General features: G+C 50.9%; 4 protein-coding genes, 1 long non-coding RNA gene and 1 other non-coding gene across 17 annotated transcripts; 3 read left to right on the forward strand and 3 right to left on the reverse strand.

The window, feature by feature from the left end:
- The first annotated feature begins 348 nt into the window (after positions 1-348).
- LOC144732392 (large ribosomal subunit protein uL3m-like) lies at positions 349-32,979 on the forward strand. 7 transcript variants are annotated; one of them, XR_013588197.1, is made up of 11 exons: positions 439-667; positions 3,689-3,876; positions 9,163-9,254; positions 9,364-9,462; positions 10,042-10,141; positions 12,296-12,356; positions 14,379-14,487; positions 23,090-23,167; positions 28,477-28,554; positions 28,773-31,308; positions 31,450-32,979. XR_013588197.1 is itself a non-coding variant. In XM_078613907.1 (10 exons), exons 1-10 carry the CDS (start codon positions 501-503, stop codon positions 28,917-28,919), a joined length of 1,119 nt encoding a protein of 372 aa, XP_078470033.1. In that variant the 5' UTR covers positions 447-500; the 3' UTR covers positions 28,920-32,979. The 7 variants fall into 7 exon arrangements, 1 of the variants encoding a protein (XP_078470033.1); XR_013588198.1 differs by having other exon boundaries at positions 28,773-31,211; positions 31,274-32,979; XR_013588196.1 differs by having other exon boundaries at positions 28,773-30,878; positions 30,929-32,979.
- Positions 32,414-32,487, reverse strand: TRNAT-AGU (transfer RNA threonine (anticodon AGU)). Its single transcript has one exon. It is a non-coding gene; the product is annotated as a tRNA-Thr (tRNA).
- Positions 32,980-33,307: 328 nt separating the features above from the next.
- Positions 33,308-88,822, reverse strand: LOC144732391 (anillin-like). 4 transcript variants are annotated; one of them, XM_078613905.1, is made up of 26 exons: positions 88,612-88,822; positions 87,387-87,416; positions 83,567-83,735; positions 82,032-82,223; positions 80,479-80,705; positions 79,190-79,297; positions 78,127-78,214; positions 76,946-77,058; positions 76,512-76,619; positions 76,033-76,135; positions 68,298-68,461; positions 65,884-65,969; positions 58,376-58,520; positions 56,693-56,828; positions 56,040-56,240; positions 54,836-54,962; positions 54,054-54,102; positions 52,666-52,722; positions 50,988-51,023; positions 50,029-50,050; positions 48,593-48,705; positions 44,026-44,079; positions 40,595-40,681; positions 39,905-40,012; positions 38,165-38,337; positions 33,308-37,716 (listed from the first exon to the last, which is right to left on the reverse strand). In XM_078613905.1, the coding sequence occupies exons 3-26, from the start codon at positions 83,685-83,687 to the stop codon at positions 37,605-37,607; spliced, it is 2,730 nt and encodes a 909-aa protein (XP_078470031.1). In that variant the 5' UTR covers positions 83,688-83,735; positions 87,387-87,416; positions 88,612-88,822; the 3' UTR covers positions 33,308-37,604. The 4 variants fall into 4 exon arrangements, with proteins under 4 accessions (XP_078470031.1, XP_078470029.1, XP_078470030.1 ...); XM_078613903.1 differs by lacking the exon at positions 87,387-87,416; XM_078613904.1 differs by lacking the exons at positions 44,026-44,079; positions 87,387-87,416 and having other exon boundaries at positions 88,612-88,821.
- Positions 88,823-94,240: 5,418 nt separating this feature from the next.
- LOC144732393 (putative tyrosine carboxypeptidase MATCAP2) lies at positions 94,241-137,803 on the forward strand. Of its 3 annotated transcripts, XM_078613909.1 has the most exons (9): positions 94,241-94,423; positions 101,222-102,084; positions 107,535-107,748; positions 108,357-108,565; positions 109,151-109,294; positions 119,840-119,972; positions 125,611-125,916; positions 135,962-136,059; positions 136,701-137,803. In XM_078613909.1, the coding sequence occupies exons 1-9, from the start codon at positions 94,384-94,386 to the stop codon at positions 136,863-136,865; spliced, it is 2,172 nt and encodes a 723-aa protein (XP_078470035.1). In that variant the 5' UTR covers positions 94,241-94,383; the 3' UTR covers positions 136,866-137,803. The 3 variants fall into 3 exon arrangements, with proteins under 3 accessions (XP_078470035.1, XP_078470037.1, XP_078470036.1); XM_078613910.1 differs by lacking the exon at positions 101,222-102,084 and having other exon boundaries at positions 94,250-94,423; XM_078613911.1 differs by lacking the exons at positions 101,222-102,084; positions 107,535-107,748 and having other exon boundaries at positions 94,243-94,423.
- Positions 137,804-171,794: 33,991 nt separating this feature from the next.
- LOC144732394 (uncharacterized) lies at positions 171,795-174,254 on the forward strand. Its single transcript, XM_078613912.1, has 2 exons — positions 171,795-172,221; positions 174,111-174,254. Exons 1-2 carry the CDS (start codon positions 171,995-171,997, stop codon positions 174,229-174,231), a joined length of 348 nt encoding a protein of 115 aa, XP_078470038.1. The 5' UTR covers positions 171,795-171,994; the 3' UTR covers positions 174,232-174,254.
- Positions 174,255-175,569: 1,315 nt separating this feature from the next.
- Positions 175,570-177,973, reverse strand: LOC144732395 (uncharacterized). The gene is made up of 2 exons (XR_013588202.1): positions 177,905-177,973; positions 175,570-177,229 (listed from the first exon to the last, which is right to left on the reverse strand). It is a non-coding gene; the product is annotated as an uncharacterized LOC144732395 (long non-coding RNA).
- Between the last annotated feature and the right edge of the window lie 70,222 nt (positions 177,974-248,195).

Below are 248,195 nucleotides of genomic sequence, written 5' to 3' on the forward strand. Positions count from 1 at the left end.
ACAGTGGAACAACGCGGCCGCCCAGAATAAACACATCATTCGAGACCCAACATCTCACCCGATCGCTTTGACATTCCTCGAAGACATTGATTGGTTTGTCTATGAACCGCATCAGAACATCAACGGGCCGATGTTCACATCTCCTTCATAAATGGAACACTTTCTTTAAAGACAAGCCACAGTCGTGCGATTGTGGCCATGCATCCCAAACGATGGATCATATCATCGTAAACCACTGCACGCGAGTCTGTGCTTCAACTACGAAATAGCAAAATACACGCACTGGCTGCTGAAAACCTCTCGTGGCTAGCAGACCTCGACATTGGGATCTATCCAGCTCCTGACCATGTTCTTGCTGCCGCCATGCCCAAAAACATCTGATCATTAGATTAAAACTTGCTCTGGCGCCAATGAGCAGGGCGGAACCTTTTTCGCCCAGAACCCAGGCCGTGCACAGTTTCCGGCCGGATCAGGCTCGCGTTGCACAACGACCAGGAGGGATGGCGGCGCCCAGGCTGCTGTGCACGCTGGGGTCGCGTGCCCCGCTGCTTTCGCGCTCCTCATCCCGCTCCTCTCTCTCCTGCTCCTTCTCCTCTCTATCACTCGGTGGCCCCTGCTGCCCCGCGGCTGTTCAGCGCCCGCTCCTCTCGCCCGCCACGTGGCTCGGGTAAGAGACCCGCTTGCGCCCGGACACCTCGCGACGCCTCACTCCTGAGCTTAAGCCAGTGATGGAAATTCAACATTCCTGTGTCTGGGGTGAAGTCTATCCACACGACAGTCACTGTATATTATTCCACAAAGTGGTACTCGGATATGAACGATCCACTCCAGATGTACACGTTGACATGTAAACTCAGCCTCATTCCGCAAAGTTGTGAAGGTCCTTTGATCCGAATTCCGCTAAACGTCCTTTATGATCGATGTACGCGTGGGAATGTTGCTGTAGCCGCGCAAACCCTACACGCCGTCGCCTTTAATCAGCATCTTTATTCTGGAGAAATCCGATTAAGCTATTTTAATCCTGGGAGGCGCTTGCTACATGGAGATGCCACCACCGTGAGGTCCCGCGTCACCAGGGGTGGAGGGAACCTGTGGCCCGCGGTCGCATCCGACCCGAGACTTCGTGTTGGTATACAGTACGTACTGTGTACTCGCGGGGCCTTACAGCCGGGCATGATTCATGTGTTTTGTAGAAAAGTAGTTTTCACTTAAATTCGCCAGCGACCCCACAATCCTGACCTACCGATGAAGATCTGGTCCTCCTTGAATCAGATCCGGACACTCCATGGAAGATGTTTGGGAGACTTTCTTTATAAATGGAAAATTAACGAGAGTCCAGTTTGTGACTGAGGTGGTGCGACATCTCAGACCGTGCAACATCTCGTGAATGACTGCCCAATCGGTTCATTCAACGGCGATCTGAAACAAATCCACGCGGCTATGCCTGAAGCAGTTGAATGGATATCAAATCTCGGCATCAATTTGTAATTTGTTGCAAACTCCCAAAATGAAGTTCAACATTTTTACGCCACTTGGGCATCCAGTCATTCAACCCGTGAATGACAGTTCATTTATTTCAGTGCCCTTATTGAACCAGATGTGTTGGTAACCTGATGTTCTGTTTGTTTACAGTGCAGGGAGCCATAGTGCAATGGGGAGCGGTAGTGCAGCGGTTAGCACGCCACGCTACAAACCCGGCGACCAGAATTTGATTCCCGCTCACGGCTACCACCAGTGACGATTATTTGAAACGGTACTGGGCCTCTCCTCAGTCGACTCAGCCTCAAATGAGTAGCTGGAGCGGTGTGTAAACATCGCCACTAGGGAGACAAAGGCGGCCATGCGTAGTGCTGGCCACCCACCCCCTCGTGTGTCGTTCCGGCCTTCATAGGTGCTACTCGCTCACAGCACTGACCCAACAGTCTGTTAAACAGTTAAAGGCTATACGGGGGGGGGAGGGTGCTGGTCTTTGTTTATGTGTTAACCACTTAGCCAATGCAACGGCCATGAAAAGTGCCATTTAAGAACGTTTATGGCCAAGCTCGAGATCTTTTACCTTCTTCCTTATAACTGACTGCCTCTAAAAAATAAATACGTTCACTCTTTATGTACCGTCCTAAGATACGGTCACAATTAGATGTTTTATAAATTAACGAAACCCTTGGAAATTAGATACTCCAGCTCAAGGGATTATCCAAATGCAAAATGTTAACAAATATAACACTAGATTTGAAGCTTTCGTGACTGCAGGAATCCATACTCTTTGGTTCTTTCGGTAAAGTCACGTAGGTATAAAATAAAATAATTCACGACGTTCCGATTGCAACACAAGCAATCATCATCAGGTGGGAAAACCACAGCAATATTTTTTTTCTGAAGTCAGAGAGAGTTGCCGTGGTAAGAGGCTATATAGGTAAGAAAGGGGGGGAGGGGCAAGGGGGGGGGAGAGGGGGTGTGGGGTAGGGGGAGCGCTGCGTGGACGCTAGGAGAGGGAACGTGAAGCTGGGTGGGGGGTAGAAGTGGGCGGGGCTGGAAGTGGGAGGCCGAGAGAGCTGGGGATGCAGGGGGGAAGTTAACTCGGAATAAGTAATATTTAAAAAAAGTTTTTTTTTAAACACGCTTGTATGAAATTTACTAGTAATGGCAGAACTCCCCAACTCCAGGAAGTGGCCCGAAGCTTGCCATAACGTAAAGGACCGTGGCCAATTACAGTTAACGTCAGTTGACCATGGACAATTAGACCCAAGCCAAAACGTAACATATAAAAAAGAATGTTTATAAATATATTTTTAATGATAGAATATAGTATTGTCATCAGTATGACATAAGCATACCAAGTTTGCAGCCGAGACCACATTGGCAAGTGGGTTAAAATTGAGTTACAAGATTTGAGGATACAACAACGACAACATCAACAGACAGAGTGAGTTAAAAGAAGGCGTGTAAAAATAGACTAGTACCCGGCCGATATGATAGACAACAACCACTATAAAGCAGTTAGGGTTTTACCTGGGTAATGACATCCTTCCAATGATTGCTCAATTTGTATCCATCTTCTTGGTTGAAGTTATGTCTGTTTATATATCTGGATGGCTTCATGAACAAACATTTGATAGCAGCCCGAAGGTTTGCAGAGTATGTTTGGATGTTTTGTTTGAGAAGAGACCAGACGGCTCGTTGGGACACTCTGTCTACAGGAAATCCACCCACACAGATTCCTATCTGAAACCTGATTCCCACCACCATCCGGCACAGAAGAATTCCCTTATCAAAACACTACACCATCGAGCCCCCTGCATTTCCAACCAACACCACCTAGCCAGTGAACTGGAACACGTACACCAGGCCCTCAAGATTAATGGGTACTCGGACCACATTCGCAAAGCTGTTTCTCCAACCATGGAGAAACAACCCCCTGAGAAGCCAATCAAAACCATCATGTTGCCATACATAGCAGGTGTGTTGCAATCGAAATGTCGTGATTTATTTTATTTTATACCTACGTGACATTACCGAAAGAACCAAAGAGTAAATATAACACTAACAGAATCCACAACATAGGGTACTTTCTGGGTTATTTGGTCAAACAACATAATTGTAATTTAATTAGGGTGATAATGATAACGGCAGTAATAGATACGGGGCGGCTGATGATTGACTGGACGTGATGTGTGCTGCTCATGTGCAGAGCCGGGTGTGTGGTGAGCGCGCGCTGCGTGTCACGGAGCACCTCAGACACGTGGTGGCACGAGCACCTCTCGGAGGAGAACAACGCCTTCCTGCGGCGCCACATCAAGCAGGAATTTACCGAGCTCACAGCTGCGCGCCTCAACCCCCTGAAGGATGAGCCATGGTCCCGGCACACGTGGACGCCCGGTCAGGGGCACGCGGGGACCCAGAGACCTGGCACTGCACATTCATTCAGCCTGCTACCAAGAATGGGCTTTCATTCTCTTTGTTGTTAATTTATATTTCTGTTGCATTGAAGTGAAACCCTTGCTTCCAATACAATCTCATTACGTGTTGTGGAGCATTACAGGTCATGTAAAAGGAGACCTCTTCTGTGTCTCCTCATTTTCGTCCATCAACCGGTTGGCCAGCTGCATTTGTGTACCTGAGTCTGCTTGATAGAATCCAACAGAAATTTTTGGTTGAGGCTTTTACTGATTTACTCAAGTCACACTATAATTTGATTGGATGTGGTACGTGCTGCTCATGTGGGCCTTACCTGGTGAAATAATAGAAAAAGTGTCGTGTTTAGTTTATTTCGTTGCTTTGATGTTACTCTTCTTTTGCTACTACAGGCATTTTTTTATGAATTTCACTCCTTAATACCTCTGTTAATGTCAAATCATTATTTTACCAGACAGACAGTTTCCTATTCTTCTTGTCTTTCAGTAAAGTCACGTAAATAGGTTCAAATAAAATAACAAAAAACTATGATCATAATCAACGATTTTTGGGTTTAGATCGCGTTATTTATAAATGTGTCGTAACCCTCCACCACCCGACACGGCCAATCAGTAAAAAAAGTGTCACGTTGACAAAAGACAAATAGTTCACTGCTTTAGCCCACCGGTGTGTTGAAGCGTGAAACCACAACATTTACAATTTGAGTACGACGTTTCGCTGGTAATTGCATCCAGCATCATCGGGCAATTCGCCAGAATGGTGAGGCTCTGCTGTGTCTCCCGTTCTTATATAGAGCAGCAGCAGGGTGACGTCATCATTAACTCATCAGGTGCAAAGATTTGAGGGGGGGTTATTGTAATTATATACTTGATTAGTAATACGGCTATTGTTACGATGCGAGTTGTAGATTAGTAATCATTTGGAATGTGTTCTATTGTGATTATGCTACATTAATAATCAGTTAGTGCTTGTTTCCCTTATAAGGAATTGTAATGCATCTTATTTAATAATACGCTTCCAGGCCGCACTAAGCCTGTAGCTGTCCGAGCGATTAAAGTTATTTCTGTTTCTCTCAATCTCAATGGATTCTCTAATTAGTCTTTGCCAGTAGTAACTAGTTTTACACAACACTTCAACGTTGTCAAAATCAATTGAGTGTCCCTGTTGGCAAGCATGTTCAGCCACTGCCGACAGTTGTGTTTGCGATAGTTTAATATTTCTCTGGTGTTCTTTTAGTCTTACACTAACGTTACGCCCTGTCTGTCCAATATAGCATCTGCCACATACACAATTAATCCGATATACACCTTCTGTTGATAATTTAGGTAGTTCGTCTTTAGTGCACGTTACTAGTTGTTGAATTTTGTGTACTGTACCAAATCTTACTGTAATGTTTTGCTTTTGCAAAACACGGGCTAATTTGTCAGTTACTCCTGAGATAAATGGTATTTTTATTGTTTTAATAATCTGATCGCTTTCAGCAGTGTTGCTTTGCGATCGTGATTTGGCATTTAGTGCTCTGTTAATTTGAGCATTATTGTAGCCATTCTGTCTTAGTGCTTCTTTAACATGTTTAATCTCTCTCACTAGACTTTCATCATCTGACACTGTTTTAGCCCGATGTATGAGCGTCTTAATAAGAGAGGATTTCTGAGCTGGGTGATGATGTGAATCTGCATTCAGATAGGCATCAGTGTGCGTTTGCTTTCTGTAAACGCTGTGTGTTATTTTACCATTTAGGCCATGCCCAAGTAAAATATCCAGGAACGGGAGTGTGTTATTCACCTCCATTTCCATGGTGAACTGAATGGCCGGGTTTTGTGCATTGAGATGATTTAGAAAATCGTTAAGTGTATCTTTACCATGTGGCCAGACAACCAAAGTGTCATCCACATATCTAAACCAAAAGGATGGTTTTAATGTGCTCGAGGCAAGTGCTCTGGTTTCCATGTACAAATTTGCTATAGCAAATTTGTACATGGAAAACTTTGAAACCAGAGCACTTGCCTCGAGCACATTAAAACCATCCTTTTGGTTTAGATATGTGGATGACACTTTGGTTGTCTGGCCACATGGTAAAGATACACTTAACGATTTTCTAAATCATCTCAATGCACAAAACCCGGCCATTCAGTTCACCATGGAAATGGAGGTGAATAACACACTCCCGTTCCTGGATATTTTACTTGGGCATGGCCTAAATGGTAAAATAACACACAGCGTTTACAGAAAGCAAACGCACACTGATGCCTATCTGAATGCAGATTCACATCATCACCCAGCTCAGAAATCCTCTCTTATTAAGACGCTCATACATCGGGCTAAAACAGTGTCAGATGATGAAAGTCTAGTGAGAGAGATTAAACATGTTAAAGAAGCACTAAGACAGAATGGCTACAATAATGCTCAAATTAACAGAGCACTAAATGCCAAATCACGATCGCAAAGCAACACTGCTGAAAGCGATCAGATTATTAAAACAATAAAAATACCATTTATCTCAGGAGTAACTGACAAATTAGCCCGTGTTTTGCAAAAGCAGAACATTACAGTAAGATTTGGTACAGTACACAAAATTCAACAACTAGTAACGTGCACTAAAGACGAACTACCTCAATTATCAACAGAAGGTGTATATCGGATTAATTGTGTATGTGGCAGATGCTATATTGGACAGACAGGGCGTAACGTTAGTGTAAGACTAAAAGAACACCAGAGAAATATTAAACTATCGCAAACACAACTGTCGGCAGTGGCTGAACATGCTTGCCAACAGGGACACTCAATTGATTTTGACAACGTTGAAGTGTTGTGTAAAACTAGTTACTACTGGCAAAGACTAATTAGAGAATCCATTGAGATTGAGAGAAACAGAAATAACTTTAATCGCTCGGACAGCTACAGGCTTAGTGCGGCCTGGAAGCGTATTATTAAATAAGATGCATTACAATTCCTTATAAGGGAAACAAGCACTAACTGATTATTAATGTAGCATAATCACAATAGAACACATTCCAAATGATTACTAATCTACAACTCGCATCGTAACAATAGCCGTATTACTAATCAAGTATATAATTACAATAACCCCCCCTCAAATCTTTGCACCTGATGAGTTAATGAGTTAATGATGACGTCACCCTGCTGCTGCTCTATATAAGAACGGGAGACACAGCAGAGCCTCACCATTCTGGCGAATTGCCCGATGATGCTGGATGCAATTACCAGCGAAACGTCGTACTCAAATTGTAAATGTTGTGGTTTCACGCTTCAACACACCGGTGGGCTAAAGCAGTGAACTATTTGTCTTTTGTCAACGTGACACTTTTTTTACTGATTGGCCGTGTCGGGTGGTGGAGGGTTACGACACATTTATAAATAACGCGATCTAAACCCAAAAATCGTTGATTATGAACAATATTGGTCGCGAAAGCCTACGTGTTAAAAAAACTATGATGTTTCGATCGCAACGCAAGCGGTCGTCATCAGGAAAAGGGGGTTAGCCTCTAAAGGCAAACTGTTTATAAAGGTTTGAAATGGGCGTAGCTCAAGTGTCATCAGCATGGGTGGGGCAGCTGATGTTAATGTAAGTGATGGTACTCGTAGAGGGCAACGACGGTGCTGGTGGTGGATTTCCACAAATTATAGGGATGCCAGGTCTAAAATGGAAACATAGCCAGTTATAATTTAAACTAGTTGATAATGTCCTTCCAGTGATTGCTTAGTTTCTACCCATCTTCTCAGTTCAAATTGTGTCTTTGTATATATGGATGGCTTCATGAACGAATCTTTGTTGATAGCCAGTGGGTTTGCAAAGTACCTTCGTCTTAGAGAAATCTATTTCATGTGAGCCCACTGCATTAAAATAATGATCAGCCACGGCGAGGTATTGGTCCTACCGTGTTCCAGGTCTGACTTATGTTCACGAACACGGTCCGAGACATGTCGCTTAGTTTCCCCAATGTAACTACTGCCGCAAATACAGCTTAGTTTGTAGACGCCAGGGTATTGCATGTCAGGGATCACATCCTTCACAAATGGGATCAGATCACGAATTTTATGTACTGTGTTAAATCGAACCTGTATCTTGTGTTTGCTCATGATTTTGGAAATCTTTTTGGTGACCTCTGCTATGTATGGCAAGGTGATGGTTTTGATTTTGTCCTCAGATGGTTCTTTCCCAATGGTTGAGGTAATAACTTTACGGATTGTGTAGTCTGAATATCCATTCGTCTCGAGAGCTTGGTGTACGTGTTCCAGTTCACTGGCGAGGTGATGATTGTCAGAAATACATCGAGCTCTATGGTGTGGAGTTTTGATGAGGGAATTCTTCTGGGATGGATGGTGGTGGGAGTCAGGTTTTAGGTAGGCATCCGTATGGGTGGCTTTCCTGTAGACAGTGTCCCATTGAGCCATCAGGTCTCTTTTGGATTAAAACATCCAAGAATGGTTGCTTGCCATCCTTTTCCACCTCCATGGTGAATTTGATGGCTGGGTGTATGGAATTGATGTGGTTGAGGAATTGGTTCAGAGCTGGTCGGCCATGTGGCCGACCAAGTAAAGACAGTTTTCTGTCATCCATACTCACTTAAACTACCATGTGGGGGACAGTACATCAGTTATCTCATTATATGCTATATTCTTAGGTTTTTTCGGTAAAGTCACGTAGGTAAAAAATTTAAATTAATAAAAGTAAAATAAAGATCAAATAAAAATCACGACGTTTCGGAGGCAACACAAGCTTCCGTCTTCAGGTGGAAGCTTGTGTTATCTCCGAAACGTCGTGATTTTTATTTTATTTTTATTTTACTTTTATTAATTTTAATTTTTTACCTACGTGACTTTACCGAAATAACCTAAGAATATGAATCCTTGCAGTCATGAAAACTTCAAATCTAGAATTATTATATGCTCTTACTCTCAGCTTTGGAACTCCCATCTATTGTGTTCATCCACAATTCAAGAATGGTGCTCATCTGTTGTAGTATCTGGGTAGCTAATGAGCCAACACGTCACACTGTAGTGAAGTCGCTGCAGTGATAGTGCTAAGTTTGTGTCCCGGAAAGTCATTTTAAATCTTTCTGTCCAACAAAAATTCAAATGCATGTCGGATAGCCCAGTATGCATAACCCATGTATGCATCTACAAACCAACAGCTGTTTGATTTTTAGATTATGTCTGTGCTCACTCGCAGTACTTGCCCCAAGAGTGTGCTGTGTGATGGCTGAACATGGTGCTGTGTGCGTTCAGGCTCACGGAGAGTTGGTCTTGTTGCTGTTAAACTGGGCATCGTGCCAGCCTGGACCAAATCTGGTGAAAAGCAACCCGTCACCGTCTTGCAGGTTTGTGTAGCTAGCTCTGTTCCGTGGGATCCACACGCTCACCAGCTGCCTGTCGGCCCCAGTGCTAATGTGGTCACCCACTCCACTCATGCCTCTGTATGCCGCACAGGTGCAGGACTGCCACGTGCTGCAGCACCTCTCCAAGGAGGAGTACGACGGTGTAACGGATGTCCTCCTTGTAGGCGGAAAAAACGTCTCTCCATTTAGTGTACGTCACTCACTGGTTGACCCATATGCTCGTTTGCTTGCTCGCTAGCTTGATAACTCGGTTACCCCTACGCTCACTTGCTCAGCCTGCGTTAACGGACTTGGTCACTTGCTTGCTTACTCAATTGCTTGCTCACTCACTGATTGTCTTATTAACTTCCTCATTCAGTAATTCGCTCACTCACACTTGCTGACTTGCAGACTAGCTACCTTGCTCGCTCAGTGACTCGCTCCTTCGCTCACATGCTTACTTAAAACACATTCCTTCGGAGTGGGCAGGTAGGAACTTGGTTGGACAGCGCATTCATGCAATCCGTGTCACGCAGCGCAATCTGCGTGGGGCGGCGCGTCACGTGGTGCTGAGCCTGCCCGAAGCGCTCTATGAAATACAAATCGAGGGCGGCGTGGCTATGCACGACAGACAGACAAATAATCCCTGTTGGGCAGTGTGGAACTGTTGTTCCTACCTGTATCACACACTTGCTTACTGGCTTGCTCATGCACTGTTGCCTAATTAAATAATGAACAATGTATTTAATTGCTGATTATTATGATAATGATTATGATGGTTCTGCCTCAGCACTCGAGGGTTCACTTGGAGCGGTGCCGCTTGGCTGGAGTTCCTCCCAAGCAGAAGGTGTCAGTCTTTGAGGTGTCCAAGCACGCCCTTGTCAAGCCAGGTGACAGCGCCTTCATACCCAGCAGTGCAAGACTTAAACCATTAACACTGCCATTAGCACCATCGCCAGAACCATGGACAGCACCACCATCAGTACCAAGTGCATCAGCACCATATATATCACTCTAAATACGAGTGCCATTGTGCCATCATCAGCCCCACCATCCTCATCACCACCAGAATTATGACCGGAACTACTATAACCATAGTGGATATCATCACCACTCTTGTGCCACTGTCAGCACCACGAACATCAGCACCAAAAATAGTTCCATCACAATAGACATCGCAACACTACCTCCATCAGCACCGCTATGGAGCAAACATCTCGCCTGAACCATCAAGAAATTACATCCAGTAATACCCCGATGTACGTCCTCCCGCTGTACGTACTTTAGCTTTAACCTACTCAACTTACTGATACCCAATCCCGTTTTATGTACCGTGGTACCTCGCCAGAACGCACTCGAGATTTACGAGCTTTACCGTTAAGACCCCGACGTTGTTTACACTGCACGTCGACATTTGGGCACCAGTTGGCGCCCACGCGTTAGTGTCCCTGACTGACTGGCTATCGTCTCTTCTATGGGCACACGTTCAGTATCAATATTTTTCCCCACATACCGTATTTATGACGATTATGTTTATACAAGTGTAAACTATTTTAATATGTTAAATAAATAATATATATAGTATAATAGACAAGGTAATATTTTAAAATATGAATAATATACACGTTCACACCGATGGTTGTACAGTATAGATGTGCAATGGGTTATTGAGCATCTTCAGTTTAGGTACTGCGCCAGGTTACGATCCACCATTCCATCTCTTTGCTTCGATTTAAGTACAGCAAAAGCTCTGTTATCCGGCACTTTACCACCCGAAATGGTTTATTAACCGGTGTCTGTCATAGACGGTGATACGAATCTTCCTTCACTTATCCGGAAAAATTCCGAAATCCATCCGGTATCTTGTCATGTGCTTCTCAGAGATCTGTTGTTTACGGAAGCTTTAGGATGCTGCCAGATGGTGGGGCTAGCAGCAGTCTCAATTGCAAACACAAGGTGCATTCAGAAGCAGCTGAGAGGCAGTAAATGTAGAGTATACTATTTACAGTGTAGTCTTAAGTTATATAATAAGTGTAGTGTTATAAGTGTGACACTTGAGCGATCTGGGTGTATGCCATATGCACTGCCTAACCTAAATTTGTTTCACTGTACTGTATATACAGTACTGTATACTGTACTTTAAACTATCCCACTGCTTTTCGACAATCAACTTGGAATGTGTGTATATTCAACTTCTTTCACACCATACATTAGCCGACCGTGCTCAACGGAGGTGCGGGGGAAGGACAACAAACTAAACAAAAAAAACAGTTATAAAGAAATTCGTTTTCAATTTAGATTTAACAATGCATAGCTCCAGTGGCTTCCTAATATCGGAAGGAAGAGCAGTCCAGACGGCCGCAGAAGCACGTCTGAAAGCGCGCGATGCAGTGACCATCTTTGTTCAATGGTTATCCAAAAGCCGCTGCGAAGATTACCGAAGTTTGTGTGATGGTTGATGCTCTTTGATGAGATCACCAACGTATTATGATTAATTTGTCGCAACCACTTTGTGTGTAATGAGTGAAACCTTATAGAATGTTCTACGACTTATTGGTGAGTACCTCTGTAAATGTCTTATATCATAGTTAAAATGTAGGCTTAGTTTTAGTCTTGAAGAGTTTTTTGTAATTAAAAAATTTGGTGAACTATAAGTATAACTCTCAAATAACCGGCACATTTGATTAACCGGCACCCTCCATTCCCCATGGATGCCGAATAACAGAAATTTTGCTGTACTTTCAATTTACGTTCTGGTTTTCAGGAACGCATCATGGGCGTAAACATGGTATGCCTGTCAATGAATACGAATGAGATCAGAAAGAACTGGTTCTTGCATTGAATTGTGACGATTCAGTGAATCACTGGGGTGGGGAGGGGAGGCAGCGGAACCAGTCCTTATCAGGTCATCACCAAGACTGCCACCATCACCGTGCACTGCCACCTTCATTACCTGCACCTTCAACAACACTGTCATCTGCACCCATAATTGACACCAGCGCTGGCTTGAATCTCACTGCTTTGCGATGCCCATCTTGTTGCAGGAACCCCGCTCTACGCCGCCCACTTTCGGCCTGGGCAGTACGTGGACGTCACGGCCAAAACGTGAGCGCCACTCCCCCCCTCCCCCACCCCGAGTTCTCAACCATTGGTTTATTCTCACCCTCTGATCCCCCTCCATGCTGTCACTGCCACTTAGAGGAAGACAAACCCAGAGAGCCCACACCTGCTGTATGACTGCAGGGAATTTTAAGTCTTCTTTTTCTCACCATCAAATAATAAAAGTTGTGTTGTAGAGCCCGCGGCACGCAGTGTAATTGTACGTATGTACATGTCTACATGAGCTTTTAATGTTTTGGGTTATAACGCTCATGAGATTAACTGGTAGAAGATGACCAGTAAAAGGTAAAGCCCTGGAATTGCTTGTTCATGCCACTGCTGGTGGAAGGGCTTCTTGAGAGAGAAAGTCCGAGACATACCATTGTGCATTGCCAAACTGGGTTGCTGGTATACATGTGTAGTGACGCAGATCGGAGACGATAATACTTGGAGGCACTTCTTTATTTCACAAGCACCATCGGGATAAATACACACCCTACGTGGGTGCACACTATTATAATTAAGACCGTCTATTGTCGGCGGCACTACTTAGAACAGTTGGTAGGCTGTCTGACTAACAGCACCCCGGGGTGGTGATGACGGAGACGACGACAAGGAGATAGTGACGACGAGATGGTGACGACGGTGATCTTGAACAGCACGACGGGGATTCCACTTCCAGCAACAGCCCCGAGCTCCCACTCAGGGCCCCCTCTTATACTCCTAGCGTGGTCTTGCTCCGCCCCGGCCACGCCCCCCTTCTGGAACCTACTAGCGGGTTCCCGGGGCTTCCCGATGGGCCCCTTTTATAATCTTTCCCATAGATGTCCCCCTTTCATATATATCGTGGTCTGCTAATGCGAATTCTGCTGTACACCGCAGTTACCCTTTTCCGCCAGCAGCCAGCCCTATACCCCTACACGTGTGAGGCTGAGTGTGTGTGGGGAGTGGTGCAACAGTGGTTCCTGTGCTGCACCACGAACCCAGTGACTGGAGTTTGATTCCCACTTATAGCCAACATTAGTGACGAATAAATGAACTGGTCCTGGGCCTCCCCTAGGTTCACTCGGCCTTAAATTAATATCTGGTGTAGTGTGTAAACATCAGCACATGAGAGGGAAAAATACGGCCGGGTGAGGTGCTGGCCACCTACCCCCTCGTGTGCCGTGTTGGCCTAAATAGGTGCGCGTGAACAGCACTTGCCCCAACAATCTGTTAAAGGCTACAAGGGGAATCTTTATCTACAGTATTGTAAAGGTATCCCTCGGTGTATGGATATTCGGTTTACGAAATTTTGCATAAACGAAATTGACAAATTATGGATACTTTTCGATAAACGAAATTTTATTTCTGCCTTCACGAAATTTCACTCTGGCACACCCCATGAGATTACACAAGAACCATACGGGAGGCTGCGTCGTCATCCATCCCCGACAGCGTCATGGTGTCCCTGTAGTGCAATAGTAGCAACACCTCCACATCACCTCTACAGTCATTCCAACATGCAGCAGATATTTAGTTGAGTTCCCTGAAAAGGATGTTTTAATTAATTAATTATTACTTTATTGCTTTAATAATTATGTTCTTTATTATTATTTTGTATTGTGAAAAGAGATATAGGTGTATATTTTTAGGTTAGGAGTAGAGTTGGAATGACTATCTAAAACACATCCCTGATTTTTTGTATTGAAAGCCGTTTATATTCACGAAATTTCAGTTTACTTGTGTTTTTTCAGGAAGAAGGCATCCCATTTGTAAATCGAGGCTTACCTGGCAACTTGAGTTCAATTCCTGAAATCAAATGGCCACGATATATAACTCTGGTGTAAATCGGTATTTGAGGCTAGCCTCGGCTGACTCGGGTTCAAATGTGTGCATTGAGGCGCTGTGACGAGGGTGGCCCGATGAGTGTGCCCCCGGCCACACCTTAAACCCCCCCTCCCCGCACCCCCCCACACCATGCTTTGCCGGCCTGAAAGCATGGTCCCTTGCGGTCTTTGAGGCTGATGTGTGATCTGTGTGTGGCAGCATTGGCAAGGGCTTCCAGGGCGTGATGAAGCGGTGGGGCTACTCGGGGCAGCCGGCCACTCACGGGCAGACCAAGACGCACCGGCGCATGGGCGCCATCGCGGCCGCGGTGAGAGAGAACAACCCTGGCGTTCCCTAACCCCAACAACAAACACGACCATTCCTTAACGCTGACAATATCGCTAACCTTAAACCCCATAACACTAGCGCCAACGTTCTGCTTAAGCCCAGTCTGTAATGTAACCCGAGTGTTAACACGAGGTAGAATCCCTGATTTCTAAACCAAACCTCAGCCTTGATCCACATGCTAGCATCGGCTCTAACCCCAACACCACCATGAGTCTTAACTGCCCTCTCTGTCCTGTGCCGGTATTTGCGCAATATTAATTTCATACGGGACTTTCACGAAGGAACTTATTTTTCACAAAGTCTGCAGTAGATTCAGAATAGGGGACGATGTTGCTCTATGTGATCCCAATTGAGTCATTTGCAGGTAATTTGTCAAATTTGGACTTGATGCGAGCACACAATGGCCTACTCTTTTTGAATGACATGACACGATCTTTAACAGACATCTTGCAGGCAATGCACCCACGGTATTATAAAATCCTAATCTTTAATTGGACTGGAAGAATCCGATGAGGTATGAAGCTATTTTTCACGGATGTCCTGTAGAGGTGGGGCATCAACATAGGAGTTCAAAGTAGAGAATGTAAGCAATTCACTCATGAACAAATAAAAATAAAGTATAGTAGAGGTTTTTTTGGGTTAGATCGCGTAAATATATAAATGTGTCGTTAAAGCCCGCCACCACCCGACACAGCCGACTAGTAAGGGTTGTCACGTGAACAGAACATCCACTTCGTCACTAGTCCAGCACACCGGTTTGTTGGAGAGCCAAGCCACAATATTTTAAATCTGAGTAGGACGTTTCGCTAGGATTACAACTAGCTTCATCAGGCGACAGCCAGATTTGTGGAGAAGTCTTACTGTTTCGTTCCTTATATAGAGGCGTAGATGTGGTGACCACGCTTCTGCGCTCTTGCACTCGCGTGGGGGGTGGGGGATTACTGAGGCAACGTACATTATGCATGTACATTATGCAAGCCCTTTAAACTTATCTTTCCTGTCTGTTGTGTTTGTTAAAATAGCCCTACCAACGGTAATCCCTATTGAAGTAGGCATGTATTTAAATAATGTATTATTTTATTATTATTCAATACCCTTGTTGTTATTCTGCCTTGCCCAAGCTTGCATTTAGTGTTGTCAAATCGGCAGGAAGTTACATACTTATATAATCTTGACTTAAAGCTTTCGTGACTGGAGAAATTCATATTCTTTGGGTCTTTATACTCTTAGGTTTTTTCGGTAAAGTCACGTAGGTAAAAATAAAAAACAAAATAAAAATAATAGAAATAATAATAGAAATAAAATAATAAATCACGACGTTTCGGAGGCAACACAAGTCTCCGTCATCAGGTGGGACCGTCACAGCTAGATTTACTGTATCAAGTGAGGCAAAATTCCAAGAGACAAGCTCTTAAATATAAGTTAAGGAGGGGGGAGGGGCTTATCTGAATGTGGTAGCCAATGAATGGAACGTGTTGGGGGGGGGGGTGCTGAAAGAGAACAATAGGTGCACATGTTGTCGTTTTACCCAGTGTTGGTTGACAATCCAAATACAAAAAGGAGAGTACTGTTAAACGCTGGGGATGTCAACACTCGGTAAAGTAGAATAGTACCTGTGTAGTGGTGATACGCGCTGGGTGTATATGTCGTGTGCCAGCGCGTATGTACGGGTGTGTGTGTGGTGACGCGCGCTGACGGGGAGGAGCAGGCGTCAGTGCGCGGGTGGGGGTAGTGCTGCTGATTGGCTGTGTGCCGGTGACGCGCCCAGAGGGAGTGATCGGGTAGCAGCGCGGTGTGATTGGTCGGAGAGTGGAAACACGCGCTGAGCGGAACCGGATCGTGGGGATAGCGCGTGGGGATTGGGTAACGGAGGAGCGGTGCCGACGTTGAGGTCCGCATCCGCTCCGTCTCCCGGGAAGAAGGGGTATATAAGGTGATGCACAGAGGAGCAAGGGGCAGAAGTGGAACCATCTAAGAATGAAGACGAAGGTGTAGAGATAGAGCCCGGAGAGGAGAGAAATGGAGAGTAGAAGAGAGTAAGGTATAGTGTGTAGCCAGCGAGATAGAAAGGTCTACACGAGCTGAGTAATGTATAGTGTGTAGCCAGCGAGATAGAAAGGTCTACACGAGCTGAGTAATGTATAGTGTGTAGCCAGCGAGATAGAAAGGTCTACACGAGCTGAGTAATGTATAGTGTGTAGCCAGCGAGATAGAACGGTCTGCACGAGCCGAGTATGCATACGGTGTAGCCAGCGAGAGAGAACGGTCTGCACGAGCCGAGTATGCATACGGTGTAGCCAGCGAGAGAGAACGGTCTGCACGAGCCGAGTATGCATACGGTGTAGCCAGCGAGAGAGAACGGTCTGCACGAGCCGAGTATGCATACGGTGTAGCCAGCGAGAGAGAGGCAAAGTCTACACGAGGCGAGAGAGGAGAGTGTAGCAGAGGCGCAGAGTCTACACGAGGCGAGAGAAGAGTGTAGCCGAGGCGCGGAGTCTACACGAGGCACAGAGAGCCGGCAGCACAGAATCCTGAGTCAAGAGAAGTGCGGTGTGAAGAAGAGAGGCCACGCGTTGTATTGTTACAAGTCAAGATTTAATAAAAGAAGTGTGTTCCCGTCAAGGAGTTTCCTGCCGTCATTTTCCAATACTTCATCTGGCGTCAGAAGTGAAACGGGCTTCCAAGTATGGAGACGAGGAAGACCCGTAGGACCCACGGGATTGACCGCGAGGAAGACCTGGACGACTCGGAGCCGCTGGTGGCGGGGGGTGAGGAAGAGGACTTGCCCACGCTGCAGGGTCCGTCGACGGCGCCGGCCGAGCGACCGGGGACAGACGCCGGGCTTCGTGAGGCGCACTCCCGACTGGCGGAGCTGCTGCTCGCCGCCGCGTCCATCTTGGCGGAGATCAGCTCGTCGGGAGGAGCGGGGACGGTGGGGGACATTTTACAAGGTCGCCCCGCAGATTCCCGCCAAAACGAATGGGGGATTCCCGCCATTGCGCCTGGGCCTACTTTTGGCGGGAACGGCGAGCGCCACGTGGTGGTGGGTTCCCAAGCGCGCGCATCGACTTCATCAGCGCGCGAGGGGGTCCGCCATCTTACGTCTGCTGCTGGAGCCGCCATCTTAGACACCGACGGACAGGCGGAGAGGAACCACGAGGCGGATGACTTCATTTTTCAGCAGCGCCTGCCCACGTTGTCAGCCTTCAAGGCGGAAGGCGGAGACTGGGGCCAATTTCAGCGAAGGTTTTTGGCGCATCAAGAGATGTCAGCGTGGTCCGATGCTACGGCGCTGCGGGCATTGCCCGCCATGCTGGACGACGATGCGCTCGCGGCCTTCAGGGCTGCACGGAAGTCGGACCGCTCCACGCTGAAGGATGCGCTGGGTTTGTTGGCCAGGGTCTACGGGCCTCCCTCTACATGCCGCCATCAGTTCTACGCAAGACGGAAAGCGGCCACGGAGACCGCGCTGGCCTATCGCACGGCGTTGTTGGCTCTTGCTGATGCTGCGTTCCCTCGGATGGACGAGGAGGGCCAAGACGCGATGGTTTTGGAGCAGCTGCTCAAGTTGGCGCAGGACCTGGGGGTCCCTATCAACACAGCTGATGACATTGATATTTCTTCTTTGAGAGTCGCCACGAGTATTCAAGCGCACGAGGCCCTACAACGGAAGCAAGGCGTTGGTTGCAACGCTGCTGTCGTCGCAGCCCCGGGGTTGGTGGTCGCCGAACCCCAAGTCGTCAGCCCACGAGAGGAGGCGTTCGCCACGGGACGACCAGGGGACTGGAGGCCGGGGGCCCGGTCGCCTCTGCGATCGGGCCGAAAGTCGGAGCAACCAAGATCTACTCCGACCCTCGTCACGTGCTATAACTGCGGCCTCCGGGGCCACGTGGCGTCCGGGTGCCGCGCTCCGCGGCAGCGCGCCATGGGAGCTCGGCTGGACGACGACCGAGAGCCCAAGTCATCTCTACAATCCCCGGTGTCTCGGAACTGACAGCTGCCGATCACCGGCGGCCGGATCTCCGCGGCGGGGCCGGCCCTTTCAGGCCCGTTCCGCGCCGTCTGGAGCGGCCGGAACCGCCGGACGGTCGTCAGTGTCCCGCCCCATACGATGGACCAGCCAGACGGACTCGCGCCAGGTCGTGCTACTTTGCATGACCTGCCTCGTGAGGAGTCGGGGCAGTTGGAGCGCCTCGTCACTGCGTGTAGTCGCAGGGACGTGGGGCGCGTTCGTTTCGAATTTGCTCGTATCGTGTTATTGTTGACTTTTCGCGTTCATTGTCAATCTGTACATAGTTATTCTTGTTGTTGTTGTTGTCGTGTTATGTTACGGGGCACACTCGGGGGGTTATGGGGTTTTTTTTTGTTGGTTGTCGTTTTATCGTCGTGGTTGGTTGTTGTTAGCAGCCGGGCCGGCTGCGAGCTATGTGGGAGGGGGTGATGTAGTGGTGATACGCGCTGGGTGTATATGTCGTGTGCCAGCGCGTATGTACGGGTGTGTGTGTGGTGACGCGCGCTGACGGGGAGGAGCAGGCGTCAGTGCGCGGGTGGGGGTAGTGCTGCTGATTGGCTGTGTGCCGGTGACGCGCCCAGAGGGAGTGATCGGGTAGCAGCGCGGTGTGATTGGTCGGAGAGTGGAAACACGCGCTGAGCGGAACCGGATCGTGGGGATAGCGCGTGGGGATTGGGTAACGGAGGAGCGGTGCCGACGTTGAGGTCCGCATCCGCTCCGTCTCCCGGGAAGAAGGGGTATATAAGGTGATGCACAGAGGAGCAAGGGGCAGAAGTGGAACCATCTAAGAATGAAGACGAAGGTGTAGAGATAGAGCCCGGAGAGGAGAGAAATGGAGAGTAGAAGAGAGTAAGGTATAGTGTGTAGCCAGCGAGATAGAAAGGTCTACACGAGCTGAGTAATGTATAGTGTGTAGCCAGCGAGATAGAAAGGTCTACACGAGCTGAGTAATGTATAGTGTGTAGCCAGCGAGATAGAAAGGTCTACACGAGCTGAGTAATGTATAGTGTGTAGCCAGCGAGATAGAACGGTCTGCACGAGCCGAGTATGCATACGGTGTAGCCAGCGAGAGAGAACGGTCTGCACGAGCCGAGTATGCATACGGTGTAGCCAGCGAGAGAGAACGGTCTGCACGAGCCGAGTATGCATACGGTGTAGCCAGCGAGAGAGAACGGTCTGCACGAGCCGAGTATGCATACGGTGTAGCCAGCGAGAGAGAGGCAAAGTCTACACGAGGCGAGAGAGGAGAGTGTAGCAGAGGCGCAGAGTCTACACGAGGCGAGAGAAGAGTGTAGCCGAGGCGCGGAGTCTACACGAGGCACAGAGAGCCGGCAGCACAGAATCCTGAGTCAAGAGAAGTGCGGTGTGAAGAAGAGAGGCCACGCGTTGTATTGTTACAAGTCAAGATTTAATAAAAGAAGTGTGTTCCCGTCAAGGAGTTTCCTGCCGTCATTTTCCAATACTTCACCTGTAAAATAAGATGGTCCAAATATGTGTAGTTAAATCTTTTTTGTATGGTTAATAACATCTTTCCAATGATTACTCAGTTTGTACCCATCATCACGGTTGAAGTTATGTCTGTGTTTGTATATCTGGATGGCTTCATGTACAAACCTTTGATGGTAGCCAGAAGGTTTGCAGAGCACCTTGGTCTCGGAAAAGACAATATCATGAGAGCCCACAGCGTTGTAGCAATGATCGGCAACAGCGGAAGACTTAATTTTGCCGTGTTTCAGATCTGACTTGTGCTCGCGGACACGATCAGAGACATCACGTTTCGTTTCCCCAATGTATCAATCACCACAGCTGCAACTCAGTTTATAGACTCCAGGGTATTGCAAGTCAGGAATGACATCCTTCACAGATGGAAATATATCACGGATTTTATGTACTGTACTGAATCGGACTTGGATCTTATGTTTGTTTAGAATTTTGGAGATATTTTTGGTCACGCCTGCTATGTATGGCAACGTGATAGTGTTGATCGGAGTTTCAAGTGGCTGTTTTTGTGAAGGATGTCAATCCTGACTTGCAATACCCTGGAGTCTATAAACTGAGTTGCAGCTGTGGTGATTGTTACATTGGGGAAACGAAACGTCATGTCTCTGATCGTGTCCGCGAGCACAAGTCAGATCTGAAACACGGCAAAATTGAGTCTTCCGCCGTTGCCGATCATTGCTACAACGCTGTGGGCTCTCATGATATTGTCTTTTCCGAGACCAAGGTGCTCTGCAAACCTTCTGGCTACCATCAAAGGTTTGTACATGAAGCCATCCAGATATACAAACACAGACATAACTTCAACCGTGATGATGGGTACAAACTGAGTAATCATTGGAAAGATGTTATTAACCATACAAAAAAGATTTAACTACACATATTTGGACCATCTTATTTTACAGGTACTATTCTACTTTACCGAGTGTTGACATCCCCAGCGTTTAACAGTACTCTCCTTTTTGTATTTGGATTGTCAACCAACACCGGGTAAAACGACAACATGTGCACCTATTGTTCTCTTTCAGCCCCACCCCCCCCCCAACACGTTCCATTCATTGGCTACCACATTCAGATAAGCCCCTCCCCCCTCCTTAACTTGTATTTAAAATTGTATTTAAGAGCTTGTCTCTTGGAATTTTGCCTCACTTGATACAGTAAATCTAGCTGTGACGGTCCCACCTGATGACGGAGACTTGTGTTGCCTCCGAAACGTCGTGATTTATAATTTTATTTCTATTATTATTTCTATTATTTTATTTTTACCTACATCACTTTACCGAAAAAACCTAAGAGTATAAAGACCCAAAGAATATGAATTCCTCCAGTCACGAAAGCTTTAAGTCAAGATTATATAAGTATGTAACTTCCTGCCGATTTGACAACACTAAATGCAAGCTTGGGCAAGGCAGAATAACAACAAGAACAGTCCCAGACCACACCAAGACAACAACACACAGTCCCTCAATTAAATTGCATATTAAAATTAAACTATCGATACACAGATAAGGATCAAAGTTAGATATCAATTCGGGACAGCCCTATAGAATCGAATCACAATCCTTTACATTAAGCTGTGAATGCGCTACCACAGGGCCATGTCACTAAATCTGAGTGTGCGATGTGGAAGAGGGTGACCGCGCATCGCAGGCGTGCGCACGGACGCAGCACCAAGCCGCGCGTTCACGAGGGTGGCCGCTCATTCGCGAGGGTGGCCGCGCGTTCGCGAGGGTGGCCGAGCGTTCTCAAAAGTAGCCGCGCGTTCGAGAGGGTGGCCGCTCATTCGCGAGGGTGGCCGCTCATTCGCGAGGGTGGCCGCTCATTCGAGAGGGTGGCCGCTCATTCGCGAGGGTGGCCGCTCATTCGCGGGGGTGGCCGCTCATTCGAGAGGGTGGCCGCTCATTCGCGAGGGTGGCCGCGCGTTCGAGAGGGTGGCCGCGCGTTCGAGAGGGTGGCCGCTCATTCGCGAGGGTGGCCGCTCATTCGCGAGGGTGGCCGCTCATTCGCGAGGGTGGCCGCTCATTCGAGAGGGTGGCCGCTCATTCGCGAGGGTGGCCGCTCATTCGAGAGGGTGGCCGCTCATTCGCGAGGGTGGCCGCTCATTCGAGAGGGTGGCCGCTCATTCGCGAGGGTGGCCGCTCATTCGCGAGGGTGGCCGCTCATTCGAGAGGGTGGCCGCTCATTCGCGAGGGTGGCCGCTCATTCGAGAGGGTGGCCGCTCATTCGCGAGGGTGGCCGCTCATTCGCGAGGGTGGCCGCTCATTCGAGAGGGTGGCCGCGCGTTCGAGAGGGTGGCCGCTCATTCGCGAGGGTGGCCGCGCGTTCGAGAGGGTGGCCGCGCGTTCGAGAGGGTGGCCGCTCATTCGCGAGGGTGGCCGCGCGTTCGAGAGGGTGGCCGCTCATTCGCGAGGGTGGCCGCGCGTTCGAGAGGGTGGCCGCGCGTTCGAGAGGGTGGCCGCTCATTCGCGAGGGTGGCCGCGCGTTCGAGAGGGTGGCCGCTCATTCGAGAGGGTGGCCGCGCGTTCGAGAGGGTGGCCGCGCGTTCGAGAGAGTGACCGCGCGTTCGAGAGGGTGGCCACGCGTTCGAGAGGGTGGCCGCGCGTTCGAGAGGGTGGCCGCTCATTCACGAGGGTGGCCGCGCGTTCGAGAGGGTGGCCGCTCATTCGAGAGGGTGGCCGCGCGTTCGAGAGGGTGGCCGCGCATTCGCGAGGGTGGCCGCGCGTTCGAGAGGGTGGCCGCTCATTCGAGAGGGTGGCCGCTCATTCGAGAGGGTGGCCGCTCATTCGCGAGGGTGGCCGCGCGTTCGAGAGGGTGGCCGCTCATTCGCGAGGGTGGCCGCGCGTTCCAGAGGGTGGCCGCTCATTCGAGAGGGTGGCCGCTCATTCGAGAGGGTGGCCGCTCATTCGAGAGGGTGGTCGCTCATTCGAGAGGGTGGCCGCGCGTTCGAGAGGGTGGCCGCTCATTCGAGAGGATGGCCGCTCATTCTAGAGGGTGGCCGCGCGTTCTCAAAAGTAGTCGCGCGTTCGAGAGGGTGGCCGCACGTTCGAGAGGGTGGCCACGCGTTTTGCCGCAGGGCCCCGCACGTGTGTGGCCCGGAACCAAGATGCCCGGACACATGGGGAACATCTACCGCACCGAGCATGGTCTCAAGGTGGCGCCCACGCTGCACCACGCATGCACACATGGAGGAGTGTCCACGCACGCACAAAGACAGAGATCCCCCGTGTATCCTGAACATACTTTTGGGGCAAGTGCTGTTAGCGAGCACCTATGAAGGCCGGCACGGCACACGAAGGGGGTGGGTGGCCAGAACCATGTCGGCCTCCTCTGTCTCCCTAGTGACGATGTTTAGACACTGCACCAGGTACTAATTTGAAGTTGAGTTGGCCCAGGGGAGGCCCAGGACCGGTTCATATTATCATCACTGGTGTTGGCTGTGAGCGGGAATCAATCTCGGGTTGCAGGGTTCGCTAATCGCTCCACTACCACTCCCCGCTGCACTACGACACACATGCACACATTCACAACAACCGCCATTCACCACTTTGTGGCGGTGACGTCACCACGGCGCTTGTGCCAGGCTATGTGCACATTAAAACCACGTGAAGTGTCGAACGCCCGCTGGCAGGAGGTCACAGGGCAAACCCAGGTGCTATGGGTCAACTGACTGTAATGACTGGCCGATGCACCACCTGTGCCCCCTACTGTGCCAACATTCTGCGTTTTAGCCGCCCGCCACTTCGTTCATTGTTGTGAGCGTCGCTCCTCTGCCCTCCATTGTTGCTGGTGCCTCCAACTGCCCAGTAGCGTCCTTCACGAGCCTCCTGCAAAGAGGCCAATCTTGACACCGCCGGTACCAGTCATCGGCAAGTCCATTCAGTTCCACATCCTCTTGTACCACATCACTCCATCTCTTCTCTAGCCTGTGTCACGCCCGTTTAGCCCCCTTTATCCGGCTGAATAAAAGCTGTTTAGGCATGTGGTGGCTGGGCATGCGGGCTCTACATAACCCAGCCAACGCAGCCTTGCCTGCCAGAGGAGCTCACCGATGGGACTTTGTCCAGATCTTTCAAGAATTTGTGAGCTCATACAATCCAGTCTGGTTAAACTCAGGATGGATTGTAGGCAGGCTAGCCTAAATGTTTATAACCGGCGAAGATGGTCCACGTATTGCAAGCATAACTGCCCCATCACCAATTGGGAGTTGTGGAGGGGGAGTGTCTGATGGTACAAAATACCCAGGCAGGTGCTTAGTTTCAGTGGGGTTGATGGTAAGGCCCCGCCTCTTAGTGGCACGCTCCAGGTTCGGCAGCAGCGCTTCCAACTCCTCCTCTGAGTGAGCAGCAATCACCATCCCTTGACCGCACCTGGGCATCGATCAGCCTCCCATTATATCTGTTCCAGATGGAAATTTCTTCGGTACAGCCATCGAAAGCTTCACGAACTACGTGGTCGAAATAACACTATGTAACACAATTTTTGCTCCTGGATAGTAAGTGTTATTTCGTAATTGCTGATGCCTAAAAAGTATAGAAAATGGCTATTATTCCCCAAAAACTTTGCTTTTGTGACCAGGACAGTGATATTTTGAAATTTACCTATTTTCAATGCGAAAACAGGCGAATTTGTGTCTTTTCGTTCACATAAAGTCAGAAAACAACAACATATGAATCAAAATTAACATGTATTTATACTAAAGCAATACAAAAATTACGACAAAAGATTTATAAGTGAGTTGTTTTTCGAGATTTACGATTATACTGTAAACCACTTTGACGAATCAGCCCCCAAATGTAGTTTCCCATCATGTTCTCGTTATACTGCCCTTAGTAGCGGCGTTCAAAGTCCAGTATATCCTGGTGGAAGCGCTCGCCTTGCTCCTCCGAGTACGCTCCTATGTTCTCCTTGAATTTATCAAGATGAGCATCAAGGATACGGACTTTGAGGGACATCCTACAGCCCATTGTGCCGTAGTTCTTCACCAGTCTCAACCAGCTCCACATAGTTTTCGACCTTGTGATTGCCCAGGAAGCCACGAACCACTGCGACAAAGCTGTTCCAAGCCACTTTCTCCTTACTCGTGAGCTTTTTGGGGAATTCATTGCTCTCCAGGATCTTCTTTATCTGTGGTCTGATGAAGAAACCGGCTTTGACCTTTGCCTCAGACAGCTTAGGGAAGAAGTCTTGAAGGTACTTGAAGGCTGCCCGACTCCTTATCTACAGCTCTGACAAATTGTTTCATATGGCCCAATTTTACGTGCAGTGGTGGCATCAGCACCTTCTGGGGGTCCACCAGTGGCTCCCACTTGACGTTCCTCCTCCTCACAGAGAACTCGGTCCGCTGTGGCCAGTCCCGCCTGTGGTAGTGTGCCTTAGTGTCCCTGCTGTCCCAAAAGCAAAGATAGCAGGGAAACTTGGTAAAACCGCCTTGGAGACCCATCAGGAATGCCACCATTTTGAAATCACCGATGACCTCCCACCCGTACTCATCATACTTCAAGGTGTCCAGCAAGGTCTTGATGCTGTTGTAATCCTCTTTGAGGTGCACCGAGTGAGGCAGGGGAAGAGACGGGTACTTGTTACCAGTATGGAGCAGCACGGCTTTGAGCCTCCTGGGTGAGCTGTAAATGAACAGGCGCCACTCATTCTGGTTACAGGCGATTCCGATTGCCTCGAACAGACTGGTCACATTGTGGCAGAAACAGAGTCCATCTTAACGGGTGAAGAAGCTGCAAAAAGGTTGGTGACGCTTCCTCTGATCTGCGACTTGCACACTTTCATCCAACAAGTTCCACTGCTTGAGCCGAGACGTCAAAAGCTCGGCATTGGACTTGGTGAGACCAAGATCTCTGATCAAGTAGTTGAGGTCTTTTTTGTTGGGGTAGTATGGGTTTCTCTTCTCAGCTCCACCTCTGAAATTGTCATCTGGATCTACAACGTCTTCCTCGCTCTCTGACTTGCTGCTCTCTTCTAAAGATGGCTCTTCTCTCTCCGGAGGAGTGGGTTACAGGGAGCTCATGGCAGTGTGGCACCGGGGCGATGGATGAAAGAAGGTCCGCATATGTGATAGCAGGTGAATTCTTGCCAGTCCGACGTTTGGAAGGGTCCACCATGCAGAAGTAGTAGTTGCTTGAGTGGTCAGTGGGTTCCCGCCAAATTCTTGGAATAGCGAACTTCATGGCTCTCTTTTCTCCTCTGTACCATCCTACAAAAATACATTTATTTCACCCATGACTAATGCGTAAGAGATTCTCGCAACATTTTTCATGTACGATATATTTTTTCAATAACATTTTAAATTGTTAAACATTTTAAAATTAAAAACTTTTACAATGTAATTTTTTTGACAAATTTTATAACATAAAATTTCGAGCAACAATTGTTCATCTTACCTTCCAGAGTTTTTTTTAGCATTGCTCGCAGGTGAAATGTGGTGCCCAGGGTTTGTCTTGATCCCCGACTGGCATGCCGAAATATGCCTTGTAGGCCTCATACATCTTAGCAGATGCTTCCACAGAATACTTTTTCGCTCTTGTCTTGATAAATTGGCCGCATACATCGCAAAATGCGTCTGCCGGATGGTTGCAGCCTCTTGATGCCAGATTCATAAAAATGCAGATATGTATCCACTTAGGCAGCTAGAACTAAACTGAACTGGTGGGCTTAAGGACCCTGTATTTATACTACTATTTATATTACTGGAACGTTCTAGAATGTTCTATAAGTTACTCCAAGTTTACTCAGCACTGAATCTATCTGGAATGTTCTGGAAAATAGGTAAATTTCTAAATATCACTGTCCTGGTCACAAGCAAAGTTTGTGGGGGATAATAGCCATTTTCTGTAATTTTGAGGCATAAGCAATTAGTAAATAACGCTTACTACCCAGGAGCACAAAAAAAATGTTACACAGTGTAATGTGGGAGCCAGAGGACATTGCTGTCACACCCCAAGGAGAACAGGGAATGGCTGCGACTTCCGACCACGTAGTTTTACCCGGGCCTGCTCGCCATCGTGAAGGTCCTTAATGATCCTGAGCAGAGAGTCAGAGACTCCGAAAGCACGAAGAATAACCCAGGGTCAATAAAGCAGAGATTTAGGTACGTTGGGAATTCTCTACACTTCTGTTGTAGCAGATGGACAGAAAATATGGCATATGCGCAGGACCGCCCTTTCCTGAAACCACATTGGGGCACTGCAAGCCTCTCCTCAGCGTGCCTAGCAAGGCGATGTTGAATAATCCTTGCCAGGACCTTTCCTGGCACACTGAGGAGGTATATGCCCCTGGAGTTGTTACAGTCTATGCAGTCCCCCTTCTTAAAGAGGGGGACCACCAGGGCACCCTTCCAATTCTGCGGAACCCGTCCAGTGGTCCAGACCGTTATTATGATGTCATGTAATGCAGTCTGCGCAGAAACGCCACCCTCCCTCAGCATTTCGCTTGGGAGATCATCTCTGCCCGGTGCCTTTCCTGGTCTGAGACTGGATTGCCTTCTGTACTTCCTCAACAAATGGCACTTCAGCCAGCCACTCACAGGGGGTGACTACTTCTTCCAATATTTGAGGCACCACAGCCTCAGCAGGGTCATCCCAACTTTGTCACATGATGTTTTTCAGGCTGAAGGATTTCCCTTCCCCCACGACCTCACAGAAATGCTCAGCAAATCTGAAAACCTGTTCCTGGGGGTTGGAGATCGAATTACCTTTCCTTCCCCGAATGATGGTGATAGGTATGGCGCTGCAAGTTACTTTTTTGATGGAGTTAAGGAGTGATTTCTGATCTAGGGCTACTGAGGCAGACTCCATCTCCTGAGCAACCAGCGACCACCACCCATCCTTGCAGCACTTCACGGCTCTCCGAACCTCTGAGCGAAAGCTGTGGTAAGCCTCCTCGTTCTCTGATGTGGGATACTGTAGACGGTGAGAGTGGGCCTCTCGCTTTTTCTCAGCCAGCCTGTCAACCAGGGTCTCTGGGGAGGTTTGGACCGTGTACCCAAAGGAGCCATTTCAGCTGCATGAGCTACAGCCCTGAACCTCGCCCATTTCCCCTCGGCATCACAGGAGTGGAGGACGATGCGCCAAGCCCAGCTGCAAGCGATGAAATTCTCGCTTGCAACTTTCATCAGCTAGCTGAGACCAGGCTACTGTGGGTTTGAATGGGGTCCTGGGTGTACACCCTCCACGAGTGGAAGAATGGCAGACATTTTACAGATGACACATTAACACACTAGCATCCACACAAACATATGCAGCAGTATCTATACACACTCGTATATGCCAACCACACACTTATGCACACGCACGTATGCATGCAGACTCGTTTGTACACTATCCAGACACAGTTAAGAACCAAAAATAAATAACAAAAAATGAACTCTATTAATTAGATAGCTCATGGAGGTTGATTGCCGTGTGGGTGGTTTGATTGACTGTGCCGGCTTGTGTGTGCATTGATGCTCAGGTGTGGAGGGTGAACACCAAGTACAATGTACTGTACGTGCACGGCTCCATCCCGGGCCACAAAAACTGTTTGGTCAAGGTGAGTCCTGCAGTTTCCTCCACTTGCAATGACTTCCTTGCCGGTGTCTGTGGTATAGCTGGTAGGGATGTATAAACATCGCCATTAGGGAGACAAAGGGCGTGGTGCTGGCTACCCACCCCCTTGGGTGCCATGCCAGCCTTCATCAGTGCTCGCTAACAGCACTTGTGTGTACCTATACGCGCATGCCTATACGCGCGTGCTTGTGTTTGTCACAGGTGCGGGACACCATCCTGCCCAATCGCTTGAAGTTCAACGAGAATCCGCCCTTCCCCACCTACTTCGCTGATGGCGAGGAGGAGCTGCCTGAGGAGTTGTTTGACGAGGAGCTCTTCAATTTTGACCAGCCGTCCATCACCTTCTGAGAGCCCGAGCCCCGTTCTGCCCACACACAGCTACTACAGACACACACAAACTCAACACACACACACAGCTACTACAACAACAACAACAAACACCATTCGCCACTAAGTGGCGGTGATGTCACCACGACGCTTGTGCCAGGCTATGTGCACCTTGAGGCCACGTGAAGTGTCGAACGCCTGCTGGCAGGAGGTCACGGGGCAGACCCAGATGCCACAGGTCGACTGACTGAGACTACTGGCTGATGCAGCTACTACACACACAAACAGCTACTACAGACACACGCAAAAAAGACAAAGATCCCCCGTATAACCTTAACAGACTGTTGGGGCAAGTGCCGTTAGCGAGAACCTATGAAGGCCGGCACGGCACACAAAGGGGGTGGGTGGCCAGCATCACACCTGGCCACCGTTGTCTCACGAGTAGCGATATTTAAATGTCACACTAGCTACTCATTTGAGGCTGAGTTGACCTAAGGGAGGTCCAGGGCCGATTCAGATAATGTCACTGGTGTTGGCCGTGAGCGGGAATCGAACTGGGGTCACTGGGTTTGTAGTGCAGCACGCTAACCACTACCCTACCACTTCCCACTGCAGACACCCACACACACAGCCATCTGTCTCTTTCTCAGCCTCCGAGCCCTGGCCTAGGTGCACACACACACTATCCTGGCCTAGGTGCACACACACACACACTATCCTGGCCAAGGTGCGCGCACACATACACTATCCTGGCCTAGGTGTACACACACACACACACACTATCCTGGCCTAGGTGCGCACACACACTATCCGGGCCTAGGTTCGCACACACACACTATCCTGGCCTAGGTGCGCACACACACACACACTATCCTGGCCTAGGTGTACACACACACACACACTATCCTGGCCTAGGTGTACACACACACACACACTATCCTGGCCTAGGTGTACACACACACACTATCCTGGCCTAGGTGTACACACACACTATCCTGGCCTAGGTGGACACACACACACACTATCCTGGCCAAGGTGTACACACACACACTATCCTGGCCTAGGTACACACACACACACACACTATCCTGGCCTAGGTGTACACACACACACTATCCTGGCCTAGGTGTACACACACACACTATCCTGGCCTAGGTGCACACACACACACTATCCTGGCCTAGGTGCGCACACACACACACTATCCTGGCCTAGGTGCACACACACACTATCCTGGCCTAGGTGCACACACACACACTATCCTGGCCTAGGTGCACACACACACACTATCCTGGCCTAGGTGCACACACACACACACTCCTGGCCTAGGTGTACACACACACACACTATCCTGGCCTAGGTGCACACACACACACTATCCTGGCCTAGGTGCGCACACACACACACTATCCTGGCCTAGGTGTACACACACACACACACTATCCTGGCCTAGGTGTACACACACACACACACACTATCCTGGCCTAGGTGCACACACACACACTATCCTGGCCTAGGTGCACACACACACTATCCTGGCCTAGGTGCACACCAGAGGTGGGACAAAGTCATTGTTATGCAAGTCCAAGTCGAGTCGCAAGTCATCAAATTCATGACTCGAGTCTGACTCGAGTCCAAGTCACATGACTCGAGTCCACATCTCATAGGTGGGACAAAGTCATTGTTATGCAAGTCCAAGTCGAGTCGCAAGTCATCAAATTCATGACTCGAGTCTGACTCGAGTCCAAGTCACATGACTCGAGTCCACACCTCTGGTGCACACACACACACACTATCCTGGCCTAGGTGCACACACACACACTATCCTGGCCTAGGTGCACTCACACACACACTATCCTGGCCTAGGTGCACACACACACACTATCCTGGCCTAGGTGCACACACACACACTATCCTGGCCTAGGTGCACACACACACTATCCTGGCCTAGGTGCACACACACACACTATCCTGGCCTAGGTGCACACACACTATCCTGGCCTAGGTGCACACACACTATCCTGGCCTAGGTGCGCACACACACACACTATCCTGGCCTAGGTGTACACGCACACACACACACTATCCTGGCCTAGGTGCACACACACACACACTATCCTGGCCTAGGTGCGCACACACACACACTATCCTGGCCTAGGTGTACACACACACACACACTATCCTGGCCTAGGTGCGCGCACACACACACACTATCCTGGCCTAGGTGTACACACACACACTATCCTGGCCTAGGTGCACACACACACACACTATCCTGGCCTAGGTGCACACACACACACTATCCTGGCCTAGGTGCACTCACACACACACTATCCTGGCCTAGGTGCACACACACACACACTATCCTGGCCTAGGTGCACTCACACACACACACTATCCTGGCCTAGGTGTACACTCACACACACACTATCCTGGCCTAGGTGCACACACACGCTATCCTGGCCTAGGTGCACACACACACACTATCCTGGCCTAGGTGCACACACACGCTATCCTGGCCTAGGTGCACACACACACTATCCTGGCCTAGGTGCACACACACACACTATCCTGGCCTAGGTGCACACACACACACTATCCTGGCCTAGTATAAGGCTGTGTCGACCTAGGGGAGGCCCAGAACCGGTTCAAATATTTTGGTCGTGAGCAGGAATCGAACTCGGGTTGCCGGGTTCGTAAGAACACACAGCCCCACCGTCGCCCCCGCCTTGGCAGACCAAGCAAAGGCTTCACTGTTGTATTCGGCATGCAGTCGTGCATCAAGATATCCATTTGTATGCTCAATACATTCTCGGAATTGTGTGAGAATCTTTTTTATTTGTATAATCAAATGTAAATGTTAACATTGAGGTTAATGGCGCGAGTCCAACTACCTCAGGAGAGAGAACAATTGAGAAATGGTCCGCGACGTAAAACAAAGCAGAATGGTGCGTTGAACTTATTTCGCACCGTATGTAGCCAACCGTGCTAATCGGGAGATGCGGGTGAAGGACAACAAACTAAACACAAAAAATCAGTTCGAAAGAAATTAGTTTTCAATTTAAATTTACAAGTGCATAGCTCGCACGGCTTCCTAATATCAGAGAAATAATCTTTAGACCTGATGGTTTAAATGCGCTATGCCCAGTATGTCCAGACGGCCGCAGACGCGCATCTGAGAGCACGACTGCGAATCGTGACAGTTCACCTAATGGAGGCGGCGTTCATTCTGGACGCGCCCGCGTTCTGCTGTCAGCCTGCGCGTTCTTCCCCGTTTGGGGCGAGTGAATGCCGACGAGCGATGAAAGCGAATGGAAGCCCCCTTGAGCCCGCCACGCTGCCGCCACTAGAGGGCGCCTTCGTGTCGAGTGGCCAGAGGGCGCCCTTGAGACGTCTCTCGCCGCGTCCCGGGTTTGTCCGTTGAGGGACTGGAGCGCCACACAAAGCGGACACGCACGGAGGCAGATAACTAAAAATGGAAGTTGGTAAATGGCAAAAAAACACTTAAAATTAAAAGGCACCGCTGGGATTCGAACCCAGGATCTCCTGTTTACTAGACAGGCGCTTTAACCATCTAAGCCACGGCGCCGCCCCGTGGAAGGCAGCTCAAATTGTGATTAAGTCTCGCTTAGGTGATCCCGAGTTTTTGGACATCCACGGCGCTGGTAATCCACGCAGTGCAAGTCGCGGGGATATTTTCGTTTTAACCATACTTCACCACGCTGGTCAGCGCCTGTTGGCGGAAGGTGGACGCTGGAGCAGAGTGCAGGACGATGTTAGACCGCCCTCTGCCGACCGTGGCTCTGACAGCGCGCGTCCAGCCAGTCTGTCCATAACAAACATTCTATGGCGTGATACTTGTTGCTACATTGTTTTACATGTTTAAAAAAACCGATTAGATTTAATACACTTGTTTAATATATCCCCAAGTATCGTCCACACACGTGTCTGTGGAGTTGCTGAATGTCGGATTTACACAGCCGAGTCTATACAAAGGGAGATCTTTAACAGACCTCAAACTCCTCACTCGTCTCTTAAAATAAAACAATGCTCTCCTGCTTATCTGCTTTGACAGCCAAGAGCTAATGGTGCCGATTTCACATTTTAATGGCAGGGACAAGTCAAACCATTGGTGACCTTTTCAAACATCCAGAAAAAAGCTGACTGAGGGGACAGCGTCACGACTAAACTCAGTGGGGAGAATTCTGATGAATCTTCTTTCGTACGCTGCTGACGTAGATGCAGAGCAAAAACTACATATTTCACATTCATGTGGTCAAACCTAGATAACCGTGTCAGGAGTAGCAGAATGTGGCGTCAATTTACAATGTCTTTTGCACTCTCGTGTGTGCATACCAGACTAAATATAGGGTCAGACATCTCGGACAGAATCATGTGCAACAAATGAGTCCTATAACTTTCAATTTATTGAAAATATAGCTCCTTAAAAGTTACCACATACATATGAACAGAAATTATACATTTAAAAGAGACCAAGACAATACGGTTGCAACTATAGACCAAAGAGTTTGAATGAAAAACAAACACAAATAGACATTCAGTACGAGTTTTGATAGTCTAAAGTGACAATTCTGCAAATTCTAACAGGAGAAAGGAAAACTACAACCGAGAGATTCAATCCATACATTCAGACTCCAAACAGTACCAACTCAGAGCTCGAGGGAGATGCTCACGTTGGCACCGTTTGGCAACAGTGACGTGCAAAAGGGGGGCATCAAGATTCATGTGAAATGTGCTTTCATAACTGTTCACTTGTTAGTGACCATGAGAAACAGATGTCGTTTCAATGAAGTGCAAACCGATCTCTTGATAAGACCTCGATTTACGCATCAGATTATTTTGCGCCAGACACATACATGACCCCAATAGCGACGCAAACGCGACCATAAGAAAAATAAACAAGGCATGTGTGGTAAAACATAGTATAACTAACAGTACAAATGTTCAGCATCCAAGGTTTCCTACTGTGACTAGAGACAATATTATAAGTCACGGTGGATCGTGCTGCCCGGTGACAAGTCCTGGACATCTAAATGGACCGCACGATCCACAAGTCGTGAACACCACCACCACCACCAAGGAACCGCCACCCTCTCACATGGCAACCACTGCCCGCCCAGCAGAGGTGCTTATGCTCTGGGAGAAAAACTAGATACACATTTCCAGTTCTACAACCATTAAATCAAAACTACACTAGCCAATGACATCGATGTTCACATACTTTAACACAAGCCAGAGAAAAAAGCTTGGACCACCTGAGGTGTCAACACTTTAGCAGTGCCAATATCCTTTCTTGGGATGGTCTTCATAGGGTGACTATATCCGAACATCAGGCAGCAAATAAGCATGTCAAGATTCATTAACTAAAATATATTCTTACGCTCACAAAAAATTATTTTACCTTGGCTAATGGAACGTCAGGCAGAACAAGGTAATATGATGCCATTGCAAATAAGGTGCAAGCAATCATTAAAATATTCCTGAATACAAAGTTTTTGTAACAATCAAATTGGTGGAGGGAGGTGAATTGTTCTATGCCTGGCGGCTATAGACCTTTCCAAAAACCCACAATTAACATTTATTTGCAACCTCAAGCGGTTGGTACCAACTCGTGAAATATCTGCCTTGGGATTATGATTTGAGACCATATAGCCACTAAACGCCAGTTATGATTTCAAAACCCTTCCAATCGCCAGGGCCGTGGAAGGTAAGTCGTGGGCTCGGTCTGCACTGGGAGTACACTCCAGTGCACAATGCGTGCTCGCGAGCCGTGGTGGTGATGCAGAGGAAAGTTTATCAACCCATGGCACCTGGGTCTGTCCCGTGACCTGCCAGGGGGCGTTCGACACTTCACGTGGCCCTCAGTGCACATAGCCTGGCACAAGCGTCGTGGGACGTCACCACCACTTCGTGGCAAATGGCGGTTGTCGTCGTTGGTGGCGATGCAGAGAAAAGTTCCGCAAGGTCTGGCGCTCAGGAGTGTTGTTGAAGACAGTACAGGCTTAATACAAGTCCGTCTTTATAGCCGATATATTTTTGTTACCATTGCTTATTGAGTTGAGTACAATTCACGACTCAAATAAGCACGTTTATACGGTACAATCATTTTATCAACTGAATTTTAAAACAAGGCACATTGATTAGTTGAATCTACATCTACGTTCCAGAGTTAAGACCAATGTTAAAATATTTATTTCCATTAAATGCAAGATATAGTTTATATAAAAATCAATTATTTGCATGAAAATACACGTGAAAGCAGTTGTTACCGACTCCAAATATACCACGATGAACCGTTGATAATAATCAGTGTTGAATTTCTCGAGCATGTAAATATGAAAGGTCTCTAGCGATTAGTTAATTCCTACACACACTAAAACATCTTCAAACAATACTGGCCAAGTATTCTGCAGCAATTGGTGGAACTACCACATCGCTTTGCTGGCAGCATTCTCTCCATAGCACAACAGCTCACTTCCCTGGCACTCACTGGTCATGGTACTCCTTGGATTGGCCATGGATGCTTGAAAGTGCTGGATCAGGGCCTTTAAAGACGTTCACAAACATATGACTGGTCTTGTTTAAGTGAGGATTGCTTTCTCATCTCTCGTCTCCTATACAGGGGACAAACATCTACGGAGGTGTTAAGAGAAGGGAATAGGGTGCCTGCACATGAAATGGCAGTTCTACTCAACAAAAGGAAATATAATTTGAAGAACATTTTCAGGAAACCTCTCCTGAGTCTTAAGAATAATTCTCACGAGGGTCCTGCGTGTGATGCGAGAGCCACTTTATTCTCATTTGCTGGAGGAAACTTGAATTCCACTCAAACTGTGTTACACGGATGGCATGTCAGGAACCCTACTTGGTGTACTGCCTCCTGCAGGCACCCCCTCAACCGGTAAGTGTCGCAAAAACTTTCTGTGTTCCACCAACTTGACCGTTCAGTGGCCTGAGCGCTCACATTCATGGCCGCTGTGTCGATTTAATCAAAATATTTGCACCTCCGATTAGCATGGTTGGCTGCGTATGGTGAAAAATAAATTCAACATACATACAACGCACACGGCCACGGCTGCCCAGGGTATCATGCTCACAAACCCCAATAGCTGTCGTTTAAATGGCCTCCATTTGGAACTGCTGACTGGACTGGTTGCGCGCAAGACTGAAGAATTAAAAGGCAAGACATTGCTCATAAAGTGCTGGGTGACGAGAGTTTGGCAGCTCACTGGGCCCAGGCTACACTAACTCGCGTCGTGTGCACATTACCTGCCCTTGTTTTCTCAGTCTAACCACCAGGTCGTGTCTGTACACCGACAATAGCGAATCAAAAGGTGAAAAAAATTAAGCATTAAGGTTGACGTGAGCATCAGGTGTAGTGCTACGCTCCCAAGCCGTGTGACCTACCCCTGTAGTCGTTACGCTTTCACATTTGGAATCCTCATTTTTGGCGTTCACAATGAACTTTGGCCAATGCTGTGGTGCGTCCATGAAGTTACCGTAAAGGACCAAATGCGGCATCTGGCCCTTTTAACTGTCCAAAGGTAACACAGCTGTCAACATGGACCAACTACAGCAGGAGATACACAAACCTTATCAATGCATTACACCTCATCTTGGACAGTATTGCTGTATTCAAGTGTGATAATAGCGTTCATTGCAAAGGCAAGTATGTATGGCATGTGAAGGTAACATCCTAGGAACTGGCTTGCAAGTGAATCATTCAAAAGCTTCGCACCAGGTATCGTCTGCTAAAGGTGGGGCCAATTTTGTTGCTATGACTAGGCAGCTGCTTTAGCACTACAGATATGTGCACCGAGTATTGCGTTTACATTTTAAAAGGCAGTACGAAGTGTTTAGTGAATTGCTGCTTGCATGCAGAATCCTTCTATATACTTAGTGTTATCACTACTTACTCATCTTCGTCCCCTATGGGACATTAGGCTACAATGTGTTAGCACTACGAGGTGCGCTATTTCAGTTGCTCAAGTTTGAGGAGCCACTGCAGCCGTAACATTGCCAAAAGTACATATTATAACAGCACCTAAATTCAGTACATGAGTATAAAGTGTTGCACACTGCAAATGCAGCAATTAGGAGTATTGAGTAACTCAGATTCTGAAACCGTCATCTAAAAACGGAAAAACTGGCCATGCACAATACCAAGCCGGTAACCATAGCTTTCCACATAGCGAATTCTCCCTGTGAAGTTTGTATGCCTGGCGGAAAATAACAGCACGGTGGCAATATCAGCCACAACCTAGGCAGTTGCTGCTCAACAGGTCAGCTTGAACACAGCTCTAACGAGCACAAAAGTGACCAGCGCTGACCTCACAAAAGCTCAAATCAAAGAAGAGCGGGAGTGTGTTCATGTACGAGAAGGCACATGGAGACAGGAGTCGTAGAAGTGAGACTAACCGTAGAGTGAGTGTAGCTGGAACTTCCTTCTCCCCCATCCATCTGTGCTATCCACTACCTGCCACTGCTCAAGTCCACGCTCAAAACCTTCATATTTCCTCTGCTCTTAGACCAACTGCCTCGCTCTACAAAATAAGTATTCCCACAATTCTTGTTAAGCGTATTGAGATGTGGTCGCATTTAGAAGTTGTATAAAGCCAGTATATTGTAACTGTGAACATGCGAGACGTGCGAATGCATAGGAGTGCGAGCAGCTTTTGGGGACCCTTAGGGCTTGCAAGAGCTCCGTGGCTGCCAGGTGCGCAGGTCAAGCAGCACCTGGTTCACTTTGTTCATCCACAAGTCGCGCTCCTCCTTTGTGTCGGCCGACAACCAGTACCTGCCGACGAGGGCAAGAGCACAGGAAAGCATTTCTCATGGTGCCAAGCCGGGGGAACACAGACCATTGGGAGACATCACACACATTGGCTGGACACCACACAACATACAAAATAGATTTTACTTCAAGATTAAAAAAAAAAAAAATTCCGGTGGGCCACAAATAAAATAGCGAGTGTCGGTGGGGCACGTGACGTCATATGTCACATGTACAGACGTATGTATGTAGAACTGTTTCGTATCAAACGTAGCCAACCATGTTAATCGGAGGTGCGGGACAGAGGTCATAACATGACATGACAATCTGCGCAAGCGCTAGCTCGGCGGACATTCGCAGGACCAAATTTGGCCACCAGTTCAAGAATTCTGAATTACGAAACAATCACCGGAGACTACACGACACTCACCAGAGATCACATGGCCCGCACCAGAGCACACGGGACACTCACCGGGAGACCAGCAGCGCGTCCTTCCGTTTGCGCACGAGCGTCTGGCAGTCATGTGGGCGTGCTGCGCGCGCCGTCCTCAGCTCCAGCGTGTTGGGGCGTGCGCACGCCTCGCGGCTCGCCGGCCCCACGCGAGGCTCCTCCACCTCCGCCAGCCCGACCTGACCCAGCGCCTCCTGGCGCACACGGGGGGAGCGGCAGAGCGGTGCCGGGAAAATGTGATTGGGTTCGTGTGGCCAAATATCCATAATAGGTTTGCTCACTTACAGAATCGTACAGTGAATTCAAATATGGCCGTGTGTTTTGGGTCATTGTCATGCTAGAATACCCATCCACGACCCATTTTCAATTCCCTGGCTGAGGGAAGGAGGTTCTCACCTAAGATTTGACGGTACATGGCCCCGTCCATCGTCCCTTTGATGCGTTGAAGTTGTCCTGTACCCTTAGCAGAAAAACACCCCCAAAACATAATGTTTCCACCTCAATGTTTGACGGTGGGGACGGTGTTCTTGGGGTCATAGGCAGCATTCCTCTTCCTCCAAACACGGCGAGTTGAGTCGATGCCAAAGAGCTCCATTTTGGTCTCATCTGACCACAACACTTTCACCCAGTTGTCCTCTGAATCATTCAGATGTTTATTGGCAAACTTCAGACGGGCATGTATATGTGCTTTCTTGAGCAGGGGGACCTTGCAGGTGCTGCAGGATTTCAGTCCTTCATGGCGTAGTGTGTTACCAACTGTTTTCTTGGTGACTATGGTCCCAGCAGCCTTGAGATCATTGACAAGATCATCCCGTGTAGTTCTGGGCTGATTCCTCACCGTTCTCATGATCTTTTCAACTCCACGAGGTGAGATCTTGCATGGAGCCCCAGGCCGAGGGAGATTGACAGTTCTTTTGCGTTTCTTCCAATTGCGAATAATCGCACCAACTGCTGTCACCTTCTCACCAAGCTGCTTGGCGATGGTCTTGAAGCCCATTCCAGCCTTGTGTAGGTCTACAATCTTGTCCCTGACATCCTTGGTCTTGGCCATTGTGGAGAGTTTGGAATCGGATTGATTGATTGCTTCTGTGAACAGGTGTCTTTTATACAGGTAACAAGCTGAGATTAGGAGCACTCCCTTTAAGAGTGTGCTCCTAATCTCAGCTCGTTACCTGTATAAAAGACACCTGGGAGCCAGAAATCTCTGATTGAGAGGGGGTCAAATACTTATTTCTCTCATTAAAATGCAATTCAATTTATAACATTTTTGACATGCGTGTTTCTGGATTTTTTTGTTGATATTCTGTCTCTCACTGTTCAAATAAACCTACCATTAAAATTATTCTTTGTCAGTGGGAAAACGTACAAAACCAGCAGGGGATCAAATACTTTTTTCCCTCACTGTATGCATTTACAGCCCTTTGTCAATCCACTGCTAGATAAAGGCATTTGCACAGTGCCTTTCATGGGAGTTATTTAACAATTCTTCACCACGCTGATCAATGCGAGTTGAAGTGGGGACCAGGAACGATTCAGCATCACTCATCACTGATATTAGCTGTCACTGAGAATTGAATTCAAGTAAAGTGGTTCATAGTGCAAATCCACTCACCACCGGTTGCACCATGAACCTAATATTGTATGTCACTGTGTCAGCATGAATGGCTGTTAGGCATTGTATTACACGCATCAGCGTGTATTGTGTCGGCGCATGTCAGTGTCAGCGGCGCGTCTCCATGTACAGGGCACGTGCGTACCCACCTTGCTTCGCTCGTCGTCGGGGTACGTCCAGTAGCTGAGTCGCGTCCCCGCAAGCACGAACCAGCGGCGGTGCCAGGCGCCCAGACCACCCACGTCCTCAAACACCGTCTGCAGGCGTCACGCGCCACCGTGGGGTCACGAGGGAACATGCGAGAAACCCAAGAGCCCGACATCGAATGCGGCCGAGTGGAATTCTGCGTTTGAACCCCGTGCTAGTCTTGCATGGAGTCCGGCATTCGTGGGTAACCTGCGAAGCGGGCCGGAAGTAGTGTTTACGTAAAACCGAAATCTGTAAAAAAAACTTGGTTACGACCCACCTTGTGGTTCACCCACGGGTCACCCAGATACCCGATCCAGTACTCGACCCTAGGTTTCGCATTTGTGACTATAGGAAGGTGCAATGATAAAAATAAACAGCCGTGAGCTTGCGCCTGGGCTGTGCGTCCCTGTAGACAGGAATCTTGAGGTGGAAACGAGGATACTAGACGTTAGTATCACGACAACTCCCATCGTGCTCCAGTGACATCGGTGCACTGAAGATTCATGTTATAAGTGTGCCATAATTGTGTTTACGAGCTTCATTTAAAAGTCTTCACAATTGTGTTCGATGGCAAAGGGACACGGAGCACAAGGCGTGAATCCACATGAGCGTGGAAGGCCGGGGAGGGGGGGTTCACTCTCGACGCTCACCAGGAAGCCGTGGTGTTCAACAGCTGACGCCGCTCGGCACTCGACCTTCAAAAAGATCGGCCCCTCCAAGGGCGACAGGAACGGCACCTGAGGAGGCACGCAGTGAACCAGGCTCGCTCACGGAACTAGGTTGTGGGGTTGGGGATAGTGGCCACAATCAACCACGGCAACGCCCTTCATCATGTTTTGCTGCCATGCCGGAGCTTGCATTTAGTACTCTTTGGTTCTTTCGGTAAAGTAACGTAGGTATAAAATAAAACTTAAGTACTTGTGCAATTTGGACTTTTATACCTCACCTCCATCCTGTAATGTTTCTGTTTAAGGGTACATACACAGTATGCAGGTTCTTTATTTCCTGATGACGCCTACTCAGCCAAAGCATCGATATCTTCCTTTCCTCTCAATGATTATATTTAAAAACAATCTGTTATGATTTATTTTAGTAATTCACACAGCACGTGTTTACTCAAAGAATTCACTTCGCATCATTAACTAAGAAAAAAACATTATTTTCATATTTTTTATACATAATTAAAATATAACTTTTAATCGTGTACAGTTAAACAGATTCTTTATAAAGTGTATATTGGCATGTAGTTACAGATATTTTACAGTATGCTTATGACGAATATTTGCAATCTTAACATCTATTTCAATGGTGAGCGTGCACGAGGCCAATAACTTCATCACGGCAGCGTAACAGACATCATACGAGCCAACAACATTTGCATTCATAAGAGTTGACACAATCGGATCTCAAGACTGCGCACTGGAAGGACAACCGATTCTTAGTCAGGGAGGGATTGACATGAGGTACAGATGTGGGATAGAGAAGAAATCAGGCAAATCAAATTCAAAGCGTTGAGTTTTAACATTGAAGATCATAACAGAGGAGTTTAAACCAGCGCTTCTCAACCTTTCACATTCCACAGCACACTTGTGAGCTTACTCGATCTTCGTGGCACACCGAACCCAAAACATCGCCGTGGACCTGCTGCTGGGCGAGCAGGGTAGCCATTGCACTGTGATTGAGAGAATTCACGATCCCTTTCCCATCCTGATCTTGTCGAGAACATGGAAACCAAGCTGCGCCATCAAAACCCATAACAAGAATTTGCCTGACTGCGTGAGTGTACAAGGGCATGCCTCTTATAACACTGCTTCTTTTAGCGCCATTTGACGTATAACGCTCTTTTTCCTGGAGGACAATACCTGCGTGAGAACGCGCAGCAGGCAACGCTCCCCCTCTGCTCCGAGCCGTGCGCTCAACCAGCGAGAACAGCGTGCGTTCAGTGGCACCGAGCCAACCAGCGCCCCCACCGCCTCCGCCCCCCCCAGTCTCGAATGGTTTCCGTGGAACGTGTGTTCACGCCGTTGGTAACTGTTTTTGCTTTTTGTGATAACATTTCTGACCCACAATGTCTGGAAAAAGGCCTGCAAGTGATAGTGCTGGTAAATGTGGCTAACCAGTCAAGGGAAGGCACCAGTTGGATGTGAACATGCAGGTTATACGTGTGGAGGCGGGAAAGCGTTGGGTTGATGTCGGATGGAGCTTGGGTTTTGGCTGTATCAACCGTTAGAATCGCTCAATCGTTAACTGCAACCAGGACAGCTCGTTCAAGGAGTATTTTACTGGAGAAGGGCGGAAGAAGTAATTAGGTGTGTGGGTCGAAGTTCAGACGCAGCAACACATGCCCCCAAGCCAGATGATCATCATGGAGAAGACTATGGTTAATCTTACGCAAGCTCCGACCAAATGCACTGGCGAGTAAATTACTTATTGTATATTTCTTTACGTCATCATTAAAAGTTATTCTTTTTCTTTTTAAATACATTTATCATGTGTACAGCATCATTATTAAGGCTATTACTGATACACCAATAAACTCTTATATATCACTCACAGGTAAAATATGGGGCCGTTAGGAACGCATTTCCATTAGAACCACGTTATACTGACCTCCCGTAGCGTTGTTTCGTGCAGCGCTCCGTTTACCAACAATGCATCCTAATCGCTATAAGAGGTATGCCTGTATGTGTTTGAGTGTCTCCTCGTCTGTGTCTCGGTGTGCATTAGTGTCTGTCTCCGTGCACATCTCCGTATGTGTCTCCATGTCCTTGTGTCTTTAAACATGTCTCCACGTATATTTGCCCAACTGTACTTGCGCCACCGAGGGAGTAGAAGGGGTGGCAACTGATGATTGTCTGCTGGCGTACTGCACCGCGACCAATGGAGAGGGGAGGGCGGGCAGATGTGGGCTTGTTGATGCTTTCCTTTTCTACAAGTCCGAAAATTCCACGGCACGTCTGGGACTTTGGCGAGTGACACTGACATGTCGCTGCACACTGGTTACAAAGCACTGGTTTAAACTGTTAAAGGAGAGCAGCAGCCACGAGCCGTGATACAGAATGCCGGCACCACCCCTGCACCAATTGGAACGCTCCATTGTGCAGCTGTACCGCGCCCACCTGCCCCCAAACCCACCTCCGCGTGGGTTGTGCCATTTTATCCAGGGTTTTTGGGGAGGTTGTTTGGGATGCAGATGAGATAGGAATTCAAGACTGTCGTTACAGGTAATACAGCCTGGAGACATTTACTAACAGATGGAAGAAGACATGTAGAGTATTAACTAAAGAAAATGAGCCTTTTAATGTAAGAAACAAGATTCTCAGGACTGTGTGAACGGTCAACAGCAAGTAGTTATATTTTAATTCGTTAAAAAGTCAATGTGGCCCAAAGCCTTTTACTATACCAATCGAAGGTTCACCGATATTAAAACCTTTTTCAGTAAAAATCACAGAGACTTGCTCATAATATATTTTTTTTCAATCTAGCTGTAAATATGGAATTCGGGTTATGACACAACCACAAAAAAACTAATTGTTTCAGGGTCTTTGCAGACATTGCACTTTGGGGAAAAGTCAATAAATCAACTCAATATGCTCATCTCCTGTTTGCAGCCCAAGTCATTGATGAATATTATACATTCTGATGGTGGGGGTAAGTATATTCATAGGACAGCCACTATTTACTTTCTGGAATGGTATATATTTTTTATAAATACCAGACCGATGATACCCAAGTCAAGCAGGATTTTAACTTGTAACATTGATTGAGGCTCTTTAACCTGTGCCAAGTGACTGAATTCAGCAATAAGGCACCGTGGAAATTATGGGGAAAACTGTGGGATTTGAACCATTCACGATAAAGTATAAACCCTAGGAATGACAACATCACGATTTAAACAGTGGTGTGGCACAAATACAGGGAACCATAGACACGTATATGTCAGTGCAAACTTTCATCACTAAAAACAAATGTTCGCTTTAACAATTACTAAGTCCTGAGAATCGAATTGTTAACTTTGTACAAGCTCGTTGGAGAGGGATCAACTGTGAGGAGACAAGGACAGAGGGGGAGAGAGGAGCACCTTCTCTTGAAACTCATCTCCCAGCAGGTGTCTGACCTTCCCATCAAACTTCATCTAGAGCCAGCAGGGGAGAGAACACCCAGTGAGACACCACGCGCGCCTTCACAACCCGTGACAACACAACCTGCACCCCGAGATACAACACTCCACCACCTCAACCACGTCACTCCACCACCTCAATCACATCACACCACCTCAAGCACCTCACACTCCACCACCTCAACCAGCTCACAATTATGTGACACTATTCACCAGAATCATGTCGCACCTTACAGTTTTAACATTCAAATACCATGCCACTAATGTCAGATTTCTAAACTATTTTTCCTTTACCAAGTAAGGCCTACGGAGCTATATAGCTCTTTTTTAGAAGCGACCTGGCTATCACAAATTATAGCTAAACAAAGTGGCTAATCACGTGGAAATGTATTGCAAATAAATACCCTAAATGCAGAAGGAAAAAGTGGAGGACTCGGAGAAAAATTAACACGACCATAGGGAGAACACGCAAACTCCACATATACAGGCATCAGGGATCAAACCCACGACCTGTATAGGAAAAGAGGTAATTAACATCTCACTACCGTGGCACCCTATTTCAGTCAATCATGTCAGACATTTCACACTACACCACTTAAATCTCATTATACCACTTCAACCACATCACACAGACACCATATTAACTCAAGTCACACACCTCACATTCAACTGCAATCACCTCACATTCCACCACTTCAACCACATCACAACTTCCTCAACACCCCCACCAACATCTAAACAGAGAAGCACAAGAGGAGCATCCACCAGGCCACACAGTGCATCAAAGCAGCAGCGCAAGATGTCGTTGTGCGTCACGTGGACGATAAGGCTTCAGGCCGAGCGTGCATGCGGCAGGGACAGAGGGAACGAGACGCAACGTGTAAACTCAAGAGTGTAAAATTAGCACAAGGAGCCAACTTCTAAACCATGTGTTCCGGTTGAAGATCATGACAAGAAATTCGAGGCATGCTTTTCAGTAGAAATGTGACGCTACACTAAAAATAACATTTTCCATACCTCTAACTTAATATGTTAAGGGTTATGAACTCATGGTTTAGGCTTGAGAAAAGCATCCGATTTGGATCTAATGAGAGCAGAACAGAACGAGAAGCAGAGTGGGGTCACTGCCAAGCTTCAGAGTTGATTATAATAACAGTGAACAGAGGTGCGATTGAAATAACACTGCAACCGATCAGTTGTGCAAACTCAATGGTTAAGAGGCTGTGTAAGCTAATAGAGAAACCCTAACAACTTGAGACATTTTCTTGGTTCTTTCGGTAAAGTCACGTAGAAGGGAAATAATAAGATAATAAAAATAAAACATAATTCTCACGACGTTTCGGCCACAACGCAAGCAGCCGTCCTCAGGTGAAGACCAGGTCTGTCGGGGAGACAGCGTCTCCCCGACAGACCTGGTCTTCACAGCGTCTCCCCGACAGACTTTACCGAAAGAACCAAGAAGATGAATCCCTGCAGTCACGAAAGCTTTAAATCGAAATTTAACTTGAGACATTAACAACGTAATCACTTTATAACAAAAGATGATGATTTATATCGCAAAATACAAGATTGTTAATAAGTCAAATTCAATTCTTGGTTTAAATTAGAAGCTGTTTCATCAAATTTTAAGTTAGTTTTAAGCTTTAAGATGGTTAGTTTTGTAAGATGCAACGTGGGAAAACTCCTGGTGATCCATTAACCATGCTTAATGAATGTATAATTTCTGTACAAACGGACACATGGCGTTTGATACCAAAAATGAGCTACATTACTCCCATTTGAAAAGATATCCAGTGACCTCTTCAGTAAGCAGACTTTGGGAGTTGCTCACACAGCAGTGAAGGGTAATGTCGTAATGTCGAGAGCCACATGGCTAAACATCCCCTCGGTAGAGGGAACACATGTCGGATAACATTCCTCTAGCACTAGCTCCAGATTATCCCTCATGGACAACCACGACTTTGGGAGCTACTTCCTCAAGCTCGGAAAGAGTGAGGTGGACTTTGATAGCACCAGTGGCAAATTGTTCCCGTGGCTTTTCGGCACCAATTTCCGATCCTCCACACCCTCTCCTCTCCCCAGTTGTGCCAAGGCAGGGCACTGCACTACACACGTTCTTATTCCAGAACACGCCGCCGCTGCCCGACACAGGGAAAACCACTGAGTGCAGGTCACTCAGTTTCATTGGCGATCAGCAATCTCGGCAGTTGTTTACGCGTGGCCATCTTCTCCTACTCAGAGCCGTCCACGCTGTACGACACTTTCACGCCAACTGAACCCACATAGGCTGTGCTGCTAAACGAGATATTGGCATACTCTTTGGTTCTTTCAGTAAAGTCACGTAGGTAGAAAAATAATAGATGACGACGTTTTGATCGCAACACAAGCAATCGTCAGTTTTTTCTTGCTGTGGTTGTCCCACCTGATGACGATTGCTTATGTTGCGATCGAAACGTCATGATCTATTATTTTTCTACCTACGTGACTTTACCGAAAGAACCAAAGAGTATGGATTCCTGCAGTCACGAAAGCTTCAAATCAAGATTGAGATATTGGCACTTGCATTGAGTCGGGTTTAACATGAAGTGGTCACCAACACGTTCCAATCATACCCATTACAACACCCATTCCAGTGCCCGGCACTTGGGGAACTTAGCCGATGCGTTACATTTTCCATTCGTAGAACTGACTGTACCGTAGCACTGACTGTACGTAGCACTCACTGTGTACACAAGATATCCCCCTTGATATTCTTTGAGAAAAATGCATTTTGGAGGGGATGGCGGGCAGAATGCAGTGTGTAGGTGACCACTTATGAAAACCAGGTTTAATGTATGCACTTAATTCTAGTTTATTCACACCAAGAGCAAATTTCACCTTGGAACTCTCAGAATTGAGGACACACCCTTTTGTCAAAATGGAAACAATTATTTCTACAACTATTTTGTGGACTCACCCGAGACAATTACGGCCACCCATGTTTGTCGATCTTATCTTATCTTTTGTCAAAGCCCTTAACGATTCCCATTGTGCTCCCACTAGATTTCAATTAAAGATTAATCTAAATAAGCTTATTGGATTGTCACAGTTCATTTATTTAAAAAAATGTAATTCCTTTCAGTGATTGCAACAAACCCCTTTGCTCCTCATGAATTTAAATCGATCAAGGCGGCCAGCTCACATTGCTAAAAATCAAATGTATAAGTTGGGCAGAGTAGACGTGGCAAAGCAAGTTATGCGAAGCGGGCGGGTAGATGCGATGCAGCGGCGACAAAGCAGAGAAGCAAACTCCTCCAGCCTGCATTCACTCTCGTGTTTGAATGTTTGAGTTCACACAACGTCGTGATGTTAGCGCATGACCGTTTTACTTGGCCCCAGGAACTGGTTTTGAATCAATCGTGCACATCACATGCTGGTGGAGGGGACATGTGCTAATGTGCAAAGCAGAGCACCCTTTTGGCTTACAAGTTTCCACAGCACAAATATAACACACAATTAGAATACTGAAGCATAGAATCCATTCCGTCACCTATTATTACTGTGTAGACATTGCTTACTGTATGCCACTGTGCATCCTTTAACATGTAACATCCAATTTGGATGACATAAAAAACTTTTTAAAGCCAGGCACTCGCCTACATAGTTTACTCCAATCACATATTTAATGACATGGATGCGTAGTATATTCCCCAACGAACATTTCAAAACATAATAAATGTAGATTTAATGATATATATGTGTATATATTATAAAATATGCAATGTAACGTTTGTAATTAAAACCATTCCTATATACACAGCGTCTAGTACATTATATTACGTGGCAAACATCTCATTTACAGACGCAAAGCAAGAGCACTTGCAAAGGATCTCCAAACTGATGGCCTCGACACAATGTTTGCTCTCACAGTTACTTCACCACTGTCCCTCCTATCTCCCCAACATGGTTGCAAACCTCTGGGTGGTCTCATCGAAATGATTTTCACAAGTGGACCGAGTCGCTTTGACATCGTCCACAAGAGATGACGAACGCCACTTCCACGGCACAAGCTGGCACGACGTTAGGTTGCAGTTATTTTCCACTGGCATATCCTGCCTGTGAGTTGCCCGAGCATGCACAATTCCTATGCTGTATACACTGGCTTAAAACGGTGTAGGCACCCATTCTCTGTGCTTTTCTACGTCAAGCTCGTACAACCCTACTACTGATCTCACTATCACCCCATCCTACACTTGAGAATATCTGGTCACAACCCACATGGATAGACTGGCACGCCAATAAATTGGATGTTCATCCAATCAATCAAGAGATCATTATGGCCAGTGTTGTTAATGTCAGTTTGTCATCACTTCCTTATTTCTGCCAGATGAAGGAACTACTGCAAGAATCTCCTAGGTCTGCCTATTACATTTAGTTCACCACTGTCTATTTCTCCAACTTAGTTGCAAACTTCTGGGTGCCAACTCTAATGTTCGTCTCTTCAGCAAAACAGCCCTACAAGCGGTGTATTTAGAGTGTGGCACCTCACCTTGTCCAAGAGAAACCTGGAGGCGCCGAGCGAGGCGCGCGTGATCTTGTGCGAGCCGACGAGAGAGAAGTTGCTCACGCGCACTGCGTTGGGTCCGCCCGCACTGCTCATGGCTGCCCAATGCACAAACAGCCACAAACAGGCACAGACATGTAGACACGCAGACACGCACAGTGATGCACAGACAAAACTAAAAACATATCCCCCGTATAGCCTTCAACAGACTGTTGGGGCAAGTGCTGTTAGCGAGCACCTAACAAGGCCGGAACAGTACACAAGCGGGTGGGTGTCCAGCACCACGCCCGGCTGCCTTTGACTCCCCAGTGGCGATGTAACACACTGTACCAGTTACTCATTTGAGGCCGAGTCGACCTAGGGGATGTCCAGGACCGGTTCAATTAGTCACTGGTGTTCGCCGTGAGCGGGAATCGAACCCGAGTTGTTGGGTTTGTAGCGCAGCCCGCTAACCACTACACTACCACTCCCTACAAAGACAAAGTTTCCCCATATAGACTTTAACAGACTGTCGGGGGGCAAGTGCTGTTAGCGAGCACCTATGAAGGCCGGCACGGCACACGAGGGGGTGGGTGGCCAACACCAGGCCCGGCCGCCTTTGTCTCCCCAGTGGCAATGATTACACACTGCACCAGGTACTCATTTGAGGCCGAGTTGACCCAGGACCAGTTCAGATAATCATGATCGGTGTTGGCAGTGAGAGGGAATCGACCTCAGGTTGCCGGGTTTGTAGCGCAGCACACCAACTGCTGTACTACTGCTCCCCAGAAGCACACACGCACTGTCAACAGAATGCACATGTGACTGCGTCAGGCCTCGTGCAAAGCAGCAGACTTAAAGGAAGTTGCAAACGTAGGCTGGGTTCACACTGGATCACTTTAGGTGCTGCTGCATTTTCTAGCTAGAGGTGCAGCCAGCCATCGATATGACGGTTGAATGTTTGAATGGCAACCAATATCCCTGACTGGCTGCTGTTCAACCTGGCAAATATTGTGGCACGTTAACTGATCCAGTGTGAACCCAACCTTAAGAGGTTGGCACGTTGACCGCTAAGACATCCTTTAACCTTCATCATGAATGTACTAACTGCATACTACAGAGCAAGGCAGTGAGGTTTAATGTACACTTTTCAAAAGCACTAATAGCCTCTCTGAAAATCTACATTTGAATGTACTCTGATGGGAAAAGGGAAAAATATATTTACGTGTAGAACCAAAAATATCGCTGTGTGTTCCACCATTGTTTTCCCGCCAATCCACCCCACAACATTTTATTTAACTCTATGAAGAGACTTTGGCCACCAGGTATCAATGTGCTTCACAAGGTGAACACGCGACCAAGATGGAAAAGCACAATGCAAAGCCTGGAGCACAATCTGGAATGTAGCGGGGCGACTGTGGGTTCCCCGGCAGCCTCCTCACCTGGAGAGTACGGATGATTCCTCTGAAAAAGAGAGAAACACAAATAGCTTGACCCACACAACAAACAAACCTGCCTTGTGCACAAGTCTGCGATGTAACAATCCACCCAGCACCTGCAGCTCGTGTAGACGTGCCAGGTGGATAATTACATCGCAAGATCACAACTGGAAGTAGTGGTTTCATCCAGCTATGGATGACCGAGAGTCATAATGAAAAAATTTATTAAATCCTAAATAATACTTTTTTGCACGTGATTAGATGAAAATATTGTAAACCTAACAATTTATACAAATCAATAAACTGAATCATTAGCATGACCTGTTGAACTCTAGTAAGCCAGTTACACAGCAACTCCCTGCAAGTACACAGGTGTGGGACGGCCTGCCTTGTGGCCCAATGTCCAGAGCATCTGCCTGGGTCATTCTCATCGGCATGGGACCTTCCCACATCGTCACACTAATGCAGAAATTAAATTGCAATTGGCACACGTTTCCAATGCCTGATCATTCCAAATGATTCAGTGCATGACTTGCAGTTTGATGCACTTCATTTAATTATGTTTTGAACAAATCAATGATGCAATTAATAGTGGGGGTTGGTACTGCATAAAAAAAGATAGTAATTATTAGTGGTATTGCTTTACTAACTACAAGTGACAAATGATCAACTCGTGTTTTTGTATGTAATTTAACACTCTGCATTCTAAACTCAGAAAGTGGCTTTGTAATTTAATCACAATACATTTAAAAAAATATCAATATATTGTTCAATCACTGCGATATCTAAGCAATGTATTTCCATGCAAGTGTATAACTTGGAAATCAGTCTTAACCTTGACTGGAGGACTTGGTACATGCACAGAAGAACTACAAATTCGCAGTCAATATAATTTTATAACATTTAAATTAATATCATAATTGAAGCTTGAAATCAGAAAGTGTTAGTAAAGGAACACTTACAGTGATGGAAGTAAGTAGCTTTTTAGGAGTCATGACCTGGGAAGTAAGGAGTGATGGTAAGATGGTGATGATTTTAAACAAATGCATGTATTTTAACATTCGATTTAATCAAAGCTCCAGTGAATGAATGCACAACATCAGTTTACCAAGTGCGTGTTGGTCTGTTTGGACACGTGGCCTGGTTAGGTTACAGTGAGTAGTGTTCAAACATGCATACACTCCCAAAAGGGAGCAATGTCAAGATGTTTTGTATAACCAGCATCACCAGACATGCCAAACTCATCCCTACATACAACAGCGTACTACATAACACATAACGATATAGGTGGTAACTACCACGGTTAACTCAGACCCCAACGGGATAACTACTCATCCGAGTTAGGTCAGTAACGTACTGCCTGACTCACGATGCCAAACGTCATGACCGACGACCGAGGAGACGTAGCACCGCGGGTTGATTTCTGAAGACAGCCCGGATCGGCTCTCGGGATCTTCCTAATATGCGCCGATGCTCGGCCCGGCTCTGCCCCCGGCCACGCCCCCTTCTGGATCCTTCGAGAAGGTTTTGGGCCACATGTCACATGTCCCTCTCACCACCCCTTGGCCCCCCTCGCTACCCTCACCTGGTCACGTGCCCTTTCGGGTTCACCCAAACTGTCACGTCCTCACTTGCCCTCTCTCTGACCATCACTAGAGAGCACAGTTCCACCCTTTCCTCAGTAGCTGGCGCTAGAGCCGTAGTGGCTCAATATATGCCACTACATATGTAGTAAGTATTCAGGAGGCTTTGACGACGGAGTCGGAGGCACACTTATTTATTAACACCAACTTGTGCACAGTAACGGGTACACACAGCACTTAGAGGGGTATCGTCCCCTTCACTCGTCTAACAGGGAGACGCAACATCTAACCCCACTAACCTACGCCCGAGTCCTCCACTACGGAGCTAGGGGAGGCTACCTATCCCAGCCCTGGTCAAGCTGGGATCCCGGCACCCTGAGTCTCCAGACCGGCTCTTATAAGAACGTCAGTCTGGGCTCTCGGGGCCACGCCACCGGCTTGCCCTGGTCGGCCCTGACAAGGACAGCGAGCCAGGGGAACTCCGGGGCCTATTCTAGCTGGTCTTCACTCTTCGCTGGTTTAAGCTAATACTCGACCTCGAGCCCTCCGGCTCACCACCTTTTATAGCACTCGGCCCCCGGGAGGGGCCCGTGGGGGATGTAGGTGCGGACGTCGGTGCGAGCACCTCCTTCGTGTACAGCCCTAACACTGCCCCTTGTGTTTGTTTCCCATCCGTACCCATACATCTACACAATTACACCTCTACACATATATACATTATTTAGACTTATTGTACCACAAAAAATGGAGTGCGCAGAAAAAACTCATGCATGAGATAAATAAACTGTAAACCTCTGCAGAGATCAGGCGTGTCTGCTTTCCTTACTGTCACGATAGCCACAAAATAGCATTTCCTGTCTGTGTCCTGTCTCCTCCAGTCATCCCATCCATCAGCTTACAAATCTTCCTGAATCTGTCTCATCCCATCACCCTCGCATTTGACTTGCTTCTGCATGTGTGTAACACATCATGGTTCATATCACTATGTGATCCCTCAGACTATTCGTTTGGAATGGCTGATGGGGCAGCTGTTTGTGGCACAAGAAAACGCACTGACCTTTGACTTGGTCGAGCGGCGTCTCTTATCCGAGGGGTCTCCATCTCTCCTTTGGGCCTGAGTTTGATGCACAAAACCAGATTTAAGAACTTCTAGCAAAACGCTGTGCAGTAAAACTATGCCCAGGTAAATGTACATTATCAGACGAGGCCAATTCCCAGTGGTCGACACTTTTGCTCATCATTGTCCCCCGGGCGCTGTGACATGAGTACCAACTGGTCAGCCTAGCCCAGTGGTTCTCAACCTATTATGGCTACTGCACCCCCTTGCTCAATTTTGTTTCAACCGAGTGTACCCCCCTTGCCTGACCCAACATGGTTCTGAGAAATAAATGTATCAATGTTAACCAGTTGTCCATTTTGTGAGGAATCATAACGAGCTAATTAACTGTAAGCGAATAAAAAAAATGCAACGGACGCTCTGCGTGCGGGATGTCATTTGTTCGCGCTCGCTGGTTACTCTCGAAAACGTTGTTTAAGATCAATGAGTTTAGAAAGGTCTTTTATTTCAATCTTGATTTGAAGCTTTCGTGACTGCAGGAATCAATACTCTTTCGTTCTTTCGGTAAAGTCACGTAGGTATAAAATTAAATAAATCACGGCGTTTCAATCGCAACAATGGAACTTTTGGCATCATCTGGTCGAACACCATATGAGACGAGGCTCCAAAGAAAGCTGTCTCTGGTGTGGACCAATCAGTTTCAAAGACAATGCATAAATTACCAGAGTATTGTTTTTTTGTTTGCATTTGACTGCAAGTATTGTGGTTAATGTAAACATGATTCCTTGCAAAAAGGTGTCAGTTTTGTTGCCAGAAAAAAGGGGAAAAACCCTATTAGTAAACAGTGGAACTAGTTCCACTGCTGGATTATATTTTTTCCGCCGGAGGACAACCGCTTGTGTTGTGATTGAAACGTCGTGATTTATTTTATTTTATACCTACGTGCCTTTTATTTCGTTCCACGTTACCATATGGATGACATTTATACTGGTAGGAACGAAGTGGACCAGACCACCAATAGATTATATCGTCCGTCCGTCCGTCTGTCCGTCCGTCCGTGTATCAACATCGCCCCCTACTGCAAACACTTAGTGGGGCTTTCCAAGCTTAACAAGTGTAATAATACATTATGTTTATATTCTTTGGTTATTCGTTCCTACCAGCCCACCCCGCAGGGTCCTGTTACTATAATTATTTAATATTAGCATATTCATACGTGATTATTCACCAATGACTCACGTATGATATAATTTCACATTCATAAATCACCTCACAACCACTGGGCTACACCATTTGATGTAATGTTTACAATAGTTAAGGATATTTATGTAAATGTAGTAATAGGTTGTTTATTTATAAAGCAACTTTTGCAGACATTTCATACTGACCAGGCTGTAGACTTCCACGTCGATTTCAAAATCACTCTGAACATCTTCCCTGTTAAAGGCAACACCACCAATAAACCTAATGCACGACAGCACAGCTTTCAGTGTAACATGACATATCCAAAATAATTAATCCCATTAGTCATTCGTCTAAATTATTGGCAGTACGAAACTCTGAGTAGTACTTAAATCGGGGTACCTGTTACTTTTTGGCACAACAAATGTATTCAATTAGTCAGGCCAAATGATTCCTGTAGAAATAAAATTATTCTACAGTTGATGCTGATACAAGACTAACATAAATTATGCCATGGGACAGTTGATGCAACAGAATGGTAATCTATTTTAATTCTAGTTTATTGAAGCTTAGCTGGGCTAAGCATAGCTAATTTCAGCTTGGTTATAATAGCAATTCTGGCTAATCCAGGTGACCAAAATTACCTCGAAACTGCATTGCTGATGCAGTCGATGGAATTGGTATTTGAAAAAAGAAAGCGCTACTGTTTATTTGTTTATCTTGTCACCCAATCGATAGCACTCGGGGTAATATAATGCAGTTGTCTTATTCCACTAGAAGATGTGTATATTGGGCAGTCATCCATAGTCTGTATATACCTACATATAATATAACACACGATGATGAATCTAAAATAGTTATATACAACACCCACAAGAGGCTCACAGGGAATATTGAGACACCATCTCAGGATGGCTCTGCTTTGGAATGGCAGGAAGCAAGTACCTGGAGAAAAACGCGCGCACACACGAGGGGACAATGATCGTACAGCGAGAACTTGGTGGGGAAAGCGAGCGAGTCCCCGTCCATGCTGTGCAGCGTAGACGCCAGCGGCGTGGCCACCACGTCTGTGGAGCCATGACGGAACAGCACGAAGAAGTAGTAGTTGCAGCGATCTGTGGGAGAGCACGTGGATAGTGTCAGCACAAAGCATGTAACGACGCCATTAAAACCACTTCTTATGCTTGTGCATCAAATTGTACAGCCCTGTTGCCAATCAACTGCTGAATGGAGTGCCTTCCCATACCAAGAGGGTTGTGGAAGTTATGTCACCATGCTCCGCCACGTTTGTCAGCACAAGCAGGGGAGTATAGAAACCAAGAAATGTATTTCACTAAACTACCCTCTGCTGACCACCGTGCAGAACAGCTCCACATCAATCTGTCTGTGAATAAAAATTATTTATGATTTTATTTGGAAATTAAACGTTAATGTTGCATTTAGGCAAATTGCACAAACTAACCTTTATGGAGGCAAAAACATTGAAAATAAATACAGGAGAGCCAAAATAATATTTGAAAATCAATCCTTTAATCTAATTGTGACCCTAGATCATTGACCACAAATAATGTCATATCATCTAATCACCATGAGTGGTGAATCGTTAAGTCAGTGCTGGCTGTCTCATCTCAAATACAGCCCTAAATTGCATTTGCATATGTAAACTAACAAAAGTAACATAGCTGTGCTGACACACTGACTTTACCACGATGACATCGTCACGCTCTGACCTTGTGCATCCCAATCAACCGAAATAGTGTTCACCTTCGTGAAAATTATGTTACATTTTACTCGAGCACACACCTACATTTTCGTTTTTTCATCAGCAAAGCATTCACAACACTGCTCATTGATGTGTGTAAACAACAGTGTTGTACTAGAACCATCAAAGATGTATTTCCAGAGGCAAGGCTAAACTATACCAAGCAGACATACGATACTCCCTTCCTTCACAGCGTCGTTGGCCACTGACACCTATGGCCTCTGAAAGATCGCTCAACATTATCAACATTTTCAAAACGTAGACATGGCTATCTTTTACAAATCCCCCTCCTCTTCATTACAATGCTTGTTTCCAAAAATGATTTCAGTGTTTTTACAAAAGGGCAAATTCGCCTTCCTACCTACAATTTGTACGTTTATGAAAATTGTCTATGAAGAACCCCGGGCACGGCACAGCGAGGCTCACTTACCCGGTTTGTTTGCCAGGGAGCACACAAAGTCTGCCTTGAGCGGCAGGCAGACGTTGGACACCAGCACGGTGCCACGGCAGACCTCTGCCTTCGACGGTGCTGTCCGAGCGTCGCTCCAGGCAGGCTGCTGTTGCCCGTCCCCGGGTGCCTGCTGCCCCTTGAGGTCATTGAGCTCGTTGAGCAGAGCCAGCCGCTTCTCAGCTGCAATGCAGGGGGTAAAGGGAGTAACGAGTGAGCAAGGTTGAGTGTAGTGGTGGAGACGATCAGCTACATTAATGAATCAACGTGCAACCAAGAACAATGCAAAAACACAAATGGAAATGTGTTTATTTAAAATAAAAGCGTACAATGAAATATTTTAATCATTTATGCTCAATTAAATCCCAACTTGGTGTTTTGAAAGAATTCCAGGAAAACTCTTATGGAACAATATTAGTCAGCAGTGCACCACAGGGATTGGCCACTGGACAATGACATCACAGAACTAATGCTGGAGCATCTCTCACCCAAAACTAAAGAGTACTGTTTTAGGCCCAGCACAGAGTATTCTATGTATGATAACCCACTTTTTTATTCCTCAAGACTTTAGCAATGACAAACTAAGTAGATGTTTTGGTTAATTAACATTGGCTCTGTATGTCCGTAATGCTCACTGCTGATGAGCAGCAGCCTCTCGGCCTCTGCCTCCTCCACGGAGCCCTTGCCGTGGTCCTCGTCCACGCAGCAGTTGAGGGCCTGGCTCGCCTGCTGGATGATCCTCTGCTGCGACGTAATCTCTCCGTTCAGCAGCTGCACGCACGGAAGTGAGCGACGCATGCTTAGAGAAACGCACGCACACACACACACGCACGCACACGTGCACGGAAGGAGACGATGGGACCGCAACCCTGCTCGGGCCACCATCTCCGAAGGCTGTTTGGCCAATTACCGAGGAGCATCAACAAGTTGTGTTTATCGCTTGGTTGTGACGTCGTATATGTTCTGAATTCCAACCAATGCTGAGTGTTCATGGATTAGATCTATCCGTCCTATAGCCTGTCTGTAATGATCCAATATGAACCAAACTGTTGTTGCTATTTGAAAATTGGTAAATTTCTCAAAACTTAGATAAAACTAAACTATTTACCAGGAAAAGTCAACTAAGCTATACAGGCAGTACCCGGGTTACAGTAGACCCGACTTACGGAAATCCAACTCTACAGAAATGCTCCAATAAATTATGGCGAATAAATATTCCATACTGTATACGTAGTTACGTAAGCGCAAATAGTGCAGGGGGGTGAGGTTGCAGATGAATCCAGCGGAGTGAGGCGTAAGGCAGAGCCGCATATTCCTCAAGGCGGTGGTGTACTGTATAGCACTCACGAGTCGCGCGGTTACATTATTACAATGAGTATACTGTACCCGTCACATAGTCTCTTTTCCTTTTGTAGCGTTACCTCATTGTTTGTTTTCGATGCTTTGTGGTATTCATAAACAATTTGATACAATACAGTATATGTACCATTAGTTTAATTATAAGTAGTTAGGGTAGATATTCGATCAAATGAATCGGAGGAAGTGCAGAGCATATGAAAAGCAATATGATACAGGTAGCGGAAGAAAACGGACTACAGTGCGATGCAGTAATGAGAGCAAACGGTTGGGGAAAGCACAACTATTTCGGCTATGGGATTTTATTTTGATATTTGGGGAAAATTGTTACGGAAAATTCGAGTTACGTGGAAATGTACAGCAGTCAAATACTAAACCCACGTTGATTCTAAATGTGGAGGAAAAAACCAGAGGACCCGGAGAAAAATCCACACGACCACAGGGAGAACATGCAAACTCCAAATATACAGAAACTGAACAATTTTCCCCAAAAATCTAAATAAAAACCCATAGCCGGAAATAGTTGTGCCTTCCCCTACCATTTTCTCTCTCTCGGGATCGAACCCACGACGTCCTGTATACCAGGCGAGGGAGACAACACCTCGCCACCGTGGCGCCAGTGGAAAGAGTACTATTTGCAATTATGTCAGCGTGTTTTGCCCTGAAAACTACCAGTCGGCAACTGTACTTCTAAATGGATACTTCTGAGGATAACTGCACGTTGGAGAACGTTAGATAATACCAGCTTATGCATGATTCTTCTAACTTGATTAATCTCACCTACTTATTTTAAGAATGTTGTTTTTTCCCTACACTGACATTCGTATCGGACTTATCTTTTATGATAACCCCAGCTCACAATTCAAAACAAAACCTTCATAATCAACGGGCTTTCACCTGCTATAGTTTGTGTCTATGCATTATGCATGCAACTGGCCACAGCGGGTGTAGGCCTTGCTAACCTTCACCCTCTCCTTGGTGGCCTGGCCCTGCTGCCACTGATGTTGCGCTGCAGGCGGGGGCTTCTGGTCACCATGCAGGAACGGCATCGAGCGCGGCGGCTTGGGCGGCTGTGCGGCACGGCGTTGGGTGCGGTAGGCGTCCACGCTGCAGAAGATAAAGATACCCCTCATATAGCCTTGAACAGACATTGGGGCAAGTGCTGCGAGCGAGAACCTATATAAAGGCCAGCATGGCACACGAGGGGGTGGGTGGCCAGCACGAAGCCCGGCCGCCTTTGTCTCCCCTTTTCTGATATTTATAACCACATCACGCATTCATTGAAGGCCGAGTCAAACTCAGAATTACAATCTTTATTTATCCTGGATAAATCCAATGAGCTATGAAGCTCTTTGTCACTGATGTCCGTCCAGTAAACCTAGGGGAGGCCCAGGACCGGTTCAGATATTCGTCGCCAATGTTGGCTGCGTACAGGAACTCTGGTTACCAGGTACGTAGCGCAGTGCGCTAACCACTACACGACTGCTCCCCAAGCTGCACACACACACACACACAAAGACCCCCCCCCCGTATAGCCTTAACAGACTGTAGGAGCAAGTGCTGTTAGCGAGCACCTATGTAGCACATGAGGCCGCCTTTGTCTTCCCAGTGGCGATGTTTATACATTGCACCAGGTACTCATTTGAGGCTGAGTCGATAAAAAGGGCAGGCCCAGGAATGGATTAAATAATCGTCACGTATGTTGGCCATGAGCGGGAATTGAACTGGGGTCACTAGGTTTGTAGCGCAGCGCGTTACCCGCAACTTCCGTTCCTCACACACACACACAAATGCCCTGTTAACTTTTCAAAAATGGATGTAACGATTGATTTCTTCAACAATTTGATCAACTGTCATTTTGGGGTCGAGAATAAATTCATTAATTTTTAAAAAGCCCGACCCCTCCCGTACATGTGTAATGCGGGCGTAAGCGACCTTCCGGATGTGACGTCACGGGGAGGCGGAGCCAGGTGACGTGGGTGAAAGGTTGGGGTCCTTAAGTGGGTAAACCGGAAAGAGAAGTCAGTCGGGTTGTGAATGGGAAAGGGTGAGGCCACGAGGGCGAACGAGAGGAGGGGGGCACCGCCGGCCAGCGGGAGCCGACCCCAGAGTACAGCCAGGAAGGCTGTGTGTTAGAGGCAGCGGTGTGGCTGCAGAGAGTCGCAGGAGCGACGAAGAGAGAGAGACAGCACGAGGCTGTCAGAGCTGCGGAGTAACCAAGAGCGAGAAGAGCAGCAGCGATTACAGCCAGGGGGGGCTGAGAGAGAGTAACAGCAGCGGAGCTGCTGTGGGGGCTGCAAGAGCGACAGAGGCCAACAGAGGGGCTGCTGGTGGAGTCTGGAGAGACATCGGAGTCAGCACTGTGGGGACTGAGCAAAGAGGAGACAGCCGTGTGGGTAATACAGTACGGACCAAATAAAGGACACTGAGCCAGAGATCGTGGTCAAGTCTTTTATTACACTGGTGTCAGAAGTGAAACGGCTTGTCAAGACGGCTCGGAAGAAAGAATATTCCTGTGCCATCATCTGCTACATCATCCGACTTACGATTGAGACAGATGGCGCAGCTGGAGACCTGGAAAATCGTGCTGGCGAAACCGTGTGAGCTCACCACGCCGACGACGGCAGTGGGGAGAGCCGATGGTGGTCTGCAGGCCGACGCCTTGCCTGCGCTGCCAGCGCCATCTGCCACGCGGCACGAAGACGCCATCTTGGGCGTGGCAGGGGAGAAACGGCGGGAAGCCGCCATCTTGTCTTCACCGCGGCGGGGAGACGCCGCCATCTTCAACATCGCGGCGGAGAGGCAGCCTTGCGCTGCCATCTGGAGGTGCCGTGGGGAGAGCAGCCTGCTGTGAGCTGCTGTTTTGCGAGGGGGAGCTGCGAGGAGAGGACGACGACGCTACAGCTGCTGGGGCGGGAGCTCTCCCGTCCTGGCTCGGGTGCGTGACAACGGAGCAGTCAAGTCGCCGAACGAGTTCTGCGAGACGACTCAAGTTGCCGCCCTGCCGTCCTCTTCTTGCTGCAGCCCCGGGCGGGTCGTAACGATACGCACCCGGCCTTTACACACACCTCACCCATCTTTCGAGGGCCGGGGGGGGCGATTTTGTTTTCTCTCATGACTCGATTGTGCGGAGCGCGGTTCGGACTGTGGGTATGTGTGTGTAATAACGATGAACGCGCTATCTGCTTGTTGCTCGGTGTCAATTAAAGTGTGTACGTGTGTTGAGAATGGACGGAGAGTATGCTGTGCTTGCTGAGTGTTAAATTGTGTGTGTGCGCTGCGGTGTGGAGTTGTTATATTGATGGCGAAGTTAATTATTAACTCGGGAGCGTCGGGTATCTTGCGCTGTATCATCTCGTGGGTTACCTTGTGCGATGGGCTTAATTGAAAAATATATATATTTTTTTGGGTGTATTGTGCTGCGAGGTGCTATGTGCGATGTGGTTGTTGCAAGAGAGAGAATATTTGTGTTGTTGCTGCAATGTTACGACTGGATTAATGGTGTGTTGGTTACCTGCAGATCGGCTTGCTATTGTGCTTAAATGTGCGCGTGTGATCGCGATATGCTGACTGTATGTGCTGTTACACCGTTCTGTACGGTTATGGGGTGCGATGCATTGATTGACTATTGGGGTTGGGATGTTATTAATTGTGCGTACCTGTTTGGAAATTGGTAACAAATTCGAGGGGGACCCTATTATTTGGTCGTATGGATGTTATGTACACGCGATTTTGTGTATATTATGGGTAACGGCGCTTTGTGAGAGAGAGAGCGCGCTTTGAGGGTGCGTGATGACGCCGTTGTGGGTGTCTCAAAGGTTAATGCTAATGGGACCGTAAATTGGCGCCAAGTTGCGTCGCGTATTCGGTTGGTCGCATGCAGCCACGAGTTGCTTTGCGAGTTGGGTTGTGTAACCAATGTGGTTGGTAAAATATTGGTTAAAAATTCCCCGATATGACTGCTGCGCGCAGCAAGCTGGGGCTGTGCGTCTATCGTTGTTGGGATTGTTACAATAAGACGGGGGATGCAATTTGTGACCCCCAGCAAAGGGAAGCTGGGGTGCACGAATGGAGAAAACTGGCCACGTGTTCGCACGTTGGGCCGCCATTTTGCGCACACGCGGGGTATGGCGTCGATGCGCTTTGCGGAAAGGGCCGCCATTTTGAGTGCGCGCGAGATATTGCGCGAACGCGCTGGGCGAAGGGGGCCGCCATTTTGAGCGCGGGAAAAACCTCGGTGGGGCAAATATTCCATCTGTTATGCCTGCCATTGTTGATTGGGTGATGCACGAGTGGTGGTCACGTCGGCCTATGGCTGATGGCTGACCTGACAGCCCGGAGGCGAAACCTCCGTGGTATGTCTTTAACTAATGGGCCGTGTGCTCATATGGCTCGGGGAGTCATGGTTCAGTTGTGCGGTGGCAGACTGAACCTGGTGTGCCGGGGGCTCACGGGTTTTGGGTTAGGGCGTTATTGTCTCTATAAGAGAACATTACCCCGTGGGGGGGGTCGTTGATATCTGGCCTTGCCGAGGGATTGATCTTCCCTTGGCTATGAAGCGCATTTCAAAGATTGATGGAGCTCGTTTGACGGGGTTGCAGTGGGAGACGTGTCTTATATATTTGGACGATATCATTGTCTTCAGCCGCACATTTGAGGAACATTTAACACGGCTGGAGACAGTGTTCACGAGGATGCGCTCTGCGAATTTAAAATTTAAACCAAAGAAATGCCACCTACTGCAACGGTCCGTCCGTTATCTGGGGCACATTGTGAGTGCTGAGGGGGTGTCCACGGATCCGGAAAAGACGGCGTGCGTCCGGGATTGGCCGACTCCGGCCACCGTGGGGGATGTTCGGCGGGTTTTGGGATTTGCCTCGTATTACCGAAGATTTGTGCCGGGGTCTGTTGCTGCCGACTCTCCCCTGCCTGCGTCCACTGATCTTGCTCGAGCGCCTGTCGTACCTGTTCCAGACAGGTCGGCCGTGACACCGAGGGGGACGAGGGGCCCTGCTCGGAGGGCGCCTGCCAGGTCTGCGAGACCTTCGAGCCCTGTAGCCCTTCCGACCCCGCCGCAGGCACATTCAAAGGACACGGCCAAGACTGATTCTTCGGGAACACGGGACATTGGTGGACTTCCAACCGCAACAGGAGAATTACCCCCTGTCATTCATCGAGTTCCATCGCGTTCCCGTTCTGCGCGCGGGCCGCCGACCGTCCGGGACGGGCCGGCGACGCGCACACGCTCTAAATCACTTACGTTCGTTGATTGTATGTTGTGTTGTTGTTCTTGTTCTTACCCTTGTATTTATTGCATGCTTTCTGTACGTCCGTGATGTTCTTGTTGTTATTGTTCTGTTGTTATATTGCATGCTTTGTGTCCTTTAGCGCGGAAGGTCGGTTCACCGCATTACGCTTTGGTATTGTTCAGCCGAGGTCGGCTGGGTTTTTTTCTACGGGGGAGGGTGGTGTAATGCGGGCGTAAGCGACCTTCCGGATGTGACGTCACGGGGAGGCGGAGCCAGGTGACGTGGGTGAAAGGTTGGGGTCCTTAAGTGGGTAAACCGGAAAGAGAAGTCAGTCGGGTTGTGAATGGGAAAGGGTGAGGCCACGAGGGCGAACGAGAGGAGGGGGGCACCGCCGGCCAGCGGGAGCCGACCCCAGAGTACAGCCAGGAAGGCTGTGTGTTAGAGGCAGCGGTGTGGCTGCAGAGAGTCGCAGGAGCGACGAAGAGAGAGAGACAACACGAGGCTGTCAGAGCTGCGGAGTAACCAAGAGCGAGAAGAGCAGCAGCGATTACAGCCAGGGGGGCTGAGAGAGAGTAACAGCAGCAGAGCTGCTGTGGGGGCTACAAGAGCGACAGAGGCCAACAGAGGGGCTGCTGGTGGAGTCTGGAGAGACATCGGAGTCAGCACTGTGGGGACTGAGCAAAGAGGAGACAGCCGTGTGGGTAATACAGTACGGACCAAATAAAGGACACTGAGCCAGAGATCGTGGTCAAGTCTTTTATTACACATGTATAATCTGTACATTATACTAATGTAATAAATGACTCCGTCAGGCACTGCTGGTCTCCGCTTGTCTTTTAATCAGGTTCTCCTCCGCACCCCACTGGTCTCCTCCTCGGACCAGCGTCGTCTCGTGCACGCTCCCTCTCGCGTGCCACGCACGCTCCTCCGTTAGCTCCTCTACTCCCGCACTCCGCACACCGCTGGCCGACGGCGTGCCGAGGTCCTTCGGCCACGTGGCCGATGGCGCGGATCTCTCTCTCACCACCCAACGTGGCTCGGACTCTTAACTTCCCCAACTGCCCCGATCTCTTCCGGGCTCCCACTTATATACATTCCCCCCACGTGACCCTGACTCCTCCCCTTCCGGATCGTCATATCCGGCCTTCCCATACTACCCCGCTGGCTCCGCCCCCATTCACCTCGCCTCCGACTGGAGCCGAGGTGAACAGTGGCCCCTCCCACACGCCCCGCAGACCAGGCTCCGCCCCCCAATACCCCGGGCCGTGTGATTGGACCAGAGCCCAGCAACGCTCGCATTACACTAACATAGTACCTCTTTGGGTCTTTCGGTAAAGTCACGTAGATCGAAAAATAAGAAAAAATCACGACGTATCGATGGCAACACAAGCAATCGTCCTCAGGTGAAAAAAATATAGCAAGAGAGCTGCTGAAGCAGGGTGTTATATAGGCCTGAGATGGGTGCAGCCCAAGGGTAAGTAGGCGGGGTTAGAGAAGGAAGATCGAGACGTGACTTTACCGAAAGACCCAAAGAGTATGAATTCCTGCAGTCACGAAAGCTTTAAGTCAAGATTTCACATAGTAACATTAATAGATAGCATATGAATGATAAATAATCAATATTTACAAATGACTTCAAGCATGTATGGTGTGAATGAGAACTGATTCAAGTCTTCCCAAGTGTTAGCTCATGTTACACACGATTCACTTGGGTTGCAATAATTTTCCTGAAATGCAGTTGTTTGATTTGATAAACAAATGGAAGGTGGCTCCAAAATGTTTCTCCGAGCAAAAGAGTTAAGTTGGCTGCGTGGCTCAAACAGCAAATACTGCATTCTAGATTTGAAGTTTTCGTGACTGCAAGGATCCATACTCTTTGGTTCTTTCGGTTAAGTCACGTAGGTATAAAATATTAAATTAAATCACGACGTTTCGGGCGCAACACAAGCGTCCGTCATCAGGTGGGAACAACCACAGCAAGACACACTTGCTGAAGTAGGCAAAAGAGCTGCTAGTAACAAGGGATTATATAGATGAGGGAGGGGGAGGAGCCAGGGATAGAGAGGGTGGGGGGGACGTGGGTCAGAGGGGAGTGGAATGCTGCAAAATCGACAAGCACGGCAAATTTCCAAAAGACTGGAATGAGCAGGGCTGGGCATAAAAAACTGGAATTGCAGATATGAAAGCAAACTATAGAACAGCTAAGGTTTTACATGGTTAATAACAGCCTTCCAATGATTGCTCAATTTGTATCCATCTTCTCGATTGAAGTTTGTTCATGAAGCCATCCAGATATACAAATAGACATAACTTTAGCTGTTCTATAGTTTGCCTTCATATCCGCAATTCCAGTTTCTTATCACAGCCCTGCTCATTCCAGTCTTTTGGAAATTTGCCGTGCTTGTCGATCTTGCAGCATTCCACTCCCCTCTGACCCACGCCCCTCCACCCTCTCTATCTCTGGCTCCTCCCCCTCCCTCATCTATATAATCCCTTGTTACTAGCAGCTCTTTTGCCTACTTCAGCAAGCGTGTCTTGCTGTGGTTGTTCCCACCTGATGACGGACGCTTGTGTTGCGCCCGAAACGTCGTGATTTAATTTATTTAATATTTTATACCTACGTGACTTTACCGAAAGAACCAAAGAGTATAGCAAATACTGCGTCAGGACACATGGCACAACCGAGATCCTGGTTCAAAGCCAGGTCGCCACTCATCATGGAGCAGATTACTTGATGATACTGTGTTGGCAGTGGTGCATGAGTCTTATTTAACTGGGTTATCAAGTGAAGGGAATTTTGTAGGCTCCGCTCAGTCACCAATCAGCACGTTTAAAAAAATAACTAAAATAGTTTTTTCAATTAATTTTACTTTTGCAACTATGGGATTTGTTGTTGTTGTTTGATTAACATGTCTTAAATATTCTTTATAGGTGTCCTTTGTCACTTATCACACCAATGTTGCAAAAGTAATCAGACATCACGTTCATTGACCGTGTAAACTTTGGTTTGTAAAATACTCTAAACGCATGTTTCTAAATGTGGAGGGAAATACCGGAGGACCCGGAGAAAAATCCACACGATCACGGGGAGAACATGCAAACTCCAAATGTACAGGCATCAAGGTAGGGATTGAACCAACAAGCTCCTGCATACCAAGCAACGTAGTTAATTCGGGTGCGGTAAGAGCAGAGAAGTCGTGCATTTATGTGGGGCATCTTGCCTGTAGGGGAGTCCAGTGTCCTCGGCCGTGTGCTTCCCCTCTGCCATGCCGGCGCCACGCATCTCCTCCTGGTGCAGGGACACGCTCTGCCAACCGCAACGCTTACACCGTCAATCAATTCATCCACATAATCCATGTCACACCTATCGCACTAAAATTACCTTAAAGTGCTGCACAGAAAAATAATGGGGGGGAAAACATCTCGAAAATAATAGTATCCAACACAACTGTAAAGCAATTCGTTAATATAAGAGGATTAATTCTCTTAGAAAATGTAAAACGTTCAAAAAAAATCTAACCTAATAAATCAGTTTTAAAAACAGAAACAGCAATGTCTAAAAGCACTGTAACAATTAGATGAAAATAAATAAACACATAGCAGACAGTTGATAGTTGTGTAAAACAACTTGTAATAAAACGTAAAAGATAATACATTCTGTCAAGGTGCGAATGCTATAAACCACGATCTAATCTTATTTTAAAAACCGCAGGAGGATGCATTCCACGTGATGTACTAACCACTCCACTGTGCTGATACGTGCACAAGATCCATTACCAGAATTGTGTTTCAAAGACATGAATAATTCAATTCAATTCAATGCCCTCTATTCTATATCCGGAAAAGCCCAATCACAAATACATTTTCTAAAGGGTCCTGCATTCAGGTATTTGGCCAATTAGAGTGTTTTGTTTGTGAAAGCAGTACCTGGAGAAAACCCATACATACGGGGGGGGGGGGGGGGGGGGGAGATATAACACTTAATGGTGTGCACAGAAGAGTCATGAACCGTATCCTGGGCGTAAACGGGGCAATGCCTATATCACTTATTGCTGTCTTTAGAACTGCCTTTTGTGTTTAGTTTGTTGTCCTTCCCCCATACTTCCAATTAGCAGTTGGCTATGTACGGTGCAAAATAAGTTCAACATACATACACCATCACTGCTCCTGTTGTCTCAGTTATTGCTGGCACTCTGACATTTCTGACATTCCTATTGTAGTGGTGATACGCGCTGGGTGTATATGTCGTGTGCCAGCGCGTATGTACGGGTGTGTGTGTGGTGACGCGCGCTGACGGGGAGGAGCAGGCGTCAGTGCGCGGGTGGGGGTAGTGCTGCTGATTGGCTGTGTGCCGGTGACGCGCCCAGAGGGAGTGATCGGGTAGCAGCGCGGTGTGATTGGTCGGGGAGTGGAAACACGCGCTGAGCGGAACCGGATCGTAGGGATAGCGCGTGGGGATTGGGTAACTGAGGAGCGGTGCCGACGTTGAGGTCCGCATCCGCTCCGTCTCCCGGGAAGAAGGGGTATATAAGGTGATGCACAGAGGAGCAGGGGCAGAAGTGGAACCATCTAAGAATGAAGACGAAGGTGCAGAGATAGAGCCCGGAGAGGAGAGTAATGGAGAGTAATGGAGAGTAATGGAGAGTAATGGAGAGTAGAGGAGAGTAAGGTATAAGTGTGTAGCCAGCGAGAGAGAACGGTCTACACGAGCTGAGTAATGTATAGTGTGTAGCCAGCGAGAGAGAACGGTCTACACGAGCTGAGTAATGTATAGTGTGTAGCCAGCGAGAGAGAACGGTCTACACGAGCTGAGTAATGTATAGTGTGTAGCCAGCGAGAGAGAACGGTCTACACGAGCCGAGTATGCATACGGTGTAGCCAGCGAGAGAGAACGGTCTACACGAGCTGAGTAATGTATAGTGTGTAGCCAGCGAGAGAGAACGGTCTACACGAGCCGAGTATGCATACGGTGTAGCCAGAGAGAGAGGAAGGTCTACACGAGCCGAGTATGCATACGGTGTAGCCAGAGAGAGAGATGCAAAGTCTACACGAGGCGAGTGGAGAGTGTAGCAGAGGCGCAGAGTCTACACGAGGCGAGAGAGGAGTGTAGCCGAGGCGCGGAGTCTACACGAGGCACAGAGAGCCAGCAGCACAGAATCCAGAGTCAAGAGAAGCGCATTGTGAAGAAGAGAGGCCACGCGTTGTATTGTTACAAGTCAAGATTTAATAAAAGAAGTGTGTTCCCGTCAAGGAGTTTCCTGCCGTCATTTTCCAATACTTCACTATCAATGCTGCCGGAGCTAATATTACTGCTGCTATACGATTGGTATCATTATTAAAGCTGCTGCTGCAAACATGTCTGCTGCTAACTTTTTACTGACTGCTGTTGCCACTAACAGTGTTGCTATCACTAACACTACTGCGGATGCCACTTTCTGAGTTGCTTTAATCACTACCTCAGCTGCATTGGTCATTGGAACTGCTCCATCATATTAGAGCTGCTACTACTACTGCCATTGCCATTATCAACAACTACTCATTCTGTCAATCGCACACAGCTCCTAATTCTACTGTCAAGTGGCTTGGATGGCCGCACGTCACGAGTGTGGGTGAGTGGGCCCAGCGGCCTCCTCACCGGGGGCGGTGACGTGGGCAGCGCGGGCGACATCACCGCGTCGTCCGCGCTGCTTGACCCCTGGCCGTCTTGCACCAATGCTCCCTGAGGCAGTCGATCGATTGCCGGCAAGCAGCTCGTCTCCTCCACACCATCACTGCCGCCACCCTCCACTTCCTCCTTGCCTGGCCGGACAAACGACGACTGAGAAACGAGCTGCAAATGGGGCGGTCCCCACCAGACGGCTAAAGGAAAGTTCTCTCACTCCACATAGCTTGTCATTGCGGCGAATTAACCGTGCTTGTGAAAAATTTGTAAAATATCTTCTTGAACACTGGATTCATTGTTAGCTGCTCGTAACTCATTGCAGGTCAGTAATTGAGTGCCCACATTACAGAAAACATGTTAACGAGTAAACACAAATAAGACAATTATATTTTTTATAGAATTCTCCAACCTCATCCCAATGCCAAGTTGGTAGATAATACAAGTACATTTGTAATAACAGCCACAGAGGGTTCACGTGGGGATTGGCTTGCCGGTCCTGCTTGTAGCCAATAAGGGTTGAGATAGGGACCATGGCCCATGCGTCATCATGACAGGCCATCAGGGGGATGGGCTTAGCCATTCGGGGCCCCAGCTAATGGGGAGCCGGATGAGGGGCGTGGTCGCGGGATTGACAGGGAACCATCGAGAATGGTCGGAGCTGTCCATGGATGATTGGCTGGGGGAACCACGTGACGAAGGTGTTAAGAGCAAGGGGAGGAGAACGATCGTGAGCAGACTGGAGCAGGAGGAGAGCAGGGTCACGCGCGGACGGGGCCGGGGGTTGCCACGTGCGCGGCGGGGACTTAGTGGGTGGTCTGTCCTCTCTCCGTTGTCTGCCAGCAACGGAGAGTGAGTGAGCAAGGTGTATCGTGAAGTGAAAATAAAAAGGACCGATTCCGAAGCCGTCTCCTGAAGGATTATTACATTGGTGTCAGAAGTGATTCTGTGACTGTTTGGACGATCGTCAAGATGTCTAAACACCTCAGAAAAAATAACCTGCCCGTGCCTCTGTCGGAGGAAGAGACGGAGACGGACGAAGATGAGCTGTTGGGAGCTACAGCCCTGGTGCCGCCGGCCGACGATGCTCGCCTCGACGCCTCTCAGCGCCGACTGGGAGAAGATGCGGCTACTGCGGGATCGAGAGACGAATGGCGGCTGATGGCGGAGCAGATTGAGTCGCTGCGCGCAATTCTGCTCAGTTTGGTGACCGCGGTGGCGTCCTCACCAGCCGTTGGTCGCCAGATCGCCGATCAACTGGACGCCGCGGGAAAGGGTCCTACTAAGGAATCGGGCCCCGCCATTGCTCCTGCCACGCGGGAGGACACCGTCGTCTTGGGTGGGGCGGTTGCGTCGGAGTCGTCAGCCGCCATTTTAGGCGCGCCTGCTACCACGCGGCCGCCGGACGCCATTTTGCCTGCACCGAGCGGAGAGCGGGAACGGCGGCCGGAGACACCCGCGGCGCGCGCCTGCCACCGTGGACATCGCCTTCCACACATAAAAGAATTCACCGCTGGAGGTGATTGGAGTGCTTTTACGTGGCGCTTCGAGTCGGCTTTTAGATCTGTCAACTGGACGGAGGAAGAAGCGCTGGCAGCGCTACCTACGCTGCTCGATGATGTGTCTCTGGGGGTCTTCCGCGCCATCCCGGCGTCCAAGAAGAAGACACTGCGGGATGCGTTCACAGAGATGGCAGAATTTTACGACCCGCCGACATCGGCCACCAGGAAATTCATGTCGCGTCGCCGGGCACCGGAGGAATCGCCGTTGGCCTATCGGGGGGCGTTGATGGCGATGGCCATGGCCGCCTACCCCGACGCAACGGCCGAGCATTTGGATCCACTCATCCTTTCCCGCATGCTGGAGTTGTCTCAGGAGCTCAACATCTCGCTACCAGTGTGCGGCCACGAACCGCTTTCATCGCGGTGGGTGGCGCGCTGCCTGGACGCTAAGTTTAATATCAAGCGATGGGACCAGATGGCGGCGTGGACGGGGAAACCCGAGATTGACGGGCCGCCGCTGGGGTGGTCTCCGCGACTGGTGGTCCACTGCTCCGACGACATGTTGGCAGCGGCTGTTCCGCATAGAATTCCAGGCCGCCGGCTGCGCGACCAGCGGGGCGACTACACGGGCCGACCGCGTGCGAGGGCCGGGTCGTCCGACCGCCGGCCGACGTCGGCCGCGTGTTTCAAGTGTGGTAGACGGGGCCACTTCGCCCGTGATTGCCGCTGCCGACCTCTGCTATCGCCTCCTCTGCCAAGGGGACCTCCATCTCCTCTACCTGCCGCGGAGCTGCAACAACCTCGGGCGAGTCGGCACAATACGGACACCCGGCAGGTCGTGTCACATCATTCATCCACTTGCACTCATTCGTACACTCCTAGAGCCAATTTTACTTCTGCTCCATTGACACGCTCTGCGACAGTGGAAGAAATTGGCTCGCAGGATTGTGGCTGCGGCGTCGGGCTCGTCGACGGTACGTGGTACCATCGACGGCGTTGACGTCCGTATCTTGGTGGACACTGGCGCGTCGGCTACCATCATTTCGGATGTGATTTTCCATTTGTTGTCCATTCCTGCGTCGAGAATACGCAAGGTTAATGATGCGTGTGTTGCCGCCAATGGTGGGAGTATGGGTATCTGCGGACAGGTGGATGTGAGCATAGCTATTGGAAATATCAACGCCGCAGGACCTGTATTGATTTCTCGCTCGCTAGCTGTTCCATGCTTGTTGGGGACAGATTTCCTGCGCCGGATGCCGTTGCGAATACGGGTCGACCAGGACTGTTTGGAAATGCCGGGGGGGTCGTAGGATGGCGTTCCTGCCTTCCCTGCTGGCCAAGGCGCCTACAGGTAACGCAGTTACTGCTGTAGTTGCGGCTACCGTGGAAGTTCCATCGGGAGCGCAAATGCTCATTCCACTACGTTACCGAAAACCGCTTCAAATGGGAAGGGGTGCGAAAGGCGTGCTGTTATCCCCATCGAATTCCGTATCGAAATCTTTTTCTTTGGCGGCGGCACAAACGATTGTGCGCCCGGGTCAGGCACCTTTCATGCAAGTCTTGAATGGGGGACCTGATCGCGTTGTTGTTCCGGAGGGGTCGGTGCTGGCTCACGCCACTACCGATTTCGCCTCTTGTGAGAAACCGCCGCGCGTGCGGATGCCTGCTCATGGATCTTCGCATGATCGTTCACAAGAATGCTGGATCGCGGATTTATGCGGAAAGAATTCGTCCTTGTCTAATGAACAGAGGAACGCCTTGCGTTCGCTGTTGCTGCAGTACGCTGATGTGTTCAGCAGGAATGATTTGGACCTCGGACGCACATCGCTTTTGTCGCACCATATTGAAACCGGTGCATCGCCACCTGTCTGTAGGCACCCTCACCGCATGAGCCCCGCGGAAAGGAAACACGTGCGTGGGGCGGTAGATGAATTACTGGCGGCGGATATTATCTCGCCATCCAATAGCCCTTGGGGCGCGCCCGTCGTCTTGGTTAAGAAGAAAGATGGTAGTACGAGGTTTTGCGTTGACTTCCGCCGGTTGAATAAAATCTCGGTGGCGGACGCATACCCCTTACCGAGGATGGATGACTCATTGGATGCGTTATCGGGTGCTAAATTCTTTTCCACCCTTGACCTGTCCTCGGGCTTTTGGCAGCTTCCCCTCGATGACGAGTCAAAACCCAAAACGGCATTCCGCACACCGCAAGGCCTCTTTGAATTTAATCGGCTGCCGATGGGCCTGAACGCGGCCCCGGCCACGTTTCAGCGGCTAATGGAACTGGTGTTGGCGGGACTGCAGTGGGAAACGTGCCTCATATATCTGGACGATATAATTGTCTTTAGCCGCACGTTCAAGGAACATCTCCAAAGACTTGAGACAGTTTTTCAAAGAATGCGTGCGGCTGACCTTAAGTTTAAACCGAGGAAGTGCCACCTCTTGCAACACTCCGTCCGTTACCTGGGTCATATTGTCAGCTCGGACGGTGTATCTACTGACCCTCTGAAAACGAAGTGTATACGTGAGTGGCCCACACCCACTTCAGTGGGTGATGTTCGGCGGTTTATTGGATTCGCTTCCTATTATCGCCGCTTCGTTAAAAACTTTGCGACGTTGGCAAAACCATTACACGTTCTGACTGGCAAAAATCAAAGGTTTAAATGGGGGGCGGAGGAAGAAAATTCCTTTAAGGCACTTCGGGAACACCTCGCCACGGCACCTACGTTAGATTACCCTGATTTTTCACAGCCGTTCATCCTTGATACGGATGCTAGTGATATCGGCATAGGGGCCGTTTTGTCGCAGCGCAAAGACGGGGTTGAGAGGGTGGTGGCGTATGGCAGCAGGGTTCTGTCCCCTGCGGAAACGCGATATTGCGTGACAAGGCGGGAACTTTTGGCAATTGTTCATTTTGTTCGATTGTACCGACCGTACCTGTATGGACGGAAATTCTTAGTCCGCACTGATCATGCGGCTTTGCAATATTCCCTCAAATTAGATCAGCCGTCAGGCCAATTGGCCCGGTGGTTGGAATCGTTACAGGAATTCTCCTTCGATATAACGTACCGAAAGGGAGCCCGTCATGCGAATGCTGATGCGCTCTCAAGGCTGCCGCCCGCTCCTCCTTGCACTTGCCTGACGGGCACGCACCGCTGCGCCGTACCGCCCACGTCGCCCTGCCCGGTTATGGGGGCGATAGCGAATGAGGATGACGCAGGGGCGAAAGAGAAAGACCAGCAGGTGTCGGTGGACACCGATGACACCTTACGGTTGCCGCACGCGGTCTGGTTGCGCGAGCAGGAGGCCGACGCCTCGCTGTCTCCACTACGTAAATTGGTTGGGAAACAGAAATCGCGATTGGGAGGCTGGAAGTGGCAGATGTTTCGGGGTAAGTCGGGATTGCTAATGTGCACCGACGGGGTGTCTGACCGACCACGCTTGGTGGTGCCTACTTCGCTTCGCTACGACCTGCTCCGTGCTCTGCACGCTGACAAATTGATGCACCTCGGTGTCCAAAAGACTGTGGCCGCGATGCAAAAAGATTTTTTCTGGGCCGGTATGACGGCGGACATCAATGATTTTGTCCGCTCGTGCCATGACTGTGCGAAAAGGAAACCGCCTCGGAACCACTATGTATCACCGTTGCGTTCCATTGAAGTGTCCCGTATTAACGAATTAGTGGCTCTCGACATTCTGGGGCCGTTTCCCCCGTCGGCTAGGGGCAATAAGTACCTTCTGGTCGGGGTGGAATATTTTTCTCGATGGCCGATGGCCTGGCCTCTGCCCGACCAAACGGCGGCGTCCATCACCGACGCTTTCTTGAACGGGTATGTCATGGACAAGGGGGCACCTGAAAGGCTGCTCACAGATCAAGGCCGGAATTTCTCCTCTAAATTGCTTAGGGAAGTTTGTGACGCGCTGGGTACAAAGAAAGTTCGCACTTCCCCATACCATCCACAAACAGATGGTATGGTGGAACGATTCAACCGTACCCTTTCCGCTATGCTTTGTCACACGGTCAGTGAAAAGCAAACCGATTGGGACTTGCACATACCAGGCGTCTTGGCGGCATACCGCATGGTTCCGCACACGTCCACGGGATACTCACCGTTTTTTTTGATGTATGGCCGTGAAAATGTTCCACCCATCGATGTGCAACTGGGTACGCCGGCTAAACAACCGTCCCGCTCCCTGCCTGACCACGTGCGTGACTCGCTTGAACGAGTAACGGCGGCGCGAGAGGCCGCCCGGTGTGCGACGGGCCGTGCTCAGGCAAGGAACGAACGGTACGCGCGTCGATCGCACACTCGCATGCCTTGGTCGGTGGGAGACCTGGCGTGGCTCCACTGCCCCCAAGTACCGGCGGGCACGTCCCCTAAACTGCACAGGCCATGGCGGGGGCCTGTGACGCTTGTAGATATTCGGAACTCGCAAAGTATCCGTGTTCAATACGGCAAACGTCGGTGGTACGTTCATTCCTCGCGACTTAAACCCTATGTTGATGCGCGCGTCGGTCCTTCATCCCCAATAGCTGACCTGCCGGGTTCTGCTGGGCCGACTACGCCGCGTGATACGCCCGTTGATCCCAGGGGGGATTGTGTTGTGCCTCCTGCAGATGAACAGGTTCTGAGGGCTGAGGAAGCCCCCGCTGTCCCCCCTCCAACGGGGCCCGCCCTGGACGCGACCGAGCACCAACAACCGACTTCTTCTTTGAGCCTGCCACCTCCTGTCCATCCGGAGGCAAAGCGACCTTGCGCTGGGAGCGGAGAGGGTCCCGCGTCGCGTACGCGGTCGAGATCTCTTCCGTTTCGTTAACGTCTGATCGTTTTGCTAATTCCCTGTCGTTACCGCGCTGCAGGGGCGCCCTAATGTATGTTGTGATTTTTTTTTATTATTATGGGTGACTGTTGAATGTGTTTAGGCGCGGAAACGCTGGTTCACCCTCAAATTGTTAAATGCACCTTGGTGCCCTAATAAGATTTTGCGGAATTGGTTCTTCACCCCTTTTCCAGCCGAGACGGCTAAATTTTTTTCACCGGGGGGGGGGTGATGTAATAACAGCCACAGAGGGTTCACGTGGGGATTGGCTTGCCGGTCCTGCTTGTAGCCAATAAGGGTTGAGATAGGGACCATGGCCCATGCGTCATCATGACAGGCCATCAGGGGGATGGGCTTAGCCATTCGGGGCCCCAGCTAATGGGGAGCCGGATGAGGGGCGTGGTCCCGGGATTGACAGGGAACCATTGAGAATGGTCGGAGCTGTCCATGGATGATTGGCTGGGGGAACCACGTGACGAAGGTGTTAAGAGCGAGGGGAGGAGAATGATCGTGAGCAGACTGGAGCAGGAGGAGAGCAAGGTCACGCGCGGACGGGGCCGGGGGTTGCCACGTGCGCGGCGGGGACTTAGTGGGTGGTCTGTCCTCTCTCCGTTGTCTGCCAGCAACGGAGTGTGAGTGAGCAAGGTGTATCGTGAAGTGAAAATAAAAAGGACCGATTCCGAAGCCGTCTCCTGAAGGATTATTACACATTTATACAGCCTTATCTACATATGCTTTGCTATACTTGCGCTTTTGTTTTTATCTGGGACACAACTCCCTATCAATCACCATGAATAATTAGCAGTTCTGTATTTAACAAGTATTCGGCGATGCTCATCTACATCGCCAGTCTAGGGGCAATGGGGTAAATTCCACATGTTTGGCAGAGACAAGTCTTTCTTTAAAACAAAGCACTCAATATCAGAACAATGAGCCAGCATTGGCAAATCTGGCAGCCACTCATCATTAAAACAGGAAGTCCACTAAGTTCAGTGGCCTCGGGTAAGTCATCAGTGACTACACAAATAGCATTTAAAATACATTTGGAATTTAATTTACCTAATCCAAGCTCTGAAAAGTGAAAATTAACATACACACTGCATGACAGACATGTGGCAAACCACTCTTTGCTAAGCTTGAACAATGAGTGGTCTACTGATAAGAAACCAGAAGTAGTCTTAACATATCATTTTCTAGGATATTCCTTTGCATTTTGAGGTTGTGCTGTGAGAATTCTCGGACATGTATTCCTTCATCAATTTGACTCTGCCTTGAAAATATTTATTTTTAGGCAGATCACTTGCAACCAGACCTCCGTAACACTCAACACTCCCCTGGCTGCCGCCATGCATTAAGGGACACCGATGTTCTCATTTGCATGCTGTACTTACCACCATCAGACCTCTCCACGGGGTTTACTTCTTGGTCATCATCTTGACCCGTGACCTTCAGTGGTGGCGAAGCAATATGCAGGAAGATTGGAGCACCGTCATCCTGAAGATGCATGCACAATGCCATTAAGAAATGTTTTTATAGCTATACGTGTGTTGGGTAAAACCCAGAAAAATGTTGTTTGGTAAAGTTGAAAGAAAAGGTAACAGAGGTAGACAGAGAATAAGAGAGACAGATAGTACTGAAACTATTACTAGGACAGTAAAATAATGCTCTCAGAAACCCATGCAGAACAAAGGGAGAACATACAAACGCCACACAGAAAGGCACCCGAGTCAGAAATCGAGGTCAGAAGCCCTACTTGATGTGAGGCACAAATGTCAGAACATCTGTCACCCCATCATAGAGTAGCTTCATTATCGAGGTTACGATTACTCGGAAACGTGTAAAAGAATGAGGCAAGTCTGTCCCCGCGCACCTCTGCCGAGCGCCATTCATCATCTGTGCCAGCGAGCTCTGTGATCGCTGCCCCCACGCTGCATTCCTGGATATGCTGGCGGAGGGCGGCCGGGTCCTTTTCTCTCAGCTGCAGGGGATCACAGACGCAGGAAAATTGTGCCGTTTTTTCGACGTAATGCTCAGAATTCAGGATGAACTGGTTTGGCACTCAAGTCTTTGGCATTTCTAGGGAACCCTAAAAATATCAAAAATGCCTCAGGCTCCAAAGCATCTCATATATGATAGGAAGCCCTGTGGCAGAGTTCTTGACTCAAATCCCACTTAGGGGTCAACTTGGCTCATTATTCCCTTGGGTCTAATAAAATGGCCATCACCATGTGGGAAGTGAAGAGTGGTTGTATTTAAGCTGTTGCCGACTCCTTCTTACAGGATGAGTCGTCTTTCTCATCATACCTCACTCAGCTTCGCCAGGGCGGCCTGGGTCCGCAGTTGTCTCTCGGACAACCCTGTTGCTGGGGCATAGTCTCCGGGAAGGACAGCCGGCAAATTGTTTTCACAGCGATCATCTGTGAATGAGGGCATTGCTGTTTGTGACAACCCCAAACCAGTTGACAATTTCTTGAAGACAAAATAACCTCAAGATATCTGCACTGCCATTGCTTGTCGAACTCCTTTCCATGATCCCAGCTCAGACATCTCTCTTGCTCCAGGCTCCAATGGTCAAGCCGGTCTTGGGTATCAGAGCTTTTTTATTACCAAGCACCCCCCGATTGGAACCGATTAGATTCTAATACATTGCTACATGCTTAAAAATTGATCCATTCTGCCATATAACTTATTTCTGTGCACATAATCCGACATTTTATGCTATTTTATAATGTTTAACCACCTATTATATTTGTCACTGTAAAATTATATTTCAATCTCTAAAATTATATATCACGCTATTGTGCAATATCAATGGATAATTAATGTCGCTGTCAAATTGAAAGGACCTCCTTGAACATTAAATGTGAATCTCAAGGGTTTATCCAGGTTGAATAAAACTGTTTTTTTTTGCTACTCTGAACCTATCGGAATGTGAAACAAGTGCATGTTGGAGTAGGCTTTGATCTGGTTTAGGTTTACGACTGGCGAGACAAACCCAGGGTGTTAGGCTCCGGATTAAATTTAACATTTGGTTTTAGTTGGGTTCAAGTTAAGGGCCGCTGGTTAGTCCTTACGCCAATCTGTATGGTTAGGCTACGGCTAAAATTATGGTTTATGCTGAGAGTTATAGTTATGCTATGCAATGATTTGTCATCTCATTGTTAAGGTCTGACTTGAATCATCCATAAGCCCAGAGCAGGTGAAGGAAATAGCCTAGTGTTAGACTTTAGCGTCAGGGATAAGCTATAGTGTGCGTGTTAGACTCTATAATCTCTATTAGTCTGTAATGGGCTCATAGATAATGGTTAGGCTCTAATCTCTATTAGTTTCAGGGTTCGACTCTGTACTCAACCAGGAATTAAATTACGATATAGAACCCTAACACACCGCCAGCTACAGTAGTTGCTGCAAAATATCTGGTGATTGGCTGTGGTTTAGCTTGTGCTGGGTAAACCACGGCAAGAGCCAGGGTGGATGGCACAGACCTGCAGAAGCGGCTAGTGGCGGGGTCTCGGTGGTCATCGCTTCCGGGAAGACGACCTTAGTGGAGTGCGCCACAAGCAGAACATCCACCTACGTCAACACACGACCTGCCACGTTACACCCTGCAACTGACATCGTCAGTCACCGTTAAAAACTGTTTCTAATTTACAAGGTAAAGCCCAATGAGCTACTGTAAAGAGCTTTTTTTCAGGGGTGACCTGGCCACAAATGATAGCTCAACGAAGTGGCTGATCATATGGAAATTTATAGCAGCCAAATACTCTTTAACGCATCCGGAGGACCCGGATAAATATCCACACGATCACAACATGCAATCTCTAAATATACAGGCATCAGGGTCGGGAGCGAACCCACGATCTCCTGTATACCAGACAAGGGAGATAAAATCTCTTCACCGCAGCGCCCCTCTTGTGCCACCCACCGACTGCTGACGAGAATTGGATTTTTCCCGTGATCTATGTCCTGCAACTATTTTATCGGGCTTTCAAGATGCAGTTGCATTTAGATGCTCGCTACTTAAAATTGTATTGTAAATCTGGTGAGAGTCAGAGTAAAAAAATTATACATGAACACTTTTTATATAGTAAACAAAACATTACATACATTGTTTTTTATTTGAGCAATAAGGAATTCACTTGCATGCAAAATTATTTTGATAAAGTACATACAACTGTTTGCTACAATTTACATTTCACAGATATACATGAGAAGAAATTTGCAAAAAAGTAAATTTTCACAAATGACATCCATTTTAACGGAAAAGGTTTTAGCAGTATTAAAATTAACTAAGAAAAGGTTGTTTTCCCCAGGAATACTGCCCAAAATTTGAAATCTAAAATTCAATTGTACAGAAATTACACTTGTAAAGACATAAAATGCATATAATTAGTTATAATAATTAGGACAGTTCAACAGGGCGAGTCAAAATCATTCGCGAGCAAGCTGCCAGCCAGGAAGCTTCCAACACAATGACTCTCATTGGATTTCCACATGCGTCCATGCACAGCACACAAAAAGCCTTCACAACACCTCACAAACACCCACATGAGCAGTCGCAGCAGCAGAGCTCCTGAACATGGTGGCCGGCACAGGCTGGGGCACTGAAGGCAGTGGTGGTGGTGGTAAAGACGTTGATGACAGCGATAGCGGTGTCTGAAGATGCCGGAATCAAGAGGGAGGGAGCAGACGCGTATCAAATCGCTCAAGCAAAGAGCTCCAAATCCGGTGGCCAGACAGGGAGGAAAGGACATCCACAAGCCACGTAGGCGATGAGGGTGGTAGAAGTGGCATGTCATTGGACAGTATTAGGATGCCACAGTGGTGAGATGTTAACTACCTCGCCTGGTATACATGAGGTTGTGGGTTCAATCTCGAATTTACCATCTGTATATTTGGAGTTTGCATGTTCAATTCAGCATCACAATTGGATACAATATTCAATATTTTTACGTGTTTGTAGTCTTTTATTTGTATTGTCCATCTCAGTCTTCATTCTTGTTCATTTTATTAGTCTAGAGCAGGGGTGGGGAACGTCCGGCCCGCGGGCCGTATAAGGCCCGCGAAATCATTTAGTCTGGCCCTGCCAAGGCAACCGCAGGCGGGACTCGAAATTAAATCAATCTAGGAGCAAACCTGGAAAAGCAGTTGCGAGTAGCAACATCATCAATACCAGCTAACATCACACGCCTCACCAAAGAGAAGCAGTTCCAGCCATCACATTAGGGGTGAGTTAATTAAATGTTTGACCAAATATAACAGGCAAATTTTTAAGTTGATAATTTTCTATGGCCCGCGAATGATGTTATAAATATCCAAATGGCCCTTGGCAGAAAAACGGTTCCCCACCCCTGGTCTAGAGGCACATTTGGATACACTTTGTACAATCATACATATATATTTATTATGCCCAATTTGATGCATGACCATAAGCATGAGTCAATTCTAATTGAAGAATATCCTGGAAAAGCCTGGCAATCAACAAAAGCTAATTGTTAAAAAAATGTGGGTTTTGTTCAGGAAAGGTGGATTCCATGGATGGAATAAGTACATTTTAAGTGTAGTATGTGGCTGTCTGTGAAAAGATGATGAACTAAAAGTTGTATACGACCATCTCGTATTTAAATATAACTAGTGTAGGTTGTTTGAAATACATATATTTGTAGATCATGCTTTTTTATAGAAAATCTCTCATTTGAAGAATCCATGAAACTTCTACTAAGTGACATCATGACAGTCCTATTCTCTTGGATACACGGCCATGGTACACATTACAAGAGCTGTTAGTTTTTTTTCCGGTTTCACCTCCCAGGAAAGCAGAACCTTTCATCCCACACCTCTTGGTGGGCGGTGGTGCCGACTGCCCTGTGTGGTTGTGTAGGTGGTGGCAGCAGCGGCCCTCCGGTTGTAGGCGGGGAGGCCGAATGGCCCTCCCACGACGAGATGCGCTGGGCGAGGGCGGCGGGACCCACGCGGCGCACGGGCGATGGGCGCACGTCAAGACGAGCGCGCGGGCCCCGTGTGGGGGTCACGGGGCCGGGCCAGTTCTCCGACGACTCTTCATCTGCACAGGGGAGAAAGCATTGAACACTAAATGTGAAGAGCGGAACAAAAAATCTGACAAGGTAAACGGGTTATGTGTCATAATGGGGGTAGGCGCTAGGGTTAGTGTCTACTTTGCTAGTGTGGTTCGGGTTAGGTATAGTTTCTAGTGTGGTTGTGCTTAGAGTTAATTATTGTGTTAATGTCTGTCTAACTCGTGCGGTTATGGCTAGGTATAGTGTCTGTTGTGGTTCAGGTTAATGTTAGACCTATGGTATGGTTGGCTCGCGTGCTTAGGCTGTTAGTAGGACTATAGTCCGGTGGATTTCTCATTCAATATGAGAATTTTCCTCAGTCTCAAATACAACCTCAGTGGCAATGAGATTGTAGTACTCATCTCAATTCGTAGGTTGCTTGAAGACAATTATTATGCCAGGGCAGTGAACGATATTGTAATCAATCATAGTCCCAACAAATAAAGAATGCGGAATTTCCATAATTGGTTTAGAGCCTCAAACCAGTGTCATCAATTACTCGTTTAAGTAGGTAGACGACTAGATTTCCTTACGTGAGGGTTAGAGTTATGGGTTAGTGCAGGGTGGGGAATGTCCGGCCTGCGGGGTGTATAAAGACCGCAAAATCATTTGGTCTGGCCCTGCCAAGGCAACTGCAGGCAGGACTCGAAATTCAATAAATCTCGGAGCAAACCTGGAAAAGCAGTGGCGAGTCGCAACATCTTCAATGCCAGCTAACATCACATGCCTCACCAAAGAGAAGCAGTTCCAGTCATCAAATTAGGGGTGAGTTAATTAAATGTTTGACCAAATATAACAGGCTAATTTTTAAGTTGATAATTTTGTATGGCCCGCAAATGTTATAAATATACAAATGGTCCTTGGCAGAAAAAAGGTTCCCCACCCCTGGGTTAGAGTAACGTTATATCATGCTCAGCATTCAGCACTTTCTACATTCAAGGAAAAAACCCGTTAAGATTACGTTTTTGAAACACCCTCCTAAAGGAGTGTAACTCCAGTCCTCAAAATCCAACGTAGCACAGCTTTCCGTGATTACCAACCATCAGGCGCAAACAACGTGTAGTGGGTAAAGTTGCATATGAATGGTAAACATGAGTAAACATGGAAAGACAGTCTACGGGGATGTCGCAAGAACTGGAGTTTGAAAAACAGTATCTGAGTATTAAGTTATAATTTGAAACCGAGAAATTATCACTTTAATCATGACACGGTTTCAAAAAATCAGTTTAATTTTGGTGTATTTCTTTCAAAGATGGTGCGACTGCAGCCCCCCGTAAGGAGAGCTCCTCTGTGGTGATTGCTGGCATCCCTACCGTCTCCAATCTGTTGGGAGAGGTTGCGTAGCCGCGATCGCACCGACGCGATGGCAGGCGTGTCCGCCTTCACCAAACGCTCTACCCTGCGCGAATCCAGGCTCTGGCTCCTTGGGGCCGGGGAGCTCCCCCCCTCCAGTGTCGCGTCCCCCGCACACAGACGCTTGGAGGGCGATGGGATGCTGGCTCCGACTGATCACAGGGCATGAGGCGGGTAATTGTCAGGAAACATTGGTCTCTTGTGGAGAAAGTTACAAGCAGTGGGCATGTCTGGTGATGACTCCAGGTTGGAGAGGAAGCAAACGCCGCCCCGGGTTTTCCTGACGCAGGTGACATGTGCAGGTGGATTAACTTAGTGACTGGACTGCACTGGCTTCATATGCGATTTCTTCACCAGAAAGGTACACGCAGCCCATGCTGCTTCCCAGAAAACTGGTCTGTTGCAGCCCAGCACTGGTGCTTTATTATTATTATCTGAGGTTGTCTTTGCATTTCAACATCACATTAATACAAATGCTCACACAACCTGAGATTGGAAAACCAGAGGTGGCCTTTATTGCCTCAAGCTGCCACAGGTCAGAACAAAACTGTATAGAATCATGCAAATCTATTATCATTGATTGAGACAACTATTTTGATCCTACATTGGGAAATGTGTCCAATTCCATTGATGCTTATCTTGCATCTAGGAGTGAATCAGATTATCCTAAGGAAAACTAACAGATATAAATTATAACACTCCAAATTTCACATAGACGGATTCATGAACCCAATTACTGTACTGACATATCATCTCTAACTCACAGCCTAATGGGTTTGGAAGTCTCACTAGTCTTGGTGATCAACCAAACCCTTACCTCCCAAGGGCTGTGCATGACCACCCAAGGCTTGAAACGTTGAATAAACAGTGGTTAATACTGTGCTCTTATCTGACTATTCTCGCTATTTTTACACAAGCCTTTGTATTCAGCCAGGTGGTACTGTGGTCAGAGATATCAACAAGTGGAAGGCTAATTTTTTTAAATTCCAGTCAGGGTTAATAATAATACTAAAACAATGTAAAATCCAAAAAGGAAATGAATGCTTGATCACGACTTGGGTTGATTCCACCTGTAATCTGTTTGCGGTAAATTTTTTTTATCAATTTGTAAAAGGTTAAAATGTGTTGTCCTATGGAAACACTGGCCGATCATAAGTGTTGAATTTCCAAAACTAGCTCAGGGCAACCAAGGGAGACGAGCACCGCTCATTGCTCATTTTAGCACACCTATATTTCACAACTGATGCCATGCCTTAGGCAGTGCTGTCTCTGTAGAATCCTATCTTTTAAATGTAGACTTTACACAGCAGCATTGGAAAAACAATCCGGTGCCTTCTGAGCTGCGCGGGGCTGGCTCGGCAAGGCGCCGGTGCGCCTTCGTAGTACGGTGGAAAAGATGTACAAGCTGAATATAGAAGCCGATGTGCACGAGTCGCTGCACTCGTATCAATGCAGTAATACTAGTTATGTTGGCACATGGGTGCCGTGTGGGTACCTTGATTGCTCTTTCCGCGAGGGGGCTCCTGGGTCGTGAGGGGAGTCAGGGTACCGCCTCGCATGTTGGCATCGGTCAGAGGCTCACGCAGCCTCTTGCTGGGGCTTGGCCGCTCACTCATTTTCTGCTGTAGTAGCTCGCGGCGTGCGCGCGTGCGCTCCAGCAACTTCTGCAAACGCAAAGCAATGTTCACACCTCTGGAGAAACAGCATTTCAACGATAACCTTGGCAGCTAGTCTGTGGAGCAGTGTTTAATACACAATCATTTAACTAGCAAAAAATTATAACATTAGTGGTACATGATATCTGAAATGGCCCTGGACACCCTACTTAAAACTGCAATTTGACCAGCATGGTAAAGTATGGTCAAACAACTTCCATGACTGACAGCATGGTGAGGCCTTCATGTAGCAGTCAATAGACCTTGGACTGTAATGGGGCGAGATGTTAACTATCACCTGGTATGCAAGAGTTAGTGGGTTCGATCCCAACCCTGACGCCTGTATTTTTGGAGTTTGCATGTTTTCCGTGGTCATCTTCTCCATCACTAACACGGGTGCTTTTGTCACACATGGACATGCAACCACCGGCATGAATGCATCGACTTGCTCATCTCTCATTGCCTTAAACATTATGTTCTCATTGACATCGCTCATGTACTTTTACATGCTTTTCTCATTAACTTTAACATGCTACTCTTTGTTACACATAAACTGACATTAACTTGCTAATTTTTTCATTAACTTTTACATGCTTCTCTCATTAAAACACATTCTCTCTCTCTCCCCCCGAGCCATTCTTATGCTAAGTTCATTAACTTTAACATACCACGCTATTTATTACACATAGACTGACATCGACTTGCTCCTCTCTCATTTAATTTAACATGATATTCTCATTAACTTCGCTCATTGACTTTGACGTGCTTTTCTCATCAACTTTAACATGCTATTCTTGGTTACACATAGACTGACATTAACTTGCTAATTTTTTAATTAACTTTTACATGCTTCTCTCATCAAAATACATATGCTAATCCTACATGCTAATCTGAGCTCTTATGCGCTACGGAAGCTCTTTAACTTTGCACTTTAATCCAGCATGCTAATCTAGGTTCATTTCCTTTACCATGCCACGCTATTTATTACCTTTACACTATAATACCCCAATAACACTACTTTGGCTACCTTTGTTCTCAAAAACTTCTATAAACTCTTGCTGGTAACAGCTTTTCTTCACAAGGCAGCAGACGTGCTGCTCACAGCAGACATCACGGCTGTCGCGATTTTCACCCGAAGACGATGGCTTGTGCTATCAAAACGTCGTGATTTATTTAGCTTTATTTCTACCTACGTGACTTTACCGAAACAACCAAAGAGTATAGATAATGTTTTATACAATATTTAGAACCTATTGGGAGAAATTCTCATTACGCACTATATCCGAGTGAAATAGGAGGCATGTTTCAAAGTATGAATGATGTGGAAACAAAACTAATCGAAACCCTCAGATTTGCAAGATTCTATATGAGAGTCCCACCATTGGGGTGTTTTGGCCAGTTATGGTTAATTCATGGAATATATTCAGAAAACATTTTATCCAGAGTGTACACAATAATTGATGGGGATAACACTTAAAATCCACAGATGGGTCAACATTATTACGTTTACTTGTGGGAGGAAATCGGTATTCCTGGATAAATTCAACAAATACAGTATAATACAGTACCCAGATGTCCTGATATCTCATGACCACACAGCCCAGCAGGCCGGGTGTTACACAGAGCACAGGAAGTGGTACCTTGTGTCCAATACAATGGATACAGCTATATGCTACTGCAAGCAGCAGCATTTGTACCGCACTGCATATAGCCTAATTGGAGTAAAAAGCACTTTAGAACTTTTCTAAAAAGTCATTGCGACCACCATTTCTAAACGCAATATTTTATTCTGAAAAAAGACTGGCAGTTGCCAAACTAGGGCCCACAGAGGGAATATCGCCATTTCATGTGAAAAGCAAGGTTTGAATTTGGTGCCAAACAGACCAACAATTAATGGAATCTGTCGTCGGTTTGTCTCAAATTCCAGGGTATGGGTCACGTGAGGGGGCGCGTCAAGTAAGCTGTGCCCCAGAGCGGAATGCCTCGTGTAATGGCCAACCAGTAGGAATCCTGTTCCAACAGCTTCGGCAACACAATTCTTTCTATTCCATTAATAATTTCACTATTAACAGGTGGAAAGTCCTTGCTTGTAAATGTGTTTTTTGTTGCTGTGGTGGCATTTACTGCAAGGTCTTAATTGAAGATTTACCATAAACATGTACATTAAAGTTGACTACATTTCCATTAGGCTACAGGATAGTAAGAGGGAATACGAATGATTTTATTATTTCATGAAAATACTTATTTTAATCATGATGAAAATAGCACTGCAAGACAGACGCCTCCGCAGTGGGGAAACGCCGACCGGAGGTGAGAAAAAATGGTAAAAGTTGCTCTACAGACTACACGTTTCGGAGAGGGGCAAAACACAGGCATATCTGTCCTTCGTCAGGAGCTCAAACCCATCTGCATGCATGGCTAGAAGATAATATATACTTTATGTACATTGTAGGGTACTTTAACAGTATAGGAAGCAAAACATACTTTAAGATCCACAAAATAATGTTCCATAACTCGAAGTGGTGTTTGTAGATTACAAGTAACACGAACAAATTAATAATAACGGATTAAGTCAACAAGAGCGGTGTTTGTACTTGGCGGTTTTTCCAATGAAAGAATTCGGTTCTACCTCTGGAATGTGGAATTTCCACCACTGGAACGTGAAATCTCACAACTAGCTTGATACCACTCAAGAAGTTGCACACTTCCCAATGCTTCTTTGAGCCGGAGGGCACTGATACACGTATGCTACAGCGAGGCTGATTTACGAACCGCAACTGCAGGTAATAATGTGCAGTTCAACGATGTAGATAGGCCTCGGCAAGGTAATTTACCCTTTTAACCGGGTAAAGGTAAAGGGTAAATGTGTCGACATGCCAAGGGGTAAGGTAAAGGGTAGGGTAAAGGTAGCTCGGAAGAATTACCCGGTAGGGTAAAGGAAGCGCGAAGTATTATCCGATAAATACAGTACCTTGTTTACCGCTAAAAGCTCCGTGGCGCAGTCCGTGGCCTCCATTTAATAAGTAATATTAAAACAAACTTGATTAAAAAACACGCTTTTATTAAATGTACTCGTAATGGCAGAACTCCACGACTCCAGGAAGTGGCCCCGAAGCTTGCCATAACGTAAAGGGACCATGGTGATTTACAGCCAACGTGAGTTGAGCGTGGACAATTAGACCCAAGCCGAAACATAACAAATACAAAATAATGTTAAAAAATATATATACATTTTTTATGATAGAATATATTGTTATCAGTATGACATAAGTATACCAAGTTTGCAGTCGATACCACATTAGGAAGTGGGTTAAAATTGAGTTACAAGATTTGAGGATATGACAACAACAACGACGACAACAATGACAATAACAGAGTGAGTTAAAAGAAAGCGTGTAAAATTGAAATAATCGAGAGTATTCTATATGATTAAAGCGCTCTACCTACCGTTATAAACCTTGTTCATGTGTAGTAGTTCCCTAGTAATTACCCTGTAAACGGGTAATTTGCATGGGGCAAGGGTAAAAGGTAGGGTAAAAGGTAGGCTCGTTGCTTTTTACCTTTAACCTTACCTGCTAAGCTAAAGGGTAAAAGGTAGGGTAGAGTGATTGTATTGTGGTAAGGTAAAATGTATGGTAAAGGTAGGCTCGTTGTTTTTACCTTTTAACTTTCACCTTACCTTGCCGAGGCCTAGATGTAGAGGGAAAAGCAAGTGTACTTGTTAGTAAAATTGCAGTTTAACTGCCCAATGTATGGTAGTGATATTTCTGTGACATTTGGTTATGCTGCTCTTGTAAATATCCAGGTGCTAAATATATATTGTATTGTTTGAAAAGATTTTGCTCATTTATGTAATATTGTTCAATTTCCTTTTATAAATTTGTGCTCATCTTTGGTGCTTAAGCTGCGTTGCCATGCTGTCCTGTACAGGTTTGAAGTTATGTTAAGGGGAAACTCTCTCTGCCTCCGCCCCCCCTCTGTCAATTTAAGGCCACCACACAGAGACGATCACCCCTCTCTGTTACCTGTGTTGCTCTCGCTATGTATCTTGGTAATATCTGTCTGTTAATGTCTGTCTATAGTTTTCTGGTTAGATTTTATGTCGCTATTTCATTATACCTGATGATGATTGCTTGTGTTGCAATCGAAACGTCGTATTCTGTTATTTAATTTAATTTATTATTTTATCTTTAGACGTGACTTAACCGAAAGAACCAAATAATAATTCCTGCAGTCACGAAAGTTCTAAAATTAAGATGGTTAAACATGTCTATGGTACATAAATGCAGTTGTGTGACTGCAGGGACTATGATTGACTGCATGCCCGTGACTTAACATACAGTATTTATTTTAAGGACTGTGCTGACTAGCAGCTGTTACAACTCTTAAGACTGCCCTCAGCTGACACGATATTAAACCTCAGGAAATTAAACGTCTAAGGGGACAAATGAAAATGTATTTTTTTATGCACAGCCCATTGTCAATCCACTCTTGGATGACAACCGCCATGGCGTTATCGGTCATGGGGGTTGTTTGACCATACTTCACCACGCTGGTCATTGCGGGTTGCTGAAGGTAGAGGCTCAGGCACGGTTCTGATATAAATCGCCACTGATGTGAGCCGCGGCCTGGAATAGGCTGGCACCGCTTAGCAATCATTATCTATCAACATATAAAATAGCATTTGCTATGAAGATTATAAGGATTTATATAGTGGCTGACGACCAACAACAACACGTGTGATGTCAACTTACGCGCGACAACCTTTACATGTGAATCCACTACGGTACTTTTATTTCAAACTGGCTTAGGGCCGCAAACTTCTAACCATACCGTGCAAGCAAAACTGAAAAATAAAGCAATCTTTAAATGTGCAGGACCTCACCTGTGTGAAGGGATCCATCGCGTCGAAGTTTTGTGGGAGGCGAGATGGTGTTGAGTAGACGGGGTTGAAGGTGGCTCCGAGTCAGCGATGAGCTTCAATCTCAGCGTCGCGTTTAGGGGCCGCGCCACGCAAGTCACGACGCGCGTTTGAACTATCGCGGAGAGCATCACGGGTAATAACGGGCGCTTTCGGTGACGTCATGTGCGAACACGACGGGAACCTCACTGCTTAATGACGTCATACGAATGTACGCGCGCCTAAGGTTTGTTGACGCTTTCGTGACGACGTCGTGTGTAAACAATGATGGCGTTCGTCTCACACCGTAAAGCTCCATTATATTTTTTTATAACGTGAGCACACTACAGTACTATAAATTTCGAAATACGTCATCGCAATAATAATAAAAAAATTCCTTTCGGACACGTCAGGCGCGAACATCGGGAACGTCATATCGCAGGAAAGGGCCGGAAAAAATTACGCAATGATAATCTCAGCCTCGACACCAGATCGCCGTGCATGACGTAATCCTGTTTTTAAAGTGATGTCACACCACAACGTTGATCCCCGTTGCACGGTTTCATATTTCTCTAACAGTGCCATTGGGGGAAAGAGTCATTACCAAGAAGGCTGTGGGGGGGATGGGGGGTGCTTCATCCAGAAGTGGATTTATCATGGCTGATGATTCGCCTGGCATACAGGAGGTCGTGGCTTCGATCCCGACCCCTGATGCCTGTATATTTGGAGTTTGCATGTTTCTTTCCCCTTAGTCGCGTGAATTTTTCTCCGGGTCCTTCGGTTTTCCCCTCCACATTTAGAATCAGAATCATGCGTTTAGAGTATTTGGCTGCTTTAGAAAAAATGTCCACATGATAAGCCACTTCGTTGAGCTATCATTTCTGGCCAGGTCGCTTCGAAAAAGAGCTATATAGCTCAGTGGGCCTTACAAGGGTAAAATAAAAATAAGTTGTTTAAGTTCCTCTCTGAAGGCAGTATTTCGTATTTTAGCACATTATAACTGCTCACATTACTTTGGAATTATAAGCTCGTTTTTAATGCTATGCCCATGACTAAATGTTATTGTGAGCCGTATTAAATCTTTAATAGGGAGCACTTGGAATGTTTCAAGAGTTAATCTGCAAATACAGCACATTTATAGTCTCAATACATGTTCAGCATGACTGCATTCAATTTTAATCTTAAATACGTTACTATTGCACATTGCGGTATCCACTTCCCTATTTCATTGGAACATGTGGCATAGATTGGGTGAGCTACGTACGGTGCGAAAGTAGTTCAACACACAACTGAAGGATTTTGACAATGCGTGAAAAAAAATGCATTGGAGAGCCAAGCCACAACTAGCTTCATCAGGCGACAGACAGATTTGTGGAGAAGTCTTATTGTTTCATTCCTTATATAGAGTAGATGTGGTGACCACGCTTCTGCGCTCTTGCAGTTAGACTTCTCCACAAATCTGGCTGTCGCCTGATGAAGCTAGTTGTAATTACTGGCGAAACGTCGTACTCAGATTGTAAATGTTGTGGCTTGGCTCTCCAACACACCGGTGTGCTGTACTCGTGACGAATTGGCGCTTTCTGTTTCCGTAATTGGCTGTCGGGTGGTGGCGGGTTTTAACGGGACGTTTATTTATTTACGCGATCTAACCCAAAAAAAACTTTATTATGGAGAAATAATCATGCATTTACTATTTCAGTTAACTACATATTCGGTAGTAATACAAATTTAATAAAAGACTCCGTCAGGCACTGCTGGTCTCCGTCTGTCTTTTATTCAGGTTCTTCTCCACACCCCCACTGGCCTCCTCTCGGACCAGTGTCGTCTTGCGTGCGCCCCCGCGCACGCTCCCTCTCGCGTGCCACGCACGCTCCTCCGTTAGCTCCTCTATTCCCGCACTCCGCACACCGCTGGCCGACGGCGTGCAGAGGTCCTTCGGCCACGTGGCCGATGGCACGGATCTTCCCTCACCACCCAACGTGGCTCAGACTCTTAACTTCCCCGACTGCCCCGATCTCTTCCGGGCTCCTACTTATATACATTCCCCCCACGTGACCCTGACTCCTCCCCTTCCAGATGCTCAGATCCGGCCTTCCCATACTACCCCGCTGGCTCCGCCCCCATTCACCTCGCCTCCCATTGGAGCCGAGGTGAACGGTGGCCCCTCCCACACGCCCCGCAGACCAGGCTCCGCCCCCCAATACCCCGGGCCGTGTGATTGGACCTGAGCCCAGCAACAACCCCATTTACGCTCGCATTACACAAATAAAATAGCCGACACCTCAGCACGTGAATAACTTTTTCTTGTACTGTGCACTATTATCGTGTGTTGTACTGATCGTTGTTGTTAACGTTCTTACCCCATGCTCCTACTGCACATCGGTGAAAAAGAGCTTTATAGCTCATCGGATTTCTCCAGTAAAAATACAAGTTCTGATTTCACTCAAAATATAACAATACAATTATTTTTATGTTATGTGGCTGATGCTGTGTTCTGACCAGTGCTTTGAGATCCTTGATGAAAAGCGCTAGCATTTTTTGGAATCTATATACTGTATATAAAAGGGAAATTTGTGAATGTGTGTCTGTTCAAAATGTTTAGCATACTTACCGACATGCAACAAACTTGAAATTTGCCATATGGGTACTTTCCAGACTGTACACCATGCAAAAATGATAAAAAATAGACTTTTGTATATTTTTTCTTCGCGCAGCATTGCTTTATTACTTCAGTCGTTTACTGACGTACGCATCCTGAAAGTTGTGTGTGTCTGCAGCAAGCGCGTGTGTGTGGGGGAAACGGTGGGTGTAGTGGTTAGCGCGCTGTCTGTGTGTCTGTGTGTGTGGGGGGAGCGGTAGTGTAGTGGTTAGTGCGCTGTCTGTGTGTGTGGGGGGAGCGGTGGGTGTAGTGGTTAGTGCGCTGTCTGTATGTCTGTGTGTGTGGGGGGAACCCTGCTAGGGCTGCGGTGCCTCAAATATTGGAAGAGGTCACCCCCTGTGAGTGGCTGGCTGAGGTGCCATCTGTTGAGGAAGAACTGAAGGCGATCCAGAGTCTGAGACCAGGAAAGGCACTGGGCAGAGATGATCTCCCAAGCGAAATGCTCAGGGAGGGTGGCGTTTGTGCACAGACTGCCCTATATGACATCATAACAACAGTCTGGACCACTGGACGGGTTCCGCAGGATTGGAAGGATGCCCTGGTGGCCCCCCTCTTTAAGAAGGGGGACCGCACAGACTGTAACAACTACTGGGGCATCTCACTCCTCAGTGTGCCGGGAAAGGTCCTGGCAAGGATTATTCAACATCGCCTTGCTAGGCACGCTGAGGAGAGGCTTGCGGAGCCCCAATGCGGTTTCAGGAAAGGGCTGTCCTGCACAGATGCCATATTTTCTGTCCGTCTGCTACAGCAGAGGTGTAGGGAATTTCAACAAGACCTACATCTCTGCTTTATTGACCTGGTCAAGGCCTATGATACCATCAGTAGGCCTGGGCTCTGGGTTGTTCTTCGTGCTTTCGGAGTCCCTGACCCTCTGCTCACGATCATTAAGGACCTTCATGATGGTGAGCGGGCCCGGGTAAAACTACGTGGCCGGGAGTCAGAGCCTTTCCCTGTACACCTTGGGGTGCGACAAGGATGTCCTCTGGCTCCCACATTATTTAACAAGCCTTCAATAGCTGTACCGGGGGAATTTCCATTTGGTACAGATATAATGGGAGGCTGATCGACACCCGGGTGCGATCAAGGGATGGCTCCCTATTGGTCAACCACTTTATGTATGCCGATGATTTGGTAATAGCTGCTCATTCAGAAGAGGAGTTGGAGATGCTGCTGCTGAGACTGGAGCGTGCCACTAAGAGGTGGGGCCTTACCATCAGCCCCACCAAAACTAAGCACCTGCCTGGGTATGTTGTACCATCGGACACTCCACCCCCACAACTCCCAATCGGCGATGGGACAGTAGTGGAGAGAGTGGACAGTTTCCCATACCTGGGCAGTGTGCTTATGACCGGCTCCAGTTTAACAGCAGAGGTCTCACTCCGAATCAGTTGCGTAACGCTGTGTGGAAGCTACCTGGTCTGTCGCTCCGCACGAAGCTTCAGGTCTTCTCGGCCACGGTCATTCCTTCCCTTCTCTACGCTTGCGAAACGTGGACCCCCCTAATGGAGCATCTTCGCCGGTTGGAAACATTTAGGCTGGCCTGCCTACGATCCATCCTGGGTTTGACCAGGCTGGATTGTGTGAGGAGCTCACAAATCCTTGAAAGATCTGGGCAAAGTCGCATCGGTGAGCTCCTCCGGCAGGCAAGGCTGCGTTGGCTGGGTCATGTAGCCCGCATGCCCAGCCACAGTATACCTAAACAGCTTTTGTTCGGCCGGATCGAGGGGGCAAAACGGGCGCGGCACGGGCTAGATAAGAGATGGAGTGATGTGGTACAGGAGGACGTGGAGCTGAGTGGACTTGCCGATGACTGGTACCAGCGGTGTCAAGATCGGCCTCTGTGGAGAAGGCTCGTGAAGGACGCTACTGGGCAGTTGGAGGCAGTCGCCCTCCAACAACAACGGAGGGCGGAGGAGCGACGCTCACAACGAGCGGATCGCCGGGTGGCTAAAGCACAGCAAGTTGGTACAGTAGGGGGTACAGGTGGTGCATCAGCCAGTCATCTCAGTCATCTCGGTCAGTCGACCCGTGGCACCTGCTGGGTCTGCCCCGTGACCTCCTGCCAGCGGGCGTTCGACACTTCACGTGGCCTCAAGGTGCACTTGGCCTGGCATAAGCGTCGTGGTGACGTCACCGCCACTTAGTGGCGAATGGCGGTTGTTGTTGTGGGGGGAGCGGTGGGTGTAGTGGTTAGCGCGCTGTCTGTGTGTGTGGGGGGAGCGGTAGTGTAGTGGTTAGCACGCTGTCTTTGTGTCTGTGTGTGTGGGGGGAGCGGTAGTGTAGTGGTTAGCACGCTGTCTTTGTGTCTGTGTGTGTGGGGGGAGCGGTAGTGTAGTGGTTAGCACGCTGTCTTTGTGTCTGTGTGTGTGGGGGGAGCGGTAGTGTAGTGGTTAGTGCGCTGCGCTACGAACTCGGCGACCTGAGTTCGAACCGGCCCTGGGCCTCCCCTAGGTCGACTCAGCCTCAAACGAACTAACTGGTATGGTGTGTGAACATCGCCACTGGGAAGACAAAGGCGGCCGGGCGTGGTGATTTCGAAAAGTTTTTTGGTTTGGCCATGTTTGTTTGTTGTAGTACGGAGTTAGAATGATGACTTTAATCTAAGTTGTCTTGTGGTTGTTGTTGTTGTTTGACTTGCATCCCACTGGGATTTTTGCACAGTGTTGGTGTACGGTGCTTTTTTCTGGAAGATTTTTTGCTGTTTTTTTCTGGATTTTTCTGTTTGCGCATAGTCACTTTCAGATGTTTTCTTGTTCGTGTTTTAGTTGTTTGTTTGTTGCTGTTGCACCCGATTCAAGAGCCGAATAGCTCACAGTACTATACCAAATAAATGAAACTGAAAAACTGAAGCCGGGTAGTAAAATCTAGTATTAAAATAAATGTGCAAGAAGCCCAATTGGGGTTGCCTGGCAACCGGTAAACCACAGCGGCGTGACGTCACGGCGCGCTCACGTGACGCCCCCCTAGAGGAGCGCGCGCACCAAGCGGGGTGGTAGTGCCCCCCCCCCCCCCGTTGAGGTTCCGCGGTCTTCAGACTGGAGGCGGGCGACTCGTCTCATGGAGGGTTAGAAAGCGGCAGCGACCTCTTCCTCCCCGTGATGAGGGCGGCGCTGCCCACGGACGCCATTCGAGTGAGAGGTGAGAGAGGAATCGCCCTTTACGCGGTGTGCGTGGCTGGGTGTTCGTTGTCAAGGTGCACTTGGCCTGGCACAAGCGTCGGGGTGACGTCACCGCCACTTAGTGGCGAATGGCGGTTGTTGTTGTCTTGCGCCGCCCGCCTCTGTGCTGAGCAGGTGAGAGGGAACACTGATCATCATCAATCACTTCTGGCGGGCTTGATGCCATCTCATGCCATCATCGTGCACATTGACGACACTCACTGTCTCTCGTGTAAGTGATGCCGTTTATCCAACCAGTTATACGCCCATTGAGATTCTCCTACTTGTGGTGTCTCTTAACGTCTGTGAAAAAAGAGCTTTATAGCTCATAGGATTCGTCCAGTATAAATGAAATAATTCTCGTTCTGAACTAGGTGGATTCCTCCAATATGAATTAAATATTCTGATTTTGAACCAAGGTGAGAGGCCTTTGGGATCCATTAGGCCTTTGGGATTCATTATCACTTCTGGTTAACATTTTACATTTACTGTTCTCATTTTCGGGAGGGTTCTTGCATTGGGATTTTATTTTTAGACGTTTTCAGACAATTCGTGACGCGAGCGTTTATTGTACACGTGGGAGGAGGGGGAGGAACCCCATGCCTTGCGCGAGGGGGCAACGCTCTATCCCCGTACAGATGGAAACAGATGGCGATTAGCCCGCTTGGTGTATTGCCTTCTAGCGAGCTCAGGGTTATGGCACCTTCGAACCTTGCAGTTGTATTGAGGGACTGTGTCGTTGTCTTGGTGTGGTCTGTGCTTATGCAATTAGAACGTGTGTGTATACTTTGTTGCGTATTTATTTATTTATTTCATTTGCTTTGCTTTCCTATAATTTTCACTACGATCGTGTTTTTAATTGTTGTAACTTTCTAATCCGCCCAGACTGGACAACTGATCCATATGGCGGTACCCCGGGGTCTCAAAAAATAATAAATGGCCGAGGCAATTAAATATTTTACTTCTGGGATACTTTTTTTCCAGGGGTGTACTTAACTTCGCGACTGGAGTACAAATCAATCCGAAATCGGTGCTATTCCGCGATGTCGACACGCACCGAGGTCGATTGCGCCGAAACCCTGAACGCTCGTACGCACCGTAGTGGTGCATCGTGAGTACAGCTCATCGAGATGAGTCGATTGCCACATCGCCGACCATCAACAGATTAAAAATGACTGCAACACGGACATTATGCGAGAGCCGGGATACTATGGTGCCCCGGGGTACCGCCATAAGGTTCAACTGTGAAAAAGAGCTTCATAACTCATCGGATTTCTCCAGGATCAATACATATTCTCATTCTGAGTTTCACAACATCCATCCGCACCTCCTATTAGCACGGTTGGCTGCGTATGGTGCGAAATAAGTTCAACATACATATATTTATGTAATCTACCGCCCGGCTTTAACCAAGAGATAACCCATTGAGATTAATCTAATTGGTAACCTTTATTTAAAACTGTGTTCGCAAGAGCCCCATGCGATTTAGTAGCGCTTTTGATTAATGCCCTTTTCTTAGCCCCTTGAGCTTTGTCGAACTTGGGGAGAGCTCATTCACAACTATTATATCTGTTAGCGATTGTCATTCATGTCCTTTGTTAACAAGGTGAGTTCAAGTGATTTTACGTCTTCTATTTTACCAGGTATCAGACATTGAGACTCTACTGTGTTCTATGCGGGAGATAGGCCTCGGCAAGGTAAGGTAATTTACCCTTTTTACCGGGTAAAAGGGTAAAGGTAAAGGGTAAAGATGTCGACATGCCAAGGGGTAAGGTAAAGGGTAGGGGTAAAGGTAGCTCGGAAGAATTACCCGGTAGGGTAAAGGTAGCGCAAAGTATTACCCGGTAAATACGGTACCTTGCACCGCTAAAAGCTCCGTCATGCAGTCCGTGGCCTACATTTAATAAGTAATATTAAAATAAACTTGATTAAAAACACGCTTTTATGAAATGTACGAGTAATGACAGAACTCCACGACTCCAGGAAGTGGCCCCGAAGCTTGCCACAACGTAAGGGACCGTGGCCAATTACAGCCAACGTCAGTTGAGCGTGGACAATTAGACCCAAGCTGAAACATAACATCTAAAAAAGATTGTTTAAAAATATATAGATTTTTTTATTATAGAATATAGTATTGTCATCAGTATGACCTTAGTATACCAAGTTTGCAGTCGATACCACATTAGGAAGTGGGTAAAAATTTAGTTTCAAGATTTGAGGATACAACAATAACGACAACGACAGAAAGAGTGAGTTAAAAGAAAGCGTGTCAAATTGGAATAATCGAGAGTATTCTATATGATTAAAGCGATCTACCGAGCATTTACTTTATAAACCTTGTTCATATGTAGTAGTTCCCTAGTAATTACCCTGTAAACGGGTAATTTGTATGGGGTAAGGGTAAACGGTAGGGTAAAGGTAAGCTCGTTGCTTTTTACCTTTTACCTTGTACCTTACCTGCTAAAGGGTAAAAGGTAAGGGTAGAGTGATTGATAAGGTAAAAGGTAGGGTAAAGGTAGGCTCGTTGTTTTTACCTTTTAACTTTTACCTTACCTTGCCGAGGCCTAGCGGGAGACCCAGGTTGGGGCTAACAAGAAGATCAGGATGTGAATTCTGAAACTCAGCATCTTCTCACTCAAATGAGCAATGGGGTTGTCTTATCGCCTCATAAATGCATTCCACATTCCGATGACGGGAGCCAGTCTTCTTTGAGACAATCACTTTTCACAAAGCGGTAATCATGTTGGACGGAAGCTTGGTGCAGTGGTAACACTGGTGCCTCACAGTAAAAGGCAGAATCAGAATCTGTATTTATACTTGAGGAATCCGATGAGCTATACAGCTATTTTTCACAGATGTCCAGTAGTTAGATTCCTAACTTGTTTGGATTCCCAACTTGAGCACTTTACTGTGTGAGTCTGTATGTTCTCCACCTGTTCTACATGGATTTCCTCTGGGTTTGCCCGTTTATTCCCATAGCGGAAAGAAGACACAATGTAACTGGTTTTGGCCAAACAACCCAATGTTGAAAAGTTAGCTGGAAAATACTCAATTGGGGTTACACGCAGCAGCAACATCGTTCCCAATTATGAAAACTCAGCAGGACGCCCTGAAAAAGTGCCATAAGAGTCGGTGAAGCTTTACTGGCTAAAAAAGCGCAACAATACAGTCATACCCCGATTCACAGCAATCCCTTTTACTACGTTTTGCAAATATATTGTCACTTTCTAGATTTGATGCTTTCGTGACTGCAAGGATTCATACTCTCTGGTTTTTCGGTAGTCACTTAGGTAAAAAATAAAATAAATGAAAACTAAATTAAATCACGACGTTTCGGAGGCAACACAAGCTTCCGCCTTCAGGTGGAACTGTTACAGCCAAAGTCACTATAGTAAGTGAAGAGAACTAATAGAGAAACGCGACTATATCGGGTAAGAGGGGGGGGGGAGCCAAGGTAGGGGGGGGGGCATGGGGGGGGATGCTAGGCTGAGTTAAGCTGATAGATAACATCTATTCATTATGCAAGAGGGGGGGGGGGGGTGAGTTATTCACTATAGTAATTTTGCTGTAGCGTGTTCCACCTTTACCCTTTCGTTGTAGTGTATAGTAGTGTATAGTAGTGTATTGTATAGTGTAGTGGATAGTGTCGTGTATCGTAGTGTTTTGTATAGTAGTGTATAGTATAGTGTATTCTGTGGTGTATATTAGTTTAGTATATGGTAGTATATTGTGTAGTGTATACCAGTGTATAGTGTAGTATATAGTAGTGTATTGTATATTAGTGTATTGTGTAGTGTATTCTATAGTATATAGTGTAGTGCATTGTGGAGTGTATACCAGTGCACAGTGTAGTGTATTATAGTATAGTGAATAGGAGTCTATAGTAGTGTTTCGGGTATAGTGTATTGTGTAGTGTTCAGTATTATGTAGCAAAGTTTATAATAGTGTATTGCGTAGTTTATAGTAGTGTATAGTGTAGTGTTTAATAGTATAGTGTAGAATAGTGTATAGTCGTGTATAGCAGTGTATGGTGTACTGTGTAATAGTGTAGTGTATAGTAGTCTATAGTATCGTAGTATATAGTGTAGTGTAGAGTATAGTAGTGTAGTGTATTGTGGAGTATATAATAGTGTAATGTATAGCAGTCTATAGTAGTGTAGTTTATTGTACAGTGTAGTGTAGAGTATAGTAGTGCTGGTATTGGTGATTTAATTTAGCTGTTTTATTTCTTAATAGCTTTCCTATTATATTTGGTTTTTTACCCTTCTATCTGGCAACAAAACTGACACCTTTTTTACAAGGAGTCATGTTTGCATAGATCACAATACCTGCAGCCACAATGCAAACAAAAAACATAACTCTGATAATATATGCCTGTCCTTGAAGTTGATTGGTCCACACCCGAGACAGCTTTCCTTTTTGGCGTCATCTGGTCCAACCCATGTGAGACTAGGCTCTAAGGAAAGCTGTCTCGGGTGTGGACCAATCAACTTCAAGGACGGTGCATATATTATCAGAGTTATGTTTTTTGTTTGCATTATGGCTGCAGGTATTGTGGTCTATGCAAACATGACTCCTTGTAAAAAAGGTGTCAGTTTTGTTGCCAGATAGAAAGGTAAAAAAAACAATTATATTTTTACTGGCAAATGAGGTTCCAATGGTGTAAATGCTTACCCCGAGCTCTCATACTCTGATGGCGCATTGTCTTTGAGTTGTGCGCCTTTTGGCGTCATCTGGTCCAACCCATGTGAGACTAGGCTCTAAGGAAAGCTGTCTCGGGTGTGGACCAATCAACTTCAAGGACAGTGCATATATTATCAGAGTTGTGTTTTTTGTTTGCATTATGGCTGCAGGTATTGTGGTCTATGCAAACATGACTCCTTGTAAAAAAGGTGTCAGTTTTGTTGCCAGATAGAAGGGTAAAAAACCAATTATCATATTTTTTTACTGGCAAATTAGGTTCCAAATATTTCCTATTAACTAGATGTTATCTATCAGCTTAACTTAGCGTCCCTATTAATCAATTCAACTTCTGCCCCTTTGTTCACGGTACCCCAATACACCCCCCTCTCCTGCATAATGAATAGATGTTATCAATCGGCTTAACTCAGCCTAGCATCCCCCCCCATGCCACACCCCCCCCCCCCACCTTGCTCCCCCCCTCTTCCCCTATATAGTCGCGTTTTTCTATTAGCTCTCTTCACTTACTACAGTGGCTTTGGCTGTAACGGTTCCATCTGAAGACGGAAGCTTGTGTTGCCTCCGAAACGTCGTGATTTAATTTAGTTTTCATTTATTTTATTTTGTTTTTTACCTACGTGACTTTACCGAAAAAAACCCAAAGAGTATGATGTCACTTTATTAACACCACAACCTGATTACGTCGCCTCAACCCACACGTCGTTGACAACATCGTCCGTCCTTTCTCACTATCCGTCACTTCTCAGCTTTTGCCTACACCTACCCTGTAAATTGCTTTGATTGATGTCGTTTCAATATTCGTCGTCGCACCTTTCACGAATGCATCCCCGACGTAAACCGGGGTATCGCTGTAATGCTATTTTTATCAACCCTGATCATGAGCTAAGTAGTCTACAGACTGGAATTTGAACACACTGAGTAACATGTACAGTATTTTACAATTCGGTTGACAGTACAGCAAGTTGGTTGTTGACAACTTGTGTGTGCATTGGATTTTGAGTGTGACGACCTTGTGCTGCGTGGGGTTTTTTCCATGTTCTGTGGTTTTTGTTGAGCGTGGATTCCACACTAAAGGCATTCACTGAGGCTTTCTTGGGTAAATAAAGTTTCTGCTTGTGATGTTAACATTGCCACATAATGCCTACAAATGGTTGACATCACACGGCCGCTTTCGAGAGAAAACCGTTGCGATGCAGGTTGTGAACAATCCAGTCAATCTGCCGAATAAGATATACAAGGCTCACCAAGACATCGAGGGATTACTAAGCCAATCTGTGTCAACGAGTGGCCTTGTACTAAGTTAATTATCCCCTGACCTTGGGGGCGGAGTGGTGGCGCAGTGGTACTTGCACTGCACTATGAACACAGTTCCATTCCCGGCCATAACTAACATCATTGGCAAGTTACCGGTATATCTGAATTTGTCCTGGACCTCCCCTCCTACTTCTACCAACCCGCATACACCAGCATAGTGAAGTATGGACAAACACCCCCACCATGACCGGCAACAGCATGGGAAGGCCTTAACCCAGCAATGCCTTGACAAAAGGCTGAAAACTATTATTATTGGTATGTATCCTGACCTTGTGTGTAGCAACACAAAAACACGCGTAGAACAGTACTGCGCGGGTCTTTTGTTATTGCTGCAAGTTGGTACATGAGCTGCTGTGTTCAGCTTTGTCAGCTCCTATGCTAATGAGTGGACCTTGTGTTTATTACACTGTAGCACACGAGGATAGATATCTTCATTCTCAAATAAATATTTAGGCTGTGCTCACCTCCATTGATAGTCTTGAACCAGTGGTGGAAATTCCACAGTCCTTTGCCAAAGGCCAGGCTATCCATAGTGCCCACAATATTGACTTAACACAAAATTGTACTCATTTTATTGACCCTGAAAAAACGATGTGCATGAAAACACTGACATATGGTGTTGTTTCAATAGCTGCAGTTACAAAAATAGTGACTTTGCAAATCTGTCATTGATGTGGCTTTTTCCTGAGACCTGGAACCCTGTACTTAGCTGCCTTTTATTGGTTACATCTTTTTTGGTGTTGTTATGGTATTGCCGCCATAGAATCACTCTACTGGCCGGGACGAGAGCTCACCAAGAAGACCACTCTGGCCGCTCCGGTGACAGTGCAGGCTGGCTGCCGACTGTCTCAGTACAACCGACAGCTGCCACAAAATGATGACAAACCAGAACAATATGACCGTAGGTCTTCCCAAATAGACTGGGCCTCACAGAATAGTCAGATGCTGCAAAGAGACCAGGTACCACAAACTTACAATAAGCCATCACTAAAATACCAGCAGCTGCAACCCGAACAGACGTCACAAATCAACCACTGGGTGTTGAAACATGACTGCATCGTACAAACTGAGCAAGTGTTGCAGAACAGCCGATTGCCACAAAAAGACCAGGTGGCAAAAATTATCCAGCTTTCACAACATAATGGCAAGCCATCGCAAAAAGTTCAGTCTTCACAAAAAAAACACATTTTACAGATCAACCACTGGGCGTCAAAATATGACTGCATGTCACAAACTCAGGAGGCGTCACGTAAAGTGGCACAAACCAAAAGCAGTCCCCAAAACGGAGAGGTATCACGAAGCCAGAAAGGGGCGACACAAAACCGGTTCCCACTGCGCACCGGCAGTGCGAGGAGCTTCACAGCAGTAGCGGCGGTGAACGCGGCACCGTCCCCACTGCTGCCACCGCCATTCTCACGATTCTACCCCACACAGCGTGAGCCTCACTCCAGCAAGCGGAGCTCGGTGGCGGCCCCAGGAAAGACGAAGCCAGGCTCTGCACGAGTCTCGCAGCGGCCGTCCGCCCAGACGCTCGCTTTCCCGCATGAGGAGGCAAAGAGTTGCTCGTCAGCTACCACCGCCGCCTCCACCTCCGCCGCCACCTCTGCCGCCACCTCCGCCATCCTGGTGCGTTTTGCCGAGTTACTGAGCGAGGTTTAATTCTGCCGGGGTAGCAGTGTCGACTTTTGATTGTAAAGTCACAATTTAAATTTGTTTTATTTCAGGGTTAAGTAATTCATTTCAATCATTGTCAGAGTCTTCATCATCATGAACACCATCATCATCGTCGTGGAGATACATTATTGGTGATTGTGTGCTTTGGAGAAGCACCCTGCAACAGTCACCCTGTAGCAGTCTTGTTCCAAAGGGAAAGAACTCCAACCCCCAAGGACAAGTCTGCAAGTTTTCTGAGCATTTCTGTGAGGGAAACCCTTCAGCCTGGATAACATCATGGGAAATGGTGGAGTTGACTCTGCTGGGGCTGCAGTACTTCAAATATTGGAGGAAGAAGCCACCTCCTGTTAGTGACTGGCTGATGTGCCATCTGTTGAGGAAGTACAAAGAGCCATCCAGAGCCTGAGACCAGAAAAAATGCCAGCAGAGATGACCTCGAAGCGAACTGCTGAGGGAAGGTGGTGAATTTGTGCAAGCTGTCCAATATGACAGGAGTACAATTAGCTGGACCACAGGAGGGACCCGCAGGATTGGAAGGATACCCTGGTGGTTCCCCTTTTTAAGAAGGGGGAAAGCACATAATACTCTTTGGGTCTTTCGGTAAAGTCACGTAGATAGAAAAATAATAAAAAATCACGACGTTTCGATCACAACACAAGCAATCGTCTTCAGGTGAAAAAATACAGTAAGAGAGCAGCTGAAACAGGATGTTATAGAGACCTAAGATGGGTGCAGCCCAAGGGTAAGTAGACGGGGTTAGAGATGGTATTTGCATGTAAATGTAAGATCGGAGGGCGCCCTGAGGCTGTGGGGGTGGCCATTATATTGAGAGAGATTAGCATGTCAATGTATTGTGAGAACGGAGGGCGTCTTGAGGCTGTGAAGGTAGCCATTGTATTGTGAAAAAACGAGAGCCACTGCCACATCGAGGGAAAGGAGCATCGGTGACTGTGCTAGTAAGACATGCAGCCTGTCAATGCAAAGACCTCCAACCTAGTAATGCAACTCAGAGAGTCGAAAATAACTGCAAACATCGGCAGGTAGGATGGAAACATCAGAGCCAAGTTATGACTTAAACTGGTTAATAACGTCCTTCCAATGATTGCTCAGTTTGTACCCATCTTCTCGGTTGAAATTGTGTCTGTGTTTATATATCTGGATGGCTTCATGAACGAATCTTTCTTGATAGCCAGAAGGTTTGCAGAGTACCTTCGTCTTGGAAAAATTAATTTCGTGTGTTCCCACAGCGTTAAAACAATGATCAGATCTTATTCTTTGGTTCTTTTCGGTTAAGTCACGTCTAAAAATAAAATAATAAATTAAAATAACATATTACGACGTTTCGATTGCAACACAAGCAATCATCATCAGGTATAAAAGAAATAGCAACAAAAAATCTAACTAGAAAACTATAGACAGACATACAAGCAGACAGACATCACAACGGCACACAGAGAGAGGACACACATCGGCACAAAGAGAGGGGTTGTCTCTATGACGGTCCCTTAAATATAGAGAGGGGGGGCGAGAACGGAGAGAGGGAGGGGGCAGAGAGAATTAGCATATCAATGAGTGTACGCCAACGTACTGCTGCTGCTGCAAGTAAGATGACAATGTGGAACGCGCACGCAAAATTGAAAACTAGGAGACAGGCACACGAAAATTAAATAACCCAGCAAAATATCGAAATGTGATGTAATGCAATCGAAACGTCGTAATATGTTATTTTAATTTATTATTTTATTTTTAGACGTGACTTAACCGAAAAGAACCAAAGAATAATTCCTGCAGTCACGAAAGCTCCTAAATTAAGATTGAACCACTTCTACGGGGAAGTTTTAAGCTTATCCTTTTTCTTTCTGGCTATTTGTTCTCTCTGCCTGTGTCCTCTCTTTGGAATTTTCACACTTAAAATTCTAACTTAGCAAATTTTGAAACACGTAATCAACCAGGCTATGCGTTAATTGTGTGTTAACCGACTCTCTGTGTTGTATTACATCACATTTCGATATTTTGCTGGGTTATTTAATTTTCGTGTGCCTGTCTCCTAGTTTTCAATTTTGCGTGCGCGTTCCACATTGTCATCTTACTTGCAGCAGCAGCAGTACGTTGGCGTACACTCATTGATATGCTAATTCTCTCTGCCCCCTCCCTCTCTCCGTTCTCGCCCCCCCTCTCTATATTTAAGGGACCGTCATAGAGACAACCCCTCTCTTTGTGCCGATGTGTGTCCTCTCTCTGTGTGCCGTTGTGATGTCTGTCTGCTTGTATGTCTGTCTATAGTTTTCTAGTTAGATTTTTTGTTGCTATTTCTTTTATACCTGATGATGATTGCTTGTGTTGCAATCGAAACGTCGTAATATGTTATTTTAATTTATTATTTTATTTTTAGACGTGACTTAACCGAAAAGAACCAAAGAATAATTCCTGCAGTCACGAAAGCTCCTAAATTAAGAATGATCAGATCTGCCTTGTGTTCATGAACACGGTCTGAGACATGTCGCTTAGTTTCCCCAATGTAAGTACTGCCGCAGACACAAGTTAGTTTGTAGACACCGGGGTATTGCATGTCAGGGATCACATCCTTCACAGATGGGATCAGATCACCAATTTTATGTATTGTGTTGAATTGAACCTGGATCTTGTGTTTGCTCATGATTTTGGAAATCTTTTTGGTGACCCCTGCTATGTATGGCAAGGTGATGGTTTTGATCGGGTCATCAGATGGTTTTCTCCCAACGTTTGGATTGTGCAGTCCGAATATCCATTCATCTTGAGGGTTTGGTGTACGTGGTCCAGTTCACTGGCTAGGTGGTGATGGTCGGAAATGCAATGAGCCCGATGGTGTAGAGTTTTGATGAGGGAATTCTTCTGGGCTGGATGGTGATGGGAGTCAGGTTTTAGATAGGCATCTGTGTGGGTGGCTTTCCTGTAGACAGTGTCCCAATGAGCCATCTGGTCTCTTTTCGATTAACACATCCAAGAATGGTAACTTGCCATCCTTTTCCACCTCCATGGTGAATTTGATGGCTGGGTGTATGGAATTGATGTGGTTGAAGAATTGGTTCAATGCTGGCAGGCCATGTGGCCAGATGATGAATGTGTCATCTACGTATCTCTTCCACAAGGAAGGACGTAGGAAGGATGCCTGGATGGCACCTCTTTCAAAATTTTCCATGAAAACATTGGCTACTACTGGAGATAAGAGAGAACCCATTGGGGTTCCGTCAACTTGTTTATAGAATGTACCATTCCAGGTGAATTAAGTGTTGGTAAGGCAGTGTCTCACCAGGGCCGGTACATCAGCATTCAATCCTTGTTGGACCAAATCTTGAATTATTGCAATGGTGTCAGGCACATGAACTTTGGTAAACAAAAAAACTACATCGAAACTGACAAGCAAATCACCTGGAGCTAGTGAGATGTCTTTAATTAGAGAAACCAAGTGAGCTGAATTAAGTACAGCTGAGGTGGTCTTGCCAGTGAATGGAAGCAAGGTCTCAGACAGAAATTGGGCTAGTTTGTAGGTGGGTGAGTCAATGATGGAGACGATAGGATGGAGAGGTGTACCTTCTTTATGGATTTTTGGTAAGCCATAAAATCTGGGTGGTCTAGCAGCAGATGGTTTTAGACAGAGCCACTTGGTTGGTTCGATTAAAGATGTCGAATCAGTGATGATATTGTTGGTTTACGTAACCAGGTGGTTGGTAGGATCTCTATGGATTTTGGTATAGCTACCATCATTCATTAGGTCCTGTATTTTGTTTCTGTATGTGGTTTTATCCATGATGACAGTGGCATTGCCCTTGTCGGCTGAGAGGATGACTGTCATCTCTCTTCTTGATTCTTTCGGTAAAGTCACGTAGAAGGGAAATAATAAAATAATAAAAATAAAACATAATAAAATACAATTCTCACGACGTTTCGACCACAACGCAAGCAGCCGTCCTCAGGTGTAGAACAGGTCTGTCGGAAAGACAGCGTCTGAAATTCAGTCCTCAGGTGAGAACGGCTGCTTGCGTTGTGGCCGAAACGTCGTGAGAATTATTATGTTTTATTTTTATTATTTCCCTTCTACGTGACTTTACTGAAAGAACCAAGAAGATGAATCCCTGTAGTCACGAAAGCTTTAAATAAAAATTTGTCATCTCTTTTTCAGTTGAGCAAGCTCAAAGCGCTCATCTTTGCTGATGTTGCTAAAAGGTTTCTTAGCGTTTTTGATAATTGCAGCGATTTATGATCTTGCCACATCTGCAGGAATGTGTCCCAAACCCTTAGTGGCTACGTCGACCTGGGCAATGAAATCATCAACTGGGATGTGTTTAGGGGTGACTGCGAATTCAACCCTTTAGCTAGTACCGATTTTAGGCTGTTGGAAATTGGGCTGTTACTCTGATTGATAACAATCTTGTCAACGTCTAACTTTCATTCGTGTGGATCTGGCTTCTTCCTAGACAGGAGGCTGAACTTGGCAATCAGGTTCTCTTTGCATTTAGCTGACATTGAGGTGGCTGAAGAGGCTGTCATGTTATCTACATGGTCCCATTCAGATGTAGACACTTTTTTCTGTCAATGCTAAGTGTGATTGCAAGAGAGTCTTGTCTAAATGTTCTAGTTCAAATCGGAGCAATCTTGTTCTCTCTGAGACCAGGGCTAGGCCGACCCTAAACAAGATCCGTTTAGCATTAGGAGAAGTGACAGCAGCATATGTGAGTTTAAAGGCGATCAGTATTACCTTGGTGTCACGGCATCTCTTCAGAAAAGTGAGCGACTCGATCAGATGAGCCTTCTTGTCTCGAAGTCTGTTAAGAGATCTAATAGACCCAAAGAGTATGAATTACTGCAGTCACGAAAGCTTTAAGTCAAGATAAAGCACATAATGTAACAGTTACACAGGCACCTCCCTCCTTAGTGTGCCAGGAAAGGTCCTTGCAAGGATTATTCAACATCACCTCCTTACCTCCTTACCAGGCACACTGAGGAGAGGCTTGCAGAGCCCCAATCTGGTTTTAGAATGAGGTGGTCCAGCCGCTCCTTCCGTTTCTGGATGATCATTCCGCTCGTGAAGCCGATGGCAGCCACCCCTTGAGGCCAGTGAGGAAGCCGAGGGGCCCGGTCATGACATCGCCGCCGATGAGCGCCCCTGGCCATGGGCCGCGCCGCCACTGTGGTCTCTGCATGCCATTGCCCTCCCCGCTCTTCTCAGGCCGGCCTATTCCGTCTGCGCCACCACCTCCTACTCCCCTCTTAAGGATTCCCGATGAAAAGTGGACTTGCTTGTCATGAAGCATCTCCAAGAGCTCCTCTATGCCGGTGGGTGTCTCACCTTGTCAGAACCGATCAAGCCAGGCTAACTTGGGAACCGCCATCCCTGCCTCTGCTCTGCTCTGCTATGTTTATAGCTACAGGTGACGAGCAGGTCACTGCCGGATCGGACAGTGGGTATGCCTGTGGTAGGGTCACCTGTGGTAGGCAAAAGGCACGTTGTGGGCGACCTGCGTGTGGCGGGGAGAAGCCTGGACCTTTCCCAGAGGCCGGTGGGCAGCACGCAGCACGACCTCACGGGAGACGGAGCCCAGGACGAGTTCCGGCACCTTCCACATCTCCTCCAGCGCTGTGAGCTGTCCCATCACGTACCACTCATCATCATCACCACCACCACTTAATATTTCTACCACATCTCCCATACAGGATGTCTCGAGGTACTCTGCAGTAGTCTAGTCAAGAGGGACCTGTGGCAGCTGTTTCTCGTGTGGCACAAAGGGAACGGCAGCTCCAGCCTGCAAGTGGGGGCGAGACTGCTCTTTTGTATTACGCAGTTAAGTAATTTGCAAGTTATTTGGCAAAGTAGGACCATGACATCAGCATACATGGCCAACAATTTTTTCAAAAAATATCATGGGTTCTTGTCCATAATGTTAACGCTGCATAATTATGGTTAACTAGAGGATAGCCCCTCCTGCAGGCAGGGTTATCTTCCCCATCAACTCAGTCCCCTTCTCTCAAATATCACCCCCTTATCAGTTTCTCCACTATTGGATCTGCGCCTCTTCTGTTGGTCACTCCCAAACTCAACAGATATGAATCCAGCTCCAGTTGCTCGATTTATAGCATGGTGTGCTAACTAAGCAACGCACCAACGAGCGTTAACATTGTGACCATGAGACCATGACCTCCAGTGCCACATCTTCGGCTTCTCTCTCCCCACGTTTTTCCCGGGGCAGGGCGCGGACTGGATTTGGGGCTCTGCCGTGGTGTGTCGGCACGCCCGCCCTGCCTTCTCGCCGCCATCAAACCACGCAATGTGCAGCGCGAACGTGGGCGCTTCGTGCGCGCCGGCTTCGCATACAACCCGCGTTTCGAGTACGCGAACCCTGCCGATCCTGTGCTGCTTGCGCGCTATGCTGTTCCGTCGAACTGCTTCCTGCCACAGGTAGGGGCAAGGGGTAGCTCCTGGGGGGGTTCACGAGAGGTCCAACATTCGCGTTCACTTAGTTCGCAACGTTAGCGACCATGCACCATTGCGCCACTTCCTTCTGCAGGTCGGGGTGCACTGTGCGGCATCACGAGAATGTTTGGCATACTCAGAGGGCTTCCGTCAGAGCTGTTTGAGGGTTTGTTTCATGGTTAAGGTCAAGCGCTTGTGTTACGATTTGTGCTAGGGTTTGTGTTCGTATTTGGGTTTACGTTAAGGGTTGAGGTAAAGGCCTGTTTTCGAGTTAGGTGCTGTTTGACTGTTTTAGGACGAGTGTCGGTTTCAGTTTAGAGTTCTAAGATTAAGGTCTATGAGGATTTGGGCTATTGCCAAGTTTTGTTTTCGGATTAGGGTTGTTGGTGTTATGGTCATTTATAGGATGAGGATTATTGCGAGGGGTAAAGTTATAGGTAGGCTATATTTAAAGGTTATGTTTAGTGTTTGCTTGGGCTCTTTTTATGGTCGTGGTAATATTTTACTCATAGGAACATGGCAATGTTAAGGGGCATGGCTACATTTTCTCACCTTGTCTTTCCTGCCCAGGCTGTGAGCATCCTGGAGCGGACACTGAGCCGGTATGGCAGCTACGAACACTTTGAGCAGGACATGGGGGGCGACGTGCTGTCCCCTCGCCGCATCTGGGCTCACGTGCGCACCTACATGGAGAAGGAGGGCTGCCTCGGCGAGGTGGGGCTGCTTTGCGACGTGAACCCTCGGCGTGTTTTGGCTGGAAGCGTGTTTCCCCTTCTGCGTGCAGCAGCCAAGAAAACAGCAGTGAGGTGCAAGAGGCTGGGTCTCAGTGGAGAAAGTAACTGCAAATACAGCGGGAGCGGTAAACACCTCCCCATGTCTTCACTAACGCCGCCTTACAACAGAAATAACAAGCCTTAGATAGCTTATCATCAATCCCATAGGTCCCGCTTTCTTCAAGTGGAAATGAGCCCTTATTTGACTACAATGATTACCCTAGTAAATGCTGTGCCTGATGACTCAGACAAATTAAGTTTATTATTTTGTAAATAAACTGATTTATGGGACATAATGATTATGCCTCTCTCCTGCAGTATTGGGCAGCATAGGTGGTGCTGGGTGTCTGGTTATAAGTCTCGCCTCTAGAATTTGCATCGTGTTGGGTGTATGGTTACAAATCTCACCTCTAGTATTGATATCATCTTGATTTGAAGCTTTCGTGACTGCAGGAATCCATACTCTTTGGTTCTTTCGGTAAAGTCACGTAGGTGTAGAGGAGTAGGGGAGAGTAGTCGCATCGTGTGCACTGTCCAGTGCGATGACGTCACGGGACGTGGGGTCACGCGCGCTGGACAGTGCACATGACGTCACGTCTCCTAGGGTACTTAAGGGATACCCCGTGACGTAAGCGGGGTCACTGTGGGAACGGGGAAAGTAAACAGGGTGAAGAGGGAACCAGGGGTAGAGAGAGGGATCGAATAGGGAGTCTGGGGAGAAGCCGGTGGTAGCCGATAGAGGTGCTTCTCTCTCCGGTCGGTGGAGTCGGCAGAGTCCACGATCCGACACGAGAGAGAGAGACCGAAGCTAGCCGGCAGGGACCCGGACTCAGAGTAGGACCCCTAGCCCCTGGGAGTTGTATATCCTGTGTAATATTGATAAGCTTTAATAAACCCTGGCGGAAGCCCTTAACTTACCTCCGTCTACGAGTACGTCTGTCGGAACTACTCAACAACTGGTGTCAGTAGTTGACACCGTCGCCACAATGTCTAAAGCGGGGGCACGGCGTAAGAACCCACCGGCACATGACTTGGAGGGTGCCGAAGGCGGAGAGGAGGCTCCAGCAGCGACCCCGGAGCCCGGGACCCCGGTGACGGTCCCCATGGAGACGAGCGGGCCGGAGCGGGAGGAGTCGGCAGCCGGGAGTGCCAGCTCACCACCGCCGCCAGAGACGGAGAGCGTCCCCGCAGCCCTGCTGCAGCAGGTCCTGCAGGCGGTGGGGCAGCTCACCGTTAGGTTGGCCGAAGTGGAGGCGCGGACGCAGCCAACCGGCCCGCACTCGGGACGGGAGCAACCGTCAACCCCCATCGTTGAAACCGCCGCCGTTTTCCCGGTGGTCGCTCCACCGGAAATGGCCGCCATGTTGGCTGCGACGCAGTCCGCGGCGGCCATGTTGGCTCGGGAGCCGTATGCGGCCGCTGCTACGGCTGCGACGCGGCGGGCGGCGGCCATTGTTGCTGCGACGCCGCAAGTCGGCGCCATGGCTGCCATGGCGACCGCGACGCCGGGTCTCTCCACCGGCGTGGCCGGAGTTTCTCGGCACGCCGTTCCTGCGGGACCAGCCGCCGGCGACGACGCGGCTCCACATCAAGCTGCGCCCGCCGGGGGGGCCCCGGGTAAGTACGCGCCGCCGGGGTGGGCAGCGGCAGCCGCTGCAGCGGCAGTCGCCGCTGCCCCGTACATCGCCGTGCCGCCGGAATGGGCCGCGGGTGCTGCCGCGGCTCCGCCCGTCGCCGCGCTCACGGGGCCGGCCACTGGCTCCGTGTTACACTGCTGTGACTACAGTGTAGCCCGGGGAGGCCGCAATGCCGCCGCCCCTCGCCGCGTCGCCGGAGGTTTCCGCAGCTACGGCCGCTGTCCCGCACCTCGCTGCGCCGGCGGGATGGGCCGCGGGGGCCGCTGCAGGCCCGAATTATACCGCCGCGTCTTCGGCGTGGCCCGTGGAGGCTGCAACACCGTGGTCCCTCGCCGCGTCACGGGAGGCTTCGTACGCCGCCGCTGACAGGTGGGTCGCGAAAGCGGAGGCGCCTTCACACCTCGCTGCGTCTATGGCGTGGCCCATGGGGGCCGCAACTCTACCGCACTTCGCTGCGTCTACGGTGTGGCCTATGGGGCCGCAACTCTGCCGCACTTCGCTGCGCCTACGGCGTGGCCCATGGGGGCCGCAACTCTGCCGCACTTCGCCGCGCCCGGGGCATGGCCCGCGGGGGCCGCAGCACCACCGCACCTTTCCGCGTCTTCGGCGTGGCCCACGGGTGCCGCAACGCTGCCACCACCGCACCACCTCGCGTCCGCCGGGTGGCCCACAGGTGCCGCTTGGCTTCCACACCTCGCGGCGCCACGCGGCCAATGGCTGTGCCGGTTACCCGACGTTGCGCCGTTTGTCGCGAAAGGGGGCGACTGGTCGGCCTTCCAGGACCGGTTCGACCTGCCTGCGCTTCCGACCTGCTTGGACGAGAGGGCTCTGCAGTCCTTCAAGTCCATCCATCCGGCCAATCGGGCTACGCTCCCGGTGGCCTATATCCAAATGGCCAACGTTTTTGAGCCGCCATCCTGCACGCAGCTAAAGTTTTCGCTGCGGCGGCGGGAGGAGGGGGAACTGCCGCTGGCCTTCCGCTGCTCGCTCCTGGCCCTGGCGCAGGCTGCATACCCTCACCTGTACGGCAGGGCACTTGATTCTATGGCCTTGGGGAAGCTGCTTGACCTGGCAAGGGAGCTAGGAATTGCTCTGTCGATCAACAATGATCGGCAGATCACATCCTTGGCAGTCGCCGAAAACATTCAGGCGCACCTCTCCCTCCGACAACAGCCTCGGATGGCGGCGTGTGCGGGGGTCCCCCGGCGCCGGACGGGGGGGGCCGCCTCTCAGGGGGTGGACACCCTCGCGGCCCTGGCGATGTCCGATCGTCGAGGAAGGGGGGCGGGTGGTCGCCATCCGGAGCAGCGGTGGCGGCCGGTACCTTCCCGTCCGCAGGAGGCGGCCACAGTGGCCTGCTTCCGCTGTGGTCATCGGAGCCACATTGAGCGGGGCTGCTGGAATGCCCCGGGGGCCTTTGGAAAAGGGGCTCCACCTTCTCCCGGACCCTCGTTGGCATCGGGTCCAGGGCCCCAGGCGAGTCGCGACGCATCATCTGCGCGGCCGCTCCCTTCACCTCATGCATCTAGCGGGGCTAGGGCCCATCGTCATGGGGTTGTCCTCGAAGGGTCGGGTGCACCATCGTCATCACCCCCTCAATGGCCCAGACAGACCCGCCACTGGGATGCGCTTGCGCATCGGATGGTGGCGGCAACTGCCAGCTCCTCAGCGGTGGCAGGACATGTGCAAGGGGTGCACGTTCGCCTCCTGGTGGATACGGGGGCGTCGGCCACCATTATTTCTGAAGCCATTTTCGGGCTGCTACCCCGCAGCGTGGGTCCGTTAAGGCCGGTTCGCGGGGCTTGTGTCGTCGTGAACGGCGGCAGTTTGGGCATCTTGGGCCACGTAGCGTCGGTTCGGGTTGACGAGATTGAGTTGGCCGGGCCTATTTTGGTCTCCAGGACCTTGGCAGTGCCATGCCTCTTGGGGACCGACGTTTTGTCTAGGATGCCCATCCGAATTTTCGTTGACCAGGGCTGTGTGGAAATGCCGTTAGGGAGGCGGCTGCAATTCCTACAATCGCCTACCATCCTGTCTCCCTTGGTCGCCGGTGTACGGGCCTTGAATAAAGCGCCGGTGACCGTACCGCCGGCGTCACAAATCCTGCTACCCCTTAGGTTGCGCAAACCGCTCGAAATGGGCTCCACGGAGACGGGTATCCTGTCCCCGTCAAGCTACTTTTCAAGGATGAAGGGGTTGGTTGGCGCCTTGACAGCCGTGTCGGGGGGCCAGGACCTTTTTTTGCAGGTCCTCAATTCGGGACCCGTGCCGGTCGTAGTCCCGGCCGGCGCCGTCCTGGCGCACGCGACCCCGGCTCTTCCACCCGAGAGCGCTGCCCCGGATGGAGGGGTCGTGGCGGGCATGATGCGCACGGGGGACCTCGACGCATCATGGATCGCCACATTGTGCGACGAGAATGCCTCGTTGTCCTCCGGGGAACGTCGGCAACTCCGCGACCTCATCGAGCGGTTCACCGATGTGTTCAGCCAAAGTAAGTTTGATCTGGGTCGCACTACTCTTTTGGACCACCACATAGACACGGGCGACGCGGCCCCTATTCGACTTAATTCCCACCGCTTTAGCCCAGCGGAAAAAGATCATGTCCGCTCGGCTGTCGACGAAATGTTGGCGGCGGACATCATCTTCCCATCTACTAGCCCTTGGGGTGCCCCCATTGTGCTAGTCAAGAAACGGGACGGGAGTCTCCGGTTCTGCGTCGATTTCCGTAGATTGAACAAGATCTCGGTGGCTGATGCATATCCATTGCCTCGCATGGATGATTCCCTGGACGCCCTCTCGGGTGCGCGGTTCTTTTCGACTTTAGATTTGCTCTCCGGCTTCTGGCAATTGCCACTGGATGAGGCCTCTAGACCCAAGACAGCGTTCCGCACGCCCCAGGGGTTGTTCGAGTTCAATCGGCTTCCTATGGGTCTCCATTCGGCCCCGGCCACCTTCCAGCGTCTCATGGAGATGGTCTTGGCAGGGCTGCAGTGGGAGTCTTGTCTAATCTACTTGGATGACGTTATTGTTTTTGGCCGTACGTTTGGCGAGCACTTGCATCGCCTTGAGGCGGTGTTCGTCAAAGTGTGTGCTGCTGGCTTGAAATTCAACCCCAGAAATGCCACTTGCTACAACCATCGGTGAAGTATTTGGGACACATTGTTAGCGCGTCAGGTATCGCCACGGACCCGGATAAAACGGCTTGTGTCCGGACATGGCAGACTCCCACATCTGTTGCGGAGGTGCGTAGCTTCGTTGGCTTCGCATCGTACTATCGCCGGTTTGTCCTCGATTTTGCGACAATTGCGAAGCCACTGCACGCCCTTTCCGCCAAAGGCCAAAGGTTTCGCTGGGGCGCGGAGGAGGAGGCGGCTTTTGCGGCGTTTCGCACGGCCTTGGCGGACGCGCCGCCCTTGGGGTACCAAGATTTTTCGAAACCCTTCCTGCTCGATACGGATGCCAGCGACACGGGAATTGGGGCTGTCCTGGCCCAGGTGGTCGACGGGGTTGAGAGGGTGGTAGCCTATGGCAGTCGCGTTCTGTTCCCGACGGAACAGCGATATTGTGTGACCCGGAGGGAGCTTTTGGCCATAGTTTATTTTGTTCAGTTGTATAGACCCTATTTGTACGGTAGGCTGTTTACGGTCCGAACTGACCACGCGGCCCTGCAATATTCGCTGAGGATTAGTCAGCCCTCGGGTCCGCTGTCTCGCTGGCTCGAAGTGCTCCAGGATTACCCCTTTGATGTAATCCACAGGAAGGGGACACAGCATGGAAATGCGGACGGTTTATCCCGATTGCCGGCAGGCGGCGGGTGTGCTTGCGCCCTGGGCTCTAGCCGTTGCAAGGCTCCAGGGGACGTTGCGGCCCAGTTGGTCACGTCGGCCGAGGCGGCCACCCCTACAGGTGCGGCGGGGCCCGCGGATTTCGGCCTTGGACTCCCCCGGGAGGTATGGTCCAGCTTGCAGATGGAGGATTCCTCTCTGCTGAAGCTACGGCACCGCGTCGGGCGTAAGGCCCGGAGCTCAACTTCGTCGGCTGCCCCGGCGATCGCCGTGCATGACGGACTCCTCATGCGTTGGGATGCCCAATTGGAACGCTTTTGTGTGGTTGTGCCCACTAGCCTGTGTGGTAAATTAACCCGAGCCATTCACGAGAAGCTTATGCACCTTGGCTACCACAAGACCTTATTGACCCTTAAGCGGGACTATTACTGGCCGGGTGTTGAGGGTAACGTGGCACTGATTTTGAAGGGTTGCCACGACTGCGTGCGGAGGAAGGGCCCAGTTGTCCGGGACCGGGCCCCGCTGCAGTCCACCCGGGTTTCTCGCGTTAATGAGCTTGTGGCGCTCGACATTTTGGGGCCATTCCCTGCATCCCAACGGGGCCACAAATACCTCTTGGTGGGCGTTGAGTACCTCACACGTTGGCCCATGGCATGGCCTTTGGTCGATCAGTCGGCCTCTTCTATCACCGAGGCCTTCGTCCAGGGGTACGTGTTTGACAAGGGCGCGCCGGAACAATTGTTGACTGACCAGGGGCGGAATTTCTCGTCTAGGTTGCTCAAGGAGGTGTGTGACCTCTATGACACCAAGAAAATCCGCACTTCGCCCTACCACCCCCAGTCAGACGGGATGGTAGAGCGCTTGAACCGCACCCTTACGTCCATGCTGTGCCACCAGGTGAACACGTCCCAGTCAGACTGGGACCTGTTTGTCCCGGGGGTCTTGGCGGCGTATTGGTTGGCCCCTCATGCCTCCACGGGATTTTCGCCTTTTTATTTGATGTACGGTAGGGAACCGGAGCCCCCGGTGCACGTCCAAATGGACGTTGGCTTCTCCAGGAAGGAGTCGGCGGTGCCGGCACCTTTGAAGGTCGCGCTTGACCGGCTGCGCAAGGCGCGACAGGCTGCTGCCGAGAATTCCGCCAGCCGGCAGGCGGCTAATGAGCGGCTGCCCAAACACCAGGCAGCTGGCCTCCCGTGGGTAGTGGGTCAAAAAGCGTGGCTGCATTGTCCCCAGGTCCTCGTTGGCACATCGGCCAAATTGCATCGCCCTTGGCAGGGCCCCGTGGAGGTTGAGGAGGTCCGCCGGCCGCAATGCGTCCGGATTCGGTTCGGTCGCCAGCAGTGAATAGTGCACCCGTCCCGGCTCAAACGTTATGTTCCATCTACCCTGGGGGATCCACCCCCAATTCCGGAGCGGCCGGCTGATGTGATGTATCCAGCGTGCCTGACCGGCCGGGTCTCGTTGACGGAGGTGTGTGTGTGCCCCCAGGCCCCTCCCGAGTGAGGCCGACAGAGACCCCCCAGTCACCGGAGGCCACGGCGGTCGGCCTATTGCCCGCTGATGGGCCACCTGCACGGGTAGCGGACGCCACACGGGGGAGCGGGCCAGCAGCGTATACCCGCTCGAGGGGGATGCGGCTCCGGTGACGGCCCTGATGGCCGTTCAGCGGGCCCAGCCCCTGGCACCCATTCGGCGCTATCCGGCGGATGAGACCTTCGGGCTCTATTTCTTTTGTTTTTTTGTTGTTGTGGTTGTTGCTGTTCTGCTTGAGGGGCCGTGCTGCCCTAAGGTTGAGTTGTCTAGCAGCCGGTTTTACCTTCAGGCACACGCACTCATGATTGTTCGGTCTTCGGTCCGGTGTGGGGTGATTGCAGCCGGGTCGGCTGTTTTTTTTTCACGGGGGGGGGGGGGTGATGTAGAGGAGTAGGGGAGAGTAGTGGCGTCGTGTGCGCTGTCCAGTGCGATGACGTCACGGGACGTGGGGTCACGCGCGCTGGACAGTGCACATGACGTCACGTCTCCTAGGGTACTTAAGGGATACCCCGTGACGTAAGCGGGGTCACTGTGGGAACGGGGAAAGTAAACAGGGTGAAGAGGGAACCAGGGGTAGAGAGAGGGATCGAATAGGGAGTCTGGGGAGAAGCCGGTGGTAGCCGATAGAGGTGCTTCTCTCTCCGGTCGGTGGAGTCGGCAGAGTCCACGATCCGACACGAGAGAGAGAGACCGGAGCTAGCCGGCAGGGACCCGGACTCAGAGTAGGACCCCTAGCCCCTGGGAGTTGTGTACCCTGTGTAATATTGATAAGCTTTAATAAACCCTGGCGGAAGCCCTTAACTTACCTCCGTCTACGAGTACGTCCGTCGGAACTACTCAACATAGGTATAAAATAAAATAAATCACGACGTTTCGGGCGCAACACAAGCTGAGGCAGACTGTTTTAAAACAGTCTTCCTCAGCAGCAGACCATGCTTTCCCACCTGATGATGGACGCTTGTGTAATAAAGCTCGTTGAGGCGACTTCTGGAATCCGGTCTTTTATTCAACTTTGCATTACAGCTTCCCTTCACGCTGCTGACAGGCAGCGTGAGAGGGACAAATAGAGAGAGAGACACACTGCCACGTGGCAACCCGGAGCCCCGCTCCCGCGTGGCCCCCTTCCTCTGTTCGTTCCCGTTCTGACCACGTGTCGTACGTCTCCACCCCTATTTCATACCCAGGTCACGTGATACGTTTCCACCAATCCTGGTTAGCCTCTATGGAATATTCCAGAGGCTCCCGAGACCACGCCCCTGACTCGTCTCCCCATTGGCTGTGGCTCAAGCCAGCAGAACCAATCCTTTACAACTAGTTGTCACCTTTCCATTACGTCAGGGCCACGCCCCTAGGCTTCCCCCCATTGGCTATGAACCAGGACCGGCAGAGCCATTCGTCGTGACGAGTTGTAATCTGTCAACGACCCGGATATAACCTCACATTACACTTATGTTGCGCACGAAATGTCGTGATTTAATTGATTTTATACCTACGTGACTTTACCGAAAGAACCAAAGAGTATTGATATCATGCTTGGTGTATGGCTACAAGTCTCACCTCTAGTATTGACATAATGCTGGGTGATGGTGGTAATGAGTGCATGGTTTTGAATCTCATTGTGATACTGTGTGGTGCAGGTCGTGGTGACTGATTGAAGCTCACACCCATCACATGATGTTGAGTGGTGTAGGTGGTGGTGTGGTTGAAGCTGTCGCCCATGACAATGCTGAGTGGTGTAGGTGGTGTGGTTATACCACTCACCCACCGACGTGGTGTTGAGTGATGTAGGTGGTAGTATGGTTATACATCTCACCTACCACGTGGTGTTGAGTGGTGTAGCTGAAGGTGTGGTGTAGCTCCCACCTACTGCGTGGTGTTGAGTGGTATAGGTGGTGTGGTTGAAGCTGTCACCCACCACGTGGTGTAGGCGGTAATGAGTTTATCTTCTTGGTTCTTTCGGTAAAGTCACGTAGAATGGAAATAATAAAATAATAAAAATAAAACATAATAAATAATTCTCACGACGTTTCGGCCACAACGCAAGTAGCCGTCCTCAGGTGGAGAACAGGTCTGTCGAGGAGACGAGTCTGAATGATAAGCACCAGGCTTGGAGCGACTATTTAAGCTGGGATGGAGGGGCGAAGAGCGCCTTGACAAAAGAATTTGCATATCAAGAGGAATTTAGCATATTTATGGCAAATGCAGATATGTGATTAGTACTACTTGTGAAATGCGTAGGAGGTTTTGCGAGGGGTTGAAAGTCATTATGCCCGTGCATTATGCAGGATTAGCAGCATCAAAGGGAGGGGATAGGGGTGGCATTAATAAAGGGAAGGAGTGTTAATAGTATGTAGCTGCAGTAACTAAACCACCACGTAAACAACTAAAGTATAAACTACATAGTATCATCAGTATACTAAATATACTCTACAATAAGCTGAGTTACTAACAGTAAGTAATACATTACAATTCTATGTCGCAAAAAATATAATATGCTACCATCTAAACTTTATTCTCTTACATCACACGAGTCTACACCGTACTATATACTGCCATAGACAAACCCAACATTAAATTATATACTGTATTGCTATACACCACTTTGTATTATTCTACCCACCCTAATGTATATCACACTGCTGTATATTCACTATACAATTACGATACTATATGTTTCTTTGTACATTGTATTAAGCATTACAATTTTATACTATTATACAATCCGCTTTACACTGTACCATTGACCGTCATGTAAAAGATACTAAGAGGAAGCAACGAAATATATCAATGGGAGAGTAGTGAGGGAGACTTGCAGCGGAGCAAAGAATCCATTCCCTGCAGCTTATTGAAGAGTATATTTAGTATACTGATGATACTATGTAGTTTATACTTTAGTTGTTTACGTGGTGGTTTAGTTACTGCAGCTACATACTATTAACACTCCTTCCCTTTATTAATGCCACCCCTATCCCCTCCCTTTGATGCTGCTAATCCTGCATAATGCACGGGCATAATGACTTTAAACCCCTCGCCAAACCTCCTACGCATTTCACAAGTAGTACTAATCGCATATCTGCATTTCCCATAAATATGCTAAATTCATCTTGATATGCAAATTATTTTGTTAAGGCGCTCTTCGCCCCTCCATCCCAGCTGAAATAGTCGCTCCAAGCCTGGGGCTTGTCATTCAGACTTTGTCTCCTCGACAGACCTGTTCTCCACCTGAGGACGGCTACTTGCGTTGTGGCCGAAACGTCGTGAGAATTATTTTATTATGTTTTATTTTTATTATTTTATTATTTCCATTCTACGTGACTTTACCGAAAGAACCAAGAAGATGAATCCCTGCAGTTACGAAAGCTTTAAATCGAAAGGTAATGAGTTTGTTTGTGGCTCTCATCCACCGCGTGTTGTTGAGTGGTGTAGGTGGTGGCGTAGTTGTTGCTCTCACCCACTGCATGGCGCTGGCTGTTGTAGGTGGTGGTGTGGTTGAAGCTCTGACCCACTGTGTGGTTCTGGCTGCTGTAGGTGGTGGTGAGCCTGCACGACGACCTGCTGTCGCGTGCCTCCATGACAGTGCAGAACGGCCGCCCCACGCTATGCATCAACACGGCAGCGGCGCGTGAGCACTGGCTCGAGGGGATGCTGCAGCACGAGATCGGTGAGTGCGCATACGAGGTCTACCGCCAAGCCAAGGGATTTACAGTAAACCATTGTTAATTCGACATATGGGGCTCTGGCCTTGCCGAATTATCCAATATTCTAAATTATGTACAATGGTACTCCCCAGTGCCTCTATATATATATTATATATATATTATTTTTTTTATTCTCCAAACCTTTCACACACCATACGCATTGACACATCTGCATCAATTATATCCGAAACTTTGGATTTGTTTAGCAGACTAAGGGATTTATACTTCAGTCCCTTTCTATTACTTCTTGATGTAGGTGTGGACAACATTTCTGAGAAGGTTGGCTTGCACAGAGTGCATAAACAAGGTAAAGTCCAAAGCAAAAGGTCTGCACTAACGCTCAACATGCGCGCCTCCACTAGACTGAATAATTATTTTGGTCGACATTTTGGCTCGTGGAGAATTACTTCTTCCATTTATATAAAAGTAAAAAATTGTGGGTTTGTGTTTGGGTTTGTGTGTGGTCGCTCGCTTGGCTCTCCAACGGTGGGGTTTGCGTAAAAAGAAAATAGCCAGTTACCATGCCGTAAGCCCCGCGATCAGCAAGTGCTATTCCTTTTTCACATCCCTCAAATTTTAATTAGTTTAATTAGCGATTTAGTGTGATTTTTGTGCGCTTTACAATTATGTATTTATGGCGCTTGCACGACCATACCAACTCACGCGCCTTTGGTGGGGGGAACGGCCCATGCCAAGTCGCCCGCCTTTGGTGGGAGTGAGGGGGACATTTTCTTTCGCGTTAAAAATGCTATAAAATACACTATACGCTGACGTAAATTATTCACTGTGTCATGTCCCACCCCACCACGATGCGTGCAGTTACTAATATACACAGTCGCTAGATGCTAGCACTATAGGCAGTAGATCATTTATTTATTTATCACGCGCGCATGACCATACCAACTCACGCGCCTTTGGTGGGGGGGGGAACATTTTCTTTCGCGTTAGAAATGCTATAAAAATCTTCACTGTGTGATGTCTCCCTCACCTCGATGCTTGCAGTTATTACTACTGTAATGCGGGCGTAAATGGGCGGGTCGGATGTGACGATCCGAAAGGGAGGAGTCAGGGTCACGTGGGGGGAGATGTTATAGCGGGGAGACAGGAAGACATCTGGGTCAGTCGGGGGAGTGAAGAGTGGAGAACACGTTGGGTGGTCGCCGTGCCTCAGCCTGGTGGCTGAGGGGCTCATGACGGCGCCAGCCAGCGGGGTGGAAGAGAGAGTTGGGGATAGAGACAGAGAGTGGCGAGATCGCCACAGAGGCAACGCAGGGCTGAGGTTGGAGAGTGGCGAGATCGCCACACACGGTAAGACTCGGCACCGCCAGCCAGCGGTGACCGAGCACGGAGGAACGGGGAGCAGCGGTGGAGCTGCTGTGAGAGCAGCCGGAGGGCTGCACAAGGGGGACCTGCAGCGGAGCTGCAGGAGCGCGAAAGGCTACGGGAGTGAAGGCAGAGGTCGAGCTGCCAAGCGGGGGAGCCTCTGAGCGAGGGCCGTGTGGGACAAGTGTAAGAACCCAAATAAAGGACAACGGAGACAGACCCAGGATCGAGTCCTTTATTACACTACTATACAGTCGCTAGATGTAGCAGGTACCACCACAGTCGGTATGCACTGCTGTAATCATAGCAGGTACCACCACAGTCAGTATTCACTGCTGTAATCATAGCAGGTATCACCGCACGGGACTAGGCCTCACCATGCCACTCTGTCAGGTGAGTACTTTGTGCTATAGAGTCGATAAATACTGCTATAGAGTAAGCATGTACTACTGTAGTGATAGCAGGTACCACCACAGTCGCTATGCACTGCTGTAATCATAGCAGGTACTACCACTGTCAGTATGCACTGCTGTAATAATAGCAGGTACCACAGTCAGTATGCACTGCTTTAATCATAGCAGGTACCACCACAGTATGCACTGCTGCAGTGAAAGCAGGTACCACCACAGTATGGACTGCTGTAATCATAGGTACCACCACAGTCAGTATGCACTGCTGTAATCATAGCAGGTACCATCACAGTATGCACTGCTGTAATCATAGCAGGTACCACCACAGTAGTTTCAAGTTTCATTTATTTGGTATAGCCCTGTGAGCCATGTGGCTCTTGAGCCGGGGGCAGCCGCAACAAACAAAATATGAACACAGAACATGCCAAAGCGAGAACGCGCAACAGCAACATCATAGAATAAACCAGAAAATATTCCTAAAAAACGTATTCAAACGCTGTGTGCAAAAATCACAATGTGGTGCAAGCCAACAACAACAACCATAAGACAATTTAGATGAACCATATGTTCTTGAATTACCAAAATAAAGCTATAAAAACAATTTAAAAACAGTAATCATAGGAACTGTGATTAAAAATTTAAGAATAAACGATATACATAACACGTACGACAAAACCTGCAGCGATAGCTGGCAGCACGACACTCCCAGTGTATGATGTGTGAGTGAGTCGGCAGCGTGAGTGAGTGTATGATGTGCGAGTCAGCGTATGATGAGTGAGTCAGTGGATGATGTGTGAGCGAGTCAGCGGCAGTGTGAGTTAGTGTATGATGTGCGAGTGCCAGCGCACGATGAGTGAACCTGTGTATGATGAGTGAATGGGTCGGCCCCCCCCCCCCCTGGCTTCATCGCCCCCCCCCCCCGGCTCCGTCGCCCCATTCCCCCCCGGCTCCGTCGGCCACCTCCCTGGCTCCGTCGCCCCCCCCCCCCCGGCTCCGTCGGTTGTTGTGTTATAGTATCGATTATATTCCAATAATGCATAGATACACTATTGCTTTTATCTAAGTGCAACAGCCTTAGAGATTCTGAAATGTAAGACAATTCACCCCTGTTGTGTTGTATTCTCTCTATGAATAATAATTCGCTAGCTTTGTGTAGTATTTGATTAGCTTTAACAGACTTTATGTGATGTATTATTTTAACTGCGTTTGGTATTACCTTCGAATCTCTGCACCTTTTGAGGAACGCCAGTGACGATATTAATTTCATCCGCTGGATGCAGAGCTTCTCCAATTTTCTACTTTTGAGAAAAGTATCCTCCCCATAGAGGTTAGTCAATTTAACACGTAGGGTTTCGCGACCAATATTATTCATAATAGTTTTTAAATCATAGCAGGTACCACCACAGTCAATATGCACTGCTATAATCATAGCAGGTATCACCACAGTATGCACTGATGTAATCATAGCAGGTACCACCACAGTCAGTATGCACTGCTGTAATCATAGCAGGTACCACCACAGTAGTTTCAAGTTTCATTTATTAGGTATAGCCCTGTGAGCCATGCGGCTCTTGAGCCGGGGGCAGCCGCAACAAACAAAATATGAACACAGAACATGCCAAAGCGAGAACGCGCAACAGAAACATCATAGAATAAACCAGAAAATATTCCTTAAAAACGTATTCAAACGCTGTGTGCAAAAATCACAATGTGGTGCAAGCCAACAACAACAACCATAAGACAATTTAGATGAACCATATGTTTTTGAATTACCAAAATAAAGCTATAAAAACAATTTAACAACAGTAATCATTTGAACTGTGATAAAAAAATTAAGAATAAACGATATACATAACACGTACAACAAAACCTGCAGCGATAGCTGGCAGCACGACACTCCCAGTGTATGATGTGTGAGTGAGTCGGCGGCAGCGTGAGTGAGTGTATGATGTGCGAGTCAGCGTATGATGAGTGAGTCAGTGGATGATGTGTGAGCGAGTCAGCGGCAGTGTGAGTTAGTGTATGATGTGCGAGTGCCAGCGCACGATGAGTGAACCTGTGTATGATGAGTGAATGGGTCGGCCCCACCCCTGGCTTCATCGCCCCCCCCCCGGCTCTGTCGGCCCCCCCTCGGCTCCGTCGCCCCACCCCCCCCGGCTCCGTCGGCCCCTTCCCTGGCTCCGTCGCCCCCCCCCGGCTCCGTCGGGTGTTGTGTTATAGTATCGATTATATTCCAATAATGCATAGATACACTATTGCTTATATCCAAGTGCAACAGCCTTAGAGATTCTGAAATGTAAGACAATTCACCCCTGTTGTGTTGTATTCTCTCTATGAATAATAATTCGCTAGCTTTGTGTAGTATTTGATTAGCTTTAACAGACTTTATGTGATGTATTATTTTAACTGCGTTTGGTATTACCTTCGAATCTCTGCACCTTTTGAGGAACGCCAGTGACGATATTAATTTCATCCGCTTGATGCAGAGCTTCTCCAATTTTCTAGTTTTGAGAAAAGTATCCTCCCCATAGAGGTTAGTCAATTTAACACGTAGGTTTTCGCGACCAATATTATTCATAATAGTTTTTAAATCATAGCAGGTACCACCACAGTCAATATGCACTGATGTAATCATGGCAGGTACCACCACAGTATGCACTGCTGCAGTGAAAGCAGGTAGCACCACAGTATGCACTGCTGTAATCATAGCAGGTACCACCACAGTCAATATGCACTGCTGTTACATTTTTAAGAGTAGTTTTGAAATATTTTTAAGACCCGGGCAACGCCGGGTACTTCCTGCTAGTACTTTATATATGTCGAATGCGCAGCCGTGCCGAATTATCCACAATTACGAATGATAAAATACCGAAATAACAAGGTTTTACTGTATACTAATGATTCGTTTTGACATCCAGAGAAAGAGGTAAACCACCAGAGATTCAATTTTAGAAATACATTTTTGCAAATCATTTTTTACATGTTTTTATTGTAACGCAACACGAGCCTGTTACAATACGCCATTCGAAAAACGGGGGGAGAGGGGGGACAGGCAACCCGAGTTCGGCGCAACAGGGCCCTCCCTATGAAGGGGAAGAATTTGGCTCACTGCCCCACCCAAGTGAGGAGTTATATGGGGGAGGGGAAAGGTGGAAGGGTAGAAGGAGACACGCACATGTGTGACCTCGAGATGAACACCCCACCGAATAATGCTCCGTTCCTGCCCATTCCCAGCCGAGAGGCGCAGCCCTTCCCATACATCCATCCTTACCTCCTGACCTTTCGCAACTTATTTTCATCAAATGTTTTCTGGGTTGGGCTCCTTGGCAAACCTCAGTAAACAAATTAAACCTCCTTGTAAAACCCACCTTAAATCCACCTCATGAGAGCCAAAATTTTTACCTCCAAGTTTAACTCTTTTGCTGAACCCCATCTTTAAATCCCTCATTAAACCGCTTTGGTGTACTCCCTCATTAAATCTTGTCTTTAGACTTTCCAGAAAATCTTATTTGTTGAACATTCTCAAACCCCCTCAATTGAAAGTATATTTTGTTTAACTAGGTGAGTACTCAAGATTCCAGGATGAAACTCAATTGCAATAGTGACTTGGAGCATTGGTCTGCCTGTAGAAGACGACGATTGCTATGTTTAATCTCAATTGAGTAATTTGCAAACAACTTTTCGACTTTGGCAAAATGGCATCATGAAACCGGCACACATTGGCCTCCTCTTGCAGAAGGACAATCGGAGGACCTTTAACGTTCCGCAACAGGTGTTAACAAGGCGCCACTGCTTGCCTGCGTCGCGTCGACATTTAACACCCGTCGCTGCATCCCCCCTCCATTGGCGCGCGCGACCCTCGCCCTAGGCACACACTTCCTGCGGGGGCTGAATGGCGCCCGCCAGCCGTGGGGACGCCCAAGCGGGCGGCGCCGCTTTGCGCTGCGCCCGGCGAATCCCACTGAGGAGGGGCTGGCGAGCGTGCACAGTGTGTTGCACCGCCGTGACCCGCTGCTGTGGCGCGCCGCGCTGCTCTATTACGCTGTGAGCCGTGCCGCCCACCTCTCCTTCTCCGCGCTCTTCGCGGAGCTCGGCCGCTTCGTGCGTGACCCATCCACACGATGGGAGTATTGCCTCCGCGCGAAGCGCGGCCAGGAGGACACCTCCGTCCCGGGTGAGCATTGGCATCGTGTTAAAGTCGAGCGTGTGAGACGCGACGAATCAGGGTGCACTGGTGGCGCAGCGGTTAGTGCGTTGACTGATGAACTCGTGTGCATATTGTGTAGGGCGGTGGCAATGGTGGTTATTTTGCACTGTGCTGTGAATGTGGTGACCTGAGTTAGATTACTGGCTATGGCGAACAGTGGTATTTACATATTGATTTAAAGCTTTCGTGACTGCAGGAATTCATACTCTGTGGGTCTTTCGGTAAAGTCACGTAGATAGAAATATAATAGATCACGACGTTTCGATCACAACACAGGCATTCGTCTTCATGTGAGAGAGAGAAAGCTACTGAAACAAGGTCTTATATAGGCCTGAGATGGGAGTCCCCTCAGGGTAAGAGGGTGGGGCTAGAGATGGTCTCTTTGAGGCTGTGGAAGTGGCCATTGTATTGTGAGAGATTAGCATGTCAATGATGCATCGGTGACAGAGCGAGTAGGACATCCAGCCTGTCAATACAAAGACATCCAACCTAGTAATGCAACTCCGAGAGTCAGCTAACATCGGCAGGAAGGATGGAAACATCAGAGCCAGTTATGACTTAAACTGGTTAATAACGTCCTTCCAATCATTGCTCAGTTTGTACCCATCTTCTCGGTTGAAATTGTGTCTGTGTTTATATATCTGGATGGCTTCATGAACAAATCTTTGATGATAGCCAGTGGGTTTGCAGAGTACCTTCGTCTTGGAAATTTTTATTTCATGTGAGCTCACAGCATTAAAACAATGATCAGCCACGGCCGAGGTATTGGTCCTACCGTGTTTCAGATCTGTTCACGAACATGGTCCGAGACAGGTACATAAAATTTGTGATCTGATCCCATCTGTGAAGGATGTGATCCCTGACATGCAATACCCCGGTGTCTACAAACCTACAAACTAAGCTGTGTCTGCGGCAGTAGTTACATTGGGGAAACTAAACATCATTGTTTTAACGCTGTGGGCTCACATGAAATTGATTTTTCCAAGACGAAGGTACTCTGCAAAACCACTGGCTATCATTAAAGATTTGTTCATGAAGCCATCCAGATATATAAACACAGACACAACTTCAACTGAGAAGATGGGTACAAATTGAGCAATCATTGGAAGGACGTGATTAACCATATGTTTCCATCCTTCCTGCCGATGTTAGCTGACTCTCTTGAGTTGCATTACTAGGTTGGATGTCTTTGTATTGACAGGCTTGGATGTCCTACTCGCTCTGTCACCGATGCATCATTGACATGCTAATCTCTCACAATACTTTGGCCACTTCCACAGCCTCAGGGAGACCATCTCTAGCCCCGCCCTCTTACCCTGAGGGACTCCCATCTCAGGCCTATATAAGACCTTGTTTCAGTAGCTTTTTCTCTCCCACCTGAAGATGATTGTCTGTGTTGCGATCGAACGTCGTGATCTATTATTTTTCAATCTACGTGACTTTACCGAAAGACCCAAAGAGTATAGTGGTATTTACCATCTGAACTGATCCTGAGCACCCCTTTCACCAACCTGCACCGACCTGCGTGGTGAAGTAACCCTTATTACTGACATGGTGTGCAGAGACCTTCATCCAGCAGTGGGTTGACACAGGCCTGAAATTTAAACTCCATGAATTGTTACATGTGTAGTGTCAGTGATTCGGAGACAAGGTTTGTAGGAGGCACCTTCTCTATTCTTAACATTCACGGTCTCGTCCACACACTCTCCACAGTTTGCTTAGCCTACCCTGTACACAACACCAGCCATCTAACACTGACGGCGCTGACTGAGATAGCCAACAACTAACCTTTCAACGCAATATCTCGTGAAGACGGCAGCGACGACGAGACGAGTCCACTCCCAGAACCTGAAGCCTCGAGCTCCCACTCTCGGCTCCTTTTATCCTAGCAGCGCGGCCTGGCTCCACCCTGACCGTGCCTCCCTTCTCAAAGCCACTAGTAGGTTCCAGGGGCCTCCAGATGGGGTCATCCGTGTCCACCACAGTTGCCGCCGTTGTCCACCAGCCGGCGCTATTACACTACACATGTGTAGTGACTAACTCGGAGACAGTAAGACTTGAAGGCACTTCTTTTATTTAACGAACACCATCGGCGATAATACACACCCTACATGGGTACACACTATTACTGTTGCTAGCCTATACAAAACACTAACCGTCTAATACTGACGGTGCTGAATGGAGACAGCCAACAACTAGCTAGCAGCGCAATATTGAGTGAAGACAGCAGCGGCGATGGCGACGAGACAACAGCGACGATGGTGACGACGAGATGGTAACGACGACTATCTTGAACAGCATGACGGGGATCCTACTTCCAGCAACAGCCACGAGGTCCCTCACAGGGGCCCTTCTTATACTCTCAGCGTGGCCTCGCTCCGTCCCGGCCACGCTCCCTATCTGGGACCTGCTAGCGGGTTCTGGAGGCTTCCCGATGGGCCCCCCTCTGTGACCTTTCCCCTAGATGTCCCCCACTCGTGTCTATCGAGGCCTGCTGACGTGGGTATTGGCATACACCGCAGTTACCCTTTTTTGCCAGCAGCCAGCGCTATGCCACTACACATGTATACAGTCATTTCTCATTTAACGTGGTAGATGCGTTCCTGAAAAGCGCCTGGTCAAATGAAAAGCGAGTTAAGGGAAATACATTTTTCCATAAATAATATAACGATAAAGTTTCATGAGATACATTTGACACACACAGATGACAGGACAAATAACAGAGTATGCTTCCGCATTACTGTATCATTCCGCGTACTGTATCATACCACTCAGCTGCAAAGCTCAAGAAACTTTGTGCATACTGCGTTATCACAGGATGCAATCCGCATTGTGAAAAAAGTGTTCCCTAATGGCAAAACCGCCTTACAGTATTTCCTTTTTAAATCCTTCATATTAAGTTCACTTGCTTGCTTGCTTGCGCGCTTACGACCGTGCAAATCTTTCGGTCGTTTTTTAAACCACTTCCCGTGATCCAATCGTGCTGACATTTTGCACACAGACTCGTTGTGCGTGACAATTTATTTGGCCGTACCGCACCTTTACTTTCCACCAAAGCGGGGAGCATGCAGGGAGGTTTAATGCCCCATATATTGTTGACCTTGCTTTCTTACGGTGGGTGAGGAACAATGTGAGAGAGACATTGTTCTTCCATACCAAGAAAACACCATCGCACGATTTCCTGACACTAACAGAGCATACAATGCCCTACAATAACACATTTTCCTGTCGCAAGGCCAAGATGGATACCACGTCAAGATTCCTCCAATTAAATTACAAAGCTGCAGGACAAAGACATCCTCACAAAACTGTCTCCTCTAAAAAAACTTATATTCCTTCGTGATCATAGACAGAGGAGGAAACCACATATTATGGTGCGCCAACCTCTTTCACCAGTATGTTGTTGATGAGTATGCCAACATTGAGAGTGAGCGCTCATCTCTGGGACGCCATCAATGCCAAAGGAGATGCAAACGGTCACAATGTGGGCTGATCGTCACAAAAATACTGAGCATGGTGGATTTCAAACAACGCTCAGGCCTGCCTCCCTACTGCCCTCTTTGCAAGATCTTCCACGCCCACTTTAATGTGAAATTCTGCTATTCTAGAAAAAGCCATTAAATATTTTTGCCAATACATCAATAAAGGCTCTGACATGGCTGTCTTTGCCTTACAAAACAGAGGGGCAAAGTGTGCATGAGCTCAAACTTTTTTCCAAGGAACATACATCAGCAACAATAAGTCCATTTGCATAATTATTGGCTTTCCCATCCATGACCGTTCCCCCACAGTCGTCCATTTGGCACTTCATCTCCAAAATGGTCAACGCATCTACGTCACCAAAGGAAATGCCCAACAACAGGCCCTGGCTCCACAAGATACCACCCTTATGGCGTTTTTTGTTTTGTGCCCAAGTGACCCATTTGCTGCCAATCTGCTCTCCATTAAGTTCCCTCCTACTATACATGGACTGCTCAAAAAAATGGAAGCATCGTGCTGCTGACGGTGAATCTGATGCCTTAGGATGAGCCTACGCAGTTCATCCCAACAATGAGCAGTGCTATTTTCTCCCAATACTTCTCCATATTGCCAAAGGGCACAAATCTTTCCAAGACCTCTAAACAATGGAAGGAGTTGTCTGTCAAACATACAGGGAAGCTTGCAATCTTCGTGCAATTCTTGCGCATGATCACCAAAGATGTTATCAACCACGCAAAAAAGACTTAATCACAAATTTTTTGGACCATCTTATCTGACAGGCACTATTTTACTGTACTTTACCGAGTGTTAACATCCTCAGTTATTTTAACAGTACTCTCTTCATTGTTCAGCCAGCATTGGTATAAACATGGGCATTTTCGTTCTTTTGTCTATCATGTGTATCAGACCCCCCCTCCCCCTCTCTCTCCATTGTGTTGGCGTGTGCAGTAATTGGCCTCTTGCGCACAAGCGCTTCCACGTCCGTCGCCCACCCTTTTGGCCTCGCCCCCCCCGCCCCCCCCCTCCCTCCCGATACGTTCCATTCATTGGCTACCATAGTCTGATGAGCTCCCCCTAAGTTTGTACCCATCATCATTTTCGTTCTTTTGTCTATCATGTGTATTAGACCTCCCCTCCTCCTCTCTGCCCATTGTGTTGGCGGGTGCAGTGGCTGGCCGCTTGCGCACAATCGCTCCATTGTGTTGGCGTGTGCAGTAATTGGCCGCTTGCGCACAAGCGCTTCCACGTCCATCGCCCACCCTTTTGGCCTCGCCCCCCCCTCTCTCCCGATACGTTCCTTTCATTGGCTACCATAGTCTGATGAGCTCCCCCCTCCCTCTCCCTCCCCCCTCAACTCGCTTTTAAGGGATTACATCTTGAATCATTGCCTCACTTGATACAGCTAATCTGGCTGTGACGGTCCCACCTGATGACGGAGACTTGTGTTGCCTCCGAAACGTCGTGATTTTTGTTTTTATTTTATTTTACTTTCTACGTGACTTTACCGAAAAAAAACCTAAGAAGATGATCACCATCTTCATAAAGCTATGACAGAAGCTTCTGTTGGTCAGTCCCCTTTCCAACTGACATTGCTCTTCTGCATAAATCTTCAAGTTTGCAGCCCATCTAACCCCATGGGACTCTGGCAAAAATACAAAGAGGGCATGAGTGAGGAGATCCTTAACGGAGCTGAATGAGAAAATACAAACCTCGACGTCAACTTTTCTGATGTCATCTTCAAACAGGCCCTCATCCTCCTTCAGGACAAACTGCACTCCATTGGTGGAAAATACCTCCCGTCTATGGGACTACCAACACCCTACAGGGACAACCTGCATGTCCTTGCTTAAGAGATCCTACGTTAAATATGCTATCATGCTTTACAGCTTCTTAAATGTATTTAGAAAAATTAATCAAAGCTGATGGATGCACAAATAGAAGCCTACACGGAAATCTTGGAAGACATTGAGACTACAAATCTAGTCTTCTTTTTCCTTGATGCACCTGCCAGTACTGGGAAGACCTTTGTTCTCAAAGAGAACATTGCTCTAGCTGTGCATCATCGGGGATTGCTGTGTAAGTCTATGAGTGTGTGTGAGTCCAAGTGTGCGAGTCAGTCCATGTGTGTGTGTCAGTCGCTGTGTGTGTGTTAGTCCGGCAAAACAACCTCCTACCTCCTCGCGGTGCCGGACGGGCAACACTGTCGTGGGCAGTGCTGTGGGGGGAGGGCCAATGCCCATTGGCCTCTCCCCTCATGGCGTCTGTGACCACAACAGTGGCTAAACGGGGGCTCTGGATGGGTGCGAGGGGCTGGTAACCCCTCCACCTTCAATTAATTACCACGAAACCACGAATTAAACATAAACCTGTAACTAATAAGCTTGTGCCGGAGGCCCCGGGGGGTAAGGCTTTTATGATGTCTCCTGGCCAAACCCCATTTGGCGGAGCCAGGAGATTGAATCTTCACCCTCGGGGCTCCTCCAGAAACAACGAAAAACCATTGCGGATGGCCACGTGGAATGTTCGAACGCTCACTGCGGAGGAGAGGCTGCCACTCCTTTGTCGGGAGCTGGACCGGTACCGCCTGGATCTCTGTGGCATTCAGGAGGTCCGGTGGACCGGTTCTGGCTCCTGCCACCATGAGGGGTGGACAGTCCTCTACTCGGGGCAGGAGACTGCCAAACAACAGGGTGTGGCTCTTCTGAACAAAAGAATGAAGGGGGCGTGGGAGCGTGGCGGTGAGGTGTGGGAAGCTGTAAGCCCCAGGATACTTTGGGCTCGCCTTCCCATCAACCGGAGGCGAGGAGTGGTGGTCGTGGTTACTTATGCCCCCACCGAAGACGAACATCCGTGGAGGGATGCAGGCAAAGCCGATGAGTCAGACGCTTTCTATGACCTCCTGTCACAGGTGCTGGCTAAAGTGGCCACTCGGGACAGAGTCATCTTGTTGGGTGACTTCAATGCCCGAGTTGGTCATGATGCTGGCACCTGGTCTGGAGTGATTGGAAGGCATGGGCCAGATCAGCTCAATAACAACGGTAGGAGGCTGCTAGATTTTTGTGCAGCCCATTGGCTTGTAATTACCAACACGCTCTACCGGCATCAGCGCATCCACACAACATCATGGATGCATGCCGGGTCCAAGCAAGAACATCTTCTGGACTACATAGTGACGGACCAGCGGATGCGAGCCCATGTCCTTGACACCAGGACCTACCGTGGAGCTGATCTGCCCTCTGACCATCGACTAGTCATCTGTAAGATGCGCCTGCCATTCTTCCACTCCAGTGGTGGGTGTACAGCCAGGATCCCATTTCAACCAAAAGTGGCCTGGTCTCAGTTAGCTGATAAAAGTTGCAAGCGAGAATTTCATCATCGCTTGCAGCTGGGGTTGGCATCATCCCCCACTCCACCTGATATCGAGGGTAAATGGGCGAGGTTTAAGACTGTGACTCATGCAGCTGCAATGTCTGCTTTGGGTACGCGGTCCAGACCTCCCCAGAAACCCTGGCTGACAGAGGAGGTGTTCAGGTTAATTGAGAAAAAGCGACAGGCCCACTCTCATCGGCTACAGCATCCCACGTCAGAGAATGAGGAGGTTTACCGCAGCCTTCGCTCGGAGGTTTGGAGAGCCGTAAGGCGCTGCAAGGATGGGTGGTGGTCGCGGGTTGCTGAGGAGATGGAATCTGCCTCGGTGGTCCGCGATCACAAATCACTATTTAACTCCATCAAAAAAGTAACCTGCAGCGCCACACCTATTACCATCATTAGGGGAAAAAATGGTGATCCAATCTCCGACCCCCAGGAACAGGTTTGCAGATTTGCTGAGCATGTCTGTGAGGTCCTGGGGGAGGGAAAATCTCTCAGCCAGGAAAACATCATGGCACAAAGTGGGGATAACCCTGCTGAGGCTGCGATGCCTCAAATATTGGAGGAGGTCACCCCCTGTGAGTGGCTGGCTGAGGTGCCATCTGTTGAGGAAGTACTGAAGGCGATCCGGAGTCTGAGACCAGGAAAGGCACCGGGCAGAGATGATCTCCCAAGCGAAATGCTGAGGGAGGGTGGCGCTTGTGCACAGACTGCCCTATATGACATCATAACAACAGTCTGGACCGCTCGACGGGTATCACAGGACTGGAAGGATGCCCTGGTGGTCCCCCTCTTTAAGAAGGGGGACCGCACAGACTGTAACAACTACAGGGGCATCTCACTCCTCAGTGTGCCGGGAAAGGTCCTGGCAAGGATTATTCAACATCGCCTTGCTAGGCACGCTGAGGAGAGGCTTGCGGAACCCCAATGCGGTTTCAGGAAAGGGCGGTCCTGTACAGATGCCATATTTTCTGTCTGTCTGCTACAGCAGAGGTGTAGGGAATTCCAACAAGACCTACATCTCTGCTTTATTGACCTGGTCAAGGCCTATGATACCATCAGTAGGCCTGGGCTCTGGGTTGTTCTTCGTGCTTTCGGAGTCCCTGACCCTCTGCTCACGATCATTAAGGACCTTCATGATGGTGAGCGGGCCCGGGTAAAACTACGTGGCCGGGAGTCGGAGCCTTTCCCTGTACACCTTGGGGTGCGACAGGGATGTCCTCTGGCTCCCACATTATTTAACATCTATTTCAACTGCGTAGTTCGTGAAGCCTTCAATAGCTGTACCGGGGGAATTTCCATTTGGTACAGATATAATGGGAGGCTGATCGACGCCCGGGTGCGATCAAGGGATGGCTCCCTATTGGTCAACCACGTTATGTATGCCGATGATTTGGTAATAGCTGCTCATTCAGAAGAGGAGTTGGAGACGCTGCTGCTGAGACTGGAGCGTGCCACTAAGAGGTGGGGCCTTACCATCAGTCCCACCAAAACTAAGCACCTGCCTGGGTATTTTGTACCATCGGACACTCCACCCCCTCAACTCCCAATCGGTGATGGGGCAGTTGTGGAGAGAGTGGAGAGTTTCCCATACCTGGGCAGTGTGCTTATGACCGGCTCCAGTTTATCAGCAGAGGTCTCACTCCGAATCAGTCGAGCGGCATTATATTTTCATCGGTTGCGTAACGCTGTGTGGAAGCTACCTGGTCTGTCGCTCCGCACGAAGCTTCAGGTCTTCTCGGCCACGGTCATTCCCTCCCTTCTCTACGCTTGCGAAACGTGGACCCCCCTAATGGAGCATCTTCACCGGTTGGAAACATTTAGGCTGGCCTGCCTACGATCCATACTGGGTTTAACCAGGCTGGATTGTGTGAGGAGCTCACAAATCCTTGAAAGATCTGGGCAAAGTCCCATCGGTGAGCTCCTCCGGCAGGCAAGGCTGCGTTGGCTAGGTCATGTAGCCCGCATGCCCAGCTACCGCATGCCTAAACAGCTTTTGTTCGGCCGGATCGAGGGGGCTGAACGGGCGCGGCACGGGCTAGAGAAGCGATGGAGTGATGTGGTACGGGAGGACGTGGAGCTGAGTGGACTTGCCGATGACTGGTACCAGCGGTGTCAAGATCGGCCTCAGTGGAGGAGGCTCGTGAAGGACGCTACTGGGCAGTTGGAAGCAGTCGCCCTCCAACAACAACGGAGGGCGGAGGAGCGACGCTCACAACAACGAGCGGAGCGCCGGGTGGCTAAAGCACAGCAAGTTGGTATGGTAGGGGGCACAGGTGGTGCATCAGCCAGTCATCTCGGTCATCTCGGTCAGTCGACCCGTGGCACCTGCTGGGTCTGCCCCGTGACCTCCTGCCAGCGGGCGTTCGACACTTCACGTGGCCTCAAGGTGCACTTGGCCTGGCACAAGCGTCGTGGTGACGTCACCGCCACTTAGTGGCGAATGGCGGTTGTTGTTGTTGTTGTTGTGTTAGTCGATGTGTGTGTGTGTGTTAGTCGATGTGTGTGTATGGCTCCATGTGAGTATGTAAGTCACTGTGTGTGTATCTACGTATGTCTGTCAATGTGTGTGTGAGTCCATATGTGTGTGTGTTAGTCCATATGTGTGTGTAAGTCGATGTGTGTGCGTGGGTCCATGTGTGTGTAAGTCCATATGTGTGCTTAGGTCGATGTGTGTGTGAGAGTCTACGTATGTGTGTGTGTGTGAGTCGCTGTATGTGTGTACGTCGATTTGTGTGTGTAACTCCATGTGTGTGTATATAAAATGGATGTCTGTGTGTGCGAGTCCATATCTGTGTGTAAGTCGATGTGTTTGTGTGTGTGGGTCGATGTCTGTGTGGGTCTAAGTCAATGTGTGTCTTTTTCACCCGGCAACGCCGGGTACTTCCCGCTAGTAGTTTCTAAATTAACTTACCTTAAATTATCTCATCACTTTCTCTCGATGCAGTGATGTAGAGTTCCAAATACGATTTGCAGATAGCCAAAGTAGCAGATAGCAAGTACGTGAAAAACGAGGGAAAACTGTCCAGCGAAAACGGGTTATGTGAACACCACGCGTTAAGCAACGACTTCATTGTATCCGTAGGTAGCGAGTATGCGGCTTCCGCGATGGTCACGCGGTTGGGCTAATGCCGGGTGGCACGACCGTGTTTTCGGGCTCCAGGCTGCTTCAACAAAGACCAGGTTTACCTGACGGGCGTCCTCGCCATCCTGCGCCACCGCCGCTCCATTGACTTCCAGATGCTCTACACCCTGGGCAAGGCGAGTTCATGCTCGTCAATGCAAGCGTGCATGGTTATCGATACGTACACACACATGCACACACGAGCCCATGTGCTCACACGTATGCATGCACGCACACAAGGATACACATAAGTGTACGTATATGTGCACACACGTACATGCTCGTGCACATGCAAAGGTTTGATGTCAATGTTATGACCAAACACCAGATAATCTGGTGGGTCTTACTGGTGATGGAAAGAAGAGTAATGCTAATATAATTAAACAATGTAAACTGAGAAAATGTTGATGTCATGGTCTTGTAGCATTAGCATTAGTGTTGTGTTGGCCTGGTATTGATGCACAGTGTGTCGTGGTAGTGCTGGATGGTCAAGAGCAATGATTCAAAACTCGTCCTATGCCCAGGGTTTTTTTTTCAATTCATCTGCAAATTAAACCACGACGTACTTTGTGCACATGACGATTGGCAATCATGTAAAGCTGTTCCCTGGGAGGTCACGAGGGCTGGCATTTAGAAACATTGCTCCAGAGGCAGTGCTCGATGTTCCATTGGTTTATGAGTGACTCTTGGTAGTCAAGCACTGAAGCTATATTTCTCGGCCCTCCGAACTCTCCCTTGCACCGTCACCACTGAGCCGACTCCGGGCCCCCTCTGGCAGGTCTCCATCGAGGACGTGGAGCGGCTGCGTCCGCTGGCCACAGCAGAGAAGACGCGGCTGCCGCACTTCCTACGTAACCCCGAGAGCTACCAGCGTGAGCTCGACCGGATCATATCTGCTAACGGACTGTCGGACTCGGAGCTGCTTGAGCTCATGCCAGACTGAGCGACAGGGCAGCACCGCCAAGAGGACCACTGGGCATTCCGTTTGCGAGCTTCCACGGATGCGGGCCACAGAGTGATGGCTGTGGGATCCGCGCAAAACTAGAGCCGGACAGCTGTCATTATGTCCAGTCAGCATTAACTCAAAAACGCTATTCACCACAGATGCGGCATTTGAACGTTTATTGAGATCTGCCCGGGGGTTGCAACGGCTTGGTGGAGTCCACCAAGCTGTGCGCAGAGTCAATGGATTCACTCCCGCTACAGCCGCCTTTTTATTTGTACAAGAATCTCCTCAAAACCTCAGTTGTTGTAAAGTGAATGTTGAAGACTAAATATAATTATTTACAGCCCCTTTGTCAATCCACTACGACATGAAGCCCTCCACACACTGTGTCAGTCATGGAGGTTGTTTGACCATACTTTTCTACGTTGATGAGTGTAAGTTGGTGAAAAGGGAGCTCAGAACTGTTTCAGATATCACCATCGCTTCAGTTCAGCTGTGTTAGTGTGGAGTGGTGGTGCAGTGGTTTTCTGTATTGCACCATAATCCCGCTGGCTGAGTTCAATTCCAAGCCTCTCGAGAGAGAGGGCGGTTGGGAGAGAGGAGTATAAAAAGGGCAGCTCTCCCAGCGTGAGTCAGTCCGCACTCACCTCAAGACCCGAAGACATCTAGATAGCGCCCTGGCACTTCCGACCCCCAGCCCTTGTCAGGGCCAGGTCCGAACGGCCCAGTGGCGGCACCCGTTACCCTGACAAGGTCGGGTGAGCATAGCCTCCCCTAGGTCCCTTAGCGAAGGAATTCCCGATAGCAGAGAATAGTGTGAGGGCACACTAAGTGTGAGGACGTATCCTCGAGGCTATCGGGTGGGAGAGGCCGATACCTCTCCGTGTTAGGGACGCTCTTAGTCGTTAGAGCGAATAAACGGTGTTGCCTACAAAGGGAAGTCTGCCTATTTTGTCAACACTACATATACAGTACAGTACATCATATGGAGTGAAGTTGTGGGTGTGAACAATGTATATGCTGTATAGCATACTACTAGGCGAGGTAGTTAACATCTCGCCACCGCGGTGCCTCACACTGACTCACCAACCCACACACTAACTCACCCACTCAACCTCCCATATTCCCTCACCCATCCACCCACCCACTAACTCAATCACCCGCCCAACCATGCACCCACTCACTACCTCACCCACCCACTAAATCTCTAACCCATTCACTCACTCACCCACCCATTGAATCTATAACCCACCAAATCACTCATCCTCTCACCAAATCACCAACCCACCTCTCACCCACTCCCGCACCCACTCACACACTGACCCACCCAGTCACTCACCTTAACTATTCACAAACTCACCCACTAACTCACTCACCCACCCACTCACTCAACCACCCACCAACTCACCTACCCACTAACTCAGGGGTCGGCAACCAAAATAACAAGAAGAGCCATTTCTTTCCAATTCGGTACAAAATTCAGTATTTCAAGAGCCGCAATGCATCTGAGTACATACTGTACATACGTACATATCGTCAAGAAGCAGCCCGTAAAGAGCCGCATGCAGCTCCGGAGCCGTAGGTTGCCGACCCCTGCACTAACTTAATCACCCATCTTCTCCGCACTCAGGCAGCCACCCGCTCAATAATCGTACCGACTAACTCACACGCTCACTTACCAACACACCCATTCACCCACTCACCTACCCACCCACAAACTCAATCACCCATTCGCAATCAATCACCCTACTCAAAACAACCCATCCACTCACCCACCCACCCAATCATTCACCCTGCCCCTCACTCACCCACTTATTAAATCACCCACCAACCCACACACTCACCCAACAACCTACTCACTCACCCATCCACTAACCCACTCACTCAACAATCGACTCACCCACCCACTCACCTATTCACTCCCCCAATCACACGCCCACCCACCCATGCACTCAACATCCCACTCACCCACCCAATAAACAAAATTAAACAATTTTTATTTTACAAGGTAAGGCCCACAGAGCTATATAAATATTTTCAGAAGCAACCTGGCCACAAATGATAGCTTAACTAAGTGGCTTATCACGCGGAAAATTATAGCAGCCAAATCCTATAAATGCATGTTTCTAAATGTGGAGGAAAAGCCCGGAGAACCCGGAGAAAAATCCAGGTGACCTCGGGGAAAATAGGCAAACTTCAAATATACAGGCGGCAGGGCCGGGATCAAGTCCATGCCCACCTGTATATCAGGTGGGCACCGTGGTGCCCCATTCTCTGACTCACCCAACCATTCACCTACTCACTCACACCACGTACTCAAATACCCATCCACTCACACAATGACCCACCCACCAACTCAACCACCCAACCCCCATTTAACCACCCAACCGCCAAACCACTCACTCACCAAAAACTAAACTTGTTTTTATTTTACTAGGCAAGGCCCAATGAGCTATATAGATATTTTTCAGAAGCGACCTGGCTACAAATGATAGTTTAACGAAGAGAGTTATCACGTAAACATTTATAGCAGCCAATATCCTATAAATGTGAAGGGAAACCCCAGAGAGACCACAGGGAGAACATGCAGACTCCAAATATACAGGCATCATGGTTGGGGTCAAACCTACGAAATCCAATATACCAGTTTAATACGTCGGCTTTCGCGACCAATGTCATCCATGAGTTTCTTTTTTATTATGTCCAATATACCAAGCGAGGGAGTAACATCTCGCCACTGTGGTGCCTCTTTATCTGACTTACCCACCCACTCAACTACTAAAGCCACCCACACACTCACCCACTCGCAATCCCACTCACCCTGCCATCCACTCAACTGCTAAGCCACTCACTCATCTACACACCAAGCCACTCAAGAACTTACCTGTGCACCCACCTACCCACCCACTCACCTATTCACTCCCCCACTAACACACCCACCTAACCACCCACGCACTCAATCACTCACCTACCCACTCACGCACCCAATAAACAAAAACTAAACTATTTCTAATTGTACAAGCTAAGGCCCACAGCTATATAGATTTTTTTTCAAAAGCGACCTTGTTACAAAGTGGCTTATCACATCTCCATGTATTGCAGCCAAATCCTCTGAATGCATGTTTATTCTCAATGCAGAGGTAAAACCCCAAGGACCCGGAGAAAAATCCACGTGACCACGGGGAGAACAAGCACATTCCAAATATATAGTCGACAGGGTCAGGATGGAATCCATGACTGCCTGTATACTAGGCGAGGTAGTTAATATCCCACCACCGTGGTGCCCCACTCTGACTCACCAACCCACTCACCCACCTACTAACTTACCCACTCAACCTCCCACATTAACTTACCCACCCACCAGTCACTCACCCACTCACCCAACCACCCACTCACTCAACCACCCACCCATTCATCTATTCACTCACACCACTTACTCAAATACCCACCCTCTCACTCAATAACCCATCCACTCACTAATGAACCCACCCAAACACTCACCCACCCACTCAGTTACTCACCCATCCACTCACCCACTCAATCGTACAATGACCCACTCAATCTCTAACCCACTCACCGACTCACACCCGTTAATTTGGACACCCAGCCACCCAGTCAAGCACCCACACGGTAACACTCACCAACTCACCTACCCAATAACTCACTAACCCACCCAGCACTCACTGAGCGAGTCAATCTCTAACCCATCAACTCACTCTGCAACTGACTCTTTCAACCACAACTCACCCACGCACCCACCCACTCACTCACCCAATCACTAACCCACTCACTAAATTTCTAACCCACCCACTACCCACCTAACCTCCTACCCACACTCACCCACTCACACACACACACACCCTCATCCACTCACTCATTCATCCACTCACATACTCACCTAGCCACTCACCTACTCACCCAGTCAAATACACATCCACTCACCATGTCACCTACTCAATTTTTAACCCACACACACACCCAACAACTCCCTCAGCTACTCAGCTACTCACCCACTAACCACATAATTATTCACCCACCCATCACTCAACCACCCAATAATTCAAACACCCAATAATTCAACCACCCATCAACTCAAGTTCCCACTAACTCAAGCATCCACTAACTCAACCATCCACTACTACCCACAAACTCAACCGAGCCTCTTACAAGCACCCACCCACACACTCACCAACACACTACACAATCTAAATTATGTTTATTTTACCAGGTAAGGCCGACAGAGCTATATACATCTTTTTCAGAAGTGACCTGGTTACAAATGATAGGTCAACAAAGTGGCTTATCACGTAGACATTTATTGCAGCCAAATCCTATAAATGCATGTTCATTTTAAATGCGGAGAGAACTATACAGGCGTCAGTCGGGATCAAACCCACAACCTTCTTCATACCTGGCAAGGTAGTTAACATCTCGCCACCATGGTGCCTCACTCTCTGACTCACCCATCCACTCACACACTCAACCTCCCATATTCCCTCACCCATCCACCCACTAACTCAATCATCCACCCACTCACCTATTTACCCACCCACTCACGCACCCATTAAGCCACCCACCCACTCACTACCTCATCCACCCACTTACCCTGCCACCCACTCAATCTCTAAGGCACTCACCCACTTAATTTCTAACACACCAATTCACTCATCCTCTCACCAACCCGCCTCTCACCCACTCACTGACCCACCCACTCACTTCAACCATTCACAAACTCACCCACCCACTACTTCACCCAACCATCCACCACCCACTCAATCTCTAACCTATTCTCACCCACCCACTCAGCCACCCATCCACTCACCCAATCAATCTCTAACCCACTCACCCAGCCACTCACCCACCCACTCATATATTCACTCAACACACCCACTCACGTCACCCACCGACTTACCGTGCCACCCACTTAATCTCTAACACACTTACCCTCTCACCGACTCCCTCAACCACTGACCCACCGACTCACAGACCTACCCAGTTAATCACCCACTCGATGTGTAGTCCTCACCTCTTCCGGTATTGTGAGATATTCTTCCTCCCGGCAGCTTCTTCACGACGACGCCTTGCCTGGTATGCAGAAGGTTGTGGGTTTGATCCCGACCCTGACGCCTGTATATTTCTCTCTGAATTTAAAATCAACATGCATTTATAGGATGTGGCTGCAATAAATGTCTATGTGTTAAGCCACTTCGTTGACCTATAATTTTTAACCAGGTCATTTCTGAAAAATATTTATATAGCTCTGTCAGCCTTACCTGGTAAAATAACGCCATTTATATTTAGTTTAGTGTGTTGGTCAGTGGGCGGGTGGGTGCGTGGGTGGGTGAGTGGCTCGGTGGTTGAGTTAGTGGGTGCTTGAGTTAGTGGGTGGTTGAATGTTTTTGGTGGTTGAATTATTGGGTGGTTGAGTGATGGGTGGGTGGGTGAATAATTACGTGGTTAGTGGGTGAGTTGCTGAGGGAGTGGCCGGGTGGTTGGGCGAGTGGGTGGTTTAGAAATTGAGTGGGTGGCATGGTGAGTGTATGTGTATATAACTGGGTGAGTAGGTGAGTGGCTGGGTGAGTATGTGAGTGGATGAATGAGTGAGTGGGTGAGTGTTTGGGTGGGTTCATGAGTGAGTGGATGGATGAGTGAGTGGGTGAGTGTTTGGGTGGGTTCATGAGTGAGTGGATGGGTTATTGAGTTAGAGGGTGGGTATTTGAGTAAGTGGTGTGATTGAATAGGTGAATGGGTGGGTGTTTGAGTGAGTGAGTCAGAAAATGGGGTGCCACGGTGGTGAGATGTTAACTACCTCACCTAGTATACAGGAGGTTGTCGATTTGATCCAGACCCTGTCTCCTGTATATTTGATTGTGCTTGTTCTCCTTGTGGTCGCGTGGATTTTTCTCCGGGTCCTCGGAGTTTTCCCTCTGCATTGAGAATAAACATGCATTCAGAGGATTTGGCTGCAATGCATATGATAAGCCACTTCGTTAACCTGCCATTTGTAACAAGGTCGCTTTTGAAAAAGATCTATATAGCCCTGTGGGCCTTACCTGGTAAAATGAAAAAGTTTCGTTTTAGTTTATTGGGTGGGTGGGTGGGTAGATGGGTGATTGAGTGCGTGGGTGTTTGCGTGGGTGGATGGGTGGGTGTGTGAGTGGGTGGGTGAATAGGTGAGTGGGTGGGTCGTTGAGTTAGTAAGTGGGTGTGTAGGTAGGTAAGTTCTTGAGTGAGTGGCTGGGTGTCTGGATGAGTCAGTGGGGTAGTGATTGAGTGGATGGCAGGGTGAGTGGGTGAGTGGGTTGTGAGTGGGTGAGTGTGTGGGTGGCTTTCATAGTTGAGTGGGTGGGTGAGTCAGATAATGAAGCGCCAGAGTGGCGAGATGTTAACTCCCTCATCTGGTATATTGGAGTTCGTAGGTTCCACCCCAACCCTAAAGCCTGTATATATTTGGAGTTTGCATGTACTTCCTGTGGTCGTATGTATTTTTCTTTGGGTTCTCTGGGTTTTCCCTCCACATTTAGAAACAAGCATGTATAGGAAATTGGCTGCTATAAATTTACACGTGATAACCCACTTCGTTGAACTATCATTTGTGGCGAGGTCGCATCTGAAAAAGATCTATATAGCTCATTGGGCCCTGCCTGGTAAAATAAATACAGTTTAGTTTTTGTTTCGTGGGTGAGTGAGTGAATGGGTGGGTTGGTGGTTGGGTGGTTGAATGGGTGCTGGGTTGGTGAGTTGGTGGGTGGTTGAGTCAGTGGCTGGGTAATTGTGAGTGGATGGTTATTTGAGTAAGTGGTGTGAGTCAGTAGGTGAATGGGTGGGTGGTTGGGTGAGTGGCTGGTGGGTAGGTAAGTTAGTGTAGGAAGTTGAGTGAGTAAGTTAGCGTGTGAGTGGATGGGCGAGTGAGTCAGAGAATGGGGCACCACGGTGGTGAGATGTTAACTACCTTGCCAAGTATACAGGAGGTCATGGAATCGATCCCGACCCTGCCGCCGGTATATTTGGAGTTTGCATATTCTTCCTGTGGTCACCTAAATTTGTCTCCGTGTCCTCCTGTTTTTCCCTCCACATTTAGAATCGGCACGTTTGGAGTATTTGGTTGCTATACATTTCTACGTAATAAGCCACTTCGTTGAATTTTTTTTTTAAATTCCCCCTCCTGTCCACTCACCAGTATATTTATTATGGGAACAGCGCAGTCGATGGGCAATTTGTGTGTAGTGGGATACAGTGTGGGTAATCCCACCTCCTAAACAATGTCTGGCCAGCAGGGAACAGGAGGCCAAAACTATCTCGAGGGGCTTTCTCGAGCTCCTCGAGTGGAGGTGTGATGCCACAGCGGCGAAGCCGCTCTTCCGGCGCCGCGCCCGCGATGCCAACACAACAAAGCAGTTTGGCCGACGCTGCTCTTCCCTCACCACCCCCACATGAACACACACACCCCCACATAGGGCCTCGTGGGGAAGTCACCTGGCCTACAGGTTTTCACCCAGGAGCCCTCCTCGTGAGGAACATTCTCCACGGTTTCCTGGGGCCAGGGAATTGGCCGAGGCTTCCCCGAGGTTAAATTACACTGTGGCGCCGTGAATTGACTTGAAATTACTTGGTCATGGCAAGGCCACTCAGCACCCGCAGTGAGAACACTAAAAGATGCAACTAGGCAGGTAGTGGGAGCGGGGCAGGCGGCTGAACATTCGGCGCGCCGGCCAAGCTGCGATTGCGCGCCAGGGAAGCGTTCTGATTGGCTGGGAGCAACCACGAGCTAAGCAATGGCCCCTTTGATGGAGAGGACAATAAAAGGACAATAGACAGCACAAGAGTTAGTTCGTGTCCTTCACAAGTCAGCGATCGGTTGACTCTCCAGCCACTCTAACGTCCGTGTGACGAGTCGCAGTGCAGCGAGGACGGGCCCGCAGGAGCTCCGTACGAATCGAACCGTGAGTACGTGAGAGAGATAGCGAACAGCGTGAGAATCCCTCGAGAGAGTAATTCGAAATAGGCGGGGCGGATTGGGTTTAGACCGTCGGGAAACAGAGCAGCTTCCTCACTGATTTCGGCCCCGGTTTATGTAACATTTAGTATCAGGCACGCCGGCAATAAACCGTTAGTGATCAACAACAATTTTGTGTGGTTTCTGCGAGTGTGGAGAGAGTGGGGACATGGTCTGTGTACGGGCGTACGTGGAGAGCGCGCGCGTATTCAGTGATCAAACGGCCACGCGTCGGTGCCGTTGTTTGCGCGCGAGGGCGTATTTACCCACGTGTTTGCGCTCGCCCATGCGTGTTCACTCGGGGCTTAACGCACATGCCTTATCATCCGTAGCGTGCCGTTGCCCTGGAAATTAACGGGCAGACCCTCCGGTCATTGCTTCACTATTGCACAGGGGTGGTTGCGGTTGTCGCATAGTGGTAGGTGTGGTGGCGGTTATTGTGGTGGTGGTGGGTATTGTGGTGGGTTGTACAGCCAGGGGGGCTCGTGCTGCGCCGCGGCCGCGCATCCTCATACGGCTATTTTTTGCGCGAGTCGTAGCAGACGAGGTGAGCAGCGCGCGGGCAGCTGCCGCGCTATTTTTAGCGCGTGCACGTGGAGGGCCAATATGCGTGGGTGGCTGCGCGTACCCGAGTGTGGGTAGCGGCGTGCACGGGCACGCGCGTACCAGGAGTCTTCTCCGAATATTTGGGGGAGGAATGCCCACGGGGAGTGTGGGTGAATGACCCGAGGTGGCCGAGGGCCAGCCAAGAGGACCAGCCAAGAGTTATGTCTCACAGGGGGGACGCGGAGGTAGCGAGGCCAAAGCTACGAGCGGCAGCAGCGAGGAGGGAGGAAGGGGGAGAGGAGTCGGGGGGTAGTCGCCCCCACAAAATGGTGTCAGAGGTGGTACGATCCCCCGCACCTCCAAGGGAAAGAGGCGCTTCACCCCACGCTCAGGTAAGACATGTATTCACCGGGCGAGGGATTCCTTCATGGAAATCGTTCGCCCGCAGCATGACGTGTGCTAAAGATATTAATGGCTGGACGGACGCGTAGGCGTTATAGCAACTTAATATGCATTTGGATGGGCGGGCAGCCGACTTTGTGGAATATTCATATTCTTAGGTTTTTTCCGGTAAAGTTACGTAGGCAAAAAATTAAAATGAGTAAAATAAAATAAAAATCACGACGTTTCGGAGGCAACACAAGCTTCCGTCTTCAGGTGGAACCATCACAGCCCGACAGCTGTATCAAGTAAATGAGAGATTACAAGAGATACCACTCCGTATATATAATGGTTGAGGGGGGGGGGCAGGAATGGCCCACTTTTTATTATTATGGTAAGGTGCGGCTTGAGACTATGAATAGACTGCATAACAAAAGACTGAGCCTTTATTATGGAGAGGTTCGGTTTGTGACTACGCCTAGCCTACATAACAAAAGTGTGAAAAAAGAAAGCTAAACCTGGTAGAAAGCTAAACCTGGTAAAACAAAACTGACTGTCTATCAGTAACTTGTAATAGTTTTCTGTCAAATAAGATGGGCCAAATAAGTGTAGTTAAATTTTGTTTTGCCTGGTTAATCACCTTTCCAATGATTAAAGGTGCGGCTTGAGACTATGAATAGACTGCATAACAAAAGACTGAGCCTTTATTATGGAGAGGTTCGGTTTGTGACTACGCCTAGCCTACATAACAAAAGTGTGAAAAAAGAAAGCTAAACCTGGTAGAAAGCTAAACCTGGTAAAACAAAACTGGCTGTCTATCAGTAACTTGTAATAGTTTTCTGTCAAATAAGATGGTCCAAATAAGTGTAGTTAAATCTTTTTTTGCATGGTTAATCACATCTTTCCAATGATTAAAGGTGCGGCTTGAGACTATGAATAGACTACATAACAAAAGACTGAGCCTTTATTATGGAGAGGTTCGGTTTGTGACTACGCCTAGCCTACATAACAAAAGTGTGAAAAAAGAAAGCTAAACCTGGTAGAAAGCTAAACCTGGTAAAACAAAACTGGCTGTCTATCAGTAACCTGTAATACTTTTCTGTCAAATAAGATAGTCCAAATAAGTGTAGTTAAATATTTTTTGCATGGTTAATCACATCTTTCCAATGATTACTCAGTTTGTAACCATCATCACGGTTGAAATTATGTCTGCGTTTGTATATTTGTATGGCTTCGTGTACAAACCTTTGATGGTAGCTCTACCCGCAAGTACACAAACCCAGTGGGGGGAATTAATGCGCCGACTCAACCTGCGCTTCGGCGCGTATAATGAGAGAGAGGCAAAGGCGGCCTTAGAGGCGCGCCGCCGCCAACCCGGCGAGGACTTTCGCGATTATGCCGAGGACGTGCGATCGCTAACACGGATCGCCCGCCCAGGGTACGCGACGGAGGTAATTGAGGAGCTAGCCGCCGACAAGATTCACCGGTATTTAGCTCGCACCGCGTGGTGGCAGCCCAAAGTGGGCAGCGCACGCCTTCTCTTTGACACCCTTGTCGAGCATGTGGAGGGCCAATAGGCGCAGGTGGCTGCTCGTACCCGAGTGTGGGCAGCGGCGTGCACGGGCACGCGCGTGCGAGGAGTCTTCTCCGAACATTTGGGGGAGGAATGACCGCGGGGAGTGTGGGTGAATGATCCGAGGTGGCCGAGGGCCAGTCAAGAGTTATGTCTCACAGGGGGGACGCGGAGGTAGCGAGGCCAAAGCTACGAGCGGCAGCGAGGGAGGAAGAGGAGGAGGAAGGGGGAGAGGAGTCGGGGGGCAGTCGCCCCCACAGAGGTCCATCTGCCAGCATTGAGGAAGTAATTGCTGGGCTGCATGCACCTCAGATGATATCAGTACGACAAATACGTGGTATAGTTCCTTAAACTGAAAGTGGCTGTTTAGAATAAACTTTTAAACAAAATGAAAGTGACTTCTCAAGTGGAAATGTATAGCAGGTAAATACTCTTTAAACATGTGTTTTTTTATTGTGGAGGTAAAAACCGGAGTACCCAGAGACAAAGCCACGCCACCACAGAGAGAATATACAAACTCCAAATACACAGGCGGCAGGGTCGGGATCAAACCCACGGCCTGTATACCAGATGGGGTAATTAACATCTGTACAAGGGCAAGCCATACATGGAGCTGGAGTGGACCGTGTGGCCCATCCCTGTGGCCCATCCCTATCGCGTGAGTGGCTCCCACTGGTGTGATTGTGTTCACACGTGCGTGGTCTGCTTGTGTGTACGCGTGTGCCCCACTGTGCTATGAACCCAACATGACCAGGCTGTTGTCCCTCTCGCCTGGCTCGTTGAGAAGCAGCCCACCCCACAACATCTCGCCGCCGTGGCGCCCCACTGTCTGACTCTCCCACCCACTAACCCACACACTCACCCACTCAATTACCCATCCACTCAAATTCAAGTTCATTTTCAAGTTCATTTATTAGGTATAGCTTTGTGAGCAATTCGGCTCTTGAATCGGGTGCAACCGCAACAAACAAAAAACAAAAACATGAACAAGAATACATCTTATAGTGACTATGTGCAAACAGAAAATACAAGAAAAGACAGCAAAATATTGCAGAAAAATCACCGTACACCAACACTGTGTGCAAAAATCCCAGCGGGATGCAAGTCAAACAACAACAACCACAAGACAACTTAGATTAAGGCCATCAGTCTAACTCTGTACTACAACAAACATAGCCAAACCAAAAAACTTTTCGAAAATCACCAAAATAAAGCCATAAAATCAATGAAACAGTGGTCATAGGAACTGTGACCGAATATTCACAATAAACGACGTAAACAACATGTACTACCAAACTCTGCAGCCATAGCTGGCTGCATGAGTCACTCCACAACAGTAGGAGCATCAGTCGGAGTATCAACATTTTTCAATGCACCTTTAAGATCAGCACACTAAATCAAAACACAGATCATAATTTTCAGCGATCATCCGGATCGAAACATTGTATTTTAGGCCACTAAATTGCAGTGGCAGCTGAGCCACTCACCCACTCACCAAGCCACCCACTCAATCTCTAACCCACACTCATGCACCCAGCCACTCACTCACTCAGTGACTCACCTACGACTAGGTCTCGGCAAGGTAAGGTAATTTACCCTTTTTACCGGTTAAAAGGGTAAAGGGTAAAGGGTAAATGTGTCGACATGCCAGGGGGTAAGGTAAAGGGTAGGGTAAAGGTAGCTCAGAAGAATTACCCGGTAGGGTAAAGGTAGCGCGAAGTATTACCCAGTAAATACGGTTCCTTGTTTACCGCTAAAAGCTCCGTGGCGCAGTCCGTGGCCTCCATTTAATAAGTAATATTAAAAACAAACTTTCTTTAAAACACGCTTTTATTAAATGTACGAGTAATGGCAGAACTCCACGACTCCAGGAAGTGGCACCGAAGCTTTCCATAACGTAAGGGACCGTGGCTAATTACAGCCAACGTCAGTTGAGCGTGGACAATTAGACCCAAGCCGAAACAAAACACATAAAAAAAGGATTTTATGATAGAATATAGTGTTGTCATCAGTATGACATAAGTATACCAAGTTTGCAGTCGATACCACATTAGGAAGTGGGTAAACATTTAGTTACAAGATTTGAGGATACAACAACGACGACAACGACAACAACAATGACAACAACGACAACAAGCGTGTAAAATTGGAATCATCGAGAGTATTCTATATGAATAAAGCGCTCTACCTAGCATTTACCGTTATAAACCTTGTTCATGTGTAGTTCCCTAGTAATTACCCTGTAATTGGGTAATTTATATGGGGTAAGGGTAAAAGGTAGGCTCGTTGCTTTTTATCTTTTACCTTACCTGCTAAAGGGTAAAAGGTAGGGTAGAGTGATTGTATTGTGGTAAGGTAAAAGGTAGGGTAAAAATAGGCTCGTTGTCTTTACCTTTTAACTTTTACCTTACCTTGCCGAGACCTACCTACGACCCATCAACCCATCCACTCACTCATCCACCCACGCACCCACTCACGCACGCACACACTCATCCACACAATTAACTAATATTACATTATTTTTCATTTTATAGATCTTTGTCGGAAGCCACCTCAGCACAAATGACAGTTCAATTCAGTGGCTTTTCACGTAAAATGTTATAGCAACCAAATTATATGAATGCATGTTCAAATGTGGAGGGACAACCTGGAGAAAATTCCACACGACCACGGGGAAGAACATAGAAACTCCAAATATACAAGTGGAAGGGCTGGGATAAAATCCACAACCTCCTGTATACTAAGCGAGGTAGTTAACATCTCGCCACCGTGGTGCCTCACTCTGACTCACCCACCCACTCACTCACACACGAACTCACCCACTCAACCTCCCATATTCACACACCCATCTACCCATCTACCCAATAACTCAACCACCCACACATTCACGCAACAATCCACTTACCCACCCACTCACTTATTCACCCACTCAACCATGCACATATTCACTCACCTATTCACCCACCCACTCACACACCCATTTAGCCACCCACTCACTACCTCACCCACCCACTTATCCTGCCACCCACTCAATCTCTTACCCACTCACTCACCCACCCACCTATTCACCCACCCACGCAATCTCTAACCCACCAATTCACTCATCCTCTCACCAACTTACCAACCCACCTCACTCACTCCCGCACCCACTCACGCGCTGACCCAACCACTCAGTCACCTCAACCATTCACAAACCCACCCACTCATTCACCTAACCACCCACCACCCACTCAATCTCGAACCCATTCACGCACCACCCACCCACCCACTCAGCCACCCACCCACTCAGCCACCCACCCACTCAGCCACCCACCCACTCAGCCACCCACCCACTCAGCCACCCACCCACTAACTCACCCAATCAATCTCTAACCCACTCACCTACCCACCCACTCACCCAGTCAATCAACCTACCACTCACTCACCCTCCCAACCACTCGTCTATTTACTCCCACACAACACACCCACTCACGTCACCCATGACTTACCATATCACCCACAATCTCTAACACACTCACTCACCCACTCACCTACTCCCTCAACCACTGACCCACACTCACAAACCCACCCAGTTAATCACCCACTCTATGTGTAGTCCTCACCTCTTCTGGTAATGTGAGATATTCTTCCTCCCAGCGGTATTTTACCAGGTAAGGCCCACTGAGCTATAAATATTGTTTTCAGAAGCACCCTCGCCACAAATGATAGTTCAACAAAGTCGCTTATCATGTAGACATTTATTGCACCCAATTCCTCTTATTACATGTTTCTAAATGTGGAGTGAAATATACAGGCGTCAGGGTCGGGATCGAACCCACAACCTTCTGTAAGCAGGCGAGGTAGTTAACATTGCCACCGTGTCGTACAATTCTTTGACTCACCCACTCAACTACTAAAGCCACCTACCAACCCACTAACCGACTCACAAACCCACTCACCCTGCCACGCACTAAATTTCTAACCTACTCACTCAACCACTCATCCACGCACCCACCTACACACCCACTCACTAACTCACTCACTCACCCACTCACCCACCCACTCACTCACTGACCAACTCATGCACCAACCCACCCACTCACACTGTGACTTACTCCATATCTAACCCAAAAACTCACTCACCCAGCCCCTCACCTACTAACCTAACCACCCACTCACACACCTAAGCACTCAACCACCCACTCGCCCAACTGTAAACTAAAATTAAATTGTTTTACCAGGTGAGGCCCACAGAGCTACAGTATATAGATCTTATTCAGAAACAACATGGCCACAAATGATGGTTTAACCAAGTGGATTATCACGTAGACATTTATAGCATCCAGTTCCTCTAAATGCATCTTGATAAATATGGAGGGGAAACCCGGAGGACTCGAAGAAAAATCCATGAACCACGAAGAGAACATGCAAACTCCAAATATACAGGCGTCACGGTCGAGACCGAACCCAAAACCTCCTGTACAAAAGGTAAGGTAGTTAACATCTCACCACCATGGGGCTCTACTCTCTAACTCACAGCCACCCACTCACCCACCCATTCAGCCAGCTACCCATTCAGCCACATACCCACTTAAACACCCACCCACTCAAAAACACACACACCTTGCTAACCACTTGCCTATTACAACAACCGCCATTCGCCACTAAGTGGCGGTGACGTCACCACGACGCTTGTGCCAGGCCATGTGCACGTTGAGGCCACGTGAAGCGTCGAACGCCCGCTGGCAGGAGGTCACGGGGCAGACCCAGGTGCCACGGGTCGAATGACTGAGATGACCGAGATGACTGGCTGATGCACCACCTGTGCCCCCTACTGTGCCAACTTGCTGTGTTTTAGCCACCCGGCGCTCCGCTCGTTATTGTGAGCGTCACTCCTCCACCCTCCGTTGTTGTTGGAGGGCGACTGCCTCCAACTGCCCAGTAGCGTTCTTCACGAGCCTCCTCCACTGAGGCCGATCTTGACACCACTGATACCAGTCATCGGCAAGTCCACTCAGCTCCACGTCCTCCTGTACCACATCACTGGGCATGCGGGCTACATGACCCAGCCAACGCAGCCTTGCCTGCTGGAGGAGTTCACCGATGGGACTTTGCCCAGATCTTTCAAGGATTTGTGAGCTCCTCACACAATCCAGCCTGGTTAAACCCAGGATGGATCGTAGGCAGGCCAGCCTAAATGTTTCTAACCGGCGAAGATGCTCCATTAGGGGGGTCCACGTTTCGCAAGCGTAGAGAAGGGAGGGAATGGCTGTGGCCGAGAAGACCTGAAGCTTCGTGCGGAGTGACAGACCAGGTAGCTTCCACACAGCGTTATGCAACCGATTAAAAGATATTGCTGCTCTACTGATTGGAGCCGGTCATAAGCACACTGCCCAGGTATGGAAAACTCTCCACAACTGCCCCATCACCGATTGGGAGTTGTGTGGGTGGAGTGTCCGATGGTACAAAATACCCAGGCAGGTGCTTAGTTTTGGTGGGGCTGATGGTAAGGCCCCACCTCTTCGTGGCACGCTCCAGTCTCAGCAGCAGCGTCTCCAACTCCTCCTGAATGAGCAGCTATTACCAAATCATCAGCATACATAACGTGGTTGACCAATAGGGAGCCATCCCTTGATCGCACCCGGGCATCGATCAGCCTCCCATTATATCTGTACCAAATGGAAATTCCCCCGGTACAGCTATTCAAGGCTTCACGAACTACGTGGTTAAAATAAATGTTAAATAATGTGGGAGCCAGAGGACATTCATGTCGCACCCCAAGGTGTACAGGGAATGGCTCTGACTCCCGGCCACGTAGTTTTACCCGGGCCCCCTCACCATCATGAAGGTCCTTAATGATCGTGAGCAGAGGGTCAGGGACTCCGAAAGCATGAAGAACAACCCAGAGTCCAGGCCTACTGATGGTAACCTTGACCAAGTCAATAAAGCAGAGATGTAGGTCTTGTTGGAATTCCCTACACCTCTGCTGAAGCAGAAGGACAGAAAATATGGCATCTGTGCAGGACCGCCCTTTCCTGAAACCGCATTGGGGCTCCGCAAGCCTCTCCTCAGCGTGTCTAGCAAGGCGATGTTGAATAATCCTTGCCAGGACCTTTCCCGGCACACTGAGGAGTGAGATGCCCCTGTAGTTGTTACAGTCTGTGCGGTCCCCCTTCTTAAAAAGGGGGACCACCAGGGCATCCTTCCGATCCTGCAGAACCCATCCAGTGGTCCAGACTGTTGTTATAATGTCATATAGGGCAGTTTGTGCACAAACGCCACCCTCCCTCAACATTTCGCTTGGGAGATCATCTCTGCCCGGTGCCTTTCCTGGTCTCAGACTCCGGATCGCCTTCAGTACTTCCTCAAAAGATGGCACCTCAGCCACCCACTCACAGGGGGTGACTTCTTCCAATATTTGAGGCACTGTAGCCTCAGCAGGGTCATCCCCACTTTGTGCCATGATGTTTTCCTGGCAGAGGGATTTCCCCTCCCCCAGGACCTCACAGAAATGCTCAGCAAATCTGAAAACCTGTTCCTGGGGCTCGGAGATTGGATCACCGTTTTTTCCCCTGATGGCAATCGGTGTGGTGCTGCAGGTTACTTTTTTGATGGAGTTAAATAGTGATTTGTGATCGCGAGGCAGACTCCATCTCCTCAGCAACCCGCGACCACCACCCATTCTTGCAGCGCCTTATGGCTCTCCGAACCTCTGAGCGAAGGCTGCGGTAAGCCTCCTCATTCTCTGACGTGGAATGCTGTAGCCGATAAGTGGGCCTGTCGCTTTTTCTCAATTATCCTGAACACCTCCTCTGTCAGCCAGGGTCTCTGGGGAGGTGTGGACCGCATACCCAAAGCAGCCATTGCAGCTGCATGAGTCACAGTCCTAAACCTCGCCCATTTACCCTCAACATCAGGGGGAGTGGGGGACGATGCCAACCCCAGCCGCAAGCGACGATGAAATTCTCACTTGCAACTTTCATCAGCTTACTGAGACCAGGCCACTTTAGGTTGGAATGGGGTCCTGGGGTGTACACCCACCACCGGAGTGGAAGAATGGCAGGTGCATCTTATAGATGACTAGTCGATGGTCAGAGGGTAGATCAGCTCCACGGTAGGTCCTGGTGTCAAGGACATGGGCTCGCATCCGCTGGTCCGTCACTATGTCGTCCAGCAGATGTTCTTGCTTGGACCCGGCATGCATCCATGATGTTGTGTAGATGCGCCGATGCCGGAAGAGCGTGTTGGTAATTACAAGCCCATGGGCTGCACTAAAATCTAGCAGACTCCTACCGTTGTGATTGAGCTGTTCTGGCCCATGCACTCCAATCACTCCAGACCAGGTGCCAGTATCATGACCAACTCAGGCATTAAAGTCACTCAACAAGATGACTCTATCCCGAGTGGCCACTTTAGCCAGCACCTGTGACAGGAGGTCATAGAAGGCATCTGACTCATTGGCTTTGCCTGCATTCCTCCACGGATGTTCGTCTTCGGTGGGGGCATAAGTAACCACGACCACCACTCCTCGCCTCCGGTTGATAGGAAGGCGAGCCCAAAGTAGCCTGGGGTTTACAGTTTCCCACACCTCACCGCCACGCTCCCACGCCCCCTTCATTCTTTTGTTTAGAAGAAGAGCCACACCCTGTTGTTTGGCAGTCTCCTGCCCCGAGTAGAGGACTGTCCACCCCTCATGGTGGCAGGAGCCAGAACCGGTCCACCGGACCTCCTGAATGCCACAGAGATCCAGGTGGTACCGGTCCAGCTCCCGACAGAGGAGTGGCAGCCTCTCCTCCGCAGTGAGCATTCGAACATTCCATGTGGCCACACGAAGTGGTTTTTCGTTGTTTCTGGAGGAGCCCCGAGGGAAAATATTCAATCTCCTGGCTTCGCCAATTGGAGTTTGGCCAGGAGACGTCATAGACGCCTGTCTTCCCGGGGCCTCCGGCACAAGCTTATTAATTCGTGGTTTTGTGGTAATTAATTGAAGGTGGAGGGGTTACCAGCCCCTTGCACCCATCCAGAGCCCCCGTTTGGTCACAGACGCCATGAGGGGAGAGGCCAATCGGCATTGGCCCTTCTCCCAAAGCACTGTCCACAACAGAGTTGCCCGTCCGGCAACGTGAGGAGGTAGGGGGTTGTTTTGCCGAACCCACTTACCTACGCACCCACCCACACACCCACTGACTGACTCACTCACTCAACAATTCATTCACCCATCCACTCACCATTTCACTCCCTCAATCACACACCCACCCGTCCACCCACTCAATCTCTAACTCACACACTCACCAGCCCACCCACTCACCCAGCCACTTACCTACTCACCCACTCAACCTGCCACCAACTCGACCCCCAACAGACCTACCGACCCAACGAGCCACCTACCCCCTAAACTAAACTACTTTTTATTTCACCAGGTAAGGCCCATTGAGCTATATAGATCCATTTCAGAATATAACTGTAACAACTCATAGATAAACCAAGTGGCTTATCACAGAGACATTTATTGCAGCCAAATCCTCTAAACGCATGTTGCTTCTAAATGCAGAGGGAAACCCCGGAGGACTTAGAACAAAATCTAGGCGACCACGGGTGAGAACTTGCAAACTCCAAATATACAGGCGACAGGGTCGGGATCGAATCCTCCTGTATACTAGGCAAAATAGTGAACATCTCACCACCTTGGCGCCTCACTCTCTGACTCAACCATCCACTCACTTACACGCTAACTTACCCACTCAACCTCCCACGTTAAATTACCCACCCAGCCCTCACCCATTCACTCACTCACCGCTCACCCACCCACTCACTCACTAACTTACCCACCTATCTTCTCAACCACTCACCCAGCATCCCACTCAATCTCATACCAAACTAACTCACACACACACACCCACACACCCACTCACTGACCCACCCACTTAAGCACTCACCCAACCACCCACTTCCTCACGCACTCACAAACCCACCCATCCATATCCTCACTCATACACCCACCCACCCCATCAATCACCCACCCACCCCATCAATCACCCACCCACCCCATCAATCACCCACCCACCCCATCACTCACCCACCCACCCCATCAATCACCCACCCACCCACTAACTAACACCCACACACTCACACACTCACCCACACACTCACCCACCCAGCACTCAGTCACCGAGCCACTCAATCGCTAACCCACCCACTCACAAACCCACCCACCCACTCACCGACCCACCCACTAACTCACCCAGTCACTGACGCACTCACTCAATGTATAACCCACCCACTACCCACCTAACCTCCTTCCCACACACTCATTCACCCAACCACACACCCACCCACCCACACTCACCCACCCACCCACACTCACCCATACACTCACCTACTCGCCCAGCTGCTCAATTATTTACCGAGCCACTCACCTACTCACCCACCCACCCACTTACACTCACCCTGCCACCCACTCACCCAACCACCCCCCCCTCCCTCAGCCACTCACCGACTCACCAAATCACCCACCACCCAAATAACTAATCACCCACCCATCACTCAACCAACCAATAATTAAACCACCCATAATTAAACCACCCATTAACTCAACCACCCATTAACTCAACCACCCATTAACTCAATCACCCATTAACTCAATCACCCACGAATTCAAGCACACACTAACTCAACCACCGAGCCACTCACACACTCACCCACTCACCAAGCCATTCAAATTCAATCTCGAACAACACATGCATCTAGGCACTGACTCACCCAGCCACTCACTTAGTCATCATAAACCCATCCATGCACTTGCCCACTCACCCACCTGCCCTATCATCAACACACTAAACAACAATTTTAATATTTTTTTTATTTTACCAGGTAAGGCCCACTGAGCTATAAATATTTATTTCAGAAGCATCATCGCCACAAATGATAGCTCAACAAAGTGGCTTATCATGTATAAATTTATAGCAACCAACTCCTCTAAATGCATGTTTCTAAATGTGGAGGGAAATGTAGAGGCATCAGGGTCAGGATACGAGGCGAGGTAGTTAACATATCGCCACTGTGGTCCCCCACTATATGACTCTCCCACCCACTAACCCACACACTCACCCACTCACTCACCCACTCACTTAAACACCCACCCACTCAACCACCCACGAATTCAAGCACACACTAACTCAACCACCGAGCCACTCACACACTCACCCACTCACCAAGCCATTCAAACTCAATCTCGAACAACACATGCATCTAGGCACTGACTCACCCAGCCACTCACTTAGTACCCATAAACCCATCCATGCACTTGCCCACTCACCCACCCACCCAATCATCCACACACTAAACAAAAAATGTAATATTTTTTTTATTTTACCAGGTCAGGCCCACAGCAAAATAGATATTTTTCAGAAGCCACGTGACCACAAATAACAGCTCAATGAAGTGGCTTTTCACGTATAAAGTTATAGCAGCCAAGTTCTATAAATGCATGTTTATAAATACGGAGGGACAACCCGGAGAAAAATCATAATATTTATTTATCCTGAAGGAGTCCGATGAGCTATCCAGCTATTTTTTACCGAATAGAGGAGGGTCAGAAAAACACGAAACAATACAACAAGTGATAGGAGTGCGAGGTAGAGAAAAAAGGTAATCCAGTCATTAAACTATATATATATAATTTAAATAACTAAAATATATAAGTACAAATGGCACAAGTACATAAATTACTGCCGATATTTCAACACAATTCCTGCCAATACTTCAACACTAAACGCAAGCTTGGACAAAAGCAGTCCCAGACCACACCAAGACAACACAGTCCCTCGATGAAATTTCATGTGAAAATTGAACCATTGACACATGGGTAAGAATCAGAGTTAGTTCAAGTTCAAGTTCATTTATTAGGTATAGCCCTGTGAGCCATTCGGCTCTTGAATCGGGTGCAACCGCAACAAACAAAAAAGCAAAAACATGAACAAGAAAACATCTTAAAGTGAATATGTGATTAAGTGCAAACAGAAAATCCAAGAAAAGACAGCAAAATATTGCAGAAAAAGCACCGTACACCAACGCTGTGTGCAAAAACTTTGTTTTTACTGGTTATACTTGTTACCGAATAACATTTTTTGTTTGTTATTTTCGTTACCGTCCTCTGGTCTAGGGCAACATCTTGGTCAAGGACCCCATGGCTGGGACCATGCGGGTAACAGACTTTGGTTGCAGCTTCCATGAGACTTCTCAAAGTAAGTGACCTCAACTGCATGCATGAGTATGTGTGTGCGCTATGAACCTGGCGACCCGAGTTCAATTCCCGCTCATGAGCAACATCATTCGTAGCCGTTCCCTGTTCATCTTGGGGTGTGACAGCATCTCATCTGGCTCCTGCATTGTTTACATCATGTTCGACCATGTAATTTGAGAAGCCTTCTATGGCTGTACCTGTGGAATTTTTATCTGGTACAGTTACAATGGGAGGCTGATCCTCCTGGTCAACCATGTTATGCACAGTGATGATCTGGTGGTTGCTGCCCGCTGATGAGTTGAAGGTTCTGCTGCTGAACCTGCAGCGTGCCACTAAGAGATAGGCCTTACTATCAGCCTCACCAAATTAAGCACCTGCTCATATATTTTGTATAATCCAATACTCCACTGAGTCAACTCCCCACCGTGATGGTGCAGTTGTGGAGAGAGTAGAGAAGTGTCCGTACCTGGGCTGTGTGCTCATGACCAACTCCAGATTGGCAGCAGAGCTCTCACTCTGAATCAGTCGAGCGGCATTATATTTTGATCAGCTGCTTAACACTGTGTGGAAGTTACCTGGTCTGTCACTCGACACAAAGATCCCGGTATTTCGGAAACAGTCTTGCCCTTCCTTCTCTTTGCTTGCGGAATGTGGACCCCTCTCATAGAATATCTGCACCAGTTCGAAATTTTCAGGATGGCCTGCCTATGATCCATTTTGTAAATCTAGATTTGAAGTTTTCGTGACTGTAGGGATCCATACTCTTTGGTTCTTTCAATAAAGTCACGTAGGTATAAAATAAAATTAATTAAATCACGACGTTTCGGGCGTAACACAAGCGTCTGTCATCAGGTGGGACAACCACAGCAAGAAACAATTGCTGAAGTGGGCCCCTTCAACCCGATAGCCTAAGGGAGGTACACGCTCCCTTCTAGCGCGTCCTACACACTCCAGGCTACTCTACACACCGGTCCCTTGCCACGGCGGCTAAGGGAAGACTGGACCGACCCGTCCCAGGCAGGGTACGGGGCTCACCCCTGGTCCGCTACACCGCGGCTCTGACCAGAGCCTCGGGGAGGGTCCCAGGGTGTCCGAGCTACCTCGGGTCCGCCACAACCCGGCTCTAACGAGAGCCTCGGTTGAGGGTTCCCGGGTGCTGGTCCAGTTTTCAGGTCTTCAGATGTCTTCAAGCTTGAGTTGGCGAACACTGCTGGACCCGTTCAGAGGGTCGGCTTTTTATCCCCAGGTTGGGCTTACCCCTCCCCTCATGACCCCCCCTCCAGAACCTTCTGGAAGGTCTTAGAGGGTCTTAAATCTTAAGGGGTCTTAGGAAGGGGTGGGGGGAGCCCATCCCCCTCAGCCCCCAGCCCCTGGGGGGTCTGGGGTGTCAACCTCCGGTCACGGGCCTCCCACCTCGCTCTCTCTCGGCTGCCCCCTGTCGGCCCGTGAGCGTGGTGGCAGGTAAGCTCCTTACAGCGCCTTGTTATGGCGCAACACCTACGTGACTTTACCGAAAGAACCAAATATCCATTTTGTGTTTAACCAAGCTGAATTGTGTGAGGAGAACATAAATCCTTCAAAGATCTGAACACATTCCCATCAATCTTAATTTGGAGCTTTCGTGACTGCAGGAATTACTCTTTGGTTCTTTCGGTAAAGTCACATATAAAGATAAAATAATAAATAAAATAATAGCATACGACGTTTCGATTGCAACACAAGCAATCATCATCAGGTATAAATGAAATAGCAACAAAAATCTAACCAGAAAACTATAGACAGACATATGAGCAGACAGATATCACCAAGATACAGAGAGAGTAACACAGGTACAGAGAGGGGTGATCGTCTCTGTGGCGAGGCCTTTAATAGACAGAGGGGGGCGGGGGCAGAGAGAGGGAGGGGTTAGAGAAAAAATGTACATATCAATGAGTACGGCGACGCGTGGTAAAGTACGCAAGCTTGAACATTAGGAGAGAGGAAGAAAGAACACACTAAATTAAATAACCTAGCAAAATATCGAAATGTTAGAGAGTCGGTCAACACACAATTAACGCATAGCCTGGTCGATCACATATTTCAAAGATTGCTAAGTTAGAATTTAAGTGTGAAAATTCTTAAGAGAGAAGTTTCACACTTAAATTCTAACTTAGCAATCTTTGACACGTCCTCACACTTAGTGTGCCCTCACACTATACTCTGCTATCGGGAATTCTTCCGCTAAGGGACCTAGGGGAGGCTATGCTCACCCGACCTTGCCAGGGTAACGGGTGCCGCCACTGGGCCGTTCAGACCTGGCCCTGACAAGGGCCGGGGGTCGGAAGTGCCAGGGCGCTATCTAGATGTCTTCGGGTCTTGAGGTGAGTGCGGACTGACTCATGCTGGGAGAGCTGCCCTTTTTATACTCCTCTCTCCCAACCGCCTTCTCTCGAGAGGGTCTGGGTCTGACTGTTGGCCCCCCCAGCCCCCTCCCTCAACGGTTATTGTAGTCTTGGGTCGTACACCCGTCACTCAACAGCCCCCTTGGCTGTTCTGCGCCCCCTACACACTGAGGGCGCCACTAGAGGTATGTGACCCATACAATACGGCTACGCTGGTAAGTATACATGTTGCGCGTAACAATGCCGCTACACAGGTATACAGAAATAAATCCGCGTATACTCAAACTTCCCAGTTGCTAAATTCACGATTTTACGGTTGGCCAGGGATTGCTGCAATCACTCGTGGTTGTTTTTTTCGATACGTATTTGGTTTTCAGAAAGTACCGTTTACGCTGAGCGTCTCAGAGCACTTGGCATGCAATGACTTTCACCACATCTTTTGTCGAGCAGCTGATTGGGCACAATACGAGCCAGAAGTTAGCCTACAAACAGGCGTCAGCCTGCCAGTATAAAGCAATGATTGCTGCGGCTGCAGCTGTGTAACCACAGTTTATTAATTTGCGAGTAACTTGGCGAATTTGGGCTGTGACGCGGGACCACAATCGCTGACTAATTTCCAGTGACATCATGGGGTCTCCAACCCGCACTGTGAATGAAGTAGATAGTGCAGAGTATTTTACAGTTAATAATACAAATCCTAGAATTATCCAGGACAGCCACCAGATTATAACCGCTGAAATTCGTGCGAATGGCCTGAGGTCGGACTGTGCCATTAACGCTGCTTGTGCCTAATACGTGGGGAACGGTAGCGTAGTGGTCACTGCACGACCCAAGTTCCATTTCCACTGACTATCAACGTCAGTTACGATTATCTAAACCAGTCCTGGGTCTCCCCAAGATTGGCGCAGCCTGAAACGAGTACCTAATGTGGTGATTGCTAATAGCAATTTCTGCAAAAATCTGCTAAGGCTTTATGGGGGACCTTTGTCTTTGTCTGCCTCGTGTGTAGGTCCTGGGGTGCCTCCTGGGTTTGTGTGGGATACTGCTCCCTGCAAGGATCAATATTTTTGTGAGTTGCAGCGGAGGGTGATAGCTGATCATGTTTGTGTCCTTAGGACCATCTGCCACTCGAAAAGCCAAAACAAATTCAATGGTCACATGCACAAGCTTTGAAACGACACACCAATTATGGTCGTTTAAACTCAACCACTGGGACACGTTGAAGAGAAATCCTCACAACAACCAAATTTTCCAACGAGATAATGACGCTTCGCTCGACACTGCATCAAACATATTCAGAAGACGAGGTCATAAGTCAGAACAAAATCCAGGAATTCGCCATCAAACGCTTATACAACACGTCATGACCATTTGTTTTGTTTGGCTGTGTAGGATGGTGGAGGGTATTACGATACAAAATTGGACAGATCTTGGCCCGACGAAAAAAATATTAATAGATCATGAATTATTTCCGACCAACCATGCCTTATGATATATAATGCACCATTGTGATTCACGTTGGTTGTCGGGGCTATAGGTTTCAAACGGTAAATATGAATTGTTAATTAAAATTAAAGTTAATAAAACCCATGTATTGATCCTATAGGGTTTAACATAATAGTTAATAAAAATGTAGCGTATTTAGTATGTGTGTAGTGGTGGTGTTGACGTGCGCCGACTGTGACAGTGATGGATCACGGGGCGGCGCGGGGTGCGGGGTTGGGCACGCGTTGTGGGCGTGGTGTGGACGCGCGCGCCGGGAGTGACAGATGACGGGGCGGCGCGGCGTGGGTGGTGAGGCATGCTGAGAGGTGGGAAAACAAGATCGTAGCCAGCGCCCAGTGATTGGTCGAATAGGATGGGTGCTCGCAGCGACGTCCGCAGGTGGGGTATAAAGGGGGACGCGCGAGAGCACTCGGGGAGAGTTATCCAGTTGAAGACCGAAGACGGAGTTGAAGACCTAGTGCCCCGAGACCCCTAGTCCCGCCGTCCTTGTAGGGACCGGGGCCCTGTGTGGCTCGGAGGCGAGACTGTGGGACCCGGGGTCCGACGCCCACGTGGGTCGGGCTGGGGACCCACAGTCAAGACGGACACCCCGGGCAGGGAGTGTCCAGAGTAGCTCAGTGGGCGTTAGTCGCCGAGTAGCTAAGTGGGTGTTGGTCACCCGAGTAGCTCAGTGGGCGTTAGTCGCCAGGGTAGCTAAGTGGGTGTTGGTCACCCGAGTAGCTCAGCGGGCGTTAGTCGCCGAGTAGCTAAGTGGGTGTTGGTCACCCGAGTAGCTCAGTGGGCGTTAGTCGCCGAGTAGCTAAGTGGGTGTTGGTCACCCGAGTAGCTCAGTGGGCGTTAGTCGCCGAGCAGCTAAGTGGGTGTTGGTCACCCGAGTAGCTCAGTGGGCGTTAGTCGCCAGGGTAGCTAAGTGGGTGTTGGTCACCCGAGTAGCTCAGTGGGCGTTAGTCGCCAGGGTAGCTAAGTGGGTGTTTGTCACCCGAGATACTAAGTGGGTGTTAGTCACCTGTGAACGAGTTTGGTAAAATAAAGAGTGTGTTACCCGTGAAGTCGTCTCCCGCCGAGTTACTACATTACAACTGGCGTCAGAAGTAAACCTGTCTTCAAGAAGAATGGACACGAGGAAGACTACCCGTACCCACGAGCGAGGTCGGGAAGACGACGGCGTACCGGGGACACCAACCTCGGGAGGAGAGGACGAGGAGTTGCCGCCGATGCAGCACTTCGCGGTGATGGCCGACGCTCCGCTCGCCTCCGACACCAGCCTCCAAGACGCACACTCCAGGTTGGCGGAGTTGCTACTCGCCGCCGCCGCTGTCTTGGCGGACATCTCCGTTCCGGCGAGCGAAAAAACGGCTGCGGGGTTGGTGGAGAAAGCGAGGTTGGAGGGATCCCGCCAAAAGGCGCTTTGCGCCAAAAGTCTGGAAGTTGCCGCCGTTTTTGAGGGGCCGCCATCGATTGGCGGGAAGCACGGACACCACGTGGCCGGAGACCTCCGCTCAGCGCAGCCCACGTCATCAGCGCGCGCCGGAGCTCTCCATTTTGCGCCTGACGACCGAGCCGACATTTTACACAACTACAGCGGAGCGCGGGAAAATCTCTCCGACGTCGACGACGATCGGGTCCTCCAGCAAAGATTGCCCGCGCTGTCGGCGTTCAAGGCGGATGGGGGCGACTGGGGAGCCTTCCAACGAAGGTTCCTCGCTCATCAGGAAATGTCGGGGTGGTCCGACACCACTGCCCTGTGTGCGTTGCCAGCGATGCTCGACGACGACGCGCTTGCAGCCTTCACATCTGCTGCAAGGTCGTCCCGCTCTACGCTCCAGGCCGCACTACACCTGATGGCGAAGGTGTTCGGACCGCCCTCCACCTGTCGCCACCAGTTCTACGATCGGCGAAAGGTGGCTGGAGAAACGACGCTCGCCTATCGCACGGCGCTGCTCGCCTTGGCGGACGCAGCTTTTCCCCGCATGGACAAGGAGGGGAAGGACGCCATGGTGACGGAGCAGCTGCTGGCGTTGGCCCACGAGTTGGGGGTCCCCATCAATGTGGCGGACGAAATGGATATCTGCTCCCTGGCGATCGCCACGAGCATTCACGCATACGAGGTCCTCAAACGCAAGCCGGGGGTCGTCTGCAAATTGGCGGGGAACGCGGCACTGGCCGCCACGATCGCCGAACCTCAGCCAACTGCGGATCAGGAGCAGGCCTTCGCTGCATCGCGTCCGGGGGAGTGGAGAACGGGAGGTCGTTCGCCCACACGTTCATCCCGCAAGCTGGAGCAACCGAAACCTACGGTGTCCCTCGTCGTCTGCTACAACTGCGGCCTTCGGGGTCACGTCGCAGCCGGGTGCCGGGCCCCGCGTCAGCGCGCCACAGGACCACGTCGGGACGACGACCAGGCCCACAAGTCATCCCAACAAAACCCGGCAAGTCGCGGCACCTCACACGCTCGGTCCACTAACACGGCACATTCGGGTCGCCGCTTGGCGGTGGGGGGTTCGCGGCTGGGTGCCGGGGGTTCACTTCGGCGAGGGGGGTCCGTACACGGCCCGCAAGCAGTCGAATGGTCCGAATTGGCCCACAGGATAGTGGCTGCGTCGGCTGGGTCGTCCGTGGTAACGGGGTTTATTGACGGGGTTGAGGTCCGGGTGCTTGTGGACACGGGTGCGTCGGCCACTATCATTTCGGACCTTATTTATAACATTCTTCCCGTCCAAAGTAGACCCCTTCTGCCAGTGGACGTGCCAATTTATGCGGCGAATGGGGGATCCCTGGGGATCATCGGCCAGATTCGGGCGACTATTTGCATTGGTGACATCAAATTGGCGGGCCCTATTTTTGTATCATCATCGCTGGCCGTTCCCTGTTTGCTAGGTACGGATTTTTTGTCCAAAATGCCCATCAAAATTCTCATAGATCAGGCCTGCATTGAGCTTCCGTCAGGTCGGCGGGTTGCGTTCTTGACGAGCCCTACCAAAATACGCACGGTTTGTGCGACGGTGCAGGCGCTGGCAACTCAGACTGTACGGGTGCCCCCGGGATCGCAAATGTTGGTACCCCTTCGGTTGAGGAAACCACTCGAGGTGGGTGCGGAGGCACAGGGGGTGCTGTTGGGGCCGTCTAACAGGGCCAGAAGGGGCCTCGACTTAGCGGTTGCTCAAACCATGGTGAGAGGGGACAGTGAGCCGTTCGTAATGGTCCTGAATACGGGGTCGCGGCCGGCCGTAATTGCGCAGGGAACGGTGCTGGCTCACGCCGCGCCGCTACCCGTTGAGGAACGGCTCGTGGCTCAAGCAGATTTCACTGTCGAGTCGCATCCTCCAAGTGACGAGGGGACAGAGTGGTTGGACTCGTTTTGTGCCGGTTCTGCTAACTTGTCCAAAGTGCAATTGGGAGCATTGAGGGGTTTGCTACTCGAGTTTGCTGACGTGTTCAGCAAACATAAGTACGATATCGGCTGCACGGACCTCTTGCGCCACCACATAGCTACAGGGGACGCGGCCCCTATTCGACAGAATCCCTTCCGGCTCAGCCCAGCCGAGAAGGAGCATGTGCAATCGGCGGTTAATGATATGTTGGCGGCCGATATCATTTCACCCTCTTCTAGTCCGTGGGGTGCTCCTATTGTCCTAGTTAAAAAACAGGACGGGTCCTTGCGGTTTTGTGTCGATTTCCGCCGCTTAAACAAAATCTCGATGGCGGATGCGTATCCGCTCCCCAGGATGGATGAGTCGCTGGATGCCTTGGCGGGAGCACAGTTTTTTTCCACACTCGATCTGCTTTCCGGATTTTGGCAATTGCCACTCGATAACGAGTCTAAACCTAAAACCGCTTTCCGGACACCTGGTGGCCTATTTGAATTCAACCGTTTGCCCATGGGCTTACATTCCGCTCCCGCCACGTTCCAGAGACTCATGGAATTGGTTTTGTCGGGCCTCCAATGGGACACCTGTTTGATTTATCTCGACGACATCATCGTCTTCAGTCGGACTTTTGAGGAGCACCTCCAGTGACTGAGAGCGGTGTTCCTCAGGATGCGTTCCGCTAAGCTTAAATTTAAACCGGCTAAATGTTTTCTGCTTCGGGAATCGGTCAGGTATTTGGGCCATATCGTGAGTCGTTCAGGGATCTCGACAGACCCTGCTAAGACGCACTGCGTCAGCTCATGGCCAACGCCAACCTCGGTCACGGAGGTTCGCAGTTTTATTGGTTTCGCCTCCTATTACCGTCGTTTTGTCAAGCAGTTTGCCACCATAGCCAGGCCCCTGCACGCTTTGACGGCTAAGGGTGTGCGGTTTCACTGGGGGGCGGAAGAGGAGGCTGCGTACTGCTCCCTTCGTGACGCCTTGGTGCAGGCTCCCCCCTTGTGTTACCCCGATTTCACACAACCGTTTTTGCTTGACACAGATGCCAGCAACACGGGTATCGGGGGGGTGCTCTCACAGGTGGTCGGGGGGGTTGAACGGGTGGTCGCCTATGGTAGTAGAGTTCTTTCCCCCGCCGAACAACGCTATTGCGTGACTCGTCGTGAATTGTTAGCGATTGTGTTTTTTACACAGCAATTCAGGCCGTATCTTTACGGCCGTCATTTTACGGTCCGTACGGACCATGCGGCTCTACAATACGCTATGCGCGTGGCACAGCCATCGGGCCAATTGTCCCGATGGTTAGAGGTCCTTCAGGACTACCAATTCACGACGATTTACCGCAAGGGATTGCGACACTCAAATGCGGACGCCTTGTCGCGGTTGCCACCGTGCACGGACTGCACATGTTTGTTGGGATCGGCGCGGTGCAAACCCCCGGTCGCCGACACCCCGGGAGTTGCGCTCGCCGCCACTGACACCCTGGGAGTCGACGCTCCCACGGGGAGGGATTCGCTGTTGTCGTTGCCCCTCATTGAGTGGGGCCGTCTCCAAATGTCCGACAGCTCCCTACTTACGCTACGTCGAAAAGTTGGCGCTCCCGAGGTAGGGGATGCGCGGGTCGGTTCCTGGGTGTGCAGACAGGGCCTTTTGATGAAGTGGGACAACATGTCCCGGCGTCACGTGCTCGTTGTGCCTGTTGCTATGCGGGGTAGGGTTGTTCTGGCAGCTCATGAACGGCTCATGCATCTGGGTTTTCACAAAACGCTCGCCCTAATCCAGCGAGACTATTATTGGCCGGGGATGGGTAACGACGTGGCGAACATTCTTAAGGGATGCGTAGGGTGCGCCAAAAGAAAACCGCCACCATTGGCAGCTAATCCACCGCTGCAATCCATTCAAGTTTCGCGCACAAACGAATTGGTTGCGTTGGACATCTTGGGGCCCTTTCCTGCTACACCGAGGGGAAATAGGTTCCTGCTGGTTGGCGTAGAATACTTCACCCGATGGCCCATGGCATGGCCACTCGCCAACCAGTCGGCTGCAGCGGTGGCGGACGCCTTCGTCCAGGGTTATGTTTTGGACAAGGGCGCCCCCGAACGCTTGCTGACGGATCAAGGAAATAATTTTTCGAGCGTTTTGTTGCGCGAGGTGTGCGACCTGTTGGGTACAAAGAAAGTGCGTACTTCCCCCTACCACCCGCAGACTGACGGGATGGTTGAGCGTCTGAACAGGACGATTACGTCTATGCTGTGCCGACAGGTCTGCGACGATCAGGTTGATTGGGACTTACAGGTGCCGGGGGTACTCGCGGCCTATCGAATGGCCCCTCATGCGGCGACGGGGTTTTCCCCATTTTTTCTTATGTATGGGCGGGAGGCCGATCCGGCCATGGACGTCCAACTGGGGATTTCCCAGCCACGTGCAAAATCAAAATTGGCAGACCACATCAAATTTAATATCGCCAAATTGACTGAAGCGCGGGAGGCGGCGAGGTTGAATTCGCGGTCTCGGCAAATCGCGAACGAGAGATTGCATGGGCGGAGGGTGCATACGCATGATTGGAAACCAGGCGATAAGGCCTGGCTGCATTGTCCACATGCACCGTTGGCTACGTCCCCCAAATTGTTGAGACCTTGGAGGGGACCGGTGGAAATTGTGCGGGTTGCACGACCCCAGAGTATACAGATTAAATGGGAAAAACGCCGTTGGTACGTGCACCCCTCCCGACTGAAGCCCTATGCGGCACCGTGTGACCCCGTTCTGTGCCGTAACGACCGGGCGTGTGATGTGACCGTCGACTTGGGGAGGGAGGTGTCGCAGGCTGATCCTCACGTGTCTCCACCTGACCCACCCCCAGGTGCCTCGGGCTTGACGGCTGCTGACCGACGGGAACCTGAACCCCGCGGCACGCACGGGTCCTCGATGCCTGGCCAATGTCTTCCTGAACTGCCGGCACCACCGGACGTTCAACCGCGTCTGGTGCCGTACGACGGACCGGCAAGGCGGACTCGGGCTAGGGCACAACAATTTTCATGAAGACATTTTTTTTCGACACCGAGCTCGCCCGGTGTTCCCCTCTGCCGGGGTAATGTCCCGTTGTAGGGACGCTCGGAAAGAATGGGACGCTGCACGAGTCGAGAGAAAAAAAAAAAAATATTTCCATTTATTTTTCTTTCTGCATACACATTGCTATTGTCACTCGCCGGATTGTATATATTGTTCTGTTGTCGCGGTGGCATTGGTTGATGGTTGCGGATGGTAGTGTTCGCGTTGTGTTGTGTTGTTACGTTAGTTGTTGTTCTTGTTGTTGTGTTGTGTTACGGGGCACACAGGGGGATTTGTATATTTTTATAGCAGCCGGGTCGGCTGCGAGCTATGTGGTAGGGGGTGATGTAGTGGTGGTGTTGACGTGCGCCGACTGTGACAGTGATGGATCACGGGGCGGCGCGGGGTGCGGGGTTGGGCACGCGTTGTGGGCGTGGTGTGGACGCGCGCGCCGGGAGTGACAGATGACGGGGCGGCGCGGCGTGGGTGGTGAGGCATGCTGAGAGGTGGGAAAACAGGATCGTAGCCAGCGCCCAGTGATTGGTCGAATAGGATGGGTGCTCGCAGCGACGTCCGCAGGTGGGGTATAAAGGGGGACGCGCGAGAGCACTCGGGGAGAGTTATCCAGTTGAAGACCGAAGACGGAGTTGAAGACCTAGTGCCCCGAGACCCCTAGTCCCGCCGTCCTTGTAGGGACCGGGGCCCTGTGTGGCTCGGAGGCGAGACTGTGGGACCCGGGGTCCGACGCCCACGTGGGTCGGGCTGGGGACCCACAGTCAAGACGGACACCCCGGGCAGGGAGTGTCCAGAGTAGCTCAGTGGGCGTTAGTCGCCGAGTAGCTAAGTGGGTGTTGGTCACCCGAGTAGCTCAGTGGGCGTTAGTCGCCAGGGTAGCTAAGTGGGTGTTGGTCACCCGAGTAGCTCAGCGGGCGTTAGTCGCCGAGTAGCTAAGTGGGTGTTGGTCACCCGAGTAGCTCAGTGGGCGTTAGTCGCCGAGTAGCTAAGTGGGTGTTGGTCACCCGAGTAGCTCAGTGGGCGTTAGTCGCCGAGCAGCTAAGTGGGTGTTGGTCACCCGAGTAGCTCGGTGGGCGTTAGTCGCCAGGGTAGCTAAGTGGGTGTTGGTCACCCGAGTAGCTCAGTGGGCGTTAGTCGCCAGGGTAGCTAAGTGGGTGTTTGTCACCCGAGATACTAAGTGGGTGTTAGTCACCTGTGAACGAGTTTGGTAAAATAAAGAGTGTGTTACCCGTGAAGTCGTCTCCCGCCGAGTTACTACATTACATGTGCATTCTTCTGAAAGTTTACAGCTATATATGTACGTTTAGTTTATTTCGCACCATACAAAACCAACAGTGCTAATCGGAGGTTTGGGAAATCACAGACGAAGCCCGAAGTAATTGCACGTCAGGGTTAATGTCGCCATGTCTCGTCCCAATTAAGTCATTGGCAGTGTAAATGTTCTAATTCGGACCATGACGTTGGCACACAACGGTCTACTCCTTTGGAATGATGTTACGGGGGTATTTAACTGGCACTTGCAAATCAAACGGCTCAAAATATTTCACGGTAAAAATTTATACTGCAGTCAAAACCCAGGGTGGTGTGGCGGATCCCAACCCCACGCCGAGTCATCGTGCTAAATTTTTGCATTTCTGCACTGGCGGCTGTGCGAGGCCAACGTGGTTTGTGACAGTGTTCCTCCTGTATCTCGTCATTCCCACAGACGGCTCGGGGATGCCTTGGAATGAGAGAATATTCTCAGGGAGCTACCCGCTCCACGAGGCGGTCGCCACTCACGACCCCACCTTGGTAGACTTCGTCTCTAGCTGCCTACGGTAAGAACCCCCCCTGCTCTTGTCACTCTCCTCCAAGAGACACCCATAGAGTCACGAAGATTTACATAGAGATCCATAGTCACAACAATAACAACAACCGCCATTCGCCACTAAGTGGCGGTGACGTCACCACGACGCTTGTGCCAGGCCATGTGCACCTTGAGGCCACGTGAAGTGTCCAACGCCCGCTGGCAGGAGGTCACGGGGCAGACCTAGGTGCCACGGGTTGACTGACTGAGATGACCGAGATGACTGGCTGATGCACCACCTGTGCCCCCTACTGTGCCAACTTGTTGTGCTTTAGCCACCCAGCGCTCCGCTCGTTGTTGTGAGCGTCGCTCCTCCGCGCTCCGTTGTTGCTGGAGGGCGACTGCCTCCAACTGCCCAGTAGCGTATTTCACGAGCCTCTTCCACAGAGGCCGATCTTGACACCGCTGGTACCGGTCTTCAGCAAGTCCACTCAGCTCCACATCCTCCAGTCCTGCATCAGTCCATCTCTACTCCAGCCCATTTCTTGCCCTTTTAGCCCTCTAACTGGACAAACAGAAGCAGCTTGGGCATGCGGTGGTGGGGCATGAGGGCTACATGACCCAGCAAATGCAGCGTTGCCTGCTGGAGGAGCTAATTGATGGGACTGTGTCCAGATCTTTCAAGGATTTGTGAGCCCCTCACACAATCCAGCCTGGTTAAACCAAGGATGGATTGTAGAGAGGCCAGCCTAAATGTTTCTAACCAGCGCAGATGTTCCATGACAGGGGTCCACATTTCACAAGTATAGACAGCCGATTAATATATAATGCTGCCTGACTGATTTAGAGTGAGACCTCTGCTGTCAAACCGGAGCTGATCATAAGCACACTGCCCAGATCTAGAAAACTCTCCACTTTCCACTCTCTACACTCCATTGTATATACACACTTGCACACACTTGCACACTTGTAGCCTACACAGAATATGAGGTCAAGTGCGCACCTATGAAGAACGGCACTGCACACAAGGGAGGTGGTGTGACCAGAGCCATGGCCGGCCGCCTTCGTCTCCCCCGTGCTGACGTTCACTACATGCCACATCAGGTTCTCGTATTCATCTGAATCTAAGTAAGTTGGGACATTTGTAAATGCGCAACTATTTATAAGCTAGGTGATCACGAGAAGCGCACAAGAAAATGGAAAATCGGTTCTGATGTTTGCTGTTGCCATTCTTAACCGTGAGATTGACTCGAACTCGGCTCGCCAGGTCCGGAACGTGGTGCGCTATCCGCTATGTGAGCGCCAATGCCTCATCAGTTTTTTCTGTCGCAGTTGTTGCCCCTGCTGCTCGCACCCGTCGCCCTCATCATCGGCCTCCCCGTCGTCGTTGTTGCCGCGCAGCGACCCGGCGTCTCGTCTGGCGGCCACCCGCAGCGGACATCCCCATACTTCCAGACCCTCGCCGTGGCCGACTTGCAGTGCCAGCGCCCCGAGCCGGCCTCCCTGAGCTCGCGGGAGGATCTCGACCACTGGTAAAATTGTCACGGCCAGCCCAAGTTCGAGTGCGCGGCCTCCCTTCTTACAGTTGGCCCAACTCCGAATTGGAGCTGGAGCAAACATCCCCAAGTCAGCAGCCTCTCACCACCGGTGTGACAGTTCAGAACTGGTTTCTACTGCATTGCACACAATACCTGCTTGACGACTCGATGTGCGATCACGGCCACGATGCACCACTCTGCTACTCCTTACGCAATCATCTGGCTCGATCACCTCTATCCAATCAGAGCGGTCTACATCGGCCACTTGTACTGCCATCCACGCGCCCACCACTCGCTCTGCCTGTCGATTGCCTTCAACCCAATGGCTTTGAATACACCACACAATCTCATTGACTCTGGGAGAGTAAGCAGGCTTAGTGCTTAGATGGGAGACTCCCTGGGAATACCGGGTGTTGTGGGCTTAGGCCACAAGATGACTAGTCGAAGGCGGGCATCGATGGATTCTTGATTCCATCTCTCCGTATCATTGAGGTGCATCCTTGTCATATGCATGGCGTTCTACTTGGTACCGTTTCCTCCCACACGCACCACTCCATTCAATTGGCCAAACATTCCAATGTAGCGGAAGCCTCCTGATAATGTCTTAAGACTCAGTAGGGCTCTCCTGGGTAAACAGAAGGCAGCTTTCACATTTTGTTATTATCGGTCACCCTTTAACCCTTGTCTCTACACACCAACCTGCAACATGTTCAGAACTCATCCAGCTGACTGTTCATCAACCCACCCTGGCCACCTGCTTCCCATCAGCTGTTCCCTCACTTGGCCATTCGTCTGAATGGAGGCAAGGGTTGGTCACTGGGGAGACAGAGTGAGCCGGGCCTAGTTCTGGCCACCCACTCCGTGCTGGCCACTTCACCCCCTCATGTGCTGTCCCGGCCTTAGCAGATGTTCGCTCGCAACATTTGCCCCGGCGGTCTCTTGAGGCGATGGGAGGGATCTCTGTCCTCTTGAGTTGGTGACCGAGCAATTGTTTGAGTGACGCGGCTCTCTGCCCACATGTCGCCACCACAGAGCGCGGGTCGCATGGCCCAGGACTCGGGCGAGCTCAGCCTCACGGTCACGCACGGGGAGCCAGACGGAAACCCCAATGAGGACGTGGAACGTATCGGCGACGTCCTCTTTGGAACAAATGCCCTCCACCTCCACTCCCGTCACTTCTCAGTTTCCTCATTCTGAGTGTGGCAATATCTGACAACCCGTGTGTTTTCACTGTCCCCAATTAGACTGTCAAGAAACTCTCGGCATCCTCTTGAGCGAGTGGAAGCAGCCAATGAGATGTGGTCTTGGTCGTGAAGTCTGTTGCGCTGACGCTAACGATGGCAGTATCGCGCTTTTATTCTGCCCTCGGCTTCTTGTGGTGTTCACAAGGGGCCGGCATTCCACCCCACTCCCTCCCCAGCAACTCAACTACTCTCATTGCGAGGCCACTATTCGATTCCTGATCAGATAATTTGTATGGTCTTGTTATCATTCGTATTGTTTCTCAATTATTCTCCGTTTAATGATGAAATGTAATAACTTATTACGTTTTGTGTGCTCTGTTAGCTGCGGTCTCGCGTGGTAGGGGTGGCTCGCAAACCAACCTGCCACACCGGTGTCACATTGACCATCACCACCATGGGCCTAAATGTCAAATATATTGAACGATTGGAAATAATAACTTCTCACGCATGCAACTCGGCGCTTTTATCAGGTGCGTATCGCGTGGCGTGATTAACAATCGTGCAGTTAGGGTCGAAGCTAGTTTTGTTTTGTTTATTGGTCTGGTCGATCCAAGTGCGTGTCGAGTCCGGGCTCTGCTCAGTTCGGGGTACTGCTGGTGCCACCACGCTTGTGACGCTGGCACTGGTGTCTCTCCGCAGCTTGAGCGAGCGCTACGAGGAGGAGATGGCAGTCAACTCCGGCAGGCGGCTGGTACAGAGGTACGAGCAGGAGAAGAGCCGTCTCGCCGAAGGGCTGCTCCACCCACGCTTGCACGGATAGCCGGATGACGTCGCGGCCACCGAACGGCCAAACCACCAACCCGACGGACGACCCCCACCCGACCGCCAGCCCACGGGTACCCCCACCGAGTAAATAACCCAACACGCATCATCCTGACACACTGACCAAATAACTTACAGACCGATAACTCGCCACCCCATCCTATGACCCAATAAAATACTTTCGCAACAATATATATGAACCCGACACCCGACCTGCTCACCCTCTGACTCTATAAGACACCGAGGCCAATACAATACACCAACTTGGTGAAACTCTGACCCATCAATCGATCCATTTGACTTTGAGCCTATCCACCAGATCACCAGCTGACCTACTGATCCAATAAACACTCTAACCTGGTAACTTACTGCCAAAATACTGATCCACCAAATGACCCTATAACCTTGCCAGCTAGGCTCAGACTCACGACCAGCTGATCTAATAATCTAAAAACCCACTGTCCCACCAGGCTATCCCCGCTATGAAGGAGGGACCGGTATTATAATTAATGTTGTGTTTTTGTTCCGCGTTTAGGCACCACTGCCATTACTTGGCCATAAACGTGTTTAAGCCCAGGAGTGTCTGTGCACTGATCTTTCCCAAATGGAAGCTGCTCGTGGTGGAGGCAACATGTCACGTCTGGCAACGCAAAACTAGTTTAGCACCAATGGATTTGACTTAAACCACTCGTGCACAAGACCTGTTGAAAAATTATCCTGACATTTTTATAAATTAATACACGCCGTGAGGAGGGTAGTTCCTTAAACAGCATGCTGGAAGTGGTCGAGTGACACGGACGTATGTTCTCCTGTACGTGTATTCCACGTAGTTATGTTCTCCTGTAAACGAGAGCTACTCCTAGGAAAATGTGCACAACGCACGCTGCGCTCCCACGGTTTCATCTTTACATGTCACAGCGATCTGCAGGTTCTGCGCTTGTTTAGCTTGAGGCTGTAGTCATCGCCGCAACGCTGCGAGGGAGTCTGCTGAGTGAGCTCCTGCGCCCCGTTATCAATCGAAGGCTCGCGTTACCGAGCCACGTGTCGCCAGGCTCGATCGGAACACGACGGTGGCTGGGAGGGCTCGGTGGGTTGTTTAAAGTTCTTGGGAGACGCCGCAATGGGGGATCAACGTAGGCTCGGAATGAACTTAGCAAAATTATATCACTTGAGAGAGAAGGCTGCAGATGTGTGCGTCGTTGTCTCGTTACCAGCTTTTGTTGAACACTTGGGTGTCACGTGGTGCATTTTATAATTCTCGTGACAGACTGCAAAGGCTGAAGTGGAATTCCTCACACATCCGACACGACACAATATATGCACAGACACACGTAAACTTTACCCCCTGTATTTCCAATATTCCTATAACCGTGCTCGATTCAAGACACTTATTATCTCTTTATCGGTGACACATTTAATAGTCATGTTTTTTGCTGGCTGTCTTGTGTGTGTGGGTCTTTGGGGCTGTCTGATGAACAAAAATAAAATTAGTTCCTTGAGTGTTAGCCCCTCCATATACGTAGGTTTTGTTCGGGCATTCCAATTTCCTGCCACACACGACGACCAATTCAGCTCCTGCCCTCAGGACCCTCTTGGAAATGCAGCTTGAGACCACCAATCACTGCACCGCCACTCCCCAAATGCAGGATACTGCAGCATGCGTCAAAAATAAAATCCATTCCAGTCATTCTCAGCACAACAACGGATGAAGGCCCCTCCCGTACGTCGCGTTAACAATGGGGGTCATTTGATCATATTTCACCACGCTGGTGAGTGCGAGTGCAAAATTATTCCCGGTGTAAGCGATCCGGAGCGTTCCGGCTGAAAGTAAACATTGAGCGTCGCGATGGAGAGAAAGAGCAGTCTAATCACGAGAGAAGAAGGCGCGATGAAGGGACCACTCCTACCCCTTGTAGCAAGCCACCCTCCCTTAGCATGCCTCTTGATACTTCTCCACTGTCTATCAATGCTCACAACACGCTCGATTTTTTTCCTTGTTTTTTTTTATTCTCGTCGATTCTTTTGCATGGAAGCCCCCGTTTCAGCGAGGCCGGTGCTCTCCTCCATCCCGTAGGCATTCAGACGTGACTCGCCTCCTCTCGTGCAATGTCTGACCTCCATCCCCCTCCCTGCGCTCCTCTCCTACAATGCTCCATCTCCTCACAAGTTGCCAAGTTCTCCATTCGGTGGCCACACTTCCCCTACAAGGTGACCCTGGCAGCGCGGACCTGGGAAGCTGCGATCCTCCGTGAACGCACCAGCGCTTTCCTTCAGCATCTTCCTCGGGAGGCTTGCTGAGGTCCGGAGCTCCGAGAAGGTGGGAGGGGGGTTCCAGGCGGCGTGGGCCGGGTCTTCACGAACCGGCTACCCTTATGCCGCCCCCTGCTGGCGTGGGGTGGCGACGCCTGTTCATCACCCAAATTCGAAGGCCTCATTCCCCGCCGTTCTGGCCTTAGTGACGGAATATGGAGGTGCTTTGGGATACAAATTAAATGTAACTAAATCGGACTTGATGCCCCAAATAAATTTTCAAGAAATTAGTTTTCAATCTAGATGATTTAAAAGTGTATAGCTCCAGTGGCTTCCTAATATCGGAAGCGCATCTGAAAGCGTGTGATGTGCTGAGGCCAGAGCACAAATAATCATCCCCATGCAACATGGCCACCATGATGCAGTCCCCCATGCAACATGGCTACCATTAAGTCCCTCATACAACACTGCCAACATGAAGTCCCCCATGCAACTTGGCCACCTGGATATCACTCATGCATCATGGCCGCTATGAAATCTTCAATGCATCATGGCCACTGTGACATCCACCATGCAACATGGCCATCGTGATGTTCCACCATTCACCATGGCCCTCTGTGACATCCCTCATTCCTGTTCTTACCTTGCGGTGATTTGATGCAGATGGAGGCGGTGCCCTCTGAGGACAGCGCCCTCCACGTGGTACAAAATTCGCCCTTATTCCTCGCCACTCCAGATTGGCTCATCTACACACACACACAAAGACAAAGGTCCACCACATAGGCTTTAGCAAGATGTGGGAGATAGTGCAAGCGGCGAGCACTGAGCCAGGATCTCTGAGATCCTGGGCTCCACATTCAGGAGGGTCCTGCTGAGATGTCAGTTCTCAGCGTTCGGATATTTGGCCAATGTTAGATGTCACACTTGGATTAACAATGAGACACGTGTGTATTTAAAGGACACACGCAGGTTAATGGCATCCTTCAAACTGTTAAGAGAAGTAGGGCTGGGCCAGGACATGCCACGGCCACAAGGAACAACGATGGCTGATGGTCAAGAACAATAACGGAGGTGCAGCCAAGTATCGGAACACGTCTGAGAGGATGGCTGCTAGAAAGATGGAGCGACAAAATCGGTGCTTGGTGGATTATTCCATCACAGGATCGTGAGGGGTAGCAGGGTCTCAAGGAAGGAGGCCTTCATCCAGTAGTGGATAGATAAAAGTACAGTAGATTATTAAAACGTAGAAAGGCAGGTACACAGAGAGGATCTTGGGGAGATACTCTGATAGATGCACACACACTCAGGCAGCCAAGCCGATGCACACTTAGGTGTACGGATAGGTGACAGGTAGCCACACGCGGAGTGGAGAGCACACGTCCATTAATACTTCACCACACGAGTCGAAGAGCCACACGTACCTCCATGGTGGCCAATTGCAGAGCAGTGTGCACAGAACTAACAGCGTCTCTCGCGCAGTCCAGGTCTCTGCGTGCGAAGCAGGAGACGAAGCCGAGGATCACGTAGAGTCGAGGAGGTGTGACCGCACCCACATCTCAACACGAGTCAAGTCACAATGCGGACTCACACCATGAACCCACATCATCAACACAGACTCACATCATCACCAATCACTCACAACACAAAACACAAAAACAACAACCGACATTCGCCACTTAGTAGCGATGATGTCACCACGGCGCCTTTGCCAGGCCAGGTGCACTTTCAGGCCACACGAAGTGTCGAAGGCTCGCTGACAAGACGTCACGGGACAGACCCAGGTTCCAAAGGTTGGCTGAGATGATTGGTAGATACACCAGCTGTATGCCCAACTGTGCCAACTTGCCTAATTTTATCCGCCACTCGTTGTGAGCGTCACTCCTCTGCCCTCAGTTGTTGTTGGAGGCAGTCTGCCTCCAACTGTCCAGTAGCCTCCTTCACGAGCTTCCTCGTGAAGGATGCTATTTACACCGCTGGTACCAGTCTTTCACAAGTCCACTCAACTCAACATCCTCCCATACAGCATCAGTCCATATTTTCGACAGCCCATGTCGTGGCCGTTTAGCCCCCTTTATGTGGCCAAAAAGAAACTGCTTGGGTATGCGGGCTACAAGACCCAGCAAACGCAGCCTTGCCTGCCGAAGGAGCTTACTGGTGGGAATGTGTCCAGATCCTTCAAGGATTTGTGAGCTCCTTACACAATCCAGCTAGGTTAAACCCAGGATGGCTCGTTGGAACCACCACCGACACCACCACCACTAACACCATCAGCATCACCACCAACAACACCAGTACCACCACCAACAAGAATATCACCATCATCAACACCGTCACCAGCACCACCAACAACACCAATAGCACCACCATCAACACCACCATCAACACCAACAACACCACCATCAACACCACCAACAACAACAAAGATAAATATCCCCCTTATAGCTGAAATAAACTGTTGGGGCAAGTGCTGTTAGCCAGCATCACCTATGAAGGCCGGAAAAGCACACGAGGGCGTGGGTGGCCAACACCACGCCTTTGTCTCCGAGTGGCGATATTTACACACCACACCAGGTACTCATTTGAGGCTGAGTTGACCTAGGGGAGGCCCAGGACCGGTTCATATAATCGTCACTGGTGTTGACAGCGCGTTAACCACTCCACACACACAGACTCACACACGGACTCACACAAACACAGACTCACACCACACACACACAGACTCACACCACCGCACCACCCACCCACAGCTAGGATCCACTCCTCACCTTGGCCAGAGTTTCTCCCCGCCTCTCTAACGGACAAACTGCCAGGGGGAAGCGCGTGACTCGAGACGAGGGGGCGGTACCAGGTGACCACGCCCACCGAGACGTAGAGCCCTGAGCCCCTCACCCCCCCCCCATGCCCACCCCCTGGCCCCACCTCTTCACCCCCCCTCGGCCCGCCCCCTCCCCCCGCTGAGGCCGGGGCGAGTGGAGGCAGCGCTGTGCATTGTGGGTGGCGAGCGGCTGATTTGGATTCCCGCTCGCGGCCACCGTCGGTGGCTCGCGAGCTGCTGAAGCGGCGGCTCGCTGGCTGGGCCTCCTCTACATCGACTCAGCCCGAAGAAGGTGAGAACCTTGCACGGTGTGGACACATCAGCAGTGGCGGTGGTGGAGAGGGGAGGCAGAGGAGGCGCCTGGCTCACAGCCGTTACGTTCTGGGCGCCTGCTGAGTTCACGGCGCTGCTCCAAGCAGAGCGCGGCCCTGCTGATGATGAGGAGAGGCACTGCCAGATTGTGGCTGATGGGATGAGTTAAATTTTGTTTTTTTGTATCTGGAGGGACGGATTTGTTGTCGTGGCAGAAATGGCCTCCACTAGAGGCCGCGATGTGGATTATTTGGTCTACTCTTCCACGCTGGTCCAGACCCGTTGGAGCGAGGTGGGTGTACCCACAACTTTACCCCTCCACACGCGGGGGGCGTCAGCTCACTGCACTTGCAATGCAGAGGTGCAGGTTCGAGTCCATTTCACACTCAGCCATTCACCCACCCACTCACCCACCCACAGAGGGATAAAGACCCTTTATGCAGTGGTTGTGTAGTATCTGCATCAATGTTTTTGTTGTTTAGTTAAGGTGGTTGTTGTTGTGGTTGCGGTTATAATCTTGGCTTTAGTTTTGGTTGTATAGGTGGTTGTAGTGTTGGTTGTAATTGTGGTGGCTCTGGTTGTGGTGCCTTTGGTGGTTTTGGTTGTGGTTATGATTGTGGTTGAGTAGGTTGTGGTTATATGTGCGGTTGTGGTGTTTGTGGTTATAACTTGATTTGAAGCTTTGGTGACTGCAGGAATTACTCTCTGGTTCTTTCTGTAAAGTCACGTAGAAAGAAAATAAATTAAATAATAGAGTACGACGTTGCGATTGCAACACAAGCAACCGTCATCAGGTAGAATACAATTTGAGAGAGAGACAAAACACAGACACGGAGACACACAGACAGACACACAAGCAGAGAGATGGTGGTGGCGGTGGTGGTGGTGGGGGTGGTGGTGGCGGTGGTGGGGGTGGTGGTGGCGGTGGTGGGGGCGGTGGTGGCGGTGGTGGGGGTGGTGGTGGCGGTGGGGGCGGTGGTGGCGGTGGTGGTGGGGGTGGTGGTGGTGGTGATGGTGGTGGTAATGATGGTAATGATGGTGATGGTGGTGGTGATGGTGGTGATGGTGCTGCTGCTAATCATGATGATGCTGTTGGCTCCAGGTCCCACCACCGATGGGCGCTGCCGGTGCGTCGTCTCTGGTTGACGCTGCTCAGCAAGGAGCAGCTTCACTCCACGTTCCTGCGCTACTCACTCACTCAGTCACCCACTCACTCACCCACTCACTCACGGACCCACTCACTCACTCAGCCACTCACTCACTCAGCCACTCACTCACTCACTCACCAGCTTCACTCCACGTTCCTGCGCTACTCACTCACTCACTCACCCACTCACCCACTCACTCACTCACCCACTCACTCACCAGCTTCACTCCACGTTCCTGCGCTACTCACTCACTCACTCACCCACTCACTCACCCACTTACTCACTCACCAGCTGCACTCCACGTTCCTGCGCTACTCACTCACTCACCCACTCACTCACTCGCTCACCCACTCACTCACCAGCTTCACTCCACGTTCCTGCGCTACTCACTCACTCACCCACTCACTCACTCACCCACTCGCTCACTCACCCACTTACTCACTCACCAGCTTCACTCCACGTTCCTGCGCTACTCATTCACTCGCAGGCGGCCACAGCACGAGGTGAGCTCACTCACTCACCCACTCACCCGCATACTCACCCACTCACTCACTCGCTCGCTTGCTCACCCACTCACTCACTCACCCACTCACTCACCAACTCACTCAGCCAATCACTCGTTCGCTCGCTCACCCACTCACTCGCTCAGCCACTCGCTCGCTCACTCACTTGCTCACTCACCCACTCACTCACCCACCCACTCACTCAGCCAATCGCTCGCTCGCTCGCTCACCCACTCACTCGCTCAGCCACTCGCTCGCTCACTCACTTGCTCACTCACCCACTCACCCACTCACTCACTCGCTCAGCCACTCGCTCGCTCACTCGCTCACTCACCCACTCACTCACTCAGCCACTCACTCACTCGCTCACCCACTCGCTCAGCCACTCACTCACTCAGCCACTCGCTCACTCGCTCGCTCGCTCAGCCACTCGCTCGCTCACTCACTTGCTCACTCACCCACTCACCCACTCACTCACTCGCTCAGCCACTCGCTCGCTCACTCGCTCACTCACCCACTCACTCACTCAGCCACTCACTCACTCGCTCACCCACTCGCTCAGCCACTCACTCACTCAGCCACTCGCTCACTCGCTCGCTCGCTCAGCCACTCGCTCACTCGCTCACTCACTCACCCACTCACTCACTCGCTCAGCCAATCACTCGCTCGTTCACTCACTCACTCACTCACCCAGCCACTCACTCACTCTCTCGCTAGCTCGCTCACTCACTCACTCGCTCACTCACTCGCTCGCTCGCTCGCTTGCTCACTCACTCACTCACCCAGCCACTCACTCACTCTCTCGCTAGCTCGCTCACTCACTCACTCGCTCGCTCGCTCACTCACTCACTCACTCACCCAGCCACTCACTCACTCTCTCGCTAGCTCGCTCACTCACTCACTCACTCGCTCGCTCACTCACTCACTCACCCAGCCACTCACTCACTCTCTCGCTAGTTCGCTCACTCACTCACTCACTCGCTCGCTCGCTCGCTCGCTCGCTCACTCACTCACCCACTCACTCACCAGCTTCACTCCACGTTCCTGCGCTACTTACTCACTCACTCACTCACCCACTCACTCACTCACTCACTCACCCACTCACTCACTCACCCACTTACTCGCTCACCAGCGGCACTCCACGTTCCTGCGCTACTCACTCACTCACCCACTCACTCACTCGCTCACCCACTCACTCACCAGCTTCACTCCACGTTCCTGCGCTACTCATTCACTCGCAGGCGGCCACAGCACGAGGTGAGCTCACTCACTCACCCACTCACCCGCATACTCACCCACTCGCTCGCTCGCTCGCTCACCCACTCACTCGCTCAGCCACTCGCTCGCTCACTCACTTGCTCACTCACCCACTCACTCACTCACTCACCCACTCACTCACCCACTCACTCAGCCAATCACTCGCTCGCTCGCTCACCCACTCACTCGCTCAGCCACTCGCTCGCTCACTCACTTGCTCACTCACCCACTCACTCACCCACTCACTCAATCACCCACTCACTCACTCAGCCAATCACTCGCTCGCTCACCCACTCACTCGCTCAGCCGCTCGCTCGCTCACTTGCTCACTCACCCACTCACTCAGCCACTCACTCACCCACTCACTCACTCACCCACTCACTCAGCCAATCACTCGCTCGCTCGCTCACCCACTCACTCGCTCAGCCACTCGCTCGCTCACTCACCCACTCACTCACTCAGCCACTCACTCACTCGCTCACCCACTCGCTCAACCACTCTCTCACTCAGCCACTCGCTCACTCGCTCGCTCGCTCAGCCACTCGCTCACTCGCTCGTTCACTCAGCCACTTGCTCACTCACCCACTCACTCACTCGCTCAGCCAATCACTCGCTCGCTCGCTCACTCACTCACTCACCCAGCCACTCACTCACTCTCTCGCTAGCTCGCTCACTCACTCACTCGCTCACTCGCTCACTCGCTCGCTCGCTTGCTCACTCACCCAGCCACTCACTCACTCTCTCGCTAGCTCGCTCACTCACTCACTCGCTCGCTCGCTCACTCACTCACTCACTCACCCAGCCACTCACTCACTCTCTCGCTAGCTTGCTCACTCGCTCAGCCGCTCGCTCGCTCACTTGCTCACTCACCCACTCACTCAGCCACTCACTCACCCACTCACTCACTCACCCACTCACTCAGCCAATCACTCGCTCGCTCGCTCACCCACTCACTCGCTCAGCCACTCGCTCGCTCACTCACCCACTCACTCACTCAGCCACTCACTCACTCGCTCACCCACTCGCTCAACCACTCTCTCACTCAGCCACTCGCTCACTCGCTCGCTCGCTCAGCCACTCGCTCACTCGCTCGTTCACTCAGCCACTTGCTCACTCACCCACTCACTCACTCGCTCAGCCAATCACTCGCTCGCTCGCTCACTCACTCACTCACCCAGCCACTCACTCACTCTCTCGCTAGCTCGCTCACTCACTCACTCGCTCACTCGCTCACTCGCTCGCTCGCTTGCTCACTCACTCACCCAGCCACTCACTCACTCTCTCGCTAGCTCGCTCACTCACTCGCTCGCTCGCTCGCTCGCTCGCTCACTCACTCACTCACCCAGCCATTCACTCACTCTCTCGCTAGCTCGCTCGCTCGCTCGCTCACTCACTCACCCACTCACTCACCCAGCCACTCACTCACTCTCTCGCTAGCTCGCTCGCTCGCTCGCTCACTCACTCACTCACCCACTCACTCACCAGCTTCACTCCACGTTCCTGCGCTACTTACTCACTCACTCACCCACCCACTCACTCACTCACCCACTCACTCACCCACTCACTCACTCACTCACCCACTTACTCACTCACCAGCTGCACTCCACGTTCCTGCGCTACTCACTCACTCACCCACTCACTCACTCACTCACCCACTTACTCACTCACCAGCTTCACTCCACGTTCCTGCGCAACTCATTCACTCGCAGGCGGCCACAGCACGAGGTGAGCTCACTCACTCACCCACTCACCCGCATACTCACCCACTCGCTCGCTCGCTCACCCACTCACTCGCTCAGCCACTCGCTCGCTCACTCACTTGCTCACTCACCCACTCACTCACTCACCCACTCACCCACTCACTCAGCCAATCACTCGCTCGCTCACCCACTCACTCGCTCAGCCACTCGCTCACTCACCCACTCACTCACTCAGCCACTCACTCACTCGCTCGCTCACTCACTCACTCACCCAGCCACTCACTCACTCACTCGCTCGCTCGCTCGCTCACCCACTCACTCACCAGCTTCACTCCACGTTCCTGCGCTACTCACTCACTCACTCACCCACCCACTCACTCACCCACTTACTCGCTCACCAGCGGCACTCCACGTTCCTGCGCTACTCACTCACTCACCCACTCACTCACTCGCTCACCCACTCACTCACCAGCTTCACTCCACGTTCCTGCGCTACTCATTCACTCGCAGGCGGCCACAGCACGAGGTGAGCTCACTCACTCACCCACTCACCCGCATACTCACCCACTCGCTCGCTCGCTCACCCACTCACTCGCTCAGCCACTCGCTCGCTCACTCACTTGCTCACTCACCCACTCACTCACTCACCCACTCACTCACCCACTCACTCAGCCAATCACTCGCTCGCTCGCTCACCCATTCACTCGCTCAGCCACTCGCTCGCTCACTCACTTGCTCACTCACCCATTCACTCACCCACTCACTCAATCACCCACTCACTCACTCAGCCAATCACTCGCTCGCTCACCCACTCACTCGCTCAGCCGCTCGCTCGCTCACTTGCTCACTCACCCACTCACTCACTCAGCCACTCACTCACTCACCCACTCACTCACTCACCCACTCACTCAGCCAATCACTCGCTCGCTCGCTCACCCACTCACTCGCTCAGCCACTCGCTCGCTCACTCACCCACTCACTCACTCAGCCACTCACTCACTCGCTCACCCACTCGCTCAACCACTCTCTCACTCAGCCACTCGCTCACTCGCTCGCTCACTCAGCCACTCGCTCACTCGCTCGTTCGCTCAGCCACTTGCTCACTCACCCACTCACTCACTCGCTCAGCCAATCACTCGCTCGCTCGCTCACTCACTCACTCACTCACCCAGCCACTCACTCACTCTCTCGCTAGCTCGCTCACTCACTCACTCACTCGCTCACTCGCTCGCTCGCTTGCTCACTCACTCACTCACCCAGCCACTCACTCACTCTCTCGCTAGCTCGCTCACTCACTCACTCACTCACTCACTCGCTCGCTCGCTTGCTCACTCACCCAGCCACTCACTCACTCTCTCGCTAGCTCGCTCACTCACTCGCTCGCTCGCTCGCTCGCTCGCTCACTCACTCACTCACTCACTCACCCAGCCATTCACTCACTCTCTCGCTAGCTCGCTCACTCACTCACTCACTCGCTCGCTCGCTCGCTCGCTCACTCACTCACTCACTCACCCACTCACTCACCCAGCCACTCACTCACTCTCTCGCTAGCTCGCTCACTCACTCGCTCGCTCGCTCGCTCACTCACTCACCCACTCACTCACCAGCTTCACTCCACGTTCCTGCGCTACTTACTCACTCACTCACCCACTCACTCACTCACCCACTCACTCACTCACCCACTTACTCACTCACCAGCTGCACTCCACGTTCCTGCGCTACTCACTCACTCACCCACTCACTCACTCGCTCACCCACTCACTCACCAGCTTCACTCCACGTTCCTGCGCAACTCATTCACTCGCAGGCGGCCACAGCACGAGGTGAGCTCACTCACTCACCCACTCACCCGCATACTCACCCACTCGCTCGCTCGCTCGCTCACCCACTCACTCGCTCAGCCACTCGCTCGCTCACTCACTTGCTCACTCACCCACTCACTCACTCACCCACTCACTCACCCACTCACTCAGCCAATCACTCGCTCGCTCACCCACTCACTCGCTCAGCCACTCGCTCGCTCACTCACTTGCTCACTCACCCACTCACTCACCCACTCACTCACTCAGCCAATCACTCGCTCGCTCACCCACTCACTCGCTCAGCCGCTCGCTCGCTCACTTGCTCACTCACCCACTCACTCACTCAGCCACTCACTCACTCGCTCACCCACTCGCTCAGCCACTCACTCACTCACTCGCTCGCTCGCTCAGCCACTCGCCCACTCGCTCGCTCGCTCGCTCAGCCACTTGCTCACTCACTCACCCACTCACTCACTCACTCGCTCAGCCAATCGCTCGCTCGCTCGCTCACTCGCTCACTCACTCACTCACTCACCCAGCCACTCACTCTCTCGCTAGCTCGCTCACTCACTCACTCACTTGCTCACTCACTCACCCACCCACTCACCCACTCACTCACCCACTCAGCCACTCACTCACTCACTCAGCCACTCACTCACTCACCCACTCACCCACTCAGCCACTCAGCCACTCAGGCGCTCACATAATGTTGTTGTTGATGTTGTTGTTGACGATGTTGTTGTTATTGACGATGTTGTTGTTGTCGTTGTTGTTGACGATGATGATGATGTTGTTGTTGTTGACGATGATGATGTTGTTGTTGACGATGTTGATGATGTTGTTGACAATGTTGTTGTTGTTGCTGCCGCTGCAGACGCGCGACTGGAACGAGGAGCTGCAGAGCTGCCGTGAGCTCCCCCACAAGACGCTGTCACAGAGACTCGTTAGAGAGAGAGAGCCACATTCAAGATGGTGGTGATGGTGGTGGTGATGGTGGTCGGGGTGGTGGGGGTGGTGGTGGTGGTGGTGATGGTGGGGGTGGTGGGGGTGGTGATGGTGGTGGTGGGGGTGGTGGTGATGGTGGTGGTGGGGGTGGTGCTGGTGGTGATGGGGGTGGTGATGGGGGTGGTGATGGGGGTGGTGATGGTGGTGGTGATGATGGTGGTGATGATGGTGGTGGTGATGGTGGTGATGGTGGTGGTGATGGTGGTGGTGATGGTGGTGGTGGTGATGGTGGTGGTGCTGATGATGGTGGTGCTGATGATGGTGGTGGTGGTGGTGATGGTGGTGGTGATGGTGGTGGTGGGGGTGGGGGTGGTGGTGGCGGTGGTGGTGGCGGTTGTGGGGGCGGTGGTGGCGGTGGTGGGGGTGGTGGTGGCGGTGGGGGCGGTGGTGGTGGCGGTGGTGGTGATGGTGATGGTGGCGGTGGTGGTGGTGGTGGTGGTAATGATGGTGATGGTGGTGGTGGTAATGATGGTGATGGTGATGGTGCTGCTGCTAATCATGATGGTGCTGTTGGCTCCAGCTCCCACCACCGATGGGCGCTGCCGGTGCGTCGTCTCTGGTTGACTCTGCTCAGCAAGGAGCAGCTTCACTCCACGTTCCTGCGCTACTCACTCACTCACTCACCCACTCACTCACTCACCCACTCACTCACTCAGCCACTCACTCACCCACTCATTCACCCACTCACTCACCCACTCATTCACCCACTCACTCAGCCACTCACTCACCCACTCAGCCACTCACTCACTCAGCCACTCACTCACTCATCCACTCACTCACTCACCCACTCACTCACTCAGCCACTCACTCACTCAGCCACTCACTCACTCAGCCACTCACTCGCTCACCCACTCGCTCAGCCACTCACTCACTCAGCCACTCGCTCACTCGCTCGCTCGCTCAGCCACTCGCTCACTCGCTCGCTCACTCACTTGCTCACTCACCCACTCACCCACTCACTCACTCACTCACTCGCTCAGCCACTCGCTCGCTCACTCGCTCACTCACCCACTCACTCACTCAGCCACTCACTCACTCGCTCACCCACTCGCTCAGCCACTCACTCACTCAGCCACTCGCTCGCTCGCTCTGCCACTCACTCACTCGCTCGCTCGCTCAGCCACTTGCTCACTCACTCACCCACTCACTCACTCACCCACTCACTCACCCACTCACTCACCCACTCACTCAGCCACTCACTCACCCACTCAGCCACTCACTCACTCAGCCACTCACTCACTCATCCACTCACTCACTCACCCACTCACTCACCCACTCACTCACCCACTCACTCACCCACTCACTCACCCACTCACTCACTCAGCCACTCACTCACTCAGCCACTCACTCACCCACTCACTCACTCAGCCACTCACTCGCTCACCCACTCGCTCAGCCACTCACTCACTCAGCCACTCGCTCACTCGCTCGCTCGCTCAGCCACTCGCTCACTCGCTCACTCAGTTGCTCACTCACCCACTCACTCACCCACTCACTCGCTCAGCCACTCGCTCGCTCACTCGCTCACTCACCCACTCACTCACTCAGCCACTCACTCACTCGCTCACCCACTCGCTCAGCCACTCACTCACTCAGCCACTCGCTCACTCGCTCGCTCGCTCTGCCACTCACTCACTCGCTCGCTCGCTCAGCCACTTGCTCACTCACTCACCCACTCACTCACTCGCTCAGCCAATCACTCGCTCGCTCGCTCACTCACTCACTCACTCACTCACCCAGCCACTCACTCACTCTCTCGCTAGCTCGCTCACTCACTCGCTCGCTCGCTCACTCACTCACTCACTCACCCAGCCACTCACTCACTCTCTCGCTAGCTCGCTCACTCACTCACTCGCTCGCTCACTCACCCACTCACCCACTCACTCACCCACTCACTCACCCACTCACTCACCCACTCACCCACTCACTCACCCACTCACTAACTCACCAGCTTCACTCCACGTTCCTGCCCTACTCACTCACTCACCCACTTACTCACTCACCAGCTGCACTCCACGTTCCTGCGCTACTCACTCACTCACCCACTCACTCACTCGCTCACCCACTCACTCACCAGCTTCACTCCACGTTCCTGCGCTACTCATTCACTCGCAGGCGGCCACAGCACGAGGTGAGCTCACTCACTCACCCACTCACCCGCATACTCACCCACTCACTCACTCGCTCGCTTGCTCACCCACTCACTCGCTCAGCCACTCGCTCGCTCACTCACTTGCTCACTCACCCACTCACTCACTCACCCACTCACTCACCAACTCACTCAGCCAATCACTCGTTCGCTCGCTCACCCACTCACTCGCTCAGCCACTAGCTCACTCACTTGCTCACTCACCCACTCACCCACTCACTCAGCCAATCACTCGCTCGCTCGCTCACCCACTCACTCGCTCAGCCACTCGCTCGCTCACTCGCTCACTCACCCACTCACTCACTCAGCCACTCACTCGCTCACCCACTCGCTCAGCCACTCACTCACTCAGCCACTCGCTCACTCGTTCGCTCGCTCAGCCACTCGCTCACTCGCTCGCTCACTCACTTGCTCACTCACCCACTCACTCACCCACTCACTCACCCACTCACTCAGCCAATCACTCACCCACTCACTCAGCCACTCACTCACCCACTCAGCCACTCACTCACTCAGCCACTCACTCACTCATCCACTCACTCACTCACCCACTCACTCACCCACTCACTCACCCACTCACTCACTCAGCCACTCACTCACTCAGCCACTCACTCACCCACTCACTCACTCAGCCACTCACTCGCTCACCCACTCGCTCAGCCACTCACTCACTCAGCCACTCGCTCACTCGCTCGCTCGCTCGCTCAGCCACTCGCTCACTCGCTCGCTCGCTCGCTCACTCAGTTGCTCACTCACCCACTCACTCACCCACTCACTCACTCGCTCAGCCACTCGCTCGCTCACTCGCTCACTCACCCACTCACTCACTCAGCCACTCACTCACTCGCTCACCCACTCGCTCAGCCACTCACTCACTCAGCCACTCGCTCACTCGCTCGCTCGCTCTGCCACTCACTCACTCGCTCGCTCGCTCAGCCACTTGCTCACTCACTCACCCACTCACTCACTCGCTCAGCCAATCACTCGCTCGCTCACTCACTCACTCACTCACTCACTCACCCAGCCACTCACTCACTCTCTCGCTAGCTCGCTCACTCACTCGCTCGCTCGCTCGCTCACTCACTCACTCACTCACTCACCCAGCCACTCACTCACTCTCTCGCTAGCTCGCTCACTCACTCACTCGCTCGCTCACTCACCCACTCACCCACTCACTCACCCACTCACTCACCCACTCACTCACCCACTCACCCACTCACTCACCCACTCACTAACTCACCAGCTTCACTCCACGTTCCTGCCCTACTCACTCACTCACCCACTCACTCACCCACTTACTCACTCACCAGCTGCACTCCACGTTCCTGCGCTACTCACTCACTCACCCACTCACTCACTCGCTCACCCACTCACTCACCAGCTTCACTCCACGTTCCTGCGCTACTCATTCACTCGCAGGCGGCCACAGCACGAGGTGAGCTCACTCACTCACCCACTCACCCGCATACTCACCCACTCACTCACTCGCTCGCTTGCTCACCCACTCACTCGCTCAGCCACTCGCTCGCTCACTCACTTGCTCACTCACCCACTCACTCACTCACCCACTCACTCACCAACTCACTCAGCCAATCACTCGTTCGCTCGCTCACCCACTCACTCGCTCAGCCACTAGCTCACTCACTTGCTCACTCACCCACTCACCCACTCACTCAGCCAATCACTCGCTCGCTCGCTCACCCACTCACTCGCTCAGCCACTCGCTCGCTCACTCGCTCACTCACCCACTCACTCACTCAGCCACTCACTCGCTCAGCCACTCGCTCAGCCACTCACTCACTCAGCCACTCGCTCACTCGCTCACTCGCTCAGCCACTCGCTCACTCGCTCGCTCACTCACTTGCTCACTCACCCACTCACTCGCTCACTCACTTGCTCACTCACCCACTCACTCACCCACTCACTCACCCACTCACTCAGCCAATCACTCACCCACTCACTCAGCCACTCACTCACCCACTCAGCCACTCACTCACTCAGCCACTCACTCACTCATCCACTCACTCACTCACTCACCCACTCACTCACCCACTCACTCACTCAGCCACTCACTCACTCAGCCACTCACTCACCCACTCACTCACTCAGCCACTCACTCGCTCACCCACTCGCTCAGCCACTCACTCACTCAGCCACTCGCTCACTCGCTCGCTCGCTCAGCCACTCGCTCACTCGCTCGCTCGCTCGCTCACTCAGTTGCTCACTCACCCACTCACTCACCCACTCACTCACTCGCTCAGCCACTCGCTCGCTCACTCGCTCACTCACCCACTCACTCACTCAGCCACTCACTCACTCGCTCACCCACTCGCTCAGCCACTCACTCACTCAGCCACTCGCTCACTCGCTCGCTCTGCCACTCACTCACTCGCTCGCTCGCTCAGCCACTTGCTCACTCACTCACCCACTCACTCACTCGCTCAGCCAATCACTCGCTCGCTCACTCACTCACTCACTCACCCAGCCACTCACTCACTCTCTCGCTAGCTCGCTCACTCACTCGCTCGCTCACTCACTCACTCACTCACCCAGCCACTCACTCACTCTCTCGCTAGCTCGCTCACTCACTCACTCGCTCGCTCACTCACCCACTCACCCACTCACTCACCCACTCACTCACCCACTCACTCACCCACTCACTCACTCACCCACTCACTCACCCACTCACTCACTCGCTCACCCACTCACTCACCAGCTTCACTCCACGTTCCTGCGCTACTCATTCACTCGCAGGCGGCCACAGCACGAGGTGAGCTCACTCACTCACCCACTCACCCGCATACTCACCCACTCACTCACTCGCTCGCTTGCTCACCCACTCACTCGCTCAGCCACTCGCTCGCTCACTCACTTGCTCACTCACCCACTCACTCACTCACCCACTCACTCACCAACTCACTCAGCCAATCACTCGTTCGCTCGCTCACCCACTCACTCGCTCAGCCACTAGCTCACTCACTTGCTCACTCACCCACTCACCCACTCACTCAGCCAATCACTCGCTCGCTCGCTCACCCACTCACTCGCTCAGCCACTCGCTCGCTCACTCGCTCACTCACCCACTCACTCACTCAGCCACTCACTCGCTCACCCACTCGCTCAGCCACTCACTCACTCAGCCACTCGCTCACTCGTTCGCTCGCTCAGCCACTCGCTCACTCGCTCGCTCGCTCGCTCACTCACTTGCTCACTCACCCACTCACTCACCCACTCACTCACCCACTCACTCAGCCAATCACTCACCCACTCACTCAGCCACTCACTCACCCACTCAGCCACTCACTCACTCACCCACTCACCCACTCAGCCACTCAGCCACTCAGGCGCTCACATAATGTTGTTGTTGATGTTGTTGTTGACGATGTTGTTGTTATTGACGATGTTGTTGTTGTCGTTGTTGTTGACGATGATGATGATGTTGTTGTTGTTGACGATGATGATGTTGTTGTTGACGATGTTGATGATGTTGTTGACAATGTTGTTGTTGTTGCTGCCGCTGCAGACGCGCGACTGGAACGAGGAGCTGCAGAGCTGCCGTGAGCTCCCCCACAAGACGCTGTCACAGAGACTCGTTAGAGAGAGAGAGCCACATTCAAGATGGTGGTGATGGTGGTGGTGATGGTGGTCGGGGTGGTGGGGGTGGTGGTGGTGGTGGTGATGGTGGGGGTGGTGGGGGTGGTGATGGTGGTGGTGGGGGTGGTGGTGATGGTGGTGGTGGGGGTGGTGCTGGTGGTGATGGGGGTGGTGATGGGGGTGGTGATGGGGGTGGTGATGGTGGTGGTGATGATGGTGGTGATGATGGTGGTGGTGATGGTGGTGATGGTGGTGGTGATGGTGGTGGTGATGGTGGTGGTGGTGATGGTGGTGGTGGTGATGGTGGTGGTGCTGATGATGGTGGTGCTGATGATGGTGGTGGTGGTGGTGATGGTGGTGGTGATGGTGGTGGTGGTGGTGGGGGTGGTGGTGGCGGTGGTGGTGGCGGTTGTGGGGGCGGTGGTGGCGGTGGTGGGGGTGGTGGTGGCGGTGGGGGCGGTGGTGGTGGCGGTGGTGGTGATGGTGATGGTGGCGGTGGTGGTGGTGGTGGTGGTAATGATGGTGATGGTGGTGGTGGTAATGATGGTGATGGTGATGGTGCTGCTGCTAATCATGATGGTGCTGTTGGCTCCAGCTCCCACCACCGATGGGCGCTGCCGGTGCGTCGTCTCTGGTTGACTCTGCTCAGCAAGGAGCAGCTTCACTCCACGTTCCTGCGCTACTCACTCACTCACTCACCCACTCACTCACTCACCCACTCACTCACTCAGCCACTCACTCACCCACTCATTCACCCACTCACTCACCCACTCATTCACCCACTCACTCAGCCACTCACTCACCCACTCAGCCACTCACTCACTCAGCCACTCACTCACTCATCCACTCACTCACTCACCCACTCACTCACTCAGCCACTCACTCACTCAGCCACTCACTCACTCAGCCACTCACTCGCTCACCCACTCGCTCAGCCACTCACTCACTCAGCCACTCGCTCACTCGCTCGCTCGCTCAGCCACTCGCTCACTCGCTCGCTCACTCACTTGCTCACTCACCCACTCACCCACTCACTCACTCACTCACTCGCTCAGCCACTCGCTCGCTCACTCGCTCACTCACCCACTCACTCACTCAGCCACTCACTCACTCGCTCACCCACTCGCTCAGCCACTCACTCACTCAGCCACTCGCTCGCTCGCTCGCTCTGCCACTCACTCACTCGCTCGCTCGCTCAGCCACTTGCTCACTCACTCACCCACTCACTCACTCACTCACCCACTCACTCACCCACTCACTCACCCACTCACTCAGCCACTCACTCACCCACTCAGCCACTCACTCACTCAGCCACTCACTCACTCATCCACTCACTCACTCACCCACTCACTCACCCACTCACTCACCCACTCACTCACTCAGCCACTCACTCACTCAGCCACTCACTCACCCACTCACTCACTCAGCCACTCACTCGCTCACCCACTCGCTCAGCCACTCACTCACTCAGCCACTCGCTCACTCGCTCGCTCGCTCAGCCACTCGCTCACTCGCTCGCTCGCTCGCTCACTCAGTTGCTCACTCACCCACTCACTCACCCACTCACTCGCTCAGCCACTCGCTCGCTCACTCGCTCACTCACCCACTCACTCACTCAGCCACTCACTCACTCGCTCACCCACTCGCTCAGCCACTCACTCACTCAGCCACTCGCTCACTCGCTCGCTCGCTCTGCCACTCACTCACTCGCTCGCTCGCTCAGCCACTTGCTCACTCACTCACCCACTCACTCACTCGCTCAGCCAATCACTCGCTCGCTCGCTCACTCACTCACTCACTCACTCACCCAGCCACTCACTCACTCTCTCGCTAGCTCGCTCACTCACTCGCTCGCTCGCTCGCTCACTCACTCACTCACTCACCCAGCCACTCACTCACTCTCTCGCTAGCTCGCTCACTCACTCACTCGCTCGCTCACTCACCCACTCACCCACTCACTCACCCACTCACTCACCCACTCACTCACCCACTCACCCACTCACTCACCCACTCACTAACTCACCAGCTTCACTCCACGTTCCTGCCCTACTCACTCACTCACCCACTTACTCACTCACCAGCTGCACTCCACGTTCCTGCGCTACTCACTCACTCACCCACTCACTCACTCGCTCACCCACTCACTCACCAGCTTCACTCCACGTTCCTGCGCTACTCATTCACTCGCAGGCGGCCACAGCACGAGGTGAGCTCACTCACTCACCCACTCACCCGCATACTCACCCACTCACTCACTCGCTCGCTTGCTCACCCACTCACTCGCTCAGCCACTCGCTCGCTCACTCACTTGCTCACTCACCCACTCACTCACCCACTCACTCACCAACTCACTCAGCCAATCACTCGTTCGCTCGCTCACCCACTCACTCGCTCAGCCACTAGCTCACTCACTTGCTCACTCACCCACTCACCCACTCACTCAGCCAATCACTCGCTCGCTCGCTCACCCACTCACTCGCTCAGCCACTCGCTCGCTCACTCGCTCACTCACCCACTCACTCACTCAGCCACTCACTCGCTCACCCACTCGCTCAGCCACTCACTCACTCAGCCACTCGCTCACTCGTTCGCTCGCTCAGCCACTCGCTCACTCGCTCGCTCACTCACTTGCTCACTCACCCACTCACTCACCCACTCACTCACCCACTCACTCAGCCAATCACTCACCCACTCACTCAGCCACTCACTCACCCACTCAGCCACTCACTCACTCAGCCACTCACTCACTCATCCACTCACTCACTCACCCACTCACTCACCCACTCACTCACCCACTCACTCACTCAGCCACTCACTCACTCAGCCACTCACTCACCCACTCACTCACTCAGCCACTCACTCGCTCACCCACTCGCTCAGCCACTCACTCACTCAGCCACTCGCTCACTCGCTCGCTCGCTCAGCCACTCGCTCACTCGCTCGCTCGCTCGCTCACTCAGTTGCTCACTCACCCACTCACTCACCCACTCACTCACTCGCTCAGCCACTCGCTCGCTCACTCGCTCACTCACCCACTCACTCACTCAGCCACTCACTCACTCGCTCACCCACTCGCTCAGCCACTCACTCACTCAGCCACTCGCTCACTCGCTCGCTCGCTCTGCCACTCACTCACTCGCTCGCTCGCTCAGCCACTTGCTCACTCACTCACCCACTCACTCACTCGCTCAGCCAATCACTCGCTCGCTCACTCACTCACTCACTCACCCAGCCACTCACTCACTCTCTCGCTAGCTCGCTCACTCACTCGCTCGCTCGCTCGCTCACTCACTCACTCACTCACTCACCCAGCCACTCACTCACTCTCTCGCTAGCTCGCTCACTCACTCACTCGCTCGCTCACTCACCCACTCACCCACTCACTCACCCACTCACTCACCCACTCACTCACCCACTCACCCACTCACTCACCCACTCACTAACTCACCAGCTTCACTCCACGTTCCTGCCCTACTCACTCACTCACCCACTCACTCACCCACTTACTCACTCACCAGCTGCACTCCACGTTCCTGCGCTACTCACTCACTCACCCACTCACTCACTCGCTCACCCACTCACTCACCAGCTTCACTCCACGTTCCTGCGCTACTCATTCACTCGCAGGCGGCCACAGCACGAGGTGAGCTCACTCACTCACCCACTCACCCGCATACTCACCCACTCACTCACTCGCTCGCTTGCTCACCCACTCACTCGCTCAGCCACTCGCTCGCTCACTCACTTGCTCACTCACCCACTCACTCACTCACCCACTCACTCACCAACTCACTCAGCCAATCACTCGTTCGCTCGCTCACCCACTCACTCGCTCAGCCACTAGCTCACTCACTTGCTCACTCACCCACTCACCCACTCACTCAGCCAATCACTCGCTCGCTCGCTCACCCACTCACTCGCTCAGCCACTCGCTCGCTCACTCGCTCACTCACCCACTCACTCACTCAGCCACTCACTCGCTCAGCCACTCGCTCAGCCACTCACTCACTCAGCCACTCGCTCACTCGCTCACTCGCTCAGCCACTCGCTCACTCGCTCGCTCGCTCGCTCACTCACTTGCTCACTCACCCACTCACTCGCTCACTCACTTGCTCACTCACCCACTCACTCACCCACTCACTCACCCACTCACTCAGCCAATCACTCACCCACTCACTCAGCCACTCACTCACCCACTCAGCCACTCACTCACTCAGCCACTCACTCACTCATCCACTCACTCACTCACTCACCCACTCACTCACCCACTCACTCACTCAGCCACTCACTCACTCAGCCACTCACTCACCCACTCACTCACTCAGCCACTCACTCGCTCACCCACTCGCTCAGCCACTCACTCACTCAGCCACTCGCTCACTCGCTCGCTCGCTCAGCCACTCGCTCACTCGCTCGCTCGCTCGCTCACTCAGTTGCTCACTCACCCACTCACTCACCCACTCACTCACTCGCTCAGCCACTCGCTCGCTCACTCGCTCACTCACCCACTCACTCACTCAGCCACTCACTCACTCGCTCACCCACTCGCTCAGCCACTCACTCACTCAGCCACTCGCTCACTCGCTCGCTCTGCCACTCACTCACTCGCTCGCTCGCTCAGCCACTTGCTCACTCACTCACCCACTCACTCACTCGCTCAGCCAATCACTCGCTCGCTCACTCACTCACTCACTCACCCAGCCACTCACTCACTCTCTCGCTAGCTCGCTCACTCACTCGCTCGCTCGCTCACTCACTCACTCACTCACCCAGCCACTCACTCACTCTCTCGCTAGCTCGCTCACTCACTCACTCGCTCGCTCACTCACCCACTCACCCACTCACTCACCCACTCACTCACCCACTCACTCACCCACTCACTCACTCACCCACTCACTCACCCACTCACTCACTCGCTCACCCACTCACTCACCAGCTTCACTCCACGTTCCTGCGCTACTCATTCACTCGCAGGCGGCCACAGCACGAGGTGAGCTCACTCACTCACCCACTCACCCGCATACTCACCCACTCACTCACTCGCTCGCTTGCTCACCCACTCACTCGCTCAGCCACTCGCTCGCTCACTCACTTGCTCACTCACCCACTCACTCACTCACCCACTCACTCACCAACTCACTCAGCCAATCACTCGTTCGCTCGCTCACCCACTCACTCGCTCAGCCACTAGCTCACTCACTTGCTCACTCACCCACTCACCCACTCACTCAGCCAATCACTCGCTCGCTCGCTCACCCACTCACTCGCTCAGCCACTCGCTCGCTCACTCGCTCACTCACCCACTCACTCACTCAGCCACTCACTCGCTCACCCACTCGCTCAGCCACTCACTCACTCAGCCACTCGCTCACTCGTTCGCTCGCTCAGCCACTCGCTCGCTCGCTCGCTCACTCACTTGCTCACTCACCCACTCACTCACCCACTCACTCACCCACTCACTCAGCCAATCACTCACCCACTCACTCAGCCACTCACTCACCCACTCAGCCACTCACTCACTCAGCCACTCACTCACTCATCCACTCACTCACTCACCCACTCACTCACCCACTCACTCACTCAGCCACTCACTCACTCAGCCACTCACTCACCCACTCACTCACTCAGCCACTCACTCGCTCACCCACTCGCTCAGCCACTCACTCACTCAGCCACTCGCTCACTCGCTCGCTCGCTCAGCCACTCGCTCACTCGCTCGCTCGCTCGCTCACTCAGTTGCTCACTCACCCACTCACTCACCCACTCACTCGCTCACTCGCTCACTCACCCACTCACTCACTCAGCCACTCACTCACTCGCTCACCCACTCGCTCAGCCACTCACTCACTCAGCCACTCGCTCACTCGCTCGCTCGCTCTGCCACTCACTCACTCGCTCGCTCGCTCAGCCACTTGCTCACTCACTCACCCACTCACTCACTCGCTCAGCCAATCACTCGCTCGCTCACTCACTCACTCACTCACTCACCCAGCCACTCACTCACTCTCTCGCTAGCTCGCTCACTCGCTCGCTCGCTCGCTCACTCACTCACTCACTCACTCACCCAGCCACTCACTCACTCTCTCGCTAGCTCGCTCACTCACTCACTCGCTCGCTCACTCACCCACTCACCCACTCACTCACCCACTCACTCACCCACTCACTCACCCACTCACCCACTCACTCACCCACTCACTAACTCACCAGCTTCACTCCACGTTCCTGCCCTACTCACTCACTCACCCACTCACTCACCCACTTACTCACTCACCAGCTGCACTCCACGTTCCTGCGCTACTCACTCACTCACCCACTCACTCACTCGCTCACCCACTCACTCACCAGCTTCACTCCACGTTCCTGCGCTACTCATTCACTCGCAGGCGGCCACAGCACGAGGTGAGCTCACTCACTCACCCACTCACCCGCATACTCACCCACTCACTCACTCGCTCGCTTGCTCACCCACTCACTCGCTCAGCCACTCGCTCGCTCACTCACTTGCTCACTCACCCACTCACTCACTCACCCACTCACTCACCAACTCACTCAGCCAATCACTCGTTCGCTCGCTCACCCACTCACTCGCTCAGCCACTAGCTCACTCACTTGCTCACTCACCCACTCACCCACTCACTCAGCCAATCACTCGCTCGCTCGCTCACCCACTCACTCGCTCAGCCACTCGCTCGCTCACTCGCTCACTCACCCACTCACTCACTCAGCCACTCACTCGCTCACCCACTCGCTCAGCCACTCACTCACTCAGCCACTCGCTCACTCGCTCACTTGCTCAGCCACTCGCTCACTCGCTCGCTCGCTCGCTCACTCACTTGCTCACTCACCCACTCACTCGCTCACTCACTTGCTCACTCACCCACTCACTCACCCACTCACTCACCCACTCACTCAGCCAATCACTCACCCACTCACTCAGCCACTCACTCACCCACTCACTCACCCACTCAGCCACTCACTCACTCAGCCACTCACTCACTCATCCACTCACTCACTCACTCACCCACTCACTCACCCACTCACTCACCCACTCACTCACTCAGCCACTCACTCACTCAGCCACTCACTCACCCACTCACTCACTCAGCCACTCACTCGCTCACCCACTCGCTCAGCCACTCACTCACTCAGCCACTCGCTCACTCGCTCGCTCGCTCAGCCACTCGCTCACTCGCTCGCTCGCTCGCTCACTCAGTTGCTCACTCACCCACTCACTCACCCACTCACTCGCTCAGCCACTCGCTCGCTCACTCGCTCACTCACCCACTCACTCACTCAGCCACTCACTCGCTCACCCACTCGCTCAGCCACTCACTCACTCAGCCACTCGCTCACTCGCTCGCTCTGCCACTCACTCACTCGCTCGCTCGCTCAGCCACTTGCTCACTCACTCACCCACTCACTCACTCGCTCAGCCAATCACTCGCTCGCTCGCTCACTCACTCACTCACTCACTCACCCAGCCACTCACTCACTCTCTCGCTAGCTCGCTCACTCACTCGCTCGCTCGCTCACTCACTCACTCACTCACCCAGCCACTCACTCACTCTCTCGCTAGCTCGCTCACTCACTCACTCGCTCGCTCACTCACCCACTCACCCACTCACTCACCCACTCACTCACCCACTCACTCACCCACTCACCCACTCACTCACCCACTCACTAACTCACCAGCTTCACTCCACGTTCCTGCCCTACTCACTCACTCACCCACTCACTCACCCACTTACTCACTCACCAGCTGCACTCCACGTTCCTGCGCTACTCACTCACTCACCCACTCACTCACTCGCTCACCCACTCACTCACCAGCTTCACTCCACGTTCCTGCGCTACTCATTCACTCGCAGGCGGCCACAGCACGAGGTGAGCTCACTCACTCACCCACTCACCCGCATACTCACCCACTCACTCACTCGCTCGCTTGCTCACCCACTCACTCGCTCAGCCACTCGCTCGCTCACTCACTTGCTCACTCACCCACTCACTCACCCACTCACTCACCAACTCACTCAGCCAATCACTCGTTCGCTCGCTCACCCACTCACTCGCTCAGCCACTAGCTCACTCACTTGCTCACTCACCCACTCACCCACTCACTCAGCCAATCACTCGCTCGCTCGCTCACCCACTCACTCGCTCAGCCACTCGCTCGCTCACTCGCTCACTCACCCACTCACTCACTCAGCCACTCACTCGCTCACCCACTCGCTCAGCCACTCACTCACTCAGCCACTCGCTCGCTCGCTCGCTCAGCCACTCGCTCGCTCGCTCACTCACTTGCTCACTCACCCACTCACTCACCCACTCACTCACTCACTCGCTCAGCCACTCGCTCGCTCACTCGCTCACTCACCCACTCACTCACTCAGCCACTCACTCACTCGCTCACCCACTCGCTCAGCCACTCACTCAGCCACTCGCTCACTCGCTCGCTCGCTCAGCCACTCGCTCACTCGCTCGCTCGCTCAGCCACTTGCTCACTCACTCACCCACTCACTCACTCGCTCAGCCAATCACTCGCTCACTCGCTCGCTCACTCACTCACTCACTCACCCAGCCACTCACTCACTCTCTCGCTAGCTCGCTCACTCACTCGCTCGCTCGCCTCGCTCGCTCGCTCACTCACTCACTCACTCACTCACCCAGCCACTCACTCACTCTCTCGCTAGCTCGCTCACTCACTCACTCGCTCGCTCACTCACCCACTCACCCACTCACTCACCCACTCACTAACTCACCAGCTTCACTCCACGTTCCTGCCCTACTCACTCACCCACTCACTCACTCACCCACTTACTCACTCACCAGCTGCACTCCACGTTCCTGCGCTACTCATTCACTCACCCACTCACTCACTCGCTCACCCACTCACTCACCAGCTTCACTCCACGTTCCTGCGCTACTCATTCACTCGCAGGCGGCCACAGCACGAGGTGAGCTCACTCACTCACCCACTCACCCGCATACTCACCCACTCACTCGGTCGCTTGCTCACCCACTCACTCGCTCAGCCACTCGCTCGCTCGCTCACTCACTTGCTCACTCACCCACTCACTCACTCACCCACTCACTCACCAACTCACTCAGCCAATCACTCGTTCGCTCGCTCACCCACTCACTCGCTCAGCCACTCGCTCGCTCACTCACTTGCTCACTCACCCACTCACTCACCCACCCACTCACTCAGCCAATCACTCGCTCGCTCGCTCACCCACTCACTCGCTCAGCCACTCGCTCGCTCACTCGCTCACTCACCCACTCACTCACTCAGCCACTCACTCGCTCACCCACTCGCTCAGCCACTCACTCACTCAGCCACTCGCTCACATCGCTCGCTCGCTCAGCCACTCGCTCGCTCGCTCACTCACTTGCTCACTCACCCACTCACTCACCCACTCACTCACTCACTCACTCGCTCAGCCACTCGCTCGCTCACTCGCTCACTCACCCACTCACTCACTCAGCCACTCACTCACTCGCTCACCCACTCGCTCAGCCACTCACTCACTCAGCCACTCGCTCACTCGCTCGCTCGCTCAGCCACTCGCTCGCTCGCTCAGCCACTTGCTCACTCACTCACCCACTCACTCACTCGCTCAGCCAATCACTCGCTCGCTCACTCACTCACTCACTCACTCACCCAGCCACTCACTCACTCTCTCGCTTGCTCGCTCACTCACTCACTCGCTCGCTCACTCACTCACTCACTCGCTCGCTCACTCACCCAGCCACTCACTCACTCTCTCGCTAGCTCGCTCACTCACTCGCTCGCTCGCTCGCTCACTCACCCACTCACTCACCAGCTTCACTCCATATTCCTGCGCTACTCACTCACTCACTCACCCACTCACTCACTCACCCACTCGCTCAATCACCCACTTACTCACTCACCAGCTTCACTCCACGTTCCTGCGCTACTCATTCACTCGCAGGCGGCCACAGCACGAGGTGAGCTCACTCACTCACCCGCATACTCACCCACTCGCTCGCTTGCTCGCTCACTCACTCGCTCAGCCACTCGCTCGCTCACTCACTTGCTCACTCACCCACCCACTCACTCACTCACTCACCCACTCACTCAGCCAATCACTCGCTCGCTCGCTCACCCACTCACTCGCTCAGCCACTCACTCGCTCACTCACTTGCTCACTCACCCACTCACTCACCCACCCACTCACTCAGCCAATCACTCGCTCGCTCACCCACTCACTCGCTCAGCCACTCGCTCGCTCACTCGCTCACTCACCCACTCACTCACTCAGCCACTCACTCACTCGCTCACCCACTCGCTCAGCCACTCACTCACTCAGCCACTCGCTCGCTCGCTCAGCCACTCGCTCACTCGCTCGCTCGCTCAGCCACTCGCTCACTCGCTCGCTCGCTCACTCACTTGCTCACTCACCCACTCACTCACCCACTCACTCACTCACCCACTCACTCAGCCAATCACTCGCTCGCTCGCTCACCCACTCACTCGCTCAGCCACTCGCTCGCTCACTCACCCACTCACTCACTCAGCCACTCACTCACTCGCTCACCCACTCGCTCAGCCACTCTCTCACTCAGCCACTCGCTCACTCGCTCGCTCGCTCAGCCACTCGCTCACTCGCTCGTTCGCTCAGCCACTTGCTCACTCACCCACTCACTCACTCGCTCAGCCAATCACTCGCTCGCTCACTCACTCACTCACCCAGCCACTCACTCACTCTCTCGCTAGCTCGCTCACTCACTCACTCGCTCACTCACTCGCTCGCTCGCTTGCTCACTCACTCACTCACTCACTCACCCAGCCACTCACTCACTCTCTCGCTAGCTCGCTCACTCACTCGCTCGCTCGCTCACTCACTCACTCACCCAGCCACTCACTCTCTCGCTAGCTCGCTCACTCACTCACTCGCTCACTCACTCACTCACCCAGCCACTCACTCACTCTCTCGCTAGCTCGCTCACTCACTCGCTCGCTCGCTCGCTCACTCACTCACTCGCTCACTCACTCACTCACCAGCTTCACTCCACGTTCCTGCGCTACTTACTCACTCACCCACCCACCCACTCACTCACTCACCCACTCACTCACTCACCCACTCACTCACTCACCCACTTACTCGCTCACCAGCGGCACTCCACGTTCCTGCGCTACTCACTCACTCACCCACTCACTCACTCGCTCACCCACTCACTCACCAGCTTCACTCCACGTTCCTGCGCTACTCATTCACTCGCAGGCGGCCACAGCACGAGGTGAGCTCACTCACTCACCCACTCACCCGCATACTCACCCACTCGCTCGCTCGCTCGCTCACCCACTCACTCGCTCAGCCACTCGCTCGCTCACTCACTTGCTCACTCACCCACTCACTCACTCACCCACTCACTCAGCCAATCACTCGCTCGCTCGCTCACCCACTCACTCGCTCAGCCACTCGCTCGCTCACTCACTTGCTCACTCACCCACTCACTCACTCACCCACTCACTCACCCACTCACTCAGCCAATCACTCGCTCGCTCGCTCACCCACTCACTCGCTCAGCCACTCGCTCGCTCACTCACTTGCTCACTCACCCACTCACTCACCCAGGAGCTGCAGAGCTGCCGTGAGCTCCCCCACAAGACGCTGTCACAGAGACGCGTTAGAGAGAGAGAGAGCCACATTCAAGGTGGTGGTGATGGTGGTGATGGTGGTGGTGATGATGGTGATGGTGGTGATGGTGGTGGTGGTGATGGTGGTGATGGTGATGGTGGTGGTGATGGTGGTGTTGGTGGTGATGGTGGTGGTGATGGTGGTGATGGTTGTGGTGGTGGTGGTGGTGGTGATGGTGATGGTGGTGGTGATGGTGGTGTTGGTGGTGATGGTGGTGATGATGATGGTGGTGGTGGTGGTGATGGTGGTGGTGGTGGTGGTGATGATGATGGTGGTGATGGTGGTGGTGGTGATGATGATGGTGGTGGTGGTGATGATGGTGGTGGTGATGATGATGATGGTGGTGGTGGTGATGGTGGTGGTGGTGGGGGTGGTGGTGGTGGTGATGGGGGTGGTGATGGTGATGATGGTGGTGGTGGTGGTGATGATGATGATGGTGGTGGTGATGGTGATGGTGGTGATGGTGGTGATGGTGGTGGTGGTGATGGTGGTGGTGGTGATGGTGGTGATGATGATGGTGGTGGTGGTGGTGGTGGTGATGGTGGTGATGATGGTGGTGGTGGTGGTGATGGTGGTGGTGGTGATGGTGGTGATGGTTGTGATGGTTGTGATGGTGGTGGTGATGGTGGTGGTGATGGTGGTGATGGTGGTGATGGTGGTGATGGTGGTGATGATGGTGGTGGTGATGGTGGTGGTGATGGTGATGGTGGTGATGGTGGTGGTGGTGGTGCTGGTGATGATGGTGGTGGTGGTGGTGATGGTGGTGGTGGTGATGATGGTGGTGATGGTGGTGATGATGATGGTGGTGATGGTGGTGGTGGTGGGGGTGGTGGTGGGGGTGGTGGTGGGGGTGGTGGTGGGGGTGGTGGTGGCGGTGGTGGGGGCGGTGGTGGGGGTGGTGGGGGCGGTGGGGGCGGTGGTGGCGGTGGTGGCGGTGGTGGTGATGGTGGGGGTGGTGGTGGTAATGATGGTAATGATGGTGATGGTGGTGGTGATGATGGTGATGGTGCTGCTCACTCACCCACTCACTCACCCACTCACTCACCCACTCACTCACTCAGCCACTCACTCACCCACTCACTCACTCACTCACCCACTCACTCACTCACCAGCTTCACTCCACGTTCCTGCGCTACTCACTCAATCACCCACTCACTCACTCACTCAGCCACTCACTCGCTCACCCACTCGCTCAGCCACTCACTCACTCAGCCACTCGCTCACTCGCTCGCTCGCTCAGCCACTCACTCACTCGCTCGCTCACTCACTTGCTCACTCACCCACTCACTCACTCACTCACCCACTCACTCACCCACTCACTCAGCCAATCACTCGCTCGCTCACCCACTCACTCGCTCAGCCACTCGCTCGCTCGCTCACTCGCTCACTCACCCACTCACTCACTCAGCCACTCACTCGCTCACCCACTCGCTCAGCCACTCACTCACTCAGCCACTCGCTCACTCGCTCGCTCGCTCAGCCACTCGCTCGCTCGCTCACTCACTTGCTCACTCACCCACTCACTCACCCACTCACTCACTCACTCGCTCAGCCACTCGCTCGCTCACTCGCTCACTCACCCACTCACTCACTCAGCCACTCACTCACTCGCTCACCCACTCGCTCAGCCACTCACTCAGCCACTCGCTCACTCGCTCGCTCGCTCAGCCACACGCTCACTCGCTCGCTCGCTCAGCCACTTGCTCACTCACTCACCCACTCACTCACTAGCTCAGCCAATCACTCGCTCACTCGCTCGCTCACTCACTCACTCACCCAGCCACTCACTCTCTCGCTAGCTCGCTCACTCACTCACTCGCTCGCTCGCTCGCTCGCTCACTCACTCACTCACTCACTCACTCACCCAGCCACTCACTCACTCTCTCGCTAGCTCGCTCACTCACTCACTCGCTCGCTCACTCACCCACTCACCCACTCACTCACCCACTCACTCACCCACTCACCCACTCACTCACCCACTCACTAACTCACCAGCTTCACTCCACGTTCCTGCCCTACTCACTCACTCACCCACTCACTCACCCACTCACCCACTCACTCACCCACTCACTCACTCACCCACTTACTCACTCACCAGCTGCACTCCACGTTCCTGCGCTACTCATTCACTCACCCACTCACTCACTCGCTCACCCACTCACTCACCAGCTTCACTCCACGTTCCTGCGCTACTCATTCACTCGCAGGCGGCCACAGCACGAGGTGAGCTCACTCACTCACCCACTCACCCGCATACTCACCCACTCACTCACTCGCTCGCTTGCTCACCCACTCACTCGCTCAGCCACTCGCTCGCTCACTCACTTGCTCACTCACCCACTCACTCACTCACCCACTCACTCACCAACTCACTCAGCCAATCACTCGTTCGCTCGCTCACCCACTCACTCGCTCAGCCACTCGCTCGCTCACTCACTTGCTCACTCACCCACTCACTCACCCACCCGCTCGCTCACCCACTCACTCGCTCAGCCACTCGCTCGCTCACTCGCTCACTCACCCACTCACTCACTCAGCCACTCACTCGCTCACCCACTCGCTCAGCCACTCACTCACTCAGCCACTCGCTCACTCGCTCGCTCAGCCACTCGCTCGCTCGCTCACTCACTTGCTCACTCACCCACTCACTCACCCACTCACTCACTCACTCGCTCAGCCACTCGCTCGCTCACTCGCTCACTCACCCACTCACTCACTCAGCCACTCACTCACTCGCTCACCCACTCGCTCAGCCACTCACTCACTCAGCCACTCGCTCGCTCGCTCGCTCAGCCACTCGCTCGCTCGCTCAGCCACTTGCTCACTCACTCACCCACTCACTCACTCGCTCAGCCAATCACTCGCTCGCTCACTCACTCACTCACCCAGCCACTCACTCACTCTCTCGCTTGCTCGCTCACTCACTCACTCACTCACTCGCTCGCTCGCTCACTCACTCACTCACCCAGCCACTCACTCACTCTCTCGCTAGCTCGCTCACTCACTCACTCGCTCACTCACTCACTCGCTCGCTCACTCACTCACCCAGCCACTCACTCACTCTCTCGCTAGCTCGCTCACTCGCTCGCTCGCTCACTCACCCACTCACTCACCAGCTTCACTCCACATTCCTGCGCTACTCACTCACTCACTCACTCAACCACTCACTCACTCACCCACTCGCTCACTCACCCACTTACTCACTCACCAGCTTCACTCCACGTTCCTGCGCTACTCATTCACTCGCAGGCGGCCACAGCACGAGGTGAGCTCACTCACTCACCCACTCACCCGCATACTCACCCACTCGCTCGCTTGCTCGCTCACTCACTCGCTCAGCCACTCGCTCGCTCACTCACTTGCTCACTCACCCACCCACTCACTCACTCACCCACTCACTCACCCACTCACTCAGCCAATCACTCGCTCGCTCGCTCACCCACTCACTCGCTCAGCCACTCACTCGCTCACTCACTTGCTCACTCACCCACTCACTCACCCACCCACTCACTCAGCCAATCACTCGCTCGCTCACCCACTCACTCGCTCAGCCACTCGCTCGCTCACTCGCTCACTCACCCACTCACTCACTCAGCCACTCACTCACTCAGCCACTCACTCACTCGCTCACCCACTCGCTCAGCCACTCACTCACTCAGCCACTCGCTCGCTCGCTCAGCCACTCGCTCACTCGCTCGCTCGCTCACTCACTTGCTCACTCACCCACTCACTCACCCACTCACTCACTCACCCACTCACTCAGCCAATCACTCGCTCGCTCGCTCACCCACTCACTCGCTCAGCCACTCGCTCGCTCACTCACCCACTCACTCACTCAGCCACTCACTCACTCGCTCACCCACTCGCTCAGCCACTCTCTCACTCAGCCACTCGCTCACTCGCTCGCTCGCTCAGCCACTCGCTCGTTCGCTCAGCCACTTGCTCACTCACCCACTCACTCGCTCAGCCAATCACTCGCTAGCTCGCTCGCTCACTCACTCACTCACTCACCCAGCCACTCACTCACTCTCTCGCTAGCTCGCTCACTCACTCACTCGCTCACTCACTCACTCTCTCGCTCGCTTGCTCACTCACTCACTCACTCACTCACTCACCCAGCCACTCACTCACTCTCTCGCTAGCTCGCTCACTCACTCGCTCGCTCGCTCGCTCACTCACTCACTCACCCAGCCACTCACTCACTCTCTCGCTAGCTCGCTCACTCACTCACTCACTCGCTCGCTCACTCACTCACTCACCCAGCCACTCACTAACTTTCTCGCTAGCTCGCTCACTCACTCACTCACTCGCTCGCTCGCTCGCTCACTCACTCACCCACTCACTCACCAGCTTCACTCCACGTTCCTGCGCTACTTACTCACTCACTCACCCACCCACTCACTCACCCACTCACTCACCCACTTACTCACTCACCAGCTGCACTCCACGTTCCTGCGCTACTCACTCACTCACCCACTCACTCACTCGCTCACCCACTCACTCACCAGCTTCACTCCACGTTCCTGCGCTACTCATTCACTCGCAGGCGGCCACAGCACGAGGTGAGCTCACTCACTCACCCACTCACCCGCATACTCACCCACTCGCTCGCTCGCTCACCCACTCACTCGCTCAGCCACTCGCTCGCTCACTCACTTGCTCACTCACCCACTCACTCACCCACTCACTCACCCACTCACTCAGCCAATCACTCGCTCGCTCGCTCACCCACTCACTCGCTCAGCCACTCGCTCACTCACTTGCTCACTCACCCACTCACTCACCGACTCACTCAATCACCCACTCACTCACTCAGCCAATCACTCGCTCGCTCACCCACTCACTCGCTCAGCCGCTCGCTCGCTCACTTGCTCACTCACCCACTCACTCACTCAGCCACTCACTCACCCACTCACTCACCCACTCACTCAGCCAATCACTCGCTCGCTCGCTCACCCACTCACTCGCTCAGCCACTCGCTCGCTCACTCACCCACTCACTCACTCAGCCACTCACTCACTCGCTCACCCACTCGCTCAGCCACTCTCTCACTCAGCCACTCGCTCGCTCGCTCGCTCAGCCACTCGCTCACTCGCTCGTTCGCTCAGCCACTTGCTCACTCACCCACTCACTCACTCGCTCAGCCAATCACTCGCTCGCTCACTCACTCACTCACTCACCCAGCCACTCACTCACTCTCTCGCTAGCTCGGTCACTCACTCACTCACTCGCTCACTCACTCGCTCGCTAGCTCGGTCACTCACTCACTCGCTCACTCGCTCGCTCGCTCGCTCGCTCACTCACTCACTCACCCAGCCACTCACTCACTCTCTCGCTAGCTCGCTCACTCACTCGCTCGCTCGCTCGCTCACTCACTCACTCACCCAGCCACTCACTCACTCTCTCGCTAGCTCGCTCACTCACTCACTCACTCACTCACTCACTCGCTCGCTCGCTCACTCACTCACCCACTCACTCACCCAGCCACTCACTCACTCTCTCGCTAGCTCGCTCACTCACTCACTCACTCGCTCACTCACTCGCTCGCTCGCTCACTCACTCACTCACTCACTCACTCACCCAGCCACTCACTCACTCGCTCGCTCGCTCACTCACTCACTCACCCAGCCACTCACTCACTCTCTCGCTAGCTCGCTCACTCACTCACTCGCTCGCTCGCTCGCTCACTCACTCACTCACTCACTCACCCAGCCACTCACTCACTCTCTCGCTAGCTCGCTCACTCACTCACTCGCTCGCTCGCTCGCTCACTCACTCACTCACTCACCCAGCCACTCACTCACTCTCTCGCTAGCTTGCTCACTCACCCACTCACTCACCCAGCCACTCACTCACTCTCTCGCTAGCTCGCTCACTCACTCACTCGCTCGCTCGCTCGCTCGCTCACTCACTCACCCACTCACTCACCAGCTTCACTCCACGTTCCTGCGCTACTTACTCACTCACTCACCCACCCACTCACTCACTCACCCACTCACTCACTCACCCACTTACTCACTCACCAGCTGCACTCCACCTTCCTACGCTACTCACTCACTCACCCACTCACTCACTCGTTCACCCACTCACTCACCAGCTTCACTCCACGTTCCTGCGCAACTCATTCACTCGCAGGCGGCCACAGCACGAGGTGAGCTCACTCACTCACCCACTCACCCGCATACTCACCCACTCGCTCGCTCGCTCACCCACTCACTCGCTCAGCCACTCGCTCGCTCACTCACTTGCTCACTCACCCACTCACTCACTCACCCACTCACTCACCCACTCACTCAGCCAATCACTCGCTCGCTCACCCACTCACTCGCTCAGCCACTCGCTCGCTCACTCACTTGCTCACTCACCCACTCACTCACCGACTCACTCAATCACCCACTCACTCACTCAGCCAATCACTCGCTCGCTCACCCACTCACTCGCTCAGCCGCTCGCTCGCTCACTTGCTCACTCACCCACTCACTCACTCAGCCACTCACTCACCCACTCACTCAGCCAATCACTCGCTCGCTCACCCACTCACTCGCTCAGCCACTCGCTCGCTCACTCACCCACTCACTCACTCAGCCACTCACTCACTCGCTCACCCACTCGCTCAGCCACTCTCTCACTCAGCCACTCGCTCGCTCGCTCGCTCAGCCACTCGCTCACTCGCTCGTTCGCTCAGCCACTTGCTCACTCACCCACTCACTCACTCGCTCAGCCAATCACTCGCTCGCTCGCTCACTCACTCACTCACCCAGCCACTCACTCACTCTCTCGCTAGCTCGGTCACTCACTCACTCACTCGCTCACTCACTCGCTCGCTAGCTCGGTCACTCACTCACTCACTCACTCGCTCGCTCGCTCGCTCGCTCGCTCACTCACTCACTCACTCACCCAGCCACTCACTCACTCTCTCGCTAGCTCGCTCACTCACTCGCTCGCTCGCTCGCTCACTCACTCACCCAGCCACTCACTCACTCTCTCGCTAGCTCGCTCACTCACTCACTCGCTCGCTCGCTCGCTCGCTCACTCACTCACTCACCCACTCACTCACCCAGCCACTCACTCACTCTCTCGCTAGCTCGCTCACTCACTCACTCACTCGCTCACTCACTCGCTCGCTCGCTCGCTCACTCACTCACCCAGCCACTCACTCACTCGCTCGCTCGCTCACTCACTCACTCACCCACTCACTCACCCAGCCACTCACTCACTCTCTCGCTAGCTCGCTCACTCACTCACTCGCTCGCTCGCTCGCTCACTCACTCACTCACTCACTCACCCAGCCACTCACTCACTCTCTCGCTAGCTCGCTCACTCACTCACTCGCTCGCTCGCTCACTCACTCACTCACTCACCCAGCCACTCACTCACTCTCTCGCTAGCTTGCTCACTCACTCACTCGCTCGCTCGCTCACTCACTCACTCGCTCGCTCGCTCACTCACTCACTCACCCACTCACTCACCCAGCCACTCACTCACTCTCTCGCTAGCTCGCTCACTCACTCACTCGCTCGCTCGCTCGCTCGCTCACTCACTCACCCACTCACTCACCAGCTTCACTCCACGTTCCTGCGCTACTTACTCACTCACTCACCCACCCACTCACTCACTCACCCACTCACTCACTCACCCACTTACTCACTCACCAGCTGCACTCCACGTTCCTACGCTACTCACTCACTCACCCACTCACTCACTCGTTCACCCACTCACTCACCAGCTTCACTCCACGTTCCTGCGCAACTCATTCACTCGCAGGCGGCCACAGCACGAGGTGAGCTCACTCACTCACCCACTCACCCGCATACTCACCCACTCGCTCGCTCGCTCACCCACTCACTCGCTCAGCCACTCGCTCGCTCACTCACTTGCTCACTCACCCACTCACTCACTCACCCACTCACTCACCCACTCACTCAGCCAATCACTCGCTCGCTCGCTCACCCACTCACTCGCTCAGCCACTCGCTCGCTCACTCACTTGCTCACTCACCCACTCACTCACCCACTCACTCAATCACCCACTCACTCAGCCAATCACTCGCTCGCTCACCCACTCACTCGCTCAGCCGCTCGCTCGCTCACTTGCTCACTCACCCACTCACTCACTCAGCCACTCACTCACTCGCTCACCCACTCGCTCAGCCACTCACTCACTCGCTCGCTCAGCCACTCGCCCGCTCGCTCGCTCGCTCAGCCACTTGCTCACTCACTCACCCACTCACTCACTCACTCGCTCAGCCAATCGCTCGCTCGCTCACTCGCTCACTCACTCACTCACTCACCCAGCCACTCACTCTCTCGCTAGCTCGCTCACTCACTCACTCACTTGCTCACTCACTCACCCACCCACTCACCCACTCACTCACCCACTCAGCCACTCACTCACTCACTCAGCCACTCACTCACTCACCCACTCACCCACTCAGCCACTCAGCCACTCAGGCGCTCACATAATGTTGTTGTTGATGTTGTTGTTGACGATGTTGTTGTTATTGACGATGTTGTTGTTGTCGTTGTTGTTGACGATGATGATGATGTTGTTGTTGTTGACGATGATGATGTTGTTGTTGACGATGTTGATGATGTTGTTGACAATGTTGTTGTTGTTGCTGCCGCTGCAGACGCGCGACTGGAACGAGGAGCTGCAGAGCTGCCGTGAGCTCCCCCACAAGACGCTGTCACAGAGACGCGTTAGAGAGAGAGAGAGCCACATTCAAGGTGGTGGTGATGGTGGTGGTGATGGTGGTGGTGATGGTGGTGGTGGTGATGGTGGTGGTGGTTGTGATGATGATGATGGTGGTGATGGTGGTGGTGGTGGTGATGGTTGTGATGATGGTGGTGGTGGTGGTGATGGTGATGATGGTGATGGTGGTGATGATGGTGGTGGTGGTGATGGTGGTGGTGGTGGTGGTGATGATGATTGTGGTGGTGGTGATGGTGGTGGTGGTGGTGATGGTGATGGTGGTGGTGGGAGTGGTGGTGGTGATGATGATGGTGGTGGTGGTGGTGGTGATGGTGGTGGTGGTGGTGATGATGATGATGGTGGTGATGGTGGTGATGGTGGGGGTGGGGGTGGTGGTGGTGGTGGGGGTGGTGGGGGTGGTGGTGGTGGTGGTGGTGATGGTGGTGATGATGGTGGTGGTGGTGATGGTGGTGGTGGTGATGGTGGTGACTGGTGGTGACTGGTGGTGGTGGTGGTGCTGATGGTGGTGATGGGGGTGGTTGTGGGGGTGGTGGTGGGGGTGGTTGTGGGGGTGGTGGTGGCGGTGGTGGGGGCGGTGGTGGTGGTGATGGTGGTGGTGGTGATGGTGGTGACTGTGGTGGTGGTGGTGGTGGTGGTGGTGCTGATGGTGGTGGTGGTGGTGCTGATGGTGATGGTGGTGATGATGGTGGTGGTGGTGATGGTGGTGACTGTGGTGGTGGTGCTGATGGTGGTGGTGATGGTGGTGGTGATGGTGGTGGTGATGATGATGGTGGTGGTGATGATGATGGTGGGGGTGGTGGTGGGGGTGGTGGTGGTGGCGGTGGTGGTGGCGGTGGTGGGGGCGGTGGTGGGGGTGGTGGTGGCGGTGGGGGCGGTGGTGGTGATGGTGATGGTGGGGGTGGTGGTGGTGGTGGTGATGGTGATGGTAATGATGGTGTGATGGTGGTGGTGATGGTGGTGATGGTGGTGATGGTGCTGTTGGCTCCAGGTCCCACCACCGATGGGCCCTGCCGGTGGGTCGTCTCTGGTTGACGCTGCTCAGCAAGGAGCAGCTTCACTCCACGTTCCTGCGCTACTCACTCACTCACCCACTCACTCACCCACTCACTCACCCACTCACTCACCCACTCACTCACTCACTCAGCCACTCACTCACCCACTCACTCACCAGCTTCACTCTACGTTCCTGCACTACTCACTCACTCACCCACTCACTCACTCACCCACTCACTCACCCACTCACTCACCCACTCACTCACTCACCAGCTTCACTCCACGTTCCTGCGCTACTCACTCACTCACTCACCCACTCACTCACTCACCCACTTACTCACTCACTCACTCGCTCACCCACTCACTCACCAGCTTCACTCCACGTTCCTGCGCTACTCACTCACTCACTCACCCACTCACTCACCCACTCACTCACTCACTCAGCCACTCACTCACCCACTCACTCACCAGCTTCACTCTACGTTCCTGCACTACTCACTCACTCACCCACTCACTCACTCACCCACTCACTCACCCACTCACTCACCCACTCACTCACTCACCAGCTTCACTCCACGTTCCTGCGCTACTCACTCACTCACTCACCCACTCACTCACTCACCCACTTACTCACTCACTCGCTCACCCACTCACTCACCAGCTTCACTCCACGTTCCTGCGCTACTCACTCACTCACTCACCCACTCACTCACTCACCCACTTACTCACTCACCAGCGGCACTCCACGTTCCTGCGCTACTCACTCACCCACTCACTCACTCGCTCACCCACTCACTCACCAGCTTCATTCCACGTTCCTGCGCTACTCATTCACTCGCAGGCGGCCACAATACGAGGTGAGCTCACTCACTCACCCACCTACCCGCATACTCACCCACTCACTCACTCACTCACCCACTCACTCACCCACTCACTCACTCACCCACTCACCCACTCACTCAGCCACTCACTCAGGCACTCAGCCACTCAGGCGTTCACGTAATGTTGTTGTTGATGTTGTTGTTGACGATGTTGTTGTTGTCGTTGTTCTTGACGATGATGTTGTTGTTGTTGTTGACGATGATGATGTTGTTGTTGACGATGTTGATGATGTTGTTGACAATGTTGTTGTTGCTGCCGCTGCAGACGCGCGACTGGAACGAGGAGCTGCAGAGCTGCCGTGAGCTCCCCCACAAGACGCTGTCACAGAGACGCGTTAGAGAGAGAGAGAGCCACATTCAAGGTGGTGGTGATGGTGGTGATGGTGGTGGTGATGATGGTGATGGTGGTGATGGTGGTGGTGGTGATGGTGGTGATGGTGATGGTGGTGGTGATGGTGGTGTTGGTGGTGATGGTGGTGGTGATGGTGGTGATGGTTGTGGTGGTGGTGGTGGTGGTGATGGTGATGGTGGTGGTGATGGTGGTGTTGGTGGTGATGGTGGTGATGATGATGGTGGTGGTGGTGGTGATGGTGGTGGTGGTGGTGGTGATGATGATGGTGGTGATGGTGGTGGTGGTGATGATGATGGTGGTGGTGGTGATGATGGTGGTGGTGATGATGATGATGGTGGTGGTGGTGGGGGTGGTGGTGGTGGTGATGGGGGTGGTGATGGTGATGATGGTGGTGGTGGTGGTGATGATGATGATGGTGGTGGTGATGGTGATGGTGGTGATGGTGGTGATGGTGGTGGTGGTGATGGTGGTGGTGGTGATGGTGGTGATGATGATGGTGGTGGTGGTGATGGTGGTGGTGGTGATGGTGGTGGTGATGGTGGTGATGATGGTGGTGGTGGTGGTGATGGTGGTGGTGGTGATGGTGGTGATGGTTGTGATGGTTGTGATGGTGGTGGTGATGGTGGTGATGGTGGTGATGGTGGTGATGGTGGTGATGGTGGTGATGGTGGTGGTGATGGTGGTGGTGATGGTGATGGTGGTGATGGTGGTGGTGGTGGTGCTGGTGATGATGGTGGTGGTGGTGGTGGTGATGGTGGTGGTGGTGATGATGGTGGTGATGGTGGTGATGATGATGGTGGTGATGGTGGTGGTGGTGGGGGTGGTGGTGGGGGTGGTGGTGGGGGTGGTGGTGGGGGTGGTGGTGGCGGTGGTGGTGGCGGTGGTGGGGGCGGTGGTGGGGGTGGTGGGGGCGGTGGTAATGATGGTAATGATGGTGATGGTGGTGGTGATGGTGGTGATGGTGGTGATGGTGCTGTTGGCTCCAGGTCCCACCACCGATGGGCGCTGCCGGTGCGTCGTCTCTGGTTGACGCTGCTCAGCAAGGAGCAGCTTCACTCCACGTTCCTGCGCTACTCACTCACTCACCCACTCACTCACCCACTCACTCACTCACCCACTCACTCACTCAGCCACTCACTCACCCACTCACTCACTCACTCACCCACTCACTCACTCACCAGCTTCACTCCACGTTCCTGCGCTACTCACTCACTCACCCACTCACTCACTCACTCAGCCACTCACTCACCCACTCACTCACCCACCCACTCACTCACTCACTCACCAGCTTCACTCCACGTTCCTGCACTACTCACTCACCCACTCACTCAATCACCCACTCACTCACCCACTCACTCACCAGCTTCACTCCACGTTCCGGCGCTACTCACTCACTCACTCACCCACTCACTCACCAGCTTCACTCCACGTTCCTGCACTACTCACTCACCCACTCATTCACTCACCCACTCACTCACTCACTCACCAGCTTCACTCCACGTTCCTGCGCTACTCATTCACTCGCAGGCGGCCACAGAACGAGGTGAGCTCACTCACTCACCCACTCACCCGCATACTCACCCAATCACTCACTCACCCATCACTCACCCACTCACTCACTCACCCACTCACTCAGCCACTCACTCAGCCACTCAGGCGCTCACTCACCCACTCACTCACTCACCAGCTTCACTCTACGTTCCTGCACTACTCACTCACTCACCCACTCACCCACTCACCCACTCACCCACTCACCCACTCACTCACCCACTCACTCACCCACTCACTCACTCACCAGCTTCACTCCACGTTCCTGCGCTACTCACTCACTCACTCACTCACTCACCACTTACTCACTCACTCACTCGCTCACCCACTCACTCACCAGCTTCACTCCACGTTCCTGCGCTACTCACTCACTCACTCACCCACTCACTCACTCACCCACTCACTCACTCATCCACTTACTCTCTCACCAGCGGCACTCCATGTTCCTGCGCTACTCACTCACCCACTCACTCACTCGCTCACCCACTCACTCACCAGCTTCATTCCACGTTCCTGCGCTACTCATTCACTCGCAGGCGGCCACAGCACGAGGTGAGCTCACTCACTCACCCACCTACCCGCATACTCACCCACTCACTCACTCACTCACCCACTCACTCACTCACTCACCCACTCACCCACTCACTCACCCACTCACCCACTCACTCAGCCACTCACTCAGGCACTCAGCCACTCAGGCGTTCACGTAATGTTGTTGTTGATGTTGTTGTTGACGATGTTGTTGTTGTCGTTGTTCTTGACGATGATGTTGTTGTTGTTGTTGACGATGATGATGTTGTTGTTGACGATGTTGATGATGTTGTTGACAATGTTGTTGTTGCTGCCGCTGCAGACGCGCGACTGGAACGAGGAGCTGCAGAGCTGCCGTGAGCTCCCCCACAAGACGCTGTTACAGAGACGCGTTAGAGAGAGAGAGAGCCACATTCAAGGTGGTGATGATGGTGGTGATGGTGGTGGTGATGATGGTGATGGTGGTGGTGGTGATGATGGTGGTGATGGTGATGGTGGTGGTGATGGTGGTGATGGTTGTGATGGTGGTGGTGATGGTGGTGGTGGTGGTGATGGTGGTGGTGATGGTGGTGATGGTGATGGTGGTGATGATGATGGTGGTGGTGGTGATGGTGGTGGTGATGATGATGGTGGTGATGGTGGTGGTGGTGATGATGATGGTGGTGGTGGTGATGATGGTGGTGGTGATGATGATGATGGTGGTGGTGGGGGTGGTGGTGATGGTGGTGGTGGGGGTGGTGGTGGTGGTGATGGTGGTGATGGTGGTGGTGATGGTGGTGGTGATGGTGATGGTGGTGGTGGTGGTGGTGATGGTGGTGGTGGTGATGGTGGTGATGATGATGGTGGTGGTGGTGATGGTGGTGGTGGTGGTGATGATGGTGGTGATGATGGTGGTGGTGGTGATGGTGGTGATGGTGGTGGTGATGGTGGTGATGGTTGTGATTGTGGTGGTGGAGATGGTGATGGTGGTGGTGATGGTGGTGATAATGGTGGTGGTGGTGGTGCTGGTGATGATGGTGGTGGTGATGGTGGTGATGATGATGGTGGTGATGGTGGTGGTGGTGAGGGTGGTGGTGGGGGTGGTGGTGGGGGTGGTGGTGGCGGTGGTGGGGGCGGTGGTGGGGGTGGTGGTGGCGGTGGTAATGATGGTGATGGTGGTGGTGATGGTGGTGATGGTGGTGATGGTGCTGTTGGCTCCAGGTCCCACCACCGATGGGCGCTGCCGGTGCGTCGTCTCTGGTTGACGCTGCTCAGCAAGGAGCAGCTTCACTCCACGTTCCTGCGCTACTCACTCACTCACCCACTCACTCACCCACTCACTCACTCACCCACTCACTCACTCAGCCACTCACTCACCCACTCACTCACTCACCCACTCACTCACCAGCTTCACTCCACGTTCCTGCGCTACTCACTCACTCACCCACTCACTCACTCACTCAGCCACTCACTCACCCACTCACTCACCCACTCACTCACTCACCCACTCACTCACCAGCTTCACTCCACGTTCCTGCACTACTCACTCACCCACTCACTCACCCACTCACTCACTCACCAGCTTCACTCCACGTGCCGGCGCTACTCACTCACTCACTCACCCACTCACTCACTAGCTTCACTCCACGTTCCTGCACTACTCACTCACCCACTCACTCACTCACCCATTCACTCACCAGATTCACTCCACGTTCCTGCGCTACTCATTCACTCGCAGGCGGCCACAGAACGAGGTGAGCTCACTCACCCACTCACCCGCATACTCACCCAATCACTCACTCACCCATCACTCACCCACTCACTCACTCACCCACTCACTCAGCCACTCAGGCGCTCACATAATGTTGTTGTTGTCGTTGTTGTTGACGATGATGATGTTGTTGTTGTTGTTGACGATGATGATGTTGTTGTTGACGATGTTGATGATGTTGTTGACAATGTTGTTGTTGTTGCTGCCGCTGCAGACGCGCGACTGCAACGAGGAGCTGCAGAGCTGCCGTGAGCTCCCCCACAAGACGCTGTCACAGAGACGCGTTAGAGAGAGAGAGAGCCACATTCAAGGTGGTGGTGATAGTGGTGGTGATGGTGGTGATGGTGTGGTGGTGCTGATGGTGGTGGTGGTGATGTTGGTGGTGGTGGTGGTGGCGATGGTGGTGGTGGTGATGGTGGGGGTGATGGTGGTGGTGATGGTGGTGATGATGGTGGTGATGATGGTGGTGGTGATGGTGGTGGGGTGATGGTGGTGGGGGTGGTGGCGGTGGTGGTGGTGGTGGTGGTGGTGTTGATGGTGGTGATGGTGGTGATGATGATGGTGGTGGTGGTGATGGTGGGGGTGGTGGGGGTGGTGGTGGTGGTGATGGTGGTGGTGGGGGTGATGGTGGTGGGGGTGGTGGTGGTGATGATGGTGGTGATGTTGGTGATGATGATGGTGGTGGTGGTGGGGATGGTGGTGGTGATGGTGGTGATGGTGGGGGTGGTGGGGGTGGTGGTGATGGTGGGGGTGGTGGTGGTGATGATGGTGGTGGTGGTGGTGATGGTGGTGATGGTGGTGATGGTGGTGATGGTGGTGGTGGTGATGGTGGTGGTGGCGATGGTGGTGGTGGCGATGGTGGTGGTGGCGATGGTGGTGATGGTGGTGGTGATGGTGGTGGTGATGGTGGTGGTGGCGGTGGTGGTGGTGGCGGTGGGGGCGGTGGTGGCGGTGGTGGCGGTGGTGGTGATGGTGGGGGTGGTGGTGGTAATGATGGTAATGATGGTGATGGTGGTGGTGATGATGGTGATGGTGCTGCTGCTAATCATGATGATGCTGTTGGCTCCAGGTCCCACCACCGATGGGCGCTGCCGGTGCGTCGTCTCTGGTTGATGCTGCTCAGCAAGGAGCAGCTTCACTCCACGTTCCTGCGCTACTCACTCACCCACTCACTCACCCACTCACTCACCCACTCACTCACTCACTCAGCCACTCACTCACCCACTCACTCACTCACCCACTCACTCACTCACTCACCAGCTTCACTCCACGTTCCTGCACTACTCACTCACCCACTCACTCACTCACCCACTCACCCACTCACTCACCCACTCACTCACCCACTCACTCACCCACTCACTCACCCACTCACTCACTCACCAGCTTCACTCCACGTTCCTGCGCTACTCACTCACTCACTCACCCACTCACTCACTCACCCACTTACTCACTCACTCACTCACTCGCTCACCCACTCACTCACCAGCTTCACTCCACGTTCCTGCGCTACTCACTCACCCACTCACTCACTCACTCACCCACTCACTCACTCACCCACTTACTCACTCACCAGCGGCACTCCACGTTCCTGCGCTACTCATTCACTCGCAGGCGGCCACAGCACGAGGTGAGGTCACTCACTCACCCACTCACCCGCATACTCACCCACTCACTCACTCACCCACTCACTCACCCACTCACTCACTCACCCACTCACCCACTCACCCACTCACTCAGCCCCTCACTCACCCACTCAGCCACTCAGGCGTTCACGTAATGTTGTTGTTGATGTTGTTGTGGACGATGTTGTTGTTGTTGACGATGTTGTTGTCGTTGTTCTTGACGATGATGTTGTTGTTGTTGTTGACCATGATGATGTTGTTGTTGACGATGTTGATGATGTTGTTGACAATGTTGTTGTTGCTGCCGCTGCAGACGCGCGACTGGAACGAGGAGCTGCAGAGCTGCCGTGAGCTCCCCCACAAGACGCTGTCACAGAGACTCGTTAGAGAGAGAGAGAGCCACATTCAAGGTGGTGGTGATGGTGGTGGTGATGGTGGTCGGGGTGGTGGGGGTGGTGGTGGTGGTGGTGATGGTGGGGGTGGTGGGGGTGGTGATGGTGGTGGTGGTGTGGTGGTGCTGATGGTGGTGGTGGTGGTGATGATGGTGGTGGTGGTGATGGTGGTGATGATGGTGGTGATGATGGTGGTGGTGATGATGGTGGTGGTGATGGTGGGGGTGATGGTGGTGGGGGTGGTGATGGCGGTGGCGGGGGCGGTGGTGGGGGTGGTGGTGGCGGTGGGGGCGGTGGTGGTGGGGGCGGTGGTGGCGGTGGTGGTGGAGGTGGTGGTGGTAATGATGGTAATGATGGTGATGGTGGTGGTGATGGTGGTGATGGTGCTGCTGCTAATCATGATGATGCTGTTGGCTCCAGGTCCCACCACCGATGGGCGCTGCCGGTGCGTCGTCTCTGGTTGACGCTGCTCAGCAAGGAGCAGCTTCACTCCATGTTCCTGCGCTACTCACTCACTCACCCACTCACTCACCCACTTACTCACTCACTCACTCGCTCACCCACTCACTCACCAGCTTCACTCCACGTTCCTGCGCTACTCACTCACTCACCCACTCACTCACTCACCCACTCACCCACTCACTCACTCACCAGCTTCACTCCACGTTCCTGCGCTACTCACTCACTCACCCACTCACTCACTCACCCACTTACTCACTCACTCACTCGCTCACCCACTCACTCACCAGCTTCACTCCACGTTCCTGCGCTACTCACTCACTCACTCACCCACTCACTCACTCACCCACTTACTCACTCACCAGCGGCACTCCACGTTCCTGCGCTACTCACTCACTCACTCGCTCACCCACTCACTCACCAGCTTCACTCCACGTTCCTGCGCTACTCACTCACTCACCCACTCACTCACCCGCTCACTCACTCACCCACTCACTCACTCAGCCACTCACTCACCCACTCACTCACTCACCAGCTTCACTCCACGTTCCTGCGCTACTCACTCACTCACTCACCCACTCACTCACTCACCCACTTACTCACTCACTCACTCACTCGCTCACCCACTCACTCACCAGCTTCACTCCACGTTCCTGCGCTACTCACTCACCCACTCACTCACTCACTCACCCACTCACTCACTCACCCACTTACTCACTCACCAGCGGCACTCCACGTTCCTGCGCTACTCATTCACTCGCAGGCGGCCACAGCACGAGGTGAGGTCACTCACTCACCCACTCACCCGCATACTCACCCACTCACTCACTCACCCACTCACTCACTCACCCACTCACCCACTCACTCAGCCCCTCACTCACCCACTCAGCCACTCAGGCGTTCACGTAATGTTGTTGTTGATGTTGTTGTGGACGATGTTGTTGTTGTTGACGATGTTGTTGTCGTTGTTCTTGACGATGATGTTGTTGTTGTTGTTGACCATGATGATGTTGTTGTTGACGATGTTGATGATGTTGTTGACAATGTTGTTGTTGCTGCCGCTGCAGACGCGCGACTGGAACGAGGAGCTGCAGAGCTGCCGTGAGCTCCCCCACAAGACGCTGTCACAGAGACTCGTTAGAGAGAGAGAGAGCCACATTCAAGGTGGTGGTGATGGTGGTGGTGATGGTGGTCGGGGTGGTGGGGGTGGTGGTGGTGGTGGTGATGGTGGGGGTGGTGGGGGTGGTGATGGTGGTGGTGGTGTGGTGGTGCTGATGGTGGTGGTGGTGGTGATGATGGTGGTGGTGGTGATGGTGGTGATGATGGTGGTGATGATGGTGGTGGTGATGATGGTGGTGGTGATGGTGGGGGTGATGGTGATGGTGGTGGGGGTGGTGATGGCGGTGGCGGGGGCGGTGGTGGGGGTGGTGGTGGCGGTGGGGGCGGTGGTGGTGGGGGCGGTGGTGGCGGTGGTGGTGGAGGTGGTGGTGGTAATGATGGTAATGATGGTGATGGTGGTGGTGATGGTGGTGATGGTGCTGCTGCTAATCATGATGATGCTGTTGGCTCCAGGTCCCACCACCGATGGGCGCTGCCGGTGCGTCGTCTCTGGTTGACGCTGCTCAGCAAGGAGCAGCTTCACTCCATGTTCCTGCGCTACTCACTCACTCACCCACTCACTCACCCACTTACTCACTCACTCACTCGCTCACCCACTCACTCACCAGCTTCACTCCACGTTCCTGCGCTACTCACTCACTCACCCACTCACTCACTCACCCACTCACCCACTCACTCACTCACCAGCTTCACTCCACGTTCCTGCGCTACTCACTCACTCACCCACTCACTCACCCACTTACTCACTCACTCACTCGCTCACCCACTCACTCACCAGCTTCACTCCACGTTCCTGCGCTACTCACTCACTCACTCACCCACTCACTCACTCACCCACTTACTCACTCACCAGCGGCACTCCACGTTCCTGCGCTACTCACTCACTCACTCGCTCACCCACTCACTCACCAGCTTCACTCCACGTTCCTGCGCTACTCACTCACTCACCCACTCACTCACCCGCTCACTCACTCACCCACTCACTCACTCAGCCACTCACTCACCCACTCACTCACTCACCAGCTTCACTCCACGTTCCTGCACTACTCACTTACTCACCCACTCACTCACTCACTCACTCACCCACTCACCCACTCACCCACTCACTCACTCACCAGCTTCACTCCACGTTCCTGCGCTACTCACTCACTCACTCACCCACTCACTCACTCACTCACCCACTTACTCACTCACTCACTCGCTCACCCACTCACTCACCAGCTTCACTCCACGTTCCTGCGCTACTCACTCACTCACTCACCCACTCACTCACTCACTCACCCACTCACTCACTCACCCACTTACTCAGTCACCAGCGACACTCCACGTTCCTGCGCTACTCACTCACTCACCCACTCACTCACTCGCTCAGCCACTCACTCACCAGCTTCACTCCACGTTCCTGCGCTACTCATTCACTCGCAGGCGGCCACAGCACGAGGTGAGCTCACTCACTCACCCACTCACCCGCATACTCACCCACTCACTCACTCACCAGCTTCACTCCACGTTCCTGCGCTACTCACTCACTCACCCACTCACTCACTCTCCGCTAGCTCGCTCACTCACTCACCCACTCACTCAGCCACTCACTCACCCACTCAGCCACTCAGGCGTTCACGTAATGTTGATGTTGTTGTTGACGATGTTGTTGTTGTTGTCGTTGTTCTTGACGATGATGTTGTTGTTGTTGACGATGATGTTGTTGTTGTTGACGATGTTGATGATGTTGTTGACAATGTTGTTGTTGCTGCCGCTGCAGACGCGCGACTGGAACGAGGAGCTGCAGAGCTGCCGTGAGCTCCCCCACAAGACGCTGTCACAGAGACTCGTTAGAGAGAGAGAGCCACATTCAAGGTGGTGGTGGTGGTGGTGATGGTGATGAAGGTGATGGTGGTGGTGATGAAGGTGATGGTGGTGGTGATGAAGGTGATGGTGGTGATGGTGGTGGTGTGGTGGTGCTGATGGTGGTGGTGGTGGTGGTGGTGGCGATGTTGGTGGTGATGGTGGTGATGATGGTGGTGGTGATGGTGATGGTGGGGGTGATGGTGGTGGTGGTGGTGATGATGGTGGTGGTGGTGGTGGTGATGATGGTGATGGTGGTGGTGATGGTGGTGGGTGTGGTGGGGGTGGTGGTGGTGGTGATGATGGTGGTGGTGATGTTGGTGATGATGGTGGTGGTGGTGGTGGTGATGATGATGGTGGGGGTGATGGTGGTGGTGGTGATGGTGGTGATGGTTGTGATGGTGGTGGTGATGGTTGTGATGGTGGTGGTGATGGTGGTGGTGGTGGTGATGATGGTGGTGGTGATGGTGGTGGTGGTGGTGGCGGTGGTGGGGGTGGTGGTGGCGGTGATGGTGGCGGTGATGGTGGTGGTGGGGGTGATGGTGGTGGTGGGGGTGGTGGTGGTGGTGGGGGTGGTGGTGGTGGGGGTGGTGGTGGTGGTGGGGGTGGTGGTGGTGGTGATGGTGGTGGTGATGGTGGTGATGATGGTGGTGGTGATGGTGGTGGTGGTGGTGATGGTGGGGGTGGTGGTGGTGGTGATGATGATGGTGGTGATGATGATGGTGGTGATGGTGGTGGTGGTGGTGATGATGGTGGTGATGATGGTGGTGGTGATGGTGGTGATGATGGTGGTGGTGGTGGTGGCGATGGTGGTGATGGTGGTGGTGGTGGTGGTGGTGATGGTGGTGGTGGTGGTGGGGGTGGTGGGGGTGGTGGGGGTGGTGGGGGTGGTGGGGGTGGTGGTGGTGGCGGTGGTGGGGGTGGTGGTGGCGGTGGTGGCGGTGGTGGCGGTGGGGGCGGTGGTGGCGGTGGTGGTGATGGTGATGGTGGGGGTGGTGGTGGTGGTGGTAATGATGGTAATGATGGTGATGGTGGTGGTGATGGTGGTGATGGTGCTGTTGGCTCCAGGTCCCACCACCGATGGGCGCTGCCGGTGCGTCGTCTCTGGTTGACGCTGCTCAGCAAGGTGCAGCTTCACTCCACGTTCCTGCGCTACTCACTCACTCACCCACTCACTCACCCACTCACTCACCCACTCACTCACTTACCCACTCACTCACTCAGCCACTCACTCACTCACTCACCCACTCACTCACTCACTCACCAGCTTCACTTCACGTTCCTGCACTACTCACTCACTCACCCACTCACTCACTCACCCACTCACTCACTCACTCACCCACTCACCCACTCACCCACTCACTCACCCACTCACTCACTCACCAGCTTCACTCCACGTTCCTGCGCTACTCACTCACTCACTCACCCACTCACTCACTCACCCACTTACTCACTCACTCGCTCACCCACTCACTCACCAGCTTCACTCCACGTTCCTGCGCTACTCACTCACTCACTCACCCACTCACTCACTCACCCACTCACTCACTCACCCACTTACTCGCTCATTAGCGCCACTCCACGTTCCTGCGCTACTCACTCACTCACCCACTCACTCACTCGCTCACCCACTCACTCACCAGCTTCACTCCACGTTCCTGCGCTACTCATTCACTCGCAGGCGGCCACAGCACGAGGAGAGCTCACTCACTCACCCACTCACCCGCATACTCACCCACTCACTCACCCACTCACTCACCCACTCACTCACTCACCCACTCACCCACTCACTCAGCCACTCACTCACCCACTCAGCCACTCACTCACCCACTCACTCACCCACTCACTCACTCAACAGCTTCACTCCACGTTCCTGCGCTACTCACTCACCCACTCACTCACTCACTCACCCACTCACTCACTCACTCAGCCACTCACTCACCCACTCACTCACTCAGCCACTCACTCACCCACTCACTCACCAGCTTCACTCCACGTTCCTGCGCTACTCACTCACTCACTCACCCACTCACTCACCCACTCACTCACCCACTCACTCACTCACCAGCTTCACTCCACGTTCCTGCGCTACTCACTCACTCACCCACTCACCCACTCACTCACCCACTCACTCACCCACTCACTCACCCACTCACTCACCAGCTTCACTCCACGTTCCTGCGCTACTCACTCACTCACCCACTCACTCACCCACTCACTCACTCACCCACTCACTCACTCACTCAGCCACTCACTCACCCACTCACTCACTCACCCACTCACTCACCAGCTTCACTCCACGTTCCTGCGCTACTCACTCACCCACTCACTCACCCACTCACTCACTCACCAGCTTCACTCCACGTTCCTGCGCTACTCACTCACTCACTCACCCACTCACTCACTCACCCACTCACCCACTCACCCACTCACTCACCAGCTTCAATCCACGTTCCTACGCTACTCACTCACTCACCCACTCACTCACTCACCCACTCACTCACTCACCCACTTACTCACTCACCAGCTGCACTCCACGTTCTTGCGCTACTCACTCACTCACTCACCCACTCACTCGCTCACCCACTCACTCACCAGCTTCACTCCACGTTCCTGCGCTACTCATTCACTCGCAGGCGGCCACAGCACGAGGTGAGCTCACTCACTCACCCACTCACCCGCATACTCACTCACTCACTCACCAGCTTCACTCCACGTTCCTGCGCTACTCACTCACTCACCCACTCACTCACTCTCCGCTAGCTCGCTCACTCACTCACTCACCCACTCACTCAGCCACTCACTCAGCCACTCACTCACTCACTCACCCACTCAGCCACTAACTCACCCACCCACTCACCCACTCAGCCACTCACTCACTCACCCACCCACTCACCCACTCACTCACCCACTCAGCCACTCACTCACTCACTCAGCCACTCACTCACTCACTCAGCCACTCACTCACCCACTCAGCCACTCAGGTGCTCACATAATGTTGTTGTTGATGTTGTTGTTGACGATGTTGTTGTTGTTGACGATGTTGTTGTTGTTGTCGTTGTTGACGATGATGATGTTGTTGTTGTTGACGATTATGATGTTGTTGTTGACGATGTTGATGATGTTGTTGACAATGTTGTTGTTGTTGCTGCCGCTGCAGACGCGCGACTGGAACGAGGAGCTGCAGAGCTGCCGTGAGCTCCCCCACAAGACGCTGTCACAGAGACGCGTTAGAGAGAGAGAGAGCCACATTCAAGGTGGTGGTGATGGTGGTGGTGGTGGTGGTGATGGTGGTGATGGTGGTGATGTGGTGGTGATGGTGGTGATGGTTGTGATGATGATGGTGGTGGTGATGGTGGTGGTGATGGTGGTGGTGGTGATGGTGGTGGTGGTGATGGTGGTGGGGGTGGTGGTGGTGATGGTGGTGGTGGTGATGGTGGTGGTGGGGGTGGTGGTGATGGTGGTGGTGGGGGTGGTGGTGATGGGGGTGATGGTGGTGGTGATGATGGTGGTGGTGATGGTGGTGATGATGGTGGTGGTGATGGTGGTGGTGCTGATGATGGTGGTGGTGCTGATGATGGTGGTGGTGGTGGCGGTTGTGGGGGCGGTGGTGGGGGTGGTGGTGGCGGTGGCGGTGATGGTGGTGGTGGTGATGATGGTGGTGGTGGTGATGGTGGTGGTGATGGTGGTGGGGGTGGTGGGGGTGGTGGTGGTGGTGGTGATGATGGTGGTGATGTTGGTGATGATGGTGGTGGTGGTGGTGATGATGGTGGTGGTGGTGGTGATAGTGGTGGTTATGGTGGGCGTGGTGGGGGTGGTGGTGATGGTGGTGGTGGTGATGGTGGTGGTGCTGATGGTGGTGGTGGTGCTGGTGGTGATGGTGGTGGTGATGGTGGTGGGGGTGGCGGTGGGAGTGGTGGGGGTGGCGGTGGGAGTGGTGGTGGCGGTGGTGGCGGTGGTGGTGGCGGTAGGGGCGGTGGGGGCGGTGGTGGTGATGGTGGTAATGATGGTAATGATGGTGGTGGTGATGGTGGTGATGGTGGTGATGGTGCTGCTGCTAATCATGATGATGCTGTTGGCTCCAGGTCCCACCACCGATGGGCGCTGCCGGTGCGTCGTCTCTGGTTGACGCTGCTCAGCAAGGAGCAGCTTCACTCCACGTTCCTGCGCTACTCACTCACTCACCCACTCACTCACCCACTCACTCACTCACCCACTCACTCAGCCACTCACCCACTCACTCACCCACTCACCCACTCACTCACTCACTCACCAGCTTCACTCCACGTTCCTGCGCTACTCACTCACCCACTCACTCACTCACCCACTCACTCACCAACTTCAATCCACGTTCCTGCGCTACTCACTCACTCACCCACTCACTCACTCACCCACTTACTCACTCACCAGCTGCACTCCACGTTCCTGCGCTACTCACTCACTCACTCACCCACTCACTCACTCGCTCACCCACTCACTCACCAGCTTCACTCCACGTTCCTGCGCTACTCATTCACTCGCAGGCGGCCACAGCACGAGGTGAGCTCACTCACTCACCCACTCACCCGCATACTCACCCACTCGCTCGCTCGCTCGCTCACCCGCATACTCACTCACTCACTCACCAGCTTCACTCCACGTTCCTGCGCTACTCACTCACTCACCCACTCACTCACTCTCCGCTAGCTCGCTCACTCACTCACTCACCCACTCACTCAGCCACTCACTCAGCCACTCACTCACTCACCCACTCAGCCACTCACTCACCCACCCACTCACCCACCCACTTAGCCACTCACTCACTCACCCACCCACTCACCCACTCAGCCACTCACTCACTCAGCCACTCACTCACTCACCCACTCACTCACCCACTCACTCACTCACCCACTCACCCACTCACTCAGCCACTCACTCACCCACTCAGCCACTCAGGCGCTCACATAATGTTGTTGTTGATGTTGTTGTTGACGATGTTGTTGTTGTTGACGATGTTGTTGTTGTTGTCGTTGTTGACGATGATGATGTTGTTGTTGACGATGATGATGTTGTTGTTGACGATGTTGATGATGTTGTTGACAATGTTGTTGTTGTTGCTGCCGCCGCAGACGCACGACTGGAACGAGGAGCTGCAGAGCTGCCGTGAGCTCCCCCACAAGACGCTGTCACAGAGACTCGTTAGAGAGAGAGAGAGCCACATTCAAGGTGGTGGTGATGGTGGTGGTGATGGTGGTCGGGGTGGTGGGGGTGGTGGTGGTGGTGGTGGGGGTGGTGGTGGTGGTGATGGGGGTGGTGATGGGGGTGGTGATGGTGGTTGGGGTGGTGGGGGTGGTGGTGGTGGTGATGGTGGGGGTTGTGGGGGTGGTGATGGTGGTGGTGGGGGTGGTGGTGATGGGGGTGGTGATGGGGGTGGTGATGGTGGTGATGATGGTGGTGGTGGTGATGATGGTGATGGTAGTGGTGGTGATGGTGATGGTGGTGATGGTGGTGGTGCTGATGGTGGTGGTGGTGGTGCTGATGGTGGTGGTGGTGATGGGGGTGGCGGCGGGAGTGGTGGTGGCGGTGGTGGCGGTGGTGGCGGTGGTGGGGGTGGTGGTGGCGGTAGGGGCGGTGGCGGCGGTGGTGGCGGTGGTGGTGATGGTGATGGTGGTGGTGGTAATGATGGTAATGATGGTGGTGGTGATGGTGCTGCTGCTAATCATGATGATGCTGTTGGCTCCAGGTCCCACCACCGATGGGCGCTGCCGGTGCGTCGTCTCTGGTTGACGCTGCTCAGCAAGGAGCAGCTTCACTCCACGTTCCTGCGCTACTCACTCACTCACCCACTCACTCACCCACTCACTCACTCACCCACTCAGCCACTCACTCACCCACTCACTCACCCACTCACTCACTCACCCACTCACTCACCAGCTTCACTCCACGTTCCTGCGCTACTCACTCACTCACCCACTCACTCACTCACCCACTCACTCACTCACCAACTTCAATCCACGTTCCTGCGCTACTCACTCACCCACTCACTCACTCACCCACTTACTCACTCACCAGCTGCACTCCACGTTCCTGCGCTACTCACTCACTCACTCACCCACTCACTCGCTCACCCACTCACTCACCAGCTTCACTCCACGTTCCTGCGCTACTCATTCACTCGCAGGCGGCCACAGCACGAGGTGAGCTCACTCACTCACCCACTCACCCGCATACTCACTCACTCACTCACCAGCTTCACTCCACGTTCCTGCGCTACTCACTCACTCACCCACTCACTCACTCTCCGCTAGCTCGCTCACTCACTCACTCACCCACTCACTCAGCCACTCACTCACTCACTCAGCCACTCACTCACTCACTCACCCACTCAGCCACTCACTCACTCACCCACCCACTCACCCACCCACTTAGCCACTCACTCACTCACCCACCCACTCACCCACCCACTTAGCCACTCACTCACTCACCCACCCACTCAGCCACTCACTCACTCACTCAGCCACTCACTCACCCACTCAGCCACTCAGGCGCTCACGTAATGTTGTTGTTGATGTTGTTGTTGACGATGTTGTTGTTGTTGTCGTTGTTGACGATGATGTTGTTGTTATTGACGATGATGATGTTGTTGTTGACGATGTTGATGATGTTGTTGACAATGTTGTTGTTGTTGCTGCCGCTGCAGACGCACGACTGGAACGAGGAGCTGCAGAGCTGCCGTGAGCTCCCCCACAAGACGCTGTCACAGAGACTCGTTAGAGAGAGAGAGAGCCACATTCAAGGTGGTGGTGATGGTGGTGGTGATGGTGGTCGGGGTGGTGGGGGTGGTGGTGATGATGGTGGGGGTGGTGGGGGTGGTGATGGTGGTGGTGATGGTGGTGGTGGGGGTGGTGGTGATGGGGGTGGTGATGGTGGTGGTGGTGATGGTGGTGATGGTGGTGGTGCTGATGATGGTGGTGGTGGTGATGGTGGTGGTGATGGTGGTGGCGGTGGTGGTGGCGGTTGTGGGGGCGGTGGTGGCGGTGGTGGGGGCGGTGGTGGCGGTGGTGGGGGCGGTGGTGGCGGTGGGGGCGGTGGTGGTGGTGGTAATGATGGTAATGATGGTGATGGTGGTGGTGGTGATGTTGCTGCTGCTAATCATGATGGTGCTGTTGGCTCCAGGTCCCACCACCGATGGGCGCTGCCGGTGCGTCGTCTCTGGTTGACTCTGCTCAGCAAGGAGCAGCTTCACTCCACGTTCCTGCGCTACTCACTCACTCACCCACTCACTCACTCACCCACTCACTCACTCAGCCACTCACTCACCCACTCACCAGCTTCACTCCACGTTCCTGCGCTACTCACTCACTCACCCACTCACTCACTCACCAGCTTCACTCCACGTTCCTGCGCTACTCACTCACCCACTCACTCACTCACCCAGCCACTCATTCTCTCGCTAGCTCGCTCACTCACTCACTCACCCACTCACTCAGCCACTCACTCACTCACTCAGCCACTCACTCACCCACTCAGCCACTCACTCACCCACCCACTCACTCACCCACTCACCCACTCACTCACCCACTCACTCACCCACTCACTCACTCACCAGCTTCACTCCACGTTCCTGCGCTACTCACTCACTCACTCACCCACTCACTCACTCACCCACTCACTCACTCACCCACTCACTCACTCACCCACTCACCCACTCACTCACTCACTCACCAGCTTCACTCCACGTTCCTGCGCTACTCACTCACTCACTCACCCACTCACTCACTCACCCACTCACTCACTCACCCACTCACCCACTCACTCAGCCACTCACTCACCCACTCAGCCACTCAGGCGCTCACATAATGTTGTTGTTGTCGTTGTTGTTGACGATGATGATGTTGTTGTTGTTGTTGATGATGTTGTTGTTGTTGACGATGTTGTTTTTGTCGTTGTTGTTGACGATGATGATGTTGTTGTTTTTGTTGACGATGATGATGTTGTTGTTGACGATGTTGATGATGTTGTTGACAATGTTGTTGTTGTTGCTGCCGCTGCAGACGCGCGACTGGAACGTGGAGCTGCAGAGCTGCCGTGAGCTCCCCCACAAGACGCTGTCACAGAGACGCGTTAGAGAGAGAGAGAGCCACATTCAAGGTGGTGGTGATGGTGGTGATGGTGGTGATGGTGGTGGTGATGGTGGTGATGATGGTGGTGGTGATGGTGGTGATGATGGTGGTGGTGATGGTGTTGATGGTTGAGATGGTGGTGGTGGTGATGGTGGTGGTGATGGTGGTGATGATGGTGGTGGTGATGGTGGTGGTGGTGGTGATGGTGGTGGTGATGATGATGGTGGTGGTGGTGATGATGATGGTGGTGGTGGTTATGATGGTGGGGGTGATGGTGGTGGTTGTGGTGGTGGTGGTGATGGTGGTGGTGGTGGTGATGGTGGTGGTGCTGATGGTGGTGCTGGTGGTGATGGTGGTGGTGATGGTGGTGGGGGTGGCGGTGGGAGTGGTGGGGGTGGCGGTGGGAGTGGTGGTGGCGGTGGTGGCGGTGGTGGTGGCGGTAGGGGCGGTGGGGGCGGTGGTGGTGATGGTGGTAATGATGGTAATGATGGTGGTGGTGATGGTGGTGATGGTGCTGCTGCTAATCATGATGATGCTGTTGGCTCCAGGTCCCACCACCGATGGGCGCTGCCGGTGCGTCGTCTCTGGTTGACGCTGCTCAGCAAGGAGCAGCTTCACTCCACGTTCCTGCGCTACTCACTCACTCACCCACTCACTCACCCACTCACTCACTCACCCACTCACTCAGCCACTCACCCACTCACTCACCCACTCACTCACTCACTCACCAGCTTCACTCCACGTTCCTGCGCTACTCACTCACCCACTCACTCACTCACCCACTCACTCACCAACTTCAATCCACGTTCCTGCGCTACTCACTCACTCACCCACTCACTCACTCACCCACTTACTCACTCACCAGCTGCACTCCACGTTCCTGCGCTACTCACTCACTCACTCACCCACTCACTCACTCGCTCACCCACTCACTCACCAGCTTCACTCCACGTTCCTGCGCTACTCATTCACTCGCAGGCGGCCACAGCACGAGGTGAGCTCACTCACTCACCCACTCACCCGCATACTCACCCACTCGCTCGCTCGCTCGCTCACCCGCATACTCACTCACTCACTCACCAGCTTCACTCCACGTTCCTGCGCTACTCACTCACTCACCCACTCACTCACTCTCCGCTAGCTCGCTCACTCACTCACTCACCCACTCACTCAGCCACTCACTCACTCACTCAGCCACTCACTCACTCACCCACTCAGCCACTCACTCACCCACCCACTCACCCACCCACTTAGCCACTCACTCACTCACCCACCCACTCACCCACTCAGCCACTCACTCACTCACTCAGCCACTCACTCACTCACCCACTCACTCACCCACTCACTCACTCACCCACTCACCCACTCACTCAGCCACTCACTCACCCACTCAGCCACTCAGGCGCTCACATAATGTTGTTGTTGATGTTGTTGTTGACGATGTTGTTGTTGTTGACGATGTTGTTGTTGTTGTCGTTGTTGACGATGATGATGTTGTTGTTGACGATGATGATGTTGTTGTTGACGATGTTTAACGACACGTTTATATTTACATAATCTAACAAAAAAAACCTGTATGGGTTTAGAGGGTTCCGGGTGTAGTAGATTATGTGTTTAGAGGGTTAGTATTTTAGGGGCATAGGTGTTTTAAGGGTTAGGTGTCTAGAGGGTTCGTTCTTTAGGGGCTTGGGGTTTAAATGTGTTGAGATTAGGTTACAGATTTAGGGTTTTAGAACGTTAGGGGTTTGAGGGTTAGGGTTTTAGAGGTTGAGGATTTAGGAGGTTATGAGTTCAGAGGGTTAGGGGTCTAGAGGGTTAGTTCTTTAGAGGGTATTGGTTTAGATTGGTTGGTATTTAGAATGTTAAGGATTTAGGGTTTTAGAAGGTTAGGGTTTCAAGGTTTAGAGGGTTAGGGATTCAGAGGGTTTAGAAGTTTTGGTTTTTAATGGCTTAGACGGTTAGGGTTAAAAGAATAAGGGGTTTAGAGAGTGAGGGTTTTGGTGGGTTAGGGTTTTAAGGGTAAAGGGGTTGAGGGTTAGGGGTATAGGAATTTAGAGGGTTAGGGGTTGAGATGGTTAGTGTTTTGGTGGTTTAGAGTTTAAGCTTTAGAGGGCGAGGGGTTTAAAGATTAGGGTTGTAAGGGTAAATGGGTTGAGAGGGTTAGCGGTTTAGATGGTTATGGATTTAGATAGTTAGGGGTTTAGAGGGTTTTAATTGTTCGAGGTTTAGTGGTTAAGGTCTCTGTGCGAGTCCAACATGTTTGTATGAGTCAATGGTAAGATAAAAAGAGTTCAGTTTAATTTGTATATTTCGAAACAATTTGTTTACCTTTCCTGTGATGTTTTTGTATTGTATTTTTGTTGTTATTTTCTGACCCACCCGATTGGACGTCTGTGAAAACATCGTTATAGCTCATCAGATTCATCCAGTATAAATAAATATTCGAATTAAAATTCTATTGACATCTGTGCGAATCTATGGATTTCTGTGAGTTTTTGGGCCTTTGAGTGTATGGATCTCTGTGTGAGGCTATGGGTCTCTGTGCATGTCTATCGGTCTCTGTGAGTATGGGGTCGCTGTGTGAGTCTGAGTGTCTGTAGTAATGTATGAGTCTCTGTTGGAGTCTATGGGTTTCTGGGTATGGTTGTTTGTGCGAGTCTTACATGCACAAATTTAACTTAAAAAGGCCATTGAGGGTTGCGGAATCCAAGTTGAATATTAAGTTCCCTGCAGTGCAAGCCAGCTCTCTAATCGTGTCATCAAACAGCCCCTTTAATTCTTTATAATACTAAAATAGACTTACTCCAGGAGATCCACACTGAGTCACAGTCAGGTCCTGAATTGTTTTTTTACATTTTCGACGAATGAATGATGAGTTCTTACACAAGTGGAGGGGGGCGGGGGGAATTCGAGAGACTTGCACCGTTGTTTCAACTGCCATAGAAACAAACTGGTGACCTTAGGATCATCGCAAATCCAGTGTGCTAACCATTACACTGTGGCAAATCACCCACACGCTCACTCACCGAGCTACACGCTCACCTGTACACACATTCACTCAGGACCGCAGCTCACAACACTTCTCTTTCTGCTTCTTCTCTTTTACTGACCCCATGCATAAAACATCAAGGTGCCTTGCAATGGGGGGGGGGGGTAAGAAGTGGCTAAGTTAAAATTCGAGATGCTTTCTTAAAAGATAAATATTTTAGGGGGGACCTGAAGGCCCAAACTGAACTAGACTCCCTGACCAACTTTGACAGAGAGTTCCAAAGTCCAATGGCCACCGAAGCAAAATCCCAGTCGCCCATGGACCACTTTGAGCTTTCTTCTCGCGACACAGAGATCTAAATCAGCGATTCTGATGATGCAATTTACATGAAAGTGACGCTTCACAGTGGACGTTACAATTCCCGCTGATGGCATTACTACTATAATAGCCCAGAAATGTGTGTAATGCACGTGACGTCACTCCACATACCCCCTCCCCCGTCATTAATAATAAAATAATCATGAGCGGGTGGATTTTTACACTCACGCGGAAGGCCGAGTGGAAAGATAGTTTTTTCGCAAAGTTGCTTCAAATATGACGTTTCTTTACATAAAGTAAAAAATAAATATACGCAGCAGTGCTAAATCCGTACGTGACGTCACTGCAAAAGAGACACCCCCTCCTCATTCATAATCATGAGCGGGTGGATTTTTACATTCCCGCAGGTTGATTGGAAATAATTTGTTTTACGCAAATTAACTTTAAATTTGACGTTTCTTTATTGAAATGTAATCAAATCAATATTTCTACGCAGCAACAAAGTGTATTTGGTGTCTTTATTTATTTCTTCAGCACTTGAAACAAAAGGTAAGTCTAATTTTTGCTTCTAAATTATTATAAAAGTAGGCTATAGCCCGTCCAAGGACGGGTGTATTGCAGTTAATCTGAAATATTCAATCGGAAATAAAGACCCGCTCATGATTATTAATGAGGGGGTGGGGCCAGGGTCCACATGAGTGACGTCATCATGCCATGATTATTGATGAAGGGGGGGAGCTCCATGTGGAGTGACGGAATCCGCTCATGATTATTGATCAGGGGGGGGAACTCCATGTGGAATGACATCATCCACTCTTGATTATTAATGAGGGGGTGGGTGGCGTGGTCCACATCAGTGACGTCATCCGCTCATGATTATTAATTAGGGAGTTTGTGTCCCGCGCGTGACGTCACTCCACATGCCGCACCCCCGTCATTAAGGTAGAGCAGAATTATTATTTGTTGCAAATTCGCTTTAAGTTTCACGTTTCTTTATTTAAAATGAATCAAATAAATAATTTTACGCGGCAACAAATTGGATTTGGGGTCTATATTTATTCCTAAGATAAGTCTAATTTATTCTTCTACATTTTGGTAAAATAGACATTTCTCGGTGATTTTCCAGATATTGTATTGCAATCCAATTTATTTGCACCCCAGCGGCCGAAAGCAGAAAATAATAAAGTATCAGAGCAGTGAATTAGAACAAATTGAAGGTCAGTTATATACAGTGCTACAGTGAAATGCAGTGAAGTGTTTTATGACATAATTTCGTGCAAGATTCACTGCCATTCAATTAACACAAGATACAATTATACTCTGCTAATTTTTTTCGTAAATATTACAGCTTCCGTCCTAGGATGGGCAAAGAAGCTATTTTGATAAGAGTAGGCCAATGTGTGTTGCTGTCACGGTTAAAATTTTCCAAATTCACAAATGACCGACAAATTCCTCAATTGGCATTCCACAAAGCAACATCACAACATGTAGCTACTGCAGACTACTGTATGTGCTGTACTGCGCCATCGTGATAGCCTTGCGCTGTAAGCCTTGCGATTTTACACCTCCCCCTTTTATATCGTTTAGAAAATACGTTGTCACTTCATTATCAACACCACCGCTACCCGACTAGCGTTGCCTCAACCCACACTCATGTCGCTGACAGCATCGTCTGCCCTTTCTCGTAACCGTCACCTCTCAACCTTCACCTCCACCTAACCCTGTACACAAACTACTTTGCATCGCGCATAAAGAAATGTTCTGTACTGTGGAGTACAATATGGTAATTACGCATGATATTTTAGTGATTTTATTTTCATAATGTACTGCTAATAATGTTTTAACGTTTACTGCCGAAACTAGTATTGAGTGTAGTATTTTTAGTAATTGAATGTAATGTTGCGGATACGTCTAGGATGAAGATGCACGCATTAACACGGCTTCAGCATTGTTTAGTCCTCGTGGCAAAATTGCGTTGATTTACGTCGTTTCGGTATTCGTTGTCGCACATTTAAGGAAAGCATCCCCGACATAAACCGGGGTATTACTGTCAACTAAATTATTATTATTCAAGACTTACCACCTCACGTGTAGGTCGTCGCGATCGCATGCTAGAAGCTTGCACATTTGCCTGTTTCTCATTACGAACGTGTCCCAAGGCCTTGTTCAAATCACCTTGAGTGTGGGCCAAGGCAACTGCGTGCACGGACAGTGACCCACACTCGGCGCGGAGACGTGCCACCACCCCACGCACCTCGCGGCTGTACAGGTATATGTGGCGCACACTCACATTCACCTCCACCTGTCAGGAGGACAGAAACAAGAGTTAGGGACAAGGACATTTTTATTATTGTTACACTTCCTGTCAGGAGGACAGAAACAAGAGTTAGGGACAAGGACATTTTTATTATTGTTACACTTCCTGACCCAGGACACTTCCTGACCCAGGACAGAAACAAGAGTTAGGGACAAGGACATTTTTATTATTGTTACACTTCCTGACCCAGAAAATCCTAAGTCTCAAGAATATTTTTAACGAGGGTCATGCCATTTTTTTGGCAGCAGGAGGGGATGATGATTGCATGTGTCATCCGAATTCAGTAATTTTGCAAGTAATTTCCAGCATTGGGATAGATGAGCAATACATGTTCAATTGGAAGGGGTTTTTTATTTTATGGGAGGAAATCCATGTGTAGTGAGTCCAACTGAGTTGCAGAAATTCTTCTTCAGAGGCAACACAGTGCATCGCACGCCGTGCTCTGCTAGAGCCGGCATCACTCTGCAACACACACGATGCTGTCCGGCACCATACAGTGACATCCCCAATGTCACTCACTACACATGTGTAGAGTAGTATGACGACATGACATCATGAGCGCTGTGAGGCGCAATGACGTCATGTCACGGGAAATACTTAAGGGGGACCCCGTGGCGAAAGCGGGGTCGTTGTGGGAGCCCGGGATGGTGAGCGTCTTAAGAAGGTCTCTCCTGCTCGTGACCGGACGGTGTTGGCTGATCCCCCGTCCGGGTTCTACGAGTAGGAGAGCCGAAGATACAGCCAGGGGTAGGGCTCAGAGAAGTCTGCAAGAGCCGGTTAAGATTACGTGGGGTGCTGCTCTCCTCGGTCGGGTGGTGTTGGATAAGCCCCCATCCCAACTCGAGTGAGAGGCCAAGAGATAGCCCAGGCTAGGAATAGATAGAGCCTGACGTCCGCGTCAAGGACTGAGTGTAGGGACACCTACCTCTGGTGTGTTTTGTTACCTCTGTGTTAATAAACTGGCGCAAGCCCTTACTAAGAGTTCAGTCTACGAGTCGTCCATGTACAGCAGGTGAAGAACATACACACTCCTCAATTAAGCCCACAAATCAACTATGCATCATAACGCTGGCCGTGGAAACCTAAGTTTATGAATAAAATAATTGACGTGGCTCAGCGGTAGTGCATTTGCCACTTGTTGCAGAGGTTTGCGGTTCTATTCCGACAGGCCGTCCTGGTTAATACTAAGATGTACGAGCCGTAAAATAAACGCCATCGGCTTCACAGGGGACATCGAATATCCCGTTTAACACGTAGGCTTTCACGACGAATATCATCCATAACAGGTTTGTTTTGTTAGATCGTGTAAATATATGTGTCGTTAAAATCCACCACCACCCGACACAGCCAACTAGTAAGGGTTGTAATGTAAACAGAACATGCCAATTTGTCACTAGTACAGCACACTGGTGTGTTGGAGAGCCAAGCCACAACATTTACAATCTGAGTACGATGTTTTGCCAGTATTACAACTAGCTTCATCAGGCGACAGACAGATTTGTGGAGAAGTCCACCTGTTTTGTTCCTTATATAGAGGCGTAGATGTGGTGACCACACTTCACGCTCTTGCGTAAAGTGGAGGGGGGGCGATTAATGAGTCAACGTACATTATGCATGTGCATTATACGAGCCCTTTAATCTTGTCCTTCCAGTCCATTGTGTGTATTAAAATAGCCGTATCAATGACAATACTATATTCTATCAAAAAAAATAAAAAATATATTTTGAAACAATCTTTTTTCATATGTTATGTTTCGGCTTGGGTCTAATTGTCAACGCTCAACTTACGTAGGCTGTAATTGACCACGGTCCCTTACATTATGGCAAGCCTCGGGGCCACTTCCTGGAGTTGTGGAGTTCTGCCATTCCTCATACGGTACATTTCATTAAAGCGTGTTTAAAAAAAAGTATTTTAAAATATTACTTATCCAAAAGAAGTTTTAGCATCTGTATTATTAGTGCTGTTACCAATACCTCAATGAAGCCCTCATATATTGCTCATACATGTGCAATAATACAGGTCGACGACAAGCGACTGTGTTCATTCAGACGCTGTCTTTCCGACAGACCTGTTCTTCACCTAAGGACGGCTGCTTGCGTTGTGGCCGAAACGTCGTGAAAATTGTATTTTATTATGTTTTATTTTTATTATTTTATTATTTCCCTTCTACGTGACTTTACCGAAAGAACCAAGAAGAAGCGACTGTGTCTCCGTCTGTTTATTTCTTCGTTATATGGACAGCTCGCGTTCCGCTCTCTCGGACGTTCCGCGGCGCGTCGCGTGAGCTGGCGTCCCGCTCTCACGCCATTCTCTCGCTCTCGGCGCGTCGCGTGAGCTGGCGTCCCGCTTCCCCGCTCCCGCGCACCGCTGGCAGATGGCGCGCTGGGAGCCGTCTCCGCGTCGCCACGTGGCCGATGGCTCACGGAGACCCGCGACGTGGTCCAGCTTCCAGCTCTCACCAACTGACCTCGAGCCCCTTCCGGCTCTCCATTATATCCCCTTCCCACGTCACCCAGACTCTGCCCTTCACCACACCCCTTAAGAACTTTCCAGATAATATCACCCCCTAGCGCCCGCGGGCTCCACCCTTGAACCCTTTACCCGATGACTCGTGTCGCCTTGATGGCTTAGGGGCTGGGGCGGCGAAGCCCCCAGCCCTAAGCCTTCGCTCGCATTACACATGTAAGAATTAAAGCTGTTGGGAATGCATCCCCATATATACAATTGTCTAATGAACTCCTTTATGCGCCGATTTGATTAGTGGCCACTTCTCCAGCATACACATTTTGAGCGCTAAGCGAGGTCTGCCTGTACAATAATTTTCACTATTATTATTCAAGCACACAAATACCTCTCTAGACGTGGGCAGCATGGCTCGACCTCTGGTCTTGCTCCGTGAATTGCCGGCATTCTCGCAGACGCCCCATGCCTCACTGCATGCAGCTAAAGACGTGGCTGTACTCTCCAATTGCTGTCAAATGAGAAGAGAGTTTAAGACACCATGAAGCACTTTTCTTGACACTGGAACATCACCACACCATCTTGACTAGTTTTACCGTGTCAATGACCACATATGCCAATGCAATTTATATACAGTGAGGGAACAAAGTATTTGATCCCCTGCTGATTTTGTACGTTTGCCCACTGACAAAGAAATGATCAGTCTATAATTTTAATGGTAGGTTTATTTGAACAGTGAAAGACAGAATAACAACAACAAAATCCAGAAAAAACGCATGTCAAAAATGTTATAAATTGATTTGCATTTCAATGAGGGAAATAAGTATTTGACCCCCTCTCAATCAGAAAGATTTCTGGATCCCAGGTGTCTTTTATATAGGTAACAAGCTGAGATTAGGAGCACACTCTTAAAGGGAGTGCTCCTAATCTGAGCTTGTTACCTGTATTAAAGACACCTGTTCACAGAACCAATCAATCAATCAGATTCCAAACTCTCCACCATGGCCAAGACCAAAGAGCTCTCCAAGAATGTCAGGGACAAGATTGTAGACCTACACAAGGCTGGAATGGGCTACAAGTCCATCGCCAAGCAGCTTGGTGAGAAGGTGACAACAGTTGGTGCGATTATTCGCAAATGTAAGAAACACAAAAGAACTGTCAATCTCCCTCGGCCTGGGGCTCCATGCAAGTACTCACCTCGTGGAGTTGCAATGATCATGAGAACGGTGAGGAATCCGCCCAGAAATACACGGGAGAATCTTGTCAATGATCTCAAGGCAACTGGGACCATAGACACCAAGAAAACAGTTGGTAACACAGTACGCCGTAAAGGACTGAAATCCTGCAGCGCCCGCAAGATCCCTCTGCTCAAGAAAGCACATATACATGCCCGTCTGAAGTTTGTCAATGATTCAGAGGACAACTGGGTGAAAGTGTTGTGGTCAGATGAGACCAAAATGGAGCTCTTTGGCATCAACTCAACTCCCGTGTTTGGAGGAGGAGGAATGCTGCCTATGACCCCAAGAACACCATCCCCAACGTCAAACATGGAGGTGGAAACATTATGCTTTGGGGGTGTTTTTCTGCTAAGGGGACAGGACAACTTCACCGCATCAAAGGGACGATGGACGGGGCCATGTACCGTCAAATCTTGGGTGAGAACCTCCTTCCCTCAGCCAGGGCATTGAAAATGGGTCGTGGATGGGTATTCGAGCATGACAATGACCCAAAACACACGGCCAAGGTAACAAAGGAGTGGCTCAAGAAGAAGCACATTCAGGTCCTGGAGTGGCCTAGTCAGTCTCCAGACCTTAATCCAATAGAAAATCTGTGGAGGGAGCTGAAGGTTCGAGTTGCCAAACGTCAGCCTCGAAACCTTAATGACTTGGAGAAGATCTGCAAAGAGGAGTGGGACAAAATCCCTCTTGAGATGTGTGCAAACCTGGTGGTCAACTACAAGAAACGTCTGACCACTGTGATTGCCAACAAGGGTTTTGCCACCAAGTACTAAGTCATGTTTTTCAGAGGGGTCAAATACTTATTTCCCTCATTGAAATGCAAATCAATTTATAACATTTTTGACATGCGTTTTTTCTGGATTTTGTTGTTGTTATTCTGTCTCTCACTGTTCAAATAAACCTACCATAAAAATTATAGACTGATCATTTCTTTGTCAGTGGGCAAACGTACAAAATCAGCAGGGGATCAAATACTTTTTTCCCTCACTGTATGTAAAACTGCTCAATTATTTACAACTAGCCTTTAGCCCGTCCAAGGACGGGTGTATTGCAGTTAATCTGAAACTTGCAAGTGAAAAGCAGACCGCGACGTGATATTCATTGCATCAATGCGTGTGCAATCTGTAAGGGCGCAGTGACACAGACCTATTTCATTTTAAGGTTATAATCCCTTGTTCATCATGACGTCCTTTTTACTTTGATGTCTCAATAGCATTACGGAGATTGCTTGACTTGAGGGTTTTGCCTTTGTAGTGAGGTTTGTAAGTTAACGCTGAGGAGGGGGGAGGAGGGACCTCGGCCCCCCATGTGGAGTGACGTCAGCCGCTAATTATTATGAATGGGGGGAGGTGTCCATTTGGAGGACGTCACCTTATGATTATTAATTAGGGGGGCTGTTCGATGTGGAGTGACGTCACCTGCTCATGATTATTAATTAGGGGGGTGCGTGCTCCATGTGGAGTGATGTCATCTGCTCATGATTATTAATGAGGGGGGCTGTTCGATGTGGAGTGACATCACTTACGCATGACTACACTATGTGTAACACAATTTTTGTTCCTGGGTAGTAAGTGTTATTTTTTAATTGCTTCTGCCTAAAAAGTATAGCAAATGGCTATAATTCCCCACAAACTTTGGTTTTGTGACCAGGACAGTGATATTTAGAAATGTACCTATTTTCAATGAGAAAACGGGCGAATTTGTGTCTTTTCGTTCACATAAAGTCAGAAAAAACATATGAATCGAAATTAACATGTATTTATACTAAAGTAATATAAAAATTATTACAAAAGATTTAGAAGTGAGTAGTTTTTGAAGATTTACAATTATACTGTAAATTACTTTCATGAATCAGCCCCCAAATGTAGCCTCCCATCATGTTCTCATTATACTGTCCTTGGTAGCGGCGTTCAAAGTCCAGTATATCCTGGTGGAAGCGCTCGCCCATTTCCTCCGAGTGCGCTGCCATATTCTCCTTGAATTTATCAAGATGAGCATAAAGGAAATGGACTTTGAGGGACATCCTACAGCCCATTGTGCCATCGTTCTTCACCAGAGTCTCAACCAGCTCCACATAGTTTTCGGCCTTGTGATTTCCCAGGAAGCCCCGAACGACTGCGACAAAGCTGTTCCAAGCCGCTTTCTCCTTACTTGTGAGCTTCTTGGGGAATTCATTGCACTCCAGGATCTTCTTTATCTGTGATTCGACGAAAACACCAGCTTTCACCTTTGCCTCAGACAGCTTCGGGAAGTACAGTGGAACCTCGGTATACAACCGCTTTGGAATACGTCGAATTTGGTATACGTCGTATACGTCGTATACGTATAAAAAATATATCTTGGGATACGACGTCTTGCTTGGGATACGACGCCTTTGCTAAAACTTGTGTGGGTCGGGATGAGTCACCGCGTACAGTACCCGCGTATGCCCCGTTCACGACTGAAACAAAGCGAGAGTGGTGGGGTAGCGGGGGGAGGCGGGGGACGTGGGGGGGAGGGGCGGGGTGGCGTGGCGTGGGGGAGAGGGGCGGGGGATGTGGGGAAAAGGGGCAGGGTAGCGTGGTGGAGAGGGGCGGGGAACGTAGAGGAGAGGTGCGGGGGACGTGGAGGGCTGCCCCCATGGAGGGCCCCAGGTCGAGGCGCGTGCTACTTGCGGGGTTGAGACACGCCACGTGGCCAGCGCAGCTGCCAGCAGCGCGTGGCTTCTGTAAGCATTTTCGTAATTAGTGTCTAAATTATTTTATACAACCCCATTAATGTATAATATGCCATATAAAATATAATTTATTTTCCTCTGGAACGGATTATTTCCTTTCCCTTTATTTCTTATGGGAAAAAATCGTTTGGTATACGTCATTTTCGGTATAAGTCCTACCTTCTGGAACGAATTAACGACGTATACCGAGGTTCCACTGTAGTCTTGAAGGTACTTGAAGGCTGCCGACTCCTTATCTACAGCTCTGACAAATTGTTCCATAAGGCCCACTTTGATGTGCCGTGGTGGCATCAGCACCTTCCGGGGGTCCACCAGTGGCTCCCACTTGACGTTGTTCCTCCCCACAGAGAACTCGGTCCGCTGTGGTCAGTCCCACCTGTGGTAGTGCGCCTTGGTGTCCCTGTTGTCCCAAAGGCAAAAATAGCAGGGAAACTTGGTAAAACCGCCTTGGAGACCTTTCAGGAATGCCACCATTTTTAAGTTTACACATTGTGGCAGAAGCAGAGCCCATCTTGACGGGTGAAGAAGCTGCAAAAAGGTTGGTGACGCTTCCTCTGATCTGCGACTTGCACACTTGCATTCAACCAGTTTCACTGCTTGAGCCGAGACATCAAAAGCTCAGCAGCATTGGACTTGGTGAGACCAAGATCTCTGATCAAGTCGTTGAGGTCTTTTTGGTTTCTCTCCTCGGCTCCACCTCTGAAAATGTCATCTGGATCTACATCTTCCTCGCTCTCTGACTTGCATTGAAAATTGTAAAACATTTTAAAATAAAAAAGTTTTACAATTTTTTATATTTTATAATATAAAATTCCGAGCAACAATTGTCCATCTTACATTCCATAGTTTTTTTGCATTGCTGGTAGGTGAAATGAGGTGCCCAGGGTTTGTCTTGATCCCCGACAGGCATGCCGAAATATCGTAAATATGCCTTGTGGGCCTCACACATCTTAGCAGATGCTTCAACAGGTACTTTTTCGCTCTTGTATTGATAAATTGGCCGCAGACATAGCAAAATGCGTCTGCCGGATGCTTGCAGCCGCTTAATGCCATCTCAGAAAAATGCAGATATATATCCACTTCGGCAGCTGGAACTAAACTGAACTGGTGGGCTTAAGGCCCCTGTATTTATACTAGTATTTATATTACTGGAAAGTTCTAGAATGTTCTCGAAGTTACTCCAAGTTTACTCCGCACTGAATCTATCTGGAATGCTCAATGAAAATAGGTACATTTAAAAATATCACTGTCCTGGTCACAAAAGCGAAGTTTTTGGGGGGAATAGCCATTTTCTGTACTTTTGAGGCATACGCAATTAGAAAATAATACTTACGACCCAGGGACAATTTTTCTTACAGTGTTATTAGTAAGGGGCAGGGGGAGTACTCCATATTGAGTGAAGTTACCCGTTTTGGATTATTAATGAGGGGAAATGGCGGAGCCAGGATTTTCAGGTAGGGGTGGCAACTCCTCCAGCAATGAAAAATGATAGTTGTTAGTAAGTAAGGACTTGTCCCTTGCTTTTTATTCGACGCGTGTGCGGCGATGTGTGCAGCCATCAATCGAGGGTCGAATTCGAACTGTGTGTGATCGGCATCGCGCTCACTTAAGATATGCCTTCAGGGAAGTCGTGTACTGTATACGCAACTGCGCACAATTCTGTGAGTCACTTATAATTGCTTTGACGTTACTTATTGCCAATTATGGACTCAGACTATTGTCATATCATCTCATAGAGTCCCTGGCACATAATAGTATGCTATACAGTGGCAGTGGGGGTCGCAAAATGCCGATTTATTACTAATAAACCCCAATGATCCGATCGAAATTAGGGATTTAGATCGGATCATTGGGGGGGCACGTGCCACCCCACCCCCCACTAGCTCCGCCAGTGAGGAGGGGTGGGGGGTCCATTTGGAGGACGTCACCTGCTCATGAATATTAATGAGGCGGGCTGGTCGATGTGGAGTGAGGTCACGAGCGTTAAGGACAGACATTCCTGGGTGGTTATTTACAATAGTTATTTTGGTTAGACTACATAACAAACTAGCCAAGATTATGTCATAAGACTCTCCAAAAAGGTGAATTGTCATGTCCACAAGCATTTAACGTGCTAATTATTGTTGTTTGAGCTCATTGGTACATCAGTACACTTGGTTAATATAAAAAATAAAATTACGTAGAGGGACAGATATTTGAAGGAGACATTGCTTATTTATTATTACTGTACTTATATTCTGCACAACGATGCTACAAATAATTTTGTCTGGCATGCATAACATTCTCCACATGTAGAGCCACTTATAAAGTGCTATATAGTGCTATATTAGTAGTAATGTACATGTGGAGTATGATAATTAGCTGTACACATATACAATATTATATAGTATACTAAATAAAATAATTAATACTGTATCGTCATTGTGAAAAATGTAAGTCCAATAATAATCCAATAATCCGCGTTCCTGTGGGGGATCAAATCGTGGGTCCTGTAACCTGCGGTACAACGTGGAGAGTCGTTAAACAATCCCCGTGAAAACATGTTTACGCTGACGTATGCTATGGATTATGGGATGAATTAACTGCACAGTTGCATTCATTACATGAAATAAAATCACTGATTTTTTTATTACGCGTTTTCTAACACCCAAATGGTGCAACATCTTCCATGTGCATAATAGAGGTTTTTTGGGTTAGATCACGTAAATACAGAAATGTGTCGTTAAACCCGCCACCACCCGACACAGCAAAGTAGTAAGGGTTGTCACGTAAACAGAACATGCCAATACGTCACGAGTACATCACACCAGTTTGTTGGAGAGCCAAGCCACAACGTTGACAATCTGAGTACGACGTTTCCCAAAAACCTCTATTATGAATTATATTGGTCGCGAAAGCCTACGTGTTAAATGTTTCATGTGGGTCTATATTAGAAGATGTCCTTGCATTACATCGTATTGGCGGTACACCGCTGGTGCGCGGTACAGTATCATAACAAAAAATTTGGAATACATTTTTATTTTCCCGCAATTCACAACCCCGGTCAGAAAATATTGCGTCTGTGCGTCAAAATCAATCGGAAGACCAATGTTATGAGCAGCTGAACACAAAGCTTCAGTCTGTTGCCATATAGCAGCACCCAGAGGTGTGGACTCGAGTCATGTGACTTGGACTCGAGTCAGACTCGAGTCATGAATTTGATGACTTGCGACTCGACTTGGACTTGCATAACAATGACTTTGTCCCACCTCTGAGATGTGGACTCGAGTCATGTGACTTGGACTCGAGTCAGACTCGAGTCATGAATTTGATGACTTGCGACTCGACTTGGACTTGCATAACAATGACTTTGTCCCACCTCTGGCAGCACCCAGTCTGATTGCGATTGACTGGCTCCGTGTTCCAAAGGCAAGATTTGA

Source organism: Lampetra planeri, chromosome 42 (genome assembly GCF_965212315.1).
Source record: "Lampetra planeri chromosome 42, kcLamPlan1.2.h2, whole genome shotgun sequence".
Lineage (NCBI taxonomy): Eukaryota > Metazoa > Chordata > Hyperoartia > Petromyzontiformes > Petromyzontidae > Lampetra > Lampetra planeri.

Coding starts and splice junctions, on each gene's coding strand:
- LOC144732392 (XM_078613907.1), top strand. CDS start 501: ATGGCGGCGCCCAGGCTGCTGTGCACGCTGGGGTCGCGTGCCCCGCTG. Junction 3,877..9,162: donor CCGGCACACGTGGACGCCCG/GTCAGGGGCACG, acceptor GTGTGCGTTCAG/GCTCACGGAGAGTTGGTCTT. Junction 9,255..9,363: donor AACCCGTCACCGTCTTGCAG/GTTTGTGTAGCT, acceptor TATGCCGCACAG/GTGCAGGACTGCCACGTGCT.
- LOC144732391 (XM_078613903.1), bottom strand. Junction 40,013..40,594: donor TTGAACACCACGGCTTCCTG/GTGAGCGTCGAG, acceptor TGACGCCTGCAG/ACGGTGTTTGAGGACGTGGG. Junction 37,717..38,164: donor GACGCGCTGCTGGTCTCCCG/GTGAGTGTCCCG, acceptor CCTCGTCGGCAG/GTACTGGTTGTCGGCCGACA.
- LOC144732393 (XM_078613909.1), top strand. CDS start 94,384: ATGAGGGCGGCGCTGCCCACGGACGCCATTCGAGTGAGAG. Junction 107,749..108,356: donor TCCACATCTCCTCCAGCGCT/GTGAGCTGTCCC, acceptor TTCCCGGGGCAG/GGCGCGGACTGGATTTGGGG. Junction 119,973..125,610: donor GATGCTGCAGCACGAGATCG/GTGAGTGCGCAT, acceptor CCCTCGCCCTAG/GCACACACTTCCTGCGGGGG.
- LOC144732394 (XM_078613912.1), top strand. CDS start 171,995: ATGCCTCATCAGTTTTTTCTGTCGCAGTTGTTGCCCCTGCTGCTCGCA. Junction 172,222..174,110: donor CGGGAGGATCTCGACCACTG/GTAAAATTGTCA, acceptor GTCTCTCCGCAG/CTTGAGCGAGCGCTACGAGG.